Source organism: Pongo pygmaeus, chromosome 1 (genome assembly GCF_028885625.2).
Source record: "Pongo pygmaeus isolate AG05252 chromosome 1, NHGRI_mPonPyg2-v2.0_pri, whole genome shotgun sequence".
In the NCBI taxonomy this organism is placed as follows: Eukaryota; Metazoa; Chordata; class Mammalia; order Primates; family Hominidae; genus Pongo; species Pongo pygmaeus.
In genome coordinates this window covers 202,290,192-202,574,076 of record NC_072373.2, presented here as the reverse complement: position 1 = coordinate 202,574,076, position 283,885 = coordinate 202,290,192, and the positions used below count along the sequence as shown (strand labels likewise).

General features: G+C 45.0%; 3 protein-coding genes, 3 non-coding genes and 2 pseudogenes across 18 annotated transcripts; all 8 read left to right on the top strand.

The window, feature by feature from the left end:
- The first annotated feature begins 41,200 nt into the window (after positions 1–41,200).
- MED18 (mediator complex subunit 18) lies at positions 41,201–48,178 on the top strand. Of its 2 annotated transcripts, none has more exons than XM_054498178.2 (3): positions 41,201–41,327; positions 42,792–42,930; positions 46,627–48,178. In XM_054498178.2, the coding sequence occupies exons 2-3, from the start codon at positions 42,858–42,860 to the stop codon at positions 47,178–47,180; spliced, it is 627 nt and encodes a 208-aa protein (XP_054354153.1). In that variant the 5' UTR covers positions 41,201–41,327; positions 42,792–42,857; the 3' UTR covers positions 47,181–48,178. The 2 variants fall into 2 exon arrangements, with proteins under 2 accessions (XP_054354153.1, XP_054354163.1); XM_054498188.2 differs by having other exon boundaries at positions 41,201–41,383.
- Positions 48,179–86,760: 38,582 nt separating this feature from the next.
- On the top strand, positions 86,761–230,991 carry PHACTR4 (phosphatase and actin regulator 4). Of its 10 annotated transcripts, none has more exons than XM_063667112.1 (15): positions 86,849–86,968; positions 129,333–129,386; positions 184,999–185,022; positions 186,208–186,381; positions 187,325–187,405; positions 192,826–192,990; positions 193,523–193,909; positions 200,666–201,263; positions 203,239–203,423; positions 207,547–207,700; positions 219,228–219,283; positions 221,007–221,068; positions 221,712–221,849; positions 223,074–223,150; positions 227,155–230,991. In XM_063667112.1, exons 2-15 carry the CDS (start codon positions 129,371–129,373, stop codon positions 227,168–227,170), a joined length of 2,133 nt encoding a protein of 710 aa, XP_063523182.1. In that variant the 5' UTR covers positions 86,849–86,968; positions 129,333–129,370; the 3' UTR covers positions 227,171–230,991. The 10 variants fall into 10 exon arrangements, with proteins under 10 accessions (XP_063523186.1, XP_063523182.1, XP_063523192.1 ...); XM_054498110.2 differs by having other exon boundaries at positions 86,870–87,025; positions 184,999–185,026; XM_054498083.2 differs by having other exon boundaries at positions 86,935–87,025.
- LOC129042318 (dnaJ homolog subfamily C member 8-like) lies at positions 176,820–178,061 on the top strand (annotated as a pseudogene).
- LOC129023996 (U6atac minor spliceosomal RNA) lies at positions 208,457–208,575 on the top strand (annotated as a pseudogene).
- An 8,031-nt stretch (positions 230,992–239,022) lies between the features above and the next one.
- RCC1 (regulator of chromosome condensation 1) lies at positions 239,023–273,882 on the top strand. Of its 3 annotated transcripts, none has more exons than XM_063667123.1 (15): positions 239,023–239,142; positions 241,111–241,143; positions 241,815–243,145; positions 251,708–251,852; positions 252,963–253,276; positions 264,573–264,654; positions 265,237–265,329; positions 266,481–266,668; positions 266,849–267,028; positions 269,944–270,040; positions 270,152–270,274; positions 270,764–270,919; positions 271,156–271,275; positions 271,641–271,793; positions 272,728–273,882. In XM_063667123.1, exons 5-15 carry the CDS (start codon positions 253,124–253,126, stop codon positions 272,901–272,903), a joined length of 1,521 nt encoding a protein of 506 aa, XP_063523193.1. In that variant the 5' UTR covers positions 239,023–239,142; positions 241,111–241,143; positions 241,815–243,145; positions 251,708–251,852; positions 252,963–253,123; the 3' UTR covers positions 272,904–273,882. The 3 variants fall into 3 exon arrangements, with proteins under 3 accessions (XP_063523193.1, XP_063523194.1, XP_063523195.1); XM_063667124.1 differs by having other exon boundaries at positions 239,024–239,142; positions 265,237–265,287; XM_063667125.1 differs by lacking the exon at positions 265,237–265,329 and having other exon boundaries at positions 239,026–239,142.
- Positions 240,387–240,591, top strand: LOC129023478 (small nucleolar RNA SNORA73 family). The gene has a single exon (XR_008496812.1). It is a non-coding gene; the product is annotated as a small nucleolar RNA SNORA73 family (small nucleolar RNA).
- LOC129023476 (small nucleolar RNA SNORA73 family) lies at positions 241,544–241,747 on the top strand. Its single transcript, XR_008496811.1, has one exon. It is a non-coding gene; the product is annotated as a small nucleolar RNA SNORA73 family (small nucleolar RNA).
- Positions 252,464–252,564, top strand: LOC129024158 (small nucleolar RNA U13). The gene has a single exon (XR_008497035.1). It is a non-coding gene; the product is annotated as a small nucleolar RNA U13 (small nucleolar RNA).
- Positions 273,883–283,885: the final 10,003 nt, after the last annotated feature.

Below are 283,885 nucleotides of genomic sequence, written 5' to 3'. Positions count from 1 at the left end.
TGCCAGAATGAAACTCTGTCTAATAAATAAATAAATATTTTAAAAATCATGTTAAATTTGCACATGGAATTGAAAACTCAGCTTCAGACTGGATCTAATGAATCTATTTTAGACTTCTGCAGCCTGCAACTCAAGACCTGTGCACATCTACCCAGGCTGGAATTTGCAGAAGGTTGTTGGTAGCTCAATTCTTTTTGGTTTTTTTTGTTTGCTTGTTTGTTTTTGTTTTTGTTTTGAGACAGAGTCACGCTCTGTCGCGCAAGCTAGAGTGCAATGGCGCGATCTTGGCTCACTGCAACCTCCGCCTCTCAGGTTCAAGTGATTCTCCTGCCTCGGCCTCCTGAGTAGCTGGGATTACAGGCGCCCAACACTGCGCCCAGCTAATTCTTTTGTCTTTTGGAACCATGCTTGGTTTGAGAACCGGTGAGAGTGAGTAGAAAAAGGAGCCGGGGCCAGGCGTGGTGGCTCACACCTGTAATCCCAACACTTTGGGAAGCCAAGGCAGGCGGATCACCTGAGGTCAGGAATTTGAGACCAGCCTGACCAACATGGTGAAACCCTGTCTCTACCAAAAATACAAAAATTAGCCAGATGTGGTGGTGCATGCCTGTAATCCCAGCTACTCAGGAGGCTGAGAGGGGAGAATCGCTTGAACCTGCGAGGCAGAGGTTGCAGTGAGCCAAGATCGCGCCGTTACACTCCAGCCTGGGCAACAAGAGTGAAACTCCTTCCCTCCCCTACCAAAAAAAAAAATAAAAAGCCAAGTGAGTCTACTCCAGCAGGTTGCAAACATTCACCAGAGCCCTAGAACAGGTGGATTAGAGAAGTAGTTCACAGACTGTTTTGTGCCTTAGAATCTCCTTAGAGAACCAGTGGTTGGAGGCAGAGCTCAGCAATCTGCATCTTTAACAGCTTCCTTGGTATGAGTTCTTTGAATAGATGTTGTGGTTCTGATGTGTCACATGTCCTGGAGACTTAGCAGTGAAGGAGATAGACATGGTTCCTGCTTTCTTGGGATTTACTGTCAAGTGGAAGAGACAGACCTTAGACCGTTACGCAACTAATTATTTTTTATTTTATTTTTTTAATTTTTTTGAGATGGAGTCTCAGTCTGTCACCCAGGCTGGAGTGCAGTGGTGTGATCTTGGCTCACTGCAGCCTCTGCCTCCCGGGTTCAAGTGATTCTCTTGCTTCAGCCTCCTGAGTAGCTGGGATTACAGACATGCGCTACCATGCCTGGCTAATTTTTGTATTTTTAGTAGAGACGGGGTTTTACTATGTTGGCCAGGCTAGTCTCGAACTCCCGACCTCAGGTGTCCACCTGCTTCAGCCTCCCAAAGTGCTGGGATTACAGGCGTGAACCACCATACCTGGACAAATTATTTAAATTACAATTTCGATTGGCACCTCAAAGGGAAAATATGAGGTGCTGTGAGGGCTTCTCATCACCTAGCAGGAGAGCCTTTTCTTCCAAGGAAATATGTTGGACTTTTGCAGAAGCTCCAACACATCCAAGAAGAGCAATTTCCCATGCACTGAAGCACCTTTTTGAAACCTCAGGGCTCCACGGAACAGAGTTCGAAAACTGCTCATTCATATTCCTCTGTAGTGGATCCTGTCATGTGCTACCCAGACTACGGCACTCATTTTCCCACATCTCCCACTCCATCAAGTTGCTGAAGAATTTCAGCTGAGTCTCTCTCTGGGAACTATCCTGAGTTGAAGGGAGCCACTTAGCTCATGGTTACACCTCCTTCCAGCAGTCTGCCTCCAATGACTGGTTGATGGGAGAGAAGAGTACAGAGGCCCGGCCCCTCAGCCTCCATTTGAAACAACTCTGAAGGATTATCCCAGCTTTATTGTCCCCCTTAGGATCAGATGAGTCCTCCGTTGCAGCGGCATTGCAGCCCAACTTCTGCCCAGTTATGCTTCTCACTGTCCTGTAATATGATTCCCCAGTAAACCCTCTGTAGGCAAATCTCCATCTCAGTCTCCTTAAAAGAGTACTTAAAACACTCTCTTATTACAGATGGTTAAAATAAGGACCAGAGTGGGGAAATGACCTACCTGAGGTCTCACAAGCCTGAACCTTCAGATCCTCTTCATAGTCTGTCACCACCCTGTGCCACAGTCCTACAACTTCCTGCCTTGACTTTCCCTGCCTGAGGCTAGAAGCAACAGTTGTAATGGCCAGAATAGGTTCTCACTCCAATGGCTGGAGACCTTGGACAAGTCAATTCCCCTCTCTGGGGAGGTTAAGTATTGCCCAAGTGCAACATCTTCTCTCAAGTCTACCTCTGTGCAATGCGCCTGGTCCTGAGAAAAACCATGTCTCAGCTGGTGATGGCAGCAGAAATTCCTTCCTCCCATGTCTGAATCACCTCTGACCTCACAGTTGGATTATATCTGAAGAGGTGGTGGGGAGCCTTGAGCTCTGTCCCATTTCTGAGTTTCCAAACTCACATTTCAAGAAGGAACCTCTTTTCTTTTTCTTTCTTTCTTTTTTTTTTTTTTGTGAGACAGACTCTTGCTCTGTCACCCAGACTGGAGTGCAGTGGTGTGATCTCGGCTCACTGCAACCTCCGCCTCCCAGGTTCAAGCGATTCTCCTGCCTCAGCCTCCCGAGTAGCTAGGATTACAGGCGTGTGCCACCACGCCCGGCTAATTTTTGTATTTTTAGTAGAGACAGGGTTTCACCATGTTGGCCAGGCTGGTCTCGAACGCCTGACCTCGTGGTCCACCCATCTCGGCCTCCCAAAGTGCTGGAATTATAGGCATGAGCCACTGCTCCCAGCAGGAAGCTCTTTTCTTTGTTCATGCCAACATTATCAAGTGCTTTATTGTTTCCCAGCCCCTGCTCATGCTGGCAGTACAGCAGTGAATAAGACACACAGTTGTGGTCCTCATGGGCCTTTAAACCCCAGTGGGAAAAATGAACATCACACAAATTCTTTTTTTTCTTTTTTTGAGATGAAGTCTCACTCTGTCGCCTAGGCTTGAGGGCAGTGGCACAATCTCTTCTCACTGCAACCTCTGCCTCCTGGGTTCAAGCGATCCTCCCACCTCAGCCTCCTGAATACCTGGGATTACAGGCGTGTGCCACCACGCCCGGCTCTTTTTGTACTTTTAGTAGAGGCAGGGTTTCACCATATTAGCCAGGTTGATCCTGACCTCAAGCGATCTGCCTGCCTTGGCCTCCCAGAGTGCTGGGATTACAGGCATGAGCCACCATGTCCAGCTCATCACACAAATTCTTGTGATAAGCCCTGGGGAAAGAAAGAGCACAGGGAGCTATGAGAAAGTACAGCCTACCCTGGACTTGAAAGATAAGAAAGGATCAGCCAAGGATGGGAGGGGAGAAAAGAGCATGGAGCAAAGATGACTTCTGGCAGAGCAAACAGCATGGGGAAAGGATTTGAAGCAGGAAAGAGAAGGCAGCCTTGTAGGGACAGAAGGAGCTGGGAGAACATAAGAAAGGCTGAGGCTGGAGAAGAAAGCCCCAGGGCAGATCTAGCAGGACCTCACAGGGCACGGCAAGAATTTTGGACTTTATCCTATGGGCAATGGGAAGTCTTCAAAGGAAATTTTGCTGTTTATTACAAAATAGATTATATTTATTAGAAGAAGGAGTGGAGAAAATAGTAAGATTTATTTAGGAACTTCTTTGTGCCAAGTATCCCATGAAGTACATCACAGGCATGTTTTTCGTTTTTGTTTTAGTGTTTTTTTGAGACAGAGTCTCTCTCAGTGGCACCATCACAGCTCACTGTAGCCTCAACCTCCTGAGCTCAAGCCATCCTCCTGCCTTAGCCTCCGAGTAGCTGGGATTACAGGTGCAAATCACCATGCCTGGCTAATTTTTTATTTTATTTTTTGCAGAGACGTCGGTCTTGCTATGTTGCCCAGGCTGATCTTGAACTCCTGTGTTCAAGCGATCCTCCTGCTTTCTCCTCCCAAAGTGCTGGATTATAGGCGTGAGGCACCACACCCAGCCTGGCAGGATCTTATTTAATTTTCACAGCAGCACTAGATAGTAGAGCCCACTATTAGCTCCTTTTTTTTTTTTTTTTTTTTCCAGATAGAGTCTTGCTTTGTTGCCCAGGCTGGAGTGCAGTGGAGCAATCTCGGCAACCTCCACCTCCCAGGTTCAAGCAATTCTCCTGCCTCAGCTTCCCGGGTAACCAGGATTACAGACGCCCACCAACATGCCCGGCTATTTTTTGTATCTCAGTAGAGATGGGGCTTCACCATGTTGGCCAGGCAGGTCTTGAAACTTCTGACCTCAGGTGATCTGCCCAACTCGGCCTCCCAAAGTGCTGGGATTACAGGCATGAGCCATGACACCCAGCCTTTTTTTTTTTTTTTTTTTTTTGAGACGGAGTTTCGCTCTTGTTGCCCACACTGGAGTGTAATGGCACAATCTCGGCTCACCACCACCTCTGCCTCCTGGGTTCAAGCGATTCTTCTGCCTCATCCTCACAAGTAGCTGGGATTACAGGCATGCGCCACCACACCTAGCTAATTTTGTATTTTTAGTAGAGATGGGTTTCTCCATGTTGGTCAGGCTAGTCTTGAACTCCCGACCTCAGGTAATCCGCCTGCCTCAGCCTCCCAAACTGCTGGGATTACAGGCCTGGCCTTTTTTTTTTTTTTTTTTTTTTTTTTTTTGAGATGGAGTTTCGCTCGCTCTGTGGAGTGCAGTGGTGCAATCTCGGCTCACTGCAACCTCTGCCTCCTGCGTTCAAGTGATTCTCCTGTCTCAGCCTCTCGAGTAGCTGGGGCTACAGGCGCCTGCCACCAGGCCCGGCTAATTTTTGTATTTTTGGTAGAGATGGAATTTCACTATGTTGGCCAGGCTGGTCTTGAACTCCTGACCTTGTGAGATCTACCCACCCCGGCCTCCCAAAGTGCTGGGATTACAGGCATGAGCCATCGCACTTGGCCTTTTTTTTTTTTGAGATGGAGTCTTGCCCTTTCACCCAGGCTGGAGTGCAGTGGTGCAATCTTGGCTCACTGCAACCTCTGCCTTCCAGGCTCAAGCCATTCTCCTTCCTCAGCCTCCCGAGTAGCTGGGATTACAGGCACGCGCCACCACCCCCGGCTAATTTTTGTATTTTTAGTGGAAACCAGGTTTCACCATGTTGCCCAGGCTGGTCTCGAACTCCTGAGCTCAAGCGATCCACCCACCTCAGCCTCCCAAAGTGCTGGGATTACAGGTGTGAGCCACCGTGCTCAGCCTATTATTTCCATTTTAAAGCGGATCCCAAACACCACCCAGAGGATCCATCTTCCTTCTTTAACCCTTACAAAGTGCTTCTGTTTTCTGAGGCTTTTTTTTTTTCTAAAATTATAATCATTTGTGTGGCTTCGTCATCTCCCCATTCAATTGGGGGTCCCACGAAGGCAGGGATTTTTGTCTGGTATGTTCTCTACTGCATTTATCTCCAGAGCCTAGCACAGGGCCCGACATGTAGCAGGGGTTGAAGAAATAGGTGTGGAATACATGCTTGTATTCACCAGGATACCTGGGCTAGTTCTGGGCCCGGGTGGCAGTGCTTAAGAAATAATAGCCTCCTGACACTGTGGACCTGGCCTCTGCTCTGGCTGTGTCTCCCTGCCTGGTTGTCTGTTAAATGGCCAGCTCTCAGATACTCAGCACCAGTCTAGTGTTGGGGAAAGAGCTTGGACTTTGGAACCAGACAAACGAGGCTCAAATCTGAGTGCAAATCCATCTGGAATGAGGCAGAATTTAAATAAACAAAACCAAGTACCCGTATGGCTCTTGGTAACTTCCTTTAATTTCTTCATCTATAAAATGGGAACATTACCATCTACATAAAAAAAATTATTGCTGGGCGCGGTGGCTCATGCCTATAATCCCAGCACTTTGGCAGGCTAAGGCAGGTGGATCACTTGAGGTCAGGAGTTTGAGATCAGCCTGACTGGCCAACATGGTGAAACCCCGTCTCTATTAAAAATACAAAAATTAGCTGGACTTGGTGGCAGGTGCCTGTAGTCCCAGCTACTTGGGAGTCTGAGGTGGGAGAATAGCTTGAACTTGGGAGGTGGAGGTTGCAGTGAGCTGAGATGGCACCATTGCACTCTGCCCTGAGAAACAGAGTGAGACTCTGCCTTAAAAAAAAAAAAAATTGTCAGGATCAAATGAGAAAATGTTGGATTCCATAGGCCGGGCTTTAAAAAGAGAAAGAAAAAATGATTATAAAGTGCCTGTTTAGTTAAGTTCTTCTTTTCAGCAGAAGACAGAGTCAGTGCCATTTTCTTAGATTCAAAGCCACAGTTTCCTCATCTATGAAATGGGAGTTGTGAGATAAAAGGTAATATAGAATTCCCACAACCTGGAATGCTCTTCTCCAGACAAGCTCTTTCTAAACCTGCAGTTTTCACCTTTAACATCGTCTCATCAGAGAGTTCGGACGTGACCCCTGTTTCTCAACCTCACCCTGCCCCTTCCCATTTCTTCTCTCTTCAACATGTTTCATAATCTTTATTGTTTCCTGCGTGTCTCCATGTTCACCGTTGTATCCCAATGTCTACCATATGCTAGCATAAGTGCTCAATAAATGTTTGTTGTTTTCATTACATTTTTTTTCTTTCCAACTTTTATTCTAGGTTCAAGGAGTCATTAAATATTTTGGCGGCAGAGTGGAGTGGCTCACACTCGCAATCCCAGCACTTTGGTAGGCTGAGGTGGGAGGATCGCTTGAGCCCAGGGGTTCAAGACCAGCCCCTGGTCTCGAATGAGACCCAGACTCTACAAAAAATAGAAAAATTAGCTGGAGGTGGAGGCACGCACCTGTAGTCCCAGCTACTTGGGGGGTTGAGGTGGGAGGATCGCTTGAGCCTGGGAGGTCGAGGCTGCAGTGAGCTGTGATTGTACCACTGCACTCCAGCCTGAGTGATGGAGTGAGACCATGTCTCAATATCTAAATATACACATACATATATAAATATATATATATATATATTTTTTTTTTTTTTTTGAGATGGAGTCTTGCTCTGTCGCCCAGGCTGGAGTACAGTAGCACTATCTCGGCTCTGCCTCCCGGGTTCATGCCATTCTTCTGCCTCAGCCTCCGTAGTAGCTGGGACTACAGGCGCCCGCCACCACGCCTGGCTAATTTTTTGTATTTTTAGTAGAGACGGGGTTTTACCTTGTTAGCCAGGATGGTCTCGATCTCCTGACCTCGTGATCCACCTGTCTCGGCCTCCCAAAGTGCTGGGATTACAGGCGTGAGCCACTGCGCCCGGCCTATATATATATATTTTTTAATCACTTATTTATGAGCCAAGACTGTTCTAGGCAATCCTAACCACAATCCTGAGACATAGGCAAAGTGAGGATTTTACCAATTTTTAGCTGTGAAAGCTGAGGTCTAGCAATATTAACATTGCCCAGACATGTCCCAGGCAAATTACCAGGAGTTCTAGACTCTCCAAAAAGTGCTCTTTCCACCCAACCTTCCACTGCCTTCTAAGGGAAGGAGCACTGCAGGCCCAGGTACTAGTCCAGGCACTGTCTTAATTTGTGGCTTTAAGATGTAAGCAAGTCACTTCTTTCCCTAAGGAAATGTTAGTTTCCCCATCTCTAAAATGGGGAGAATCTTTGACCTGATCAGTAGTTAAGAATCAGCTGAGTTGACTGACATGTTGTTGTGGTAAATTAAAAAATAAATAAATAAATTTTTTTTTAAAGAATCAGCTGAAATAATAGGCTGAAAGCTTTAATAAACTGAAAAGCACTCACTTATGGAGGAGGTTTGTTTTTGAGACAGGGTCTCATTCTGTCCCTAAGGCTGGAGTACAGTGGCATGATCTCCTCTCACTGCAGCCTCTGCCTCCTGGGTTCAAGCAATTCTCGAGCTTCAGCTTCCCAAGTAGCTGGGATTACAGGTGCGCACGACTATACTCCGCTAATTTTATATTTTTAGTAGAGATGGGGTTTCACCGTGTTGGCCAGACTGGTCTTGAACTCCTGATCTCAAGTGATCCACCCGCCTTGGCCTCCCAAAGTGCTGGGATTATAGGCGTGAGCCACTGCACCCTGCCTATGAAGGAATTTTTAAATAATAATATGCAGAGTGAACATTCTTCCCAGAAGACACTGTGGGCTGAGGAAGCCAGGGAAGTTTCCTAGAAGTGGTGGCATTTCAGCTGGGCCTCCAGTGCTCCTGGGTAAGAATTTTGGGAAACAAAGCTCAGAGCCAAAGTCACTGACCAACCAAAGAAGAACCCTCTAAGCCTCTTTTCCTGTTTCACATTGATATCTTCCTCCAATCTGCATTTCCCTGCTACAATACAATTTATTTTTTCCTTTCAAACCAAATTTATAGAGTAGAATCTGCATATAATAAAATGCATACTTTTTTTTTTTTTTTTTGAGACAGTCTCACTCTGTCACCCAGGCTGGAGGGCAGTGGCATGATCTTGGCTCACTGCAACCTCTGCCTCCCAAGTTCAAGCGATTTTCCTGTCTCAGCCTCCGGAGTAGCTGGGATTACAGGCGACCGCGACCACGTCCGGCTAATTTTTTGTATTGTTAGTAGAGACGGGGTTATACCATGTTGCCCAGGCTGGTTTCAAACTCCTGAGCTCAGGCAATCCACCCATCTCAGCTTCCCGAAGTGCTGGAATAAAAGGCGTGAGCCACCGCCAAAACGCGCTCATTTTAAATGCAGACATTTCCATGAGTTTTGACAAAAACACATGCCTATGCAACTACCATCCAAATCTAATTTCCTTGTGCTCCTTTGCAATGAATATCCCATCCTGCTTTCTGGCCCCAGGCACCCACTATCAGCTTTCTGTTATTACAAATTAGTTTTTTTTTCTGTTGTTGTTATTCTTAATGCATTTAATTCTTTAGCAGATGACAAAGTTTTGCATTCAAAAATTAGCTTTTAAGTTTAGAACACAAACATAATGCAACAAAATGTATTAATTCACTAGTCTTAAGACAATATTGTCATTCTAGAGTGTTTGCTAATGAATGCAGAAGTCATTAGATAAATTGACAATAACCTATTGAAGAAAAGAAGTATAATAATCATAATTTACACATTTACTGAAGAGAGTTTGACCATTAATAAAAATTATACCTACACATCGGGTGTGGTGGTTTACATCTGCAATCCCAACTACTCAGGAAGCTGAGGTGGGAAAACTGAAGCTGAGCCCAGGAGTTCCAGAAAAGCCTGGGCAATGTTGCAGGATTCCATTTCAAAAAAATTATACCACACTTTGGGAGGCCGAAGTGGGTGGATCACAGTCAGAGTTTGAGACTAGCCTGACCAACATGGAGAAACCCTGTCTCTACTAAAAATATAAAATTAGCCGCGTGTGGTGGCACATGCCTGTGATCCCAGCTACTCGGGAGGCTGAGCCAGGAGAAATCGCTTGAACCCAGGAGGCAGAGGTTGTGGTGAGCCGAGATCGTGTCATTGTACTCCAGCCTGGGCAACAACAGCAAAACTCCATCTCAAAAGAAAAAAAAAAAATCATACCACACTTTGGGAGGCCAAGGTGGGTGGATCACCTGAGGTCGGGAGTTGGAGACCACCCTGACCAACATGGAGAAACCACATCACTACTAAAAATACAAAATTAGCTGGGCATGGTGGCACATGCCTGTAATCCCAGCTACTCAGGAGGCTGAGGCAGGAGAATCACTTAAACCCAGGAGGCAGAGGCTGCGGTGAGCTGAGATCATGCCATTGCACTACAGCTTGGGCAACAAGAGCAAAATTCTGTCTCAAAAAAAAAAAAATTATACCTACAAAACTTACAATAAGTACACAGATAACCGGATCACTTCTTGAGAAATGATGACATATAAATGGCAATATTTTCTATTAACAAATATTTGTTATTATTCTTATTTTTGAGACAGGGTCTCACTCCACCACCCAAGTTGGAGTGCAGTGGCACGATCATGACTCACTGCGGTCTCAACCTCCCAAGCTCAAGTGATCCGCCCACCTTGGCCTCCCAAAATGCTGGGATTACAGGCCTGAGCCACCGCACCTGGCCTCATTGTGCAATCTTTTGTGTTTGTCTTCTTCGTTACCATAAAGCTTTTGAAGCTAATTCATGTTGTTGTGTGTATCCATAGTTCATTCCTTTTTGTTGCTGAGCACAATACTATTGTATGGATATATTACAATTCATTTATTCATTCTTGAGTTGACAGACATTTGAGTTGTTTCCAATTTTGGCTATTATGAGTAAACCTGCTATTTATGTGGACATACCCAGCTATTTTTATTTTTTATTTTTTGTAGAGATGAGGGTCTCCCTATGTTGCCCAGACTGGTCTAGAACTCTTGGGCTCCAGTGATCCTCCTGCCTTGGCCTCCCAAAATGCTGGGGCTACAGAGATGAGCCGCTGCACCCAGGTCCAGTTCCAGTTGCTCTGCATCTTTGCCAACACTTGGTGTTGTCAGTCTTTTGACAGTCTTGCTGACATTGGTCTAGTGATTAAAACCCTATGCACTGGAGCCAGAGTTCAAATTCCAGCTCTACCATTTGTTGTATGACTTTAGGTGAGTCACTTCACCTCTGTTAGTCTCAGTTTACTCTTCTGGGAAAAGGGATAATAGTTCATAAGATCCTTATGTCTATTCAGTTAAATCAGTGGTTCCTACTTAGGGATGATTTTGTCCTCACAGGATATTTGGCAAAGGTTGGAGACATTTTTGGCTGTTACAGGATGCCTCTGGCATCTCAGTGGCTAGAGGCCAGGGATGCTGCTAAACATCCTCCAATGCATAGGGCGGTCCCTTTGAACACAGAGTTATCCAGTCCAAAAAGTCAGTGGCCCTGAGCTTGAGGAATTCTGAATTATATAATGCATGTAATGTGTTCAATACAACACCTGGCACATATCAACTGCTTAGTAAATGGAAAACAAACAGACTTTGGGGAAAAAAAATGTTTTCAGGAGGAGCAATCTGAGTTTGATGGATCCAAATCATCATGGTCCTTTTCCCAAATATCTACCACAAGGCTGTTATGACGTGAGGAGGCTCACAACAAAGAAAAACTGGTTTTATCACATAAATACCTCGGAAACCAAAAAGTGAGCAATATGTTCAAGACAGCAGACCTGTAGCCTTGGACCTTGGACTCCTCTGTGTGGGGGAGGATGGGAAGGCTCGCACGTTCCATGCCTCCTCCCCCGCCAGGCAGCATCTCCCCTGGCTGGAGTTCCAGCTGTTGTCTGGGTCAGCGCAAACAGAGACCTTTGGGCTGCCCAAGATCCAGGATTTACAGCCCACAGACTCCTCCCAGTTTACCGGAGTGTTTGGAAGACATTCCAGGTCAGCAGGAATTAAGTAGGGCCCCCGAGGGGAGTGTGTGTCACGTGGTCTGACGACACAGCCAGGATGAACTGGAGAAGGGCAAAGCATAGTCCAGAGGAAAGTGCAGTCAAAGCAGAATTGATTCAACATAGTCAAGCATTTAGCAACATTCGTTCTGCGCCTACCGTGCCAGCCTCTTCCTCTCCTACGTGGGAGGCCCTTTGGAATAGAGGTTAGGAGGACAGTCTCTATGTAGAGAAGGACATTTGAATCCCAGCCCTGCCAGCACTAGGTGTCCTTTGCAAGAAACATTATCTCTCTGAAACACATGGTATACATGCAATAAATTATGTGTGTATGTATGTCTCAGTCCTCACAAAAAGATATTTATGGTAAGAGCTATTACCATTCCTATTTTACAAAAGAATAAACCAAGGCTCAAAGAGGTGAAGGACTTTGTCCAATGTCATAGGACTAATTAAGTAGCAGAGGATCACTGTGACAGGCTTTTAGGGAGATGGAAAGATGAGTAAGATGGAGTCCCTGACTTCAACAAGCTTGGGGTCTCATAGAGGAGATAAAGGCAGGTAAAAGTCTAATTTCCAGCAAAGAGACAATGAGAGGTGCTAATAAAGAGCATTCAGCGGCCAGGCGCAGTGGCTCACGCCTGTAATCCCAGCACTTTGGGAGGCCGCGGTGGGCAGATCACAAAGTCACAAGTTCAAGACCAGTCTGGCCAACATAGTGAAACCCTGTCACTACTAAAAATACAAAAAATTAGCCGGGTGTGGTGGTGGGCGCCTTTAATCCCAGCTACTCGGGAGGCTGAGGCAGGAGAATCCCGTGAACCTGGGAGGTGGAGTTTGCAATGAGCCGAGATTGCGCCATTGCTCTTCAGCCAGGGTGACAGTGTGAGACTCTGTCTCAAAAAAAACAACAACAAAGAGAGGCGGGGCACGGTGGCTCACGCCTGTAATCCCAGCACTCTGGGAGGCGGAGGCAGGCAGATCATCTGAGGTTGGGAGCTCCAGACCAGCCTGGCCAACATGGTGAAACCTCTTCTCTACTAAAAATTAGCCGGGCGGTGGCGCATGCTTGTAGTCCCAGCTACTCGGGAGGCTGAGGAGGGAGGATCGTTTGAACCCGGGAAGTTGAATTGCAGAGGTTGCAGTAGCCAAGATCCCAACACTGCACTCCAGCCTAGTTAGCAAAGTGAAACTCTGTATCAAAAACAAAACAAAACAAAACAAAACAAAAATGCTGGGCCTATAGTCCCAGCACTTTGGGAGGCCGAGGCGGGTGGATCACCTGAGGTCAGGAGTTTGAGACCAGCCTGGCCAACGTGGTGAAACCCTGTCTCTACTAAAAATACAAAAAATTAGTCGGCCATGGTGGCAGGCGCCTGCAATCCCAGCTACTTGGGAGGCTGAGGCAGGAGAATCACTTGAACCCAGGAGAAGGAGGTTGCGGTGAGCCGAGACTGTGTCATTGCACTCCAGTCAGGGCAACAGAGCGAGACTCCGTCTCCAAAAAAAAAAAGGCCAAAAGTGGAAACAACCCAAATATCCATCAACCATGAATGGGTAAAAAATATATAGTATGTCTATATAATGGAAGATTATTCAGTAATATAAAGAAATGAGCTACTGATACATTTTGCAACATGAATGAACCTTGAAAACATTACGCTAAGTAAAAAGAAGTCAGCACAAAATACCACATACTTTATGATTCCATTTTTATGAAATGACCAGAATAAGCAAATTTATAGGGACAGAAAATAGGAGGGATTTTTGTTTTGCTTTGTTTTTTAGAGAGATTCTCATTCTGTCACCCAGCTGAAGTGTGCTCATCATAGCATAACACTGCAGCCTCAAACTCCCAGGCTCAAGTGATCCTCCTGCCTCAGCCTCCTGGGTACCTGGGGTACCTGGGACACCATGCCTGGCTGATTTTTTTTTTTTTTTTTTTTTTTTTTTAGTATGTTTTGTAGAGACAGGGTTTTGCTGTGTTTCCCAGGCTGGGCTCGAACTCCTGGGCTCAAGCCTCCCAAAGCAAGCCAAAAGGCTCAAGCCTCTTGACTCAGCCTCCCAAAGTGCTGGGATTATAGGCATAAACCACCAAAAAGTAGATTAGCTGTTGCCTGGGGTGGAGGGGAGGAGAGTTGCGGAAAACTAGAGAATGACAGATAATAGGTGCTAAATTTCTGTGGGGGATGATAAAAATGTTCTAAAACTAAGTGTGGTGATTGTTGCGCAATTCTGTGAGCATACTACAAACCATTAATTTGGTTTTTTTTTTCGTTTTTTTCTAACCCTCTTCATTAAGGTATGATTGACACATAAAAAGCTGCACTTTTTTAACATATACAACTAGATGAGTTTGGGATGTATATTTGATGGGTGAATTATATGATATGTAAATTATATCTCAATAAAGATATTATTTTAAAAAGAGAGGAAGGTATTTCCAGGAATCGGTAGCCCTTCTTTGTTCCATTACAATCTAGTGGAGCTGGATGTCATGTCCTCAGGCAGTTCTTCGAACTATGAATACAATCTTTTAACCACAGAAGAGCGAAAAATGGCAATGTGACAAGAATGGAAAAACAAACAGAGAATTCAGGTCCTTGATAAAATCTTTGAGCTACTGAAAGAACCAATTCTAGAGCTTCTCTGTTTTGGGGCTTCTCAATATAAGACATAATACATTTTTCTTAAATAATTCTGACATTTTATTTCTAGTAATTTATTGAGGTAAAATCCACATAACCATAAAGTTAACTTTTGGGGGAGGGGTATGATAGGGTCTCACTCCGTTGCTCAGGCTGGAGTGCCATGGCACAATCATAGCTCATTGCAGCCTCAAACTCCTGGGCTTAAGCAGTCCTTCAATCCCAGCCTCCTTAGTAGTTAGAAATACAGGCACACATCACCAAGCCCAACTAATTAAAATTAACCATTTTGGCCAAGTGCAGTGGCTCATGCCTGTCATCCCAACACTTTAGAAGGTCGAGGAGGGAGGATCACTTGAAGCCAGGAGTTTGAGACCAACCTGAACAGCAAAACAAGACCCGTTGCAAAAAAAAAAAAAAGCCAGGCATGGTGTCATGCACCTGTAGTTCCAGCTACTTGGGAGGCTGAGGCAGGAGGATCCCTTAAACCCAGGAGTTCGAAGCTGCAGTGAACGAAGATCTCACCACTGCACTCCAGCCTGGGCAGCAGAGCGAGATTCTGTCTTAAAAAATAAATTAACCATTTTAAAGTAAACAATTCAGGGGTCTTTAGTACAGTCACAATGCTGTGCAACCAACACCTCTATCTAGTTCCAAAACATTTTCATTATTCCACCAATTTGCATTTTGTCCCTGTAGATTTATCTTTTTTTTTTTTTTTTCAAGACAGAGTCTCACTCTGTTGCCCAGGCTGGAGTGCAGTGGCATGATCTTAGCTCACTGCAACCTCAGCCTCCCAGGTTCACAGGATTCTCGTGCCTGAGCCTTCAGAGTAGCTGGGATTACAGGCATGTGCCACCACGCCCAGCTAATTTGTGTATTTTTAGTAAAGACGGGGCTTCACCATGTTGGCCAAGCTGGTCTTGAACTCCTGGCCTCAAGTGATTTGCCTGCCTTGGCCTCCCAAAGTGCTGAGATTACAGGCGTAAGCCACCACGCCGGCCTGATTTATCTATTCTGAATGCCTCATATAAATAGAATTATGCGGTGTATGATCTCTTGTGCCTGTCTTCCTTCATTTAGCATAAAATTTTCTGAGGCTCATTTAGATCATAGCAGGTATCAGCACTTCATTCTTTTTTATGTCTAAACAATATTCTTTTGTATGTATTTGCTACAATTTGTGTATGAGCCATCCATTGATGGACACTTTGGCTATTTTGACTAATGCTGCTATGAAAAAGTGTGTACAAATAATTTTTGGAGTACATTCTTCCAATTATTTCAGGTGTACGCCTAGGAATGGAATTGCAGGGTTATATGGTAATTCTGTGTTTAACTTTTTTTTTTTTTTTTGAGACGGAGTCTCTCTCTGTCGCCCAGGCTGGAGTACAGTGGGGCCATCTTGGCTCACTGAAACTTCCGCCTCCCAAGTTCAAGCAATTGTCGTGCCTCAGCGTCCCGAGTAGCTGGGACTATAGGCACACACCACCACACCCAGCTAATTTTTGGTATTTTTTTTAGTAGAGCCCAGGTTCCATAAGGTCAAACTCCTGACCTCAAGTGATCTGCCCGCCTCAGCCTCCTAAAGTGCTGGGATTACAGGTGTGAGCCACTGTGTCTGGCCGTCTATGTTTAACTTCTTGAGGAACTGCTCAAATGTTTTCCACAGAGGCTGGGCCATTTGGCCTTCCCACCAGCAATGTATAAGGTTTGTATTATTCCATATTCTCACCAGCAGTTATTATTATGATTTTTTTAATTGTTAAAGCCATCCTAATGCATTTGAAGTGGTGCTTCATTGTTGATTTTGGTTTTATTTGCCGCTAAAAACATATAAATTGATACAGGTGTTAAAAGTGGTAGAATTTTGGTTGTTTAAAATATTTTCTTCATTTTGATTATCTATATTTTGTAATTCTTCTGTAATCATACTAATATTTATTAGGTCCTTACAATGTATCAGTACTAATGCTAATATACAATGTACTAAGCATTTTATATACATAATATCACTTATTTCTTATTTCTCACAACAAATCTATAAGACAAGTAAAAACTAAGGGACAGGGAGGAAAAGCAACTTACTCCAGGACGCATAGCATGTTTTAAGCATAGGGCCTAGGATTTTTTCTAATTAAACTTTTAATTTTGAGATAATTATAGCTTCACATGCAGCTATAAGAAATAATATAGGCCAGGCAAGGTGGCTCACGCCTGTAATCCCAGCACTTTGGGAGGCTGAGGTGGGCAGATCATTTGAGCCCAGGAGTTACAGACCAGCCTGGGCAGCATAGGGAGACTCCATCTCTACAAAAAATGTTTTAAAATGAGCCAGGAGTGGTGGCACGCACCTGTGGTCTTAGCTACTTGGGAGGGTGAGGTGGGAGGATAGCTTGAGCCCAGGAGGCCGGGGCTACAGTGAGCCATGATTGTGCCACTGCACTCCAGCTTGGGTGACAGAATAAGATCCTGTTTCAAAAAAGGAAGGAAGGAAGGAAGGGAGGGAGGAAGGCAGGAAGGGAGGGAGGGAACAAAGAGATCCTATGTACTCTTTACCTAGTTTCCCCCGATGGTAACATCTTGAAAAAATACAACACAGTATCACAACCAAGATACTCACATTGATACAGTCAAGACACAGAATATTTCCGACACTACCAGGATTCCTCATATTGACCTTCCAGTAGCCACCCCCACTTCCTCCTGCCTCTACCTCCTCCTTTACACTGGTAATTCTGTCTCCATTTTTATAATTTGGTCATTTCAAGAATTTTATATAAATAAATCATACAGTGTTTAATCTTTTGAGACTGGCTTTTTTTCACTCATCATGATTCTCTGGAAATTCATCCAGGTTGTTCCAAGTATTCATATTTGTTCTTTTTTTTTTTGAAACAGGGTCTGGCTTTGTCACCCAGGCTGGAGTACAGTAGCGCAATCAGAGCTCACTGGCATCATCGACCTCTCTGCCTCAAGTGATCCTGCCACTTCAGCCTCCCGAGTAGCTGGGACTACAGGTGTGCGCCACCATGCCCAGCTAATTTTTGTATTTTTTTGTAGAAGTGGAGTCTCCCTGTGTTGCTCAGGCTGGCCTTGAGCTCCTGGGCTCAAGTGACCCTCCCACCTCAGCCTCCCAAAGTGTTGAGATTACAGGCATGAGCCACAATGCCTAGCCTCGTTTCTTTTTATTTCTGGGTAATACTCCATGCTGAGTGGTATTCTGCAGATGTACCATGGTTTGTTTAACAATTCACCTATTGAAGAACATCTGGATTGTTTCCAGTTTGGGGATACTACCAATAAAACTGCTTTAAACATTCAACTACAGGTTTTTGTCTTAATGTAAGTCTTCATTTCTCTGGGATAAATGCTCAGGATTGCAATTGCGGGGTTGTACGGTAGCTGTGTGATTCTTTTTTTTTTTTTTTTTTTTTGAGATGGAGTTTTACTTTTGTCACCCAGGCTGGAGTGCAATGGGAGGATCTTGGGTCACTGCAACCTCCTTCTCCCAGGTTCAAGCGATTCTCCTGCCTCAGCCTCCTGAGTAGCTGGGATTACAGGCTCCCACCACCACTCCCAGCTAATTTTTGTATTTTTACTAGAGATGGGGTTTCACCATGTTGGCCAGGCTGGTCTCAAACTCGTGACCTCAGGTGATCCACCTGCCTCGGCCTCCCAAAGTGCTGGGATTACAGGCAGGAGCCACTGTACCCGCCTATGTGGTTCATTTTTTAAGAAACTGACAGGCCAGCCACGGTGGCTCACACCTGTAATCCCAGCACTTTGGGAGGCCGAGGCAGGTGGATCACCTGAGGTCAGGAGTTCAAGACCAGCCTGGCCAATATGGTGAAACTGTCTCTACTAAAAATACAAACGTTAGCCGGGCATGGTGGTGCACGCCTGTAATCCCAGCTACTCAGGAGGCTGAGGCAGGAGAATCACTTGAACCTGGGAAGCAGAGGTTGCAGTGAGCCAAGATTCCACCACTGCACTCCAGTCTGGGCGATAGAGCGAGACTCTGTCTTAAAAAAGAAAAGGAAAAAGAAACTGACAAAATGTTTTCCAAAGTGCAGGGCCCAGGATTTTAATCATACTATTCTACTGCTTATAAATTAACCTATAAAATTTTTTATTTTTAAAAGAATAAAAAGAAATTTCTTCCTGTTATGGCTGTGATGAACTTTAGTAAACATATAGTAAAAAAAAAAAAAACAAAAAAAAAAAACAAAAAAAAACCCCAGCAATATAAGTTATTTTTTATTTTAAAAACTCTTCACAGGACACTTACACATTGAAATACATACAGCCAAGGGCTGCTGAGCTGTCGGCCTTCGGGGAAGCTTAAGCACTTCGTCTTTTCTCTGGCATGTGGTCTTTGTGGGTCCCCAGATGCCAGGATCACATGTTCGCTGCTCACTGAGCTCTTAGGAAGACCCTGTGCTACCCTGTAGGCAGAAATTACCCTTTTTGAATCAGGTAAGCAACAGAAACCTCCTCAGCTTTAAGCTAGAAAGGGAACTCTCTTTCTGAAGATACAGGAAGTGCAGCTGAGCCATGCAAAGGACTGGAGTTAAGAAATGGAGAGTTCTGCAGATCCAATCAGCCAACCCAGGGGGCCAGTCCCATGGTGCAAGTGTAGTTGCAGGCAAACAAAATAATTAAGATCTTGGGCTCAGGAGTCCAACAACTCGAGTTGAAATCCTGGTTCTACCACTTACAAGCCATGTGACCCTAGGCAAGTTACTTAACCTCCCAGACCCCGGTTTCCTTAACTTAAAATGGGGTAATAAGCCTGGGCAACATAGTGAGACTTTGTCTCTAAGAAAAAAAAAATTTAACCAGGCGTGATGGCACCCACCTATGGTCCCAGCTACTTGGGAGGCTGAGGTGAGAAGAACACTTGAGCCAGGGAGCTTGAGGCTGCAGTGAGCCATGATTGCACCACTGTGCCCCACCAGGGTGACAGAGCAAGACCCTGTCTAAAATAAAATAAAATAAAATAGAATGGGGTAATAATTGCATCTACATTATTAGGTTCATATGGAGATTAATGAGTTGATGCATATAAAAAATGCCTTAAAGGAGTCAGGCAGGCCGGGCGCAGAGGCTCATGCCTGTAATTCCAGCACTTTGGGAGGCCGAGGCGGGCGGATCATCTGAGGTCGGAAGTTCGAGACCAGCCTGACCAACATGGAGAAACCCCGTCTCTACTAAAAATATAAAATTAGCTGGGCGTGGTGGCGCATGCCTGTAATCCAAGCTACTCAAGAGGCTGAGACAGGAGAATCGCTTGAACCCGGGAGGCAGACGTGGCGGTGAGCCAAAATCGCGCCATTGTACTCCACCCTGGGCAACAAGAGGGAAACTACATCTCAAAAAAAAAAAAAAAAAGGAAAAAAGGCCGGGCGCGGTGGCTCACGCCTGTAATCCCAGCACTTTGGGAGCCTGAGGCGGGCGAATCACAAGGTCAGGAGATCGAGACCATCCTGGCTAACATGGTGAAACCCCGTCTTTACTAAAAAAAAAATACACAAAAATTAGCCGGGCGTGGTGGCGGGCGCCTGTAGTCTCAGCTACTCCGGAGGCTGAGGCAGGAGAACGGCGTGAACCCGGGAGGCGGGGCTTGCAGTGAGCCGAGATCTTGCCACTGCACTCCAGCCTGGGCGACAGAGCGAGACTCCATCTCAAAAAAAAAAAAAAAAAGTAGGCAGAGTGGCTCATGCCTGTAATTCCGGGTACTTGGGAGGTTGAGGCAGGAGGATCCCTTGAGCCCAGGATCAAATATGAAGTGAGCTATGATTGTGCCACTGCATTCCAGCCTGGGTGACAGAGCAAGATCGTTTCTCTTATTTTAGTTTATTTATTTATTTACTTTTTCTTTGAGACAGAGTCTCTCTGTCGCCCAGGCTGGAGTGCAGTGGCGCAATCTCGGCTCACTGCAAGCTCCGCCTCCCGGGTTCACATCATTCTCCTGCCTCAGCCTCCCGAGTAGCTGGGATTACAGGCGTGTAATCCCACCACCACCACGCCCAGCTAATTTTTTGCATTTTTTTAGTAGAGACGGGGTTTCACCATGTTAGGCAGAATGGTCTGGATCTCCTGACCTTGTGATCCGCCCACCTCAGCCTCCCAAAGTGCTGGGATTACAGGCGTGAGCCACCGCGCCCAGCCGACCCTTTATCTAAAAAAAAAAAAAAAAAAAACAAGTTCCTGCCTGGGCGCAGTGGCTCAAGCCTTTAATCCCAGCATTTTGGGAAGCCAAGGCAGGTGGCGGATCACCTGAGGTCGGAAGTTCAAGACCAGCCTGACCAACATGAAGAAACTCCGTCTCTACTACAAAAATAGAAAATTTTCCAGGCGTGGTGGTGCATGCCTGTAATCCCAGCTACTCAGGAGGCTGAGGCAGGAGAATCACTTGAACCCAGGAGGCGGAGGTTGTGGCAAGCTGAGATTGTGCCACTGCACTGCAGCCTAGGCAACAAGAGTGAAACTCCGTCTCAAAAAAAAAAAAGTTCCTGTAATGTAGCAAGTGCTAATGCTAGGTATATAGTATTATTATTCCAGGATTAAATGAGAAGGCACATAAATTGCAGCACAGTAATGGCAAGTGTTCACTATACATTAGCTAAATGTTAGCTTTCAGTATTTTTTAACAGCTTTATTGAGATATAGTTCATATACTATACAAATGCACATTTCATTGCTTCTTAGAATGTTGAGTTGTGCAACTGTCACCACAATCAGTTTTAGAACATTTTGATTACCCTCAAAATAACCCCCATGCCACTTAGCCATCACTCTCCCACCCCTTACATCCCTCCAGCCCTAGGCAACCACTGATATACTTTCTGTTCCTATAGATCTGCCTATTCTGGACATTTCATATGCCTCATTCCTTTTTATTGTTGAATAATATTCCATATGTGGATATACCACGAGTATTAATTTTTATAATCAATAATCCACGCAGTGGCCGGGCATGGTGGCTCACGCCTGTAATCCCAGCACTCTGGGAGGCTGAGGCCAGTGGATCACAAGGTCAGGAGTTGGAGACCAGCCTGGCCAATATGGTGAAACCCCGTCTCTACTGAAAAATACAAAAAATTAACCAGGTGTGGTGGCACATGCCTGTAGTCCCAGCTACTCGGGAGGCTGAGGCAGGAGAATGGCGTGAACCCGGGAGGCAGAGCTTGCAGTGAGCCGAGATCGCGCCACTGCACTGCAGTCTGCGTGACAGAGCGAGACTCTGTCTCAAAAAATAAATAAATAAATAAATAAATAAATAAATAAATAAATAAATCACGCAGTGATCGCGCCACTGCACACCAGCCTGGGCAACAAACTGAGACTCTATCTCTAAAAGGATAATAATACTCTGAGTGCAGTGGCTTATGCCTGTAATCCCAGCACTTTGGGAGGCTGAGGCAGGCAGATCAAGTGAGGCCAGGAATTCAAGACCAGCCTGCGCAACATGGCGAAACCCCATCTCTACTACAAATACAAAAATTAGCTGGGCATGGTGGTGCATGCCTGTAATTCCAGCTACTCCAGAGACTAAGGCACGAGAATCGCTTGAACCCAGGAGATGGAGGTTGCAGTGAGCTGTGATTGCACCAGTGCACGGCACTTCAGCCTGGGCAACAAAAGCGACACTCTGTCTCAAAAAAAAAAAAAAAAAGTAATAATAATAATAATGATTCAACCACATCCCTTGAATTAGTTTCTTATAGCTGTTGCAATAAATTACCACAAAGTTAGCGACTTAAAACAACAGAAATATACTCCCTTGCTGTTCTGGAGGCCAGAAGTGTGTAATGAGTCTTAAGGGGCTGAAATCAAGGCACTGACAGGGCTGGTTGCTTCTAAAGGCTCCAGGGAAGAATTTATGCCTTGCCTCTTCCAGCGACTGGTGGCTGTTGGATTCCTCAACTTGAGTTTGCATCACTCCAGTCTCTGCTTTCATCATCTCATTGCCTTCTCTTCTTTAGTCAAATCCTTCTCTACTTCCCTCTTATAAGGATATGTATGATTACATTTAGGGCCCACTTGCATAATCCAGGATAATCTCCCTATCTCAAGATTCTTAACTGAATCCCTTCTGCAAAGCAATTATGTTATATATAAGGTAACACTGACAGGTTCCAGAGATTAGGGCTTGAGCATTGTTGAGAGAGATTATTCAGGCTACCACTCTTCTTGATTTAAAATGTCTTTTGGCTGGGCACAGTGGCTCACGCCTGTAATCCCAGCACTTTGGGAGGCCAAGGTGGGCGGATCATGAGGTCAAGAGATTGAGACCATCCTGGCCAACATGGTGAAACCCCATCTCTACTAAAAATACAAAAATTAGCCGGGCATGGTAGTGGGCACCTATAGTCCCAGCTACTCAGGAGGCTGAGGCAGGAGAATCACTTGAACCTGGGAGGTGGAGGTTGCAGTGAGCTAAGATCGTGCCACTACACTCCAGCCTGGTGACAGAGTGAGACTCCATCTCAATAAATGAATAAATAGATAAATAAATAAACAAAATGTCTTTTCTCTTCTAACACCAGGAAATGAATCAAGTGATCAATAGGATAACACTGATACAACCAGCCTGGCGCTTCTGTCTATGATAATTGTGCTTTGCTTTTTTTGTTTTTTTAAGTCAGTACATTTTTATTCAAGGAATTTCATGTTGTGATTTTTTCCCACTGTCCATCAAGGTCACTATAGATCCTCTAAAGAGCTGGAGTCAAAATTTATCTTCAAGTTAGCCCTTTTTAATGGAACTAAGGCTTATTTTAATCCAGTTGTCCTGTCAGCCCATAATTCTTTTATTTTGGCTTCTGTCATCTCCTTTTAATGCGGATATAGTAGCTGGGCGCAGTGGCTCCCGCCTGTAATCCCAGCACTTTGGAGGCTGAGGTGGGTGGATTATCTGGGGTCAGGAGTTCGAGACCAGCCTGGCTAACATGGTGAAACCCCATCTCTACTAAAAATACAAAATTAGGCTGGGCGCAGTGGCTCACGCCTGTAATCCCAGCACTTTGGGAGGCCAAGGCAGGCGGATCACCTGAGGTCAGGAGTCCAAGACCAGTTTAGCCAACATAGTGAAACCCCGTCTCTACTAAAAATACAAAAATTATCTGGGTGTGGTGTTGAGAGTCTGTAGTCCCAGCTACAGGAGGCTAAGGCAGGAGAATCACTTGAACCTGGGAAGTGGAGGTTGCAGTTAGACGAGACTGCGCCACTGCGCTCCAGTCTGGGCGACAGAGCGAGACTCCGTCTCAAAAAAAAAAAAAAATTAGCTGGGCGTGGTGGCACATGCCTATAATCCCAGCTACTCAGCAGGCAAGGCTGAAGAATCGCCTAAACCTGGGAGGCGGAGGTTGCAGTGAGCTGAGATTGCACCACTGTGCTCCAGCCTGGGTGACAAGAGTAAAACTCCGTCTCAAAAAAATAAAAAAATAAAAAAATAATAATAATAATATGGGTACACTGAAGAAGACTTCAAAATTCACCAAGACTGTCTGGAATCTAATTTTTTAACCAACTTACTTTAGGGTCATTTTTAGCGTACGTGGATCTTCCTGGTTCTCAATTTGACACCCTCTCTAAACATGAATGAGTTTAAATCATATTCATTCCTAAGCAATCACACTCAAGAATAAGTACAGATGTGTGGAATATGCCAATACCTTTAACTCCAGATATCATGTTCTCAAGGTAAAAGCCTTTAAAACAAAAAGCCATCTTATGTATCAAGTCAACATGAAATTGGAATACAAAATTAATATACCTGAGGTTTTCCCTCATATCCCATGCTTTTAAATGATCTATTCTACAATCCTAGAATCAACTTTTTTTTATTAAGAGACAGGGTCGGCCAGGCATGGTGACTCACGCCTGTAATCCCAGCACTTTGGGAGGCCGAGGCGGGCGGATCACCTGAGGTCGGGAGTTTGAGACCAGCCTGACCAACATAGAGAAATCCCATCTCTACTAAAAATACAAAATTAGCTGGGCGTGGTGGCACATGCCTGTAATCCCAGCTACTTGGAAGGATGAGGCGGGAGAATCGCTTGAACCTGGGAGGCAGAGGTTGCGGTGAGCCGAGATCCCGCCATTGCACTCCAGCCTGGGCAACAAGAGCCTGAAACTCCATCCCCTCAAAAAAAAAAACAAACGAAAAAAAGAGACAGGGTCTGTCTTTGTTGCCCAGGCTGGAGTACAGTGGTGCCATCAAAGCTCAGCACAGCCTCCAACTCCAGGGCTCAATCCTCCTGCCTCTGCCTTCCCTTCCTGAGCAGCTGCAACTACAGGCACACGCTTCGATATCCAGCCAATTAAAAAAAAAAAAAAAAAAAAAACTCATACTGAACAATGAGTTCTGGGTTGCAAAAGAGGATTTATTTTTTGTACTTATCATAAATATATATATATAAGTGCGTGCTGGTTGCTTTTTGTTGTTGTTGTTATTAGACCTCAAGACCATTGGGAATGGTTTTTTGTTTGTTTGTTTGTTTGTTTTTTGAGACGGAGTCTCACTCTGTCCCCCAGGCTGGAGTGCAGTGGCACGATCTCGGCTCACTGCAAGCTCCACCTCCCAGGTTCACGCTATTCTCCTGCCTTAGCCTCCCGAGTAGCTGGGACTACAGGCACCTGCCACCATGCCCGGCTAATTTTTTTTTGTTTTGTTTTGTTTTTTTTGAGACGGAGTCTTGCTCTGTCGCCCAGGCTGGAGTGCAGTGGCAGGATCTCTGCTCACTGCAAGCTCCGCCTCCCGGGTTCACACCATTCTCCTGCCTCAGCCCCCCAAGTAGCTGGGACTACAGGCGCCCGCCACCACGCCCCGCTAATTTTTTGTATTTTTAGTAGAGATGGGGTTTCACTGTGTTAGCCAGGATGGTCCCGATCTCCTGACCTCGTGATCCACCCTCCTCAGCCTCCCAAAGTGCTGGGATTACAGGCGTGAGCCACTGCGCCCGGCTTTTTTTTTTTTTTTTTTGTATTTTTAGTAGAGACCGGGTTTCACCATGTTAGCCAGGATGGTCTTGATCTCCTGACCTCGTGATCCACCCGCCTCGGCCTCCCAAAGTGCTGGGATTACAGGCGTAAGCCACCGTGCCTGGCCTGGAATGGTTGGTTTTTTTACTACCTCTGGGTGAATGAGAAAGTACACTACAATAGCAAGAGAGCAGGAGGGGCAATTTCTTTTCTTTTCTTTTCTTTTTTTTTTTTTTTGAGACGGAGTTTCACTCTTGTTGCCTAGGCTGGAGTGCGGTGGTGCAATCTCGGCTTACTGCAACCTCCGCCTCCCGGGTTCAAGCGATTCTCCTGTCAGCCTCCCGAGTAGCTGGGATTACAGGCGCTCGCCACTACGCCTGGCTAATTTTTGGTATTTTTTTAGTAGAGATGGGGTTTCACTATGTTGACCAGGCTGGTCTTGAACTCTTGACGTCAGGTGATCCGCCTGCCTCATACTCCCAAAATGCTGGGATTACAGGCGTGAGCCACTGCACCCAGCCAGGAGGGGCAATTTCCATTTGGAGTGAAGGAAGGGGCAGATTTGGGCTCATGATTCTAATGATAGTTTATGAAGAGTTTCTATGTTTCACGAATTTTACATCTTTTATCTCTAAAAGACAATTTTGGCTGGATACAGTGGCTCTCACCTGTAATCCCAGCACTTTAGAAGGCTGAGGTGGGAGGACCACTTGAGTCCAAAAGTTTGAGACCAGCTTGGGCAACATAGAGAGATCCCATCTCAATTAAAAAGTTAGCCAGGCTTGGTGGCACACGCCTGTGGTCCCAGCTACTCAGGGGGTGGGCTGAGGTAGGATGATCGCTTGTACCTGGGAGGTTGAGGCTGTAGTGAGCCAAGATAGCGCCACTGCACTCCAACCTGAGCAACAGAGCAAGAGACTGTCTCAAAAAAATAAATAAAATAAAAATAAAAAGTTGGGCATTTTATAGAATAAGGAAGTTCAAATCTGAAAGGGTTAAGCCACTTGCCCAAAGTCTACAGCCAGTGAGAAGCCAGAGCCAGGATGTGAACTCAGGTCTGCATGATATGGATGCCAAAAGCCCAGGTCCTGGCCACCGTACCAAGCTGCCTCTTGAGAAATAGGAGCTCCCCAGCCTCTAAAACATTACCCTCTTCCTGACATTGGCCCTGGAAGGTTGTTAGACCAGAACAACAACCAGGAGATGTTGTATGCAACTTAGGCACCCCAGTTCAGTCATCTGTGACGCCTCAAGGACCAGAGTTCACAGTCTGTGCTTGGCACCCCCGTAAGAGCTTTGACAAGCAATGTGTTTGTTAGACATGATGTCCTTTCCAGGCTCAACCAAACAGCTCCAGCCTGCCCGCGCTGACCAGCAGAGCAGGCCTCCAGGCTGAGTCTCCGCCCAGGGGTGTTTCACAACCAACCTGTTTGTGCATTGAGGCAGCAGAGGCAGGAAAGGTCACTGGGTGGCCCATGTCATCTTGAGCTCCTGGACAGAAAGGTGGTTCCCAGTGATAGGTGCAAGGAGAGCCTGGCTCACCTGTACCCATCCAGTTCTCACCCAAGTTTTCTTTCTCTTCTTGTAGGCTCTCTCTTTAACCTCATGCATTATCCTGAGCCAAGGGAAGTTTCAACAAGCTCCAGTTCCTCATCTGTAAAATGGGAACTACATACATATTTAAATTATTGTGCACCCTACATGCCCTGTATAATTTAATCTTTATAGCAAACCAGTGAGGTAGATGCTATTATTTCATTTTACAACTGCAGGTACTGAAGATCAGAGATGTTACATCACTCACTAAAGTCACACAGCTGGTTAGCGCAGGGTCAGGAATCAGCCCTAAGTCTGTATGACTAAAGAATGTGGGTTCAGAAGGAAATGTTCAGGAGAAAAGTCTGGCTATGGCTCAGGGCTTGTAATTCCCTGCTGAGTCATTTGGGCAAGTCTCTTCCACTCTATGGGTCTTGGTTTCCCCATCCGTTCTGTGGGGTAGGAGATAGGAAGCTGGACTAATGAAGCTGGAGGCCTCTTTCACCTTAAAGTCTATGGTCTTATGATTTTATGCAGAAGGCCTTTCCCTCAGTCACACCTAGAGCGTGGTCTTTGTTTCCTGTACAGCCCACTCTTGAACTTCCTCTGGGGGAAGAGCAGACAGCAGTGATAAGAAGTTCTACCTTGGAGATTTCCTAGCAAGCTGCAGCTTTTTTTTTTTTTGAGATGGAGTCTGGCTCTGTCGCCCAGGCTGGAGTGCAGTAGCGCGATCTCGGCTTACTGCGAGCTCCACCTCCCGGGTTGACGCCATTCTCCTGCCTCAGCCTCCCGAGCAGCTGGGACTACAGGCACCCGCCACCGCTCCCGGCTAATTTTTTTGTATTTTTAGTAGAGAGGGGGTTTCACTGTGGTCTCGATCTCCTGACCTCGTGATCAGCCCGCCTCGGCCTCTCAAAATGCTGGGATTAGCAAGCTGCAGCTCTTGCACATGACAACTTTGTTGTGACTTCCATTGAGCCATGTCCACATCTGTGAAATTGGGATGACCATAGTACCAGCAACCCAGTCACAGTACACACCATTGTGCTAGGTGCGTCATCTACATTTCCTCTTTATCTTATAATGACCTAGAAGAGGATGTCACTGCTTGATGCCACCCGGTTTATAGGAAGTGGAGCTGCCGTCTCAGCCTAGGCATGTCTGCCTCTTTGCCCTTCCGCCGTACTGCTTCTCCTCTCCTAGCCCTGATGGAGGGAGAATGCACTGAAATGATGAATGAAAAGCACCTGGTGACCCAATGTTACTGGCTCGCTTTTTCCCATCACAATGGGAGCTGGGACTTGAGTCTTCAACTGTTTTTGCATCCACAAATAATGCCAATGTGGGCCTTTCTATGGGTTCTTGGTACATAATTGCTGACTGATATAATTCTATTCGCTAAGGACAAGCAGGTGGAATTAGTCAATAATACTCCGGCCAAGCAGGAAGGACAACAATGTTGAGAATTAGCTCTGTGGTTGGCTTGGTCATTGCCAAGCAGCTATGCCCACTTCCCCCAACCTTTTTTTTTTTTTTTTTAACAGAGTCTCCTTCTGTTGCCCAGGCTAGAGTGCAATGGCGCAATCTTGACTCACTGCAACCTCTGCCTCCTGGGTTCAAGCAATTCTCCTGCCTCAGCCTCCCGAGTAGCTGGGATTACAGGTGTCCACCACAATGCCTGCAAATTTTTTGTATTTTTAGTAGAGATGGAGTTTCGCCATGTTTGCCAGGCTAGACTTGAATGCCTGACCTCAAGTGATCCACCCGCCTCCGCCTCCCAAAGTGGTGGGATTACAGGCGTGAGCCACTGCGCCTGGCCTTCCCCCTTTATTTATTCTTAGATTTTGTCTTTTTATTATTTTATTTTATTTATTTTATTTTTTTTTTTTGAGACGGAGTCTTGCTGTTGTCGCCTGGGCTGGAGTGCAGTGGCACAATCTCGGCTCACTGCAAGCTCTGCCTCCTGGGTTCCAGCAATTCTCCTGCCTCAGCCTCCTGAGTAGCTGAGATTACAGGCGCCTGCCACCACACCCGGCTAATTTTTTTTGTTTCGTTTTGTTTTGTTTTTTGAGATGGAGTTTCATTCTTGTTGCTCAGGCTGGAGTGCAATGGCACGATCTTGACTCACTGCAATCTCTGCCTCCCGGGTTCGAGCAACTCTTTTGCCTCAGCCTCCCGAGTAGCTGAGATTACAGGCACCCACCACCACACTCGGCTATTTTTTTGTATTTTTAGTAGTGACAGGGTTTCACCATGTTGGCCAGGCTGGTCGCGAACTACTGACCTCAGGTGATCCACCCACCTGGGCCTCCCAAAGTGCTGGGATTACAGGCATGAGCCACCGCCCCTGGCCATCTGGCTAATTTTTGTATTTTTAGTAGACACGGGGTTTCACCATGTTGGCCAGGCTGGTCTCGAACTCCTGACTTCAGGTGATCCACCCACCTTGGCCTCCCAAAGTGCTACGATTACAGGCGTGAGCCACCGCGCCTGGCCTATTTTATTTTTTGAGACAGGGTCTCGCTCTGTTGCTCAGGATGAAATGCAGTGGCACCATCACAGCTCACTGCAGCCTTGACCTCTCGGGTTCAAGCAATCCTCCTGTCTCAGCTGGGAAGCTGAGTAGCTGAGACCACAGGTATACACCACCATGTCCGGCTAATTTTTGTATTTTTTGTAGAGACGAGGGCTTGGCATGTTGCCCAGGCTGGTCTTGAACTCCTGGGCTCAAACAATCCACCTGTCTCGTCTTTCCAAAGTACTGGGATTATAGGGACGAGTCACCATGCCCATTCATATTCTTAGCTTTCCTTTGCCGTTATGATTTTTGTCATTTTTGTCCTGACACATTCTCACTCTCTTTTGTTTGTTTGTTTTGAGACAGAGTCTTGCTCTGTTGCCCAGGCTGGAGTACAGTGGCGTGATCGAGCTCACTGCAGCCTCTTTCTCTCGGGCTCAAGTGATCCTCCTGCCTCAGCCTCCTAAGTAGCTAGGGCTACAGGCATGTGCCATCACACCTGGCTAGTTTTTATTAATTTTTAGTAGAAATGAGTTATTGTTATGTTGCCCAGGCTGGTCTCAAACTCCTGAGCTCGGCCAGGCATGGTGGCTCATGCCTGTAATCCCAGCATTTTGGGAGATCGAGGCAGGTGGATCACCTGAGGTCAGGAGTTCAAGACTAGCCTGGCCAACATGGCAATACCCCCATCTCTACTAAAAATACAAAAATTAGCCGGGCATGGTGGCGTGTGCCTGTAGTCCCAGCTACTGGGGAGGCTGAGGGAGGAGAATCACTTGAACCCAGGAGGCGGAGGTTGCATTGAGCTGGGATCGCACCACTGCATTCTAGCCTGGATGACAGACTCAAAAAAAAAAAAACGCCTCCTGAGCTCAAGCAATCCTTCCTACTCGGTGTCCCAAAGTGCATGAGCCGCCACGCTGGCCTCACATTCTCACTCTTTTCCCCTAGGAAATGAGAGAAGAGAATCCTAAGAGTTTGTAGAAAAGCCATTCAAACACTGATTCCTTATGAGCTCACCTGTCTAACCTCCATTCTCACTTCTTTCCCACCTGTCAAAGTCACACACCTGCCTGCCACAACTGACAATCTTATCCTCTAGCAGGACTTCTAGATTTCTGCAGAAACCTGGGATTTCTGGGCACTCCAGTCTATTCATTCTTCTCTGCTTCCTGATTGGATTAATTATCTCTCTTACTCTTACTCTGTTATTTTATTTACTAATATTTACTGTGTACCAAACCCTGTGCTTAGAATTGTAGTGACTTTCTAATTTCTCAAAATGGAAAAAGTATTTTTTTTGTACATTTTAGAGTTTTCTTCTAAAATATTAGAATTTCTAGGCCTGTCACAGTGGCTTATGCCTGTAATCCTAACACTTTGGGAGGACAAGGCGCGAGGATCGCTTGAGCTTGTGAGTTCGAGACCAGCCTGGGCAACATGGTGAAACCCCATCTCTACCAAAAATACAAAAAATTAGTCAGGCATGGTGGTGGGTGCCTGTGTCCCCAGCTATTTGGTGTTCTGTTTTGTTTTTGTTTTTTGTTTTTTTGGGGTTTTTTTTAGATGGATTCTCACTCTGTTACCCAGGCTGGAGTACAGTGGCGTGATCTCAGCTCACTGCAACCTCTGCCTCCCAGGTTTGAACGATTCTCCTGCCTCAACCTCCCGAGTAGCTGGGATTACAAGCACGCACCACCATGCCCAGCTAATTTTTGTACTTTTACTAGAAACAGGGTTTCACCGTGTTGGCCAGGCTGATCTCGAACACCTGACCTCAGGTGATCTACCCACCTCGGCCTCCCAATGTGCTGGGATTACAGGCATGTGAGCCACCTCGCCCAGCCATTCACAGCTACTTGGGAGTCTCCAGTGGCAGGATCACTTGAGCCCGGAAGGTGGAGGTTGAAGTGCCCAGTGCACTCCAGCCTGGGTGACAGAGTGAGATCCCATTTCAAAATAAATAATTAATAAAATAAAATATATTAGAATTTCTTACAATGAGCACATAATGCTCTTGTAACCAGAAAAAAAACTATAAATGTTTTTCATTATTTTAATCAATTTTATTGAGATACATTTACATATAATTAAAATGCATCTGGGTGGGCCAGGCGCAGTGGCTCACACCTGTAATTCCAGCACTTTGGGAGGCCGAAGCAGGCAGACCACCTGAGGTCAGGAGTTCAAGACAAGCCTAGGCAAAATGGCAAAACCCTGTCTCTACTAAAAATACAAAAATTAGCTGTGCGTGGTGGTGGGTACCTGTAATCCCAGCTACTTGGGAGGCTGAGGCAGGAGAATTGCTTGAACCCCGGAAGCGGAGGTTGCAGTGAGCCGAGATCATGCCATTGCACTCCAGCCTGGGTGACAAGAGCAAAACTCCATCTCAAAACAAATAAATAAAATAAAATGTATCCATTTAAATGTACATCTTGATGAGTGTTGACAAATATACACACTTGAGCACCTGACATCACAATCAAAATATAAACATTTCCATTTTTCCAGAAAGTTCCCTTATGTCTCCTTGCAACGAGTCCTCCCTACTTCCCACCCTAGACAAGCACGATTTTATTTCTCTCACTGTAGACTAGTTTTGTCTCTTCTAGAATATCACATAGATGGAATCATAAATTACATATTCTTTTGTGTCTGACTTCTTTCACTTAGAATATTATTATTATTATTTTAGAGGAAGGTTCTTGCTCCATCACCCAGGCTGGAGTGCAGTGGCACAATCATAGCGCACTGCAGCCTCAAACTCCTGGGCTCAAGGGATCTTCCTGCTTCAGCCTCCAGAATATCTGGGACTATGGTTGCATGCCACCATGCTCAGTTTAGATTAATCTATCTTCTTATGTACATCAGTAGTTTTTTTTCTATTGCTGAGTAGTATTCCATTGTAGAAATAAATCACAATTTGTTTATCCACTTGTGTGTGGACATTTTGTTTGTTTCAAGTTGTTTTTTTTTTCTTTTTTTCTTTTTTTTTTTTTTGAGATGGAGTCTCTCTCTGTCACCCAGGCTGGAGTGCAGTGGCACCATCTCGGCTCACTGCAACCTCCGCCTCCTGGGTTCAGCAATTCTCCTGCCTCAGCCTCCCGAGCAGCTGGGACTACAGGCACGTGCCATCACACCCAGCTAATTTTTGTATTTTTAGTAGAGACAGGGTTTCACCATATTGGTCAGGCTGGTCTTGAACTCCTGACCTTGTGATCCACCCGCCTTGGCCTCCCAGAGTGCTGGGATTACAGCCATAAGCCACTGTGCAGGCCTTTTTTTTTGAGAGAGTTTCTCTCTTATTGCCCAGGCAGGAGTGCAATGGCGCGATTTCAGCTCACCGCAACCTCCACCTCCTGGGTTCAAGCGATTCTCCTGCCTCAGCCTCCTGAGTATCCGGAATTACAGGCATGCACCACCACGCCCTGCTAATTTTGTATTTTTAGTAGAGACGGGGTTTCTCCATGTTGGTCAGGCTGGTCTTAAACTCCTGACCTGTGGTGATCTGCCCGCCTCAGCCTCCCAAAGTGCTGGGATTACAGACATGAGCCACTGCGCCTGGCCATTTTTTTTTCCATTTAAAAGGAAAAAAAGGTTATTTTCTTTTACTCTTTTTAAGTAACCCACACTCATCAAAAATTTGGAAAATAGGCTGGATGTGGTGGCTCACTCCCAGTTACTTGGGAGGTTGAGGCAGGAGGATTGCTCGAGCCTGGGAGGTTGATGCTGCAGTGAACTATGATCTTGCCACTGCACTCCAGCCTGGGTGACAGAGTGAGACCTTGTCTCGAAAAAAAAAAAAAAAAAAAAGGCAGGGGAATCGCTTGAACCCAGGAGGTGGAGGTTACAGTGAGCTGAGATTGCGCCACTGCACTCCATCCTGGGTGACAGAGTGAGACTCCGTCTCAAAAAAAAAAAAAGGAAAACAGAGACAAATGGAGATAAAATAATCTCTGGTCCCATTAAACAAAGTTAAACAAAGGCAGTTATTGTTAGTATTAGAGTGCTATGTTTTCTTCTCCTGTGTAAAGATGTTTTAAGGACTCTGTATAATTAAAATCACACTGTACATTTGTAACTGGCTTGATTAGTTAATACTATATCATAAATATTTTCCACCTTCTTTCTTTTGTAACCATTTTTAATATTATTTAATATTTTATCACTAGAATGTGGACTCTCTCAGGGGAGGGGTTTAGGTTGTCCCACTTATTCTTTATATTCCCAAAGTCCAGCATGGTGCCTCGCCTACCACAGGCACATAGTAAGTGCTGACTGTATTGTGTGCCACAATGTGCTTGCTACGCCCATACGGAGAATATGCCAACTCTCCTTACAATGTTCTTTTCACTAATTCTTTTTTTTTTTTTTTTTTTTTTTGAGACAGTCTGGCTCTGTCACCCAGGCTGGAGTGCACTGGCAACATCTCAGCTCACTATAGCCTTGACCTCCTGGGCTCAAATGACACTCCCACCTCAGCCTCCCAAGTAGCTGGAATTACAGGCATGGGCTACCATGTCTGGCTAATTTTTAATTTTTTGTAGAGATGGGGTCTCCCTACGTTGCCTAGGCTGGTCTTGAACTACTGGGCTCAAGTGATCCACCTGCCTCGGTCTCCCAAAGTGCTGGAATTACAGGTATGATCCACCATGTTCAGGACCCATCTTAAGTCCTAAGCACTAGTGTGTTAACCTCTGCCCCTCTGCTTCTCCATGAAGTCTTTTTGGGCTTCCTCATCTCCTCTGGGTTGTACAAAGAGTCTCCTCCAGAAAACATTTGAGTTGATGGCATAAATAATGGCATAAAACCATTTGACCCAAGGAAGGGGGTAATTGTGATGAGGGGACCAGAAACAAACCCTTTTACTTCCAAATAGATTATATAGCAGACTTGCAATTCTGGCAGCTATGAGATGGAGAGAATACCACCTGCTTCTGAGAGCTAGTATGAGGAGGAAATGAATTATACAGATTCAGCTGAGCACGGTGGCTCACACCTGTAATCCCAGCACTTTGGGAGGCTGAGGCAGGTGGATCACCTGAGGTCTGGAGTTCGAGACCAGCCTGGCCAATGTGGTGAAACCCCGCCTCTACTACAAATATAAAAATTAACTGAGTGTGGTGGTGCACGCTCGTAATCCCAGCTATTTGGGAGGCTGAGGCAGGAGAATCACTTGAACCTGGGAGGTGGAGGGTGCAGTGAGCCGAGATCACGCCACTGCACTTCCACCTGGGTGACAGAGTGAGACTCCATCTCAAAAAAGAAAAAAAAAATACAGATTCACAGAAAGTGCTTACCACAGAGCCTGGCACCCAGTAATCACTCACTCAAGGGGAGCTGTCCAGGAAATTTGAGACCCAGTGGGTTAATTATCTTCAGACTAAAACCAACACTGATTTCCCCAGACAGCCTGGAAGGGGAGAAACCCAAACAGACAGTTACAGTTCAGCTAAAACAGAGCTAATCTTTAATCTTTTATGGATACATGTAATACATTAACTATTATAGCTTATCCCCTCAAGGCACCTCAACACCTGGTCAACCAGAAGATAGAGTTGGGTTGGTTGGGCTAAGAGGAAGGGAGCAAGTAAACAGGCCAATTATCCTTCTGCAACAGACTTTCTTAGGGCCCCGCCTTGAGATTAAGAGAATTAAATGGCTAATGCTGCCTGTCATTCAGCCAGTGGGGTGGGGAGGTGAATTTCTTGAGTCAGCACCCAATGAAGAACACTAGGCACAAAATTATATGAAGTGTTTTACCTGTCTCTCAGCAAACTAAACTCCTTAAGAACAAGAATGGTGTCATTTCTTATTTGTCATTGGGTGTTTGCTGATGGTCATTACTATTAACAATGATGCTGTAGTTGTCATAATAGGAAAAAAAATCCAAAGGAATAGAATTACTAAAGCTAAGTATCTATGAAATCATAAAGTTCGACTACTGCATTTTCTCAACTCTAAGATGCATTTTGTGTCTGGGTTTATCGGGCTTCAATTTATAACAGATATATATATATACACATATAGAGAGAATGTTTATCAATTGACTGAAACTCTGTTATTAAATCAACACTATGACTTAGAGTGGACAGTGTCTAGGAATCAAGGAAATATGATAATTCAATCTCTCCCACTTAGAACAAAAATTCTTTCTTTTTTTTTTTGAGATAGAGTCTTGCTCTATTGCCCAGGCTGGAGTGCAGTGGCACCACCTTGGCTCACTGCAACCTCCGCCTCCCAGGTTCAAGCGATTCTCCTCCCTCAGCATCCCGAGTAGCTGGCATTACAGGTGTGTGCCACCATGCCCAGCTAATTTTTGTGTTTTTAGTAGAGATGGGGTTTTGCCATGTTGGCCAGGCTGGTCTTGAACTCCTGACCTCAGGTGACCTGCCCACCTAGGCCTCCCAAAGTGCTGGGATTACAGGTGTGAGCTACCACGCCCGGCCAATAATTCTTTCTACCACAGTCTCTCCTTCAATATTTCCACTGGAAGGGAGTCTACTTCGTATCCGGGCCCCCCTTCCATTACTGGACACCACCATTGTGACAAATTGTTCCTTATATTAAGCTGAAATCTATATCCCTATAATTTTCACCCAACAATTCTAGTCCTGTCCTCTGGAACTATACAAAAGCAGTCAGTTTTTCTCAGGAGGCTATTATAGATTGAAGTTTGTGTCTCCCCAAAATTCATATGCTAAATCCTGGGAGAAGTAGAAATTTGCCCAGCACTACGTAGGCACTGTGAACACCTGGAGGGCCTTTAAAAAAAAGAATCCTAACCTCCAATGTGATGGTGAGCCTTTGGGAGATAATTAGGTCGTGAGGGTGAAGTCTTCATGAATGAGATTAGTACCCTTGTAGGAAAAAACAAGAGATGATTTTTCTCTCAGCCATGTGATGGTATGAGAACGCAGCCATCTGCAATTCATGAAGCCGACCCTCACCAGACACTGTATCTATCAGCACCTCAATCTTGGACTTCCCAGCCTCCGGGAAATATGTGAAATCATTCGTTGTTTTAGCCACCCAGTCTTTGGTAATTTGTTATAGCAATCCAAACTAACACAGAGCAAAGTCTTAGTACAATAAATCTCTGGAGGCAGACAGATTTGGCTTTTAATCCTGACTCTGACACTTATCAGCAATGTACTTAACTTCCCAGAGCCTATTTCCTCATTTGCTAAGTGGGCTGAAGTCCCCATGGTTGTGAGAGTTAAATGAGTTAAATATACTCTAACCCTAACCCTAGCCCTTTCCTCTTCATCTCTCCTCAATCCCCACTGCCTTTGTCATATATTCATATACTGGAAGACAGATGGCATGTCCACCCTTCGTAAGTCTTTTCTAATTAAACATTCCCCAATTCCTAAACCATTCTCCTAACAGTAAATCTGATTCATCGCATACCTACAATATACAGTATATACCAGGCACTGACAAAGGCCTAAGTAGTTAAATAAACTGCCTAAACCCACACAAGCAGTGGCCAGAATTATCGATCTGTCTGACTGTAAAGCCACACCTTCAAATCTAGATCCTACAGCAGTACTGTCCAACAGAAATATGTGAGTCACATATATACTTTTAAATATTCTAGGCCAGATATGGGGGCTTACACCAGCAATCTGGGAGGCCCAGGTAGGGGGATCACTTGAGGACAGGAGTTTGAGACCACCCTGGCCAACATGGTGAAACCTGGTTTACTTAAAGAAAAAAAAAAATTAGGTGGGCGTGGTGGCACGCATCTTAGTCCCAGCTACTCAGGAGGCTGAGACATGAGAATTGCTTGAGTCTGGGAGACAGAGGTTGCAGTGAGCCAAGATTGTGCCACTGCACTCCAGTCTGGGAGACAGAGCAAGACTCCTGTCTCCAAATAAATAAACAAAAATATAAATAAATAAATATTCTAGTAGCACCCTGTAAAAATAAGCTGGGCTCAGTGGCTCACACCTGTAATCCCAGCACTTTGGGAGGCTGAGGCAGGTGGATCACCTGAGGTCAGGAGTTCAAGACCAGCCTGGCCAACAGGGTAAAACCCTGTCTCTACTAAAAAATACGAAAATTAGCCAGGTGTGGTGGCGGGCACCTGTAGTCCTAGCTACTGGGGAGGCTGAGGAAGGAGAATTGCTTAAAACTGGGAGGCGGAAGTTGCAGTGAGCCAAGATCATGCCACTGCACTCCAGCCTGGATGACAGAGCAAGACTCCGTCTCAAAACGAAACAAAACAAATAAATAAAAATAAATAAACAAGTTGAATTAAATGTAATAAAATATTTTTATTCAACCCCAGTATCCAAAATATTATCATTTCAGCAAGTACTCTATATAAAAAATTATTGGCTTGGTGTTGTGGCTCACACCTATGATCCCAGCACTTTGGGAGGCCTAGGCAGCAGAATTTCTTGAGCCCAGGAGTTGGAGACCAGCCTGGTCAATATAGTGAGACCCTGTCTCTACAAAAAAAGGAAAAAAAAAAAAAAGGCTAGGGCTGGGTGCGGTGGCTCACACCTGTCATCTCAGGACTTTGGGAGGCCGAGGCAGGCAGATCCCCTGAAGTCAGGGGTTCAAGACCACCTTGGCCAACATGGCGAACCCTGTCTCTACTAAAACTACAAAAATTAGCCGGGCGTGGTGGCTCACACCTGTAATCCCAGCTACTCAGGAGGCTAAGGCACAAGAATCACTTGAACCTAGGAGGCGAAGGTTGCAGTGAGCCAAGATGGCGCCACTGCACTCCAGCCTGGGTGACAGAGTGAGACTCTGTTTAAAAAAAATATATATATATAATATGTGTGTGTGTGTATATATACATTTTTATATATGTATATATGTGTATATATGTGTGTATATATGTGTGTGTGTGTGTATATGTGTATATATATATATGATTCCTCACTTCAAGATGTTTACAATCTATCCAGGGAGATAAGCCATGCACAAAATACATTCACAGATCCAGTGAGTCTCCTGAAAAATGAAAAAAATAATTTTGAAAAAGTGAATTTAAAAAAGAGTGAAAACAATAAAATAGAATGCACCTGTAATCCCAGCTACTTGGGAGGCTGAGGCAGGAGAATAGCTTGAACCCAGGAGGTGGAGGTTGCAGTTAGCCAAGATCGCGCCACTGTACTCCAGCCTGGGCAACAGAGCGAGACTCCGTCTCAAAAAAAAAAAAAAAGGCCGGGCACGGTGGCTCACGCCTGTAATCCCAGCACTTTGGAAGGCCGAGGCGGGTGGACCACGAGGTCAGGAGATCGAGACCATCCTGGCTGACACGGTGACACCCCGTCTCTACTTAAAATACAAAATATTAGCCGGGCGTAGTGGCGGGCGCCTGTAGTCCCAGCTACTCAGGAGGCTGAGGTAGGAGAATGGCGTGAACCCGGAAAGTGGAGTGAGCTAAGATTGCGCCACTGCACTCTAGCCCGGGCGACACAGCAAGACTCCGTCTCAAAAAAAAAAAAAAAAGCTAATAACTACTGCTTATTAAATGCCTACACGCCAGGCATGATGGCTCATGCCTGTAATCCTGGCACTTTACGAGGTCAAGATGGGAGGATGGCTTGAGGCCAGGAGTTTGAGACCAGCCTGGGTCTCACATAGTGAGACCCCGTCTCTAAAAAAATTAATAAAATTAAAAATAAAATAAAAATATTAAGTGCTTACAATAAGCCAAGCACTATGTTAAATGCTTTATAACCATCTCATTTGATTTTGGCAAACTCCTTTGAAAGTACTATTATTATCTCTATTTTACAAAAAAAGGAAGCTGAGGCTCAGGGAGGGGAAGTGAATTGCCCAAGGTTGCACAGCTGGGTAGTGGCAAAGTACAGGGGTGAGCCCCATCCTAAGCTCTAGGCATCACATCCTTATCAGAGAAACCTATCCCTATAATCTCCAGGCCTCCTTCAGGTATTATCATATTCTTTACCCATTTTCTGTCTATCTCCCCTACCTTTTTAAAAAAATTTACCCTTCTTTAAAATACCAGCTAAAATCTGGGTAAACCCTATGGTGCCTCAAATGACCTGTAATTCACTGGACTTTCTATGCTGCAATTAGTGTCTGTATAGGAAAAGAGAGGCCAAAGAAGTTCACAGCCTCCTCTAATCATCACAGCACTTGAGAGCTGGTCACTCTGCCCAATCTTGTGAATCACCAGGTTGATCAGGAGGCACATCCTAAACCCTAGGGCATACACAACTCTAATAACTGCCAGAGTGCTATGCAAGACCCAGTCCTTGTCAATCTTCTTTTCCTATTTAGTACACTCTTGCAGGATGATCTCATTCAATGTCATGGCTTTTAGCTACCATCTATGAGGCTATGGTTTTGAAATCTCTATCTGTAGCCCATTTCTCTCCCCTGAACTTTGCCATTTGGGTGTCCCACAGACACCTGATGCTCAGTGTGTCTACATATGAACTCATCTTTCCTGTCTCACCCACACTGCTCTGTGTTTCCTAGCTTAGAGAAAAAAAGTGCTACAATAGCCACCCAAGGTAGAAATCTGGGCATTTGTGACTCCTTCATCTCTCTGTCTTTACCTCTGATTGGTCATTAAAGAATTATTTTACATATATCTATATAGAGGACAGAGTCTTGCTCTGTAGCCCAGGCTGGAGTGCAGTGGCATGATTTCAGCTCACTACAACCTCTGCCTCCTGGGTTCAAGTGATTTTGGTGCCTCAGCCATCTGAGTAGCTGGGACTACAGGCGTGTGCCACCACGCCCGGCTAATTTCCTCTTTTTACATTTTTTTTTTTTTTTTTTTTTTTGAGACGGAGTCTTGCTCTGTCACCCAGGCTAAAGTGCAGTGGTGCGATCTCGGCTCACTGCCAGCTCCGTCTCCCAGGTTCACACCATTCTCCTGCCTCAGCCTCCCGAGTAGCTGGGACTACAGGCGCCCACCACCACGCCCAGCTAATTTTTTGTATTTTTAGTAGAGACAGGTTTCACCATTAGCCAGGACGGTCTCGATCTCCTGACCTCGTGATTCACCCGCCTCGGCCTCCCAAAGTGCTGGGATTACAGGCGTGAGCCACCATGCCCCGCCTCTTTTTACATTTTTAAAATCTTTTTCTGACAGTTGTTTCTCAACTGGAGTTGTACCAAACCACCTAACTGGTCTTTTTTCTTTAATTTTTTTCCAGACAGGATCTCCCTTTGTTGCACAGGCTGGAGTGCAGTGGCGCTATCTCAGCTCACTGCAACCTCTGCCTCCTGGGCTCAAGCAATCCTCCCACCTCAGCCTCCCAAGTAGCTGGGACTGCAGGTGCAAGCCACTACGTTCAGCTAATTTTTGTATTTTTTGTAGAGACAGGGTTTCACCATGTTGTTCAGGCTGGTCTTGAATTCCCGAACTCAAGCCATCTGCCCGCCTTGGCCTCCCAAAGTGCTGGGATTACAGGCCTGAGCCACCGTGTCCGGCCTGGTCTTTTTTCTCTAGGCGCTCTCCTTTCCCAAACTTTTCTCCATGTTGTAGCCAGGGTTCTTTTAAAGCTCACATGTATTCTTTAGTACGGCATTGCAGAGTACTCCTGGATCTGGATCTACTTCTTTTCCAGACTCTTTTTTTTTTTTTGAGACAGAGTCTCTCTCTGTAGCCCAGGCTACAATGCAGTGGCGCGATCTCGGTTCGCTGCAACTTCCGCCTCCCGCGTTCAAGCGATTCTCCCACCTCAGCCTCCCTAGTAGCTGGGATTACAGGCGCGCGCCACCATGCCCGGCTAATTTTTGTATTTTTAATAGAGACGGGGTTTTACCATCTTGGCCAGGCTGGTCTCGAACTCCTGACCTCAAGTGATCTGCCTGCCTCGGCCTTCCAAAGTGCTGGGGTTACAGGCGTGAGCCACCGCGCCCAACCCCTCAGTTCTTTTTTCTTTTGAAACCCATTATAATCTCTGTAAGTCCTATCAATTCCAAGAGACTTTCTACACAAATACATCTCCAGGTTGTCAAACCTATAAAGATTTTCCTAGAGGATGGCTTATGACGTCAAGGATCCAGGTAGCGCCCGGAGGAAAGCTCCAAATGAGGCCGCCACCTTTCATACAGCAGCCCAGCATTTTGCGCATGCGCTTCTGATTGTCTGTCCGCAATGAAGCTCTTCGGCCTTCTCGGCACCCATACGTTTGGGAACGGCAGTTTCGAGGTTTGTGAGACGTCGGCTTCCGACCGGAAGTGAGAAGAGGAGGAAGTTGGTTGGTTGCACCGGTCTGGGGGCTTCCCGGGCTCGGGTAACCGGAGTGCTGGGATCTAATCGTCGCTCAAAGGCTCCTAGGTGCGCGGGTGGATATAATTCCCGGCTTCTCGAGAAGACACTAGAGCCTCAAGGAGGTGTGCTTCTAGTGTTTAATTGGACACGTGTTCTGGATGCCGGCTTAGAAGGACCTATATACCATCATCTTAAAATAACTTTCTCTTGGCTCTCTCTTTTTTTTTTTTTTTGAGACGGAGTTTCGCTGTTCTTGCCCAGGCTGGAGTGCAATGGCGCGATCTCGGCTCACCGCAACCTGGCCTTCCGGGTTTAAGCGATTCTCCTGCCTCAGCCTCCTGAGGAGCTGGGATTACAGGCGCTCGCCACCAGGCCTGGCTGCTTTTTTGTATTTTTAGTAGAGACGGGGGTTTCTTCATGTTGGTCAGGCTGGTCTCGAACTCCCAACCTCCAGTTGATCCGCCGGCCTCGGCCTCCCAAAGTACTGGAATTACAGGCGTGAGCCACCGCGCCCGGCCTTGACTCTCTTTAAAAGGCATTTTTAGGCTAGCCGCAGTGGCTCTCCCGCCTGTAGTCCCAGCTACTCGGGAGGCTGAGGCGGGAGGATCGCTTGAGCCTAGGAGTTCGAGGTTATAGTGAGCTAGGAACTCCCCACTGCACTCCAGCCTGGGCTACAGAGCGAGATCCTGTCACCAAAAAAGAAAAGGGTACGGGGGAAGGTACTTTCAGAGAGATTTTAGTTTGGTCCAAACTCTGCTACCAACTTGCTGTGTGTATCCTTCTGTCCCTCTCCAAGTCTCAATATCCTCATTTATAAAATGAAGGTCCGTTAAGTCACTTTTTCAGTTCTTCTGAATTTTGTTGCCTCTTTATTATCTCGTTTGAGCCACATAGCCTTGGGAGTTAAAAATCACTGGCCTTTGACCGGGCACGGTGGCTCACACCTGTAATGCCAGCACTTTGGGAGTGCCGGATCACCTGAGGATCACCTGAGGCCAGGAGTTCAAGGCCAACCTGGCCAATATGACAAAACCCTGTCTCTACTAAAAATACAAAAAAAATTAGCTGGGCGTGGTTGCGGGTGACTGTAATCCCAGCTACTCGGGAGGCTGAGACAGGAGAATCGCTTGAACCTGGGAGGCGGAGGCTGCAGTGAACAGAGATTGTGCCATTGCACTCCAGCCTGGGCGACAAGAGTGAAACTCCGTCTCAAAAAAAAAAAAAAAAAAAATCACTGGCCTCATTTTATAAGGAAGACATTGAGTCCCAGAGTGAGGGGTTATAGATAGGACTTTCTCAAGATTGCACAGGTAACTTGGGGGTTTCAGAACTTGAGACCAGAAGGTAATGCTGTACTCTATGACCAGATCTCCTTTTTATATTTCTGTGTCATCAGTTCCTGGAACTGGCCATATAAGGAGATACTCAAACGTTTTTGAATGAATGAATCTTTGATTTGAAGGCCAGTGCCACAACACATCTGGTCTCTCTCCACCACTCTGATGTATAAACAAGTGAACTCTTTTCCAGGTATATCTCGTGCCTTACCTGACTGGGGGCTCTGAGTCCAGTTGTGTTGTCTTCAACTTAGACACCATGGAGGCACCTCCAGTCACCATGATGCCTGTCACTGGGGGCACCATTAACATGATGGAGTACCTGTTGCAGGGTAAGTGAACCAGGGAACTTGGATTACCTATTTTCCTCTTCTCTGTTCAGCTTCCCTTAAGATGAGAGACTTAACACAAAAGCAGCCTGCACAGTTTCTGGCACCCAGCTATGTTTTTAACTGTTATTTTAAATTATAGTTTTATATGCACTAAACATACTAAATTTGCCATCTTGGCTGGGCACGGTGGCTCACGCGTGTAATCCCAGCACTTTGGGAGGCCAAGATGGGCGGATCACGAGGTCAGGAGATGGAGACCATCCTGGCTAACACAGTGAAACCCTGTCTCTACTAAAAATACAAAAGAAATTAGCCTGGCGTGGTGGCGGGCACCTGTAGTCCCAGCTACTCAGGAGGCTGAGGCAGGAGAATGGTGTGAACCTGGGAGGCAGAGGTTGCAGTGAGCCGAGATCGCGCTGCTGCACTCCAGCCTGGGCGGCAGAGCGAGACTCTGTCTCAAAAAAAAAAAAAAAAAATTGCCATCTTAACATATTTAAGTGTACAGTTCAGTGTTGTTAAGTATATTAACATTGTTGAACAACAGATCTTTAGAACTTTGGTTTATTGTGAGTAACTTGAAAAAATACTTAGTACAACTTTTTTTTTCTTTGAGACAGAGTCTCAATCTGTCACCCAGGCTGGAACGCAGTGGCATGATAACAGCTCACTGCAACCTCTATTTACTTCCCGGATTCAAGGGATTCTTGTGTCTCAGCCCTCCTAAATAGCTGGGATTGCAGGCGTGCATCACCATGCCCAGCTAATTTTTGTATTTTTAGTAGAGAGTTGTGGTTTCATCTTGTTGGCCAAACTGATCTTGAACTCTTGCCCTCAAGTGATATACTTGCCTTGGCCTCCCAAAGTGCTAGGATTACAGGGACGAGCCGCCGCGCCTGGCCTAAAATACTTAAGTTTTTCATCCTGTAAAACTGCAACTCTATACCCATTAAACACTAATTCCCACTCCCCTCTACGCCAAACCCTCAGCAACTATCTTTCTAGGTCCTGTTTCTCTGATTTTCTTTTTTTTTTAAGACGGATTCTCACTCCGTTGCCCAGGCTGGAGCACAGTGGTGCAATCTCGGCTTACTGCAGCCTCTGCCTCCCAGATTCAAGCGATTCTCCTGCCTCAGCCTCCTGAGTAGGGGAATTACAGGTGTGCACCACCATGGCCAGCTAATTTTTGTATTTTTAGTAGAGACAGGGTTTTTCCATGTTGGCCAGGCTGGTCTCGAACTCCTGACCTCAGGTGATCCACCTGCCTCGGCCTCCCAAAGTGCTGGGATTACAGGCGTGAGCCACCGCGCCCAGCCAGATTTTGTAAACAAGTATCTGAATATGTTCCTAACATTTGAGCCATAGCCATGGAGGCAGAAAGATGACTAAAAAAAATGTATGTCAAGCCAGCTATTACAGGCTTATGCCTGTAATTCCAGTTGTTTTGGAGGCTAAGGCTGCAGTACTGCTTGAGTTTGGGAATTCAGGATTAGTCTGGACAACATAGCAAGAACTCATCTCTACTAAAAAAAAAAAATTAGCTGGGCATGGTGGTGCGCATCTGTAGTCTGAACCACTTGGGAGGCTGAGGTGGGAGGATCACTTGAGCCCAGGAGATGGAGGCTGCAAAGAGTTATAATCACGCCACTACTCTATAGCCTGGAGACAGAGCGAGACCCTATCTAAAAAAAAAAAAAACAAAAAAAAACCGGTGCCATAAAAATAAAGCAGGAAAGTGGCTAGAGATTGGTAGGACACATACTATTTTATTAGGGTGATCAGAAAAGGCCTTGATGATAAAGTCACTTGAGCAGAGACCTGACAAAAGTGATAGAGTAGACATGCAGATGGGAAGAACATCCTAAGCATAGAGAATAGGAGAAGGGGTCTGGCAGGAAGGTCACTCCTGGAGAGAATGATCAAGGGGAAGAATAGAAGGAGATGATGTTTGGCAGGTAGCAGAGACAGTAATATGTAGGGCCTTGTCGACAACGGTAAAGATGTTGGCTTTTATTCTGAATGACACAGTAATCCACTGGAGTGTTCTGAGTAGAGGAGTGTTATTATCTGCCCAGTAATTTAATAGACCATTTGGCTTTCATATGGAGAAGAGAGGAAGAAGGCAAAGGTAGAAACAGGCTATTGCAAAGACCAGGCAAGAAATGAGGGTGACTTCATTTGAAGGGACTAGGTTGAAGTGACCAGAGGAGTGAGAAGTGATTGCATTCTGCATTTATTTCAAAAATATGGATTCAGTGGAGGGTGTGAAAGAAAGAAAGAGGGTGTGAGTCAAAGATGATTTTCTGGTTTTTGGCTTGGGTAACCAACTAAAAACAGAGTTGCCGTTTACTGTGATGTTGAAGACCGCAGGGTGAATAAGATTTTGGAGGAAAAAACCAACAGTTTGATATTGAACATGTTAAGATAAAGATGTCTGTAATAGGCATCCAAGTGAGGAAATTGAGTAGTAAGTTGAATGTTTTCATCTGTAGTTCAGAGATAAAAACGTGGGAGTCCTCAGGGCCTAAATGATATTTAAAGCCATGGGGCCAAATAAAGTCACCTAGGCAGGAAAAGAGTATTGATACAGAAGAGGACCAGGATTGAGTCCTAGTCCTCCAGTGTTTAGGGAAGATGAGAGGGACCAAGCAAAGAAGAGTTAAACGGAACGGTCAGCAAGTTAAGTGAAGACAAGAAAGTTGTGTCTCAGAGGCCAAGGGAAGAATAGATTTCATAGTGGGTATAATCTACTGTAAGAATTGTGTCAGATGTTGCCAAGAGGATGAAGATTCTATGAAGCAATTCACTCTCTTCTACTTACATACAGAAGAGGAAAACTTTTCCTGATAAAAAGGAAACTTTAGCCAGGTGCAGTGGCTCCATGCCTGTAATCTCAGCACCTTGGGAGGCTGAGGCAGGCGGATCATGAGGTCAAGAGATCGAGACCATCCAGGCCAACATGGTGAAACCCTGTCTCTACTAAAAATACAACAATTAGCTGGGTGTGGTGGCACACGCTTGTAGTCCCAGTTACTCAGGAGGCTGAGGCAGGAGAATCGCTTGAACCCAGAAGGTGGAGGTTGCAGTGAGCCGAGATCGCACCACTGCACTCCAGCCTGAAGACAGAGCTAGACTCCGTCTCAAAAAAAGCGGGGGAGACTTTATATTTCTTCTATAAATGGAAGACTTTGATTTGTTGGAAATAGAAGGCAATTGTTAAAATATATAACAACAAAATAGTGTTATTGGCTGGGCATGGTGGCTTGTGCCTGTAATCCCAACACTTTGGGAGACCAAGGCCAGGAGTTTAAGACCACCCTGGGAAACATAGTAAGACCCCAACTCTACAAAAATAAATAAATACATAACTAAAACAGTATTATTACATTCTAGATAGACACTGTCACTGATTAAAGGCTCTAAGCCCTAGGCCTACTGGAGATGAGCATTAGAGGAAGCCTAAAGACTTTGTAGTGCTAAATAAGAAAATTCCAAAAAATTGAAAAGGAAAATAACTTTCTCACAACGTTATACAATACCTTGGTAGTGTAATTTCTGTAAAATCTCATGTTTGGCCCTGTGTTTTATGAAATGCTTCACTAAACTGTTTTGGTTTTTCATTTAAGTTTTTTCAATTGTATACTAACTCCATGACCTAAAATGAAAGATAGGACTCAGTGGTGCTTTTTCCGTTTTCAGGAAGTGTTTTAGATCACAGTTTGGAAAGCCTCATCCACCGCCTTCGTGGTTTGTGTGACAACATGGAACCTGAGACTTTCCTTGACCATGAGATGGTATTCCTCCTTAAGGGCCAGCAAGCCAGCCCATTTGTTCTCAGGGCCCGACGCTCTATGGACAGGGCAGGGGCACCCTGGCATCTGCGCTACCTGGGACAGCCAGAAATGGGAGACAAGAACCGCCACGCCCTGGTGCGAAACTGCGTGGACATTGCCACATCTGAGAACCTCACCGACTTCTTGATGGAAATGGGCTTCCGCATGGACCATGAGTTTGTTGCTAAGGGACATTTGTTCCGTAAGGGCATCATGAAGATTATGGTGTACAAGATTTTCCGCATCCTGGTGCCAGGGAACACAGACAGCACTGAGGCCTTGTCACTCTCCTATCTCGTGGAATTAAGTGTGGTAGCACCCGCTGGGCAGGACATGGTCTCTGATGACATGAAGAACTTTGCAGAACAGCTAAAACCTCTGGTTCACCTAGAGAAAATAGACCCCAAGAGGCTCATGTGACTAAGAGAATCTGTCCACATTTGGGGCCTATCCTTACTTGTTTGAAAAAATATGTTTGCTTTTTTTGGTTTTTGTTTTGTTTTGTTTTTGAGACAGAGTCTCGCTCTGTTTCCCAGGCTGGAGTGCAGTGGCACGATTTCGGCTCACTGCAACCTCTGCCTCCCGGGTTCAAGCAATTCTCCTGCCTCAGCCTCCTGAGTAGCTGGGATTACAGGTGCGTGCCACCATGCTCAGCTAATTTTTGTATTTTTGGTAGAGATGGGGATTCATCATGTTGGTCAGGCTATTCTCGAACTCCTGACCTCGTGATCCACCCACCTTGGCCTCCCAAAGTGTTGGGATTACAGGCATGAGCCACCACGCCTGGCCAAAAAAATATGTTTTAAATGTCCCATTTCACCATTGCCAGGGAGGCATTCTTCCTTCAGGGAGAGGATGGTGAGAATTAATTGGTTCTTTGCACTGTTCTCCTCATGTGGTGATTTCACTTTCATGACAGCCTTTCTACATTAAAGGCTCAGGATGTCACGGAGAATCTATCTAATCCCACTGTATTAAGAGGGGAAACCGGGCCAAGCGCAGTGGCTCACACCTCTAATCCCAGCACTTTGGGAGGCCGAGGTAGGTGGATCACCCGAGGTCAGGAGTTTGAGACCAGCCTGGCCAAATGGTGAAACCCCATCTGTACGAAAAATACAAAATTTAGCCGGGCGTGGTGGCAGGCTCTTGTAATCCCAGCTACTTGGGAGGCTGAGGCTGGAGAATCACTTGAACCCAGGAGGTGAAGGTTGCAGTGACCAGAGATGACGCCATTGCACTCCAGCCTGGGTGAGAAGAGTGAAACTCCATCTCAAAAAAAAAATAAAAATGAAGAGGGGAAACCAGAATAAATTATCTTTTGGAAAGGAAAATTTCTTGTTTGGCCATTTGTGTGTAAGGTTTGTAACATTAGAGGCTGTGAGCTTGTGTTACATGGTAATAAAGCCAATGAAGAGAAATGTCTGTGTAATTCTGATTCTTTATTCCCTTACCCTGTAAATTTGGGGTAGATTCATTACCAGTTGGAGCAAAAAAAAATGACAGTTCCTAGTTTTAATTATGGTAGAGATGAGGATGAGAGTTTTCACCTTTTATAAAAGTAGCATATTTATTGTTGAAAACTTTTAAAATATAGTACAGATAAAAAATAACACCTATTAGCCAAAGAGAAGTTCTATTTTGGTATATATCCTTCTAGTCTTTATTTTTTATAAATTTATAAATTTTTATAAATTTATGAATATGAAATGTGTTTATTTTATAAAAAGATTCCATATATATTGGTTTATAACCCTTTTTTCCCATTCATCTATCATTAACATCTTTCCAGGACATTTGTCTACACTCTCCTTTTTTAAAATTTTTTTTTTTTTTGAGACAGAGTTTTGCTCTTGTTGCCCAGGCTGGAGTGCAGTACTGCGATGATCTCAGCTCACTGCAACCTCTACCTCCCAGGTTCAAGTGATTCTCCTGCCTCAGCTTCCCAAGTAGCTGGGATTACAGGCATGTGCCACCATGTCCGGCTAATTTTTTTTTTTTTTTTTTTGAGATGGAGTACAGTGGCCCAGTCTCGGCTCACTGCAAGCTCCGCCTCCCGGGTTCACGCCATTCTTCTGCCTCAGCCTCCCGAGTAGCTAGGACCACAGGTTGCCCGCCACCACGCCTGGCTAATTTTTTATATTTTTAGTAGAGACGGGGTTTCACCATGTTAGCCAGGACAGTCTCAGTCTCCTGACCTCGTGATCCGCCCCCCTCGGCCTCCCAAAGTGCTGGGATTACAGGCGTCAGCCACCGCGCCCTGCCTTAATTTTTTGTATTATATTTTTTATTTTCGAGACAGGGTCTCACTGTTGTCCAGGATGGAGTGCAATGGCATTATATTTTTAAGAAACGGTGTTTCAGGCCGGGCGCGGTGGCTCACGCCTGTAATCCCAGCACTTTGGGAGGCCAAGGTGGGCAGATCATGAGGTCAGGAGATCGAGACCATCCTGGCTAAGACGGTGAAACCCCGTCTCCACTAAAAATACAAAAATTAGCCGGGCACGGTGGCAGGCGCTTGTAGTCCCAGCTACTCGGGAGGCTGAGGCAGGAGAATCGCTTGAACCTGGGAGGCGGAGCTTGCAGTGAGCTGAGATTGCATCACTGCAGTCCAGCCTGGGCGACAGAGCGAGACTCCGTCTCAAAAAAAAAAAAAAAAAGAAACGGTGTTTCACCATGTTGGTCAGGCTGGTCTCGAACTCCCTGCCTCGGCCTCCCAAAGTACTGGGATTACAGGCATGAGCCGCCGCACCTGGCCAAAATTTTTTCTTTTTAAAGCTAGTTTATTGAGTTCATGTTATGTGTCAGTGCTATCCTAAGTGCTTCAGGTATGTTAAACCCGTTTTGTAAACAGGGAACTGGTACATATAGATTAATTAACTTTCCCTGAGCTATACAGCTACTGATTGGCAGAGCTGGTATTTAAATATTGACAATTATAATTGCTATTTCTATTTCATCATATGGATTTGCTATAAGTTATCTAATTGAATCCTCTATGATTTTCAGTTTGATCCCATTTTTTTTGCTTTTATAAGCTGTGTAACAATAGAGCTTTTATTTATTTATTTTTTTGAGACAGAGTCTTGCTCTGTTGCCCAGGCTGGAGTGCAATGGCATGATCTCGACTCACTGCAACCTCCGCCTCCTGGGTTCAGGTGATTTCCAGCTAATTTTTCTATTTTTAGTAGAGAGGGGGTTTCACCATGTTGGCCAGGCTGGTCTCGAACTCCTGAACTCAAGTGATCTGCCTGCCTCAGCCTCCTAAAATGCTGGGATTACAGACATGAGCCACTGTGCCTGGCCCGATATGTACTTGTTACTCTATGTAAATCTAACTCATAACTTCCAACTTGCATATGCTTTCATACTAATACAAGTATTAGTGTTTAAATAGTGTTTGCTCCATGACAGGTACTTTATTTTTATTATTTATTAATTCATTTATTTTTTGAGACAGAGTCTTGCTCTGTCACCCAGGCTGGAGTGCAGTGGTGCCATCTCGGCTCACTGCAACCTCCTTCTCCCGGGTTCAAGCGATGCCCCTACCTCAGCCTCCTGGATAGCTGGGATTACAGGCGTGTGCCACCACGCCCAGCTAATTTTGATTTTTTTTTTTTTTTTTTGAGAGGGAGTTTTGCTCTTGTTGCCAGGCTGGAGTGCAATGGTGCAATCGCAGCTCACTGCAACCTCTGCCTCCCAGGTTCAAGCGATTCTCCTGCCTCAGCCTCCTGAGTAGCTGGGATTACAGGCGCCCACCACCACACCTGACTAATTTTTGTATTTTTAGTAGAGATGGGGTTTTACCATGTTGGTCAGGCTGGTCTTGAACCCCTGATCTCAGGCGATCCACCTGCCTTGGCCTCCCAAAGTGCTGGAATTACAGACTTGAGCTATCGCACCCAGCCATGACAGGTACTTTAAATATTTCAACTCATGTACTTCTCATAACAACTGTATGAGGGTTGTGAGTTGTTATTACTTCCATTTTATAGATGAGGTTACACAGAGAGGTTTCTCAATTTTTTTTTTTTTTCCAGATAGTCTTCTCACTCTGTTGCCTAGGCTGGAGCGCGGTGGCACAATCACAGCTCACTGCAGCCTCGACATCCCAGGCTCAGGTGGTCTTCCAACCTCAGCTTCCCGGGTAGCTGGGACTACAGGCATGCACCACCACACCTGGCTAATTATTGTATTTTTTTTTGTAGAGATAGGGTTTCACCATGTTGCCCAGGCTGGTCTAAAATTTCTGGGCTCAAACAGTCTGCCTGCCTTGGCCTCCCAAAATGGTGGGATTGCAGGCATGAGCCACTGCAACCAACCTCAAATTTCTTTTTTCTGTTGTCCAAAGTCAGAACAAGTAAATGGTGGAGCCTGAATTTCAAATCAGGCAGATCATCTCCACAATCTAGGCACGTAATCACTGTGTATCCACCATGTTTTACTCATTTAGTCCGTTTATATCATAGAAACCTAGACTGCTGCTGGGTGGGTAGTTCATGCCTATAATCCCAGAACTTTGGGAAGCTGAGGTGAAAGGATTGCCTGAGGCCAGGAATTAGAGACCAGCCTGGACAACATAGTGAGACCCCATCTCTAAAAAAAAATTTTTTTAAGCTTGGCATGGTGGCACAGGCCTGTAGTCCTAGCCACTTGGGAGGCTGAGGCAGGAAGATCATTTGAGCCCAGGAGGTTGAAGCTGCAGAGCTATTATGGTATCACTGCACTCCAGCCTCAGGGACAGTGAGACCCTGTATCTATTAAAAACAACAACAACAATAGAAAACAAACCTGTCTGAGCACAGTGGCTCATGTCTGTAATCCCAGCACTTTGGGAGGCCGAGGCAGGCGGATTACCTGTTAGGAGTTTGAGACCAGCCTGGCCAACATGGTGAAACCCCATCTCTACTAAAAATATAAAAATTAGCCGGGCATGGTGCCACACGCCTGTAATCCCAACTCCTTGGGAGACTGAGGCAGGAGAATTGCTTGAGCCCAGGAGACAGAGGTTGCAGTGAGCTGAGACTGTGCCACTGCAATCCAGCCTGGCTGATAGAGCGAGACTCTGTCTCAAAAAAACAAAAACAAAAACAAAAACACCCGAGATTGCCTGCAACTCTTCACTACCATAAAAAATGCGAAAATAAGCAAATTCATAGATTGTTATAAAAATTCCCCTGGGTGACTGGGCGCAGTGGCTCACGCCTGTAATCCCAGCACTTTGGGCAGCCAAGGTGGGTGGATCAACTGAGGTCAGAAGTTCGAGGCCAGCCTGGCCACCATGGTGAAACCGTGTATCTACTAAAAATGCAAAAAATTGCCGAGCATGTGGCATGCCTCTGTAATCCAAGCTACTCGAGAGGCTGAGGTGGGAGAATTGCTTGAATCTGGGAGGTGGAGGCGGAGGCTGCAGTGAGCCAAGATTGTGCCACTGCACTCCAACCTGGGTGACAGAAAGAGACCTCATCTCAAAAAAAAAAAAAAAAAAAAGGCCGGGCTCAGTGGCTCACGTCTGTAATCCCAGCACTTTGGAAGGCCGAGGTGGGCAGATTACCTGAGGTTGGGAGTTCGAGACCAGCCTGACCAACATGGAGAAACCCTGTTTCTACTAAAAATACAAAGTTAGCCAGGTGTGGTGGCGCATGCCTGTAATCCCAGCTACTCAGGAGGCTGAGGCAGGAGAATCACTTGAACCCTGGAGGCAGAGGCTGCGGTGAGCCAAGATCGTGCCATTGCACGCCAGCCTGGGCAACAAGAGCGAAACTCTGTCTCAAAAAAAAAAAAAAAAAGAAAAAAAATCCCCTGGGCTGTATAGCTATGCACATGCTCACATTTGCCAACTATTGCAGGTTACTTTTCAGAATGTCTGTAACATTTACTTTCCTATTGCTGGTGAACAAGAACTCATAGCCACATCCTCACCAGTTGGTGTGATGTGGCATGACCCATCTTTCTAATTTTTTCCAGTTTGATGGATGTAAAATGGCAGGTCTTGGTTGTTTTGATTTGCTTGTCTCTGGTTATAATTACATTTGAATCTTTTCATTTCTTTCTTTGTATGTAACAGTATATAGACTTTTTTAGTATGTGAAATTAAGGTATCTATATTCTTTGCCCATTTTTTATATTTTATTTTCAATGGTATTGATCTGCAGAAACTTTGTATATTCTAGATATTAATCCTTTACTTAAAACATTGCAAATATCTTCTCTCAGTCTGTCACCTTTCTGTTAACTTTATCTGTGATGTCATTAATTAAGCAGAGCTCCTAAATTTTGACTGTATTACGGTTTGGAATCTTGTTTCTTTGTTTTTCCTTTTGAGACAGAGTCTTACTCTTTCGCCCAGGCTGGAGTGAAGTGGTAGGATCTCAGCTCACTGCAACCTCTGCCTCCTGGGTTCAAGCGATTCTCATGCTTCAGCCTCCTGAGTAGCTGGGACCATACGTGTGTGCCACCACGCCTGGCTAAATTTTTTTACTTTTAGTAGAGACAGGGTTTTACTATGTTGATCAAGCTGGTCTCGAACTTCTGAGCTCAGGCAATCCTCCCGCCTCAGTCTCCCAAAGTGCTAGGATTACAGGCATGAGCCACAGCTCCCGGCCTAGCATTTTGTTTAGGAAGTCTTTATTTACCCCTAGGGAACAGATTTTCCTTCTTAGCTTTATAGTTTTAACTTTCACATTTAGGTCTTTAATCCATCTGGAGTCTATCTTCTAGGTGGTTTCAAGTAAAAATCCAGCTTTCTTCTCCCTGCAGTGAATTAGTTTTTCCACCACAGTCTGAAAAACAATTTTCAGTGCTTTCTGATGCTACCATTGTTACATATTAGGTTTCCTCGTATATACTTTATTTTTAAGCTCTCCATTCTATTTCATTTTTTATTTCTTTGTTCCAGTGCCAGCAACACACTGTTTTTATTGTTATGGCTTTATAGTAGAGCCATTTCTACCAATAGGGCAGGTACCCTTACCTTTTTGTCCTCTAAAATAGACTTAGAGTGTAGTAATATTTCAAAAAATAATAATAAAGAAAAGAAAATAGATTTAGCATCCAGGCATGATGGCTCATGCTTATAATCCTAGTACTTTGGGAGGCCGGGGCAAGAGGATCACTTGAGGCCAGGAATTCAAGACCAGCCTGGGCAACATAGCGAGAACTTATCTCTCCAAAAATTTTTTTTTTTAATTAGCCAGGTGTGATGGCATGCACCTGTGGTTCCAGCTATGTGGGAGGCTGAGGTAGGAGGATCTCTTGAGCTTGGGCGGTTGAGGTTGCAGTGAGCTGTGATGACATCACTACATTCCAGCCTGGGTGACACATTGAGACCCTGTCTCAACAACAACACAAATATAGACTGGGTTTTCATAGGCCTTTATTCTTTCATGTTCATTTTAGAATAAGTTGTAGATTCTCAACATTACTACCAGAATTCTTATTGGAATTTCATTGAATATGTATTGATTAATTTGGAAGAGAACCAACATATTTTCATGGAACACTCCCTGCCCAGAATTCAGTGTGGCTGGCTTTCTTCACCTTTTAGGTCTCTGCTAAAATGTCAGAGAAGCTTCCCTGACCATCCAGAATTAAGTAGCAAACTCATTCTCTGTCATTCTCTACTCTCTATCCCTTTATCTTTTTTTTTTCTTTTTTATTGAGACAGAGTCTCACTCTGTTGCCCAGGCTGGAGTGCAGTGGCACCATCTGGACTCTACAACCTCTGCCTCCCGGGTTCAAGCGATTCTCCTGCCTCAGCCCCCCAAGTAGCTGGGATTACAGGCGTGTACTATCATGCCCAGCTAATTTTTATATCTTTAGTAGAGTTGGGGTTTCACTGTGTTGGCCAGGCTGGTCTCGAACTCCTGACCTCAAGCAATCCACCTGTCCCAGCCTCCCAAAGTGCTGGGATTACAGGCATGAACCACCGCACCCAGCTTCTTTATTTTTTTTCTTTTCTTTTTTTTTTTTCGAGACGGAGTCTCGCTCTGTCACCCAGGCTGGAGTGCAGTGGCGTGATCTCCGCTCACTGCAACCTCTGCCTACCGGGTTCACGCCATTCTCCTGCCTCAGCCTCCCGAGTAGCTGGGACTACAGGTGCCTGCCACCACGCCCGGCTAATTTTTTGTGTTTTTAGTAGAGATAGGGTTTCACCGTGTTAGCCAGGGTGGTCTCGATTTCCTGACCTTGAGATCCACCCGCCTTGGCCTCCCAAAGTGCTGGGATTACAGGCATGAGCCACTGCGCCCGACCTTTTTTTTCATATTACTATCTGACTTTATTATTATTTTTTTTTATTTTTATTTTTTGTCTTTTGAGACGGAATTTCGCTCTTGTTGCCCAGGTTGGAGTGCAATGGCATTATCTTGGCTCACTGCAACCTTCACCTCCCAGATTCAAGGGATTCTCCTTCCTCAGCCTCCTGAGTAGCTGGGATTACAGGCATGCACCACCATGCCTGGCTAATTTTGTATTTTTAGTAGAGGCAGGCTTTCTCCATGTTGGTCAAGCTGGTCTCGAACTCCCAACCTCAAGTGATCTGCCCACCTCGGCCTCCCAAAGTGCTGGGATTACAGGCATGAGCCACCACGCCTGGCCCAATTTTAGTATTATTAACAAGACTGTATGCTTCCTAAGGAGAGGAGCTGTGTTTTGTAGTATAGCATAATGATTAAGAGCACAAACTTTGGAATCTTAGGTTTAAATCTAAACTCCACTGCATGTATGTTGTTCAAGCTGGGTAAACCTCCGTAAGCCTTAGTTTTCTTGTCTGCAAAATGCATATGATCATAGACTGTTCCTAGAGATTGTTGTAGAGATTAAATGAGATAATCTACTCATTTAGCACAGTGCCTGGCACATAATAATTGATCAATAAATAAATATTTATGCCAGGCACTGTGTTAAATGTTTTATTTAGCAGTGTTCTAAATACTTTTTATTTCTATGAACCCCATAACCCCTACCTAGCTTAGTACTACTCATATAATGACCTTTCAAATATTTGTTGAGTGAATGAGTGAGTGAACTTGTGAATGCTGACTTGGAGACCAAAAGAATCTTGCCTATGTAAGCTGGTTTGTCCCAGGTTAACATTCCTCTTCAATGAGGTGGTATGTACGCCATGAGGCTCAGCATCTGTAGTAAGCAGGAGGAAATTGTGGAAAGGGTAGCTTTTTGACCATGGCTTTCTCCTTTTTTTTTTTTTTTTTTTTTTGAGACAGAGTCTCTCTCTGTTGCCCAGGCTGGAGTGCAGTGGCACAATCTCAGCTGACTGCAACCTCCACCTCCCAGATTCAAGCGATTCTCCTGCCTCAGCCTCCCAAGTAGCTGGGATTACAGGCATGCGCCACCACACCCAGCTAATTTTTTTTTTTTTTTTTTGAGACGGAGTCTCGCACTCTCACCCAGGCTGGAGTGCAGTGGTGCAATCTCGGCTCACCGCAAGCTCCGCTTCCCGGGTTCACGCCATTCTCCTGCCTCAGCCTCCCAAGCAGCTGGGACTACAGGCACCCACCACCATGCCCAGCTAATTTTTTGTATTTTTAGTAGAGACGGGGTTTCACTGTGTTAGCCAGGATGGTCTTGATCTCCTGACCTTGTGATCTACCCGCCTCGGCCTCCCAAAGTGCTGGGATTACAGGTGTGAGCCACCACACCTGGCCCACCCAGCTAATTTTTTTGTATTTTTAGTAGAAACAGGGTTTCACCATGTTGGCCAGGCTGGTCTCAAACCACTGATCTCAGGTGATCCACCCCCCTCAGCCTCCCAAAGTGCGGGGATTACAGGCGTGAGCCACCATGCCTGGCTTTTTTTTTTTTTTTTTTTTTTGAGACAGAGTCTCACTCTGTCACCCAGGCTGGAGAGTAGTGGCACAATCTCGGCTCACTGCAACCTCTGCCTCCCAAGCAATTCTCGTGCCTCAAGCGATTCTCATACCTCAGCTTCCCAAGTAGCTGGGATTATAGGAATGTACCACCATGCTCAGCTAAATATTTTGTATTTTTAGATAAAATTTTTAGACAGGGTTTTGCCTCGTTGGCCAGGCTGGTCTTGAACTCCTGGGCTCAAGTGATCTGCCTGCTTCGGCCTCCCAAAATGCTAGGATTACAGGCATGAGCCACCGTGCCTGGCCAACTGTGGCTTTTTCACTCTGAAGAAGCCATTCACCCTTTAGTACTCTAATTTATTTCTCAGAACTGAAAAAATGAATTTTAAAAAGTTGCTCTAGGTAGCCGGGTGTGGTGGCTCACACCTGTAATCCCAGCACTTTGGGAGGCTGAGGCAGGTGGATCACAAGTTCAGGAGATCGAGACCGTCCTGGCTAACATGGTGAAACCCTGTCTCTAATAAAAATACAAAAAATTAGCCGGGCGTGGTTGCAGGCGCCTGTAGTCCCAGCTACTTGGGAAACTGAGGCAGGAGAATGGCGTGAACCCGGGAGGCAGAGTTTGCAGTGAGCCGAGATGGCGCCACTGCACTCCAGCCTGGGCGCCAGAGCGAGACTCTGTCCCAGAAAAAAAAAAAAAAAAAAGGTTGCTCTAGGCAAAAATGTTAAAATTTACAACATTTAAGGTCACGGAGAACATGGAGAAAGGAGTACATTTTTGGAGGAAATAAAAATCAATGCCAACTCTTCTTAAGCTCATTTAGCCTAAGAAAATAATTAAGAATTTTCACAAAGATTTAATATAAGGTTGCTTATCTTAGTGATGTGTGTGATTTAGCAAAAAATGGAAATAATTTTCCATTTTTTATTTATTTATTTTTTTGAGACAGGGTCTCGCTCTGTTGCCCAGGCTAGAATACAGTGGTACCAACACGGCTCACTGCAGCCTTGACCTCCAGGGCTCAAACAATCCTCCCTCCTGAGACTCCCAAAGTGCTGGGGTTATAGGCGTGCACCACCATGCTTAGCGGAAATAATCTTGATGTGTAATACAAGGGAATGGAATAATTAAATGAAACTGTACATCCATACAATAAGATAGAGCCATACAAAAAGAATTTGTAGAAATGAATTTAATGGAAAAATATTCCAGATAGTTAACTTATTAACTGTGTGGCCTAAGGCAAATTACTTAACTCCTCTGCCTTAGTGTCCTTATCATTAAATGGGATACTAATATTGCCTTCTTTATAGTGTTATCATGGGGTTTAAATGAGTTATTATATGTAATAACATTTGGGATAGTACCTGGCCTAGAGTAAACATTATAAACATATAAGTTGTAATTATTAGAAGAAAAGCTTTAAAATAATATGTGAATATGCTACTTTTTTATAGTACATGTACGTAGATATAATGGTATGAAAGTAAATATTTCAAAATGTTAATAAGTGGCTCACACCTGTAATCCCAGCACTTTGGAAGGCCAAGGCAGACAGATCATTTGAGGTCAGGAGTTTGAGACCAGCCTGAGCAATGTAGCAAGACCCTGTCTCTACAAAAAAATACAAAAATTAGCTGGGCATGGTGGTACATACCTGTAATCCCAGCTACTTGGGAGGCTGAGGTGGGAGAATCGCCTGGGCCCAGTAGGTTGAGGTTACAGTGAGCCAAGATGTCGCCACTGCACTCTAGCATGGGTAACAGAGTGAGACTGCATTTCAAACAATAACAACAACAACACACACACAAAAAAAACCATAAAACAGAGAAAGAGTGTTGCTTTAGTAGGGGAGTAAGGATGTCTAGGATTTTCTACCTTGCCTGTGCCATGCTTGTTAGTCCCTGTGGCCAGTATATGAGTGTGTAGGAGGAGTCAGCCTTCTCCATCTCCTTTGAAAACTGATCTCCTCTTTTTTCAAATGAGAAAGGATCCCCAGGATGCTTTTAGGCAATGACAGTTTCTTTTTTTTTTTTTTTTGAGACGGAGTCTTGCACTGTCTCCCAGGGCGGAGTGCAGTGGTGCGATCTCGGCTCACTGCAACCTCCACCTCCCGGGTTCAAGCGATTCTCCTGCCTCAGCCTCCCAAGTAGCTGGGATTACATGCGCCGGCCACCATGCCCAGCTAATTTTTTGTATTTTTAGTAGAGATGGAGTTTCCCTATGTTGGCCAGGCTGGTCTCGAACTCCTGACCTCAGGAGTTCCCAGCCAACAGTTTCTTGACAGATCAGATATGGGGCCCAACGATAAAGAACCAACATTTAACTCTAGAGGCAGACAGGATGTGAGTCATCACACTGGCCTTTCGTCAAGTTGACTATAATTGTTTCTGTGTTTGTCCTCGGTGGTATGAATGTGAACTGACAAGACTAATTTAGAAAAACAAACAAATATATCAGAAGATAAACATTTAAATAAGTAGTTTCCTTCAAAGTATTTATTTTGATAAATGAACACTTTAGCATTGTTCAAGTAATCGTTGGATTTTTGGGGTGGGTTGGGGAGATGTCAAACAAATTGATTTCAAAATAGGTTTACATGTAGTACTATTTTAGGTATGGTATTTCTTGAAGAAAAAAAGTATACCCATTACTCTTGCTACATTGGCCAGGCTGATCTTGAACCCTGGCCTCAAGTGATCCTCCCACCTCAGCCTTCCAAAATGCTAGGATTATAGGCATGAGCCACCATGCCTGGCCCTAAAATGGGGTTTTTTTTGTTTTTGTTTTTGTTTTTTGACGCAGTTTCGCTCTTGTTGCCCAGGCTGAAGTGCAGTGGTGCGATCTCGGCTCCCTGCAATCTCCACCTCCTGGGTTCAAGTGATTCTCTTGCCTCGGCCTCCTGAGTAGCTTGGATTACAGGTGCCTGCCACCATGCCCAGCTAATTTTTCTGTATTTTTAGTAGAGACTGGGTTTCACCACATTGGCCAGGCTGGTCTTCAACTCCTGACCTCAGGTGATCCGCCCGCCTTGGCCTCCCAAAAAGTGCTGGGATTACAGGCCTGAGCCACCATGCCCGGCCACTTATATTTCTTAGTAATAAAAATCTTGAAACAGAGAAACATTTGGCCGGGCACGGTGGCACGCACCTGTAATCCCAGCACTTTGGGAGGCCAAGGTGGGTGGATCACGAGGTCAGGAGTTCAAGACAAGCCTGGCCAAGATGGTGAAACCCGTCTCTACTAAAAATACAAAAAATTAGCCGGATGTGGTGGCATGTGCCTGTAATCCCAGCTACTCAGGAGGCTAAGGCAGAGACTTGCTTAAACCTGGGGAGCAGAAGTTGCAGTGAGCCAAGATCACGCCACTGCACTCCAGCCTGGGCGACACAGTGAGACTCCATCTCAAAAAAAAAAAAAAAAAGAGAAGCAGTTACATAAATTTTGGCAAACCCATTTGATGGAATATTATGCTGCTATTAAAATTATTATTATTTTAACTGAGTATCTCAGCCTTAAAATGTATTTTGTTTTTTTTTCCCCTCCTTTCCTTCTTAATCTTTTTTTTTTTTTTTGACTGCATTTCAATCTTGTTGCCCAGGCTAGAGTGTGATAGCGTGATCTCTGCTCACTGCAACCTCTGCCTCATGGGTTCAAGCGATTCTCCTGCCTTAGCCTCCCGAGTAACTGGGATTAAAGGCACCCACTACCATGCCCGGTTAATCTTTGTATTTTTAGTAGAGACGGGGTTTCACCATGTTGGCCATGCTGGTTTCAAACTCCTGACCTCAGGTGATCCACCCGCCTCGGCCTCCCAAAGTGCTGGGATTACAGGTATGAGCCACTGCACCTGGCCTTCCTTCTTAATTTTAAGAGGTAGCCTTGAAACTATTTTAGAATTCTCTTTCCTCCCTTTCCCACCTGACACTTTGTTGTACCATACACACCTATCTGTGTATATGTTCATTTAGAAATTCCAGGGGCTGACCGGGCGCAGTGGCTCATGCCTGTAATCCCAGCATTTGGGAGGCCAAGGTGGGTGGATCATAAGGTCAGGAGTTCAAGACCAGCCTGACCAACATGGTGAAACCCCGTCTCTACTAAAAATACAAAAATTAGCCAGGCGTGGTGGTGGCAGGCACCTGTAATCCCAGCTACTCATGAGGTTGAGGCAGGAGAATCACTTGAACCCAGGAGGCGGAGGTTACAGTGAGCTGAGATCATGCCACTGCACTCCAGCCTGGGCAACAGAGCGAGACTCCATCTCAAAAAAAAAAAAAAAAGAAAAGAAAAAATTTCATTCCAGGGGCTGATCTTGAAACTAACCAGGCATGGAGACCCAGTGCAGAATTCTTCCCCATGAGATTACCTCAGTGTGGTTAATCAACAGTCCCGCTGCAGCTGAAATGGGGCCAGCCAGCCAGCACTCCAGGTGGACAATAACTCAACACAGTCATTGGAAAGAGACATACAGGCCTGTACCCTGCATCACTCCTGCATGCTTCCCATACTAGTTTCCATTTTTGAACAACTCCACTTAGCCCCAAAATTGGAGATGCTTTCTTTGTGACTTGAGCCCAGCCATCTCCTCAACTTCTAGAATTTAAATTAAAGCTGCACGGCAGGTGCCTTGGCTCACACCTGTAATCTTAGCACTTTGGGAGGCCGAGGAGGGCAGATCACTTCAGGTCAGGAGTTTGAGACCAGCCTGGCCAGCACAGTGAAACCCAGTCTCTACTAAAAATACAAAAATTAGCCAGAAATCGCTTGAACCCAGGAGGTGGAGGTTGCAGTGAGCCAAGATGGTGCCACTGCACTCCAGCCTGGGCAACAGAGTGAGACTTTGTCTCACTCTTAAATAAATAAGTAAATTAATTAATTAAAGCTGCAGACCAGGCACGGTAGTTCACACCCGTGAGCCCAGCACTTTGGAGGCTAAGTCAGGAGGATAGCTTCAGCCCAGAAATTCAAGGCCAGCAACACAGCAAGGCCCCATCTGTACCAAAAAAAAAAAAAAAAAAAAAGGCCAGATGCGGTGGCTCATGTCTGTAATCCCAGCGTTTTCAAAGGCTGAGGTGAGTGGATTGCTTGAGCCCAGGAGTTTGAGACCAGCCTAGGCAACATAGCAAAACCCTGTCTCTACCCAAAAATTACAAAAATTAGCCAGACATGGTGATATGTGCCTGTAGTCCCAGCTACTTGGGAGACTGAGGTAGGAGGATCGCTTGAGCCTAGGAAGAGGTTGCAGTGAGCCGAGATCATGCCACTGCACTCCAGCCTGGACAACAGTGAGACCCTGTCTCAAAAATAAAACAATAATAAAAAAATTTAGAAGGAATCAATATATCCTACAGTAATGATAGGAAACAATTTACATAGTGAAAACCATGCAACTATTTAAAGTGTTATTGTAGAAGAACTTAATGTATCATGCATATAATCCCAGCTACTTGGGAGGCTGAGGCAAGAGGATCACTTGAGCCCATGGAGTTCAAAACCAGCCTGGGCAACATAGTGACACATGTGTCTACTAGAAAGAGATACAAAATGGTTAATAGGTAGTGGGATTATGCATAATTTAATTTTTGTCCATATTGCTTTTTTATAAATTTTCTTCCTTTTTTTTTTTTTTGAGACAGAGTTTCGCTCTTGTTGCCCAGGCTGGAGTGCAATGGCACGATATCAGCTCACCACAACCTCCGCCTCCCAGGTTTAAGCAATTGTCCTGCCTCAGCCTCCCGAGTAGCTGGGATTACAGGCATGTACCACCACGCCCAGCTAATTTTTTGTATTTTTAGTAGAGATGGGGTTTCTCCATGTTGAGGCTGGTCTTGAACTCCTGATCTCAGGTGATCCGCCCACCTCGGCCTCCCAAAGTGCTGGGATTACAGGTGTGAGCCACCGCGCCCGGCTATGAGTTTTGTTTCTTTGTTTGTTTTTGCGGAAGAGAGTTGAGACAGGGTCCTACACTCTGGCCCAGGCTGGAGTGCAGTGGTGTGATCATGGCTTACTGTAGCCTCTACCTCCTGGGCCCAAGCAATCCTTCCACTTCAGCCTCTCGAGTAGTTGGAACTACAGGTGCATGCCGCCATGCCAACTAGTATTTAAACTTTTCTGTAGAGACAGGGTCTGGCTTTGTTGACCAAGCTGGTTTTGAACTCCTGGGCTCCGGCGATCCTCCCTCCTCAGCCTCCCAAAATTCTGGGATTACAAGCATGAGCCACCTCATCTGGCCAACAGTTTCCTAATATCACAGGATACCCAATTATTATTCACAGTTCCATAATTGCCTCAAAAATGTATTTTTTTTTTTTTTTGAGACAGAGTTTAGCTCTTATTGCCCAGGCTGGAGTACAATGGGAAGATCTCGGCTCGCCGCAACCTCTGCCTCCCGGGTTCAAGCGATTCTCCTACCTCAGCCTCCCAAGTAGTTGGGATTACAGGCATGTGCCACCATCCCCAGCTAATTTTTTGTATCTTTAGTAGAGATAGGGTTTCTCCATGTTGGTCAGGCTGGTCTCAAACTCCCAACCTCAGGTTATCTGCCTGCCTCAGCCTCCCACAGTGCTGGGATTACAGGCGTGAGCCACCACTCTTGGCCTAAAAATGCCTTTTTATGTTTTGTTTGAGTCAGGATCCAAACAAGGTCAACATGTTACTTGTGATGTCTTTGCTTCCTTTTTAAAGTATAACATTTTCCTCCTCTCAATACCAGGAAGCCCATCTTCTTTTGGAGACCCTAGATTACCCTAGTGGCCTCCTGGAGGGAGGATATTGGTGTGGCAAGCAGATGGCAACGGTTGCGCTAGCCCAGAAGCTGTAGTATTACTACCTTTTTTTTTTTTTTTGAGATGGAAGTCTTGCTCTGTCGCCCACGCTAGAGTGCAGTGGCGCGCTCTTGGCTCACGGCAACCTCCACCTCCTGGGTTCAAGCAATTCTCCTGCCCGAGTAGCTGAGATTACAGGCGGCCACCACAGCACCCAGCTAATTTTTGTATTTTTAGTAGAGACGGGGTTTCATCATCCTGGCCAGGCTGGTCTCGAACTCCTGACCTCATGATCCACCCACCTCAGCCTCCTAAAGTGCTGGGATTACAGGCGTGAGCCACCGCGCCCGGCCTTTTTAGTTTGTTTGTTTGAGACAGAGTCTCGCTCTGTCACCCAGGTTGGAGTGCAGTGGCATGATCTCAGCTCACTGCAACATCCATCTCCCGGGTTCAAGCGATTCTCCTGCCTCAGCCTCCCAAGTAGGTAGGACTACAGGCGCATGCCACCATGCCCAGCTAATTTTTTGTATTTTTAGTAGAGATGGGATTACACCGTGTTAGCTAGGATGGTCTTGAGCTCCTGACCTCGTGATCCACCCACCTCGGCCTCCCAAAGTGCTGGGATTACAAGCATGAGCCACTACACCCAGCCCCTCCCTCCTCTTGAGGATTCCTTTTGCTTTTCTCCTGTATTGACTTTCCTATTTCCTGTTTCCAGAATTTTATCTAAAGTTACCTGAACTGTGTCTTTGTTTGCCCTCCGGTTTTGGTAGACCATATCTGCCAGTAGTTTCTTGTGAAATGATGCATCAGAGGTAAAAATGTTTAGATCTTGTATATCTGATTATGTCTTTACCCACATGTTTGAATGATGGTGTTTTTTTGTTTTTTTGGTTTTTTTTGAGAGAGTCTCGCACTCTCGCCCAGGCTGGAGTGCAGTGGCGCCATCTCGGCTCACTGCAAGCTCCATCTCCCAGGTTCACGCCATTCTCCTGCCTCAGCCTCCTGAGTAGCTGGGACTACAGGCGCCCTCCACCACGCCCGGCTAATTTTTTGTATTTTTAGTAGAGACGGGGTTTCACCGTGTTAGCCAGGATGGTCTCAATCTCCTGACCTTGTGATCAGCCCACCTTGGCCTCCCAAAGTGCTGGGATTACAGGCGTGAGCCGTGCCCGGCTGATGTTAATGTTTTAACAAGGTACAGAATCCTAGGTTGGAAATCATCACCTTTCAGAATTTTGAAGGCATTCCTCCCTTCTTTTACTTCAAGTGCTGCCACTGAGAGGTCTAAAGCCATTCTGATCTCTGATCTGCTATGTGGGACTTATGTCTTTTCTGTTTGGAAACTGATAGAATCTTGTCTTTGTCTGCAGGTCCTGACATGTCACAGTGGTGTGTCATGATATAGGTTTATCTCATTCATTGTGCTAGGCACACAGTGGGCCCTTTCAATCTGGAAATTTATGGAAAATATTTTAAATTATTTTATGATATTTCCTTAACTTTTTTTTTAGATGGAGTGTCTGTCGCCAGGCTGGAGTGCAGTGGTGCAATCTCGGCTCACTGAAACCTCTGCCTCCTGGGTTCAAGCGATTGTCCTGCCTCAGCCTCCTGAGTAGCTGGGATTACAGGTGACCACCACCACCATGCCCAGCTAATTTTTGTATTTTTTAGTGGAGATGGGGTTTCACCATGTTGACAAGGCTGGTCTTGAACTCCTGACCTCAAATGATTAGCCTCCCTCAGCCTCCCAAAGTGCTGGGATTACAGGCATGAGCCACTGCGCCCAGCCATAAATAAATATTTAATTAAAATAAATGAAGAAAAAGTTTTCTCTCTGCATTGTCTCAATTTCCTATAAGTTTCTTTCTTCCTTTTTTAAATTTTGCTGTGTTTTATAACCACAACAAACTAGTACAGAGAATGCCCTGTACAAAACACTATAAAGGTTCAAAGACTGATGTGTTCCCTTAGCAAGGCTGAAAATTTCAGTCTCTGGTATTTGGAATTTAGGGTGCAGTCCTTGTTTTTGGATGGATACTGGGTGTGTGGCACAGTCCATGCTTTTAAACAGATTTGAACAGAAGAATGGCCATTTGGCCCAGGTAAAAGCAGATGAAGTGGCCGGGCGTGGTGGCTCACGCCTGTCATCCCAGCACTTTGGGAGGCCGAGGCGGGCGGATCACCAGAGGTCAGGAGTTCAAGACCAGCCTGGCCAACAGGTGAAACTCTGTCTCTACTAAAAATACAAAATCAGCCGGGCATGGTGGCGCATGCCTGTAATCCCAGCTACTCGGGAGGCTGAGGCAGGAGAATTGCTTGAACTCGGGAGGTGGAGGTTGCAGTGAGCCAAGATTGCACCATTGCACTCCAGCTCTGGGCGACAGAGCAAGACTCCGTCTCAGAAAAAAAAAGAAAAAAGTAGATGAAGTATTTGGTTTTGAGAGGTGACAGCATGCTGGCAGCCCTCCCAGCCCTCACTCGCTCTCGGTGCCTCCTCTGCCTGGGCTCCCACTTTGGCGGCACTTGAGGAGCCCTTCAGCCCGCCGCTGCACTGTAGGAGCCCCTTTCTGGGCTGGCCAAGGCCAGAGCCGGCTCCCTCAGCTTGCGGGGAGGTGTGGAGGGAGAGGCGCGGGCGGGAACCGGGGCTGTGCTTGGTGCTTGCGGGCCAGCACGAGTTCCGGGTGGGCGTGGGCTCGGCAGACCCCGCAGTCAGACCGGCTGGCCAGCCCCTCGCCGGGCCTTAGCTGCCTTCCCGCGGAGCAGGGCTCGGGACCCGCAGCCCGCCATGCCTGAGCCTCCCCCTACCTCCATGGGCTCCTGTGCCGCCCGAGCCTCCCCGACAAGTGCTGCCTCCTGCTCCATGGCACCCAGTCCCATCAACCACCCAAGGGCTGAGGAGTGCGGGCGCACGGCGTGGGACTGGCAGGCAGCTCCACCTGCAGCCCCAGTGCGGGATCCGCTGGGTGAAGCCTGCTGGGCTCCTGAGTCTGGTGGGGACGTGGAGAACCTTTGTGTCTAGCTCAGGGATTGTAAATACACCAATCGACACTCTGTATCTAGCTACTCTGGTGGGGACTTGGAGAACCTTTGTGTCCACACTCTGTATCTAGCTACTCTGGTGGGGATGTGGAGAACCTTTGTGTCTAGCTCAGGGATTGTAAATGCACCAATCAGCGCCCTGTCAAAACAGACTACTCGGCTCTACCAATCAGCAGGATGTGGGTGGGGCCAGATAAGAGAATAAAAGCAGGGTGCCCGCGCCAGCAGTGCCAACCCGCTCGGCTTCCTTTTCACGTTGTGGAATCTTTGATCTTTCGCTCTTTGCAGTAAATCTTGCTGCTGCTCACTCTTTGGGTCCACACTGCCTTTATGAGCTGTAACATTCACCGCGAAGGTCCGCAGCTTCACTCCTGAGCCAGCGAGACCACGAACCCCACCAGAAGGAAGAAACTCCGAACACATCCGAACATCAGAAGGAACAAACTCCGGACACGCCGCTTTTAAGAACTGTAACACTCACCGCGAGGGTCCGCGGCTTCATTCTCCAAGTCAGTGAGACCAAGAACTCACCAATTCCGGACCCAGTTTCCTGTGTCATGTAACTAGCGAAATTCCTCCCCATGATGCAATGCCAGATGGGATTTTACTTCTTGTCAAATTCCTTCTTGATATGAGCCGCAATGTCCTTCTCTGTTGTATTTCTCCAGCGCCTGAGTAACACATTTCGCCAAGTCCTGTTGTCTCTTCCGACATGTCTGCATTTTTTATCACAGCCTTTCGGTCACACATGATTACCGTGGGGAAGGGGCCTGGCTGACTGCAACGGTCTCCTGAGGGAGGTGCTAGCATCTCTGAGGCCCGGCTGGAGCTGCCGTCGCTACCGACGCCTTGGCGCATCTCACAAGTTTCTTTCGTTTGTTTTGGTCTCTATCTTTTCTCTTAGAGGAAAGCCTTGTGTTTGGTAACCCTTGGCATCCTGCCCATGAATAAAAGTTGGGGACTAAAAGCTGATTGGAAGTTCTGTGCATGAAGATGGGAGACACCAGCCATGAGGTCATTTGTCTATGAGCCAATGTCCCTTAGGTCATTGATCATGAAGAGCTGTTTTGGGGGAGATCCCAGTGCCATTGTCTTTAGATCTTTCATGTTTGGCTTCATTTTCCCCAAAGAAGAAGACTCATTTCCCCAGCATTCTGGGAGCAGAGTGTGGGAAAAGCCAACCAAATCCTAACTCCCCTTTTTGAAATAGGGCCATTAACTGTGCCTGCTGACCCTTATTCCAGAGATTGTCTGTTTTACTCTCTCAAGAGAATAAACCTCTGTACTTTTGCAGAGAGGCTGCAGTGGGGGAAGTGAAATAGGTCTTCCACCAGTCCTTGTGGTTTCAGCTGCACTTCACCCCTGCTTCCAGGATTGCCAAATGTATGTTAATTCCTGAGTATATCTGACTACTTCACTTTCTCATTTCTGGCCCAGATGCAGTATTCTTGGGCCTGCCAGGCTTATTCCTACTTATCTTTTTTTCTACCTGGAACATTCTTTTTTTTTTTTTTTTTTTTTTTGAGACAGAGTCTCACTCTGTCCCCCAGGCTGGAGTGCAGTGGCGCAATCTCGGCTCACTGCAAGCTCCGCCTCCCGGGTTCACGCCATTCTCCTGCCTCAGCCTCCCAAGTAGCTGTGACTACAGGTGCCCGCCACCGCGCCCGGCTAATTTTTTGTATTTTTAGTAGAGACGGGGTTTCACTGTGTTAGCCAGGATGGTCTCAATCTCCTGACCTCATGATCCGCCAGCCTCGGCCTCCCAAAGTGCTGGGATTACAGGCGTGAGCCACCACGCCTGGGCCTACCTGGAACATTCTATTGCATTTACTGCCCCATCATTACAAATACCCCCCACTGCAGCCTCGACCTCCTGGGCTCAAGTGATCCTCCCGCCTCAGCTTCCCATGTAGCTGGGACCACAGGCACTAGCCACCAAACCCGGGTAATTTAAAAAAATTTTTGTAGAGATGGGGTCTCTCACTTTGTTACCTAGGCTGGTCTTAAACTCTTGGGCTCAAGCAGTTCTCCCACCTCATCCTCCCAAAGTGTTGGGATTATAGGCATGAGTCACTGTGCTGGGCCAATATACTGTTATTAACTATAGTTACCATGTTGTTCAATAAATCTCTTAAACTTATTCCTCATGTCTAACTGAAATTTTGTATCCTTTGAGTGACATCTTCCCAATTTCCCCATCCACAAAATGCAATTTTTGATTTTAAGAGACGTATTTTTCCCCTTTTGTCTATGAAGTCAAAATGCTTAGCAGAGGTCCAAGTATATTGTGAGCATTCAATAAACACTATTTTAGGGCTGGGCACGGTGGCTTACACTTGTAATCCCAGCACTTTGGGAGGCCAAGGCAGGCGGATCACCTGAGGTCAGGAGTTCAAGACCAGCCTGACCAACATGGTGAAACTCTGTCTCTACTAAAACTACAAAAATTAGCCAGGCATGGTGGCGCACACCTGTAATCCCAGCTACTCAGGAGGCTGAGGCAGGAGAATCGCTTGAACCTAGGAGATGGAGGTTGCAGTGAGCCGAGATCGCACCACTGTACTCCAGCCTGGGCGACAGAGTGAGACTCCATCTCAACAACAACAACAAAAACGTTGAAGACGTGATTACTATTACGCACCCTAAACCATAGTTAACATTCTGAAACCTGTTTATTCCACATAATGCAATCTTCTAGCCATTCTTCTACATCAGTATAAGTAGAGCTACCTTACTCTCTTTAAAGTTATATGATATATATATTTTTTACTTCAAGTTATGTTTTGCTTTTTTTAAATTTTATTATTATTATACTTTAAGTTTTAGGGTACATGTGCACAACGTGCAGGTTTGTTACATATGTATACATGTGCCATGTTGGTGTGCTGTACCCATATATGATATTTTATAGAATCGATGTACTGTTAATCATTCCTCCATTAATGGATATCTTTCATAGTTTTTCTTTTTCTTTTCTTTTTAATTTTTTTTTAACAAATAGAGATGGGGGGGGTCTCACTTGTTGCCCAGTCTAGTCTCAAACTTCAGGGCTCAAGCAATCCTCTGGCCTCGGCCTCCCAAAGTGCTGGGATTACAGGTGTGAGCCACTGCGCCTGGCCTTTTTTTTTAATTAAAAAAAAAAAAAAGAACTTTTTTCTGAAATATCAATAGTAGACACCCTGGTAAAACATCTTTATATATTATGCTAGTATTTCTGCAACATAAAGACCTGGAGGTAGAATCACTCCATTCTACTTGTATGGAAAATGTCTAATAGAAATTTCCCTTGTGAAACAGGCATGTGAGTCATTAATTAGGACCCTGATTTGGGCAGGCAATATGTAAATATGGGATCGCTTGACCCCAGGAGTTTGAGACCAATCTAGGAAACATGGCAAAACCCTGTCTCTACTAAAAATACAAATGTAGCCAGGCATGGTGGCACACGCCTGTAATCCCAGCTACTCAGGTGGCTGAGGCACGAGAATTGCTTGAACCCAGGAGGCAGAGGTTACAGTGAGCCGAGATCACGCCACTACACTTCAGTCTAGGCAACAGAGTGAGAATGTGTTTCAAAAAATAAAAAGAAGAAGAAGAAAAAAGAACACCTAAATCCCAATTATGGCTCTGCCCCTTATCTTAGGAGTTATTGTTTGTTTTTCACTAGTTTATTCAAAAATATTTATAGAATTATCTCTACTCTGTGCCAAGCAGTGTTAGGGCCTAGAAATACAGAATTGAAAAATACATAGTCCTTGGCTGGGCATGGTGGCTCATGCCTGTAATCCCAACACTTTGGGAAGTTGAGGCGGGTGGATCACCTGAGGTCAGGAGTTCGAGACCAGCCTGGCCAACATAGTGAAACCCCATCTCTACTAAAAATACAAAAAATTAGCTGGGCGTGGTGGTGGGTGCCTGTAATCCCAGCTACTTGGGAGGCTGAGGCTGGAGAATCGCTTGAACCTGGGAGGTGGAGGTTGCAGTGAGCCAAGATTGTGCCATTGCACTCCAGCCTGGGCTACAAGAGCGAAACTCTGTCTCAAAAAAAAAAAAAAAGAAAAATACACAGTCTTTGCCCTTAAGAAATTTACACGAATTGTTGGGGGGACAGACACAAACAGATGCTACTTGCTAACCATGTGACCTTGGAAAATTGCTTAACATCATATGTGTCTGTTTCTTTTTCTGTAAAATGGGTAATTGTCCTCATATCACAGGGTTGTCATGAAGAGTAAGTGAAATAATGGGGAATGCCCTGCACAGTGCCTGGCACATAATATGCACTCAATTAATGGATGCTATCATTGTTGTTTTAGTAATAATATATAATAAGTAATTTGTTATGGTTGCTGTGATAGAAGTTCTACCTGTCTGAACTCCAGTTTCTACAATATTAAATGAATTGTTGAGATAATAATATAACATACTAAGTGGTACTCAATAAGTATTAGTTTATTTTCCTGCATTTTTATGTTGAGACAAAGGACCAGTATGCAGATGGAAACACAAACATCTATATGTCTGGACACAACATTGATCTTCCTGGTTCATGTGTCACAGAGCCAATTCTGTGCACTTCCTTAGCCACACAGATTTCACCTGTGGCCATATCTGAACATATGGAACAAGACTGCATACCTCCCTGCTGATAGCCACAAGTAATCATGGAGACAGGATGTTCATACCGCCCAGGGCTGATGGTTGCCTCCTGTGGAATTATTTTTTCCCTCCTAGTTTACAAAGCACAGCAGTGTGGTACAGCTTGTACCACATTCTTAATGGGGTCACTTTTTTGTCTGACACTGATTTTTGCAAAACAGTTTATTTTCTTTCCTGCATGTGTATAAAACAAGAATTAAAGGAAGTATATCTTGATACCAAGGATTCTAAACTTCAGTTATTAATTAAATTTAAGGATAATTCTAGAGGCAAATTTTGGCAGAATTAAATGATAGAATGAAGTTCTTTACTTTCTCGGACAGTTTTAAAAGCACCAATATTTATTTTCCTTTCCGGATGTGTGCTTAGCTACACAGAATTCCACATTCCCCTGATTTTTGACTAGCTGACCCTCCTTACAGAGGTAGTGTGGTGTAATTGTCTAGAGCTCACATCTGGAGTCAGGAATATCTGGGTTTGATCTCTAGTTCTTCTATTTTATTGTCTCTGGGATCTCAGGCAAAAATCTCCAAAGCTCATTTCCTTACCTGTAAAATGAGAAATAATAATATCATTAAACTATGATATCAGCCTTTTGGAATGAACATGAGAGTTAAAGAAGATAATAATGTAAACTGCTTAACACAGAGCTCACAGTAAGCACTTTTAATTTTTAGCTATGATCATGATCTTTTTTTTTTTTTTAGATGGAGTCTCTCTCTGTTGCCCAGGCTGGGATATAGTGGTGCAATCTCAGCTCACTGCAACCTCCGCCTCCTAGGCTCAAGCAATTCTCCTGCCTCAGCCTCCTAAGTAGCTGGGACTACAAGCACGTGCCACCACGCCCGGCTATTTTTTTTTTTTTTTTTTTTGTATTTTTAGTGGAGACAGGGTTTCACCATGTTGGCCAGGCTGGTCTCAAACTCCTGACCCCAGGTGATCTGCCTGCCTCAGCCTCCCAAAGTGCTGGAATTACAGGCTTGAGCCATCACGCCTGGCCGATCATGACCATTTAAATTTTCATTAAAGTACTTCATGCAGTGCTTGACACATGGTTGATGCTCAAACCTGTAGCTATTGCAATAAGTTACCTACAGTTTCTAACTGCTAGGGTTATGACTTTGTTATTTATTTTTTAAAAATTGTTAGTGATTAACACGATCTTTAGCCTAGTACCTAGGAACTTGTCTCATCATCTTGGTAACTGACAAGGCCTGGCACCATGCCTGGCATCATGCCTGGCACGTAGTAGGCACTCAGTACATAGCTGTTGAATCATATTAAATTGAAATGAATATCCATTCAGACATTAGCACAAGAGCTGTGTCACTAAATAGCTGTCATTGCAAAATTTACAGACAACAATGACACAGACATGCTTGCATAGTTTGTAAGCCATGATTTCAACTTCCTGCATTACAGACATCTCAATTAATAATCCCATTCCACTCACATGATCCTTAGAAAGAAAGGGCAAACTAATAGAAATATCTGGTTTAGCAACTAAAAGAATGAGCTCTAGTTGAGGTAAATAGAGGCTTACATCCTGGCTTCAACACCACCTAGTGGGTCAGTTACTTAATCTCTGAGTTTCAGTTTTCTTATCTGTGAGAAGGGAATAATAATAGAATCTATTTAATGAAGTTATTGTGAGAATAGTGCCTTCCATCTGCTGTTCTCTTTGCCTGAAACACTCTTGTTTCATGAAGGGTGAAACCCCATGTTTGGATTTTGCGTGTGTGTGTGTGTGTGTGAGAGAGAGAGAGAGAGAGACAGAGAGACAGGGTCTCGCTCTGTCGCCCAGGCTGGAGTGAAGTGACTTGATCTTGGCTCAATACAACCACCGCCTCCCAGGCTCAAGCTATTCTCCTGCCTCAGCCTCCCAAGTAGCTAGGATTATAGGCATGTGCCACCATGCCCAGCTAATTTTTGTATTTTTATTTATTTTTTGAAATTATCTTTTTTCTTTTTTTTTGAGACAGGGTTTCACTCTGTCACCCAGACTGGAGTGCAGTGGTGTGATCTCGGCTCATGGCAACCTCCGCCTCCCAGGCTCAAGGGGATTTTCCTGCCTCAGCCTCCTAAGTAGCTGGGATTACAGTCGCATGCCACTACTGCCCAGCTAATTTTTGTATTTTTAGTAGAGTCAGGGTTTCACCATGTTGGCCAGTCTGGTCTCGAACTCCTGACCTCAAGTGATCCACCAGCCTTGGCCTCCCAAAGTACTGGGATTATAGGCTTGAGCTACCCTGCCTGGCCTCCATGTTTCACCTTGTTAATTCCCCCTGATTTTTCAGCTTGTCTGTCACTTCTTCCAGAATGCCTTCCCTGCCGCCCATGGTAGGTTGGTTCACTGTTATACTCTCCCTGTAGCACCTGTCAATTACTCTTCATAATTACTTCCTTTTTTTTTTTTCTTTTTTTTTTTTTTGTGGAAACAGTCTCGCTCTGTTGCTCAGGCTGGAGTGCAATGGCGAGATCCCGGCTCACTGCAACCTCTGCCTCCTGGGTTCAAGCAATTCTCCTGCCTCAGCCTCCCAAGTAGCTGGTATTACAGGCACCCGCCACCACACCCGGCTAAGTTTTTTTGTATTTTTAATGGAAACGGGTTTTCACCATGTTGGCCAGGCTGGTCTCGATCTCCTGACCTCAGATGATCCACCTGCCTCTGCCTCCCAAAGTGCTGGGATTACAGACATGAGCCATTGTGCCCGGCCTATAATTACTTCTTAAACTATTCACTTCCTTTCTGAACTGTGAATTCCCAAAGGAGAGGGATAGTGTCTGTTTCATTTATTCCTGTCTCCAATGTCTAATAGTCTCTTGGTTCATAATATTTTGGGTGGACTGTTCTCATTAACTCAGTGAAAAAGACAAGATAATAATGCACATAAATACAGAGCCCAACATTTAGCAAACTCTTAATAAATGAGATTTGTTAGTAGTATTAACAACAGAGTATTGTACTGAGTTTACTTGCCTTGAGAAAACTAATGGGAGGAGCAACAAATTAAGATAGGTATTGTGAATCTAGCTCCGTATCTCACTTGTGATATGCCCTTGACGAAATGTCTGTTCTTCTCATTTTTCCACTATTTAAATGAACATAAGATATTCATCCTGGTGTCCCACTTAACTTGGTTCCCATAAAGTCTGCCTTTTGCCAGACCACACCTGAAAGGCTGTCCTGCGTGCCCCCAGTTTCTAGATTCCATACTATCCTTGTGCTTCTCTGCCTTCTCAGCTGTTAATTATTGACCCCTGACCTTTCTCCCTTCTATTTCTGTCTAGCTCCTCAGTTTGTTACACCAATTGGCTACCTCCCAGCTTTTAGCTTTGAAATACATTTGTCCTCATGATAAAGACCAAAATCCTTAAGATGCTAATGGAAGCCTCATCTTCTTCCTGTTGTCTTGCTCACTGTGCTCTGGCCACCTGGCTACCATGAGGTTTCCCAGAGGCACGAATCTCCCTGACCAAGGCCTTTGGACCCAACAGTCCTTACGCTTGGAGCAGCATCCCCACCTCTTTATCGGATTCACCCCCAGTCAACTCCTGTTTCAGCTTTAGCAGCACTTCTTCAGGGAGCATTACTTAGCTTCCTTGGAAGAAATTAGGTTTCTCTGTTATATGCCACCTTCCGTATAGATCAGTGTAATACACGTCAGGACTTCACATTTTATTGTATTTTATTTAATTCTTGTCTTGTCTTTTCTCTTGAGACAGAGTCTTGCTCTGTCGCCCAGGCTGGAATGCAGTGGTGCAATCTCGGCTCACTGTAACCTCCGCCTCCCGGGTTCAAGCGATTCTCCTGCCTCAACCTCCTGAGTAGCTGGGATTACAGGCACGCGCTACCGCATCCGGCTAATTTTTGTATTTTTAATAGAGACAGGGTTTCACCATGTAGGCCAGGCTGGTCTCGAACTCCTGACTTCAGGTGATCCACCTGCCTCGGCCTCCCAAAGTGCTGGGATTACAGGCATGAGCCACCACGCCTGGCCTTATTTATTTCTTAATTTACAAAAATTGTTTCCAGGCTGGGCATAGTGGCTCACACCTTTAATCCCAGCACTTTGGGAGGCCTAGGCAGGCGGATCACCTGAGGCCAGGAGTTCGAGACCAGCCTGCCGGACATGGTAAAACCCTGTCTCTACAAAAAAAAAAAAAAATAGCCAGGTGTGGTGGGGTGTGCCTGTAGTCCCGGCTGCTCAGGAGGCTGAGACAGGAGAATTGCTTGAACCTGGGAGGCGGAGGTTGCAGTGAGCCGAGATCCACCACTGCATTCCAACCTGAGCAACAGGGCCAGACTCCGTCTCAAAAATAAATAAACAAATAAATAATTTGGCCGGGCACAGTGGCTCACGCCTGTAATCCCAACACTTTGGGAGGCCGAGGCGGGCGAATCATGAGGTCAGGAGATCAAGACCATGCTGGCTAACCCGGTGAAACCCCGTCTCTACTAAAAATACAAAAAAAAATTAGCTGGGCGTGGTGGCGGGCGCCTGTAGTCCCAGCTACTCGGGAAGCTGAGGCAGGAGAATAGCGTGAACCTGGGAGGTGGAGCTTGCAGTGAGCCGAGATCTTGCCACTGCACTCCAGCCGGGGCCACAGAGTGAGACTCCGTCTCCAAAAAAAATAAGAAATAGAAATAAATAAAAATAAAAATACAAAAAATTAGCCGGGCATGGTGGCGGGCGCCTGTAGTCCCAGCTACTCGGGAGGCTGAGGCAGGATAATGGCGTGAACCTGGGAGGCGGAGCTTGCAGTGAGCAGAGATCGTGCCACTGCATTCCAGCCTGGGCGACAGAGCGAGACTCCCTCTCACAGATTAAAATAAATAAAATAAAATAAAATAAAATAAAATAAAAATCTTTTTTGAGACAGGGTCTCACTCTGGTTGCCCAGGCTGGAATGCAGTGGTGCGATCTCGGCTCACTGCAGCTTCGACCTCTCAGGCTTCAGATGATTCTCCCACCTCAGCCTACCAAGTAGCTGGTACTGCAGATGCGTGCCACCACATCCGGCTAATTTTTTGTATTTTTAGTAGAGACCGAGGTTTCGCTATGTTGACCCAGGCTGGTCTCAAACTCCTGGACTCAAGCAATCTCCCGTCTCAGCCTCCCAAAGTGCTGAGATTATAGGCGTGAGCCACTGCGCCCGGCCCAGAGACGGAGTTTAGCTCTTTTTGCCCAGGCTGAAGTGCAGTGGCGCGATCTCAGGTCACCGCAATCTCCGCCTCCCAGGTTCAAACGATTCTCCTGCCTCAGCCTCCCGAGTAGCTGGGATTACAGGCATGCTCCACCACGCCCAGCTAATTTCGTATTTTTAGTAGAGATGGGATTTCTGCATGTTGGTCAGGCTGGTCTCGAACGCCTGACCTCAGGTGATCCGCCTGCCTCGGCCTCCCAAAGTGCTGGGATTACAGGTGTGAACCAACGCACCTGGCAGATCTTCACATTTTAAAAGAGAAATTAAGAACTCAGGCTTGAATGTAAAATTCCTGGGGTTAAAATGTAAATCACTGTGGGCCAAAACAAAATATCTGTAGGTTAGTGACTGCCTATGGCCTGCCTATTTGCAACCTGTGCTGCTCAACCTTTAGCTATACTTGGTAACTATTTCTGTGTTAATCATCACTCCATCATCATTCCACCTATTAACTGTCCACTCCATGCCAGGCACTGTCTTGGTGCTTTATGCAGATGATTTCATGTAATCTCCAAAACCATCTGTGAGGTCAAGTAAGGTTGAGAGAGGTTAGGACGCTTGCCCACGGTCAGTAAGTGGTGGAACCAGATGCTATAGGTCTTTCCAATAGACTTTTGTGTTTCCAGGTACAATTTGTCAGTTTAGAATGGGAGGGCCTTGAATCTTAAATTCAGCTGGAAAAAAAAAAAAAAAAAAAAAAGGATGAGAGAGGCTCTGAAGCTCTGCCTGACAATGACAACTTGACAATCATTAATATTTGTTGCATGCTCACTAGGTGCCAAGCATTGTGCTAAGTACTTTATGTGATCTAATTTAATCCTCACAACACCTATGTAAAGGAGCTACTGTTATCATCTCCATTTTATAGATGAGGAATCTGAGGTGTAGAATAGGTATCTGATTGCTGTGCACGGTGGCTCACGCCTGTAATCCCAGCACTTTGGAAGGCCGAGGTAGGCAGATCACCTGAGACCAGGAGTTCGAGACCAGCCTGGCCAACAGGGCGAAACCCTGTCTCTACTAAAAATACAAAAAATTAGCCAGGCACAGTGGCAGGTGCCTGTGAGGCAGGAGAATTGCTTGAACCCAGGAGGCGGAGGCTTCAGTGAGCCGAGATCACACCATTGCACCCCAGCCTGGGCAACAAGAGTGAAACTCCATCTCAAAAAAAAAAAAAAAAGAATGGGTATTTGATTTACCCAAGGTATAGAACAGGTATCTGATTTACCCAAGGTAAAGACAGAATTCAAATGCAGACAATTGAATGCCACAGCTCCCTGCTTTTAGCAATTTGGTTTTGTGGCAGAGTATGGAATGATGACAGCAAAAAGGGAGAAATCTGGAAATCAGTCTTTCTCCAATCCAGAGCCTAACAGAGGACTCAATTGAAAGAAGAATCCCACCAGGTACTTCCAGGAACCTGATATTGAGAGATGTGGCCTGCAGGTGGCAGCAACATTCACAGTTTCTTCTCTAAATTCAGCAATGTTCAAAGCTATAGGGAGGAAACTGTAAATTCACACTCATCATTTGCATATTATCTTCTGATTGGCCCAATCCATTCTTTGCCAATAAATTTGACTTTTAGTTTCTTAGCTCAGTGAGAACTGCCAGGCTTGAGAGAACCCTCAGGATTTGAAGCTGCAGTGAAATCATCCAATCCAACAAGCATCATGGTGATTTTATTTATTTATGTATTTATTTATTTATTTATTTTATTATTATTATTTATTTCTTTTAGATGCAGGTTCGCACTTTGTCGCCCAGGCTGAAGTGCAGTGCTGCGATCATAGCTCACTGTAACCTCAAACTCCTGGGCTCAAGCGATTTTCCTGCCTCAGCCTCCTGAATAGCTGAGACTGTAGGCATCCACCACGGCTGGCTCATTTTTATTATTTTAATTTTTATAGAGATGGGAGTCTTGCTGTGTTGCCCAGGCCAGTCTTGAACTCCTGTGCTCAAGAGTGAGCCTTCTGGCCAGGTGCAGTGGCTCACTCCTGTAATCCCAGCACTTTGGGAGGCCGAGGCGGGAGGATCACAAGGTCGGATCACGAGGTCAGGAGATCGAGACCATCCTGGCTAACACGGTGAAACGAAGTGTCCACTAAAAATACAAAAAATTAGCCAGGCACGGTGGCAGACACCTGTAGTCCCAGCTACTTGGGAAGCTGAAGCAGGAGAATTGCTTGAAGCGGGAGGCAGAGGTTGCAGTGAGTCAAGATCACGCCACTGCACACCAGCCTGGGTGACAGAGCGAGCTCCGTCTCAAACAAAAAAAAAGAGTGAGCCTTCTGCCTTAGCCTCCCAAAGTGCTGAGCCAGACCCATCATGGTGATTTTAAACTGTTCAGTGGAACTGTGTTTTAGTGATCTCCAAACCTTTTGGAGTTTGCGTTTTAAAAAATTATTTGGCTGGGTGTAGTGGTTCACATCTGTAATCCCAGCACTTTGGGAGGCCGAGGCAGGTGGATCACCTGAGGTCAGGAGTTTGAGACCAGCCGGGCCAACATGGTGAAACCTCGTCTTCACTAAAAATACAAAAAATTAGCTGGGCATGGTGGCATGTGCCTGTAATCCCAGCTACTTGGGAGGCTGAGGCAGGAGAATCGTTTGAACCCAGGACGCAGAAGTTGCAGTGAGCCAAGGTAGTGCCATTGCACTCCAGCCTGGGAGGATAAGAGTGAAACTCCATCTCAAAAAAAAAAAAAAATTCAATAGCACTAAAGGGTATACAGTGAAAAGTCAATCTTTCTAGCATACTTACCCCAAATCCCATTATCTTCCTACCCCAGAGGAAAGCTGTGTATTCTTCCAGGTTTAGACTGAATAGAAAAGTATATGCATGGGCAGGTGTGGTGGATCACACCTGTAATCCCAGCACTTTGGGAGGATGAGGTGGGAGAATCACTTGAGCTCAGAAGTTCAAGACCTGCCTGGGCAACATGGCAAAACTCTGTCTCTACAAAAAACACAAAAAAATTAGCTGTGCATGGTGGTGTGCGCCTGTAGTCCCAGCTAGTTGGGAGGCTGAGGTGAGAGGATCACCTGAGCCTGGGAGGTCAAGGCTGCAGTGAGCCATGATCAGCCGCTGCACTCCAGCCCTGGTGACAGAGTGAGACTCTATCCCAAATAATCCTTTTAAAAAAATGGCGATCTAAAAATGTACACAGCCAGGTACGGTGGCTCATGCCTGTAATCCCAGTACTTTGGGAGGCCAAGGTGGGTGGATCACCTGAGGTCAGGAGTTCGAGACCAGCCAGACCAACATGGTGAAACCTCATCTCTACTAAACATACAAAAAATTAGCCGGGCATGGTGGTGGCGCATACCTGTAATCCCAGCTACTTGGGAGGCTGAGGCAGGAGAATCACTTGAACCCAGGAGAATCACTTGAACCCAGGAGTGAGCCGAACTCATGCCATTGCACTCCACCCGGGCAACAACAGCGAAACTCCATCTCAAAAAAATTAAAATAAAAATAAACTATACACTTCTAGAAGAAAATTTAGGGGGACATTTTTGTGATCTTGGATTAGGCAAAGATTTCTTAGATATGACACCATCCATAAGATTAAAAAATGGAAATATTGGACTTTCTCAAATATTTTATTTATTTGTATTTTATTTATTATTTTTTTGAGATGGAGTTTTGCTCTTGTTGTCCAAGCTGGGGTGCAATGGCTCGATCTCGGCTCACTGCAACCTCCTCCTCCTGGGTTCAAGCAATTCTCCTGCCTTAGCCTCCTGAGTAGCTGGGATTATAGGCTTGTGCCACAGCACCCAGCTAATTTTTTTGTATTTTTTAGTAGAAATGGGGTTTCACCATGTTATCCAGGCTGCTCTTGAACTCCTGACCTCAGGTGATCTGCCCGCCTCAGCCTCCCAGTTGGGATTAGAGGCGTGCACCACCGCGCCGCGCTAATTTTTTTGTATTTTTAGTAGAAACGGGGTTTCACTATGTTAGCAAGGCTGGTCTTGAACCCCTGACCTCAGGTGATCTGCCCGCCTGAGCCTCCCAAAGTGTTGGGATTACAGGTGTAAGCCACCATGCCCGGTCTTCAAAAATTTTAAATTCTGCTGTGTGAAAGATTCTGTAAAGAGAATGAAAAGACAAGCCACAGGCCAGGCGCGGTGGCTCATGCCTGTAATTCCAGCACTTTGGGAGTTGTGTGGATCACGAGGTCAAGAGATTGAGACCATCTTGGCCAACATGGTGAAACCCGTCTCTACTAAAAATACAAAAATTAGCTGGGTGTGGTGGCATGCACCTATAATCCCAGCTTCTCGGGAGGCTGAAGGGCTGAGGCAGGAGAATCGCTTGAACCTGGGAGGCATAGGTTGCAGTGAGCTAAGATCACACCATTGCCCTCCAGCGTGGCGATAGAGCAAGACTCTGTCTCAAAAAAAAAAAAAAAAATAAATAAATAAAATAAAGAAGAAAGAAAGACAAGCCACAGATTGGGAGAACATATTTGTAAATCACATATCTGATAAGTATCACCCACAAAATCTCCTCTCATCCCCCTTCTAGACACTGCTCTCTCACCCCAAAGGGTAGCTGCTATCCTGGCCTTGAACAGAATATTTTTGCCTGTCTTGTATTTTATCCACATGAAATCAAACGTAGTACTCTGGTCTGGCTTCTTTCACTTAACATTATTTGTGAGAATCATCTATATGGTTGAGTATGGTATGTTATAGGGCACAAAAGGCATACGGGACAACAAACATTTTGCAAAGAATTTTTAGCACCACTGAGTTTTCTGTCAAGATGATAGCTAGCCATTACCTTGAAAACTAGGTGATGGACTGGATCTAATGGAGCACATGGATGAATCTGAGCACTGCAAGGGATGGTCTGGGACGTCTTGTACCTTTCCTTCCGTCCTCTCAGCCTTCCCAATGGGCAAAACTTTTGAAAACAATTCAGTGAGGGCTTCAATTCTCCTTGTATCTTTCTCTCTGTTCTGGAGCTTTTCCTAAACCATAATGTAGGATACTGGTGAGTGCCTACCCAGAAGTGCAAGGGAAGTTGATGCCTCCTGGGGAAATCCAAACCAATGGAGGATATAAACCAAGGGTTAAATGCTTCTCTGGCAGTCTTTCGGAAGACCATAATGAGAGGCATTACAGAACTCAGATGGGGAGTTTCTGAGCCCACTTTGATTCAGGAGGCTGCCCAATTAAAAAAAAAAGAAAAAAGGAAGAAAGAAAGAAAATTATCAGATGGGCTTGGTAGGATCCAGCCCCAGGTGCCCACAGCAGTGAACACCTTGTTAATACATCCTTGTGTTGGCTTTTTTCCTCTTCCTATTTTATTCTGGACTTTTACTTTAAATCCCTGGGATCACCTTCTAAGTAAATTACCTGTAACTAACACCTGTCTTAGGTTCTATTTTCTGGATGGAATCTTTTTTTTTTTTTTTTTTTGAGATGGAGTTTTGCTCTTGTTGCCCAGGCTGGAATGCAATGGCGCGATCTTGGCTCACTGCAATCTCCGCCTTCCAGGTTCAAACGATTCTCCTGCCTCAGCCTCCCAAGTAGCTGGGATTACTGGCACCCACCACCACGCCCAGCTATTTTTTTTGTATTTTTTTAGTAGAGATGGGGTTTCACCATGTTGGCCAGGCTGGTCTCGAACTCCTGACCTCAGGTGATCCACTCGCCTTGGCCTCCCAAAGTGGTGGGATTACAGGTGTGAGCCACTGCGCCCAGCCTCTGGACAGAATCTTAAGATGTATGCAAAATATCTGGTACATGGTAGGTATTCAAGAAGAAATAGCAGTTTTATTATTACTACTATTACTGCTACTACTGTTCCCATTGTTATTATTACCTAGGATTTCAAGTTGCCATCCATTAGTCCTCTTCCCTGAAACCATGGATGATATTGAAGCTCTACAATAGAGTTTCATTTGTTTTGTTTTTTGTTTTTTGTTTTTTGAGATAGAGTCTCACTCTGTCACCCAAGCTGGAGTGCAGTGGCATGATCTTGGCTCACTGCAACCTCTGCCTTCCAGGTTCAAGCAATTCTCCTGCCTCAATCTCTATTCTTTTCGGGTTTTTTTTTTTTTTTTTGAGATGGCATCTCACCCTTGTTGCCCAGGCTGGAGTGCAGTGGCGCAATCTCCGCTTACTGCAACCTCCACCTCCCGGGTTCAAGTGATTCTCCTGCCTCAGCCTCCTGAGTAGCTGTAATTACAGGTGGCTGCCACCACACCCAGCTAATTTTTTTGTAGTTTTAGTAGAGACGGGGTTTCACCATGTTGGCCAGGCTGGCCTCAAACTTCTGACCTCAGGTGATCCACCTGCCTCGGCCTCCCAAAGTGCTGGGATTACAGGCATGAGCCACTGTGCCCAGCCTACAATAGAGTTTCTGTGGCAAAATAATTTTGTTTGTCTTTTTCCTGAGGGTACTGGGAAGCCATTGACGAATTTTCTTTCTTTTAAACATTTTTTCTACTGTACTATTTTTCAGATTTAGTGAAGTATAATTGATGAGCAATAAAATGAATTTTTTTTTTTAGACAGGCTCTTGCTCTGTCGCACAAGCTGGAGTGTAGTGGCATGATTTTGACTCATTTTGTGATACGCTACCTTGTTTTAACCTGAGTGACTCTCTCCTAGCAGAAAGAGAGTCGGACAGACTCCATTTTAGTTTTTTCACCTGTAACCCCTTTCACCTCCCTCCAGGCACAGCTAGTGTAAATCTGACTCAAGGTATGTCCAGGAATGCACCTGCTGAAAAGATGTTGAGGCGAGCTGCACCAGCAGTTCCTGGGGGCGTGTGCGGTGGATGGCACCCAAAACCCCTGCATTTATCTCTTTGTGATAGCTTAAGCCCCTGCACCTGGAACTGTTTATTTTTTGTAACTGCATTTGTAACCAATTAATTTTCTAACCTTTTGCCAGTTCTGCTTCTGTAAAAATTGTTTCAGTTAAAAGCTCCCCTCCCCTATTTAGACCATGGTATAATAAGTAACCTAGCCCCTTCCTCAGGGCCGAGAGAATTTTGGGCATTAGCTGCCTCTCGGTCGCCAGCTAATAAAGGACTCTTTAATTTGTCTCAAAGTGTGGCATTTCTCTATAACTCGCTTGGTTACAACAATTTCAACCTCCACCTCCCAGGCTCAAGCTATCCTCACAACTAAGTCTCCCAAGTAGCTGGGACTACAGGTGCCCATCACCATATCTGACTAATTTTTTTTTTTTTTTGAGACGGAGTCTCGCTCTGTTGCCCAGGCTCTGGAGTGCAGTGGCGCAAACTTGGCTCACTGCAAGCTCCGCCTCCTGGGTTCATGCCATTCTCCTGCCTCAGCCTCCCGAATAGCTGGGACTACAGGCGCCCGCCACCACACCTGGCTAATTTTTTTGTATTTTTAGTAGAGATGGAGTTTCACTGTGTTAGCCAGGATAGTCTCGATCTCCTGACCTTGTGATCCACCTGCCTCAGCCTCCCAAAGTGCTGGGATTACAGGCATGAGCCACCACGCCCGGCCTAATTTTTGTATTTTTTTTGTAGAGACAGGGTTTCACCATGTCGTCCAGGTTGGTCTCAAACTAGTGAGCTCAAGCGATCTGCCTGCCTTAACCTCCCAAAGTGCTGGGATTACAGGCATGAGCCACTGCACCCAGCCTTGATGAGTTTTGATATATTTATACACCCTTGAAACCATAACCACAATCAGGATATTAAAAAAAAACCTGCCAAACCAGTTTCCAAAGCGGTTTTATCACCTTAAAATTGTACCATCAGTGTATGAGAATTTTTGTTGCTCTACATTCATGCTAATACTTGGTATTGCCAGTCCTTTTAGCCATTCTGGTGGGTGTATAGTGTAATCTCATTGTGTTTCCTTTTTTCCCCCTAACGTCTTTCATGTTATTTGCCATCCATTTAGTTTCTCTTCTTTGGTAAATTGTCTGTGCTAATCGTTTTTTAAATTGGGTTGTTGGTCTTCTTGTTGAGTTGAAATAACTCTGTATATTTCCAGGTAATGGTTATATGTTTTGCAGCAATTTTACTCTGATCTGTGGCTTGTCTTCATTTTCTCTTTCTTTCTTTCTTTCTTTCTTTTTCTTTCTTTCTTTCTTTTCTTCATTTTTTTTCCGCCCCGACGGAGTTTGGCTCATTGCCCAGGCTGGAGTGCAATGGCACAATCTCTGCTCACTGCAACCTCCGCCTCCTGGGTTCAAACAATTCTCCTGCCTCAGCCCCCCAAGTAGCTGGGATTACAGGCATGCACCACCACACCCGGCTAATTTTTTTGTATTTTTAGTAGAGACGGGGTTTCACCATGTTGGCCAGGCTGGTCTTGAACTCTTGACCTCAGGTGATCCACTTGCCTCGGCCTCTGAAAGTGTGGGGATTACATGGGTGAGTCACTGTGCCTGGCCAGCTTATCTTTATTTTCTTTTTTCTTTTTTTTTTTGAGACGGAGTCTCGCTTTGTTGCCCAGGCTGGAGTGCAGTGGCATGGTCTCGGCTCACTGCAAGTTCCGCCTCCCAGGTTCACACCATCCTCCTGCCTCAGCCTCCCGAGTAGCTGGGACCACAGGCGCCCACCACCACGCCTGGCTAATTTTTTGTATTTTTAGTAGAGATGGGGTTTCACTGTGTTAGCCAGAATGGTCTCTATCTCCTGACTTCGTGATCTGCCCACCTCGGACTCCCAAAGTGCTGGATTACAGGCATGAGCCACCGCGCCCAGCTTTATCTTTATTTTCATAACAGTCTTGAGTAAAGTTTGAAATTTTGATGACATACAATTTATTCAATTTTTTTGTTGTCTTTTCTTTCTTTCTTTCTTTTTCTTTTTCTTTTTTTCTTTTTTTTTTTTTTGCGATGGAGTCTCACTCTGTCGCCCAGGCTGGAATGCAGTGGCGCGATCTTGGCTCACTGCAACCTCCGCCTCCCGGGTTCACGCCATTCTCCTGCCTCAGCCTCCCAAGTAGCTGGGACTACAGGCGCATGCCCCCTTGCCCGGCTAATTTTTTGTGGTTTTAGTAGAGATGGGGTTTCACCGTGTTAGCCAGGATGGTCTCGATCTCCTGACCTCGTGATCCACCTGCCTCAGCCTCCCAAAGTGCTGGGATTACAGGCGTGAGCCACCGCGCCCGGCCAATTTTTGTATTTTTAGTAGAGATGTGGTTTCACCATGTTGGAGAGGCTGGTCTCGAACTCCTGACCTCAGGTGATCTACTAGCTTCAACCTCCCAAAGTGCTGGGATTACAGGCGTGAGCCACCGCGCCAGGCCAATAAATATATTAAAAAAATTTTTTTGAGACAAGGTCTCCCTCTGTCGTCCAGGCTGGAGTGTAGCGGCACCATCACAGCTCATTGCAGTCTGGACCTCCCCAGCTCAAACAATCCTCCTATTTCAGCCTCCTGAGTACCTGGGACTACAGGCACGTTCCATCATGCCCAGCTAATTTTTAAAATCATTTTTGTAGAGATGGGGTCTCACTCTGTTGCCCAGGCTGGCAGGCTGGTCTCAAACTCCAGGGCTCAAGGGATCCTCCCGCCTTGGCCTCCCAAAGTGCTGGGATGAGAGGTGTGAGCCACTGCACTCGGCCAACTTTTTTTTCTTCTTTTTTCTTTTTCTATTGAGACAGGGTCTTGCTCTGTTGCACAGGATGGAGTGCACTGGTGCGATCTCGACCTCCCAGGCTCAAGTGATCATCTCACCTCAGCCTCCCACGTAGCTGGGACTACAGGAGCTTGCCACTAGGCCCCGGATAATTTGTTTGTTTGTTTGTTTTGCGACAGAATCTTGCTCTGTCGCCCAGGCTGGACTGCAATGGCAAGATCTCGGCTCACTGCAACCTCCGGCTCCTGGGTTCAAGCGATTCTCCTGGCTCAGCCTCCTGAGTAGCTGGGATTACAGGCATGCGCCACCACGCCTGGCCAATTTTTTTAATTTTATGGATTGTGTATTTGAAAAGTCACATCGATTTTTCTCCTGGAATGTGCCGTAGCTTCAAGTTTTACATGTAGGTCTAATTTAGGTTGTGTGATACAATGGGTTTGCATTTAGAAGGGTCCTCTGGCAGCAGCAAGGAAGGTTTTCGGAGGGTGATAGCCTAGCGGCCTGAAACTACTGAGACTTGGAGAGAAGTGATGGTGGCTTTCACTAGGTGATGGTAGTGAGGGATATCGAAATGAATCAAAATACTGGGGATGTAGAATGACTGGACTTAATGGCTTGAGGGACAACACTGAGGGTAGATAACATGCTTGTACGTTTGTTGCACTTCAAATTGGTCCTCTAAATAGTTTTTCCTTTGGGGAGGTTATGATTGAAATTTGGCCAGTCGGGGATACAGTTTTCTCAAACAACACTCTTGTATCAGTTCCCTTTTTGGGTACTGCCTGGAGCCCAGTATTGAACTCTGTCCTCCCAAGCCCAAAGACCTTTGCCTCCCATAGTACCAGGAAAGGTGCCCAAGTTCTTTTACACACAAGGTGCGCGCGGCGGCTAGCGCATGCCCAGAGAGGCCGTAAGGAGGACGACCGCCCGGAGAGAAAGACGCACGCTTCCCGCCATTTTGTTGAGCTCGCCGCGCAACCGGCCCCTGCTGGGGACTACAAGTCCCGTGAGCCTCCGCGGCAGCACGTCCTACCCAACACTGTCCAGCCCGCTCCCTTTTTCCCCCTCCCCGGGGGCCGAGGGCTCCGGCTGCTGCCTGGCGGCCAACGGACCAGGTAGGATTTCCGGGAGAGGCTGCTGTGGAGGCTGAGGAGGCGGCGGCGGAGACCTGGGTGAGTTCAGCGAGCAAGGGAAAGTGAGCAGGACGCGCTCAGGATCAGGCTGCGGGCTCCTCTCAGGCTGCGGCCCCGTTCTTGGCTCTGCGAGAGGGTCCCGGTCCGGGCAGAAGGTAACGGCCCGGGTCGCCGTCGCTTCGGGCCAGGGCGGGGCGGGGCCGCCGCCTCCCTCCTCGGCCCTCCCACAACGGTCCAACCCGGGCTTCTCCGCCTGAGGCAGGGCCCGCGTAGGCTCGCGCTCTCCGCCCCCCGAGACTTGGCTGGGCCCTTTTGTCTGGGCTGCGTTGCTCCCCCTTTGTGTCCGTGCATGGAGTCTCCGCCACGGGGGAGCCTGTTCCGCCGGTCCCCAACGGGGGCTGCTCCCTGGGGATCCGGTTACAGTAACCGGATCCGGTCAAAGTACATTTTTCAAAACCGTCCTGCCTCAGACCTCTGCACCCCGGCTGGGCAGAACGGGGGCTTCGGAGCCAGGCGGAGTTTCTGTAAAAACCTGGAGGTTATTATTTAACTTTTAAACATCAGCCTGGGCGGCTTCAGGGCACGAAACTCCAGACGTTTTTCTTGGAGAGATGAGTTTAAGGAAAAGAAGCGACCCCCTCTCTCCCACCCTCTACACCCCGGCTCCGGGAAACCGGGAAGGCATCGAATTTGCTCCGATGTCTGTGCAGCTCACATCTGTGATCGGTGGACCAAAGAACCAGTGGTGAATGGTAGAACGGCAGTTCACGCACCTCCCAAATCTCGGAGGAGAGTGACTTACAGGGCATCACTGATTGCTTGCAAAAAAAAAAAAAAGAAAAAACCTCCAATACTTCATGCGGACATTCAGCTCCTCGCTCCCTCCAACCTCTTCCTTTTCTTTTTCTTTTTAAAACAAACAGTGGAAGGAAAAAGTCCTTCAGCGGAAGAATTTGCTTTATAGAGGAACCAGAAACCCAGTGGCTTCTAGAAGTCACTTTTCGCTAAATTAAAGAAATGAATTTCGAGCTGGTGGCGCGCGCCTGTAATGCCAGCTATTCTGGAGGCTGAGGCAGGAGAACCGCTTGAGGCCAGAAGTTCGCGACCAGCCTGGGCAACACAGCAAGACCCCATCTAAAAAAAAAAAAAACAAAAAAGGAATGAAGCCAGTTTAGAAATGAAGCCAGTTTAGGGGATGAGGTGTGGTAGATTCTTAGCGGAAACCGCAGAATTGGCGTGGATTGTGGATTTGATCAAATTTGGCTAGATAATGGTAACTGTGTATGTCCTGTTGGAAGACTGCATTGCTAGAATCAGCTTAAGGTAAAATTTGTTTGTTTCATTTAAGAGACAAGAGTCTTGCTTGGTTGCTGAAGCTTGAGTACAGTGGAGAGCTCCTAGTTCACTGCAGCGTCGAACTTCTTGGCTTAAGCCATCCTCCCACTGGAGGCTCCCAGATGCCTGGGACTAGAGGCATGAGCCACTGTGCCTGACTATTTAATTTAATTAATTTATATTTATTTATTTATTTTGAGACAGAGTCTCACTCTGTTACCCAGGCTGGAATGCAATGGCACGATCTTGGCTCACTGCAACCTCCACTTCCCAGGTTGAAGCGATTCTCCTGCCTCAGCCTCCTGAGTAGCTGGGATTACAGGTGTGTGCCACCATGCCCAGCTAGTTTTTGTATTTTTGGTAGAGACAAGGTTTCACCATGTTGGCCAGGCTGGCCTTGAACTCCTAACCTCAGATGATCCACCCGCCTCAGTCTCCCAAAGTGCTGGGATTACAAGCGTGAGCCACCGTGCCTGGCCAATTTTTATGTATTTATTTTTTGAAATAGGGTCTCTGGACTCTGGAGTGCAGTGAGTTGAGCACTGCTCACTGCAGCCTGGACCTCCTCCTGGGCTCAAGCCTCAGCCTCCAGAGTAGCTGGGACAACAGACACAGGCCACCAGCCCAGCTAATTAAAAAAATTTAAAAAAAAATTTTGTAGTGATTGGGGTCCCACTCTGTTGCCCAGGCTGGTCTTGGACTCCTGGGTTCAAGTGATCCTCCCTCCCAAAGTGCTGGTATTAAACCTTAAGATAAAGAATTCTATTTTTGTTTTTTGAGATGGGGTCTTGCTCTGTTGCTCAGGCTGTGCAGTGATGTGATCTTGGCTCACTGCAACCTCTTCCTCCTGGTTTCAAGTGATTCTCTTGCCTCAGCCTCCCAAGTAGCTGGGATTACAGGCATGTGCCACCACGTCTGGCTAATTTTTTTTTTTTTTTTTTTTTTAGTAGAGATGGTGTTTCACCGTGTTGGCCAGGCTGGTCTGGAACTCCTGACCTCAAGTGATTTACCTGCCTCCGCCTCCCAAAGTGCTGGGATTACAGGTGTGAGCCACCGTGCCCAGCCAATAAAAAATTCTAAAGAAGGTCATTGCAAATAATCCTTTTGAAAAATAGATTAATTCGTGTTTCAAGTCTCTGGGATGAGGATAGCCAGGAGGATCCCTTTACATGAATCAGGGAAGGTTATTGAAGTTAGATAAGTTAATTCCTGCCCTAGCCGAGTAGGCAAAATAAAGCCCTTCATGCTGTATTACTTTGTTTGATATCTCATAATGGAAATGACTTACTCTTGAGAATTCTAGATTGTATTAGTAATACTGTATAGGGATGGTAGATGCTTAATGCAGTTCTTCAATTTTTAATCCGGCAGTGAGTGAGGGTCTTTTGTGTTTTCCTGGCTATGGTTTGAAGAAGCAACCACAGAATTGCTCTAGTTTTAATAATAAACTGGCTGGGCGCGGTGGCTCACACCTGTAAACCCAGCACTTTGGGAAACTGAGGTGGGCGGATCACGTGAGGTCAGGAGTTCGAGATCAGCCTGGCCAACATGGTAAAACCCCGTCTCTACTAAAAATATAAAAATTAGCCAGATGTGGTGGTGGGCATCTGTAATCCCAGCTACTTGGGAGGCTGAGACAGGAGAATCACTTGAACCTGGGAGGCGGAGGTTGCAGTGAGCTGAGATCGTGCCACTGCATTCCAGCCTGGGCGACAGAGTGAGACTCAGTCTCAAAAAAAAAAAAAAAAAGAAATAATAAACTAAGAAACAGCAGTTGTTATTGACTGTTGCTTAATTGTACAAACATGACAATTTTCTCAATATTAATTTATTTTTATGATTATGATTATGATTTTTTTTTTGAGGCAAGGTCTTGTTCTGTCCCCCAGGCTGGAGTACAATGCTGTGATCATGGCCCACTGTAGCCTCAACCTCCCGGGCTCAAGTGATCCTCCCACTTCAGCCTTCTGAGTAGCTGGGACTACAGGTGCACACTACCACACTTGGCTAATTTTTTAATTTTTTTGTGGACACGAGGTCTCCCTGTGTTGCCCAGGATGCTCTTGAACTCCTGGACTCAAGCAGTCCTCCTACCTTAGCCTCCGAGAGTGCTGGGATTATAGGCGTGAGCCACTGTGTCTGGCTCTATATTTATTCATTTATTTTGTTTGTTTTAAACATAATTTTTTTCTTTTTTTGAGACGGAGTTTCACTCTTTTTGCCCAGACTGAAGTGCAATGGCACGGTCTTGGCTCACTGCAACCTCCGCCTCCTGGGTTTAAGTGATTCTTCTGCCTCAGCCTCCTGAGTAGCTGGGATTACAGGCACGTGCCAACACGCCTGGCTAATTTTGTATTTTTAGTAGAGACAGAGATTCACCATGTTGGCCAAGCTGGTCTTGAACTCCTGACCTCAGATGATCCGCCCACCTCAGCCTCCCAAAGTTCTGGGATTACAGGCGTCAGCCATCGCGCCTGGCCCATAATTTTATTTTGTAATTTTTATAGAGACAGGTCTCGCCATGTTGCCCAGCCTGGTCTCAAATTCCTTGGCTCAGGCGATCCTCTCACCTCAGCCTCCCAAAGTACTGGGATTACAGGCATGAGTCACCATGCCCGGCCTCCCAGTACCATTTTTTAAACAAATTAATACACATTGTGTCATTTAATCATCACTACAGTTCTGTGAGATGGTTGTTACTCTCATTTTACAGCTGTTAAAGCCTAGCCTCTAAAATGTTGAAGTGACTTGCCCAAGGTTATAGTTAACCCAGGTAGGAAATATCAGAGTAAACCATACTTCAAGTCTAGTCCTCTTTCAGTTACCTCACACTTATTACAGCTACTAATCTTACCAGCACCAACAGCTTTAATTTGCTAAAATCTAAATATTGGAGAAAATGGAAAATATTTTCCAATTAAGGCAAATTGATTTACAAGGAACTGGAATTTCTGGAACCATAAACAATGAGTCTTTTTCTTAAATTATATTGAACATTGGTCCCATTACTTTGTCTTCTGATAAGCTGTGATTACCTTGTGCCTAGGCAGAATGGCAGTTTTATGCAACGCTCAAAAAGTGGTGAGTTACTCAGTTTTGGTTTCCCCTAATCTTTGCTATAAGGTTTATTAAATATGTTGGAGAACATAAATACAATAGCTTTGGCTGCTGAAACGAACATTGAAGACAGAACTGAAATTAAGATACTGTATTTTTTTAGTCAGACCATCGGGACTCAAGAGAATGCTTTCTCTAGTTTCTGGTTTTAGTAAAAACTTTTAATCAGTTTCAAACCTGCAGTTAAGTCTTGGATTTATGTTAGTACATGCCATGAATGTGACATCAGAAACAGAAACCTATTTCACCTCCCTTACTTATTAGGTAAAATGCATAACATGCCAATGGAATTGAGTCAATACAATTATGTAGTCTAGCCTTTCTAACTGGTAGTAGCCTGTTTGAAATCTTTTATTATTGCATTATAATGGGAAAGAACATTTTTCCTTGTGCTCTTGCTGTTGGTTTACTTCATTTCCAAAACCATCTGTTCATTCAGTCAACAAATACGGAAAGTCTGTTATATTCTAAGCACTGTTGTAGACATTGAGGACAAAACAGTGAAAACAAGTATTTTCCCTCTTGGGGTTTACCTACTGATTAGGGTTGGCTGGGAAGAGGAAGGAGTCTGACAGTAAATAAGCACTAAATAAATAAAATTCCCTCATATAACTGCAACCTTGAGCAACTCAACCTCTTTGAGTTTTAGTTTTCTCGTCTTTAACATGGATGTAATTGATTCCTGCTCTTCCTATCCTGTGGATTATGTCTAAGAGGGAGTGGAATAAGTATTTGGATACATTATTTGCTTCAAATTCCTGTAGCAAGTTATTTTTACTACTATTAGAAGAAGAGGCCCAGCACGGTGGCTCACGTCTGTAATCCCAGCACTCTGGGAGGCCAAGGCAAGCAGATCACTTGAGGCCAGGAGTTCGAGACGAGCCTGGCCAACATGGCGAAACCCCATCTCTACTAAAAATAAAACAATTAGCTGGGGGTGGTGGCCCATGCCTGTAGTCTCAGTTACTTGGGAGGCTGAGGCATGAGACTTGCTTGATCCCAGGAGGCAGAGGTTGCAGTGACCAGAGATTGTGCCATTGCACTTCAGCCTGAGTGACAGAGCAAGGTTCCATCCTCCCACCACCCCTGCCTGCCCCCACCCCCCCAAAAAAAAAACAAAAGAAAACAAGGAGCATTGGAAGAAGATTATTTATAAAGAAAGAGAGAGGCTGGGCCCGGTGGCTCATGCCTGTAATCCCAGTGCTTCGGGAGGCTAAGGCAGGAGGATCGTTTTATGTTTATCCCAGGAGTTTGAGACCAGCCTGGCAACATAGCAAGACTTTGTCTCTACAAAAAAAAAACTAAAAATCAGCTAGGCTTGGTAGTGGACATCTGTAGTCCCAGTTACTCAGGAGGCTGAGATAGGAGGATCACTTGAGCCCCACGGTTTGAGGCGCAGTGAGCTATGATTGTGCCACCACACTACAGCCTGGGTGACAGAGCTGGAGACCCTGTTTCAAAAAATAAGTAAATAAAGTAAAATAGGAAAGAGAGAAGGGAATGGATGGATTCTTTATTCTGAGGGAGCTCTAAAGTCCTATTGTAAAACTTTCACAGTCGGCCGGGCGCGGTGGCTCACACCTCTAATCCCAGGACTGTGGGAGGCCGAGGCAGGTGGATCACCTGAGGTCCGGAGTTGGAGACCAGCCTGACCAACATGGAGAAACCCCATCTCTACTAAAAATACAAAATTAGCCAGGCATGGTGGTACACGCCTGTAATCCCAGCTACTTGGGAGGCTGAGGCAGGAGAATGGCTTAAACTCGGGAGGCGGAGGTTGCTGTGAGCTGAGATCACGCCATTGCACTCCAGCCTGGGCAACAAGAGCGAAACTCCGTCTCAAAAAAACAAACAAACAAACAAAAAAACTTTCACAGTCATGTCTTCACAGGGGCTACCATAACCAAATTATGTAGACCTTTTTCTTTTCTCTTCTTTCTTTTTCTTTTTTTTCCACCACTGTGGTCCCAGCTACTCGGGAGGCTGAGGCACAAGAATCACTTGAACCTAGGAGGTGGAGGTTGCAATGAGCCAAGATTGTGCCACTGGACTCCAGCCTGGGTGACAGAGTGAGACCTTGTCTCAAAAAAAAAAAAAAAATGGAGACAGAGTCTCACTCTGTCACCCAGGCTGGAGTCCAGTGGCATGATCAGCCTTGACCTCTTCCAGGCTTAAGCACTCCTCCCACCTCAGCCCCCTGAGTAGCTGGGACTACAGGCGTGCACCACCATGCCTGGCTAATTTTTTCTTTTTTCTTTTTTCTTTTAGTAGAGACAAGGTCTCATTATGTTGCCCAGACCAGTCTTGAACTCCTGAGCTGAAGCGATCCACCCACCTTGGCCTCCCAAGTGCTGGGATTACAGGCGTGAGCCACTGTGCTGGGCCTATGTAGACCTTTTAATTTTTTTTTGAGACGGAGTCTCGCTCTGTCGCCCAGGCTGGAGTGCAGTGGCCCAATCTTGGCTCATTGCAAGCTCCACCTCCCGGATTCACGCCATTCTCCTGCCTCAGCCTCCTGAGTAGCTGGGACTACAGGCGCCCACCACCACACCCGGATAATTTTTTTGTATTTTTAGTAGAGACGGGGTTTCACCGTGTTAGCCAGGATGGTCTCGATCTCCTGACCTCGTGATCCGCCCGCCTCGGCCTCCCAAAGTGCTGGGATTACAGGCATGAGCCACCGCGCCCAGCCTTAATTTTTTTTTGAAATGGAGTTTCGCTCTTGTCACTTAGGCTGGAGTGACAGTCTGATCTCAGCTTACTGCAACCTCCGCCTCCCGGGTTCAAGCGATTCTCCAGCCTCAGCCTCCCAAGTAGCTGGGATTACAGGCGCTCACCACCACGCCCAGCTAAATTTTGTATTTTTAGTAGAGACAGGGTTTTGCCATGTTGGCCAGGCTGGTCCTGAGGTCCCGAACTCCTGACCTCAGGTGATCCACCCACCTTGGCCTCCCAAAGTGGTAGGATTACAGGCGTGAGCCTCCGCACCCAGCCTTTTTTTTTTTTTTGTAGACGGGAGTCCTGCTCTGTCGCCCAGGCTAGAGTGCAGTGGTGTGATCTCAGCACACTGCAACCTCCACCTCCTGGGTTCAAGTGATTCTCGTGCCTCAGCCTCCTGAGTAGTTGGGGTTACAGGCGTGCACCACTATGCCCTGCTAATTTTTTGTATTTTTAGTAGAGATGGGGTTTCACCATGTTGGCCAGGCTGGTTTTGAACTCCTGACCTCAAGTGATCCGCCCGCCTCAGCCTCCCAAAGTGCGAGGATCACAGGCATGAGCCACCACACCCAGCCAATCAAAGCTTTTTAAAATGATCTGTAGGCCAGGCGTGGTGGCTGCGGCCTGTAATCCTAGGATCATGAGGCCACAAGGTGGAGTTCAAGACTAGCCTGGCCAACATGGCAGAACCCTGTCTCTACAAAACATACAAAAAAGTTAGCTCAGCATGTGGCACACTTCTATAGTCCCAGCTACTCTGGAGGCTGAGGTGGGAGGATTGCCTGAGCCTGGAAGGTTGAGGCTGCAGTGAGCCATAATTGCGCCACTGCACTCCAGCCCAGGTAGACAGGGTGAAAGACCATCTCAAAAAAAAAAAAAAAAAATTGCTTACTATCTTGATGGTAGCTGAGAGGGTTTAGAGAAGGTATTTATGTACTTGTTAAAAAATTTTGGCCAGACGCGGTGGCTCACGCCTGTAATCCCAGCACTTTGGGAGGCCAAGGCGGGCGGATCACGAGGTCAGGAGATCGAGACCATCCTGGCTAACACAGTGAAACCCCGTCTCTACTAAAAGTACAAAAAATTATCCGGGTGTGGTGGTGGGCCCCTGTAGTCCCAGCTACTCGGGAGGCTGAGGCAGGAGAATGGCGTGAACCTGGGAGGCGCAGCTTGCAGTGAGCCGAGATTGTGTCACTGCCCTCCAGCCTGGGTGACAGAGCAAGACTCCGTCTCAAAAAAAAAAAAAAAAAAAGAAAATATATATATATATAAAATTAGCTGGGCGTGGTGGTGGGTGCCTGTAGTCCCAGCTAGTCGGGAAGCTGAGGCAGGAGAATAGCATGAACCCGGGAGGCGGAGCTTGCAGTAAGCTGAGATCGCACCACTGCACTCCAGCCTGGGCAACAGAGCAAAGACTCCATCCCAAAAAAAAAAAAAAAAAAAAAAAAAATTCGCCAGGCGGAGTGGCTCACACCTGTATTCCCAGCACTTTGGGATGCTGAGGCAGGTGGATCACCTGAGGTCAGGAGTTTGAGACCAGCCTGGCTAATATGGTGAAACCCCGTCTCTACTAAAAAAAAAAAAAAATTAGCTGCGTGTGGTGGCAAGTGCCTGTAATCCCAGCTACTCAGGAGGCTGAGGCAGGAGAATCCCTGAACCAGGGAGGTGGAGGTTGCAGTGAGCCAAGATCACGCAATTGCACTCCAGCCTGGGTGACAGAGTGAGACTTCATCTCAAAAAAAAAAAAAAAAAAATTTTTTTTTTTTTTTTACTTTTTTTTGTTTTTCTTTCTTTCTTTCTCCCCCCAGCCCCCCTTTTACCATTTTTTTGTTTTTCTTTCTTTCTTTCTCCCCCCAGCCCCCCCCTTTTTTTTAAAAAACCCAAGGGTACAAGGGGAAAAAATAGAGGAAGTATTTAGAATGTTTTGTTTTGTTTTGATTTTAAGGATGGGAGAGGTTTGACATGTTTGAAGGGAAAGGGAAAGCAGCCAGCAGAGAGGCAGATATTGGAGATCTGCACAGAGAAAATGTAGATAATGAAGAAGCCTTAGGAGGAAATAGAATGAAAAGCTCATGAAACAGTAAACTTTGAAGAGGAACATGAAGAAATGAAGGGTGAGAGAAGATATATTTGGAAGTGGTGGACATGGAAGGTGAAATAAGAGTAGTTGTTACCAGTTGATTACTGTATTACCCAGGCACTGATGTAGGTTTATTTATTTTTATTTTTATTTATGTATGTATTTATTTTTTTAAGACAGAGTCTTGCTCTGGTGCCCAAGCTGGAGTACAGTGGCACAGTCATGGCTCACTGCAGCCTCAACCCCCCCCGGGTTCAAGCAATCTTCCCTTCTGAGCCTGCTGAGTAGCTGGGACTACAGGCATACCACCACGCCTGGCTAATTTTTGTGTTTTTTGTAGAGACGGGATTTCACCACATTGCCTAGGCTGGTCTTGAACTCCTAGGCTTAAGCGATCTTCCTGCCTGGGCCTCCCAAAGTGCTTGAATTCCACGAATGAGCCACCATGGCCAGCCTATAATTTCTTTCTTTCTTTTTTTTTTTTTTTTTTTTGAAACGGAGTCTCAGTCTGTCACCCAGGCTGGAGTGCAGTGGTGCGACCACAGCTCACTGCAGCCTCTACCTCCCCAGGCTCAGGTAGGTGATCCTTCCACCTCAGCCTCCCGGGTAGCTGGGACTATAGGTGCGGGCCACCACACCAGGCTAATTTTTAAAAATTTTTGTAGAGATGGGATTTCGCCATGTTGCCTAGGCTGGTCTTGAACTCCTGGTCTCAAGTGATCCATCCACCTTGGCCTGCCAGAGTGCTAGGATTACAGGTGTGAGCCCCTGTGGCTGGCCCTGGCCTATAATTTCTTTCTTTTTTTTTTTTTTTTCCTGAGACGGGGTCTCGCTCTGTCGCCCAGGCTGGAGTGCAGTGGCGCAATCTCGGCTCAGTGCCAGCTCTGCCTCCCGGGTTCACGCCATTCTCCTGCCTCAGCCTCCCAAGTAGCTGGGACTACAGGTGCCCGCCACCACGCCTGACTAATTTTTGTATTTTTAGTAGAGACGGGGTTTCACCGTGTTAGCCAGGATGATCTCAATCTCCTGACCTCGTGATCCGCCCGCCTCGGCCTCCCAAAGTGCTGGGATTACAGGCGTGAGCCATCGCGCCTAGCCTGTAATTTTTTATATTCCGTAATTGTAAAATTATTTGTCCATAAGTGGAGTAAATATTATATTCTCAACTTGTGTTTCTATTATCAACTTTTTTTTTAACTTTTGGACAAACTAATTTAGATGTGTGGGATAAAAATGTTATTCTGTGTTTTTTTAAATTTAACTTTTATGTTCAGAGATATATGTGCAAGGTTTGGTATATAGGTAAACTTGTATCATGGAGGTTTGTTGTGCAGATTATTTTGTCACCCAGGTATTAAGCCTAGTGCCCATTAGTTATTTTTCCAGATCATTTCCCTGCTCCCATCCTCCACTCTCTAATAGGCACCAGTGAGTGTTGTTCCCCTCTGTGTCCATGTGTTCTCATCATGTGATATTTGGAACATGTGATATTTGTTTTTCTCTTTCTGCATTAGTTTGCTAAAGATAATGGCCTCCAGCTCCACCCATGTTCCTGCAAAGGACATGATCTTGTTTTTTATGGTGGCATAGTATTGCATGGTGTATATGTACCACCTTTTCTTTATCTAGTCTACTTTTGACGGACATTTAGGTTGATTCTGTGTCTTTGCTGTTGTGAATAGTGCTGCAGTGAACATATGTGTGCATATGTCTTTATAATAGAATGATTTATATTCCTTTGGGTCTATAACCAGTAATGGGATTTCTGGATTGAATGGTATTTCTAAGTCTTTGAGGAATTGCCACACTGTCTTCCACAATAGTCAAACTAATTTATACTCCCACTGACAATGTATAAGCATTTCTTTTTCTCCACAACCTCACCAGCAGCTATTATTTTTTGACTTTTTTTTTTTTTCCGAGACAGAGTCTTGCTCTGTCACCCAGGCTGGAGTGCAGTGGAGTGATCTCGGCTCACTGCAGCCTCCGCCTCCCAGGGTCAAGCAGTTCTCCTCTCAGCCTTTCCAGTATCTGGGATTACAGGCCCACACCACCACACCTGGCTAATTTTTGTGTTTTTGTAGAGACAGGGTTTCACCATGTTGGCAGTCTGGTCTTGAAATCCTGACCTCGTGATCTGCCCGCCTCGGCCTCCCAAAGTGCTGAGATTACAGCCGTGAGCCACTGTGCCTGGCTTTTTTTTTTTTGAGACGGAGTCTGGCTCTGTCGCCCAGGCTGGAGTGCAGTGGCGCGATCTCAGCTCACTGCAACCTCCGCCTCCCGGGTTCAGGTGATTCTCCTGCCTCAGCCTCCCGAGTAGCTGGGACTACAGGCGCATGCCCCCACGCCCAGCTAATTTTTTGTGGTTTTAGTAGAGACGCAGTTAAACCGTTTTAGCCAGTATGGTCTCGATCTCCTGACCTCGTGATCCACCCGCCTCAGCCTCCCAAAGTGCTGGGATTACAGGCATTAGCCACCGCGCCTGGCCTGGCCTATTTTTTTACTTTTTAGTACTGGTCATCCTGACTGGTATAAGATGGTATCTCATTATCGTTTTAATTTGCATTTCTCTAATAGTCAGTGATGTTGAGCTTTTTTCATATGATTGTTGGCTATATGTATGTCTTCTTTTGAAAAATGTCAGTTCATGTCCTTTGCCCACTTTTTTCTTTTTGAGACAGAGTCTTGCTCTGTTGTCTAGGTTGGAGTGCAGTGGCACAATCTTGGCTCGCTGAAACCTCTGCTTCCCAGCTTCAAATGATTCTTGTGCTTCAGCCTCCCAAGTAGCTAGGACAACTGCACCACCACGCCTGGCTAATTTTTGTATTTTTAGTAGAGATGAGTTTTCACCATGTTAGCCAGGCTGGTCTCGAACTCCTGGCCTCAAGTGATCCACCTGCCTTGGCCTCCCAAAGTGTTGGGATTACAGGCGTGAGCCACTGCGCCCGGCCCTTTGCCTACTCTTTAATGGGGTTGTTTAGTTTTCTTCTTACAAATTTGTTTAAGTTCCTTATAGATGCTGGATATTAGACCTTTGTCAGATGCATAGTTTGCAAAAATTTTCTCCCATTCTGTAGGTGGTCCGTTCACCCTGTTGATAGTTTCCTTTTCTGTGCAGGAGCTCTTTAATTAGGTCCCATTTATCAATTTTTGCTTTTGTAGTAATTGCTTTTGGTGTCTCTGTCATGAAATTTTTTTGTTTTGTTTTGAGAGAGTCTCGCTCTGTTGCACAGGCTGGAGTGCAGTGGCATGATCTTGGCTCACTGCAAGCTCCGCCTCCTGAGTTCACGCCATTCTCCTGCCTCAGCCTCCCGAGTAGCTGGGACTACAGGCGCATGCCACCACGCCCGGCTAATTTTTTGTATTTTTAGTAGAGACGAGGTTTCACCGTGCTAGCCGAGATGGTCTCAATCTCCTGACTTCGTGATCCGCCCGCCTCGGCCTCCCAAAGTGCTGGGACTACAGGCGTGAGCCACCGCGCCCGGCCTGTCATGAAATTTTTGCCCATTTTTATGTCCAGAATGGTATTGCCTAGGTTATCTTCCAGGGTTTTTGTAGTTTCGGGTTTTACATTTAAGTCTTTAATCTGTCTTAGGTTAATTTTTGTATATAGAGTAAGGAAGGGATCCATTTTCAATCTTCTGCATATGGCTAGCCAGTTATCCCAGCACTGTTTATTTATTTATTTATTATTATTAATTTATTTATTTATTTTTAGACAGAGTCTCATTCTGTCGCCCAGGCTGGAGTACAGTGGCACGATCTTGGCTCACTGCAACCTCTGCCTCCTGGGTTCAAGTGATTCTCCTGACTCAGCCTACCGAGTAGCTGGGACTACAGGCCCCGCCACCATGTCTGGCTAATTTTTGTATTTTTAGTAGACACAGGGTTTCACCATGTTGGTCAGGCTGGTCTTGAATTCCTGACCTCAAGCGATCCACCCATGTTGGCTTCCCAAAGTGTTGGGATTACAGGCATGAGCCACCGCGCCTGGCCTCCTGCACCATTTATTGAATGGGGAATTCCTCATTGCCTATTTTTGTCTGGTTTATCAAAGATCAGATACTTGTAGGTGTGTGGCCTTTATTTCTGAGTTCTCTTTTCTGTTCCATTGGTCTATGTGTCTTTTTTTGTACCAGTACCATGCTGTATTGGTTACTGTAGCCCTGTGGTATAGTTTGATGTTGGATAGCATGATGCCTCCAGCTTTGTTCTTTTTGCTTAGGATTTCCTTGGCTCTTTTGGTTCCATATGAATTTTAAAATAATTTTTTCTAGTTTTATGAAGAATGTCAATAGTACTTTAATAGGAATAGCATGGAATCTGTACATTTCTTTGAGCAGTATGGCCATTTTAACAATATTGATTCTTCCTATCCATAGGCATGGGACGTTTTCCCATTTGTTTGTGTCATCTCTGATTTCTTTGAGCAGTGTTTTGTAGTTCTCTTTGTAGAGATCTTTCACCTCCCTGGTTAGCTATATTCCTGGGTATTTGTGTGTGTGTGTGTAGCAGTCGTGAATGAGATTGTGTTCCTGATTTGGCACTCAGCTTGACTGTTGTTGACGTATAGGAATGTTAGTGATTTTTCACATTGATTTTGTATCCTGAGATTTTGCTGAAGTTGTTTATCAGCTTAAGGAGCTTTTGTGCTGAGACCATGAGGTTTTCTGGATATAGGATCATGTTGTCTATAGACAAAGATGGTTTGACTTCCTCTCTTCCTATTTAGATGCCCTTAAATACCTACTTCATTGAATTTTTAACATGCAGTGGTATTGAATTTTATCGAAAGCCTTTTCTCCATCTGTTGAGATAACCATGTGGTTTTTGTCTTTAGTTCTGTTTATGTGATGAATCATATTTACGAATTTGCGTATGTTGAACCAACCTTTCATCCCAGGGCTAAAGCCCACTTGATTGTGGTAGGTAAGCTTTTTGTTGTGCTGCTGGATTTGATTTGCCAGTATTTTGTTGAGGATTTTTGCATCGATATTCATCAAGAATATTGACCTGAAGTTTTCTTTTTTTGTTGTGTCTCTGCCAAGTTTTGGTATCAGGATGATGCTGGCCTCATAGAATGAGTTAGGAAGGAGTCCCTCCTCTTCATTCTTTTGGAATAGTTTCAGCAGGAATGGTACCAGCTCTTCTTGGTACATCTGGTAGAATTCAGCTGTGAATCCATCCGGTCCTGGGCTCTTTTTGGCTGATAGGCTATTTATTACCGACTCAGTTTCAGAGCTCGTTATTGGTCTGTTCAGGGATTCAATTTCTTCCTGGTTCAGTCTTGGGAGGGTGTATGTGTCTAGGAATTATCCATTTTTTCTAGATTTTCTAGTTTATGTACATAGAGGTGTTCATAATATTATCGGATGGTTATTTGTATTTCTGCGGGGTCAGTGGTAATAGCCCCTTGTCATTTCTGATTGTGATTATTTGAATCTTCTCTCTTTTCGTCTTTATTAGTCTAGTAGCAGTCTGTTGTATTACTTTTTTCAAAGACCCAACTCCACCAGGCGCAAGGGCTCATGCCTGTAATCCCAGCACTTTGGGAGGCCAAGGTGGGTGGATCACTTGAGGCAAGGAGTTTCAGACCAGCCTGGCCAACATGGCGAAACCCCATCTCTACTAAGAATATAATTAGCCACACATGGTGGTGCACACCTGTAATCCCAGCTACTTGGGAGCCTAAGGCATGAGAATCGCTTCAACTTGGGAGGTGGAGGTTGCAGTGAGCCAAGACTGCACCACTGTGCTCCAGCCTGGACAACAGAGTGAGACTCTATCTCAAAAAATAATAATAAATAAATAAAACACAAAAAACCCAAATCCCTCCTGGATTTGTTGATCTTCTGAATGAGTTTTCAGTGTCTCAATCTCCTTCAGTTCAGCTCTGATACTGATTATTTCTTCTCTTTTTCTAGCTTTGGGATTGATTTGCTCTTGGTTATCTATATCTAGTTCTTTTAGTTGTGATGTTAGGTTGTTAAATTGAGATCTTTGTAACTTTTTGATATGGGTATTTAGTGCTCTAAATATCCCTCTTAACACTGTCTTAGCTGTGTCCCAGAGATTCTGGTATGATATATCTTTGTTTTCATTAGTTTCAAAGAACTTCTTGATTTCTGCCTTAATTTCATTATTTACTCAAAAGTCATTCAGGGCCAGAAACAGTGGCTTATGCCTGTAATCTCAGCACTTTGGTAGGCCGAGGCAGGCGGATCACCAGAGGTCAGGAGTTTGAGACCAGCCTGGCCATCATGGTGAAACCCCATCTCTACTAAAAATTCAAAAATTAGCCGGACATGGTGGTGCATGCCTGTAGTCCTGGCTTCTTGAAAGGCTGAGACAGGAGAATTGCTTGAACCTGGAGGCAGAGGTTGCAGTGGGCTGAGATTGTGCCACTGCACTCCAGCCTGGGCGACAGAGCAAGACTCTGTCTCAAAAAAAAAAAAAAAAAAAAAAAAAGTCATTCAGAAGCAGGTCATTCAATTTCCATGTAATTGTATGGTTTTAAGTGAATTTTTTTTTTTTTTTTGGAGACAGAGCCTCATTCTGTCGCCCAGGCTGGAGTGCAGTGGTGCGATTCCAACTCACTGCAACCTCCGCTCCTGGGTTCAAGCGATTCTCATGCCTTAGCCTCCCGAGTAGCTGGGATTACAGGTGTGTGCCACCACACCCAGCTAATTTTGTATTTTTAGTAGAGATGGGGTTTCACCATGTTAGCCAGGCCGATCTCGAGCTCCTGACCTCAGGTGATCTGCCCGCCTTGGCCTCCCAAAGTGCTGGGATTACAGACGTAAGCCACCACGCCCGGCTGCTTTTAAGTGAATTTCTTAGTCTTAATTTCTAGTTTGATTCTGCTGTGGTCCGAGAGATTGTTTACTATGATTTCAGTTCTTTTGCATTTGCTGAGAAGTGTTTTACTTCCGATTATGCAATCAGTTTTAGAGTATATGCCATGTGGCAATGAGAAGAATGTGCATTCTGTTTTTTGTTTGTTTGTTTGTTTGTTTGTTTGAGACAGAGTCTTGGTGTGTCACCCAGGCTGGAGTGCAGTGGTGTGATCTCCGCTCACTGCAACCTCCACCTCCCAGATTCAAACGATTCTTCTGCCTCAGCCTCCCGAGTAGCTGGGACTACAGGCATGTGCCACCAATCTTAGCAAATTTTTGGACTTTTAGTAGAGACAGGGTTTCACCATGTTGGCCAGGCTGGTCTTGAACTCCTGACCTCAGGTGATCTGCCTGCCTCGGCCTCCCAGAGTGCTAGGATTACAGGCATGAGCCACCACGCCTGACCAATTCTGTTGTTTTTGGGTGGAGGGTTCTGTAGGTGTCTTATCAGGTCCCTTTCACCCAGTGCTAAGTTTGAATCCTGAATATCTTTGTTAATTTTCTGTCTCGATGATCTAATAATGTCAGTGGGGTGTTAAAGACTCTCACTATTATTTTGTAGGAATCTAAGTCTCTTTGAAGGTCTCTAAGAACTTGCTTTACGAATCTGGGTGCTCCTGTGTTGGGTATATATATGTGGCGGTATGAGCTACCATGCCCAGCCTTGTGTTTTTTTAAATAATGGTATCCAATCATTTTCAGTAGCAATTGTTTTGTGAGGGCATTTTGAACCTTGTAAGACACCAAATAATGAAGTGCTTTTATTAGTCTTGTGATACTAGTATCCACCTAGGTCATTCGATATTTAAAATCTGCACTTTGTATAGGACCAACGATATTTTAAAAAATAGTGAAGTATCTTCCTTACACTAGTGTTGATGATGTGTATATTTCTTGTTTACCTGAGTATAGGGCTCTTAGAGAAATGGTTGTTCTTTGGGAAAGCTTAGGTGAGTTGATTGTTTATTAAGCAAGTTTAAAAATTAGAGCCCTCAGGCCAGGCACGATGGCTCACGCCTGTAATCCCAGCACTTTGGGAGGCTGAGGCAGGTGGATTACAAGGTCAAGAGATCGAGACAATCCTGGTCAACATGGTGAAACCCCGTCTCTACTAAAAATACAAAAATTAGCTGGGCGTGGTGGCATGCGCCTGTAGTCCCAGCTACTCGGGAGGCTGAGGTAGGAGAATCACTTGAACCCAGGAGGCAGAGGTTGCAGTAAGCCGAGATCGCGCCACTGCACTCCAGCCTGGCAACAGAGCGAGACCCCGTCTCAAAAAAAAAAAAAAAAAAATTAGAGCCCTCAGTTTTCCCCCTCCTCCAGTGAGTGACAAGTAGAAAGAGGGAGGATTCCAAGAGATAATATTTAAAAATAGCCTTACATCTTCTTCCCTTCATTCATGGATTAATCTCTGTTAAAAATGCTGCCAGTAGATAGCAAAGAATAACTGTATAGAACCAATCATAGGATATAAAAGGACTTTCTTCTTCCTTTTACTTGCACATACCCAACTTTTCCTCCTGTCCCTTCCTCTAAATTTGAATTTATTTGAGGGTGAGCATTATGATTCAGGATATCAGTGCACCTTTGCTGTATGTATTAAAGGGTGAAAGGCTGGGAATGGTGGCTTATACCTGTAATCCCAGCACTTTGCGGGGGCCGAGGCTGGAGGATTGCTTGAGGCTAGGAGTTCGAGACCAGCCTGGGCAACATAGCAAGGCACTGTCTCTACAAAAAACAATTTTTTTTTTCTTTTTTTTGAGATAGAGTCTTGTTCTGTCGCCCAGGCTGGAGTGCAATGGCGTGATCTTGGCCCACTGCAGCCTCTGCCTCCCAGGTTCCAGCGATTCTCCTGCCTCAGCCTCCTGGGTAACTGGGATTACAGGTGCACGCCACCACGCCTGGCTAATTTTTGTATCTTTAGTAGAGACAGGGTTTCTCCATGTTGGCCAGGCTGGTCTCGAGCTCCTGACCTCAGGTGATCCACCCGCCTCGGCCTCCCAAAGTGCTGGGATTACAGGTGTACGCCACCATGCCCGGCCTTTGTTTTTTTTAATTATCGAAGTATGGCAACATGGGCCTGTGGTCTCAGCTATTTGGGAGCCTAAGGCAGGAAGATCACTTGAGCCAGGAGACTGAAGATGCAGTAAGCTGTGATGGTGCCGTTGTACTGCAGCCTGGGTAATAGAGTGAGACTCTGTCTCAAAAAAAACACCAAAAAAAGATGTCACATAATCCTAAAATTCATATGGAACACACAAAGGCTCTGAATAGTTAAAGCAATTTTGAGCTAAAAGAATAAAGCCAGAGGCATCATACTGTCTTATTTCAAAATATACTACAAAACTAAAGTAAAACAGCTTGGATCTGCCATAAAAAGAGAGACATAGACCAATTGAATAGACTATAGGGAATCCAGAAGTAAGTCCACATAGGTATGGTCAATTGATTTTCAACAAAGATGCCAAGAACACACAATGGGGAAAAGACAATCAGTGTCTTCAGTAAATGATGTTGGGAAAAGTGGATATCCACATGCAGAAGAATGAAATTAGATCCATGTCTCTCACCATCTTAAAAAATTGACTCTTACTGGGCACGGTGGCTCACGCCTGTAATCCCAGCACTTTGGGAGACCGAGGCGGGCAGATCACGAGGTCAAGAGATCAAAACCATCCTGGCCAACATGGCGAAACCCCGTCTCTACTAAAAATACAAAAATTAGCTGGGCGTGGTGGTGTGCACCTGTAGTCCCAGCTACTTGGGAGGCTGAGATAGGAGAATCGCTTGAACCCAGGAGGCGGAGGTTGCAGTGAGCTGAGATTGCGCCATTGTGCTCCAGCCTGGGTGACAGAGCCAGACTCCATCTCAAAAAAAAAAATCAATTCAAAATGGATTTAAAGACTTAAAAGTGAGACCTGAAACTGTAAAACTACTAGAAGCAAACACAAGAGAAAGCTTCATGACATTGGTCTGGGCAATGATTTTTTGGTTATGACCCCAAAAGCACAAGCAACAAAAGCAAAAATAGTCAAAGGGGATTACATCAAACTAAAAAGCTTCCGCACAGCAAGGGAAACACCAGAATGAAGAGACAACGTATAGAATGGGAGAAAATATTTGTAAACTATACATATGATTAGAGGTTAATAGGAAAAGTTATAAGGAACTCAAACAACAGCAAGGAAACAGTCCCATTTTAAAATGAGCAAAAGATCTGAATAGACATTTCTCAAAAGAAGACCTATAAATGGCCAACAAGAATATGAAAAAATGTTCAATATCACTAATCCTCTGGAAAATGCAAATGAAAACCACAATGAGATTACCTCACACCGTGTTAGAATGGTTTTTATCAGAAAAATGAAAGATTTGTGGGATACCATATTGGTGAAGCAAAAAATGTAAAATTAAAAGAAAAAAACAAAATAACAAGTGTTGGCAAGGATGTGGAGAAAAGGGAACCCTCATGCACTGTTGGTGGAAATGTAAATTTGTATACTACTTTTTTTTTTTTTTTTTTTTTGAGACACAGTCTCGCTCTGTCGCCAGGCTGGAGTGCAGTGGCGCAATTTCGGATCACTGCAACCTCCGCCTCCTGGGTTCAAGCTATTCTCCTGCCTCAGCTTCCCGAGTAGCTGGGACGACAGGCGCATGTCACCACGCCCAGCTAATTTTTGTATTTTTGGTAGAGATGAGGTTTCACCGTGTTGGCCAAGATGGTCTTGATCTCTTGACCTCATGATCGCCTGCCTCGGCCCCCCCTCAGGTTTTGGGATTACAGGCGTGAGCCACCGCGCCTGGCCTGTACACTGCTGTTCTATGGAAAACAGTATGGAGATTCCTCAAAAAATTGAAAATAGGATTATCATACGATTCAGCAATTCCACTACTGGGTATATATCCAAAGGAAATGAGACCAGTGTATTGAAGAGGTATCTGTATGCTCATGTTCATTGCAGCATTATTCACAAGAGCCAAGATACAGAATCAGTGTAAGTGTCCATCAGTAGATGAATGGATAAAGAAAATGTGGTATATATACACAACGAAATACTATTCAGACTTGAAAAAGAAGGGAATCTTGTCATTTGGGACAACATGGATGAACTTAGAGGATATTATGTTAAGTGAAGTCAGCCAGGCACAGAAAGACAAATACTGCATGCTCTTATTTTGTTGTTACAGGCAGGGTTTTTCGCTGCTGTGTTGCCCAGGCTGGAGTACAGTGGCTATTCCCAGGTGCAATCATAGCACACTATAGCCTTGAAGTCCCTCCTGGTATCAAGCGATCCTCCTGCCTCAGCCTTCTGAGTTGGTGGGACTACAGGCAGGTGCCACCATGGCTGGCCGCATGCTTTTACTTATATGTGGAATCTAAAATGTCAAACTCAGTCTTAAAATTCTCATATACCTATGTTAACACCACCAAGGCTGTGGCTACCATTAGCAACAGGAGCATTAAATATCTGTTGGGTAAACTGTAGACCAAGGCTTTTAGTATTAAAGAATATAATTCTAATAAAAATTCCAGGCTGGGGCAGGGCATGGTAGTTCATGCCTGTAATCCCAGCACTTTGGGAGGTCGAGGCGGGTGGATCACCTGAGGTCAGGAGTTTGAGACCAGCCTGGCCAACATGGTGAAACCCTATCTCTACTAAAAGTACAAAAAAATTAGCCGGGTGTGGTGGCCCATGCCTGTAATCCCGGATACTCAGGAGGCTGAGGCAGGACACTCACTTGAACCCCAGAGGTGGAGGTTGCAGTGAGCTGAGATCGTGCCACTGCACTCCAGCCTGGGTGACAGAAAGAGACTCCATCTCAAAAAAAAGAAAAAAAATTCCAGGCTGGGCGCAGGTGGTTCAAGCCTGTAACACAGCATTTTGCTAGGTGGAGGCAGGCGGATTGCTTGAGCCTAGGAGTTTGAGACCAGCCTGGGTAACGTGGTGAAATCCCGTCTCTACAAAAAATACGAAAACTAGCTGGGTGTGGTGGTGTGCACCTGTAGTCCCAGCTACTTGGGAAGCTGAGGTGGGAAGATCTCACCTGAGCCCGGGGAGGTTGAGGCTGTAGTGAGCCATGATTGTGCCACTGCATTCCAGCCTGGGCGACAGAGTGAGACCCTGTCTAAAAACAGTAAATAAATAAAATAGGACAGGCGCGGTGGTTCACGCCTGTAATCCCAGCACTTTGGGAGGCCGAGGCGGGTGGATCACGAGGTCAGGAGTTCCAGACCAGCCTGGTCAACATGGTGAAACCCCATCTCTACTAAAAATACAAAAATTAGCCAGGCGTGGTGGCAGGCACCTGTAATCCCAGCTACTCGGGAGGCTGAGGCAGGAGAATTGCTTGAACCTGGGAGGCGGAGGTTGCAGTGAGCCGAGATCATGCCATTGCACTCCAGCCTGGGCGACAAGAGTGAAACTTCGTCTCGAAAAAAAAAAAAATTATCCGGGCGTGGTGGTACATGCCTATAGTCCAGCTACTTGGGAGGCTGAGGTGAGAGAATCTTTTGAACCCAGGAGGTGGAGGTTGCAGTGAGCTGAGATTGTGCCACTGTACTCCAGCCTGGGTGACAAAGCAAGACTCCATCTCAATAAGAAAAAAAATAAATGAATAAATAAAAATAATAAAATAGGCCGGGCTCAGTGGCTCATACCTGTAATGCCAGCACTTTCGAAGGCCGAGGTGGGCCGATCATGAAGTCAGGAGTTCAAGGCCAGCCTGACCAACATGGTGAAACCCTGTCTCTACTAAAAATACAAAAATTAGCCATGTGTGGAGGCATGCGCCTGTCATCCCAGCTGTTCAGGAGGCTGAGACAAGAGAATTTGCTTGAACCCAGGAGGCAGAGGTTGCGAGCCGAGATGGAGCCACTGCACTCCAGCCTGGGCAACAGAGCGAGACTCTGTCTCAAAAAATAATAATAAAAATAATAATAATAGACTGGGCGCAGTGGCTTATGCCTGTAATCCCAGCACTTTGGGAGGTCGAGGCAGGCAGATCACGAGGTCGGGAGATGGAGACCATCCCGGCTAACACAGTGAAACCCCGTCTCTACTAAAAATACAAAAAATTAGTCGGGCGTGGTGGTGGGCGCCTGTAGTCCCAGCTACTCGGGAGGCTGAGGCAGGAGAATGGCGTGAACCCGGGAGGCAGAGGTTGCAGTGAGCCAAGATCAAGCCACTGCACTCCAGCCTGGGCTACAGATGGAGACTCTGTCTCAAAAAATAATAATAATAATAATAATAAAGTAAAACTCATAGAAGCAGAGAATAAGATGGTGTTACCAGGAGCTGGGTGGGAGTGGAGACTGGGGAGATGTTGGTCAAAGGATATAAAATTTCTGTTAGAAGGAATAAGCACAAGAAATCTGTTGTACAACATAGTGACCTTAGTAAAAATACATTCTTTTTTTTGTTGTTTTTGAGACAGAGTTTCACTCTTCTTGGCCAGGCTGGAGTGCAATGGCACAATCTCAGCTCACTGCAACCTCCACCTCCCAGGTTCAAGCGATTCTCCTGCCTCAGCCTCCCAAGTAGCTGGAATTACAGGCATGCACCACCACGCCCAGCTAATTTTTTGTGTTTTTAGTAGAGACGGAGTTTCTCCATGTCAGTCAGGCTGATCTCGAACTCCCAACCTCAGGTGATCTGCCTGCCTTGGCCTCCCAAAGTGCTGGGATTACAGGCATGAGCCACCGTGCCCGGCCAGTAAAAATATATTCTGTACCTGAAAATTGCTGAGAGTAGATTTTAAGTGTTCTCACCACAAAGAAACGTAATTATTTTAGGTAATGGATATGTTAATTAGTTTGATTTAGCCATTCCACAGTCTTCACATACAGTAGCGCTCCCCCTTATCCACAGTTTTGCTTTCTGTGGTTTTAGTTACCCAAGATCAGCCATGGTCTGAAGATATGAAAAAGAAATTCCAGCAACAAACAATTAGTTTTAAACAGCATGCCATTCTGAGTAGTGTGATGAAATCTCTCTTGCCGTCCTGCATATGTTGTGAATTATCTCTTTGCTCGGTGTCTCCACACTGAGTCTGCTACATGCCCTTTAGTAGCAGACTTGGTTATCAAATTGACTCAGGCTATTGCAGTGCTCGTGTTCAAGTAACCCTTATTTTACTTAATAATGGCCCCAAAGTGTAAGAGTAGTGACGCTGGCAATTTGGATATAGCAAGGATAAATTCTTTTTTTTTTTTTTTTTGAGATAGACTCTTGCTCTGTTGCCCAGACTGGAGTTCAGTGGCCCCATCATTGCTCACTGCAACCTCCACCTCCTGAGCTCAAACAATCCTCGCACCTCAGTCTCCAGAGTAGCTGGGATTACAGATGTGCATCACCATGCCTTGCTAATTTTTGTATTTTTTGTAGAGATGAGGTTTTGCCATGTTACCCAGGCTGGTCTTGAACTCCGCTCAAGTGATCCGCCCACCTCAGCCTCCCCAAGTGCTGGGATTACAGGTGTGAGCCACCACTCCCAGCCAAGAAACTATTAAGTGCATCCTTTAAGCAAAAAGATGAAAGTTCTAGACTTACTAAGGAAAAAAAAATCTTATTCCAAGATTGCTAAAATCTATAGTAAAAATGAATTTTTTGTGTGTTTTATGAACCCTGCATGTTGTATTTGAAAGAATGAATTTTCTATCTGTGAAATTGTGAAGACGAAAAAAGGAAATTGTGCTAGTTTTGCTGTTGTACTCCACATCGCAGAAGTTAAAATCACAATGCACGATGAGTTCCTAGTGAAGATGGAAAAGACACTAAATTTGTAGGTGGGAGATGTGAACAAAAACGTGCTTTGATTGAGTGCAATTGGATTCAGTACTGTCCATTGTTTCAGTTATCCACTGGGGGCCTTGGAATGTATCCCCCAAGGATAAGAGAGGACTGCTGTATTTCAGAATGTCATTTTATACACCATAACTATATACAGTTTTTGTCAGTTAAAAAACAAAATATGGCGCAATCTCTTTTAAGCTATTGGTGATACCAATAAGATTGGGAATTTTACTAACAATCTTTTACATACTTTACCTTCTTAAATAAAATTACATAAGAGATAAGACTTCTGGGACAACATCTTTATATACGTGGGAGAAGGGTTCATCCTTCCACTATGGCAACACTAATTTCTTGGTAAGTGCAAACCAATAGTAGGCTCATTCCATTAAATGAATGCACTGCATAATAACACTTCTGTCAATGCTGGACTGCACAAATGATGGTGGTCTTGTAAGATTAAAATGGAGCTGAAAAATTCCTATTGCCTGGTGATGTAGCCATCATGATGTCATAGCACAATGCATTACTCACGTTTGTGGTAATGCTGGTAGTAAACAATGCTGTGCTGGCAGTCATATAAAACTATAGCACATACAGTTATGTATAATATATAATACTTGATAATAAATGACTATATTACTGGTTTATGTATTTACTATACTTTTTAATTGTTAGTGTGTATTCCTTCTACACACACACACACACACACACACACACACATATTTTTATTTTATTTTTATTTTTGAGATGGGGTCTCACTCTGTTGCCCAGGCTGGAGTGCAATGGCACAATCAGGGCTCACTACAGCCTTGACCTCTCAGGCTCAGGTGATCTTCCCACCTCAGCCTCCCAAGTAGCTGGGACTACAGGCACATGCCACCATACTGGCTAACTTTTTTTTTTTTTCTTCTTCCCTGTAGAGACAAGGTTTTGCCATGTTGCCCAGACTGGTCTTGAACTCCTGGGCTCAAGCAGTTTGCTCACCTTGGACTCCCAAAGTGCTGTGATTACAGGTGTGAGCCACCTCACCCAGCCTTATTTTTTTAAAAAGTTAACTGTAAAACAGCCTCTGGCAGGTCCTTCAGGAGGTATTCTAGAAGAAGGCACTGTTATCATAGGAGATGACAGCTCCATGCCTGTTAGTACCCCTGAAGACCTTTCAAGAAGTCAAGATGTAGAAGTGGAAGACAGTGATATTCTTGATCCTGTCCCTGTGGAGGCCTAGGCTAATGTGTTGTTAGTGTCTTAGTTTTTAACAAAAAGGTTTAAAAAGTAAAAAAAAAAAAAAAAGAGGAAGGGAGGGACGGAGAGACGGAGGGAAGGAAGGAAAGGAGGGACGGAGGGAGGAAGGAAGAGAGAGGGAGGAGAGAGACAGAGGAGAGAGAGAAAGGAAGGAAGGAAAGGAAAGGAAGAAAGAAAGGAAAAGAAAAAAAAGAAAAGAAATCCTCCTGCCTTATCATCCTGAGTAGCTCGGACAACAGATGTGTCCTACCACACCAAGCTAATTTTTAAAAATTGTTTTTATGGAGATGGGATCTTGCTATGTTGCCTGAGCTGGTCTCCAGCTCCTGGCCTCAAGTGATCTTGCTTTGACCTACAGAAGCACTAGGATTACAGGTGTGAGCCACCTCTCCTGGCCATCTTTTTTTTTTTTTTTTTTTGGAGACAGAGTTTTGCTCTTGTTGCCCAGGCTGGAGTGCAGTAGCACGATCTCAGCTTACCACAACCTCTGGTTCAAGTGGTTCTCCTGGCTCAGCCTCCTGAGTAGCTGGGATTACAGGCACGTGCCACCACGCCTGGCTAATTTTGTATTTTTAGTGGAGATGGAGTTTCTCCATGTTGGTCAGGCTGGTTTTGAACTGCCGACCTCAGGTGTTCCACCTGCCTCAGCCTCCCAAAGTGCTGGGATTACTGGCGTGAGCCACCATGCCTGGACCTGGCCATCTTTTATTCTTTTTTTTTTTTTTTTTTTTTTCCGAGATGAAGTCTTGTTCTTGTTGACCAGGCTGGAGTACAGTGGCATGATCTCAGCTCACTGCAATCTCTGCCTTCTGGGTTCAAGCAATTCTCCTGCCTCAGTCTCCTGAGTAGCTGGGATTACAGGTGCCCACCACCACCCCGGCTAATTTTTGTACTTTTAGTAGAGATGGGGTTTCGCCATGTTGGCCAGGCTGGTCTCGAACTCCTAACCTCAGGTGATCTGCCCACCTTGGCCTCCTAAAGTGCTGCGATACAGCCATGAGCCACCGGGCCCGGCCGGCCATCTTTTAAAAGTATGTTTTGTCTTTGAGGTTTCCTCAAAATGTGATACATATGATGCCAGAAATATATACGGCTTCATTTTTGTGGGTGTTGATTTTGTCATGATCAGTGATGATGATGAATTGCCCTTCCTGTGCTCTGTAAGCATGTTTTCTGAAATTAATGTCCTTTATAACTCACTAGTGTTATTTTCTGGGATAATTTGGATTAGCATGCAATGCTTTTGCTTATCAATAAGCCACACCTCTGTTTTAAAGAGCTGATTCATGCTTCTTAGTGGTAACAGAAGTACTATGTTTAACAAAGAGGAGGAGGTCAGTTTTTCTTCAAAGGAGAAAGTTTCATTTTTATGTCTTTACCCCTCAGTAATATGTTACATATTGAATATTTGTGCTTAAAAACAAACTTTTCTTAAGCATAACTTTTTTTTTTTTTTTTTTTTGAGTCAGAGTCTCACTCTGTCACCCAGGCTGGAGTGCAGTGGCGCCATCTTGGCTCACTGCAAGCTCCACCTTCTAGCTTCATGCTATTCTCCTGCCTCAACCTCCCCAGTAGCTGGGACTACAGGTGCCTGCCACCATGCCCGGCTAATTTTTTTTTTTTAATATTTTTAGTAGAGGCGGGGTTTCACCATGTTAGCCAGGGTGATCTCGATCTCCTGACCTCGTGATCCACCCACCTCGGCCTCCCAAAGTGCTGGGATTACAGGTGTGAGCCACTGTGCCCAGCCAACTTTTTTTTTTTGAACAGGCTTTTCCATTTGTAAAACTCAATCCTTACTAAGAACATGATTGTAAGTCTCCATATAATGTTTCATTTTCTTTGTGATAGGCAAAAACAAATTAAGTTCTGTATTAACTGCTTTTATTTGTAGCTACTAAATTTCTCTGCTAAGTAGTAACAAAAATAGTTTAGAAATAGCAAAGAAAGTTATTTTAGGGAAATTTAGAGGTTTTCTACGCTTCCAGATTTCCAGGGAAAAGGGTAAATTGGTGACAGATAATAAAGATGCATGTAGCCAGGCACCGTGGCTCATGCCTGTAATCCGAGCACTTTGGGAGGTTGAGGCAGGCGGATCACTTGAGGTCAGGAGTTCAAGACCAGCCTGGCCAACATGGTGAAACCCCGTCTCTACAAAAATACAAAAATTAGCTGGGCATAGTGGTGTGCACCTTTAAATCCCAGCTACTGGGGAGGCTGAGGCAGGAGAATTGCTTGAACCTGGGAGGCGGAGGTGCAGTGAGCTGAGATCGCACCGTTGCACTCCAGCCTGAGTGACAGAGCAAAACTCTGTCTCAAAAAAAAAAAAAAGATAATAAAGATGTGTGTAGATTAGAGTATTTACTCCTTATATTAATGTGGTAGCATTTGAAGGTCACTCTACAAGAACAGACACTTTATTACTTTCTTAATTTTCTCTAGTGATGTGTTTTTTTGGTTGTTGTTTTTTTTTTTTGAGACGGTGTTTTGTTCTTGTCTCCCAGGCTGGAGTGCAATGGCGCAATCTCGGCTCACTGCAACCTCTGCCTCCTGGGTTCAAGCAATTCTCCTGCCTCAGCATCCCGAGTAGCTGAGATTACAGGCTTACACCACCATGCCCGGCTAATTTCTTTCTTTTTTTTTTTGGTTGAGACGGGGTTTCACCATGTTGGCCAGGCTGGTCTCAAATTCCTGACCTCAGGTGATCCACCCGCCTCGGCCTCCTAAAGTGCTGGGATTGCAGGTGTGAGCCACCGTGCCTGGCCATGATATGCTTTTAAATCAAGTGCAAGAAAATGTGGAAATAACACTTTAGTTGTTCAGTCTGCCAATGTAAATTTAGGTTTCATTATCTTGATGGTGTTTTTAGACATTGTGTATTTTGATCAGGCTTCGAATCATGATAGAATCAAAATCTGCTTTTTTTGTTTTAGAACTGAAATGGAGGAGTGGGGTGAGCTTTAAGACTGCCAACTATATTCCAGGCACAGCCCATTTCTTACTGTTTTATTTTATAATAAATGCTATTTCATGAGATTCTCATTAAAGATGAGTAATATTAATCCCACTTGAATTTCCAAAGACAAGACGGTTAAATTATTCTGCAATATTATCTTTCGTAACCAAAATCACTAACCAGTTTGTATATGATTGATATTTGAAACTAGCTTGTGCTAATTTGTCCAATGAAAGATAATGCAAGTTCTCTTAACCAGTAAACTTTTGTTCTTTTGATTTTTGCCTGACTTGTTAAGCTTTCTCAGGAGGGAGAAGGTTATTTTGAAGAACACGGGTCTAGCGTTACAGCAATTGCCCAGAAGGGAATAGAAAAGGCAGAAAATAATTTCATACTTGATGGTTTCTGTCTGAGTAGATTAATTTATATCTGTATGTACAACCTGAGACTATCCTGGACATTCACAATGAAGCAAGGAATGAAGCTATTATTAGGATAATTGAGAAAAAAAATAATTTTTGCTTGGGTTTTTTTTTTTTTTTTTTGAGTCTTGCTCTGTCACCAGGCTGGCGTGCAGTGGCGCAATCTTGGCTCACTGCAACCTCCACCTCCCGGGTTCAAGTGATTCCTCTGCCTCAGCCTTCCAAGTAGCTGGGACTACAGGCAGGTGCCACCATGCCCTGCTAATTTTTTGCTGTTGTTGTTGTTGTTTTTGTATTTTTGGTAGAAACGAGTTTTCACCATTTTGGCCAGGATGGTCTTGATCTCCTGACCTCATGATCTACCCGCCTCTGCCTCCCAAAGTGCTGGGATTACAGGCATGAGCCACTTCCGCTGGCCTAATTTTTGCTTTTAATGTCAAGTTTCTAGCCTGTAGTACATGCTTCTGTGTTGCTTTCACTGAACTGACCTAGCCACAGTTACCAAGTTGAGGAATTGATACATTTGAAGAGTTCTGTTAAAGCTGGGAAGAGGATAATATATTTTAGAATTCTCATATACCTATGTTAACACCACCAAGGCTGTGGCTGCCATTAGCAACAGCAGCATTAAATATCTGTTGGGTGGCCGGCTGGGGTGGCTCACGCCTGTAATCCTGGAACTTTGGGAGGCCAAGGTGGGCAGATCATCAGGTCAAGAGTTCGAGACCAGCCTGGTGAACATGGTGAAACCCTGTCTCTACCAAAAACACAAAAATTAGCCGGGCGTGGGGGCACATGCCTGTAATCCCAGCTACTTGGGAGGCATAGGCAGGAGAATTGCTTGAACCTGGGAGCCGGAAGTTGCAGTGAGCCAAGATCGCGCTACTGCACTCCAGCCTGGGTGACAGAGCAAGACTCTGTCTCAAAAAAGAAAAAAAATTAAATTAAATTAAATACTGATATTCAAAAAGAAGCACTTTTGAGGCAATAGTTTTATGAGATCTCAAATATGTATGTTTTGTATCCATCCTACTGGTTCTGTTTCTGAGAAGAACCCTAATACAGAAGGTATTCTGGAAGACACGTTAGCCAAGCTTGAGATTTAAAGGAATTATCTGTGTAAAGAGGTAGGAAAGGCCGGGTGCGGTGGCTCACATCTGTAATCCCAGCATTTTGGGAGGCCGAGGCGGGTGGATCACATGAGGTCGGGAGTTCGAGACCAGCCTGACCAACGTGGACAAACCCCATCTCTACTAAAAATACAAAATTAGCTGGGTGTTGTGGCGCATGCCTGTAATCCCAGCTACTCGGGAAGCTGAGGCAGGAGAATCGCTTGAACCTGGGAGGTGGAGTTTGCGGTGAGCCGAGATCGTGCCGTTGCACTTCGGCCTGGGCAACAGGAGCAAAACTCTGTCTCAAAAAATGAAAAAAGAGGTAGGAAAAAGAGTTTTTAAAGGTAGAGGGAACAGCATGTGTAAAGGCTTAGGTGAGAAGGAATATGATTCATTCAGGAAATGGGACATCATTTGGTTTAGGCAACGTAAAAGACTGGCAGGGGATGAGGTCAGGAAGGCAAACAGACTGGATCACACAGGATTATGTAAATCAAGTTAGGACTTTGAACTTTATCTTGGGCAACTTTGTCTTGGGCAATGAAAGGTTATATATAGAGCAGGGGGATGTTGTGATAAGCTTTTTGTTCTAGAACAGGGTTTCTTAACCCAAGTAATGCTTTTTAAAGGAAAATTTTTATTGTTAATCCTTAATATTGGCTTAAAATATTTTTATTATACTGGTAAGTCAATATTACAAACCTAAAAGTAGTATAAACTGGCCGAGTGTGGTGACTCATGCCTATAATCCCAGAACTTTGGGAGGCCAAGGTAGGTGGATAGCTTGAGCCTAGGAGTTTGAGACCAGCCTGGGCAACATGGTGAAACTCTATCTCTACAAAAAAATAGAAAAATTAGCCGGGTGTGGTGGCACGCACCTATAGTCCTAGCTACTTGGGAGGCTGAGTGGTGTGAGGATCATTTGAACCCAGGAAGTGGAGGTTGCAATGAGCCATGATCATGCCACTGGCACTCTAGCCTGGGTGACAGAGCCAGACCCTGTCTCAAAAAAAAAAAAAAAAAAGGTAGGTGTAAACTTACAGCTCTTGAGTATAAAACTAACAAGGTTTCAAATTTTAATATAACAATTATAAAGTGTTAAAATTACTATTAATGTGATGAATAGGCCATGCACAGTGGCTCACGCCTATATTCCCCGCACTTTGGGAGGCCGAGGCGGGTGGATCACTAGAGGTCAGGAGTTCGAGACCAGCCTGGCCAACATGGTGAAACCCCATCTCTACTAAAAATACAAAAATTAGCTGGGCGTGGTGGCACATGCCCGTAATTGCAGCTACTGGGGAGGCTGAGGCAGGAGAATTGCTTGAATCCAGGAGGCGGAGGTTATAGTGAGCCAAGGTCATGCCACTGCACTCCAGCCTGAGCGACAGAGTGAGACTCTGTCTCAAAAAATATATATATGATGAATAATTTTGTGTTGATGAAATTTCTGCTGTGTATAATTATTTTTTTGAGTTTAGTATGTCTCTACTATTAAGCGATATGGCATGATTTATTTCTTTTACCACTTTTCAGTATTCACATTGCCAGGAAACTTGTTCCTTTGAAGTTATTTGGTTTTCTCATGGCTCACATACATCATGCATGCTTACCTAATTCCATTTCTATTAATTTCTTGTTGGTCTCGGACTATGTAGTACTGTTTGGTGCTAGTCTTCATTTATTTATTCAGTAAGTATTTTCTTAGTACCTAGTGTATGCACATTCTAAATGCAGGGATATAGTAGTGAACAGAACAGATAAAGTATCTAATAGTACTTTCTAGATTGGAAGAGACACAATAAGAACTTAGGTAAGCATGTCTATAGATAAATTACAGATAGTATAACGTCAGATAGTGATACATTAAAATAAAAATAAAACAGGGTAAATGGATAGAATGTGATGAAAAGGGGGTGCCAAGGAAAGGCCTCTCTGAGGGAGTCACATTTGAGTGACCTGAAATAATGGAGCAAATCACGCAGTTTCTGGGAAAAGAGCATTCCAGGCTGACTGAACAACTGCAAACCCTAGGGTGAGGATGTGCTTGTTATGTTACAGAAACAATAGTAAGCTCAGTATGGGTGAAACAGAGTGAGCAAGAGAAGTAGGAAATGTGGTCAGTACAGCAGACAGGGACCAGGACATGTAGGATCTTATAGGCCGTGGTAAGAAATGTGTAGTTGTCAAGCACGATGGCTCACACCTGTAATCCCAGCACTTTGGGAGGCCGAGGTGGGCAGATCACTTGAGGTCAGGAGTTCAAGAGCAACCTGGCCAACATGGTGAAACCCCATCTCTTCTAAAAATAGAAAAATTAGCCAGGTATCTTGGTGCATGCCTGTAATCCCAGCTACTTGGGAGGTTGAGGCAGGAGAATCTCTTGAACCTGGGAGTCGGAGGTTGCGGTGAGCCAAGATGGTGCCACCGCACTCCAGCCTGGGTGACAGAGCAAGACTCCATCTCAATTAAAAAAAAAAAAAAAGAAAGAGAAATCTGGAGTTAATTTCAGATGTAATAGTGTAGCCGGCTTAAGTCTGGCTGCTTGCCACTCAGAGGCCGAAAAAAAGAGAAGCCAGGTGTGGTTTAAGGAAAGCAGTTTTATTAATCAAATGCTAGGAGCTAGGGAATGGCCAGGCTCATGCCTTCAAAAGACCATTCCAGTTTTTTGGGCTGAGTGAAGGGTTTTTTTTTGAGATGGAGTCTCACTTTGTCACCCAGGCTGGAGTGTAGTGGCGCGATCTCAGCTTACTGCAACCTCTGCCTCCCGGATTCAAGCGATTCTCCTGCCTCAACCTCCAGAGTAGCCAGGACTACAGGTGCACGCCACCACGCCCTGCTAAGTTTTGTAGTTTTAGTAGAGATGGGGTGTCCCTATGTTGGCCAGGCTGGTCTCGAACTCCTGACCTCAGGTGATCTGCCCGCCTCGGCCTCCCACAGTGCTAGGATTACAGGCATGAGCCACCACACCCGGCCTGAGTGAAGGGTTTTAAGAAGGCAAAGATATGGGAAATATGTGATAGTGGTGCAGGAGGGGGTAGGCCTTGAAATCTTGTTCCCACGGCTGTCTTGAGTAATCACCTGTCTGGAGTTCTGGTTTTTGTCCTCCTGACTTCTGCCCAGTAGTGGTGAGCCAACTGTTCAGAACTCCCCTTATGTGGGAGGATTCTGCAACTGGCTCTCTCTGCCTAATTTGTTTCAAAATTGGCCCCTGGAATTTGTAAGCAAGCACATAATTAGATATGTGAGCATTGTTCATGGAAGTACCTGGTAGGAAAGGGAAACAAAGAGTTTCAAAGTATGTTTTAAGGCTGAAAGCAAGAAAGGAAAAAAGTTAAAAGCATTTTGAGGTTGAGATACTTGGCTACAACAGGGATATATGACCTGCTTTACTTTTTTTTTTTTGAGATGGAGTCTCGCTCTGTCACCCAGGCTGGAGTGCAGTGGCACGATCTTGGCTCACTGCAACCTCCACCTCCCGAGTTCAAGCCGTTCTCCTGCCTCAGCATCCCAAGTAGCTGGGATTACAGGCGCCCGCCACCACGCCCGGCTAATTTTTGTATTTTTAGTAGAGCTAGGCTAGGGTTTCACCATGTTGGCCAGGCTGGTTTTGAACCCCTGACCTCAGGCAATCTGCCCGCCTTGGCCTCCCAAAATGCTAGGAGTACAGGCATGAGCCACCACGACCTTCTTTTTGTTGTTGTTAATAGAGGCAGGGTCTGGCTGTGTTGCCCATGCTGGAGTGCCGTGGTGCAGTCATAGCTCACTGTAACCTCAAACTTCTGGGCTCAAGCTGTCTTCCCGCCTCAGAGTAGCTAGGACTACAGGCACGCACCACCACGCTCATCTAATTTTTAAATTTTTTTTAGAGACAGGGATTTTACTTTGTTGCCCAAGCTGGCGTCGAACTCTTGGCCTCAAGTGATCCTACCACTTCAGTATCCCAAAGTACTGCGATTATAGCCATCAGCCACTGCATCCAGCTCTGCTTTACTTTTTGAAAGGATCACCCAGGCCAGTCTGAGGATAACAGAATATAAGAGTCTGAGAAGAAGGGAGGTTAATTAGGGGTTGATTGTACTAGTCTAGCAAGAGATGGTGACAGCTTATACTAGGGTGAGAAGTGGTTAAGTTATGGATATCTTTTGGAGGTGGAGGCAATAAGACTTGGTAATGATTTAATTGTAGCTGTGAGAGAAAGAGGAGAGTCAAAGATGACACCTTGTTGAACAACTAGAAAACTTAAGCTGCCATTTTACTGAAATGATACAAAATAGCAGCTAACACAGATGCCAGCTCTTTTTCTAAGTGCTTTACATCTGTTGCCCTACTTATGAATAGGGAATAGTGGGGGAGGAAAAAATTGGGAGTGGGAAATCAAGAGTTTGTTCTTTAAAACATAGTATGTATGAAACTTGCTGGATTTCCAAATACAGTATTGAGTATGCTGTAGATATATCAGTCTGATGAAGTTCAGGGGAGAAGTTCAGCCTGGAAATAAGAATTTGTTTATATCATCAGTGTATATAGGGGGTATTAAAAATGGTAGAACTAGGCTAGGCATGTTGGCCTATGTCTGCAATCCCATTTTGGGAGGCGAAGATGGGAAGATCGCTTGAGGTCAGGAGTTTGAGACCAGCCTAGACAACATAGTGAGACCCCGTCTCTACAAAAATTTTTAAAAATTTAGGCCGGGCACCTAATTTGGTGCTCACCAGGTGCTGTGGCTCACCATATAGGTTTGAGCATCATCTGTTTATGGGTGGTTACAGAGGCCGTAGGAATATTTCTGTCTTGCACAGGCATAATCCCAGCACTTTGGGAGGCTGAGGCGGGTGGATCACCTGAGGTCAGGAGTTTGAGACCAGCTGGCTGACATGGTGAAATCCCGTCTCTACTAAAAATACAAAAATTAGCTGGGTGTGGTGGCGGGTACCTGTAATCCCAGCTACTAGGGAGGCTGAGGCAGGAGATTCGCTTGAATCCGGGAGGTGGAGGTTGCAGTGAGCCGAGATCACGTCATTGCACTCCAGCCTGGGCGACAAGAGCGAAACTCCATCTCAAAAAACAGCAACAACAACAAAATAAAAATAAAAAATTTAAAAATTAGCTGGGTGGGTGGTATGTGCTTGTAGTCCTAGCTACTCAGGAGGCTGAGGTGGGAGGATCAGTTGAGCTCAGTAGTTTACAGCTTCAGTGAGCTATGATTGTGCTGCTGCATTCCAGCCTGGGTGACAGAGACCCTGTCTCAAAAAAAAAAAAAAAAAAAAAATTGTAGGACTTGATGATATGACTAGTCAGGGTTCATTTTGCAGGGGAGGGGTTGATTACTGCTTCTCTAGGAGGGATTTAGAAATTTAGTGGGCTGGGCCAGGTGCGGTGGCTCACACCTGTAATCCCAGCACTTTGGGAGGCTGAGGCGGGCGGATCACGAGGTCAGGAGTTCGAGACCAGCCTGGCCAAGATGGTGAAACCCTGTCTCTACTACAAATACAAAAATTAGCGGTGCAGTGGCAGGTGCCTATAATTCCAGTTACTCGGGAGGCTGAGGCAGGAGAATCGCTTGGACCCGGGCAGCAGAAGTTGCAGTGAACTGAGATCGCGCCACTGCACTTCAGCCTGGGCGACAGAGTGAGACTCCATCTCAAAAATAAATAAATAAATAAATAAATAAATAAATAAATTTAGCGGGCTGATTTTGGACATCCTAGTCACTGGGGAGGCTGTGGACATTTAATGGGCTGCAGTGAGGGATACTAAGTGAGGGTTGCTAAATGTCCTGCAGTGTATGGGATAATTCACAATAAAGAACTATTTCTGCCACATGCCAATTATATTCTAGGGAGTGGGGGAGTAAAGATAGCAAGGAGATGAGATTTAAGGACCAAATCCTGGGATTCTGCAACATGTAGAGGTCAGGAAGAGGAGGAGGTTTCTGCCAAAGAGACTACCTCAGTTGAAGTAGGAAAACAAAGACCAGGAGGTCCATAGATCCCAGTTTAGTGAACGCTTAACAGTTACTGGGCCCGTGAAACATAGATTGGAGGGGAACAGTCCAGAGGAAGTGAGAATATTTTGGATTCTATTGTGTCTTTAGGCAATGAAGATGAAGACAAAGATCTAAGATATGTTTTGGAAATCACTCATGAAGTAGAGGATGAGACTTCTCATTTGGTCAGTTAGGTGGATGGTAAAAGCTGCAGGAAGAGGAAGGAGTAAGTAGGAGGTAGATAATGAGTTATGCATGTTGAACAGAGGTTTGTAGATATCTAAGTGGAGATGTTGAGTGAGTTGGACATGTGAATTTGGATCTCATTCATTGAAAAAATAGTTATTGAGCACTTGCTGTTTTTCAGGAACTATTTTAGGTGTTGGAGATATAGCAATGGACAAAAACAGGCAAAATATCTGTCCTGAAAGAGCTTATATTTTAGTGAGAGGAGATTATAAAATTAAAAAGTAAATATGTAGTATATTAGAATAAGCACTTTGAGAAATAGAAAGCTGGAAAAGAGATAAAGCTGAGGTAAAGTGGTCTTGGTGATTGCAATTTAAAGTAGGGTGATGAGGAAGACTTAACTTAGAAGGTAGCATTTGAGCAAAGTCCTAAAGGAATTGAGAAATGAATATGTCGGGGGAAAATATTCCAGTGCGAGGGCCTCAGCATGCCTGGCACATTGAAGGAACAGCAAGAAGGTTCATCTGCCTGGAGCTTAGTGAGGGAAGAGGAGAGTACTTGAACATGATAGGAGTATGTGACATTTGTCTTAGGGCACTATAAGCTGTTGAAAGGGCTTTGGCTTTTACCTTGAGCTTCTGAGAAAGATCTGGACTGAAAATATGTATAGGTTTGAGCATCATCTGTTTATGGGTGGTTACAGAGGCCATAGGAATATTTCTGTCTTGCATAGGCATCCAGTTAGTGGAAACACAAAGTAGGCTTCTCCTCTGCAAAAACTACACAGAATTTTTCTAGCAAGACATCCTTCTGTTTGTGATTCTGTAAGAACAGGGGTATTTTGTTAATGGAAACTTTCCATCACAAACCAGGATCATCCCCTAGGATTGATATTATAACAACATCAATCAAAAGAAGTAAATGATTTATGTGGCTTTGGAAGAGTTCAGTATAATCTAATAGAGAAATTAGAGGTCTATAAGAGTCCCTTGGAACATGTGAAAGGACCATGTGGTATTGGAAAATTGCGATCTGTGATTTCAATAGCTTAATATTAGAATTGGAAAGTTTCAGATGGCTGGCAAACTGTCAGTAAAGTCCTATTCTTAAAGGAGTACTGTCCTAGGTTGGGTTATCTTTGAGGCAGACTCTGATAGTATAGCCTGAAGAATGCTTATTAGGAAGTGCCCTTGGGATCAACACCCGTGGAAGGGAGGGGACAGGAGCAGCAGTATTTGGCCATAGGGAGAAGTCAAGCGGCAATAGAGATCCAACAGGAGACTTAGTGGACCCCACGGGGGCTCTGGAGCTAAAATGACCTGTTAGAGTTGTCTTATGTGTGCTGTAACGGCTGGGCTTACACCCTGGTCTTGACTGGATGTGGACTCCTGAGAAGGATGTGACCTTCCTTGAGTCAACTCTTCATGTCTGAGGCACTCCCTGAAAGGATTGACAGTTGTAGGCTGTCTCCCAACAGCAGTCCTGTCATTCCTTAATGGGGGATCCAGCCAGTGCAACAGCATGCTACCACAGTATACCCTTGTGTTGCTCAGATCTACTACTTAAAAAAACAAAAAAACAGTATTTTTGAGATATAATTCATATATTGTAAAATTTACAATTACTTTACAGTTTATAGTATACAACTCAATGGCTTTTAATATATTTGCAAGTTGTGTAACCATCACTCTAACCAATTTTAGAACATTTTAATTACCCCCAAAAAAACTCTGTTCCCCTTAGCTGTCACTCTGTAATCTCCTCCCCACCTACCCCCAACATAGGCCACCGCAAACTTTCTGTCTCTATAGACTTACCTATTATGGACATTTCATGTAAGTGGAATAATATGCTGCATGGTCCTTTGTGATTAGCCTTTCATTTAGTATGTTTTAAACATTTATCCATGTTACAACATGTATCAATACTTAATTTCTTTTTATGCTGAATGTCCCATTGTATTCATTTTGTTTATCCAGTGATCAGTGGAAAGACATTGGGTGGTTTTCACTTTTTAGCTATTATGAATAAAGCTGCTATGAACATTTGTATACAAGTTTTTCATTTGTTTGTTTTAGGGACGTTTGTTTGTTTTTGTAGTTAGCTGGGACTATAGGCACATGCCACCATGCCCGAGTAATTTTTGTATTTTTTGTAGAGATGGGGTTTCACCATGTTGGCTAGGCTTGTCTCGAACTTCTGACCTCAAGTGATCTGCCCGCCTTGTCCTCCCGAAGTGCTGGGATTACAGGCATGAGCCACCGCATCTGGCCTGTGTACAAGGTTTTGTATGAACATCCTTTTTTTTTTTTTGAGATGGAGTTTTGCTCTGTAACCCAGACTGGAGTGCAGTGGCACGACCTCAGCTCACTGCAACCTCCGCCTCGTGGGTTCAAGAGATTCTCCTGCCTCAGCCTCCCAAGTAGCTGGGACTACAGGCACCCGCCACCATGCCCAGCTAATTTTTGTATTTTTAGTAGAGACAGGGTTTCACCATATTGACCAGGCTGGTCTCAAACTCCTGACCTCAGGTGATCTGCCTGCCTCGGCCTCCCAAAGTGCTGGGATTACAGGCGTGAGCCACTGCACCTGGCCTTGACATATGTTTTTATTTCTCTTGGATATATACCTAGGAGTGGGTCATATGACAAACTCTATGTTTAACTGTTTGGGGAACTGTTACTCTTCCAAATCGGCTACATCATTTTACATTCTCACCAGCAGTGTATTGAGGCCCCAGTTTCTCTACATCTTTCCTAATACTTGTTTTGTATTTATTTATTTATTTATTTAACTTTTATTTTACATTCGGGGTACACGTACACGTGTAGGTTTGTTATATAGGTAAACTGTGTGTTACGGGGGTTTGGTGTACAGATAATTTAGTCACCCCGGTAATAACCATAGTACCTGATAGGTATTTTTTCTGATCCTCTCATCCTTCACCCTCAAGCAGGCCCCAGTGTCTGTTGTTCCCCTCCTAGTATCCATGTGTTCTTGTTTCAGCTCCCAACACTTGTTATTACCTCTTTTATTTATTATAGCCATCATAATGGGTGTGAAGTGTTATCTCATTGTGACATTGATTTGCATTTCCTGTAGGGCTAAAGATGAGATGTTGAAGATCTTTTCGTGTGCCTATTGACTGTTCGTATATCTTTTCTTATGAAATGTTTATATACATCCTTTGCCTGTTTTTAAATTGGGTTGTCTTTTTGTTATTGAGTTATTGTTCTTTATATATTCTAGATATAGGTTCCTTATCAGATAGATGATTTGCAAAAATCTTCTCCCATTCTGTGGGTTGCCTTATCACTTTTTTGATGGTGTCCTTTGAAGCACAAAACTTTAAATTTTTTTCTTTTTCTTTTTCTTTTTTGAGACCGAATCTTACTCTATTGCCCAGGCTGGAGTTCAGTGGCATGTTCTCAGCTCACTGCAACCTCCGACTCCCAGGTTCAAGCAATTCTCATGCCTCAGCCCCCTGAGTAGCTGGGACTACAGGTACAGGCCACCATGCCCAGCTAATTTTGGTATTTTTAGTAGAGACACGGTTTCACCATGTTGGCCAGGCCGGTCTCAAACTCCTGACCTCAGGTGATCCACCCATCTCGGCCTCCCAAAGTGCTGGGATTACAGGCATGAACCACCACGCCTGGCTCCAAGTATGTATATTTCAATTTCACATTCAGTGACCAGGGAGTGACCACCAGTTAGGAGTTTGAGACCAGCCTGGCCAACATGTTGAAACCCCGTCTCTACTAAAAATACAAACATTAGCTGGGCATGGTGGCAGATGCCTGTAATCCCAGCTACTCAGGAGGCTGAGGCAGGAGAATCACTTGAACCCGGGAGGCGGAGGTTGCAGTGAGCTGAGATTGCACCATTGCACTCCAGCCTGGACAACAAGAGCGAAACTCCGTCTTAAAAAAAAGAAAGAAAAAGAAAAAAATAATCTCACTAGCACAGAACCCAAATTTCTACCTATCTTAGTAAACAATCAAAAGCACATTTCACTTTATGCCTCAATTGACTGCTGGCCAACCATAACTTCTATAGCAGCTCTCACTTTGATACTCTCTAGTAAATTTAAGTTATATTTAAGGTTAATTTCAGTTGAATTTAATTGTTTAATAATAAATTTGACTGATAAGATTATATTAAAATTTAGGTTATGTTTACTTAAGTGAAGTAAGGAGGTCAGTCAGAATGAAAACTTAAGTTTCCAGTACAAACCTATGGAGTTGTCATGTATTATTCTAGTTTATCATATGGCCATGTTCTTTAGAATTTGTCACCAGACTACTATAATAAAACTCAATTTACCAAATTCTTCAAGATTTAACTTGGTAATGAAGCTACAAAATTTATGAATAAGTACAGACTGCCCTCTTTGAACAGACTGTTCAAACTAAGAGTGGATCTAATTGATGAACTAGGTAAAAACTACTCTTGAGGGGGAAAAAAAAAAGCCAAGGTCCTAAAGAAATCATCTAAGGTCATTAAAAGCAGAAAAATTCTGATCTTACAAGGTAATAAAGAGCAGTCTTCTCAAAGCAAGACAAAAGCTCTTAATCTGAGCCAGATGATTGCTAGTACCAGTAGCCCGTGAGCCACTGCGCCTGGCCCTACAACTGCATCTTATTCCCAAGTTTCTCCAGTCATTCCTGTCAGTAGGTTGTGACTTATAAAAAGCAGGCTCTGAATTGGAGTTTAGTATTTAGACTGCTTATGAGTGGTGTGCCTTGTATGGGACTCAGATGAGATCGTGGCTTTGCTTATTCAGTTTAAACTAAGGCAGGCAACCTGCCATTTTTATTACTCTTGGCTCCTTCCAAAATGGTTTTGTCCTTTCCACCGGCCTCCTCCCCAGGACAGCGCCCTTCCCAGCTAGGGAAACGGGGCTTCCTAAATGGATGTTGGCCACTTTCTACACCTGGGCTATGCCATGTGGGGAATGAGGAGCAGTATCCCTTCCCTCTCTCTATATGGGCAGCTTCTTCTTCCACTGATGGGTCCTGAGGCTTTCCTTGGGGTTACAGGGAAAGGGGGCTGATTCATTTGGTAGCAGGTGTGGGGTGAAGGCAGCAGGCCATACCTGCTGTGCTGCCCCAACTCGCCGAGGGTCTGTCCTCCCTCAGCTGGAGTTGGCTGCAGAGGATGCACACGGTGGAAATCTTTGCAAAAGACACAGACTGCACAGAGCTACTGTCCAGTCACCGTCATCCCATAGTGATTGTTTTACAGAAGATGTGGCTGAAGATGTGTCTCTGCAGCCAGACAGCCCCTAGCTGACTGTGGTCTCCCCCAGGCCTGTGTGTGCGTTCAGCCAGGCCCACGGAGGAAACACGAGGCAGCCAGGAGGATGCGAAGGCTGGGAGAGGAGATGAGGACGCGCAGCCCGGCCTCTTGCTCTGCTCCTGGATGAGCTGTTCTTAACCATGGACAAATTCAAGGGTCCTTGTGCCTGGACGGGAACAAACTGCATCTTCCTTTTCACTGACCTCTAATGCGTAACAGAATTTAGCATCTCCTTCCACTGTGGGGCGAGCATCAGACAGCAGTGGCAGCAGCTCCTGCCACGTGGTCACGACAGAAACCCCAGATACCTGCACACAGAGTTACAGCTATCCAGAGATACTGCTATGCTCATTGCTGCTTCCAAGTGCCCAGTTCACTAGACTTGCTGCTAGCTCTTGCTATTTAGTATGTGAAAGTAGCCCATCTATTCTTATAATAGAAGCATAAGCACTGTTTGATAAAAAAAAAAAAAAAAAAGGAATGACCTTAGGATAAAAGCCACAGGAGGAGTAGGAAGCTGGGTAGGGCAGATTTGACACTTGCCTTGATTGGGGGTGCAAGAGGCTGTATATTATACTTAGTCAACTTTCTTTTGAAACGTTTTTTGTTTTATTTTTATACTTGAGTGGATAAACTTACAGCTTACTGAACCATCCTCCTGTGTCTAAAATAACTTCCATTTTCCTTAGGCAAAACCAATTCCCTTCTTCAAAGATGTTCCTCATGCCCTTTCTCAGGTGTTGTATTTTTCTTACAAAAAATCTTGCCTTTTTCCTTATACTCTAGTAAATTCAAAATGAGGATTGGAAAGGGAGCTTATGTGAGGAAACTAAGAATAATATATTTTAAGACAAAAATTAGCCTTAAATGTTTTATGATAATCTAGTATTGTACATCTGTATCTCAATTCCCCTAAAATAACTCCCAGCCTGGCACAGTCTCAGGCTGTTGTAATCCTCAAGAGGCCGACGTGGGAGGATCACTTGAGCCCAAGAGTTAAAATCTAGTCTGGGCAACATAGGGAGATCCTGTCTCAAAAAAAAAAACAACTATCATTTAATAAGTTGTACATTTCTATAATGTTCCACTTTTAAACTATAGTCAATGTTACTGAATTAGGATTTTTTTTTAAAAGCATAAAAGGTGATGGACTATATGTATTAAGTGTATCATTTACCTTTTTCTCTTTTTAGAAACAATATCTCACCTCCCTAAACTGGTTAATAGTGGCATGGAAGATCCATTTGGTGAGTATCACCTACATTTTTCTTAGTAAATGACATTTCTGTTTTATCCTCACCTCCATTAAAGCTTTGAGAGTAAATCGGTTTTTTTCATATTCAGTATGCTACTCTCTAGAATAATGGGTCTCAAACTTTTTGCTTCTATAAGAATCCAGTTATATACTTAATGATAGAGTGCCAATGACCTTTTGTTTATGTGACATATCTATTGATATTCGCTGTATTACAAATTAAACCTGAGAAACTTTAAAAATATTAATTTGTTTAAAAACGACATTGATAAACCCATTATATATTACACAAATAACATTTTTAATGAAAAAAATCAAGAACCATTTGACAAGATAAAATGAGAAATTTAAATTTCTCTATCTTAGCCGGGCGTGGTGGCTCATGCCTATAATCCTAGCACTTTGGGAAGCTAAGGCAGGCAGATCACTTGAGGCTAGGAGTTCGAGACCAGCCTGGCCAACATGACAAAACCCAGTCTCTACTAAAAATACAAAAATTTAGCTGGGCCTGGTGGCACACACCTGTAATCCCAGCTACTGTGGAGGCTGAGACATGAGAAATGCTTGAACCCAGGAAGCAGAGGTTGCAGTGAGCTGAGATCATGCCACTGCGCTCCATCCTGGGCAACAGAGCAAGACTCTGTCTCAAAAAAAGAAAAATAAGTAAATAAATTTCTCTATCTTAATCACTCAGTAACTTATGTATACTTCTCTTTGGTTGGAAATATAGTTCTGCTTATATTTCAGAAACAAGTGTGCTTTGTAGTGCTTCATTAGTACTTGGCCAATGGAAGATAACATAAAAGTGACTGGGCACAGTCGCTCATGCCTGTAATCCCAGCACTTTGGGAGGCCGAGATGGGCAGATCACTTGAGGTCAGAAGTTCGAGACCAGCCTGGCTGACATGGTGAAACCCCGTCTACTAAAAATACAAAAATTAGCTGGGTGTGGTAGCGAGTGCCTGTAATCTCAGCTACTCGGAGGTTGAGGCAGGAGAAACACTTGAGGCCCGGAAGGCGGAGGTTGCAGTGAGCCAGGATCATGCTACTGCACTCCAGCCTCGGCAACACAGGGAGACTCTGTCTTAAAAGAAAAGAAAAGAAAAAGATAACATGGAAGTAATCATAATAGCAGGCATGTGTAATATATATGTACGTGTGTGGGTGTCTATATATATATATATATATATATATATATATATATATTTTTTTTTTTTTTTGAGATAGTGTCTCACTCTGTGAGACTCACTCCAGGCTGGAGTGCAGTGGCACCATCACAGCTCACTGCAGCCGTGACTTCCCGGGCACAGGCAATCCTTTCAACTCAGCCTCCTGAGTAGCTGGGACTACAGGTGTGCACTCCTATGCCCGACTGATTTTTTTTTTTTTTTGGTAGAGATAGGGCTTTGCCTTGTTGAGCAGGCGGCTCTGGAATTCCTAGGCTCAAGGGATCCACCTGCCTTGGCCTCCCAAAGTGTTGGAATTACAGGTGTGAGCCACTGCACCCAGCCTAATATTTCTAATTAAGTTTAGCCTGCATATATTTCATCTAGCAACATGAGTAAAGGAATGTAAGTCTAGATGTACAGAGGTTTAATGTCTGCCTTTTTGGCGATAAAGTCATTTACTGTGTGTGGAACCCCTTTTCTTTTCTTTCTTGTTTTTTTTTTTTTTTAAGACTGGATATCACTGTGTTGCCCAGGCTGGAGTTCAGTGGCTGTTCACAGACGCAATCATAGCATGCTACATCCTTGAACTCCTGGGCTCAAGCAGTCTTCCTGCTTTAGCCTCCCACTGTGTTTGGATGGTAAGGGGTGAAGAAGACTGAGTAAAGAGGCTGTTGCATTCAGCATTAATCATGCATATTTCCCACGTAGCTAGGACTACAGGCATACTCCACCACTCCTGGCCCTATTTTTAACTGATGCTCATTTCAAAGTGAAAGATATGTCTTAGGATATCAGACTTTTTGAAACCATAACATTGACTAGGAAGACTAGTTAGGAAGTACTTTTCATTTTAAAATACACATTAGCAAAAAAGGAAAAAAAGAAATGAGAGGCAGTTTTACTTGTTTAATTTCAGCATACTGGAGGAAGCATCCGATTCAAGCGTTTTCTGATCTTTCATCACACGGAAAGAAGTCTGAATCCCTTTTTATGCCAGTGCAGCTTGAGGAAGTATAGTAAAAATACTACTATATAATACTAACTGAGGTTAGGCTTTTTGGGCTACTGGTACTAGCAATCATCTGGCTCAGATTAAGAGCTTTTGTCTTGCTTTGAGAAGACTGCTCTTTATTACCTTGTGAGATCAGAATTTTTCTGCTTTTAACGACCTTAGATAATTTCTTTAGGACCTTGGCTTTTTTTCCCCCCTGAAGAGTAGTTTTTAGGATTATACCTAGTTCATCAATTAGATCCATCCTTAGTTTGAACACAAGAGGGCAGTCTGTACTTCTTCATAAATTTTTTTTTTTTTTTTTTTTTTTTTTTGAGACGGAGTCTCGCTGTGTCCCCAGGCTGGAGTGCAGTGGCGCGATCTGGGCTCACTGCAATCTCCGCCTCCCGGGTTCAAGCGATTCTCCTGCCTCAGCCTCCCGAGTAGCTGGGACAGGCATGTGCCACCACACTCAGCTCATTTTTTGTATTTTTAGTAGAGATGGGGTTTCACCATGTTGGCCAGGATGATCTCGAGCTCCTGACCTCGTGATCTGCCCGCCTCGGCCTCCCAAAGTTCTGGGATTACAGGCATGAGCCACCATGCCCAGCCACTTATTCATAAAGTTTGTAGCTTCATTACCAAGTTAAATCTTGAAGAACTTGGTAAATTGAGTTTTATTATAGTAGTCTGGTGACAAATTCTAAAGAACATGACCATATGATAAACTAGAATAATACATGACAACTCCATAGGTTTGTACTGGAAACTTAAGTTTTCATTCTGACTGACCTCCTTGCTTCACTTAAGTAAACATAACCTAAATTTTAATATAATCTTATCAATCAAATTTATTATTAAACAATTAAATTCAACTGAAATTAACCTTAAATATAACTTAAATTGTCTAGGGAGTATCAACGTGAGAGTTGCTATAGAAGTTATAGTTGACCAGTAGTCAATTGAGGCATAAAGTGAAATGTGCTTTTGATTGTTTACTAAGATAGGTAGAAATTTGGGTTCTGTGCTAGTGAGATTATTTTTTTCTTTTTCTTTTCTTTTTTTTATTTGAGACGGAGTTTCACTCTTGTTGCCCAGGCTGGAGTACAATGGCATAATCTCACTTCACTGCAAACTCCACCTCCCGGGTTCAAGCAATTCTCCTGTCTCAGCCTCCTGAGTAGCTGGGATTACCAGCACCTGCCACCACGCCCAGCTAATTTTTGTATTTTTAGTAGAGATGAGGTTTCACCATGTTGGCAAGGCTGGTCTTGAACTCCTGACCTCAGGTGGTCCATCTGCCGCGGCCTCCCAAAGTGCTGGGATTGCAGGCGTGAGCCACCATGGCCGGCTGAGATTATTTTTTATTTTTATTTTTATTTTTTTGGTTTGTTTTTGGTTTTTTGGGTTTTTTTGAGATGGAGTCTTGCTCTGTCACCCAGGCTGGAGTACAATGATGTGATCTCGGCTCACTGCAACCTCCGCCTCCCGGGTTCAAGCAGTTCTCCTGCCTCAGCCTCCCAAGTAGCCGGGACTACAGGCACCTGCCACCACGCCCAACTAATTTTTGTATTTTTAATAGAGATGGGATTTCGCCATATTGGCCAGGCTGGTCTTGAACTCCTGACCTCAGATGATCCACCTGCCTTGGCCTCCCAAAGTGTTCGGATTACAGGTGTGAGCCCGGCCTGAGATTACTTTTTTCTAAACACTTATTTAAATCTTAGAATTTGTAAATTAACATTCATTCAATCATAATATGGATTTTAGAGGAAAATAGAAATGATTCATAGTTATATTTAACAACCAGTCTCCTCTGTCTCCATTTTTCCTTCTAAATGTTATACTGATTTTTTTTCTTAGTTGTTTACTATACATATACACATATATACATATGATAAGAATTTGGTGTACTCAGTGCCATTTGACAAAGAAAAGAATTGAGGATGTAAAATGAGTTTGTTTCTTTTGGTGGAGTGAGAATTTTGTTATAATCAAGTTAGCTAATAATTAAGTAGAAATGTTGAAAAAGAGATAAAAGACTACACATTGGGTACAGTGTACACGGCTTAGATGATGGTTGCACCAGAATCTCAGAAATCACCACTAAAGAATGTATTCATGTAACCAAATACTACCTGTTCCCCAAAAACCTATTGAAGTAAAAAATGACATAAAAAAGAAAAAAAAAAAAAAAAAAACAGAAACTGCCCGAAAGAAAGAACGAAAAGAAAGAAAGAATTATGTGTGGTATTCCAAAAATAAAAGTAGTGAGGGATTTTTACGAATAAAGTACCAGAAGGATAGACCTAAGGTCTCTAGCACCTTTTCTACCTGGACAGATGCTTACACATTTCATTATGTAATATTTAAATATCATGTTCGTTAATATCACTATTGGTCTCATTGAAAAAAATGTTAAATGTTGGGAAGCTGTCAAGCTCACTCTGGATGTAAATTTTCCAAATATAGGAAAAAGCTTGAATTCTATCACTAGCAACAAATACTGTTAATTTTCTTTATTAGTGACAGTCTTACTTTTGAGAAAATGCCTGTCAGCTATCTAAGCTTGAATAACATAGCTTCTTGTTCAGTCTTTCAAGTAAAAATAGTATTCCGTGAAGAAAACTGTCTAGTTCAGTTTGCAACTCAATCATACAAATGCCTTTCCTGGAGATAACCATCATACTTAGTATACAAATGTGCTTTATACATATTTCTGTTTCATCATATACAGTAATAAAAATATATGTACTAAAGGGTTGATATTTATTAAAACTAATATTTTTTATTGCTTTATCAAGGACATTCTTAAAGTTGAATTTATGTTTCACTGTAACTGTGTAGTTGTAAAGAATACAATGATTTCTGCTATAGTTTGGTGCTGTTGCCTTGATTTGTGTTAAGGTGCTAACAGTTTTGCTCACCATTGCTTTTGTACCATCAGTGCAAGTGTCAACACGGTGGAAAAGGCAAATAATTTTTTTGTATTCTTATGTATTTAGTTTTACCTCTTGGACTTCTGAAAGGATCTCAGGGATCCCCAGAGATCAGCAGATTATACTTGCTTCATTTTCCTGAGGTTCTTAGAGGCCCTTCTATGGAAGTCATGAGTAAAGACTTAATCCTGGAGATTGTATTGGGCAGGGTTTCAGTGTGGACTAGGTCTTGGACATTTGACAAAAATATGGTCAGAGGGAGTGATTAGCTCTGTGGTTTCTCCTAAGCAGGAGTACCCTGCACCACTACCCCTGGGCCGCAGGAGGTGAGCAGTGGGCCAGTGAGCATTACAGTCTGAGCTTCACCTCCTGTCAGATCAGTGATTAGGTGGAACAGTTTCATCCCAAACCACCCCAACACCCCCGTCTGTAGAAAAATTGTCTTCCATGAACCCAGTCCCTGGTGCCAAAAAGGTTGGGGACTGCTGGGTTAAAGAAACTTCTGTGGAGTGAAATGAGTGTCTGGAACTCATTAGGCAACCAAGTATGTTCAAAGGAGAAATCCATAAGCATTTAGTCAAGACAGGCTGAGGGCCAGGCTTACCTGGGTACTGTGTTCTTAGCTTTAAAAAGGATAAATGGCAGCAGAGATATTGGTGATGACAGCCTTCAATATGTCTCTTGAGTCACATTGCTCCAGTCTGTACAGGTGGCCTTGCAGTCTGTAGAGGTGGTACGCAACTGTCATCCTGGGTTATCCAGTCTCCATTTTCCTGGCAGCTTTGCTTCTTTCCTGTGTTAGCTCCTTTGTTTCCTAAACCCTCATGTCTTCCTCTGTCTTGGTTGCCAGTAGCTTCTTAATGTTGAACCTCCTGGAATAATTATCTAATTCATTTGTTTTTCCTTTAGATATGTTTCCTGCAAGAGTTATTCAACTTTATCTTCTACTTTTATTAAATTTTTCTTTTCTACTGTTAGGTTTTAATCTCCAGGAGGTCTTTTTTAAGTCTCTGAATGTTTCTTTTTATACTATCCTTTCATTCTTTGAACAGATTTTCCTTGCCCTGCTTAGTCTTTTTTCTAACATTGTTTTTAAATATTGATTTGGTTTCTTTTATGTTAGAGTTTTTCTCTGATGTCTAGTAATAATTAACTGTCTGCTGATGGTTAAAAGTGAGGGACTAAATAGCCAGTTAGAAGCTTTAAATGCATAGGCAGGTTGCCTTTGGGTGAGCTTCTTGGCCTTATTGTTGATGAACATTCTCATATCAGTATGAGGGTCTAAGGGGCACAGTCTTCCCACTGTGTTTGGATGGTAAGGGGTGAAGAAGACTGAGTAAAGAGACTACTGCATTCAGCATTAATTATGCATATTTCCACTTAATTCTCTTCCATTTTTAATTTTACTTGTATTTGTATTTTATTTTACTTTATCTTTTGAGATGGAGTCTTGCTCTTTCACCCAGGCTAGAATGCAGTGGCGCCATCTCAGCTTACTGCAACCTCTGCCTCCCGGGTTCAAATGATTCTCCTGGCCTCAGCCTCCCGAGTAACTGGGATTACAAGCACCCATCACCGCCTGGCTAATTTTTGTAGTTTTAGGGTTTCACCATGTTGGCTAGGCTGGTCTCGAACTCCTGACCTAGGTGATCTGCCTGCCTCAGCCTACCAAAGTGCTGAGATTACAGGCATGAGCCTCTGCAGCTGGCCTTATTTTCTTTTTCATTTTATTTTTTGGGGTCAGTCTTCCTCTGTCTCAAAAAAAAAAAAAAAAAAAAGCACCGCAGCCTCAACTTCCTGAGCTCAAACAATCCTCCCACCTCAGCCTTCCAAGTAGCTGGGACTATAGGCACATACCACCATGCCTGACTAATTTTTTTACTTTTTGTAAAGATGCAGTCTCCCTATGTTGCCCAAGCTGGTCTTGAACTCCTCGGCTCAAGTGATTCTCCCACCTCGGCCTCCTCAAAAGTTGAGATTACAGGCATGAGCCATCGCACCCAACCCCTTCCATTTTTTGTACCATATCCTTACCATCACTTGCCTTTTGCGACCCCTTTCCAGAGACCATTTGCTTTACACTTTCTTGGAAAACAGATTCCAAAATTCCGCCAGAGTTAATGTAGGACAGACATTGAAGATCATGGAATAGGGAAAGTGATAGAGGAATCAAACAGCTTTTACCTTGCTTCTCCTGATTTTAGGTCACCTCCCTTTCATCTCATTTCAGAGACCTGGATAAAATACAATGAATGTACTACTTGTTAACCTATATTGGTGTATACTACCAGTTAAAAGAAAAAATTAGGCTGGGCGTGGTGGCTCACCCCGGTAATCCTAGCACTTTGGGAGGCCGAGGTGGGCGGATCGCCTGAGCTCAGGAATTCAAGACCAGCCTGGGCAACACGGTGAAACCTCGCCTCTACTAAAATACAAAAAATTACCCAGGCGTGATGGCATGCAACTGTAGTCCCAGCTACTCGGGAGGCTGAGGCAGGAGAATTGCTTGAACCCGGGAGGCGGAGGTTGCAGTGAGCCAAGATCACGCCACTCCACTCCAGCCTGGGCGACAGAGCGAGACTCTGTCTCAAAAAAAAAAAAAAAAAGAAGAAGAAGAAGAAAAGAGAAAGAAAAGAAAGAAAAAAATTAATGGCTACACTGTATGTAAGTGCTGAGTGAAAGAAGGATCCAGAGAGGATGTGCATAGAATTTGTGCTACTATGATGCTCCACACCCCACTACTTTCAAAAATAGCTAATTTTTGCTTCTGCTTTCTTCCTCCCTTTTCAACTGCTTATGGAGTTAACAGTCTCTCTCCCAAGAGCATGCCAGAACAAAAGGGACTGAAACCCTGGCATATCACTTATTTAAAAGTACTGAGTTGTGACTTCCTTCTAAAGATTTTTGAGGTGGAGGAGGATCTACATACTAATTGCCTTCCCAAAATGTTTTAAATCATCTGAATACTTCATTAAGTTTCTATATACCCTCTCTTGTATAAATATGAACATGACTTGTTGAAAATACTTTTTTGGGTGTGTGTTTGGTGATTGTTTAATGAGATATATATTATCAGTTTGCATTCTGAACTTAAAGCTAGTTGCAAAGGCTTTATTCATATGCATGGCATTCTGGAAACAAATTTATAAGATAATACCTCCTTTTGATTAGAATTTGTATCATATAGGAAATAGGAGAAGCAGTTTGTTAAGGTAGCAAATAGAATTTATTATTTCCTAAACAAAGTCAATTTTTTTTTCTTATTCTGTATCTGAATTTATGAATTATTATGATGATGCTATAAAGGAGTTTTTTTCTAGCTGTTTAAGAACATTTGCCAAGGAGCCAAACTCAAGACATAATGCACTTCAAAGTTCATGGGAAAACATTTTTGATGTTATGTTGTTATCACTTGAAGCTCAAAATATGCCAGTAACATAGTCCTTACCTCCCTCCTCTTTAAGAATGAAAGACAAAATACAAGCTTAATTAGTTTTGAGGTCCTCGGGGTGTAGGAGTTAAATTCCTCCAGTATTACATGATGCCAAAAATGATGCTAGTTCCATTTTTTTTTCCTAGTGGTCTTGATGAGAAATTTAATATAGCATTATTATAAATATATATTAAATATCCTCTGTCATCTTATTTCCTGAAGGAGTATAAAGGTCAACGTCTTTTTACTGTTACATCCTACCCACTGCCCAGTAGTAAACACACAATACATATCTGTATGTGTTTCTTCCGGTGGTTTTAATTTTTCTGCATAAGATAGAATTACCAATCTTAAGGAAAATAGAGTACACAGACACCAAATTCTGCGAACCTGAATAACAGATATTATGTAATTATTTTTTCTGTCAGTAGAAAAAGATGAGCTGTAGTAGTAGTAGTAGAAGCCTGGAAAGGCAGTAATGCTGACATTCTGGACTATTGCCTGTGTCCTCTCACCACTTTTTATCACTTCTGACTACGCCTTACTCCTAGAAAATCATAGCAAGTAGGATAGATTGACTAAAAAAAATACATGGACTGATTTCCATCTGAATTTATTTTTGCAAATTGAGCCCTTATCAATGTGTCATGCACCCTGCACAGACGATGATATATGTCATACAAATGTTTTCTTCCAGCCTGTGGCTTTTCTATTTGCTTTCAGAGGCTTTTAAAGTAATGCAATCCAATTTAATCCATTTTCTCTTTTATGGTTCATAATTTTTGTGTTTTCTTGAAGAAATCTTTGCTTAACCAAAGATCACAAAGGTTTTCCTCTATTTTTTTTCTTTATGATGTTTATAGTTTTGGGTTTTATTTTAAGTTGTTGATTCTTTTTGAGTTAATTTTTAGATATGGTACAAACTTGGAAATATTCTCCTTTGTCCACTGAATTACCTTGACACCCTGTTGAATTCCTGATGAAATTGGTAATTTCTTTCTTGCTTTTTTTTTTTTTTTTTTGCTGGTTCCCCCTTCTTTCCCCCCGAAATGGGTAATTTTCTAGGAAAATATAATTTGCCAAAGTGACTCAAGAAATAAAAATCCTATCTAGACTAGTGTTAAAATGTGATTAGGCCAGGGGTTTTGTGGACAATTTAATTCATATTGATGAAGCAGATGATTGCAGTAGTCTGTCCTTATTTACAGGGGATATACCAAGACCAAGAATGCCAGTGGATCCCTGAAATCATGGATAATACTGAATCCCAATATGTACTGTTTTTTCCTGAATATAGATACGTACATATGTACCTGTGATAAAGTTTGGATTATAAATTAGGCACAGTAAGAATTTAATAACAATAACTAATAATAAAATAGAACAAATAAGTAAAACAAGGATTACTTGAACACAAGCACTGCAATACCGCCACAGTTGATATGGCAACTGAGATGGCTGCTAAGTGATTAACAGGCAGTGAACACATATGGTGTGGATATGCTGGACAAGGAGATGGATGATTCACACCTGGGCAGGACAGAGCAGGATGGCATGAGATTTCATCATGATACTCAGAGTGGCACATGATTTAAAACTTACAAGTTATTTATTTCTAGAAATTTTCCATATTATATCTTTGGACTGCAGTCAACCACAAGTAACTGAAACGGCAGAAAGTGAAACCACAGATAAGAGGGGACAGCTCTATAATGCTATATCAATCAGTATAGCAGAGAAAAAGAAAGTACACCTGTTTATTTTATAAAGTTGGCAAAATCTTGATAACTAAAAGCTGATAGACTGGACATGGTGGCTCATGCCTCTAATCTCAGTCCTTTGGGAGGCCCATACGGGAGGACTGCTTGAGCCCAGGAGTTCAAGAACAGCCTAGGCAACATTGGGAGACGCTACAAAAAAAAAAAAAAGACACAAGAATCTTTTAAAAAGTTAGATAGGTATGGTGGCACACATCTATAGTCCCAGCTATTTGGGAGGCTCAGGTGGGAGGATTGCTTGAGCCCAAGAGGTCAAGGCTGCAGTGAAATGAGATTGTGCCACTGCACTCCAGCCTGGATGACAGAGCAAGGCCCTGTCTCTAAATAAATAAATGCTGACAAAGATAGTAGAAAAATACATTTGTCCGGCTGGATGTGGTGGCTCATGCCTATCCCAAGCACACTGGGAAGCCAAGGCAGGCAGATCACCTGAGGTCAGGAGTTTGAGACCACCCTGCCCAACATGGCGAAAGCCTGACTCTACTAAAAATACAAAAAATAATAATAATAATAATAGGTGGGCGTGGTGGCAGGCACCTGTAACCCCAGCTACTTGGGAGGCTGAGGCAGGAGAATCATCTGAATCTGGGAGGCAGATGTTGCAGTGACCCAAGATTGTGCCACTGCACTCTGGCCTGGGTGACAGAGCAAGACTCCATCTCAAAAACAAAACAAAACAAAACAAACAAACAAATACATTTGTTCTATTCCACTTAATACAGCTGTAGAAAGTCTATATAAATTACATGTAGATTAAATCCAACAAATCATTATTTTTTTCTTATTACAAAAACAATGTATATTTCTTTGAGAAAAATGAGAAAATACGGCATAAAGGAGAAAATTTTAAGGCCAGGTGCAGTGGCTCACACCTGTAATCTCAGGACTTTGGGAGGCTGAGGCAGTGGATCACCTGAGGTCAGGAGTTCGAGACCAGCCTGGCTAATATGGTGAAACCCTGTCTCTACTAAAAATACAATATTTAGCCGGGCATGGTGGTGTGCGCCTGTAGTCCCAGCTACTTGGGAGGCTGAGACAGGAGAATTGCTTGAACCCTGGGGGCAGAGGTTGCAGTGAGCTGAGATTGTGCCACTACACACCAACCTGGGTGACAGAGTGAGACTGCATCTCAAAAAATAAAAAAAGGAGAAAAATTTAAATCATTTGACCTTTCTATCCATTGGTAATTACTAATAACATTTTGATATATCTACTTTTATGATTTTTTTCTAGGGAAGTTATCTATATACAGTAGTTACATTTTTTAACATGCCGATTTATAGCTAGCTGTTTTTTGCTTGTTTGGTGCCCGCCCCCATGCCCAGCTAATTTTTTTGTATTTTTAGTAGAGACAGGGTTTCACCATGTTGGCCAGGCTGGTCTCAAACTCCTGAAATTAAGTAATCCACCCACCTCGGCCTCCCAAAATGCTAGGATTACAGGCGTGAGCCACCGTGGCTAGCCTGTTTTTTTCCCCATTTGATATGTCAAATCTATAAATATATTGAAAGAATATGACCCAAGAGGATTTATTGCAATATCTAAGGATTATATAGATATATTATCACTTTACACATATATATAACACATATATAAAGTGTAAATATATATGTGTATATATAAAGTGTAAAAAACATATATAAAGTGATACATGTATGTGTGTGTGTATATATACACACACACACTTTCTTTGAGATGAAGTCTCACTCTGTCGCCCAGACTGCCGAGTAGCTGGGACTATAGGTGAGCGGCCACCATGCCTGGCTAATCTATAAATAGTTACAAATTATTACCTTGATAGGTCAAAAACTAGAACGAAAATGATATGTTTGCTTATCTTTGTAGATGAGAAAATTCAACTCTTCTAGTTAAAAGCTTTAGTTACCCTAGGAATAGGATAATTTATTTTTATTCTTAAATATTTAAATAATATCGACATCTGCATTTCTACCAAATTGATTTTAAAATTGATAACATTAAGACACATTTTATAAAGTAAAACTTGTTAGGTAAAGTCTCCTTTGACCACCTTTGTCTAGTGACAACCCATACATACCATGAATGTTGTGTATATCCTTCTAGTTCATTTTTTTCTGTTACAACATTGCTTACATACTTTGATAGGATCAAGACCAGTTCTCTAGGCCAGGTGCAGTGGCTCACACCTGTAATCCCAGTGCTTTGGGAGGCTGAGGCAGGCAAATCGTCTGAGCGCAGCCTGAGCAACATTGTGAGACCCCATCTCTACAAAAAATACAAAAATGAACTGTGAGTAGTCTCGCAGTACTGTGGTCCCAGCCACTCAGAAGGCTGGGAGAATCACTTGTGCCTGGGAGATTGAGGCTGCAGTGAACCATTGATATGGTTAGCCTTTGTCTTCCCACCCAAATCTCATCATGAATTGTAAACCCCATAATGCCTATAATCCCCACGTGTCAAGGTAGAGACCAGGCGGAGGTAATTGAATTACGGGGGCAGTTTACCCCATGCTGTTCTCATGATATTGAGTTCTCACGAGATCTGATGGTTTTATAAGGAGCTCTTCCCCCCTCACTCGGCTCTTCTCCTTCCTGCCACCTCGTGAAGAAGACACCTTGCTTCTCCTTCACCTTCCACCATTATGGTAAGTTTCCTGATGCCTCCCCAGCCATGCTGAACTGTGAGTCAATTAAACCCCTTGCCTTTATAAATTACCCAGTCTTGAGCACTTCTTTATAGCAGCATGAGAACAAACTAATACAAGCCATGATTGTGCCACTGCACTCCAGCCTGGGTGACAGGATGAGACCCTGTCTCAAAAAAAAAGAGGATTGTTATTATAGAAAATCTAAAGGAGTTATTTACAATAACAACCCAAATTATAAAATACCTAGGAGTGATCTCAGCAACATAGCCCATATGATAAAACTAGAAGTGTGCTGTAGATAAATAAATAGATCCATTATGTCAAGTAATGGGAAAAACTGGAAAAATTATTGGTGTCATTTTTTCCTAAACTTATTATATAGGTTTAATACAACATTAATAGTTGAAGAGAACTTACATTAGCTTTTGATATTTGACAAAGTGATTATCAAATATAACTTAGAAAAAAATTAAAGCTAAGAAGTTAACAAACTCCCCTTTTTAATGGGTTTATGATGCCAGTTTGGTCACACTAAGTTTTATAAGTTCTTGGGTGCATTTTTGGACTTTATGTTATTTTCTGTTGAACAATTTGTCAGTTTTTGTACCAGTTCTACAATGTGTTTATTACTACAGTCAAAACAACGTCACTGGCTGGCTTCTGAATGTCCTATCATGTTCAAAATGACCTTTCATGATCAGAGCTTTGAGTTGACCCAAAGGCAGGGTAATTTTTACAAGATTACTTTTGAAACATCAATGAAACCAGAACACATGGGCATGTGCACATGTATACACACACATACACACTCACATGTTATAATTGAGGCTTCCATTGAATGAAAGTAATGGTAGTATAATAATGGACCATCTTGTAGATGGCGCTGATGGCCTCTAATTCTCGTTGAAGATTCTTGGTTTTTTTTTTTTTTTTTTTTTTTTTTGATTCCTCATCAAACCAGTGTTTTATCTTGCAGTAGCCAGAGTAACATCGTATCAGATTGTAATCTATAGCTATAGCTTTCCTTTTTACTATTGCATAAAAAGATTAATATTATATTTGACCGCTTTAAGAATTTTTAGATTTCTTATTTAGGTTTTCTTTAATGCTGCTATATTCTGTTTCTTTTCACTGATTTCTTAAAATAATTTAGATGCTCTAAAAGGTAGGCCTGGCTGCTTTATTTTGTCCATTTCCCTGCACAGGGTGAGTCAGTATTTTCCTCACTTCAGTTTAGAGCTCAGTAATCAAAGGGCACAAATAGCAAGAAGGCTTAAGAATTATGTCTTAAATAGTACAAGACAAAAGTGGCATCAAAGAAAGGACATTCCTGCTAGGATGGGGAGCTTGGCTTAATACTAAAGGTGTGTATTTGTTTAGTTCTGGTTATAATCTCATAATACATCCAGGATACATGGCTTAATGTTGGTTTCAATGAAGGCCAGTTACTATCCTAACCCCACCCCAAAGGTGAATGATGGATGGATGTATGATTGGCTGACTGAATGACTTATTAATTCATTCAATAAATTTTTGTTGGCTCACTGCCCTAACTGCCATGCAGGAAAAAAATGAGTCAGTTACATTTTCAGCTCTCAAAGAGGAGATTGAGAACTTTTAATGTGAGACAGAGTGAAGTGATTTTATACAAATAAAAATACTTGTGTTATTGGAATTTCCTGCCATGTTATTCAGCATGATTTGTATTTGTGGAAATTATTAAAACTTAATTGTATAGCATGTATAGTCAGCCCTCTGTTTCTGAGGGTTTCACATCCATGGATTTAACCAACCACAGATTGAAAATACTTGGGGAAAAAATAATAATTATACAACAATAAATGATAATGCAATTTTTAAAAAAATACAGTATAAAAACTTTACATCACATTTACACTGTTAGGTATTATAAATAATCTAGAGAAGACTAAGTATTATGGAGGATGTGTATAGGTTATATGTAAACACTTTGCCACTTTATATAAGGGACTTAAGCATCCATGGATTTTGGTGTCCAAGGAGAGCCCTGGAACCAATCCCCCTTGGATACTGAAGGATGACTATATTTCCCTTCTTTTCCTTTACTTTTTATTTTTAAAGCTAGTCAAATGAAGCAGTGGGAGGGGAGAAGGAACAAAGAAATCTGTAAGTGGTTGTGATCAATTAGTTGTAAACCCCACTGCATTCTGACCAGCCTGTATTTCTTTTCCTATATCTGTGTTCTTTGAACAGTTTAGTGGCGATTTCTTTAGGGCAAGTTTTTTGTTTTACTGTTTGTTTTGTATCTAAAAAGAGAATTTGGTGACCCTGGGGAAATAGGTAAAAACTAGAGACTTCTTTTTTTGAGACAGAGTCTCACTCTGTCGCCAGGCTGGAGTGCAGTGTTGCCATCTCACCTCACTGCAACCTTCACCTCCCGGGTTTGAGCAGTTCTCCTGCCTCAGCCTCCCAAGTAGCTGGGACTACCGGCGCATGCCACTGCGCCCAGCTAATGTTTTTGTAGTTTTAGTAGAGATGGGGTTTCCCCATGTTGACCAGGCTGGTCTCAAACTCCTGCCCTCAGGTAATCCGCCTGCTTCCGTCTCCCAAATTGCTGGGATTACAGGCATGAGCCACCACACCCGGCCTAAAACTAGAGACTTCTTAACTACCTTAGAGAGTATAGATAGGGGGCATGGCGGCTCATGCGTGTAATCCCAGCACTCTGGGAGACGGGAGGATCCCTTGAGCCCAGGAGTTCAAGACCATTCTGGGGCAACATAGCAAGACCTTGTCTTGACAAAAAATAAACAAAATTAGCCAGGTGTGGTGGTGCATGCCTATAGTCCCAGCTATTTAAGAGGCTGAGAGGGGAGGGTTGTTTAAGCCAGGGAGGTCGAGGCCGCAGTGAAGCATGATCATACCACTACACTCCAGGCTGGGCAACAGAGCAAGATCCTGCCTCAAATAAATAAATAAATGAGTAAATAAATATCTTGCGCTCTCATAAAACATACTTGTACATTGCTAATAATAATGCTCCAAGTAGCATAAGTATGGTTAAAAGGTTATACAAACCTGTGCTTCAGTAATTTTGGGTTTCTCATGAAAGACTAGGGCTAGAGAGTTTTTGTTGTATATCTAGGTTTATGGTGTAGCAAAGAATGGAGACTCAGATCCAGATTACTTAGGTATGAATCCTAACTTTGCCAGTTTTTAACTTAGACCAGTTTACTCCTATGTGACTCAGTTTCCTCATATATAAAATGGGGATAATAAATGCTGTCTTGCTCATAGACTTGTAAGAATTAGACAAGTTAGTATATGTAAAATATTTAGAATAATCGTTGGGATTATAACACATGTTCGATTCATGTTAGCTATTATTATTCATAGAGAATTGGGAGAAGGAATACTTGGGAAGTTGAATTTAGTTTATTTTCTAAGTTTTAGCTTCCTTCAAATCTTTTCACACAGATAGATAAATTTGAACTTTATTTTATTTATGTTCTAATTTTTCAGATACCAGTTTTTACCATTTAGGGAAATGATCAGAAACCAGGAAACATAAATCAAGGAGAGAAGAAATAGAGACCAGAAATTAGCTTTGAGTGATTAAAAACTGGTAGTGCTGCAGTTTTATCCTTCTAAGTGTTTCTTACAGGAACTAGAAAAGCAGAGCTATTTTTAAAAATTATTAACTAATTTATTAATTAATTTATTTTTATTTTTGAGGCAGGGTCTCACTCTGTTGCCCAGACTGGAGTACAATGGTGTGAACACGGCTCACTGCAGCCTTTACCTCCTGGGTTCAAGTGACCCTCCTGCCTCAGCCTCCTGTGTAGCTGGAACCACAGGCATATGCCACCACTCCCGACCTTGTTGCTTAGGCTGGTTTCCACCTCCGGAGCTCAAGCAATCTTCCCACCTCAGCCTTCCAAAGTGTTAAGATTACAGGTGTGAGCCACCATATCCAGCTGAAGAGCTATTTTCATTTATTTTTATTTTTAAATTTTATTTATTATTTTTTTTTAGTCAGGGTCTCTCTGCCACCCAGGCTGGAGTGCAGTGGCACCATCTGGGCTCACTGCAACCTCCGCCTCCTGGGTTCAAGTGATTCTCCTGCCTCAGCTTCCCAAGTAGCTGGGACTACAGGCACTTGCCACCACACTTGGCTAATTTTTTCTATTTTTAGTAGAGATGGGGTTTCACTGTGTTAGCCAGGATGGTCTCGATCTCCTGACCTTGTGATCTGCCCGCCTCAGCCTCCCAAAGTGCTGGGATTACAGGTGTGAGCCACCGCGGATGGCCTATTTTTTTGTTTTGTTTTTTTTGAGATGGAGTCTTGTTCTGTCGCCCAGCTTGGAATGCAGTGGCGCAATCTAGGCTCACTGTAAGCTCTGCCTCCCAGGTTCAAACAATTCTCCCTGCCTCAGCCTCCTGAGAAGCTGGGGTTACAGGCATGCACCACCACCCCGGCTAATTTTTGTATTTTTAGTAGAGATGGCATTTTCACTGTTGGTCAGGCCGTTCTCGAACTCCTGACCTTAGGTGATCCATCTGCCTTGGCCTCCCAAAGTGCTGGGATTATAGGCATGAGCTACCACGCCCAGCCTTATTTTTTAAATTTTATTTATTTATTTATGTATTTCTTTATTTTGGGACAGAGTCTCACTGTCATCCAGTCTGGAGTGCATTGGCACGATCTTCAGCTAACTGCAGCCTCCACCTCCCAGGGTCAAGCAGTTCTCCTGCCTTAGCCTCCCCAGTAGCTGGGACTACAGGCATCCACCACCACACCCAGCTAAGTTTTGTATTTTTAGTAGAGACAGGGTTTCGCCATGTTGGCCAGGCTGGTCTCAAACTCCTGACCTCGTGATCCACCTGCCTTGGCCTCCCAAAGTGCTGGGATTACAGGAGTGAGCCACCAAGCCTGACAACAACAAAGTGCTTTTGAATTACTGGCTTGAACAGGTTTGATATAAACACTATTTATATAGTCATCCTAGTTCTTCTACAGGGATTTTTATTGAGTCGTAGTGTAACTAGGTGTTCACTACTGAGAATTTTTATTTAGTAGAGAATGAAGGCTATATTCTCCTATACATGTACTGGAAAACGATATTGTTTAAGGAGATTTCTTGTTAGGAATTTCTGCATAACTTTTACAAATGTTATAGCTAGCTGTCATCAGACACATACTGTGTTCCCACTGGATATCTAGTGTTGGTAATATTCAGGTTTCTTTCTCACTCACTTAAAGTGAATATTGAGGGCCAGCCGAATTAGGAAGAGTTGTGAAAGAGAGAGAAGGAAGAATAATTGGCAGTGGCTAATAGTCATCTCTTTGAGTCACTAGTCATAGTCACATGTTTCAAACCTCTGTGATGTGGGCTCCTTGATTTCTGACTAGTTTCTACACGTCATTGATACCTCTTGGTTCCTTAATAGATGTCAACTGGGCCGGGCGCGGTGGCTCACGCCTGTAATCCCAGCACTTTGGGAGGCAGAGGTGGGTGGATCACCTGAGGTCAGGAGTTCGAGACCAGCCTGACCAACATGGTGAAACCCTGTCTCTACTAAAATACAAAAATTAGCCAGGTGTAGTGGCGGGCACCTGTAATCTCAGCTACTTGGGAGGCTGAGGCAGGAGAATCGCTTAAACCCGGGAGGCGGAGGTTGCGGTGAGCCGAGATCACACCACTGCATTCCAGTCTGGGCAACAGAGCGAGAAACCTTCTCAAAAAAAAAAAAAAAAAAAAAAAAAATTGTGAATATAAATAGTCCAATAGTTTGAAACTAAATAGAATGAAACTTTTATTTAGCTGTGAAGATTTCTTCAGCGCATACTACCAATGGTAGTTGGTACTATGAAAAACAGATAACACATGCTGATGAAACATGGAATTGGGAGGCCGGGAATGGTGGCTCACGCCTGTAATCCCAGTACTTTGGGAGGCTGAGGAGGGTGGATCACGAGGTCAGGAGATTGAGACCATCTGGCTAACACAGTAAAACCCCATTTCTACTAAAAATACAAAAAAAAACAATTAGCCAGGCGTGGTGGTGGGCGCCTGTAGTCCCAGCTACTCGGGAGGCTATGGCAGGAGAATGGCGTGAACCCAGGAGGTGGAGCTTGCAGTGAGCCAAGATTGCACCACTGCACTCCAGCCTGGGCAGCAGAGCGAGACTTCGTCTCAAAAAAAAAAAAAAAAAAAAAACAAAAAAAAAACGTGGAATTGGTTCTTTGAGATACTCTGTTATTACTGGAAGACTTTTTTTTTTTTCTTAATAGAGACAAGATCTGCCCCCGCTGGTGTCAAACTCCTGGGCTCAAGCAATCCTCCCACCTTGGCCTCCCAAAGTGCTGGGATTACAGTAATGAACCTGGACTGCACCTGGCCTTGGAAGAATTCTGAGTGGGCTTTAAAAATCCTTTTAAGTTCAGCATGTCCAGTAGAACTTTCTGCAAAGATGGAAATGTTCTGTATCTGCCACTCTCCCATGTGTAGTCATATGTAGCTAGCTACTGAGCACCTAAAATGTTGCTAGTAAAAGTGAGAGACTGAATTGTAAATTGTATCTCATTTTAATAATATAAATGTAAATAATCATGTGTGGCTAGTGGCCACAGTATTGGACAGTGCACATAGATATTTGAGAACTGAGCAGCATATTTGATAACCAATACTTCTCTACCAATGATTAAAATAATGTAATTCTTATTTACTTTTAGTATGCTTGGAAATGTTGCTTTTTGTTTTGCTGCCATTAGAACCAATAACGGTATAGTATTTGGCTGGACGCAGTGGCTCACACCTGTAATCCCAGCACTTTGGGAGGCAGCAGGATGTGGATCACTTGAGGTCAGGAGTTCGAGATCAGCCTGGCCAACATGGTGAAACCCCGTCTCTACTAAAAATACAAAAATTAGCCAGGCATGGTGGTGCGCACCTGCAATCCCAGCTACATGGGGGCCTGAGGCAGGAGAATCACTTGAACCCGGGAGGCGGACATTGCAGTGAGCTGAAATTGCGCCACTGCATTCCAGCCTGGGCAACAGAGTGAGACCCTGTCTCAAAAAAAAATAAATAAATAAAAAGGCTATAGTATTAGGAAGAAGACAGAGGAAGTTAATTTAGGAATGTGTTGTTTACTGTGGGTCTTCACTTATACATCATCTTCCCACTGAGGCCCTTCTGCTCACCCAGTTTATAATTTAGCACCCTCCCTTTCAGCCCACCTTATTTTCCTTTCCTCCCTTTTTTACTCTGTGGTACTTGTCACCATCTAATGTAATGGGAAGAGGGCAGGGATTACTTTCCCCTGTTGTATTCACTGCTGTGTCCCAACACCTAGAATAATACCTGACACATTAGAGGTACTCAGCAAATATTTGTGGAGTGAATAAGTGAGAGTTGTGGTTTCTCAATAATTATAATCTAATTCATTTAACACTTATTTTGCATATAGCAAGCATTGAGTTAGATTAGTTATATAGAGTACACTATGGTCACTACCCTTTCCATAGTAAAACATTTATTTCTTTGTGAGCTTCAAATCACTGACAAGAAAAAAATTTAGAAAACTAAAAACTAAAAACATTTCTTTGAACCATTATTTAAAACAGAATATTGAATCGGTTAAATCATTGGTTGGAAGGGACTTGGCAATGATTTGAATCAGTTGTCTGATGTCACATGGTGTTTTACAGTTCCATCGGTGTCATTTACATCCTCTTCTCATTTCCCCTTTTCCTTCATCCCACAACATATGAATCTTTTTGCTCACTTACTTTTTCTACATCTTCTCATCTCCATTCAGCTAGTTCTCACTTTCTTCTAGGCCTGCCTTTCCCACTGACTTTACTGGACCTTAAGGAACTCCTCAAATCCCTGTCCAAACCTTTCACCTGTATTAACTGAAACTTTCCTGTTGATTATGATTTCTTATAACTCCTTCCTCAGTTCCAGAATCTTCTCCCTATCCCCTGGGATATCCTCAAGAGCTTATTGGCCTGAAAACCAAAACTTGAAGAGAAAGCACCAAGGCAGAATCCCTATATCTCCAGTTTCTTAGAGTGTGATCTTTCATTTTGTGGAGCTGAAAGCCATCCTGCTGATAATTTCAGTTTCTCTCGCTAATAAAAGTCCAATATATTATAGGTTTTAAACATGTACATTACTTCATGCCTACCATTATTGAGAGAAGAAGAGATTATGTAGCTTCTGTGACATAAAAGCATGACAGAACCTCTCCAATTTTTCCTAAAGAACTGTGGTGGTTTAATTTAAACTATTGGGGAGGTGGGGTTCATTTATATAGAGAATTTAAATGGAAGGAGAGGAGCCAAAATATATTAAGCACCTCTAATCATTAGGTAGTCTTTGGAAATTTTTCTTATTTAATCCTCATAACTCTATGAGCAGTTTTCTTCATTTTACAGATGTGTAAACTGAAGTGCATGTAAGTAAAGTAACTTTCCAGAGTAACCTAATCAGTAAATGGGAAAGCTGAGATTTTACATAGTTATATGACTGTAAACCCTGTGCTTTTTTCCATTGGTAAGCCATGCTGCCTTCTAGAAGTAGAGGCAAAGGAGGGAACAAGAGTTACAGCGTTTGATGTAGAATAGGAGGCAGTTTGTTTGTTTTTCGCATCCAGTGAGCTAGCCACAGAAATAAACCAGTATTATTTGTGGTAAGTGGCATGAGTATCTGGTGATTCCAGTGGCCCTGCCTTAACTTTAACCTTCTGTCGCTTTCAGCCTGTTCTTCAGGCTAGTTCACATGAAGTACAAACACTTCCTACTAAGGATCTTGAGCCTCACAGTTGTGATTAAATGAGGGAGTATGTGAAGGTTCATATGACAAATCTATCTCCTTTCTTACTACTTGCAAAGCAGTAGGTTCTCAAAAACCACATGAACATACCATTTTTTTCCCCACAAAGGAAGAGTTTCACAGCAGCTCCCAGGATTGTGTGGAATGATAAGAGTAGTCTATGGTCTCGACGTTTTTTCTGGCCTCCGTGAGAAAAGTTCCACTGTTGGAGGTCAGAAGAAATGTAGAGATGATGGGCTATTCTATCCATGGTAGAATAGTGGATGAATTGTCTACCTTGGATGAATATAGTGGACGAATATTCTACCAGGGTAAAATAGTCTATGGTAGAATAGAATCTCTGAGAAAATCTTAAAATTAAAGAATGCTGTTTCTTTCCTTATACTCAAGATTAATAATACTCGGTGCATGTATACTGTACATCAAGTGTGACAAGCATTGAGAGTTTAAGGATAAATACATCATGGGCCCTGCCCACAAGGTGTTTCTAGCTCAATTGAGAAGTCTGAAGATTACTGCAGTTCAGGCTGGTGTACTTAATAACAGAGTATGATAACTTAGGCACTATGCCAACATATACTGGTAGGTGTAAGTGTGTCTAGCTTTGTCCTGAGGTCAGAGAAAAAAACTTTTTTTTGGTGGTGTGTCCAGAAAAACCATAGTTATGATTAGCTCTTTACCTCTCCTGTATTATCCCTTGATGCTTGTACCTTTTTCTCACTTCTGTCATCCCTCCTATGGCTGACTCTTTCACATTCTTTTGTTTGTTTGTTTGTTTGTTTTTGAGATGGAGTCCTGCACTGTCACCCAGGCTGGAGTGAGTGCAGTGGCGTGATCTCGGCTCACTGCAAGCTCCGCCTCCCGGGTTCACGCCATTCTCCTGCCTCAGCCTCCCGAGTAGCTGGGATTACAGGCACCTGCCACCACACCAGGCTAATTTTTTTTGTATTTTTAGTAGAGACAGGGTTTCACCATGTTAGCCAGGATGGTCTCGATCTGCTGACCTTGTGATCTGCCCGCCTCAGCCTCCCAAAGTGCTGGAATTTACAGGCATGAGCCACTGTGCCCAGCCGACTCTTTCAGATTCTAGATGTCACTTCATTTGAGATATTTTCTGTTCCCAGGCACGGTGGTTCACACACTTTGGGAGGCTGAAGCAGCAGGATTGCTTGAAGCCAGGAGTTATAGACCAGCCTGGGCAACATAGGGAGACTCTGGCTCTACAAAAAAAAAAATTGTTTTAAAGCCATGAGTGGTGGCATGCACCTGTAGTCCTACCTACTTGGGAGGCTGAGGCAGGAGGATCGCTTAGACCCAGGAGTTTGAAGCTGCAGTGAGTCATGATCACACCACTGTACTCTAGCCCAGGTAACAGAGCAAAACCCTGCCTAAAAATAAAAACAAAAATAAAATTTCTCTGACCTCAGGACAAAGCTAGACACACTTACACACACCAATGTGTGTTTGCATAGTGCCTAAGTACTTATGTACTTATACTGTTATAAATCCTGTTTTCTTTTCTTTTCTTTTCTTTTTTTTTTTTTTTTTGAAACAGAATTTCACTCTGTCCTGCCCAGGCTGGAGTGCAGTGGCTACATCTTGGCTCATTGCAACCTCTGCCTCCCGGGTTCAAGCGATTCTCCTGCCTCAGCCTCCCGAGTAGCTGGGATTATAGGCATGCACTGCCATGCCTGGCTAATATTTGTATTTTTAGCAGAGATGGGGTTTTGCCATGTTGACCAGGCTGATCTCAAATTCCTGATCTCAAGTGATCCGCCCACCTTGGCTTCCCATAGTGCTGGGATTACAGGTGTGAGCCACTGCACCTGGCCTAAATCCTGTTTTCTTGAGCTATAAGCAAATTATGGGCAAAAGCTGTTGTTTTTAGCACCAGCATAGTGCTGGGCACACAATTAGGGTTCAGTAAATTTTTATGAGAATTCTGCTTGAGTGATTAAGGAAAGTCCCACACGGAGGTAGCAACATTTGAGCCAGTTCTTTTTTTTTTTTTTTTTTTTTGGTAAATTTTTTTTCTTTTTTGAGGCTGGGTCTCACTCTGTCTCCCAGGCTGGAGTGCAGTGGCACAGTCACAGCTGACTGCAGCCTTGACTTCAGACAGTTCTTTTTTTTTTGAGACGGAGCCTCGCTCTGTCTCCCAGGCTAGAGTGCAGTGGCGTGATCTCGGCTCACTGCAAGCTCCGCTTGCCAGGTTCACGCCATTCTCCTGCCATAGCCTCCCTAGTAGCTGGGACTACAGGCGCCTGCCACCATGCCCGGCTAATTTTTTTGTATTTTTAGTAGAGACGGGGTTTCACCGTGTTCACCAGGATGGTCTCGATCTCCTGACCTCGTGATCCGCCCGCCTCGGCCTCCCAAAGTGCTGGGATTACAGGCATGAGCCACCACGCCCGCCCTTCCAGACAGTTCTTAATGGATGGGTAGGAATTTGCCAAATGTATCTAGGAGAGAAATTTCTGGCGAAGGGAGCAATTTGTACAAATAGATGAGAAGATGAAGAGTTTGCAGATTACTAGTAAGGCTTTCTAATTTCCACATGTAGCTTAAGGCACATGTTATCAATTGTAGGATGTTACCTCCCTTAACTATCCAGTGCCAGCCAGCCTAGAGTAGATCATGGGGTAAAGAAAAGAAAGCTGCTCTTTTCCCTAATTATATATTCAGAGGCTGAAAATTAGTCTTTGATGGGAATATGTATTTGTGTGATTTGCTAGTAATTTCTGTTGGTCATCACGTCCTAGAGGAAAATGATTTCTTCCTAACCCCTCACTGGAGTTTACCTCCCTCAGACATCTCAGGCCATAAGAAAGAAGTATGCTGAATTAAGCTGAGGGAGCTATAATTAAAATAGTCAAGAGCTGATTTTCCTAGGTAATCCAATTTGTATTCATACTTCAGCATAAAAATACATTTAATTTAAAGCATTCTACTCTTGTGATTGATCTTGTAAACTGTTTATTAAAAATATAGGCTGGGCACGGTGGCTCACTCCTGTAACCCCAGCACTTTCGGAGGCCGAGGCGGGCGGATCACGAGGTTGGGAGGTGGAGACCATCCTGGCTAACACGGTGAAACCCTGTTCCTACTAAAAAATACAAAAAATTAGCCAGGCGTAGTGGCAGGCGCCTGTAGTCCCAGCTACTTGGGATGCTGAGGCAGGAGAATGGAGTGTATCCAGGAGGCGGAGCTTGCAGTGAGCCAAGATCGCACCACTGCACTCCAGCCTGGGCCACAGAGCGAGACTCCGTCTCAAAAAAAACAAAACAAAAAATATATATATATAAACATGGGGCTGGGCGCAGTGGCTTATGCCTGTAATTCCAGCACTTTGGGAGGCCGAGGCGGGTGGATCACGAGGTCAGGAGATCTAGACCATCCTGGCCTCCCAAGTAGCTGGGACTACAGGCGCGTGCCACCATGCCCAGCTAATTTTTGTATTTTTAGTAAAGACAGGGTTTCACCATGTTAGCCAGGATGGTCTTGATCTCCTGACCTCGTGATTCACCTGCCTCGGCCTCCCAAAGTGCTGGGATTACAGGCGTGAGCCACCGCACCAGCCACTACAACACAATTTTTATGGTGAATTTAAAACACCAAACACCACATTCCAAAAAGAACTCTGAGTCAGACACCAACAGTAAAGCCTACTGTGATCTCAGTCTGTCTTTAGTAATGAAGCCCAATGACTAACATATAAGAAGACAATTCAAACTATACTTTGTTCAGGAAAAGGAAGATAAAGTCTTCCACATCTTCTGGATGGAACCTGGGAAAGATATTCCACAGTGTCTTACTGCTTATAAACAATTTTAACAAATCAGCATTAGCTTAATGGAGGGAAGGAACAATTCATGGCTTCCTGATGAGAAATTCAGTTCACATTTATGTGGCCTGCTTTGGAGCAGCTTGTGCTGTTAGCTGATGATCTTAAGTTTCTCTGTTGAGCATTACCTGTGGAACTGTCCAAATCTAGGCTTTTAGGAAAATAATATCTTGGCCAGGCGCAGTGGCTCACGCCTGTAATCCCAGCACTTTGGGAGGCCGAAGTGGGCAGATCACAAGGTTAGGAGTTCGAGACGAGCCTGACCAACATGGTGAAACCCCGTCTCTACTAAAAATACAAAAATTAGCTGGGCGTGGTGGCGCATGCCTGTAATCCCAGCTACTCAAGAGGGTGAGGCAGGAGAATCACTTGAACCCAGGAGATGGAGGTTGCAGTGAGCCGAGATTGCGCCACTGCACTCCAGCCTAGGTGACAGAGCGAGACTCTGTATCAAAAAAAAAAAAAAAGAATATCTTTGGTATGCCCAGCAATTTATAGGTTGTATGTGGTAATTAGAAACAGTTCTTTAATAAAACAAGGAAGGCTTAGGTCGGGTGCAGTGGCTCATGCCTATAATCCCAGCACTTTGGGAAGCTGAGGCTAGAGGATCTCTCTCTCTCTTTTTTTTTTTTAAGTAAAACTTTAAATTTTTCTCCCACTAGGATCTCTTGAGTCCAGAAGTTTGAGACTGCCTGGACAACATAGTGTGACCCTGTCTCTATAAAAAAAAAAATTAAAAAATTAGCTGGGTGGGTGGCACATGCCTGAAGTTCTAGCTACTCAGGAGGCTGAGGTGGGAGGATTACTTGTGGCCAGGAGTTCCAGTGAGCTATGATTGCACCTCTGCACTCCAGCCTAAGTGACAGAGCAAGACTCTGTAAAAAAAAAAAAAAAATGAAAAAAGGCTCTCATTAGAGGGTTTTAAGTGCTGTCTAAATCTCAATGGTAGCTTCAATTCCTTTGCCTATTAAATCTTATTTTTCTAAGGTGTTTTATTTTTTTTTGAGACAGGGTCTCACTGTGTCATCCAGGCTGGAGTTCAATGGCACGATCTCAGCTCACTGCAACTTCGCATCCTGGGCTCAAACAATCCTTCTGCCTCAGCTTCCCAAGTAGCTGGGATCACTGGCATGTGCTACCATGCCTGACTAATTTTTGTGTTTTTTTTTTTTTTGTAGAGATGGGGTTTTACCATGTTACCCAGGCTGGTCTTGAACTCCTGGACTCAAGCGACCCCCGCTTGGCCTCCCAAAGTGCTGGGATTAGAGGCGTGAGCCACTGCACCCGACCTAAGTTTTCTTGTTCTTTCCCTAAGTAAAATAGGAAGAGAATCACAAATTTTAATTGTGCTACTGCCCCTTGAGGGACTAAGCTGGGAAGAATAAGTACTCTAAAAAGGGAGTATCTTATTAGCTAACAAATAACAAGAGATAGCTGTCTACTTCTTACAAAGTTAAAGTGATTCTTCCTTTTACATTTCTAAAACATAATGCATGGAAGACTAAAATGAACTCAAGGCTCTATTGTTAATTTTAACGTCATTAGTGTGCCAGTATCGTCCTACCTTTTTGCTTGTCTGCTTACAAATTAGCACAAAGTAAATACTGATTGTTAGAAGAAAAATGAAACATGATGGTCAGGGAACGTGTAGTGTCTTGGCACATAGGCAACAGACTTAGCATTTCTTTCTTTCTTTCCTTTTTTTTTTTTTTTTTTTTTTATTTGAGACAGAGTCTCGCCTTGTCACCCAGGCTGGAGTGCATTGGCACAATCTCGGCTCACTGCAACCTCTGCCTCCCAGGTTCAAGCAATTCTCCTGCCTCAGCCTCCTGTGTAGCTGGTACTACAGGTGCCAGCCACCACACCTGGCTAATTTTTGTATTTTTAGTAGAGACGGGGTTTTACCATGTTGGCCAGGCTGGTCTCAAACTCCTGACCCCAGGTGATCCGCCCGCCTCAGTCTCTGAAAGTGCTGGGATTACAGGAGTGAGCCACTGCCCCGGGCCTAGACTTAGCATTTCTTTTTATTTTGTTTTTTATTTTATTTTTTGAGACAGTCTCTCTGTCACCCAGGCTAGAGTGAAATGGTGCAATCTTGGCTCACTGCAACCTCTGCTTCCTGGATTCAAGCCATTCTCCTGCCTCAGCCTCCTGAGTAGCTGGGATTACAGGCGCCCGCCACTACGCCCAGCTAATATTTGTATTTTTAGTAGAGACGGGGTTTCTCCATGTTGGTCAGGCTCGTCTCGGACTCCTAATGTCGTGATCCGCCCACCTCAGCCTCCCAAAGTGCTGGGATTACAGGCGTGAGCCACTGCACCTATCTAAATTTAGCATTTCTAAGAGATTAGTTGTAGAGCATGGACTTTCTTGGAAAATAAATATTTCTTTTGGAGCTTAAAAATTCTTGGCCATTTATACAAGAGCTTCAGTAAGTCCGGGAGTCAGAATAAGGATACCTGGATTTTAGTCCTGGCTCTGAGCAGGCATTTAACCTCTTTGAACCTCGGTTTCCTCCTTCTGCAAAAAGTAGGAGATTGAAATTGAGCCAAAAGATTCCTAAGAATCCTTTCTTTCTTTCTTTCTTTTTTTTTTTTTTGAGATGGAGTTTCACTCTTGTCGCCCCGGCTGGAATGCAGTAGCACTATCTTGGCTCACTGCAACCTCTGCCTCCCAGGTTCAAGTGGTTCTCCTGCTACAGCCTCCTGAGTAGCTGGGACTACAGGTACGCACCACCAAGCCCAGCTAATTTTTGTATTTTTTTTTTTTTACAGAGATGGGGTTTCACCATGTTGGCCAAGATGTTCTCAATCTCCTGACCTTGTGATCTGCCTACCCTGGCCTCCCAAAGTGCTGAGATTACAGGCATGAGCCACTGTGCCCAGCCCCTTTCATTCTTTAAGTTTTATTGCTACTCTCACAATATCGTAGAATCAGCAGTGAGCCATGCCAAGATTTGGCTTTTATTTTATTTTATTTATTAGAGACAGGGCCTTACTATATTCCCCAGGCTGGTCTCAAACTCCTAGGCTCGAGGGATCCTCCTACCTTCGCCTCTCCAAATGCTGGGATTACAGGAATGAGCCACTGTGCCTGGCCTTTTACATTTGGCGGGTCGTTTTTATTTTGCCATTTAAATTTGGCAGATGGTTTTAGCAGCTATACCTGGATCCATAAATCTATCTTGTTATACTCTTGTATGGTCATGTCTACATAAATTAGATTAGAAGGTACTGTTTCTGGGCTGTGTGTGTGTGTGTATTTTCAATGTGCCCGGTTTGAACTTACCAAATATTCAAGGTAATGCTTTTATCTGGGTCCTTCCATTTGCTTAATATTTCTATACACCAACTGGTTGTGTTCAGACTTTCTCTCTGGCCTGCTTTTTCCAACTTGCTCCCTGGAGTCATACTCTTGACCTGGCCTGTCCTTTCTTGATTTACATTTATTGAGAGGTTTTCAGGTACCAGGAACATTACAAAGCACTTTATTTCTGTTCATGTCATTTAATCCTTACAAATTCCCTGTACTAATAATTTTTTTTTTCTTCGAGACAGAGTCTCGCTCTGTCGCCCGGGCTGGAATGCAGTGGCATGATCGTGGCTCACTGCAACCTCTGCTTCCTGAGTTCAAGCGATTCTCATGCCTCAGCCTCCTGAGTATCTGGGATTACAGGCATGTGCCACCACTCCCAGCTAATTTGTGTATTTTTAGTAGAGCCAGGGTTTCACCATGTTGGCCAGGCTGGTCTCAAACTCCTGACCTCAGGTGATCTGCCTGCCTTGGCCTCCTAAAGTGCTGGGATTATACGCGTGAGCCACCACGTCCAGCCTTGTACTAGTAATTGTTGTTTACTTTTATAATACTAGAAAACTGAGACTTAGAGAGGTGAAGTAACTTGTCTAGTGTTAACACTTAATAAGTGGTAGAGCTGGAATTAAAATTTCAATCTGACTCCAAAGCTCATGCTCTTAAGCAATATACTGTGATATTTCCATGATGATGATGATGGTGATAACGATGTTGTTCATTACAATATGTTGAGCACCTCCTGAGTGCGAAGCAGTGCATTGCCACCTTTTGCATTCCCATTTTACAACAGTGGAAACTGCTTTTGCTCATGGTCTGCTTTTAGGCTAATAAATATAAGTACCTAGGTTCCAAAGTATTGGGCATTATTAAATTGAATTGTGCTTTCAGTGCATTTTTCCTTTTACTTTCTTTCCTGTTTTAATGGTCAACATCATAATGTTTTTCTAATTACTACCAATATTAACAATTTAATGTTGTCTGAATGTTTCTGTACTTTTTTCCCTTACTGATGCCTTAGCATTGAGGTTTTCTTATTTGTTACCTTTGCTGTTTTTTCTCTATCAAAAGCAGATAATGGGGCTAAGATAATAGAGAAGAGAATATACCAAGGACAAGCTAAGTACGGGAAAGTTCAGATGCTAGAAATCTTTCTGGGATCTCAGTTTGGAGAATAAAGATTTAAATGAAAAACTCCCATTTGGTAGCTGTCTTTTTAAAAAAATTATTTTAATTTTTTTTTTTAGAGACAGGGCTCATTGTGTTGCCAAGGCTGGACTCAAACTCTTGGGGTCAAGTGATCCTCCCACCTCAGCCTCCTGAGTAGCTGAGACTACAGGTGCACGCCACTCCACCCAGTGGTAGCTGTCTTTTATTGAAGGAATAGTAGGGCTTTGGTACTTACTAGCTTGGTGATATAAGACACAGGATTTGACCTTACTAGCCCTAGTTTTCTTATCTGAAAATAGGGTAAATAAATATACCTCACAATGCATGGTTAGTTGTGGTGATGATTAAATGCAGTAACAAGTGTAAAACTCCTTAATATATTACTCAAAATTGTTAGCTTCCTCTTTTACCTTCAGATGTTAGTGGAATAATCCAGGTTATGTGGAGGTTATTTAAGGTTGTGTTATGTGTGTCTTTTTTACATTTAGAAAATTTAGTGTTAGTATACTAAATAAAAATTTATCAAGCTGTATCCTTAATATTTATGTACTTGGCTGTATGTAAGTTAGTTATGGATAAAAAAGGAAAAATCAGTGTGCAAATTGGATGTTCATTTGCTGCATGTGATTAGCTGATATTTCCATGTATTATGCCCAGCATGTAGGGCTACTCTTTGTAATTTTTTATTCCCCAAGATCATATGGAAATTATTGAGTTTTAGCAGGAAGAGACTATTATATAATACCTTCCAAATATTTATTTCAAGTTTATTGTTTTAGTAAGCAGATTTTCAGAAATATTTGTTTGTATTCTCAGAAAAGGTATATTCAATCCTAAAATATTGTTTCTAATGTTATTAATTCCCAGTACATAGATCTCACCTTGCTTTAGGCATGCCCACCTACAGGTAGGAAATAAAATTTTAGAATAAGCAGCGTGTCTTAGTCTGTTCAGGCTATTATAACAGAATACTATAGACTGGGGGGCTTAAACAACAAACATTTCTTTCTTTTATTTTTATTTATTTATTTTTGAGACAGGGTCTTGCATTGTTGCCTAGGCTGGAGTGCAGTGGTGTAATCACAGCTCACAACTCACCTCCTGGGCTCAGGCAATCCTCCCACCTCACCTCCCCTCCCTCCAGTAGCTGGGACTACTGGCACATGCCACCATGCCTGGCTAATTTTTAAATTTTTTATAGAGACAGAGTCTCATTGTGTTACCCACGCTGATCTCGAGCTCTTCTTGGACTTAAGTAATCCTTCAGCCTTGGCCTCCCAAAGTGCTAGGATTACAGGCATGAGTCACCAGGCCCAGCCACAGACATTTATTTCTAACAGTTCTGGACACTGGGAAGTCCAAGGTCAAGGTGCCAGGAGATTGGGTATCTGTGAGGGCCTTCTTCCTGGTTTCCAGACAGTTGTCTTCTTGCCTAGCCTCACATGATGGAAAGAGAGAACTCCCTGGATCCTTTTTGATAAAGTACTAATCCTATTAGTGAGGGCTTTAAAACCCTCAATGACCTAATTATCTCCCAAAGAACAACCCATTTCCTATCACCATCACATTGGTCGTTAGAATTTCCATATATAAATTGTAAGGGGACACAAACATTCAGTCCATAACACAGTGAAATCTGATACTTTTGAGGTAAGCCTGTGTCTAAAACACACCTTTGAATGGACTACTGCTCCTATTAGCCTTTTACTCAAAACCATCCTGGTGTTTTTGTGTGATTAAATTTGTAAATTCTTTGGTGTACTCTTGAGTAGGCTCCCTTTCTTCTGTGACTCAGAGCCTGGAGCATTGCAGCCAAGCTCAAAAGTCAGGAACAGGGGGTGTGGACTTCTGGGCTATGCCAGTCAGCAGCTAGAATGTGGTTGGCAGTCTCCTCCCCTTCCTGCACTTCAGCTCTACACAGTGTGCATTCTGGAATGACAGGCATTCCTGTGTGAAGAGTGCCAGTGTGAAGACAGTTTTGTAAGAACTGCAAGTGCGCAGGCTGTATGGGAAACAGAAACTTCAGCAGATGAACTGACCTTATGCCATTTCCTGATGTTTGGCAGTGACACTGAAAGAGGATCGCATGTCCCCTCTTTATGTGGATTTATCTTTTATGAAAAGTTTGCTTTTGTCCGGGACAGTTTGTTGTCGTGAGATACATCAGACAATATAATCATGGGGCAAGCTGATGTCTCCAGACCGGTAAATCCAGATGCAGTTGGTGAGTAATAGAAGGCAGAGACACAGAAAATCTTGACAGAAGCAAGGCAGATTTACAGGTGAACTTGAGTATTTATGTGAAGTTAAACACGAGAATGTTGATGATCCCAACTTTGAAATGTTTATGTTTGTGAAGAATGAATGAAGTCATGCGGAACATGGCGAGAAACTTTAAAAAATTAAGTTTTTTAAAACTTAAAAACTTAAATTCAGTTTATTAATTTATCACTCACAGTTTTGTTTTACTTGATCTCTTTGAAGTTTTTTATATTACATTGCTAAGGAATTACCTGTTAATTTCTTGCCATTACTAAAGATAAATGCTACAGAAACTTATTTAGAATTCAGAGATATTTTGTTAGTACTTTACAAAACTTGGAAAATAGAACCGTTGACTTCTATAGACAGAACCACTTTTAAGAATTAAGTTTTTAGACTTGGTTATACATTTTCCTAATAAGTCTCAGGCATTTTCCATTGCACTAGTGTTTCCGTTTCTCTTAAGTCAACACTTTGATATAAACTTTTCTGAAGTTGGTACTTTACATTTGAAATGTTACTGTCTAAGGGATAGCTAGAGAGCAAGCTGATTGTGAGTATAGCTCAGAGTTTCAAATCTTCTACGTGAAATGGTAGTCACTTGTCACTGCAAGCTCATTTTCCTAATCTTGTAGGGTTTTATATAAGATGACAATCATAAATTGGGAAAAACAGTTTTAAGCAGATGTTCATTAAAGGGTTGCTTAAATATAAGCAAAACTGGGGAAAGCCTGTGAATCATTTCTGGACATTATAATATTTAAGAAAGATTTATACCTTCACTTTGATTTATGGAGCAGCAGAAAACATGTTCAGTCCTAGGCTGCGTTTTTTGTTTTTCAGAAACAAAAAAATGTTGGTGACTTTAAAAAAAAGCATAAAGTGTGGAAACACAGGTAACACTCCCAAATGTTTCATAATGTAATGAGATTTTGTTTCTAAAGGTAGTATTTTCACCTGAGAGCTTCCTAGATGAAATATCTTCAGCAGTATTTTTCATGTATTACTGAAACTGAGGCACATGGATCACAAAGTGAGTCATTCAGCGACAGATTTTCAGAACTGAAGTCAGGACTTGACTCACTTTACCTTGATCACTAGGGCTGTGTCTTTATCAATTCATTAACTCACTTAAAAAAATGAAATGTTTCATAAATAGAAAAAGGTATAAAGAAAAATATAAAGAATCATCTGGGGCTACTACCCAGCCTAACAGATGAAATTTAGAACATAAAGATAAACCTCACCATATCCTTCTCTTCTGCATTCCCTTTTGATGACATTTTGCTTGTTTCCAGAATTAAACACTCTCCTATATTTGATAAATAACTCACTTTTGGGCCGTAAATTCTCCTGTGGTTTCTACGCCAAACATTAGTTGTTTGTTAGCAAGTATAGTAAGGACTCAATGCTAGGCATTTATCTATGAGATGGAAATGAAAGGGCTTTGACAAACAATAAATTGTAAAGCAAGTAAAATTTAGTGGTGAGTGGTGGTATTTAAGAAGAATGTCCATCTAACATCTATATACTGTATTAAAAAGTTCATCTGAGGCCAGGCGCGGTGGCTCACGCCTGTAATCCCAGCACTTTGGGAGGCCGAGGCAGGCGGATCATGAGGTCAGGCGATCGAGACCATTCTGGCTAACACGGTGAAACCCCGTCTCTACTAAAAATACAAAAAAATTAGCTGGGCGTGGTGGCGGGCGCCTGTAGTCCCAGCTACTTGGGAGGCTGAGGCAGGAGAATGGCGTGAACCCGGGAGGCGGAGCTTGCAGTGAGCCGAGATCGCGCCACTGCACTCCAGCCTGGGCGACAGAGCGAGACTCTATCTCAAAAAGAAAAAAAGAAAAAAAAAGTTCATCTGAGTAACGTTTGGTATTTGTATGTATGCTTCTGAAAAAAAGTAAGAATCAAATTCATCAATTCTTTTTTTTTTTTTTTTGAGACGGAGCCTCACTCCGTAGCCCAGGCTGGAGTGCAGTGGCTTGATCTCGGCTCACTGAAAGCTCCGCCTCCCGGGTTCACGCCATTCTCCTGCCTCAGCCTCCCGAGTAGCTGAAATTAATCAATTCTGTTCCTACCAGTAGCCCTAATAAAAGACGTTTGAGGAAGAAATAGAAATCAGGAGCCTAACTAAGGTTTTTATGTTTCCTCTGTATTTAATTTTGGGGTTTTATTTCCTATTACCTAGATAATAAGTAGTTGACTATCAGCAGTTTTCATGGACTGACTCCATTATTATGCTATTTATAATTCAGGATGTATTCTATTTGAGCAGATCAGGACCAGGTTATGAAGGCTTAACTGAAAACCTTGAGGACTATACCAATTCCAATAAAGGTTTTCACCAAACAACAGTTTATTAATTTAATTTTAAAAGCCTTTATGTGGGTAGCTGTTTGGAAAATCTTACTGTATTATTTGGAATGATAAATATACAAAGTAAATTAAAACCTAAATTATTTGTTTACTATTCTAGGCCTATAATACATACAGCACTTAGTTTTGAGCTTTGAAATTAATAGTACTAGGTTTGGCAAGTCAACTGATGCAAAACACATGAATGAATATATTGAATTGATTTATTATTACTTTCAGGCACTGTGAATAACGTAGAGGCCTCTATGTAGATGTTATTCATGTCTATGCCCTCAAGAAGTTTGTCTTCTAGTTGAGAATTAAAAATATGAAAAAAGGTATCCAAAATATTTGTAAAATTTTTTTAAAGATTAAGGCATACTTCTTTTTTTTAATTTAATTTATTTTTTTTTTTACTTAAAAAATTTTTTTGTGTGTGAAAACAGGGTCTCACTGTGGTGACCAGGCTGGTCTCGAACTCTAGCCTCAATTGATCCTCCCACCTCGGGCTCCCAAAGTGCTAGGATTACAGGTTGAGCCACCAGTCCTGCAGTTAAAAAAAGGACCCACTCCTTTTTTTAAGTTAATTGATTCCCTTGACTTGTAATGGAAGGCCAGAGCTATTAACCAAAGAATCTGCTTTCAAATAAATAACCTTTGCATGAGGACTCATATGCAAATTTATGAGATGTTATAACCATATCCAACCACAGTTTCTACGGTAGGATCTTTCTAACTGGTGAACTAAGTATTTGAATGTACCTTAGGAATCTATGCTGTGGTATCCATTCAAGGAAATAAGTTCTCATCAGTTCTTTGAAAAAAATTAAATAAAATGCATTCATAGGAGAAGCATTTAGATTTTTCTAGATAAAACATTGCAATCAGGGCAGAATGCATTGATTCATGCCTATAATCCCAGCACTTTGGGTGGCTGACGCAGGAGGATCACTTGAGTCCAGGAGTTTGGGACCAGCCTGGGCAACATAGGGCAACACCGTTTCTACAAAAATAAAAATTTAGCCACTGTGGTGGTACTCATCTGTAGTCCCAGCTACTTGGGAAGCTTAGGTGGGAGGATCGCTTGAGCCTGGTAGGTTGCGGCTGCAGTGACTCATGATTGTATCTCTGCACTCCAGCCTGGGTGTCAGAGGGAGACACTGTCTCAAGAAAAAGAAACACAAACTTTCAAATCCTACTTTGTAGTTCTTAATGAACATAAAAACTGTTTTTTTGCTCACCAAAATTCTTTACTATGTGTCATATTAAAACAACTAGCTAATTATCACATATCCTTAAATTAGGCACAAGACCAAAGAATTTTTTCAATTTATTTTTTATTTTTAAAACGTATTTTTTTGGCTGGGCGCGGTATCTCATGCCTGTAATCCCAGCACTTTGGGAGGCCAAGGCGGGTGAATCATGAGGTCAGGAGATTGAGACCACCCTGGCCAACATGGTGAAACCATGTCTGTACTAAAAATACAAAAATTAGCTGAGCATGGTGGCACGTGCCTGTAGTCCCAGCTACTCAGGAGGCTGAGACAGAAGAATCGCTTGAAACAGGGAGGCGGAGGATGCAGTGAGCCGAGATCGCGCCGCTGCACTCCAGCCTGGTGACAGAGAGAGACTCTGTCTCAAAAAAAAAAAAAGTTTTTATTTGTTTGTTTGTGTATTTATTTATTTACTTATTTTTGAGATGAAGTCTCACTCTGTCACCCAGGTTGGAGTGCAGTGATGTGATCTCGACTCACTGCAACTTCTGCTTTCCAGGTTCAAGTGATTCTCCTGTCTCATCCTCCCGAGTAGCTGGGACTACAGGTGCCCACCACTAAGCCTGGCTAATTTTTGTATTTTTGTAGAGATGGGGTTTCGCCATGTTGGCCAGGTTGCTTTCAAACTCCTGACCTCAAGTGATCTGCCTGCCTTGGCTTCCCAAAGTGCTGGGATTACAAGTGTGAGCCACTGCGCCTGGCAAATTTTTTTTTTAATTGAAAATAATTGTACCTGTTCGTGGGCTACATAGTGGATATTTCCATATGTATGATGTGATTAGATTAGGGTAATTAGCATATTCATCATCTCCAACATGTATTTATTTATATTGGGAAGGTTGAAATCCTCCTCAGCTATTTGAAACTACATATTATTGTTAACTATAGTCATTCTGCAGTGGCATAGAACACTAGAACTTTTTCCTCTTATCTAGCTGTAATTTTGTATTCTTTAACAAGTCTTTCCCTACCCGTCCCTTCCCATTATCTCTCCCAGCCTCTAGTAGCCTCTGTTGTACTTTTTACTCCTTTGAGATCAACTTTTTTTTTGCTTCTATGTATGAGTGAGAACATGTGGTGTTAAACTTCCTGTTCCTAGCTTATTTAACTTAAAATAATGTCCTTAGTTCCATCCATGTTGCTGAGAATGACAGGATTTCATTGTCTTTCTTTCTTTCTTCTCTCTCTCTCTCTCCTTTCTTTCTTTCTTTCATTCGTCTCAACTCTGTCACCCAGGCTGGAGTGCAGTGGCGCGATCTCGGCTCACTGCAACCTCCACCTCCCAGGTTCCAGCAATTCTCCTGCCTCAGCCTCCCGAGTAGCTGGGACTACGGGTGCACGCCGTCACACCCAGCTAATTCTTTTTTTTTTTTCTTGAGACAGAATCCCACTCTGTCACCCAGGCTGGAGTACAGTGACACAATCACAGCTCACTGCAGCTTCAGCCTCCTAGATTCAAGCGATCCTCCCCACTCAGCCTCCTAAGTAGCTGGGACTACAGGCACATGCCACCACACCTGGCTAGTTTTTTTTATTTTTTGAAGAAACCAGGTCTCACTCTGTTTCCCTGGCTGGTCTCAAACTCCTGGACCTGGACTCAAGTGATCCTCCTGCCTCAGCCTCCCAAAGTGCTGGGATTACAGTTGTGAGCTAGTACACCTGGCTCATTCTTTTTTATGACTAAATAGTATTCCATTTTGTGTATATACCATATTTTCTTTATCCATTCATCTGTTGTTGAACACCTAGGTTGATTCCATATCTTGGCTGTTGTTGAGTAGTACTACAGTAAACATGGAAGTGCAGCTATCTCTTCAGAATAATGATTTCCTTTCCTTTGGATATATTCCCAGTAATGGTATTGCTGGATCATATGGTAGTTCTATTTGTAGTTTTTTTTTTGAAGACCCTCCATACTGTTCCCCATAGTGGCTATACTAGTTTACATTCCCACCGACAGTGTATAGTGTTCCCTTTACTCTGTACCCTCACTAGCACTGGCTACTTTTTGTCTTTTTGATAATAGCCTCCTAACTGGGGTGAGATGATACCTCATTGTGGTTTTGATTTGCATTCACCTGATGATTTGTTATGTTGAGCATTTAAAAAAATATATTTGGCTTTCTTTTTTTCTTTTTTTTTTTTTTGAGACAGAGTCTTGCTCTGTCACCAGGCTGGAATGCAGTGGCGTGAGCAGTCTTGGCTCACTGCAACCTCCGACTCCCTGGTTCAGGCTATTCTCCTGCCCCAGCCTCCCGAGTAGCTGGGATTACAGGCACGTGCCACCATGCCCAGCTAATTTTTGTGTTTTTAATAGAGACGGGGTTTCACCATGTTGGCCAGGATGGTCTCGATCTCCTGACCTTGTGATCCGCCCACTTCAGCCTCCCAAAGTACTGGGACTACAGGCATAAGCCATAGCCCTTGGCCTATTTGGGCATTTTTATGTCTTCTTTTGAGAAATGTCTCTTCAGATCATTTGATATTTCCCATTTTTATATTATTTATTTATTTATTTTTATTATTATTATTTTTTGAGACGGAGTCTCGCTGTGTTGGCCAGGCTGGAGTGCAGTGGCGCGATCTCGGCTCACTGCAAGCTCCACCTCCCGGGTTCATGCCATTCTCCTGCCTCAGCCTCCCAAGTAGCTGGAACTACAGGCGCCTGCCACCATGCCCTGCTAATTTTTTTTTTTTTTTGTATTTTTAGTAGAGACGGGGTTTCACCGTGTTAGCCAGGATAGTCTTGATCTCCTGACCTCGTGATCCACTTGCCTCGGCATCCCAAAGTGCTGGGATTATAGGTGTGAGCCACTGCGCCCAGCCTCCCATTTTTATATTATTTAATTATTTATTTATTTATTTTATTTTTTTGAGGCAGAGTCTTTCTCTGTTGCCCAGGCGGAGTGCAGTGGCATGATTTCAGCTCACTGCAACCTCCACCTCCCGGGTTCAAGCAATTCTCTGCCTCAGCCTCCTGAGTAGCTGGGATTACAGGCGCCTGCCAGCACGCCCGGCTAATTTTTGTATTTTAGGTAGAGACGGGGTTTCACCATCTTGGCCAGGCTGGTCCTGAACTCCTGACCTCATGATCCACCTGCCTCGGCCCCTCAAAGTGCTGGGATTACAGGCATGAGCCACCTCACCTGGCCATATTTAATTATTCTTTTTTAAGACAGAGTCTCTCTATGTTGCCCAGGCTGGTCTTGAACTCCTGGGCTCACGCGATCCTCCCACTTTGGCCTCCCAAAGTACTAGGATTACAAGCATGAGTCACTGCACCCAGCCCTTCCTAATTCTAATTAGAAGGACCAAAGATTTTTAATAAATTCTTTCCAACCATTTGGCTTGGAACTTTCCTTCTCTGTCTTTCCATTTTACCTCTCTTTTTTTTTCCCTTTTTTGCCCCTTCATTTACCCTAATTCACTAATTAACTTTTTCCCCCACTTTTCTTTTGCATAATAATATATTGCTATAAAAGATACTGTATGTTCTCTTTCCTACATTCCTTTTCCATAACCATTTGATTTTTTTTCTCTGAAACTTGGAGTTACGGGGTTCTCACCCTTATGATACTGGAAGCAGTTTTGGGGAACGTGATTTGGAAATATATCATACCCCATCTCTACAAAAAAAATGTAAAAATTAGTCAGGCGTGGTGGTGCACACCTGCAGTCCCAGCTATTCAGGAGGCTGAGATGGGAGGATCACTTGAGCCCAGGAGGTTGAGGCCGCAGTGAGCCATGATCATGTCACTGCACTGCAGTCTGGCCAACAGAGTGAGACTGTGTTTGAAAAACAAAAAAGAAAGGAAAAGAAATATATTATCACTTAGAGGCAAAATCCTAAGGAGATTGCAGGATGAATAAAATTTAACATAGCTATATAACAATAATAAAACAGGAGTAAATAATAGATAGGTTAATTTAAGATAAAGTACTTCATGAGATTTTGGAGAAAAAGGCTTAGTAGTATTTGGTTATCAGAATTATAAAGACATTTCTCATACCTGTCTGCTGTTTATCTAACAGTAAATGCTTTCTTTTAAGAAAGAAGAAACAGGCATACTTTTCTCATGTAATCCAGTGTTCAGGAGGAGGTGGCAATATAGGGGTCTGTCATAAACTCCTTTAAAATATTCTCTGTTATTATCAAATTTGGACTACCAACCAAAACTTATTGATCCCTCTCTCTGCTCCAGTGGATTTTCTAAATAGGCTATTGATAAGGTTTGGATCTAGGTCCCCAACCAGATCTCATGTTAAATTGTAATCCCTAATGTTGGAAGTGGGACCTGGTGGGAGGTGGTTGGGGTGGATTTCTCACGAATGGTTTAACACCATCCACTTAGTACTGTCCTCAAGATAGTAAGTTCTCATGAGATCTGGTCATTTAAACGTGTGTGGAGGCTGGGCGCAGTGGCTCATGCCTGTAATCCCAGCACTTTGGGAGGCCAAGGCAGGTGGATCATGAGGTCGGGAGTTCGAGACCAGCCTGGCCAACATGGTGAAACCCTGTCTGTACTAAAAATACAAAAATTAGCCGGGCATGGTGGCGTGTGCCTGTAGTCCCAGCTACTCGAGAGGCTGAGGCAGGAGAATCCCTCAAACCCTGGAGGCGGAGGTTGTTGTAAGCCAAGATTGCACCACTGTACTCCAGCCTGGGCAACAGAGTGAGGCTCCATCTCAAAAAAAAAAAAAAAAAGTGTGTGGCACCTGCCCCCTTGCTCTCTTGCTCCTGTTCTGGGCCATGTGACATGTCTACTCCCCCTTCATCTTCCACCATGATTGTAAGTTCCTGCAGCTTCCCCTGAAGCCAGACAGATACTAGCATCATTCTTCCTATACAGACTGCAGAAACATGAGCCAATTAAGCCTCTTTTCTTTATAAATTACCCAGTCTCAGGTATTTCTTTTTATTTATTTATTTATTTATTTATTTAGATAGAGTCTCACTTTGTTGCCCAGGCTGGAGTCCAGTGGTGCGATCTCAGCTCACTGCAACCTCTGCCTCCTGGGTTCAAAGTAATTCTCCTGCCTCAGCCTCCTGAGTAGCTGGGACTACAGGTGCCCGCCACCAAGCCTGGCTACTTTTTGTATTTTAGTAGAGATGGGGTTTCGCCATATTGGCCAGGCTGGTCTCGAACTCCTGACCTCAGATGATCCTCCTGCCTTGGCCTCCCAAAGTGCTGGGATTACAGGTGTGAGCCACTGTACCTGGCCTCAGGTAATTCTTTATAGCAATGCAAGAATGGACTAATAGACCTATTATCACAACCTACATATGGATTTCCTCTTTCTTTTTTCTTTTTTTTTTTTTTGAGACAGTCTCACTCTGTCACCCAAGCTGGAGTGCAGTGGCACGATCTCGGCTTACTACAACCTCTGCCTCCTGGATTCAGGTGATTCTCCTGCCTCAGCCTCCCAAGTAGCTGGCATTACAGGTGCCCGCCACCGTGCCCGGCTATGTATTTCGTCTTTCTACTTGCAAGTAAACTTTGGAAAGTTTGAAGTTTTTTTTCCATGAGTGAATAGCTTATATTCTGGCACTTCACTATAAAAACATACCCTTAACCTGGAATTTTTTATCAGAACAGTTGTGCACATTAAGTTGCCAGTGGTAAAGCAACTTCACTTCTTGATACAATCATGGGCAGAAAACTTATTTTTCCAGAGGTAGAATCTCAGACATAACTGTACCTGCAAGTTCAGAGAGAGACCTTCCACCTGACTATCTTCTCCTGACTGCTTTACTGAGTTCTTTCTAATTCCCAAGGGTCAAATCTATGCAATATTTCCACAGGAAGTTGTGGGCCTTCTCTATACAAAGCCTGCTTTGTTCATTAGTGGCAGGTTTACTTTCTGTAATTTTGCCGAAGTTTTCTGAAACAGTTGTTTAAAGCCAACAATAATCCTCTTTTAGAAGGCAAAAATGAATAAGTACAGTAGTGTAAATACCATAAATGAATGTTCTACATTTACAATGTTCTGATACTGTGAAAAGTTTGTTTATAGCAAATCTGTTTCCAGCTAGGTGGGCTTAAAAACAGACTAAACCATTATATTATGAAGATATTTGGTACTTCTTCACAGTGAAGTATGTATACCTTGTTGAATAAAATCTTACATTAAAATTTTGGACAAATAGGCTGGGCACGGTGGCTCATGCCTGTAATCCTAGCACTTTGGGAGGTCGAAGCGGACGGATCACCGTTGGCCAGGCTGGCTGGAACTCCTGACCTCAGGTGATCACACCATTGCACTCCAGCCTGGGTGACAGAGCAAGACTTTGTTTCAAAAAAAAAGAAAAAAGAAAGGAAAGGAAAAGGGAAAGGAAAGAGGAAAGGAAAAAGGAAAGGAAAGGAAACCTGATAAGGTGGCTGGGCGCCGTGGCTTACACCTGTAACCCCAGCATTTTGGGAGGCCGAGGCGGGCGTATCATGAGGTCAGGAGATCAAGACCATCCTGGCTAACACAGTGAAACCCCATCTCTACTTACAACAACAACAACAAAAAAAAATTAGCTGGGCGTGGTGGTGGGCGCCTGTAGTCCCAGCTACTTGGGAGGCTGAGGCAGGAGAATGGCGTGAACCCGGGAGGCGGAGCTTGCAGTGAGCCGAGATCTGGCCTGGGCGACAGAGTGAGACTCCGTCTCAAAAAAAAAAAAAAAAAAAAAAAAAAAAACCTGATAAAGTGTAAAACATACAGAGAGTTCATACAGATCCAATAACTTTGTTACTTATTACCAAGTCAAGTAAAGCGGGGGGCGGGGGGACAAGGCATGGTAGCTCACACATTTTGAGAGGCTGAGGCAGGAGGATTGCTTGAGGCCAGGAGTTCGAGACCAGCCTGGGCAACATAGCAACACCTGATCTCTACTCAAAAAATTAGCCAGATAAGGTGGTCTGCACCTGTAGTTCTAGCTTCTCAGAGGCTGAGGCAGGAAGATTGCTTGAGCCCAGGAGTCCAAGGTTGCAGTAAGTTATGATCATGCCATTGTATTCCAAGCTGGGTGAAAGAGTGAGACACTGTCTCAAAACAAAACAACAACAACAACAACAAAAACTGGCTGTGCCGGGTGCAGTGGTGCACCCCTAGAGTCCCAGTGACTTGAGAGGCTGAAGCAGCAGGATTGCTTGAGACCAGGAGTTTGAGGCTGCAGTGTGCCATGATCGCGCCCTTTAATAGCCACTGTACTCTAGCCTGGGTAACATACCCCATATCCAAAAAATAAAAATATATATGTATAATAGAATAAATAATTGGTTGTAAATCTAATTCTAAAATTAACATTATCTTTGACCTAGGGCATATTGTTTAATCCTGTTTTATCTCATATCTCCATCAAGTTATGCAGGTATAATATGTATGTATAGCAAATAGTTAATGAATACTTTATCCGAAGATGAAAGGTGCTAAGTGGTTTTTATAAATGTCATACATTTATTTAAAAATCACAGCCAGTGGCTGGGTGCTGTGGCTCACACCTGTAATCCCAGCACTTTGGGAGGCCGAGGTGGGTGGATCACCTGAGGTCAGGAGTTTGAGACCAGCCTGGCCAACATGGTGAAACCCCATCTCTACTAAAAATACAAAAGTTAGCCAGTCGTGGTGGTGGGCACCTGTAATCCCAGCTACTTGGGAGGCAGAAACAGGAGAATCCCTTGAACCCGGGAGGCAGGGGTTGCAGTGAGCTGAGATTGCGCCATTGCCCTCCAGCCAGGGCGACAGAGTGACACTCTGTCTCAAAAAAAAAAAAAAAAAAAAAAAATCACCCCTGAAATTCATATGGAACAACTACACTTGCATTTAAAAACTTCAGTTAAATATTTACTAGGAAAAATATGGTGGTTGAAGAAACTACTAAAACTCTGCATAATTCATGATGTAAGAAACAAGCCTATGATATGTGAGGTGCTACAACTTGAATGAGGGAGTAAGTAGTTTAAATACCAGGCCTGGTTTCAGGGTACTACTCAAGCAGGAAACTCCAAACTGTAATTTGGTTAGTTATCTTCCACTCCCAGCCTCCGCCCCCTCCAAAAAACACCAAGACTGTCAACTCTGTGACATGCTTTCCTAATGGCCTGTAGCTACATGACTCAAAGAAAAAGGTGTTTTCTTTGGAACACACAATTATAAAACTATACCCAGCATCCTACACCCTGATTTCTGGCAAACAAAGGAAAATTACCTTTTTTTTTTTTTTTTTTGCACTCATAGAAAACAGAATGGGGCCATAGGCCATTTAAAATGCCATAACTAGTTTAAACAGAAACAATGGTATATCCAAATGTGACTGCATGCCTATATATTCTCTGTCAAATTGGAAATTAGAGGGAGCATTTTATAAAATCAGAGATGCTGAGAACAAAGATTTATGTGCAGAATTGGCATATGAACAGTTTCAGGCTCATCTTTCTTAGTCCTTTATTAGTATAAAACAAATTTGGGTGTACTTATATAATTTTTTAAAAAACAGTGATGATTTCTGGATACCTGAGTATACTTTTTGTTTTTGTTTGTTTGTTTGTTTGTTTGTTTGTTTTGAGGCAGGGTCTCCCTCTGTCACCCAGGTTGTAGTACAGTGGTATGATCACAGCTCACTGTAGCCTCAACCACCTGAGCTTAAGCAGTTCCCTCACCTTAGCCTACCGAGTAGCTGGGACTGCAGGTGCATGCCACCACGCCCAGCCAATTGTTGTGTGTGTGTGGTTTTTGTTTTGTTTTGTTTTGCTTTGCTTTTGAGAGGGAGTCTTGCTCTGTGGCCCATGCTGGAGTGCAGTGGAGCGGTCTCAGCTCACTGCAGCCTCTGCCTCCCGGGTTCAAGAGATTCTCATGCCTCAGCCTCCCCTGTAGCTGGAACTACAGGCATGTACCACCACGCCCAGCTAATTTTTTTTTTTTTTTTTTAGTAGAAACAGGGTTTATATTGGCCATTCTGGTCTCTAACTCCTGACCTCAAATGACCCGCCCACCTCGGCCTCCCAAAGTGCTGAGATTATAGGCATGAGCCACCGCACCCAGCCTAATTTTTGTATTTTTGTAGAGATGATGTCTCAGTATGTTGCCCAGGCTGGTCTTGAACTCCTGGGTTTAAGCAGTCCACCCACCTGGCCTTCCAATGTGCTGGGATTACAGGCGTGAGCCACTGCATCCAGCCTACTCTTTGTTCTGTAATGTATTCATCTGTCAGTTTCTCTTTGTTTCTATTACAGTTTCTAAGCATTGCAGTTGAATCCTCCTGTCAAACAGAAATTCATACCAAGAAGCTTGAAGCTTGAACTATTGTCGCAGGATTTTTTTTTGTTTTTTATTTTTTTATTTTATTTATTTATTTTAGATACAGGGTATTGCTGTGTTGCCCAGGCTGGAGTGCGGTGGCTATTCACAGGTGCAATGATACATATCACAATACAGCCTCAACTCCTAGACTCAAGCAATCCTTCTGCCTCAGCCTCCTGAGTAACTGGGACAACAGGTGCACATCACTGTGCCCTGCCCAGTGTTATTGTAGCAGTTTTAAAGATAAATGGCTTAATTAGATCTAATCAGCCACTGCTATGAAGCACTTATGCATTAATTTTTTTTTTTGAGACAGGGTCTCACTTGTTGCCCAGGCTGGAGTGCAGTGGCACGATCACAGCTCACTACAGCCTCAACCTCTTCAGATCAAAGGATCCTCATGCCCCAGCCTCCCAAGTAGCTAAGACTATAGGCAAGCACCACACCTGGCTAATTTTTTTTTTTTTTGTAGAGACAGGGTCTCCCTATGTTGCTCAGGCTGATCTCAAACTCCTGGGCTCAAGTGATCCCCACCACCTCGACCTCCCAGAGTGCTAGGATTAAAAGCATGAGCCACCATGCCTGGCAAATTTAGGCATTCTTCAAAACTCTTTATTATACAGCTAAAATACTTTTACTTGGCATATTTAGATCTTCATTAAATTTGGCTTCTAGCTCCTTTAACACAATATTTTACTTGTGGCAAACTAGGAGAATATACTTAAAAGAACTCTTAGAATCCAGATTGCAGTTGACCTTTAAACAACACAGGTTTCAACTGTGGGGTTCTTATGTGTGGATGTTTTTCAATAAATGTATTGACAAATTGTTTGGAGATTTACAACAATTTGAAAAAAAAACTCACAGGCAGGCCAGATGTGGTGGCTTTTGCCTGTAATCCCAGCACTTTGGGAATCTGAGGCAAGAGGATTACTTGAGGCCAGGAGTTCAAGGTCGACCTGGGCAACATAGTGAGACCCCATCTCTACAAAAAATTAAAAAATTAGCCAGGTGTGGTGGCGCATGCCTGTTGTCCCAGCTACTCAGACAGCTGAGGCGGGAGGATCGCTTGATCCCCCCAGGAGGTGGAGGCTGCAGTGAGCTCTCATCTTGCCACTGCACTTTAGCCTGGGCAAGAGTGAGATGCTGTCTCAAAAATTTTAAAAAGAGGCTGGGCACAATGGCTCATGCCTGTAATCCCGGCACTCTGGGAGGCCAAGGTGGGTGGATCACTTTAGATCAGGAGTTCAAGACCAGCCTGGCAAACATGTTGAAACCTCATCTCTACTAAAATTAGCTGGGCATGGTGGTACACGCCTATAGTCCCAGCTACTCAGGAGGCTGAGGCAGAAGAATCACTTGAACCTGGGAGGCAGAGGTTGCAGTGAGCCAAGATCACACCACTGCACTCCAGCCTGGGAGACAGAGTGAGACTCCATCTCAAAAAATAAAAAATACAAACAAATAATAAAAATAAAAATAAGTCCGGGCACAGTGGCTCACGCCTGTAATCCCAGTACTTTGGGAGGCCAAGGTGGGTGGATCACTTGAGGTCAGGAGCTCGAGACCAGCCTAGCCAACATGGCTAAACCCTGTCTCTACTAAAAATAAAGTTAGCCGGGTGTGGTTGTGCATACCTGTAATCCCGGCTACTTGGGAGGCTGAGGCAGGAGAATCGCTTGAACCCAGGAGGCGGAGGTTGCGGTGAGCCGAGATCATGCCATTGCACTCCAGCCTGGGCAACAAGAATGAAACTTTGTCTCAAAAAAATAAATAAATAAAAATAAAAATGAATTAAATTAACTGTAGCATATACTGTACTGCTGTAATTTCATAGCACCTCCTATTACTATTGAAGTGAGCTCAAGTATTGCCAGTATCCACTTAAAATGCTGTATGATGCTAATTATCTAGTGAGCAGTTCTTCATAGCTTAGTGCAATATCATAAATCTTGAATAACACCATGGGACCTACAGCACATGCCACTAATGATACTGGAATTGCTCTTAAGAAGCAGAGAAGAGTCATGACATTATAAGAAAAAGTTGAAAAAGAAAAAAAGAAAAAAAACACAAAGAAAACTTGAATTGCTTGATGTGATGCTTGAGGTCTGTAGCTGTAGTTGCCTGCCATTTTTATAAGTATATAGTACATAGGTGGTGGCTGGGCCGGGGAAATGGCGGCTTCAGGAGAGAGTGGGACTTGGGCAGCAGAGGCAGCACAGTGGACGCATTTCTGACCTTCTACAGTGAGGTGAAACAAATAGAGAAGAGAGACTCGGTTCTAACATCCAAAAATCAGATTGAAAGACGGACCCGTCCTGGTTCCTCTTACTTCAATTTGAACCCATTTGAGGTTCTTCAGTTAGATCCTGAAGTTACAGATGAAGAAATTAAAAAAAGAGGTTTCGGCAGTTATCCACATTGGTGCGTCCTGACAAAAATCATGATGCTGACAGAGCACAAAAGGCTTTTGAAGCTGTGGACAAAGCATAAAAGTTGCTACTGGATCAGGACCAAAAGAAGAGGGCCCTGGATGTAATTCAGGCAGGAAAAGAATACATGGAACACGGCCAGGCACGGTGGCACACCCCTGTAATCCCAGCACTTTGGGAGGCCGAGGCGGGCAGATCACCTGAGGTCAGGAGTTCGAGACCAGCATGGCCAACATGGTGAAACCCTGTCTCTACTAAAAATACAAAAAAATTAGCTGGGTGTGGTGTCGGGCACCTGTAATCCCAGCTACTTGGGAGACTGAGGCAGGAGAATCACTTGAACTCGGGAGGCAGAGGTTTCAGTGAGCCGAGATCACGCCATTGCACTCCAGCCTGGGCAACAAGAGCAAAACTCTGTCTCAAAAAGAAATAAAAATAAAAAAGAATACACGGAACACACTGTGAAAGAGTGAAAAAAACAAAGAAGGAAGGAAAACCTACATTTGTAGAGGAGGATGATCCTGAGTGGTTCAAACAAGCTGTGTATAAACAGACAATGAAACTCTCTGCTGAGCTAGAAATTAAAAGGAAAGAGAGAGAAGCCAAAGAGATGCATGAAAGGAAACGACAAAAGGAAGAAAAGATTGAAGCTCAAGAAAAAGCCAAACGAGAAAGAGAGTGGCAGAAAAACTTTGAGGAAAGTCGAGATGGTCGTGTGGACAGCCGGCAAAACTTCCAAGCCAATAAATACAAAGAGGAAGAAAGAGAAGAAAAATCAGACCTTCCTGAGGCCACCGAAAGTAAAAATTAAGCAGCCTGAGTGAGCCCCTGGGGTCACAGGCACAGAACCTTCCCCCTGCTATCTCCCTTCCTGCTTCAAAGGACTCATTCTTTCCTCTCACTTCCGCCCCAACATAGAGTAGTATTTGCTTTTTAGTCCATTTTGTATTTTGTGTGTGTGTGTGTGTGTGTGTGTGTGGTTTTTTTTTTTTGAGATGGAGTCTTGCTCTGTCGCCCAGGCTGGAGTGCAGTGGCACAATCTCTGCTCACTGCAAGCTCCACCTCCCGGGTTCACGCCATTCTCCTGCCTCAGCCTCCCACGTAGCTGGAATTACAGGCGCCCGCCACCATGCCCAGCTAATTTTTTGTATTTTTAGTAGAGGCGGGGTTTCACTATGTTAGCCAGGATGGTTTCGATCTCCAGACCTTGTGATCTGCCCACCTTGGCCTCCCAACATGCTGGGATTACAGGCGTGAGCCACCGTGTCCAGCCCCATTTTGTTTTCCATACAATTTAATATCGATCAGAGTAATTCTTTTGTACACTGAAATGAGGGACTTGGTTTGAAAAAAGACCTTCCCCTCTCCCTGCCCCTAGAACAACCAGGATTGGAAGGTGCCACCATTGGTGCTGCCTTCTCTTCCCACAGCCTGTAACTCAATATTTTGTACTTCACTGAATTGTGATGGTTAGAAACTTCGTCGATAGTTTGTGGAAATCACCTGATTAAACATATTGCTTAAAATGGTGTTGCTGTGACTTCAGAGACCAGCCTGGGGCACCTTAGGAAACCCTTGTCTTCAGTTGCTTGCTTCTGGATGTGCTCCCTTTGAAGGCCCAGATGAGACAGGGTACACTTGTGGGCACACAGAGCAGGCATCTGATGCCCTGATGCCCTGTGGTGTTTGGCATGTGTTTGGCATGGGGGCGTCTACAGACCAATCGGCATGGCATGAGGCCCACGCCACCCAAACCTTTCATTTTCCAAAGAACTAACTGTCCTCCACCCAGTACCATGGTGTCCTAGCCTGTCTGCATTTGTTAGTGGTAATATTCTTTATAATAAATTTTTATAACCACCCAAAAAAAATAGTATATTATACCTATAACATACAAAATATGTGTTAAACGACCATTTATGTTATCCATAAGGCTTCTAGTCTAAAGTAGGTTATTAGTGGTTAAGTTCTGGGGCAGTAAAAGTTATATGTGGGTTTTCAGCTCCAAAGAGATTGGTGCCCCTAACCCCCATGTTGTTCAAGGGTTAATTTTATTTTAAATGTAAAATCAGAAAATGTTTGGGGCCAGGCATGGTGGCTCACGCCTGTAATTCCAGTACTTTGGGCAGAAGGATCACATGAGTCCAGGAGTTTGACACCAGTCTGGGCAACAAAGTGAGACTCCATCTCTGCAAAAAATAAAAATTAGCCACACGTTGTGGTGCATGGCATTAGTCCCAGCTACTTGGGAAGCTGAGGCAGGAGAATGGCTTGAGCCTAGGACGTCAAGGCAACAGTGAGCAGTGATTGTGCCACTGCCCTTTAGGCTGGATGGCCAAGCGAGCCTGTCTGGGAAAAAAAAAAAAAAAAAAGAGGTCAGGCGCAGTGGCTCACGCCTGTAATTCCAGCACTTTGGGAGGCTGAGGCAGGAGGATCACTTGAGCCTAGGAGTTCGAGAGACCATCATGGGCAAAATACTGATAACCCATCTCCACAAAAAATTTAAAAATTAGCTGCATGTGGTATCATGCACCTGTGGTCCCAGCTACTCAGGAGGATGAGGTGGGGGAATGTCTTGAGCCCAGGAGGTCGAAGCTATAGTAAGCCATGATCGCGCCACTGCACTCCAGCCTGGGTGACAGAGCCAGACCCTGTCTCGAAAAAAATTTAAAAAGAAACCTAATTTTAGAATTTCTACCATTTTAACATTGAACAATGTTTGAGATGAATATTAAATTGTTAAAATAAACTATATAGAGATGAATACCAACCATCTAGATGGTGAGAATTAAATCAGATCATGCCAGCTTTGTAAATTATATTCTGAAAACCCTTGTGAGTGAAGGAAACCAAATGTTGGAAAGACTTGTAAAATTTCAACTGAACCTTTATTCTGAAGGCATTATGGTAGAAAGGATCACAGACTTTGAAGTCAGAGATGTAGATTTAAATCCCAGCCTGGCCAGGCACAGTGCTCACACCTGTAATTCCAACACTTTGAGAGGCTGAGGTGGGCAGGAGTTCGAGACCAGCCTGGCCAACATGGTGAAACCCTGTCTCCACTAAAACTAAAAAATTAGCCAGGCATGGTGTTGCGTGCCTGTAATCCCAGCTACTCAGGAGGCTGAGGCAGGAGAATCACTTGAACCCAGGAGGCGGAGGTTGCAGTGAGCTGAGATCACGCCACTGCACTTCAGCCTGGATGACAGAGTGAGACTTTGTCTCAATAAATAAATAAATAAATAAATACAGAGCGAGTCTCTATCTCAATAAATAAATAAATAGGTCGGGGACGGTGGCTCACGCTTGTAATCCCAGCACTTTGGGAAGCCGAAGCAGGTGGGCCACTTGAGGGCAGGAGTTCAAGACCAGCGTGGCCAACATAATGAAACCCCATCTCTACTGAAAATACAAAAATTTGCTAGGCATGGTGGCCCACGCCTGTAATCCCAGCTACTCGAGAGGCTGAGGCAGGAGAATCACTTGAACCTGGGAGGCAGAGGTTACAGTAAGCCAAGATCATGCCACTGAGAGCAAGACTCCATCTCAAAAAAAAAAAAGATTCTTGCATTGTTGAAGAAGCATTAAAAGTACTAAATTAACAAGTTTGTAATAACTCAAGGATGCACCGAATAAGTGAATAAATGATGGCTCATATAGAAAATGAATAGTAAAATAGTAGACTTAAATTCAACTATGCCAGTAAAAGCATTAAATATAAATGGCCTAAACACTCCAATTATCCTACCATGTTGGGAGACTGACGTGGAAGGACCACTTGAATGAACCCAGCAGTTTGAGACCAGCCTGGGCAACATAGTGAGACCCCGTCTCTACAAAAAGTTAAAAATCAGCAGGGCATGGTGATGCATGCCTGTAGTCCTAGCTACTGAATAGGCTGAGGTGAGACGATTGCTTGAACCTGGGAAGTTGAGGCTGCAGGAGCTGAGATCACACGACTGCATTCCAGCCTTGGTGACACAGCAAGATCTTGTTTCAAAAAAAAAGCAACTCCAATTAGATAATTGTCAAGCTGGGTGCAGCGGCTCACATCTATAATCCCAGCACTTTGGAAGGCCAAGGTGCGAGGATCCCTTGAGCTCAGGGGTTTGAGACCAGCCTGGGCAAGATAGCAAGACCTTGTCTCTACTAAAAAAAATTTTTTTTTAATTAGCCAGGTGTAATGGCACACACTTTTAATCCTAGCTGCTCTGGAGACTGAGGCCAGAGGATTGATTGAACCCACAAAGATAAGAGTCCATTCAAAAGGAAGATATAATAACTCTAAATTTGTATATACCTCATAACAGCTTCAAAGTATATAAAGCAAAAATTAATAGAACTAAGAGAGCAATCACTTTGTCTTTTTTTTTTTTTTTTTTTTTGAGACGGAGTCTCTCTCTGTCGCCCAGGCTAGAGTACAGTGGCGTGATCTCGGCTCACTGCAAGCTCCGCCTCCCGGGTTCACGCCATTCTCCTGCCTCAGCCTCCCGAGTAGCTGGGACTACAGGTGCCTGCCACTGCACCCGGCTAATTTTTTGTATTTTTAGTAGAGATGGGGTTTCACCATGGTCTCGATCTCCTGACCTCGTGACCTGCCCACCTCGGCCTCCCAAAGTGCTGGGATTACAGGTGTGAGCCGCCGCGCCCGGCCATCACTTTCGTAATTAGAGATGTTAACATACTTCTCTCAGTTACTGATAGAGCAAGCAGACAACAAATCAGAAGGGATCTTAATGATTTGTATGTGATTAACCACCTTGACCTAATTGGCATATTTAGAACACCATACCCAATAATTGCACAATACACTTTCCAATTACACATAATTGGAGATAATGTATTATAAATTTGGAAAGAAATAACTGTAAGCTTCTGTTGTTTATTTGTAACTTGGACCATATTTGAGATATATAGGAAAAGTATTAAATATAAATGGCCTAAACACTCCAATTATCCTACCACGTTGGGAGAATGAGGCGGAAGGACCACTTGAACCCAGCAGTTTGAGACCAGCTCAGCTCACTGTAACCTCCGCCTCCCGGGTTCAAGCAATTCTCCTGCGTCAGCCTCCCAAGTAGCTGGGATTATAGGTGCCTTACACCATACTCAGCTAATTTTTTTTTTTTTTTGTATTTTTAATAGAGACAGAGTTTCCTCATGTTGGCCAGGCTGGTCTCAACCTCCTGCCCTCAAGTGATACACCTGTCTTGGCCTCCCAAAGTGTTGGGATTACAGGCATGAGCCACCGCATCTGGCCTCATTTTTCTTTTTCTTTTTCTTTTCCTTTTTTTTTTTTTTGAGACGGAGTTTTGCTTTCACCCAGGCTGGAGTGCAGTGGTGTGATCTTGGCTCACTGCAACCTCCGCCTCCCAGGTTCAAGATTCTCCTGCCTCAGCCTCCCGAGTAGCTGGGGTTATAGGCGTGTACCACCACAGCCAGCTAATTTTTGTATTTTTAGTAGAGACGAAGTTTCACCATGTTGGCTAGGCTGGTCTCAAATTCCTGATCTGAGGTGGTCTGCCTGCCTCAGCCTCCCAAAGTGCTGAGATTACAGGCATGAGTCACCATGCCTGGCCGCTAGTTCATTTTTCTTCAACAAAGAAGCAGCCTATAGCCAGAGAATGTCTGCCTCTGTCTTTTTTATTAACCTCCATGAGGTTTCCAGATAATAATCTGGTATTGGGTTTAACACACCTAACTGACCTTAGGACCCTAGGCTGACCTGGAGAGATTTTTTAAAACAGATTCTGAAAGTCCTACCTCCTGGAAATTCTGTATTTTGAAAAGGCAATTGGGCTGATTCCAAGTATTTGGACAGATTTCAGAGTCTTGGAAATAATGTACTGTTTGTCCTGGAGAGTAGGAAAAAGAGGGGAAGGAAGGAGGGAGAATATGAGGATATGAATATGTATGTGTGAATTTGAGATAACTGAGTCAGGGCCAGGTGTGGCTGTACCCTAACACAGGAGGTAAGAGGAAAGAAGGACATCTGCCTCTAAAAGTTTTGTAAAAATGAAAATCAGGCACATTTGCATGAGAAGCAAAGAAAATGTTGCTTTGTTTTTTGTATTCAGTGGCTTTATTTTTTTTATATACATATTTTGCTTATGTATCAACTATTTTTTTTTTTGAGACAAGGTCCCTGTATTAAGCCATTCTTGCATTGCTATAAAGAGATCCCTGAGACTGGATAATTTATAAAGAAAAGAGCTTTATTTGGCTCGTGGTTCTGTAGGCTTTACAGGAAACGTAATGCTTGCAACTGCCTTGCTTCTGGGGAGGTCTCAGGAAACTTACAATCATGAATCATGACAGAAGACCAACCAGGAATAAGCATGTCACATGACCAGAGCAGGAACAAGAGAGCAAAGAGGGAGATGCCACATACTTTTAAACGACCAGATCTCACGAGAACTCACTCACTATTGCTAAGGCAGCACCATATGGATGGTGCTAAACTATTCATGAGAAATCCACCCCCATGATCCAGTCACCTCCAACCAGGCCCCACTTCCAGTACTGAAGATTACAATTCTACCTGAGATTTGAGCGGGACACATATCTAAACTATATCAGTATGGCTCTGTCTCCCAGGCTGGAGTGCAGTGGCACGATCACAGCTCATTGCAGCCTGGACCTGCTGAGCTCAAGCGATCTTCCCACCTCAGCCTCACAAGTAACTGGGACTAGGCACATGGCACCATGCCCAACTAATTTTTTTTCTTTTTTTTTTAAGAGACAGGGTTTCTTCATGTTCCCCAGGCTGGTCTTTCTTTACCTAAAAAAGAAGAGAAGCCAGATGTCATAGCCAGTGTCTGTAATCTGAGACATTCTCATAATTTCAACTATTTGCCTGTAATCTCAGCTACTCAGGAGGCTGAGGCAGAGGATTGCTTGAGTCCTGGAGTTGAAGGCTCAGTGAGCTGTGATTGTGCCACTGCACTCCATGCTGGGCAACAGAATGAAACCCTGTCTCTAAAATAACTAGATAAATAGATAGAGAGATAGATAGATTAGATAGATAGATAGATAATCAGATTCTAGTGTATTTCATGTAAAGTGTTAAAGTAATTGAGACCCAGAATGTCCTTGTATAAGTCATGCAACTAGGAAAAGTCACTGTCCTCTTGTCATTTCCATCTTTTGCACTTTAGTAATAAGGACACTATTTTGCCTAAGTCTTCTGGGCATAGCAAACTAATGCATCAGTAGTCATCACTGCATTTACTGTGACAATTACGATTGTATAAATCTAACCTTTATTGAAAAACTTCCCTAAACCTCCATCAATCAAATGAAAAAAAGATTGAATTTGGCAGTTGTTTCTTTTAAAAATTTAATGCTGTTGGTTGTATATTTTCTCTTTTGAAAATACCTAGTTTTAAAAGACAGAGAGGCCAGGTGTGGTGGTACACACCTTTAATCCCAGTGCTTTTGGGAGGCCAAGCAGGGAGGATCTCTTGAGACCAGGAATTTGAGACCACCCTGAGCAATTTGGTGAGACCCTATCTTTACAAAAAAAAATTTTTTTGTAATTAGCCAGGTGTGATGGTACATGCTTATAGTCCTGGCTACTCAGGAGGCTGAGGCAGGAGGATCATTTGAGATCGGGAATTTGAGGCTGCAGTGAGCTATGATTACATTACTGCACTTCATCCTGGGCAACAGAGTGAGACCCTGTTTCTAAAATAATAATAATAAATTTTTTTTAAAAAAAGATTTTTTAGTGACTATTATGACCTTTTTACCCTCCTCCAAAAGTGTTACTTGCTTCAGATGTGAAATTGTTTACAGTCAACATGTTAGCTTATCATATGCTGTTGCTTGATGTATTTCTACAAAGTAGAGGTTCCACTTTAATTTCAGGATGGTTTTTCCACATGACTCTTTTTTTCTTCCTCTCTAGACTTCTCCAGAGAACCTTGGAACAGTAGGTGGAGTGCAAAGCTGCATTGTGTACCTTCCTGCTTTTTTTTGTTGCCTTCCTGCTGGTTTTTGTTTGTTTTTTTTTTTTCCTTTCTTTAAATTCTTGGCCCCGCCTTGGCTCTCCTTTCTCTGCCATTAAAACTAACTAAACCCTGCATGCATGGTCATTATGAGGGGTTCATGGCCTTTTATTTCAATTCTGCACATGTATCATGTCAGTTATGTTTTGTGTCAAATCCTTAATATTATGATTTTGTGTGTGTGTGTGTGTGTTTGAGACAGGCTCTCACTCTGTTGCCCAGGCTGGAGTGCAGTGTCTTAATCAGAGCCCACTGCAGCATTGACCTCCCGGGCTCAAGCCATCTTCCCAACTCAGCCTCCTGAGTAGTTGGGACTATGGTACACACCACCATGCCCAGCTAATTTTTGTTTTTGTATTCTTTGTAGAGGTACGGTTTCACCTTACTGCCCTGGTTGATCTCAAGCTCCTGAGCTTAAGCGATCTGCCTGCCTCAGCCTCCCACAGTGCTGGGATTACAGAAATGAGCCACTGTGCCCAGCCTATGATTGTCTCTAAAGCACTACTATGGTAGACAAATTGGAATCTCACCTCTACTTTCTGAAAACATTTCCCTCCAATTTAATGTACCCGCTTTCTAATGCTTCTGCCCCCCAACCCTGAGCACTTTCCAATACCTAGGGTCCTTTTTGTGAAGGGAGGAAATAATTTGATGAGCAGATATAAGTAAGGTATTAACAATGTGTTACCTCTCCCTGAACTATTTATATCCCGAAAAGGGCAATGTCTAATAGAGAAAGTGATTCACTCACTAATGAGGCAGGAATTCCCTGCCTCAGTAAGGCAAGATCTCATGCATTTGGTAAGACATCTACATTTTATATACATGCACCTTTAAAAGATTTTGAGCCGGCTCCGATCATTTCACCAGATTTTGTCCTAAAATGATGTCAGCTTGGTTTGGTTACTTTTTCTCCTTAGTAATTTATCTGTTAATGGATTTTGATGTTTGGTGTCCATGTGATGTCCAGGAGTCTCCCTGTCTGCATGATTGTTTATCGTTGTTCCGATCCTTTCCAACTACCACAGGAAGAGAGGGGAAGGGACATTTTAGAGATTATGCTGAAATAATACATTTGCTTCCTTCCCTCTCTTCTTTCCATATAACAGAGGAAGCAGACCAGCCCGCTACAGAGCCAGGCATGGTCATGGACAGTGTGGAAGCAGGAGACACAACACCTCCTACCAAAAGGAAGAGCAAGTTCTCAGGCTTTGGCAAGATCTTCAAGCCATGGAAATGGAGGAAAAAAAAGAGTAGTGATAAATTTAAAGAGACTTCAGAAGGTGAGATATTAAGGGTTAAATGTGTGTTCTGAGTTAGAATTCTCTATGTTAGACGTATTTAATTTTTCCTTATCTTCCCAAGTTTCTGTAGTCCTCTATTTGAAGAGGGTGTTTAATCTTTTATTCTTTCCTTTTTCTTTTTTTTTTTTTGGTGAGACAGGATCTCCTTCTGTTGCCCAGGCTAGAGTACAGTGGTGCAATCACAGCTCACTGCAGATTCAACCTCCTGGGCTCATGCAATCCTCCTGCCTCAGCCTCCCAAGTAGCTGGAAGTACAAGCATGAGCTACTGTGCCGTTAATTTTTAAATTTTTTGTAGAGACGGGGTCTCCTTATGTTTCCCAGGCTGGTCTTGAACTCCTGGGCTCAAGCGATCCTCCCACCTCAGCCTCCCAAAGTGCTGGGATTACAAGCATGAGCCACTGTGGCTGGCCAGAGTTTAATCTTTTAGAATTAAACATCAAAATGGTCATTTACTAAACCTAATATTGTATACCCTCATTCCCAGGTTTGTGTCTTGATGGGATATAAGTATCTATTGAGTGGTGAATGGAGTTCCTGAACTGTAGCAAATCTAAGATGCTTCTTTCCATCAGAACTTGGTGAAGAAAATGACTGAATGAATTAATACATACATAAATAAAATGCTTATTTTCTACTCTGCCCATCCACACAAAGTTCATCCATAAATAACTTACTAATGAAATTTTCTCTTAAGTTACAACTATGTAAGGCTAGTTTTTTGGAAGTGATGCTTTCCTGACAGCACAGGTTATAAAAGAAATTTAAGAGTTTTAATTTGAAGTTAGTCTGCTAGTTATTTTCTTTCCTGAGAATATAAACTTAAACTACTTTATTCTTTTACCTGTAGAATTAGAATGCTAAGTGTAAGGTTGACTTTCAACTGTCCCATTTCTGAGTGTCATTTTCCAACTTAATGTTAGTTTTAGAACGGAAAATATCTATGCGAAAGCCAAGAGAAGAGCTGGTTAAAAGAGGGGTTCTGTTGGAAGACCCTGAGCAAGGTGAGTTACAAATGAATAGCATATGCCTGTCTCTGTGCACTTGGTCTTTGATTGGGTCTGACTAGATATTTGAATTTTCTTTCTTTCTTTTGTATTGCTATTTTTGGGTTGGAGGGTGGCCTTTAAAAAAAAAAAAGTTCACCCTTCCTTCCTTGGGGCAAACATTCCTTTCCTCTGTGTACATCCTCAACTTTGTGCCAGCTACAATATTGCGTGTCTTTTTTGTTCCCCCCTTGAGACAGAGTCTTGCTCTGTTGCCTAGGCTGGAGTGCAATGGTGCAATCTCGGCTCACTGCAACATCTGCCTCCTGGGTTCAAGCAATTCTTGTGCCTCAGCCTCCCAAGTAGCTGGGATTACAGGCACCTGTCACCACCCCCAGCTAACTTTTGACTTTTTAGTAGAGATGGGGTTTCACCATGTTGGTCAGGCTGGTCTTGAACTTCTAACCTCAGGTGATTTGCCCACCTTGGCCTCCCAAAGTTCTGGGATTACAGGTGTGAGCCACTGTGCCTGGCTAATTTTTGCATTTTTAGTAGAGATGAGGTTTCACCAAGTTGGCCAGGCTGGTCTCGAACTCCTGACCTCAGGTGTTCTGCCCACCTCGGCCTCCCAAAGTGCTGGGATTACAGGCTTGAGCCACCGTGCCCAGCTCATTTTCTTTTTTGAACACATTTGTCCCCATGCCCATATCACTGCACCAGTCCACCAGTCATTGTTTGTTTAATAATGTCAAGACTTTCTTCAATGTGTGACTCTATGAAGCAAGTTATTGTAAATGTGAAAGTATAGTACATTGGTTGCATCTCATTTCTCTTCATCTGAGTTATGTTGCATGAGGCAAAATCTGAAAGCCATATTGTATACTGGCCAGGCATGGTGGCTCACGCCTGTAATCCCAGCACTTTAGGAGGCCGAGGCGGGCAGAACACTTAAGGTCAGGAGTTTGAGACCAGCCTGGCCAAAATGGTGAAACCCCGTCTCTACTAAAAATACAAAAAATTAGGAGGGCGTAGTAGCAGGCACCTGTAGTACCAGCTACTTGGGAGGCTGAGGCAGGAGAATCACTTGAACTCAGGAGGCAGAGGTTGCAGTGAGCTGAGATGGCGCCACTGCACTCCAGCCTGGGCAACAGAGCGAGATTCCTTCTCAAAAGAATTAAAAAAAATCGTATCCTTTGAAGAATAGGGGAAAGGAACCAAATAGATGGAGTATTACTGTATACTTTTTGGGCTTTAAAACCATGTGAATATATTGCCTATTCAAAAAATTAAATTGTATGTATTGAAGATTTATTATCTCAACTGTATAAAAACTAACCAGAGAAAACAAGCTTGAGGGAACAATTTGAAATATTATTACAATTGGTTACCTCTGAAGTTGAGGTGGGAACATGGGTGGGCTTTTTTTTTTGTTTTTTAATTGAGACAGGGTCTCCCTATGTTGCCCAGGCTAGTCTCAAATTCGGGCAGCACAAGCAGTCTTCCTGCCTCAGCCTCCCAAAGTGCTGGGATTACAGGCGTGAGTTGCTGTGCCCAGGCGCTATGCGATGTTTTCTTTCTTTTCTTTCTTTTTTTTTTTTTTTTTTTTTTTTTTGTATGTGACTAGTTATGAGCATGTATAACTTTTGTTTTACATAATTCTATTTGTGTTTTACATTAGGACACAAAATCTTCTCAGTATTTTGGTAGTTACGTACTATCATAATGATTCCATTGTAGCACCTCTGTGGCCCTTGCTTTGCTTTCTTTTTTGAGAGTCTCGCTCTGTCGCCCAGGCTGGAGTGCAGTGGCGTGATCTCAGCTCACTGCAACTCCATCTCCTGGATTCAAGCAGTTTTCCAGCCTCAGCCTCCCGAGGAGGTGGGATTACAAGCATCTGCCACCACACCTGGCTAATTTTTGTATTTTTAGTAGAGATGGGGTTTCACCATGTTGGCCAGGCTGGTCTCGAACTCCTGACCTCAAGTGATCCACCCACCTCCGCCTCCCAAAGTGCTGGGATTATAGGCGTGAGCCACCATGCCTGGCCTGGCCCTTGCTTTTTTGATAACAGCTGTTCCACTTTCCATGGCCTTTCTTTTCACCTTTCTTGCTCACTCATCATAAACCACATACATTACTCATTTCTTGTTTTTCACCTTCAGTCTCTTTTGCCCTACACTCATGGCAACCTCTGCCTCCTGGGTTCAAGCAATTCTCCTTCCTCAGCCTCCCGAGTAGCTGGAATTGTAGGCATGCATCACCACACCCAGCTAATTTTTGTATTTTTAATAGAGACAGGGTTTCACCATGTTGGCCAGGCTGGTCTCAAACTCCTGAGCCCAAGTGATCCACCTGCCTTGGCCTTCCAAAGTTCTGGGATTACAGGCATGAGCCACCACGCCCGATGATCTTTTGCCCTATACTTTCTATTAGCTCCTAATCCAAGTTGTTTTTAGCCTACAAGTTCACAGGCCCAATTAATAAACGAGTTGCAGCCATTGGACAAGATGCCATTCTGCCAACCAGATAAATGACCTAAGCTTTATTCTGTATCTAAAAACAGGCATGGGCCTCATGCTGGCTTATAGATCTGCATTTTAGGCCAGAAGTAGTGTTTGAACCTTGAAGTCCTCTTCATACTTAAAGGGGACTTTTTGCTGGCCTGGCGCGGTGGCTCACGCTGTAATCCCAACACTTTGGGAGGCCAGTGTGGGAGGATCCCTTGAACTCAGTAGTTCCAGACCAGCCTGAGCAACATAGTGAGACCTCACCTCTATAAAAAATTTTTTAAATTAGCCAGGTATGATAGTGCAGGCCTGTAGTCCTAGCTACTTGAGCCCAAAAGATGGAGGATGGCTTGAGCCCAGAAGATTGAAGGCTGCAGTAAGTATTGATTGCACCGCTGCACTCCAGCCTGGGTGACAGAGTGAGACCCTGTTTTTAAAAAAAAAAAAAAAAAAAAAAAAAAAAAAGGTGGCTTTTGGCTTGATTATAGTGCTAACTTGACTGTACTGTAAAATATTTAATTGACTTTAATTGATTTTCTGGGTTTAGGGAGAACATTCAATAATGTTAAAGCCCCATAGTACTACTCCAATTCATTAACATTGCAGAACACTCTATATTTAATATAAGAAATGATACTGCAAAGTAGACATCCCTGATTAAGTAACTTGAGATAACTGATCACTTTTGCATGTATTTCACTAGTGTGTGCTGAGTAGAAACTAATTAACACTGTCCTAAACTTTTATTATGTTGTTTTCACAAAGAGCAGCCTTTGTTGACTTTGAAATCATTGCTTCAGTATTCTAGAAAATCTTGTTTTTGTTAAACATGGGCAGTAACTTACTATTTTTGTATAGTTGTTGCCATCTTACCCCCACCCTGTTTTAAAAATAAAAAGTAGTTGTCAGATTACTTTGGCTTTAGAAGTACCTTTTCACTTGCCTTAGAATCTTCATTACTTTGAGCCCACACTCCGCCTCTTATTGGAACTTCATGAAGAATGATGTTGGATTTCACTCTGTCACACAGGCTAGAGCACAGTGGTCTGATCATGGCTTACTGTCCCCTTGACCTCCTGGGTTCAAACAGTCCTCCCACCTCAGCCTCCCAGGTAGCTGGGACTAGGCATGTGCCTCCACACCCAGCTAGTTTTTTTACTTTTTTGTAGAGACAGGGTCTTACTATGTTTCACAGGCTGATCTCAAACTCTTGGGCTCAATGATCCTCCCGCCTCAGCCTCCCAAATTGTTGGGATTACAGGCATGAGCACCACGGTGCCCAGCCCATAACCATTTCTTTTTTTTTTTTTGAGATGGAGTCTGTTGCCTCAGCCTCCCGAGTAGCTGGGATTACAGGCACCTGCCACCACGCCCGAATAATTTTTGTATTTTTAGTAGAGACGGGGTTTCACCATGTTGGCCAGGCTGGTCTCAAACTCCTGACCTCAGATGATCCACCCGCCTCGGCCTCCCAGGGTGTTGGGATTACAGGCGTGAGCCACTACACCTGGCCCCCCATAACCATTTCTTATGTGAATCTGTTCTCCCGCCAGACCAAACTAGTTGCCAGTGCCCCAAACATGTTGAATAACTTCACACCTTTATACATGCTATCCTTCTTCCAAACACTGTCTTTATTCAGTGTGGTAGGCTCCTACTCCTTCAAGATCCAGTTCAAAGCAAGGCATGGTGGTGTGTGCCATAGTCCCATCTACTGGGGAGTCTGAGAGAGGAGGACTGCTTGAGCCCAGGAGTTCAAGGCCCATTCTGATAACATAGCAAGACCATCTCAACTCCAGCTCAGATACTTTCTGTGATGCCTTCCTAACTCTGTTCTTACTCCAGGAAAATGATTTCTTCTTCATTCCTACAAAGTACTTCACTAAGTAGAGCTCTTGACATTTAACATTGTAGTTACTTATATGTAATAAGTTTGCCCTATTCATTTGTCTTTTTTTTTCTTTCTTTGAGATGGAAGTTTTGCTTTGCTGCCCAGGCTGGAGTGCAATGACACAATCTTGGCTTACTGCCTCTGCCTCCTGGGTGTAGTTGATTCTCCTGCCTCAGCCTCCCGAATAGCTGGGATTACAGGAGCCTGCCACCATGCCTGGCTAATTTTTGTATTTTTAGTAGAGACAAGGTTTTACCATATTAGCCAGGCTGGTCTCGAACTCTTGACCTCAGGTGATCCACCTGCCTCAGCCTCCCAAAGTGCTGAGATTACAGGTGTGAGACACTGCGCCCGGCTTTTATTTGTCTTATTCATATAACAATGTACTTGGCACATAATAGGCTATCAAACATGTATTGGAAAAAGAAATTACTTATTTCTGTTTAAGCATCCAGATAATCTAGATCTCAATAATAAACTAAAACAGGAAGACGGGGGAAAGAAGACAAGAAAGGTTAGAAATCACCAACCCTGGGCTGGGCACGGTGGCTCACGCCTGTAATCCTAGCACTTTGGGAGGCCGAGGCAGGTGGATCACGAGGTTAGGAGACCGAGATCATCCTGGCTAACACGGTGAAACCCCGTCTCCACTAAAAAATACAAAAAAATTAGCCGGGCGTGGTGGCAGGCGTCTAGTCCCAGATACTCGGGAGGCTGAGGTAGGAGAATGGCGTGAACCCGGGAGGCAGAGGCTGCAGTGAGCCAAGATCATGCCACTGCACTCCAGCCTGGTCTGTGAGACCCTGTCTCAAATCACCAACTCTGGCCAGGCGCAGTGGTTCATGCCATTCATCCTAGCACTTTGGGAGACCAAGGCGGGCTGATTGCTTGAGCCCAGGAGTTCAAGACCAGCCTGGGCAACATGGTGAGACCCTGTCTCAATTTAAAAAAGAGAGAGAAAGAAAAAAAGAAATTACTAACTCTTCTTTCTATCTGTTCATGCCAACTTCATCACTTTGTACTCTTCTTTCACCTTGCAGGTGGTGAGGATCCAGGAAAGCCAAGCCATGCCATGTTAAAGAATGGCCATACCACCCCCATAGGGAATGCCAGATCATCTAGTCCAGTCCAAGTAGAGGAAGAGCCAGTAAGATTAGCAAGTCTTAGGAAAGCTATTCCAGAAGAGGACCTAAAGAAACGACTAGGTAAGAAACTCTGGATTTTTGAGTTTAAGAGCCAAGGGCCAGTTATTTTCCTTACATAAGGGGTTTGCAAGAGAATGGGGAAAAGTGAAATCTAGAGAGAATTACATTCTCCTTTAGCAATACCTTAACTAGCAACTTCAAGGGGAATTTCCTCCCCCACCCCGCTTTTATTCACAAAATACCTAAATTTGTGATCCTCAAGAAGGGAAGAGGATGTTAAGTATCAGATACCTACAGGATTTTTTCCAGCTACACATTCCACTTCTTTCACCCAAGGAATTTTGTTGCGGCTCTCCTCCAGTAGCCTGGCCCTTGTATGAAGAATCACTACCACAATGAGCATCTCTTAGTGAGCCTTTCTTACTGACATTTCTTAAGTATGGGGAGGTTGGGAGGCATTGAGAACGGTAACCTATAAGCTAATCTATAAATTAATTGGTGAAATTGGCCATAGATTCATAGATGTGTTAGCTTTTTCAGTCTCTCTTGTTACTCTCTCTTCCCTTTTTATATCATACATGTTATTACACAGGCTCAACTGGAAGCCAGCCTAATTCTGAAGCAGAGTCTGTTCCTGAGAATGTACCCAAACCACCTTTACTTCCTCCCAAAAGACCCTTGTCTTCTTCTCATGAAGCAAGTGAAGGGCAAGCAAAGGATGCCACTTCTTCTGGCGGCACAGCAAGGTTCATCATCTCCACCTCCATCACCACAGCACCCGCTGCCACCACTGCTGCCACAAGCCTTGCAAAGACTGTTAATCTCTCTGTCACCCCTTCCCCAGCACCCAGGACTCTGCCTGCTGCTCCTGCCAGCACTAACACTACTGCTACCCCAAGCCTCACTCATATGGTCCCTGCCAAGCAGCCCCCTATCCCTCCCCCTAAACCAGCTCACAGAAATAGCAACCCTGTCATTGGTAAGTAAGTCTTTAGGCTTCCAGTGTTTTGGGTTTGGTTTGATGTTGGATGGTTATTTTATTTGATAACTGGTACAACAGTGATTTGGTCTGTGAGAATTTTCCATATCTTGTCCCTTTGAATGACCTCAATATGGAGAAAAGTCTTAGGTTAAGAAAAAACAGGCCGGGTGCGGTGGCTCACACCTGTAATCCCAGCACTTTGGGAGGCCGAGGTGGGTGGATCACAAGGTCAGGAGATCGAGACCATCCTGGCAACATGGTGAAACCCTGTCTCTACTAAAAATTAAAAAAATTAGCCAGGTATGGTGGCACGTGCCTGTAGTCCCAGCTACTTGGGAGGCTGAGGCAAGAGAATTGCTTGAACCCAGGAGGCAGAGGTTGCAGTGAGCTGAGATTGTGCCACTGCACTCCAGCCTAGGTGACAGAAAGAGACTCTCAAAAAAACAAAAACAAACAAAAAAGGTCATGTAACTGAGGCAGATGGCCATAAATGTAAACATCACTAAGATTAGATTTAAGTTTGGGGGGTTTTAACCTATTTTTTAATCTAATATTTAATCTGTTTTTCTAAAACAATGATTCCAAAACACTATACATATTTTTGTGTGTGTGTGTGTGTATGTGTGTGTGTGTGATTGGACTGGATATGTGAAGACCATAACAGATTCCACCTGCATGGAATTATCTGTGGCACTTGCTGAAAAATTAGAATAATGCCTCAGCTCACGAGGGGCAAGGCAAACTTTTCAAATGAAAATTTTTTAATCTACTTAAAACTACCTATGCCTTCCATAAGCATAAATGAGTCTAGTAGATAAAAGGATGATTCGGTAGATGCCAGTGGAATTTGGGATTCAGTGCCTGGCATAGTTATCTTCATAGGGAACTGCAGAAGCTATTACTTAAATTGTTCTGATAAAATCATGTTTTATCTTGGGAGAATTAAGAATGCTATTCTTATGTTAAAATAAGTGATGGTAGAGAAAGCAGGGAACATAATCAGTAAAATTTGTATGGGTTTAGTAAATTTTTTGCATTTACCCAAAGTTCTATTTAAGTCTACTTTCTTTATATAAATGCACAATTTCTTAGAAGAATTTTCAAGAAAGGGAGAGGAAAGCTAATGAGTGCTTCAAAGCTAATAAAAATATAGTTTTTTCAGGAAAAATCATACTAGGCTTAGTATTACTTAAAGTTGTTGTTCACAATTGAATGAATGAATAAAAACTATACTCATTAAATATTTAATATCACCATGTTGGGTGGAGTGATTCAAACCTTGAAAAACAGGCTTAAAATATTTTATGAGTATTACAGTTTGGAGTAGCTTGATGAAAACAGGATGAAGTTGTTATTACCACCACTTTGGATGGATAGTGTCATGTTGACTTATCTGTGAGGAACTTGGGGAGCTTTCACATACTTATTTTCAAAACTACCTTGTGCTACAGGAAACCAATTTTATCTTTTCCATAGGTAGGGCAATTAGAACATGAAGACATTGTGACTCATTCAAGGTTGTAGGCTGGGCGCAGTGGCTCATGCCTGTAATCCCAGCACTTTGGGAGGCGGAGGCGGGTGGATCACCTGAGGTCAGGAGTTCAAGACCAGCCTGGCCAACATGGTGAAACGCCATCTCTACTAAAAATACAAAAAATTAGCCGTGCATGGTGGCAGGCACCTGTAATCCCAGCTACTCGGGAGGCTGAAGCAGGAGAATTGTTTGAACGCGGGAAGCAGACGTTGCAGTGAGCTGAGATTGTGCCACTGCACTCCAGCCTGGGCAACAAGAGCGAAACTCCATCTCAAAAAAAAAGAAAAAGGTTGTAGTTAGTGAAAGATAGAAACTGAACATAGGCTTTTCAACTCTCAGGTCCAGACATCTGTTCCTTACAGTAGTGTTTGCAAACTGGTGTTCTCCTCAGGATCACCTAGAAAGCTTATGATAACAGACTGCTGGACACTACCCATAGAGTTTCTGATTTTAGTAAGCCTGGGATGGGCTTGAGAATTTGCCTTTCTAACAGGTTCCCAGATGACACTGATGCTGCTCTCCAGGGAGCACACATTAAGAGCCTCTGCTCTAGACCAGTGGCATACCACCCTTTTCAAGTTAAGGCAACATATAAAATGATAATTTGTGTATGATACCCTGGACTAAACTGCAGAGCTCATTCTTAGCTTGAGGTAAATAGCCCAAAACAATAGACCTTGTAACTGAGGAATCAGTATTAGTCCATAAGGGGTCCTCAACAAAAGAAGAAAAATAGAACAGTTCACAGAGCATTTCTTAGAGCTAAATAGATTTAATTTAAAGGACTCTCTTTTATTCTAAAATTACAACCTTCCTAATCCTTTGGTGTTAAAATGCCATTTCTTTCACAAAAGGATTATGATCATAAATGGTTTACTTAATATCAAGCCTTATTTGGAAATCTTAGAAAATGACAACCTCAAAAAAAAACTAGAAAAAAAACCCAACAATCTGAGGTTGATCAAGATTTTTGTTATTGTTTTGGTCACTGAAATCCAAAAGTTTGGAAATCATTGCTTCAGAAGTACTACTGTCTTCTCATCGGTATAACATGGAGTATTAGGACTAAGGAAAAACCACCAGCAATAGCTGAACAGGTGAAAGGGAATTATTACCCATCCCAGAAACACTCTGGAATTTTTCTACAGAACTACAGCCAGATGCTGTTGTCAGGGTATATGTACCAGAATTTACTTCCTTAACATATATGCCTTCCTCAAATTACCAAATATAATTTATTTTATTAATTCAAAAGTAAAAATATTCATTTATGGTCTCATCAGGAATGACTTTTGTTGTAGATGGAATAGCTAACAGCTATTTTTAGAGAATCAGCAAAAATCCAATCTTGCCAAAAATATCTCTTTCACTGCTCCTAAAATTCACATTTTTAGAATCTTTTTGTGTATGTATGCAGTGTTTTTCTAGAAAGCCTTTTTTAAAATTTATTTATGGGGCCAGGCATGGTGGCTCACGCCTGTAATCCCAGCACTTTGGGAGGCCAAGGTGGGCAGATCGCTTGAAGCCCAGAGTTTGAGACCAGCCTGGGCAACATGGTGAAACCCCATCTCTACTAAAAATACAAAAAATGATCTGAGTATGGTGGTGCATGCCTATAATCCCAGCTACTCAGGAAGCTGAGGCAGGAGAATCACTTGAACCCGGGAAGTGGCGGTTGCAGTGAGCCAAAATTGCACAACTGTACTCCAACCTAGGCAACAGAGCGAGACTCTGTCCCAAAAAAAAAAAATATTATTTATGATGAGAGACATTAAAACATTACAAAATTAGGCCAGGCACAGTGGCTCATGCCTATAATCCCAGCATTTGGGGAGGCCAAGGTGGGAAGATCACTTGAGGCCAGGAGTTCAAGACCAGCCTGAGCAACGTAGCAAGACCCCATCTCTATAAAATATTTAAAAATTAGCTGGGCATGGTGACATGTGCCTGTAATTCTAGCTACTTGGGAGATTGAGGTAAGAGGATTGGGTAAGCACAGGAGTTCAAGGCTGCAGTGAGTTATGATTGCACCACTGCCCTCTAGCCTGGGTAACAGAGCAACATCCTGTCTCTAAAAAAAAAGAAAAGGCTAGGTACAGTGGCTGACACCTGTAGTACCAACACTTTGGGAGGCTGAGGCAGGTAGATTACCTGAGCCCAGGAGTTTGAGACCAGCCTAGGCAACATGGAGAAACCCATCTCTACAAAAAATACCCCCCAAAAAATTAGCCGGGCATGGTGGCACATGCCTATGGTCCCAGCTACTTGGGAGGCTGAGGTGGGAGGATCACCTGAGCTCAGGGAGGTCAAAACTGCAGTGAGCCGTGACTGCGCCACTGCACTCCAGCGACACAGTGTGAGACCCTGTCTAAAATAAATTAATTTAATTTAAAAATAAAAATAAATTTAAAAAGAAAAGAGGCTGGGTGTGGTGGCTCACATCCATAATCCCAGCACTTTGGGAGGCTGAGGTAGGTGTGTCACTGGAGCCCAGGAGCTCAAGACCAGCCTGGGCAGCATAGCGAGACCTTGTCTCTACTAAAAATTAAAAAAATTAGTCAGGCATAATGGCATGGGCCTGTAGTCCTAGCTACTTGGGAGGCTGTAGCAAGAGGATCACTTGAACCCAGGAGATTGAGGCTGCAGTGAGCTATTGTTCATGCCACTGCACTCCAGTCTGGGCAACAGAGGGAGAGCTTGTCTCAAAAGAAAAAAAAAAAAAGAATTATAAAATTAGCTAGCCTTGGCTGGGCACAGCGGCACATGCCTGTAATCCCAGCACTTTGGGAGGCTGAGGCGGGTGGATCACCTGGGGTCGGGAGTTCAAGACCAGCCTGACCAACATGGAGAAACCCCATCTCTACTAAAAATACAAAAAATTAGCCAGGCGTGGTGGCACATGCCTGTAATCCCAGCTACTTAGGAGGCTGAGGTAGGAGAATCACTTGAACCCGGGAGGTGGAGGTTGCGATTAGCCGAGATGGCACCCTTGCACTCCAGCCTGGGCAACAAGAGCAAAACTCCGTCTCAAAAAAAGAAAAAAATAATTAGCTAGCCTTTTACTTTGAACATCTCCAATTTTTGGGATTTAGGACAAATACAGTTTTATTTAAGGGAAGTTTTTGAGACTGTTTGAGAATACTGAGTGGGATGAAACTAAAGGGTTTGAGTAGAAAGTTAGAGGTTGGTGATCAAAAGAACTACTTTTTTTTTTTTTTTTCTGTCAGCAGGGAAAAAATAACTACTCTTTAATTACTTTACCAGTTTTGCTCCTGTGTGATCTGATGATCCACTTCTTACAGGTCATCTGGAGCCCTCCAAAGGGACTTTGCTGAAACAACACCAACACCTTTGCTGAGTCATTGTGGGCTTTGGTGAAACCATAGCAATATATACTGTCATGATACAGGGTGAAGGCTTCTCATCTAATAAACATACATTGAGGGTCCACTAGATGCCTGTGGATGATATGTTGATGGAGACAAGGTTGCCCTGCCATCAAGGAGCCCATCATGTAGTGGAGAGTGAACATGGGAAGCTGAGGTGCAAAGGGAACATAAGAGGTGTGCATACCAATAAAAATTAGAGACAGTAGGCCGGGCGCGGTGGCTCACGCCTGTAATCCCAGCACTTTGGGAGGCCGAGGCGGGCGGATCACGAGGTCAGGAGATCGAGACCATCCTGGCTAACATGATGAAACCCCGTCTCTACTAAAAATACACAAAAAATTAGCCGGGTGTGGTGGTGGGCGCCTGTAGTCCCAGCTACTTGGGAGGCTGAGGCAGGCAAATGGCGTGAACCCGGGAGGCAGAGCTAGCAGTGAGCCGAGATGGCACCACTGCACTCCAGCCTGGGCGACAAAAAGACTCCGTCTCAAAAAAAAAAAAAATTAGAGACAGTAGGATGCAGTCAAATAGTCAGAGACTTGGATACCAGCTGAGTCCATGCCAGTTTGTAGTATGATCTTGGGCAAAGTCACCTAGCTTCTGTGGCCTCGCTTTTTCCTTCTGAAAAATGGTAAAGATGCTATCTTGTTTCCCCTGTCACCTCAGGTGGTATAAGGAGAATATGACTTCAAGGACAAAAAACACTTTGATTTCTTCAAAGGACTTTGCAATTGCTATAAAAATTCAAGATGTCAGTAATGATAGTTTTATAACACAGAGCTAAGATATCTAGATATTATTATCAGGATATGGTAACAATACCCACTAATACTTATTGTATGGTATCTGAATGTTTAAATTTTTTAATGGAGTACTGTTATACAAAATAACTTTTTTTTTTTTTGAGTCAGAGTCTTGTACTGTCCAGCCTGGAGTGCAGTGGCGTGACCTTGGCTCACTGCAGCCTCCGCCTCCCAGGTTCAAGAGATTCTCGTGCCTCAGCCTCTCCCGAGTATCTGGGATTACAGGTGCCTGCCGCCACACCTAGCTAATTTTTGTATTTTTTTATTTTTTTTTTTTTAGTAGAGATGGAGTTTCACCATGTTGGCCAGGCTGGTCTCGAGCTCCTGACCTCAAGTAATCTGCCCACCTCGGCCTCCCAAAGTATTGGGATTACAGGTGTGAGCCACCCTGCCCAGCCACAAGATAACTTTTTATCAGATTTTTTTTTGTCTCTATTCATATTAACTACACCAAGATCAAGTTACAAAAAGTTGTCAGCCGGGTGCCATCACTCACGCCTGTAATCCCAACACTTTGAGAGGCCAAGGCAGGTGGATCATTTGAGGTCAGGAGTTCGAGACCATCCTGGCCAACATGGTGAAAGCCCACCTCTACTAAAAATACAAAAATTAGCCAGGCCGTAGTGGCATGCGCCTGTAATCTCAGCTACTTGGTAGACTGAGGCAGGAGTATCGCTTGAGCCTGGGAGGCAGAGGTTGCGGTAAGCCGAGATTGCGCCACTGCACTCCAGTCTGGGCGAGAGAGTGAGACCCTGTCTCAAAAAAAAAAAAAAATTGTCATATCTGTTGCCATAGCAATGGAGTAAGCTACTCATCAGTCTTCCTACACCTCTGTACATTTATTAGGCCTTCTATTTGAATAAATATAAACTTCATTTCAGGATAAAATATATAGGGAATGGCAAAACTATGAAATTATTTAACTTGCTTGAAAGATTAAAACTGAACTCAACTTTAATTCTAGGCCCTGGGCCGGCCATTCAAAGCATTGGAAAGTCGTGAAATTGATGTGTTGCTCTCTCTTTTCCAGCTGAACTGTCCCAAGCAATAAACAGTGGTACATTGTTATCAAAACCGTCCCCACCCTTACCACCTAAGAGAGGCATTCCATCGACCTCAGTACCCACCTTGGAGTCTGCTGCTGCCATCACCACAAAAACACCGAGTGATGAAAGAGAGAAGAGCACGTGTTCTATGGGCTCAGAACTTCTACCAATGATCTCACCTCGCTCTCCATCCCCCCCACTGCCTACTCATATACCTCCAGAGCCTCCACGCACCCCTCCATTCCCTGCTAAGACTTTTCAAGTTGTGCCAGAAATTCAGTTTCCACCATCCTTAGATCTACACCAGGAGATTCCCCAGCAGGAAGATCAGAAAAAGGAAGTCCCCAAGAGGATATTGGACCAGAACTTTGGGGAGCCCCATATACCCTCTAGGCTGCCTCCACTCCCACTGCATATTCGAATCCAGCAGGCCCTCACCAGCCCACTTCCCGTGACTCCTACTTTGGAGGGTTCTCACAGAGCTCATTCGTTGCTTTTTGAAAACAGTGACATCTTTTCTGAGGATAGCAGTACGCTGGGTCGGACCAGGTCTCTTCCCATCACTATTGAAATGCTGAAAGTGTAAGTGCCTTTAAAGCTTGCCTTTTATTTCTCCTTTACTCTAGATAGCCCTGCTTGGATAAAATTACTTATAAAAAGAAAATGTGGGCTACGCATGGTGGCCCACACCTGTAAGCCCAGCACTTTGGGAGGCTGAGGCGAATGGATCGATCACCTGAGGTCAGGAGTTCAAGACCAGCCTGGCCAATATAGTAAAACCCTGTCTCGATGAAAATAACAAAAATTGGCCAGGTGTGGTGGCACATACCTGCAATCCCAGCTATTCAGGAGGCTGAGGCAGAAGAATCGCTTTAACCGGGAGGTGGAGGTTGCAGTGAGCCAAGACTGCCACTGTACTCCAGCCTGGGCGACAGAGCGAGACTCTGTCTCACAGAAAAAAAGAAAATGTGAATAAATTTTTTTTTTTTCCGAGATGGAGTCCTGCTCTGTCGCCCAGGCTGGAGGGCAGTGGCATGATCTCCGCTCACTGTAACCTCTGCCGCCCAGGTTCAAGCGATTCTCCTGCCTCGGCCTCCCGAATAGCTGAGACTACAGGCATGTGCCACCACATCCGGCTGATTTTTGTATTTTTAGTGGAGATGGGGTTTCACCATGTTGGCCAGGCTGGTCTCAAACTCTTGATCTCAGGTGATCCACCTGCATCGGTCTCACAAAGTGCTGGGATTGCAAGTGTGAGCCACTGCGCCCAGCATTATGAATAAATTTAAAGTACAAAGAATACTCTGCCAAAAGGATAAGTTATAGAATTTGGACTCTTTCTTTTTTTAATCTTATCTTAAAACTTTATTTTTATTCATTTATTTATTTATGTCTGAGACAGGTTCTCACTCTCTCACCCAAGCTGGAGTCAGTGGTGCAGTCTTGGCTCACTGCAACCTCCATCTCCTGGGCTCAAGCAATTCTCCCTCCTCAGCCTCCCAAGTAACTGTGACTACAGGCGCATGCCATCACACCCAGCTAATTTTTATATTTTTTGTTAGAGATGGGGTTTTGCCATGTTGCCCAGGCTCGTCCTGAACTCCTGGGCTCAAGCAGTCTGCCTGCCTCAGCCTCCCAGAATGCTGGGATCATGGGTGTGAGCCACTGCCCCTGGCCAAATTTTGACTTTTTACTCTCGTGATTTTTTTTTTCATGGAGATTTTTGTGATGACACAAAATTTACAAAATTATGTACATGAAAAATTACAACCGCTAGTTTTATATACTACAGGGAAGGCATTGTATAATGTTGTGCTTAAGAGCATTCACCTTGGAGTGAGATAGCCCTGGGTTCAAATTGCAGCACTACTACTCTTAGCTTATAGTAGTGTTAAGTTACTTAAGCCTTCTGCTCTTTAGTTATATCATCTCTAAATGGGAATAATATTTACTCTGTAGGCTTGTGAGAATGACATTAGACAAATTCTGGAAAGCACCAGTGCCTAATAAGTGGTAAAGCTGGGATCTGAACCCTTAGATTAATACCTGCTAAAAAGTTTCTTAGCAAGATTGTTAAAGTTAAGGGAGAGAATTAATTATAAGTTTCTTCATTAATAGATTTTTTTGTATTTATGGTTATTTCAGTCCTTTGTCTTTTTTTTTTTTTTTGAGATGGAATCTCACTCTTGTCACCCAGGCTGGAGTGTAGTGGCACAATCTCGGTTCACTTCAACCTCTGCCTCCTGGGTTCAAGAGATTCTCCTGCCTCAGCCTCTCAAGTAGCTGGGATTACAGGCACTGCCACCATGCCCAGCTAATTTTTGTATTTTTAGTAGACACAGGGTTTCACCATGTTGGCCAGGCTGGTCTCAAACTCCTGACCTCAGGTGAATTTGCCCACCTCCATCTCCCAAAGTGCTGATTACAGGCATGAGATTACAGGCATGAGATTACAGGCATGAGCCACCACGCCCAGTCTTTATTTCAGTCCTTTGTCTTAAAAGTCAGTTATCCTCTTTGTTTCTAAAAAGAAAATATAATTATGTTAATTTGTTAGTCCAGACGATGAAGAAGAGGAGGAGCAAATCTGTCCATCCACATTCAGTGAAGAAACGACACCTACCTCAGTCATTCCTAAATTACCACAGTGTCTACGGGAGGAAGAAGAGAAGGAGAGCGACTCTGATTCAGAAGGTCCCATTCAGTACCGAGATGAAGAAGATGAAGATGAAAGCTATCAGAGTAAGAAAGGGAGGGAAAAGCAAAACAGAGAATTATTTTCCAGATAAAGCTATTTGCTGATCTTAGCAAGTGTCAAAAGAGATATGGGAACAGGTACCTTCTCCCATTAAGTCATCTGGCTAACTGATATTGGAAGCCACTGTAAAGGACTCCTTGTCCCTATTATCACCCCTCTGTTAAAACAAGCCAAGACAGGGATCCAAGTAGATTGAGTCACTCAGGTTTTAGGTTTTTCGTTTTAATTTTTTTTTTTTTGGACAAGGTTTTGCTCTGTCACCCAGCTGGAGTACAGTGGTGCAATCATAGCTCACTGTAGCCTTGAACTCCTGGGCTTAAGTGATCCTTACACCTCAACCTCCCAAATAGCTAGGACTACAGATGTGTGCCACAACTGGTTAGGTTTCTTTGATTTTTTGTTTTGTTTTTTTGTTTTTGTAGAGACAGGGTCTCCTTATGTTGCCTAGCCTGTTCTTTTTTTTTTTTTTTTTTTGAGACGGAGTTTTGCTCTTGTTGCCCAGGCTGGAGTGCAATGGCACGATCTCGGCTCACCTTAACCTCCACCTGCCAGGTTCAAGCAATTCTCCTGCCTCAGCCTCCCAAGTAGCTGGGATTACAGGCATGTGCCACCATACCTGGCTAATTTTGTATTTTTAGTAGAGATGGGGCTTCACCATGTTGGTCAGACTGGTCTCAAACTCCCGACCTCAGGTGATCTGCCTGCCTCGGCCTCCCAAAGTGCTGGGATTACAGGAGTCAGCCACCGCGCCTGGCCATAAAGGATTTTTTTTTTTTTTTTTTTAGACAGAGTCTTGCTCTGTCACCCAGACTGGAGTGCAGTGGCACGATCTCAGCTCACTGCAACCTCCGCCTCCCAGGTTCAAGCAATTCTCCTGCCTCAGCCTCCCAAGTAGCTGGGATTACAGGCGCCTGCCACCAGGCCCAGCTAATTTTTTTTTATTTTTAGTAGAGGCGGGGCTTCACCTTGTTGGCCAGGCTGGTCTCGAACTCGACCTCGTGATCCGCCCACCTCCCAGAGTGCTGAGATTACAGGTGTGAGCCACTGTGCCTGGCTGCCCATGCTGTTATTGAACTCCTGACCTCATGTGATCCCCCTGCCTTGACCTCCCAAAGCTCTAGGATTACAGGCATGAGCCACAGTGCCTAGCCTATTTTTAATTTTTATAGATATATAATAGTAGTACATATTTATGGGGTACATGAGATATTTTGATATAAGCATGTGTGTATGGGTAATTAGGCTATCCACCTCAAGCACTTATCATTTGTTTGTATTGGGAATATTCCAAATCTACCTTTCTGGTTATCTTGAAATATACAATAAATTATTGTTAACTATAGTCACCCTATTGTGCCACCGAACACTAGATCTTATTCCTTTTTTTTGAGACAGTGTCTCACTCTGCAGGCTAGAGTGCAGTGGCACAATCTCAGCTCACTGGAACCTCCACTTCCTGGCTCAAGCGATGCTCCAACCTCAGCCTCCCAAGTAGCTGAGAACACAGGTGTGAGCCACCACGCCGAGCTCATTTTTGTATTTTTTTGTAGAGACAGGGTTTCACCATGTTGCCCAGGCTGGTCTCAAACTTGTGAGCTCAAAGTGATCTGCCCACCTCAGCTCCCAAAGTGCTGCGATTACAGGCGTGAGCCACCAGGCACGGCCTAGATCTTATTCCTTCTATCTAATTCTGGTTTTATACCCATTAACCAGTCTCTCTCCCCCATCCCCTCTACCCTTCCCTGCCTCTGGTAACCACCATTTTATTTATTACCTCCATGAGATCAACTTTTTTAGCTCTCACGTAAGAGTGAGAACATACAACATTTATCTTTCTGTGCCTGGCTTATTTCACTTAACATAATGTCCTCCAGTTCCATCCATTTTGTTGCAAATGACAGGATTTCTTTCTTTTTCATGGCAGAATAATATTCAATTGTGTATATACACCACGTTTTCTTTATCCCTTCATTTATTGGTGGACATTTAGTCTGATTCCATATCTTGGGGTTTATAAATAGTACTGCAATAAGCATGACTGATTGATTTGCTGATTTCCTTTCTTTTGGATATGTACCCAACAGTGGGATTGCTGGATCATATGGTAGTTCTATTTTTTTTTTATAGATGGAGGCTCACTCTGTCACCAGGCAGGAGTGCAGTGGCACCATCTCAACTCACTGTAACCTCCGCCTCCCAGGTTCAAGTGATTCTCCTGCCTCAGCCTCCCAAGTAGCTGGGATTACAGGTGTGTACCACCATGCCCAGCTCATTTTAGTATTTTTTTTTTATTATTTTTTTTTTTTAGTGGAGACAGGGTTTCACCATATTGGCCAGGATGGTCTCGATCTCTTGACCTCATGATCCACCTGCCTTGGCCTCCCAAAGTGCTGGGATTACAGGCATGAGCCACCACGACTGGCCCGGTAGTTCTATTTTTAAGGGTGTTTTGTTTGTTTTGATTTGTTTTTTAAGTAGAGACGGAGTCTTGCTGTGTTGCTCAGACTGATCTGAAACTCCCAGCCTCAAGCAATCCTCCTGCCTTGGCCTCCCAATGTGCTGCATTACAAGCATGAGCCACCTCATTTGGCCTATTTTCAGTTTTTTGAGGAACCTCCATACTGTTTTCCACAATGGCTGTACTAATTTCAGGTTTTTGTTTGCTCCCAATTTTAAAACTATTCACCTAAGTGCCTCTAATCCCAGCACTTTGGGAGGCCAAGGCCGGTGAGGTCAGGAGCTTGAGACCAGCCTGGCCAACATGGTGAAACCCCATCTCTTCTAAAAATACAAAAAATTAGCCAGGCGTGGCTGGCCACGGTGGCTCACACCTATAATCCCAACACTTTGGGAGGCCGAGGCAGGTGGATCACCTGAGGTCAGGAGTTCGAGATCAGCCTGGCCAACGTGGTGAAACCCTGTCTCTACTAAAAATAAAAAATGGGCTGAGCATGGTAGCAGGCGCCTGTAATCCCAGCTACTCAGGAGGCTGAGGCAGGAGAATTGCTTGAACCCGGGAGACGGAGGTCACAGTGAGCCAAGACCACGCCACTACACTCCAGCCTGGGTCACAGAGCGAGACTGTCGCAAAAAAAAAAAAAAAAAAAAAAAAGCCAGGCATGATGACAGGCACCTATAACCCCAGCTACTCAGGAGGCCGAGGCAGGAGAATTGCTTGAGCCTGGGAGGCGGAGGTTGCAGTGAGCCAAGATCATGCCACTGCACTCCAGCCTGGGTGACAGAGCAAGACTCCGTCTCAGAAAAAAAAAAAAAAAAAGGCCAGGCGTGGTGGCTCACACCTATAATCCCTGCACTTTGGGAGGCTGCGGCAGGTGGATCACCTGAGGTCAGGAGTTCAAACCAGCCTGGCCAACATAACGAAACCCCGTGTCTACTAAAAATACAAAAAAGCTGGGCATGGTGACGCATGCCTATAATCCCAGCTACTCAGGAGGCTAAGGCAGGAGAATCACTTGAACCTGGGAGGCGGAGGTTGCAATGAGCCGAAATCGTGACACTGCACTCCAGCCTGGGCAACAAGAGCAAAAGCTCTGTCTCAAACAAACAAACAAACAAAAACCAACAACAATATGGAGTAGAGGAAAGGTGGCACATGGGCTAAGGTGAAGAGATAAAAGTGATGTTTTCCCTTTGGTCTAATGAACTTATTGCCACAGGGCAGAGAAAAATAAACATTTTCATACCCGCACATCTTTGCAAATAATTGAGTCCTGATTAATTAAAGTAGAAAGGCAGCTTTAAAAACAGACAGACTATGAGGTGTTAGTATGAAAGCCTTTATGTTTTAATTCAGAGGGCTGTCCCATGCTTAGATTCTCTCTCCTGTAGCAACTCTTACCAAGGAGGAAAAATGTAGAGGCCTGATAGAAAAGATACCTTTTAACCATCTCAGTCCATCTGGCTAAAAAGATTTTTAGGTGTCCTTAGCTTTACCCCCACCTCAGTGTTTGGCTGGATCATTTGAGGCCAGGTGGGAACTGGGAATTAAATACTGTATTTGTTCAGACTCTTGCCTAGCTCCAGGTAAGGTTGAACCTTTGGCTTTAAGCCTCAAGTTCTACATTTTTTTCTTCCCTGTGTGCAAAGGTGCTCTCGCCAACAAAGTGAAGAGGAAAGACACACTGGCAATGAAGTTGAACCACAGACCCAGTGAACCAGAGTTGAACCTGAATTCTTGGCCTTGTAAAAGCAAGGAGGAGTGGAATGAAATACGGCACCAGATTGGAAACACACTGATCCGGTAGGCCTTTGCTTAGATTCGCTTGATTGATTTGGTTATGCCAGTATTTGTGTTAGATGTTGTTAGATGTGTTTTTTTGTGTGTGTATTTTGTTTCGTTTTCTGAGACAGAGTCTTGCCCTGTCACGCAGGCTGGAGTAGTGGCACAATCTCAGCTCACTGTAACCTCCACCTCCCAGGTTCAAGCAATTCTCATGCCTCAGTCTCCTGAGTAGCTGGCGTTATAGGCACCTGCCACCACGCCAGGCTAATTTTTGTATTCTTAGCAAAGACAGGGTTTCGCCATGTTGGCCAGGCTGGTCTCGAACTGTTGGCCTCAAGTGATCACCCACCTTGGCCTCCACAAGTGCTGGGATTACAGGCGTGAGCCCCTATACCTAGTCTATATGTTTACTTTGTTGTGGAGTATTCATTTATCTTTTTTAGTGCGATTTTTTTTTCTTTTCAGACAGGGTCTTGATCTGTCACCCAGGCTGGAGTGTAGTGGTTCAATCATAGCTCACCGCCTCCAACTCTTGGGTTCAAGGCACCCTCCCACCTCAGCCTCTTGACTAGCTGGGTCCTCAGGCATGCGCCACCATGCACTGCTAATTTTTGTAATTTTTTGTAGAGACAGGGTCTCTCTGTGTTTCCCAGGCTGGTCTCGAACTCATGGCCTCAAACATTCCTCCCACGTTCCCCTCCAAAAGTCCTGGGATTATAGGTGTGAGCCACCACACCCATCACTTTGAGTATAATTTTTAAAAATACATATTGGGTTTTGCATGAAAGGAGAGAAGGTTAGCACTCCACTTGACAAGGATGGAAGGGGCCCTTTGGGCCTGACAACACACATACAAGGCATTGCCACCAACTACGTGGCATCTAACTATCTTTACAAAAAAAGAAAAAGAAAAGAAAAGAGGCTGGGTGTGGTGGCTCATGCCTGTAATCTTAGAACTTCGGGAGGCCGAGGTGGGCAGATGATCTAAGGTCAGGAGTTCAAGACCAGCCTGACCAATATGATGAAACCCCATCTCTACTAAAAATACAAAAATTAGCCAGGCATGGTGGCATGCGCCTATAGTCCCAGCTACTCGGGAGGCTGAGATAGGAGAATTGCTTGAACACAGGAAGCAGAGGCTGCAGTGAGCCGAGATCGCGCCACTGTACTGCAGCCTGGGCGACAGAGTGAGACTCCATCTGAAAAAAAAAAAAAGATAGAAAAGAAAAGAAACAAAAAAATATATATTGGACACAGTTGGGTATCCTCTAAGAATTTGGAAATTGAAGATGTAGCTGCCTATGAGAGCTTTATTTTATTTTATTTATTTTATTTTTGAGATGGAGCCTCGCTCTGTCACCCAGGCTGGAGTGCAATGGTGCAATCTCGGCTTACTGCAACCTCTGCCTCCCGGGTTCAAGTGCTTCGCCTCAGCCTCCCGAGTAGCTGGGACTACAAGCTCATACCACTACACCTGGCAAATTTTTGTATTTTTAGTGAAGATGGGGTTTCACCATGTTGGCCAGGCTGGTCTCGAACTCCTGACTCAGGTGATCTGCCCGCCTTGGCCTCAGAAAGTGCTGGGATTACAGGTGTGAGCCACCGCACCCGGCCAGCCTGTGAGAGCTTTAAACCATGAGACAGACATATGGTTTTGCAAAAGTTTCTACAGAAATCAGAATGGTTCCCAGAACAGAAAGGCTCCTCTGTCACTTTTTTTATCTGGTTGCTTAACCATAAGATGCCAACCCAATTAACAGTCACACCCATATTTGCATTATATCTGTTTCATATGTTCCATGTAACTGCCTCCTTTCAACGCGTTAGTATATTTTTCAAGTCAACTGGAACCAAAAGTATAGAGAAACTGAATGCAAGCCAGCTTTCTGCATATGTAACACCGTAAGAATCCAGGTTGTATAGACGGGTTTTTGTTTGACACAGATGTTTCTCCCAATAAAGAAAGGATAAGGAGCTGGAACTCGTGGCACAGTTCCCTACAAAATAATTAATTGATCATGTCTACTAATTAAAATTTCTTTTTCTGTACTATTGCAGATACCTGGTTTTGGCTGGGCAAGGTGGCTCACACCTATAATCCCAACATTTTGGGAGACTCACTTGAGGTGGGAGGATCACTTGAGCCCAGGAGTTTCAGACCAACCTGGGCAACATAGTGAGATCCCATCTGTACAAAAAATTTAAAAATTAGCTGGGCATGGTGGCACATACCTCTAGTCCAGCTATTCTGGAAGCTTAGGTAGAAGGATCACTTGAGCCCGAGAGATCAAGGCCGCAGTATGCTGTGATTGTACCACTGCACTCCACCCTGGGTGACAGAGCAAGACCCTGTCTCAAAAAAAAAAAAAGACACCTGGCTTTACTGTGTATGCTGTACCTCAGGGCAAGTTTTCCCTTTGTCTTCTAATAGACACTTTTTGGATCCAGAAATTGTTCTCTGCAATTTCTTTACTTAAACATAATTATCAGCCTGTATGACCTCTGTGGTCTGACTACTTTGAAATTAAGGGAGAAGTCTGGGCACGGTGGCTCACTCCTGTAATCCCAGCACTTTGGGAGGCTGAGGTGGGCGGATCACTTGAGCCCAGGAGTTCGAGGCAACATGACAAGACCCTGTCTCGACAAAAAAGCAAAAAACTTAGCCAGACATGGTGGCACACGTTTATGGTCCCAGCTACTCAGGAGGCTGAGGCAGGGGGATTGCTTGAGCCCAGGAGGGTCAAGACCCAGGCGATCAAGGGGAGGTCAAGACTGCAGTGAGCTGTGCTCATGCCCCACTGCACTCCAGCCTAGTCATCAGAGCAAAACCTTGTCTCAAAAAAAAGTAAAGAAAGACATGTTTATTATATGGTAGTTTGAAAAATTACAAAAAAAAAGAGATAAATCATGGCCAAACGCGGTGGCTCACGCCTATAATCCCAGCACTTTGGGAGGCCGAGGCGGGTGGATCATGAGGTCAGGAGATCGAGACCATCCTGGCTAACACGATGAAACCCCGTCTCTACTAAAAATATAAAAAATTAGCTGGGTGTGGTGCTGGGCCTGTAGCCCAGCTACTCGGGAGGCTGAGGCAGGAGAATGGCATGAACCTGGGAGGCGGAGCTTGCAGTGAGCTGAGATGGCGCCACTGCACTCCAGCCTGGGTGACAGAGAGAGACTCCGTCTCAAAAAAAAAAAAGAGAGAGAGAGAGAGATAAATCAGCCATAATCCTATACCCTGTAAGCCAGGATTTGGCAAACTTTTTCTGTAAAGAACCAAATAGTAAATATTTTAGGATAGGGTGCAGTGGCTCATGCCTATAATCCCGGTACTTTGGGAGGCCAATGTGGAAGAATTGCTTGAGGCCAGGAGTTTGAGACCAGCCTGAGTAACATAGTAAGACTCTATCACTACAAAAATAAAAATAGGTCAGGCACAGTGGCTCACACCTGTAATCCCAGCACGTTTGAAGGCCGAGGCAGGTGGATCACATGAGATCAGGAGTTCCAGACCAGCCTGGCCAACATGGTGAAACCCCATCTACTAAAAATACAAAAATTAGCCAGGCGTGGTGGCGCCCACCTGTAATCCCAGCTACTCAGGACACTGAGGCAAGAGAATCACTTGAACCCAGGAGGTAGAGGTTTCAGTGAGCTGAGATCACACCATGGCACTCCAGTCTGGACAACAGAGTGAGACTCCATCTCAAAAAATAAATAAATAAAATAGCCAGGCATGGTAGCATGCCCCTGTAGTCCTAGCTACGTGGGAGGCTGTGGCAGCAGAATTACTTAAGCCCAGTAGTCTATATACTAGACAGGGCATAAATATAGTTATATTTAATATATGTGTGTATGTGTGTGTATGTGTGTGTATGTGTGTATATATATATATATATATATATATATATATATATATATATGGATTTGATGGCCATATAAACTCTCTCTTTTTTTTTTTCCTACCTTTAAAAATATAAAAACATGGGTCGGGCGCAGTGGCTCATGCCTGTAATCCCAGCACTTTGGGAGGCCGAGGCGGGCGGATCACAAAGTCAGGAGATCGAGACTATCCTGGCTAACACAGTGAAACCCCATCTTTACTAAAATTACAAAAAATTTAGCCAGGTGGTGGCAGGCACCTGTAGTCCCAGCTACTCGGGAGGCTGGGGCAGGAGAATCGCTTGAACCCGGGGGACAGAGGTTGCAGTGAGCTGAGTTCACACCACTGTACTCCAGCCTGGGCAACAAGAGCAAAAGAAACTCCATTTCAAAAGAAAATATAGTTTATACATACAGTGGAATATTATTTAATCTTAAAAAAGAAAGAAATCCTACAATATGCTAACAACATAGTCAAACCTTGAGGACATTAATATGAGTAAGCCAGTCACAGAACAATAAATACTGCATGATTCCACTTCTGTGAGGTATCTGAAATAGTCACATTTATAGAAGCAGAGAGTAGAAGGGTAGTTGTCAGGGGCTCGGGGATTGAAGGCAGGGGTGATAGGGAGTTGCTAATAAATAAGTATAAAGTTTTAGTTATGCATGATGAGTAAGTTCTAGAGATCTGCTGTACAACATTGTGTTTATAGTTAATACTGTAGGCTGGGCGCGGTGGCTCACGCCTGTAATCCCAACACTTTGGGACACCGAGGCAGGCAGATCACGAGGTCAGGAGTTCAAGACCAGCCTGGCCAACGTGATAAAACCCCATCTCTACTAAAAATACAAAAATTAGCTGGGTGTTGTGGCAGGCACCTGTAATCCCAGCTAGTCAGGAGGCTGAGGCAGGAAAATTGCTTGAACCCGGGAGGCAGAGGTTTCAGTGAGCCGGGATCCCGTGCCACTGCACTCCAGCCTGGGCAACAGAGTGAGACTCTGTCTCAATCAATCAATCAATCAATCAATAGTTAATACTGTATTGGCCAGGTGTGGTGGCTCACGCCTATAATCCCAATACTTTGGGAGGCCGAGGCGGGCAGATCACGAGGTCAGGAGTTCCAGACCAGCCTGACCAACATGGTGAAACCCCATCTCTACTTAAAAATACAAAAATTAGCCGGGCGTGGTGGCGTGTGCCTGTAATCCCAGCTACTCAGGAGGCTGAGGCAGGAGAATCGCTTGAACCTGGGAGGCAGAGGTTGCAATGAGCCAAGATCACGCCACTGCACTCCAGCCTGGGCAACAGAGTGAGACTCCGTCTCAAAAAAAATAATAATAATACTGTATTGTACACTTAAAAATCTGTTCAAAAGGTAGATCTCATAGTAAGTGTTATCACTATAAAATAAGATTGAAATTTAAAAAAACACACACAATGAGAGACCACCACGAGTACACTAGGATGGCTAAAGTTATGCAATTTAAAAGACTGACAAGGCCGGGTGTGATGGCTTACGCCTGTAATCCCAGCACTTTGGGAGGCTGAGGCAGGCAGATCACCTGAGGTTGGGAGTTTGAGACCAGCCTGATCAACATGGAGAAATCTCATCTCTACTAAAAATACAAAATTAGCTGGGCGTGGTAGCACATGCCTGTAATCCCAGCTACTTGGGAGGCTGAGGCAGGAAAGTCGCTTGAACCTGGGGAGCAGAGGTTGCAGTGAGCTGAGATCGCGCCATTGGACTCCAGCCTGGGTAACAAGAGCGAAACTCCATCTCAAAAAAAGGCCAGGTGCGGTGGCCCACACTTGTCATCTCAGCACCTTGGGAGGCCAAGGTGGGCGGATCACCTGAGGTCAGGAGTTCAAGACCAGCGTGGCCAATATGGTGAAACCCCATCTCTATTTAAAATACAAAAAATTAGCTGGGCGTGGTGGCACGCACCTGTAATCCCAGCTACTCAGGAGGCCAAGGCAGAAGAATCAATTGAACTCAGGGGGCGGAGGTTGCAGTGAGCTGAGATCGCATCATTGCATTTCAGACTGGGGGACAAGAGCGAGAATTCGTCTCAAAAACAAAACAAAACAAAAAAGACTGACAATATAGGCCTGGTGCAGTGGCTCACACCTGTAATCCTAGCATTTTGGGAGGCCAAGGCAAGCAGATTATTTGAGGTCAGGATCTTGAGACCAGCCTGGACAACATCGCGAAACCCTGTCTCTACAAAAAATACAAAAGTTAGCTGGGTGTAGTGGCCTATGCCTGTATTACCAGCTACTCGGAGAGAGGATCCCTTGGGCCCTGGAGGTCAAGGCTGCAGTGAGCCATGATCGCACCACTGCATACCAGCCTGGGTGACAAAGTAAGACCGTCTCAAAAATAAAAATAATAAATAAAATAAAAGACAAGACCAGGCATAGTGGCTCACACCTGAAATCCCAGCACTTTGGGAGGCCGAGGCAGGCAAATCATGAGGTCATACGTTCAAGACCAGCCTGGCCAACATGTTGAAACTTCGTCTCTACTAAAAATACAAAAATTAGTTGAGTGTGGTGGTGCACACCTGTGATCCCAGCTACTCAGGAGGCTGAGACAGGATAATTGCTTGAACCCGGGAGGCGGAGGTTGCTGTGAGCCAAGATCAGGCCACTGCACTCCATCCTGGGGGACAGAACAAGATTCTGTCTCAAAAAAATAAATAAATAAATAAAAGACAATACCAGGAGTTGCTGAGGATGAGGAGCAACTGGATTCTCATACACTGGTAATAAGGATGTAAAATAATAGAAGTACTTAGGAAAACACTTTGGCAGTTTTTTAAAAAATTGAACATACTTCTACATATGTTCCAGCCATTCCATTGGCTGTTATTAGTAATGGCCAAAAGCTAGAAACAGCCCAAACATCCATCAATAAGTGAATAGATGTGAACAATCTGTGGTATATTCATATAATGAAATACTGCTCAGCAGGCAGGGCGCAGTGGCTCATGCCTGTAATCCCAGCACTTTGGGAGGCTGAGGAGGGTGGATCACCTGAAGTCAGGAGTTCAAGACCAGCCTAACCAATATGGTAAAACGCTGTCCCTACTAAAATTACAAAAATTAGCCAGGCGTGTTGGCTTGCAACTGTAATCCCAGCTACTGGGGAGGCTGAGACAGGAGAATTGCTCGAACCCAGGAGGTAGAGGTCGCAGTGAATTGAGATCACACCACTGCACTCCAGCCTGGACAACAGAGCGAGACTCCATTTCTGCAAAAACAAAGAAATACTACTCAGCAATAAAGAGGAAAAAATGATTGCCAATGTCACTAACTTAGGTAGATCTCAGTTATACTAAGTAAAAGAAGCTGGACAAAAAAGAACATATACTGTGAGTCCATTTTACATAAAATTTTAGAAAATCTATATGGAAAGCAGATCATTATTTGACTTGGGTTAGGGAGGATGAAATTATAAAAGAATGTGATGAAATGGAATGGGGTTTATAGGTGGTAAAATTGTGTCTCCCAAAAAGATATGTTCAAGTCCTAGCCCCCAGTACCTGTTAATGTGACTTTACTTGGAAGTGGAGTCTTTGCAGGTATAATCAAGTTATGATGAAATCATTCTGGATTATGGTGGGCTCTAATCCAATAACTAGTGTTATTTGAGAAGAAGGAAATGTGGACACAGACATACACGGGGAGACTGCCATGTGACAGAGCAGAGGTCGGGATGATACAGTTTTTTGTTTTTTGTTTTTTAATTTTGAGACAGAGTTTCACTCTTGTAGCCTAAGCTGGAGTGCAGTGGTGTGATCTCGGCTCACTGCAACCTCTGCCTCCCGGGTTCAAGCAGTTCTCCTGCTGAAGCCTCCCAAGTAGCTGGGATTACAGGTACCTGCCACCATGCCCAGCTAATTTTTGTACTTTTAGTAGAGATGGGGTTTCACTATGTTGGCCAGGCTGGTCTCGAACTCCTAACCTCAGGTGATCCACCCACCTCGGCCTCCCACAGTGCTGGGATTATAGGCATGAGCCACCACGCACGGCCATGGATGATATGTTTATAGACCAAGGAATATTAAGGATTGCTAGCAGCCACCAGAAGCATGGAGTGAGCCATGGAACAGGTTCTCCCTCAGAGCCTCCAGAAGAAACCAACATTACCAATACCTTGATTTTGGACTTCTAGCCTCCAGACCTATGATAGAATAAATTCCTGTTTTTTTAAGCCACCCAGTTGTGGTAATTTCTTAGAGCAGCCCTAGAAAACAAATACAGGCAGGACGTGGTAGCTCACACCTGTAATCCCAGCACTTTGGGAGGCCAAGGTGGGTAGATCACCTGAAGTCAGGAGTTCAAGACCAGCCTGGCCAACATGGCGAAACCCCGTCTCTACTTAAAATACAAAAATTAGCCAGGCATTGTGGCACGTGCCTATAGTCCCAGCTACTAAGGAGGCTGAGGCAGAAGAATTGCTTGAACCTAGGAGGCGGAGGTGGTTGTGAGTCGAGATTGCACCATTGCACTCCAGCCTGGGCAGCAGAGTGATTCTGTCTCAAAAAAAAAGAAAAGGGGGGCCAGGTGCATTGGCTCCCGCCTGTAATCCCAGCACTTTGGGAGGCCAAGGCAGGCAGATCACAAGGTCAGGAGTTCGAGACCCACCTGGCCAACATAATGAAACCCCGTCTCTACTAGAAATACAAAAAAAATTAGCCGGGCATGGTGGCAGGTGCCTGTACTCAGCAACTCGGGAGGCTGAGTCAGGAGAATCACTTGAACCGGGGAGGCAGAGGTTACAGTGAGCCAAGGTCGCGCCACTGCACTCCAGCTTGGGCAACAGTGCAAAACTCTGTCTCAAAAAGAAAGGAAAGGAAATAAATACAGGAGTGATATGTTCATTCTTGCAATTGTGATGATGATTTCACAGGTGATATATGGCAAAAGTGGCCAAATTGTACATGTTAAATATGTATACAGTTGTACATATTTACAGTATTATTGTATGTCAGTTATATCGTATTAAAGCTGGTTTGTTTTTTGTTGTTTTTTTTTCCAAAGAACATTTAAAAAGGAAGGCCCAGGCCAGGCATGGTGGCTCATGCCTGTAATCCCAACACTTTGGGAGGCTGAGATAGGAGGATCACTTAAGGTCTGGAGTCCAAGACCAGCCTGACCAACATGGTGAAACCCCGTCTCTATTAAAAGTTAGCTGGGCCTAGTGGCACACGCCTGTAATCTCAGCTACTCAGGAGGCTGAGGCAGGGCAATCACTTGAACCCAGGAGGCTGAGGTTGCAGTGAGCCGAGGTGGTGCCAGTGCACTCCAGCCTGGGCGACAGAGTGAGACTCTGTCTCAAAAAAAAAAAAAAACAGGAAGGTCCAGCTGGGTGTGGTGGCTCACATCTCTAATTCCAGCCCTTTGGGAGGCTGAGCTGGGTGAATCACTTGAGCCCAGGAATTTGAGACCAGCCTGGGCAATACGGCAAAACTCCATCGCTACCAAAAATAAAAAAATTAGCCAGCCCAGTCTCTAAATAAATAAATACATACGTACCTACATACATACATACATACATACATACATACATACATACATACTTTTTAAAAAATAAAATGGGGCGGGACACAGTGGCTCACGCCTGTAATCCTAGCACTTTGGGAGGCCAAGGCGGGTGGATCACAAGGTCAGGAGATTGAGACCATCCTGGCTAACACGGTGAAACACCATCTCTACTAAAACTACAAAAACTTAGCCGGGCATGGTGGCACGCACCTATAGTCCCAGCTACTCGGGAGGCTGAGGCAGGAGAATCGCTTGAACCTGGGAGGCAGAGGTTGCAGTGAGCCGAGATCAAGCCACTGTATTCCAGCCTGGGCGACAGAGCAAGATTCTGTCTAAAAAAAAATAAAAATAAAATAAAAATAAATAAATAAAATGGAAGGTCCTTGAGGGAGGATCATCTGAGCCTAGGAGGTGGAGCTGCAGTGAGCTGTGATCGCACCACTGCACTCTAGCCTGGGTACAGAGTGAGACCCTGACTCAAAAAAAAAAAAAAAAAAAGGAAGGTCTTGTTCAGAAAGAAAAGTTGTATATAGAATGGGACTGGAAGTTGCTTATTCAAGCAACAAAAGAGTTGAAAAATTTGCCAAGTACTAGCTAATTAGCCCAAATACTGTCTGAGAAGTATAAATTAAAAGTAAGAAATGAATAACTTTCTGATTCCAGAAATGACAAATTGTAGTTTTTTGTTGGTTTTTTTTTGAGATGGAATCTTACTCTGTCGCCCAAGCAGGAGTGCAGTAGCGTGAGCTTCAGCTCACTGCAACCTCCATCTCCCAGGTTCAAGCATTCTCCTGCCTCAGCCTCCCGAGTAGCTGGGACTACAGGAACATGCCACAACATCCGGCTAATTTTTGTATTTTTTAGTAGAGACGGGGTTTCACCATGTTGGCCAGGCTGGTTTTGAGTTCCTGACCTCAGGTGATCCACCCGCTTCAGCTTCCCAAAGTGCTGGGGATTACAGGCATGAGCCACCACACCTGGGCAACAAATTGTTATTGGTGAATAACATCTCAGAACTGTGATGAGGTGAGATAACTTTATCAAATGCTTCACAGAGAAGACTGAGATTTAAATCATAGAATTATAGAATATCACCCAGAAAGAGACAAACTTAAATTCCAGTGGTTCCTAAACCACTGATTTAAAAACCTAGTTGGGCACGGCCAGGCATGGTGGCTCACGCCTGTAATGCCAGCACTTTGGGAGGCTGAGGCAGGCGGATCAACAAGGTCAGGAGATTCAGACCATCCTGGCTAACACGGTGAAACCCCGTCTCTACTAAAAATACAAAAAATTAGCCAGGCGTGGTGGCAGGCGCCTGTAGTCCCAGCTACTTGGAAGGCTGAGGCAGGAGAATGTCATGAACCCAGGAGGCGGAGCTTGCAGTGAGCCGAGATTGCACCACTGCACTCCAGCCTAGGCGACAGAGTGAAACTCCATCTCAAAAAAAAACCTAGCTGGGCATAATGGCTTGCGCCTATAATCCCAGCAGTTTGGGAGGCCAAGGCGGGAAGATAGCTTGAGCCCAGGAGTTCAGGATATCCTGGGCAACAGAGTGAGACCCCCATCTCTATTTTTAAAAAATTTTAAACAAAATCTAAAGAGGGACATCTGAGTCATAGGAGAAGTTTTGTGAAAAAAAAAATTTATATATAGATACATGTAATTTCATTTTTCATCCTGATTTTCTGAATCAGAATTTCTGTTAACATTTCTTGGGAATCTGTGTTTTCTAAAAAGTCTCTAATGCTTCTGAAGGAGCAAATTTGTTTAGGAGCCACCAGTTCAGTCCAAACCTTTGCTTCACAGATGAGGACACTCAAGGTCTAACTGAACTTTTTTGTGCTAATAGCTCTTATCAAGGTCTAGAACTAGAATCCTGGCCACTTGTTTGCATATACAGTTCCTTTTTATAATGTGATATCTGTGTTAACACTTTTAATGTGAAATTGTTTTATAAACAATCATAAATAAATGAAATATATCAGTTTGAAAATTTGTTGATTTCTTACTTATATAGGGGCTAATATATACTGTGACCAAAAAAATCTTTATAAACAAGATTGGGAGGTTTAACATAAACATTACCTTTATTTATCTCATTTTTAGGCGACTGAGTCAAAGACCAACACCAGAAGAACTAGAACAACGCAATATATTGCAACGTGAGTCCAGTTATGGAAATAAAGTTGTATAGATTTTCTTTGTATGTTTCTGACTTTAATATACATAAAAGAAAAAGGAAGCATTTGCTACAAGGGCTAAGGGAGAGTGTTCCAGCCAGGCAAGGACTATTTATTTCCCCATGAAGGAACAGAGCTTACCAGGCTTCCTTTGGAAGATGCTATTATGGTATTGTTTAGTGTGCTGTGATACTCTAGAAAGCTTTGTTTCAGTGTTCTCACCGTATCCTGGAACTGCCTTGGGCATTTGGGAGGATTTGACAGTATATGGGAGATGTGCCCAATTTTTCTGTGTTCAGGGAGCTAAGGAGGTAGCTGTGCATATGGAGACCTTCCTATTCCTAGAATGTGAGGGCTGGGGCCCAAAGCAAGTCCCAAATGCAGCAGTTTTCTTCTTGGTTTAATCCCTTAAGACTTTCTTACCTCTGTAGTTACCAAATGGGACCATATATTTAATTTGCTGTCTGTGTACATAATTAACTTCCTGAAATAGCATTCTAATCTAGTACATATTTGATTTGTTTTTCCAGAATATAGAGTGAAATTTGGCCTTAAAAGTCTCCTCACTGAGAAGGTTTGGGCTTCCTTAGGGCTATTTTTGAGCATGTTCAGTCTGACCAATCTATCCCCTGTTCTCTCAGCACTACTTGGGTATACATAACTTAATCACTTAGTAAATTTTCTAGTGTGGGAGCCCTTATAGACATATCACACAAAACTCAGTGTGATCGCCATTGTCCATTCTTAGCAGTTACTCTTGAGCAAGAATCTTCAGGCTTTTCCTTAAAGCGTATATAGTAAACATTTTGGGTTTTGCAGGCCAAAAAGCAAATGAACAACTATACATAATAGGTACTTACAAAACCATTTTAAAATGTGAAGACTATTCTTAGCTCATGGGCAGGAAAAATACAGGCAACTGGCGAGATGTGGTACCATAGTTTGCTGACTCTTGCTCTTAAGTATTTGTATCGTTGACAAGAAAATTGTTTTGTTTAGCCATCCCCAAAGTTAGTATTTTATTCTGATTTGGGCCTATAAGAAATATCTGGGCCGAGGCGAGTGAATCACGAGGTCAGGAGATCGAGACCATCCTGGCTAACACAGTGAAACCCCGTCTCTACTAAAAATACAAAAAAATTAGCTGGCATGGTGGCGGGCTCCTGTAGTCCCAGCTACTCGGGAGGCTGAGGCAGGAGAATGGCGTGAACCCGGGAGGCAGAGCTTGCAGTAAGCCGAGATTGCGCCACTGCACTCCAGCATGGGTGACAAAGCGAGACTCCATCTCAAAAAAAAAAAAGAAAAAAAAAAGAAATATCTGGGCTGGGCACGGTGGCTCACGCCTGTAATCCCAGCACTTTGGAAGGCCGAGGCGGGCGGATCATCTGAGGTCAGGAGTTCGAGACCAGCCTGACCAATATGATGAAACCCTGTCTCCACTAAAAATACAAAAATCAGCTGGGCATGGCATGTGCCTGTAATCCCAGCTACTCAGGAGGCTCAGACAGGAGAATCGCTTGAACTCGGGAGGCTGAGGTTGCAATGAGCCAAGATTGCACCATTGCACTCCAGCCTGGGCAACAAGAGCAAAACTCCGTTTCAAAAAAAAAACAAAAAAGAAATATCTGTAATGTAATTACTAAAAGTTTGATATGCAAATTGTCATTTGTGAGTAATATTCTTTCCTTCTGATTGTCAACTGTAGCTAAAAATGAAGCTGATCGTCAGGCAGAAAAACGAGAAATTAAACGTCGGCTCACTAGAAAGGTACTACTGCCTGTGTGTTCAGTTAACTATATGTGTTATATTTGGATGGCCTATTTGATTGGAAATGAATTCGCAGCTAGGCACAGTGGCTTGTGCCTGTAATCCCAGCGCTTTGGGAGGCCATGGCAGGAGGATTGCTTGAGCCCAGGGGTTCAAGACCAGCCTGGGGAAAACGGTGAAACCTTGTGTGTACATTTAAAAAAAAAAAAAGAAGAAGAAAGAAAAGAAAAAGAAAAAGAAAAAAATGAATTTTCAGCCTGGGCAACATGGCAAGACCCCACCTCTACAAAAAAAAAAAAGATATATTAGCCAGGCATGGTGGTATGTGCCTGTAATATCAGCTACTTGGGAGGCTGAGGTAGGAGGATCATTTGAGCTTAGGAGGTTGAGGCTGCAGTGAGCTGTGATTGTGCCACTGCACTCCAGCCTGGGTGACAAGGCAAGACCCTGTCTCAAAAAAAACAAAACAAAAAACCACCTGATAACCATAATCACTGGGAGTGGGACCTCCAGGGATCAACAGTGTCTAAAGCTCCCCCAGGTGATTCCAATGAAGATTGAAGCACTGGGTTAGAGGCAATTTGAATGCATGATTGATGCCTAATTATTGGCTTGGTGAACTAAGAGGCTCCATTTCCTTCAGCTCAGTCAAAGGCCAACTGTGGCTGAACTCCTTGCCAGGAAGATTCTGAGGTTTAATGAATATGTAGAGGTAACAGATGCTCAAGATTATGACCGGCGAGCCGACAAACCTTGGACCAAACTGACCCCTGCTGACAAGGTACCTGGAAAGCACTCTCTTGCTTTTTTTCTCTTTCTCTTTTTCTCTTTATTTGGAGGATCCAAGATACTAACTAGAAGGGAGAACCATAAACAAAACTTCTAGTCTTAATATAATATTAAATTTCAAATCAAGATACAAAATGCCAAGTTGAACAAGTCAAAACGTTATACTAACTCAGTATGTTTTGGTTACTTCACTACCAATACTGAAAGAAAGAAAATCCCTGCTATATCACAGAGTAAAAATACTGGAAGGAATAAATACATTTCAAACAGTGGTTGTTTGGTTAGAGGGAGTTTGGGCTATATATTTTAGTAATTACCAATATTTCATTTTTATAATGCTGTGAAAAACTATAAAAGCTGGCCAGGCATGGTGGCTTATGTTTGTAATCCTAGCACTTTGGGAGGCCAAGGCAGAGGGATCACTCGAGGTAAGGAGTTCGAGACCAGCCTGGCCAACATGGTGAAACCCCATCTCTACTAAAAATACAAAAATTAGCCGGGTGTGATGGCATGCACCTGTAATCCCAGCTACTCGGGAGGCTGAAACAGGAGAATTGCTTGAACCTAGGAGGTGGAGGTTGCAGTGAGCCGAGATCATGCCATTGCACTCCAGCCTGGGCAGCAGAGTGAGACTCCACCTCAAAAATAAAAATTAAAAATTAAAATTAAAAAAAAAAAACTAGCCAGGTGCAGTGGCTGACACCTGTAATCCCAGCACTTTGGGAGGCCGAGGCAGGTAGATCTCTTGAGGTCAGGAGTTCAAGACCAGCCTGGCCAACATGGTGAAACCCTGTCTGTACTAAAAATACAAAATAGCCAGGCGTGGTAGTGCGCACCTGTAATCGCAGCTATTCGGGAGGCTGAGGCAGGAGAATCGCCTGAACCCAGGAGCTGAAGGTTGCAGTGAGCTGAGATTGCACCACTGCACTCCAGCCTCAGCAACAGAGCGAGATTCCATCTCAGGAAAAAACAAAAACAAAAACAAAACTATAAAAGCTACAATATATCTTTCAAGATTTTCAAGTATTTTGATTAAACTAGAAATTTTAGTTTTATTATGAGACAGATGGGTATCATTGTGTTGACCTCGTGTCTGGGTTGCCTGTGAGGGGTTGCAGTGACTTACAAAGTTAAACACAGTACAGAAAAATGACAAGTTACACTGCTGTGCAAAGCAGCCAGAAGAAGCTGAAACATTTTTGTTTCTACTCCACAGGCTGCCATAAGAAAAGAATTAAATGAATTTAAAAGCTCCGAGATGGAGGTTCATGAAGAGAGCAAACATTTTACACGGTAAGACCCAAAAGACCCAGTCATATATGTGCTAGGTAGAGTTTTCCAAAAAATTGTTAAGATATGAAGGGCTCTAATGACGTCAGTAAAAAGGAAAACACTCAGTGTTGATTGCAAGACTGCATTCAAAGGGATAAAAAGTAAGAAGCAATAGTGAATGCCTAGGCCAGGTGCAGTGGCTCACGCCTGTAATCCCAGCACTTTGGGAGGCTGAGGCAGGTGGATCACCTGAGGTCAGGAGTTTGAGACCAGCCGGACCAACATGGCAAAACCCCATCTCTACTAAAAATACAAAAATTAGCTGGGCCTGGTAGCAGGCGCCTGTAATCCCAACTATTAGGGAGGATGATGCAGGAGAATCACTTGAACCTGGGAGGTGGAGGTTGTAGTGAGCTGAGATCGTGCCATTGCACTCCAGCCTGGGTGACAAGAGCAAAACTCCATCTCAAAAAAAAAATAAATAAGTAAATGCCTATTCTGATTATGGCATTTCATGTATATTATTTAATCTTTGTAATAAACATGCAAGATGTGTTAACATCCCCATTTTATCACTGAGGAAACGGAGGCTCACAATGGTTAAGTAACTTGGTTGACTTGCTAGTAAATTGCAGAACCAAGATTCGGAGAAAAAAATCAATGACTTCAAGGATATGAGGTGCTCTCTTCCTTGTACCTTACTCTCTCAGGTTATAAATGAGGAGACTGTGCTAAGTTAGACAAGATCTTGCCCTCTCTGGTTTCGGTTCTGTCTAGCACAGTTGATCTTACCAACTTAATGTATAAACAACATTTTAATTAGCTGTCTTCATGAAACAAGCCAAGAAATCCAACAAAGCCAACAAGCCAACAAATCAAGTGTTTTGATTTGAAATTACAGTTGTGATTAAGGACCCACCCATATCCAAAGAATCAGCTAGCCACAAATGGAATCAGTGAAAGTATCTTTACATGATTCTTAGAACATTTACAAAAAGAGGCAAATGAGACTGAGTGCAGTGGTCCATGCCTGTAATCTCGACACTTTGAGTGGCTGAGGCGGGAGGATCGCTTGAGCACAGGAGTTTGACACCAGCCTGAGCAACATAGTAAGACTACATCCCTACAAAAAAAAAAAAAAATCTATTTTTTGATTTAGGCAGGGGCCTGGCGCAGTAGTACACACCTGTAATCCTAGCACTTTGGGAGGCCAAGGTGGGAGGATCACTTTGAGACCAGCCTGGGAAACATAGTGAGCCCCATCTCTACAAAAAATAAACTTAAAAAAAAAATTAGCGAGGTGCGGCCGGGCGCTGTGGCTCACACCTGTAATCCCAGCACTTTGGGAGGCCGAGGCAGGTGGATCACGAGGTCAGGAGATCGAGACCATCCTGGCTAACACGGTGAAACCCCCCTCTACTAAAAATACAAAAAATTAGCTGAGCATGGTGGTGGGCGCCTGTAGTCCCAGCTACTCAGGAGGCTGAGGCAGAAGAATTGCTTGAACCTGGGAAGCGGAGCTTGCAGTGAGCCGAGATCACACCACTGCACTCCAGCCTGGGTGACAGAGCAAGACTCCGTCTCAAAAAAAAAAAAAAATAGCCAAAAGGTGCAGTGGCACGCTCCTGTAGTCCAGTTACTCGGGAGGCTGAGGTAGGAAATTCACTTGAGCCTGGGAAATTGAGGTAGCAGTGATCCATGGTCACACCACTGCACTGAAGCCTGGACAACAAAGATGCCATTACTAAAAAGAACAGTTTTTGCTAAAGGAAAGAGTTATAGAGACTGTGACACTTACGCTAGATCTTAAGGTATATAAAAAAAATTAATCTGAACAAAAAGGAAGGAAAGAACCTTGTAAGCAGAAGGACCAGTATAGGCTGGGCGCAGTGGTTCACACCTGTAATCCCAGCACTTTGGGAGGCTGAGGCAGGTGGATCACTTGAGACCAGTTGGAGACCAGCCCGGCCAACACGGTGAAACCCTATCTCTACTAAAAATACAAAAATTAGCCGGGCATGGTGGCATGCCTGTAGTCCCATATACTTGGGAGGCTGAAGCAGGAGAATCGCTTGAACCCCAGAAGCAGAGGTTGCAGTGAGCCGAGATCGCGCAACTGTGCTCCAACCTGGGCAACAGAGCAAGACTGTCTCTCAAAAAAAGAAAAAGAAGGACCAGCTTAAGCAAGACGATGGGAGAGAGGAAAACACATGGTGTTTCTGGGTAACAGAAAATGTAGCTGGATCAGAGGATGTTTGGGGCAGTGTGGTGAAAATAAGCTAGAAAATGGGTTGCAGTCCCTCGCAATGCTTTGACTGTTGTGCTAGGATGTTGGAACCATTGGCAGTTCATAAGCAGGAAATTCTGTGTATTTCAGAACAAGCTCTGATGCAAACAAGGAAGATGATATGGAAGGATGAAGAGACTAGCAGCAAGGGAAACAGGAAGTGTCTGAAATAATCATAGTGAGCATAGTGGTAGCTCACACCAGAGATAGTGAGAATGCAAAGGTGATAGATTTGAAAGACATTTCAAGCGTAGAATCAACAAGATGTGGCAATCTGTTGGATTCCAGAGATGAAATAAAGGAGTAGTCAAAATGACTCTGATATTTTTAACTTGTATTTTTTGAGGTCTGTGAAGGTGATAAGGAGTTTAGCTGAACAGTTAAGTTTATTCAACAAATACTGAGCACCTACCACATGATAGGTATAGTGCTAGGTCCTTGGGATACAGCAGGAAATAAGATAAAGTCTCTGTCCTCAATGAGGCTTTATTCTTTTTTTTTCTTTTTTTAATAGAGATGTGGTCTCACTATGCTTCCCAGGCTGGTATTGAATTCCTGGCCTCAAGTGATCCTCCCATCTTGGCCTCCCAAAGTGTTGGGATTACAAGTGTGAGCCACTATGCCTGGCCAAGCTTTTATTCTAAAAGAAGAAGGCAGACAATAAACAAGCTAGAAAATAAATTGCATGTGTTTAGTTTGAGGAGGCTATGATACATGGAGATACCTAGAAGACCATTAGATATGCAGCCTAGAATCCAGAAAGAAAGCAAAGTCTCAAGATACAAATGAAAGAAGATAGTGGACCTTTAGGGGGGATTTTTTTTGTTTTTGTTTTTTTGAGACAAGGTCTCACTCTGTCACCCAGGCTGGAGTGCAGTGGCGTGATCGTGGCTCACTGCAGCCTCAACCTCTCAGGTTCAAGCCATCCTCCCACCTCAGCCTCCTCAGTAGCTGTGACTACAGGCACAGGCCATCACACCTGGCTAACTTTTTGATCATTTGTAGAGACAGGGTCTCCGTATGTTGCCCAGGCTGCTCTCAAACTCCTGGTCTCAAATGATCTTCTCACCTTGGCCTCCCAAAGTGTTGGGATTGATTACAGGCATGAGCCACTGTGACTGGCCGAGGAAAGTTGTTTTTTATTTAAAGGGTAGACAGAGGAAAATGAACCAGGACAGCATACTGAGAAAGATCAATTGAAGAAGAGAGAAAATTACGGAAAAGATAGTGTTACAGAAGCCAAGAAAAGAGTTCTTTGTTTTTTTTTTTTTTTTTGAGACGGAGTCTTGCTGTGTCACCCAGGCTGGAGTGCAGTGGCGCGATCTCGGCTCACTGCAAACTCCGCCTCCCGGGTTCACGCCATTCTCCTGCCTCAGCCTCGCGAGTAGCTGGGACTACAGGTGCACGCCACCATGCCCAGCTAATTTTTTGTATTTTTAGTAGAGACGGGGTTTCACCATGTTAGCCAGGATGGTCTCAATCTCCTGACTTCGTGATCCGCCCACCTCGGCCTCCCAAAGTGCTGGGATTACAGGCGTGAACCATCGCGCCCAGCCGAGAAGAGTTTTAAGAAAGAAGGAAGCAGATGAGGAGTATCAGATGTAACAGAAAAGTCAGGTAGAATTAGAGCAGAGGAAAGGCAGTGTTAATTAGGTATAACATTTCATTACTACTGATACATTAATAGCAAAGCAATGTACATCATGTGGTAACTTGTCTCTTTTTTAATCTCTTTTAGCTACCATCGTCCATGATGCCAAAGGTTGAGAGAGGAACTCAACATGGCTGCTTTGCTGCTTCCTTCTCCAAAGTGACATATGGAGGGAACTTTAGCACTTCCCAGCACAGCCAGAATTGCGTCCTCTGGGATCTTCTGAGGTGGACAGCACTTTTAATGTAGCATTTCACTGGAACAGAGTCTTATGTGCTGCAGCTGGAGCAAAACAACACTTTGTCAGTGCTTTTGAACCTTTCAATATTGTAGCATACTTGAGGAGTTTTTCCCTTACTGGCCACCAAAGTTCTGAACCACTTGCAGGTTCCAGGTTTTACTGGCTGCACCACACCCCTTCCCCTAGATGACTGCCTGTGCTGAGACACAGTTTGCACCATTAGCCTTACCTGCCCTGCCCTGATTGTGAGACCCAAATGTGTAGGCTCTAAATTCCAGCCATCAAATCCAATTCCTGGTGGGGAAAATCTTCTGGAGACCCCCAACCTTCTGATAAAAGAGTCTCTACCTCCAGGGAAAGCCTTCTTACCACACTGGCATATCAGATGAAAGCATTGCACTGTACCTCTCGTAACACAGCAATACAGTCCTCTTGAGGCACTCAAGCCTGAGAGGAAGCTCAGGATCTGACATGTTCTTCCTTTTCCTCACAAGTCATCATGATTTTTTATTTTAAAATAATCTGGAAGTAATGGGAACTTAGTTTTTCCTGAACTCCAACCAGAATCCAAATTGGTTAGATGAGGCCAGGCGTGGTGGCTCATGCCTGTAATCCCAGCACTTTGGGAGGCCGAGGTGGGTGGATCACCTGAGGTCAGGAGTTCAAGACCAGCCTGGCCAACATGGTGAAACCCCCATCTCTACTAAAAATACAAAAATTAGCCAGGTGTGGTGGCACCTGGTTGAGGCATGAGAATCGCTTGAACCCAGGAGGTGGAGGTTGCAGTGAGCCAAGATCATGCCCACTGCACTCCAGCCTGGGCAACAAAGTGAGACTCTGTCTTAAAAAAAAAAAAAAAAAAAAATCGATTAGATGAGAAAGCTTGTATATTTTCTATATACAAAAACAAGAAAGGCCTTTTGAGCCCCTGTGCTCAGGCCCACTCCCACACTGTGGAGTGTACTTTCATTTTCAATAAATCCCCTTATTCCTTCCTTGCAAAAAAAAAAAAAAAAAAAAAAAAAAGCCTTAGTCAGATTCAGTGGCTCACGCCTGTAATCCCAACAATTTGGGAGGCTGGGGCGGGTGGATCACCTGAGTTCAGGAGTTCAAGACCAGTCTGGCCAACATGGCAAAACCCTGTTTCTACTGAAAAATAAAAAAATTAGCCGGGCATGGTGGCTTGTGCCTTGTAGTCCCAGCCACTGGGGAGGCTGAGGCGGGAGAATTGCTTGAACCTGGGAGGTGGAGGTTGCAGTGAGCCGAGGTCGCGCCACTGCACTCCAGCCTGGGTGACAGAGCGAGACTCCATCTCAAAAAAAAAAAAAGCCTTAATATTAATGCTAACGTGGCAGAAAACTAGTGGGTTACATTTTATGGGCTATTGTAGTTTTATTTACCAAATGATATTCTCTAAATCACTTCGACCAATAAATGTATTCTCCTCCTTAAAGCAGAGTTGTATCAACTCTGTGGGAGCATTTATGAGCTGTCGGTCCCCACACTTCCAGCCAGAATCACAATAAGGTCTGGCTGGGTGTGGGGTGCTGCATAGGAAAGGGTCTCTGGAGAAGCAAGGAGGGCACAATCATGGCCCACTGCTCCCCTCTTCTTCTCAGTGCTCTTTGCCCTCTCCTGCTGCGTGCTTCCTCTTCACTCCAGTGCTGATCCTCCTGCTGACTCTCTCTGGCAGCTTCCACCTCACCCGCCCCTCTTCCACACTATAACCAGTATGGTTGGTGCTGGGGCATTGACTCAGCCCCCCTGCTTTCTGCATTTGTAATAGATACTAGTATGATTTCCTAAAACAGAAGATTTTGTTGCTTTCTTTGAACTTGTATTGAAAACCATACAGTCTCACTGTTTTGCTTTAATTCCTATCCACACTATAAATGGAAGAAAAAAAATTAATAGCTTCTGTTTAACCTGATGAATGTGGCTTTTTTCCCCTTCACTTTAATGTTCAAGAAGTTGTGGCTATTTCATAGATTTCTTCTGATTTATTCTGTGGGTCCCTGTTATTTGTTCTGTATGTAATCTTTCAGTAGATTTTCATCCTTTCATATCCACATTCTTATGTGGACTTGCTGAAGAAACAGAATATCAATTCAAAACAAAACCTAGGCCAGGCATGGTGGTTCACGCCTGTAATCTCAGCACTTTGGGAAGCCAAGGTGGGCAGATAACGAGGTCAGGAGTTTGAGACCAGCCTGACCAACATGGTGAAACCCTGTCTCTACTAAAAATACAAAAATTAGCCTGGCGTGGTGGCACGCATCTGTAATCCCAACTACTCAGGACGCTGAGGCAGGAGAGTCACTTGAACCCAGGAGGCGGAGGTTGCAGTAAGCCGAGATTGCACCATTGCACTCCAGCCTGGGCAATAGAGCGAGACTCCACCTCAAAAAAAAAAAAAAAGAAAAAAAGAAAGAAAGAATGCTGAATCTACATCTCCTTGAAGTTTTGTTTTGTTTTGTTTTGTTTTTGAGATGGAATTTTGCTCTTGTTGTCCAGGCTGGGGTGCAATGGCGCAATCTCAGCTCACTGCAACCTCTGCCTCCCGGGTTGAAGCAATTCTCCTACCTCAGCCTCCCAAGTAGCTGGGATTACAGGCATGAGCCACCACGCCTGGCTAATTTTATATTTTTAGTAGAGATGAGGTTTCTCCATGTTGGTCAGGCTGGTCTCAAACTCCCGACCTCGGGTGATCCACCCACCTCGGCCTCCCAAAGTGCTGAGGTTACAGGCATGAGCCACCGTGCCCAGCCTTCCTTGAAGTTTTTTGTTTGGTTTTGATTTGTTTTGTTTTTGGAGATAGGGTCTCACTCTGTTACCCATGCTGGAGTGCAGCGGCACAATCTTGACTCAGAGCAACCTCTGCCTCCCAGGCTCAAGTGATCCTCCCACTTCAGTCTAAGTAGCTGGGACTACAGACATGTGCCACCAGGCCCAGCTAATTTTTGTGTTTTTTTAGAGATGAGGTTTTGCCATATTGCCCAGGCTGGTCTCGAACACCGGGGCTCAAGGAATCTGCCCATCTTCGCCTCCCAAAGTTCTGAGATGGCAGGTGTGAGTCATCATGCCCAGCCTCCTTGAAGTTTACTAACACTTGGGATAACTGAGGGAAAATAAGTGACAATTGCACTCAGTCTATTAGAGGTCTGGATATAAGGTAGCCACACAATAACTCTAACTTGACTTCTAACCATTCTATCTTATTGGTTTGGAGACTGTCTTCTGCCAGCATTTTTTGTAGCTTGAGATGATATTTTCGAACCCTTCTTTCACTACCTTTCTTACCCTTAAGGTGCCAAGCTTGAAACAGGATTTGATTTCCTGAGCTACTTGTTCGCCTTCTGTGCATCACCAAGTAATCTGGTTCATCTTTCATCTCATTCATGTTATTTTCAAGTGAAACAAGACATTTTGGGGGTCAAGTCTCTTTGGGTGTTTGTTTTGTTTTTATGTATATAAAAATGGATTTTGTGTTCCCTTTCCATGTAAGTACCAACTTATATGGAAACTCACAATCATAATGTAAAGAAGAAATGAAATCCTGATGTATTGTACTTCAAGATGCCTCCCTGATGTATAGAATCTCCTTGTAAAATAAATAATTGCATTGTATATCAGTCTTCCCATCAATATTAATTATTAAATATTTTAGAATTTTTAAATACCAACTATACTATTCTGGTGTGAGGTATTTTCTTTTACATTACACTCTATCCCAAAAGATTAAATCCAGCTTAAAAATGATATGTAAGAGCACTTTGGGAGGCCGAGGTAGGCGGATCAGTTGAGTCCAGGAGTTTGAGACCAGCCTGGCCAACATGGTGAAACGCTGTCATTACTAAAAATACAAAAATTAGCTCTCCCCTTCTCCCCTCTCCCCCCCTCCCCCTCCCCCCTCCCCCCTCCCCCCTCCTCTCTCCCCTTTCTTTGGTCTCCCTCTCCTTCTTTTTTCGGTCTCCCTCTGTTGCCAAAGCTGGACTGTACTGCCGTGATCTCGGCTCGCTGCAACCTCCCTGCCTCAGGCTCCTGTGACTCTCCTGCCTCGGCCTGCCGGGTGCCTGGGATTGCAGGCGCGCGCTGCCACGCCTGAATGGTTTTTGTATTTTTGGTGGAGACGGGGTTTCGCCGTGTTGACTGGGCTGGTCTCCAGCTCCTAGCCTCGAGTGATCTGCCTGCCTTGGCCTCCCGAGGTGCTGGGATTGCAGACGGAGTCTCGCTCACTCAATGCTCAATGGTGCTCAGGCTGGAGTGCAGTGGCGTGATCTCGGCTCGCTACAACCTCCACCTAGCAGCCTCCTGCCTTGGCCTCTTAAAGTGCTAAGATTACAGCCTCTGCCCCGCCGCCACCCCGTCTAGGAAGTGAGGAGCGTCTCTGCCTGGCCGCCCCATCTGGGAAGTGAGGAGCGCCTCTGCCCGGCCGCCATCCCATATAGGAAGTGAGGAACGTCTCTGCCCGGCCGCCCATCGTCTGGGATGTGAGGAGCGCCTCTGCCCGGCTGCCCCGTCTGGGAGGTGAGGAACGCCTCTGCCCAGTCGCCCAACGTCTGGGAAGTGAGGAGTGCCTCTGCCCGGCCGCCACCCCGTCTGGGAGGAAGTGAGGAGCACCTCTGCCCGGCTGCCCCGTCTGGGAGATGAGGAGCACCTCTGCCCGGCTGCCCCATCTGGGAAGTGAGGAGCGCCTCTGCCCGGCCGCCACCCTGTATGGGAAGTGAGGAGCGCCTCTGCCTGGCCACCCCGTCTGGGAGGTGAGGAGTGCCTCTGCCCGGCCGCCACCCCCTCTGGGAGGAAGTGAGGAGCACCTCTGCCCAGCTGCCCCGTCTGGGAGATGAGGAGCACCTCTGCCCGGCCGCCCCGTCTGGGAGGTGAGGAGCGCCTCTGCCTGGCCGCCACCCCATCTGGGAGGAAGTGAGGAGCGCCTCTGCCCGGCTGTCCCATCTGGGAAGTGAGGAGGGCCTCTGCCCGGCCGCCACCCCGTATGGGAAGTGAGGAGCGCCTCTGCCCGGCCACCCCGTCTGGGAAGTGAGGAGTGCCTCTGCCTGGCCGCCACCCCGTCTGGGAAGTGAGGAGCGCCTCTGCCTGGCCACCCGGTCTGGGAGGTGAGGAGCGCCTCTGCCCGGCCACCCAGTCTGGGAAGTGAGGAGCGCCTCTGCCCGGCCGCCCTGTCTGGGAGGTGAGGAGCGCCTCTGCCCGGTCGCCCCCTCTGGGAATTGAGGAGCGCCTCTGCCCGGCCGCCCCGTCTGGGAGGTGAGGAGCGCCTCTGCCTGGCTGCCACCCCGTCTGGGAGTAAGTGAGGAGCGTCTCTGCCCGGCCGCCCCGTCTGGGAAGTGAGGAGCACCTCTGCCCGGTCGCCCCCTCTGGGAAGTAAGGAGCGCCTCTGCCCGGCCGCCCCATCTGGGAGGTGAGGAGCGCCTCTGCCTGGCTGCCACCCCGTCTGGGAGGAAGTGAGGAGCGTCTCTGCCCGGCCGCCCCATCTGGGAAGTGAGGAGTGCCTCTGCCTGGCCGACCCGTCTGGGAGGTGAGGAGCGCCTCTGCCCGGCGGCCCCGTCTGGGAAGTGAGGAGCGCCTCTGCCCCGCCACCCTGTCTGGGAGGTGTACCCAACAGCTCCGAAGAGACAGCGACCATGGGGAGCGGGCCATGAGGACGATGTCGGTTTTGTTGAAAAGAAGGGGGGAAGTGTGGGGAAAGGAAGGAGAGATCAGATTGTTGCTGTGTCTGTGTAGAAAGAGGTGGGCATAGGAGACTCCATTTTGTTCTGTACTAGGAGAAATTCTTCTGCCTTGGGATGCTGTTGATCTATGGCCTTTCCCCCAGCCCGGTGCTCTCTGAAACATGTGCTGTGTCAACTCAGGGTTAAATGGATTAAGGGCGGTGCAAGATGTGCTTTGTTAAACAGATGCTTGAAGGCAGCATGTTCTTTAAGAGTCATCACCACTCCCTAATCTCAAGTACCCAGGGGCACAAACACTGCAGAAGGCCGCAGGGACCTCTGCCTAGGAAAACCAGAGACCTTTGTTCATGTGTTTATCTCCTGACCTTCTCTCCACTATTATCCTATGACCCTCCCATATCCCCCTCTCCGAGAAACACCCAAGAATCATCAATAAATACTTCAGAAATAAAAAAAAAATAACAATAAAAAAATAAAAATAAAAATACAAAAATTAAAAAAAAAAAAAAAAGATATGTAAGCCAGGAGCGGTGGCTCACACCTGTAATCCCAGCACTTTGGGAGGACAAGGCAGGCAGATCACCTGAGGTCGGGACTTTGAGACCAGCCTGACCAACAGGTAGAAATTCCATCTCTACTAAAAATACAAAATTAGCTAGGCGTGGTGACACATGCCTGTAATCCCAGCTACTCGGGAGGCTGAGGCAGGAGAATCACTTGAACCCAAGAGGCAGAGGTTGCAGTGAGCTGAGATCGCGCCATTGCACTCCAGCCTGGGCAACAAGAGCAAAACTCCATCTCAGAAAAAAAAAAAGAATTTATATTAACCACATATAATTGGACCCCCAAGATGACATCACAAAAAGACACTTAGTACTTTTTCTTTTTTTTTCCCCAGGATGGAGTCTTGCTCTGTCACCCAGGCTGGAGTGCAGTGGCATGATCTCGGCTCACTGCAACTTCTGCCTCCCGGATTCAAGCAATTCTCCTGCCTCAGCCTCCTGAGTAGCTTGGAGTACAGGCGTCTGCCACCACCCCCGGCTAATTTTTTATATTTTTAGTAGAGACGGGGTTTCACCATGTTGGCCAGGCTGGTCTGGAACTCCTGACTTCAGGTGATCCGCCTGCCTCAGCCTCCCAAAGTGCTAGGACTACAGACGTGAGCCACTGCACCCGGCCCAGGACACTTAGTACTTCATGTTATCTTTTCCGGCAGGCAGCCCAGTTTCAGTCCAGGTGGCCTCAGCAATGACTCACTTCTATTTGTCACTTAAGAGACTGGCCTTGTTTAGTGCACCACCCTTTACCAAGAGTTAAAAGAAACCATGAGTCAGAACTGCTTGTGTTGACCTGCTCCCAGATTGTCCTTCTACTAGCCCTCCAAAGAAGCCTCAAATTGCTATTGCCCTTTTGAGGTTAAATTGTCTCCAGAAAGCTGTTTTGAAGATGAAGATTGCCCAGTGTTTGCCAAAACAATGAATGAATTTTGGGTCTCTGTGGATTTATATAACTGTACCCCAGGAAAAGGCAGGTCCAGCCCGGTGCAGTGGTGCACACCTGTAGTCCCAGCAGCTTGGGAAGCTGAGGTGGAAGGATCACTTGAGCCCAGGAGTTCAATACCAGCCTGGGCAACAAAGACTTTGTCTCTTGAAAAAAGAGGAGCAGGTCCAATGGACACCGAATAGGCAAAGGATGAAATAGTAAGCATAAAAAGATGACAATGTGCAACAAAGAAAATCCTATCCTTGAAGCCAAAACACAGCCAGCACCACTGTTTCAACGTTCTATTCCATTTCAGCCCTAGGAGGCATGAAGGGAAAACCAGGAATGACCAGCAACCCAGACCTCTTGCTCCATCTGTCGTTTTGTGTGGATATTATTAATTTCTTCCCCAAAGAATTTTGCCTCCTATGTAGAGCATAGAGGTCAACCGACAGGAACAAACAGCTTTAATGTTCCTTCATTTGGCACTGAGGACACACAGTCCTCAGTGAGGATTGTGGGAGGGGGAGCATTAAATAAATTATTTAATGCTTACCTCCTTCCTACCCTCACCCACAACAAAGACACAATCTTCCCGTGACCCCAATTTCTATTCAATCTATTACCCTCTCTCCTGCTTTTCCTATACTCCCTTCACAAAATCTATTCCAATGTTAAACAACCCAAGTTCCCAGGCCAGGCAGCTGGGCTAAATGATTGACAGAGGAAGAACTAGTGATGGAGATGTAAACTGAACAGGCTTCTTGGCCTTGCTTCATAACGTCTGGTCTGTGCACATTGTTTTCCCTATCTAAGGCCATATTCACTCAGCTCATTAAAATCTAAACGAAATCCAAACCAATATGGCTTTCCTGTGGTCACCAGGGATTTCTCAGCTAACTGCCACTTCCAAAGGCCTTCGGTTATTGCACTTGGCTGCTTTGCAACATTTGGTGCTTTGGACAATGTCCTAGTCCTCAAAACTCTTCTTCCTCGGCTTCTGAGGCACCACTGTCTTCTGGTTCTCCTTCCCTGGCTGACCTTTCTCTGTGCTGCTGGCTTCTTTCTTGAACATCATTTAAATGCTGGGTTTTCGGCCAGGTGCGATGGCTCACGCCTGTAAATCCCAGCACTTTGGGAGGCCGAGGCAGGTGGTTCACCTGAGGTCAGGAGTTCGAGACCAACCTGGCCAACATGGTGAAGCCCCATCTCTACTAAAACTACAAAAAAATTAGCTGGGCGTGGTGGCATGTGCCTGTAGTCCCAGCTACTTGGGAGGCTGAGGCACAAAAATTGCTTGAACCCGGGAGGCGGAGGTTGCAGTGAGCCAAGATCACAACACTGCACTCCAGCCTGGGTGACAGAGTGAGACTCCATCCAAAAGTAAATAAATAAAATCAAATAAATGAATGATGTGTTTTACCAGGTGTGGTGGCTCATGCCTGTGATCCCAGCACTTTCGGAGGCCAAGACTGGCAGATCGCTTCAGGCCAGGAGTTCAAGACCAGCCTGGGCAGTATAGTGAGACTCCATCTCTACCAAAAATTTAAACAATTAGCTGAGCATGGTGGTGCATGCCTCTAGTTCCAGTTACTCAGAAGAGGCTGAGGTTAGAGAATCATTTCAGCCCTGGTGGTCCAGGCTGCAGTAGTCTTGATCACACCACTGCATTCCAACCTCAACAACAGAGCGAGATCTTGTCTCAAAATAAAATAAATGCTGGGGTTTCATGTCTTCCCATCACTCTCCTCATTCTTCCAAGACGACTTTAGCCACCACGCTAATTCTTACAACTTCTAAATATTTTATCACCAACTCAGATTTCTTACAGGAACCCCAACCCCATATATCTAATTGCTCTTTGGACTTATATACAACCAGATGTTACTCAGGTAACTCATATATACTCCAATGTGGACGTTACTCCTCCCCCACTGCCTGCATTTCCACTTATCAAGGCTAGAGACCATAGTATGCTCAGCCTCCTAAGCCTGAAACTCTGGTATTCTCAAGTTCCTCTCTTACCTCGCAATTCCAGTGGGATGACAAACCCTACATCAGAAACGTCTTTTTGTGTGTGTGTGCGTGTGTGTGATAGGTTCTTGCTCTGTTGTCCAGGCTGGAGTGCAGTGGCATGATCACGACTCACTGCAGCCTCAATCTCCTGGGCTCAGGTGATCCTCACACCTCATAAGTAGCTAGGATTACAGGAATGCGCCACCACACTCAGCTAACTTTTTTTTTAAAATTTTGTAGGCCGGGGTTGGGCGCAGTGGCTCACGCCTGTAATCCCAGCACTTTGGGAGGCCGAGGCGGGTGGATCATGAGGTCAGGGGTTCAAGACCAGCCTGACCAACATGCTGAAACCCCGTCTCTACTAAAAACACAAAAACTAGCTGGGCATGGTGGCGGGCGCCTGTAATCCCAGCTACTCAGGAGGCTGAGGCAGGAGAATTGCTTGAACCTGAGAGGCAGAGGTTGCAGTGAGCCGAGATCGCGCCACTACACTCCAGCCTGGGCAACAGAGCGAGACTCCGTCTCAAAAAAAAAAAAAAAATTTGTAGGCCGGGCGCGGTGGCTCATGCCTGTAATCCCAGCACTTTGGGAGGTCAAGGCGGGCAGATCACATGGTCAGGAGTTCAAGACCACCCTGGCCAATATGGTGAAACCCCGTCTCTACTGAAAATACAAAAATTAGTGGGGCGTGGTGACACTTGCCTGCAGTCCCAGCTACTCGGGAGGCTGAGGCAGGAGAATTGCTTGAACCCAGGAGGCAGAGAATGCAGTGAGCCCAGATCGAGCCACTGCACTCCAGCCTGGAAAAAAAAAAAAAAAAGAATTGCTGCGATAGTAAATAATGTACGTAATAAAGCATTCAGAACAAAATCTAATATGTAGGAGGAACACCATAAACGTTACTACTCAAGATAGCCCAGCTGTGATAGCTGTGTCCCTCTAGCCAACGTTTTTCCACCTTACACCGTACTAAAAATTCCATCATATTTGCAACATTTCACATGTTTATATATCGTAAGCATTCTTTACTTGCCTACTTCATATTTGGAGGGTTTTGTTTGTGTGTGGTAAAATATACGTAAAACTTGCCATTTTTAACTAGTTTAAAATGTATAGGGGGCCGGGTGCGGTGGCTCACGCCTGTAATCCCACTACTTTGGGAGGCCAAGGCGGGCATCACTTGAGGTGAGGAGTTCGAGAGCAGCCTGGCCAACATGGTGAAACCCCCATCTCTACTAAAAATACAAAAATTAGCCGGGCATGGTGGCATGCCTATAGTCCCAGCTACTCGGGTGGCTGAGGCAGGAGAATTGCTTGAACCTGGGAGGTGGAGGTCGCAGTGAGCCCAGATCACGCCACTTCCTTCCTGCCTGGGCGACAGAGCGAGACTCCGTCTCAAAAAAAAAAAAAAAAAAAAAGGCCAGGTGCGCTGGCTCATGCCTGTAATCTCAGCACTTTGGAGGCCGAGGCGGGTGGATTGCTTGAGGTCAGGAGTTCGAGACCAGCCTGGCCAAGATGGTGAAACCCCGTCTTGCTAAAAATACAAAAATTAGCCAGGCACGGTGGCGGGCACCTGTAATCCCAGCTCCTCGGGAGGCTGAGGCAGGAGAATCGCTTCAACCCGGGAGGCGGGGGTTGCAGTGAGCCGAGACCGCGCCACTGCACTCTAGCCTGGGTGACAGAGCAAAACTCCATCTCGAAAAAAAAAAAGAAAGAGTATAGGGCAGTGCTTTTAATTACATTCATTCACACTGTTGTGCAAAGGAGTTTTTTATTTTTTATTTTTATTTATTTTTATCCGCGCCAGGCCTGGAGTTTTTAAACTTTTATCTGATTCGTCTAGGGGCACGTTCATCTTAATTACCTTCACATTTATCAAATTATTTCTTTCACAGGTGACAGGGCAGATTCAATTCCTTTTGATACTCCGTATTTCTCTATATGTATTTTTTTTCCATTCTGCATTCCTATTATTCCAACGTTTTACTTATTTATTTGGAGACAGAGTTTCGCTCTGTCGACCAGGATGGAATGCATTGGCGCGATCTCGGCTCACTGCAACCACCGCCTCCCAGGTTCAAACGATTCTCATGCTTCAGCCTCCCGAGTAGCTGGTACTGGAGGTGCGCGGCACCACGCCCGGCTTATGTTTTGTATTTTTTGTAGAGACAGGGTTTCGCCATGCTGCCCGGGCCGGTCTCGAACTCCTGGCTTCAAGCGATCCGCCCCTCGCGGCCTTCAGAGCTGCTGTAATCACAGGCGTGAGCCACCGCGTTCGACTCTTCCAAAAATTTTTTGGCCAGTTTATCTAAGGGCATATCGTACAGACTGAGTCCAGTGATTGCACAGAAGTAAACGTCCTCTGCAGCTACATACCTACAAACCTATTTCTGTAACGTACATTCCCCAGCAAGGTCCCGCGGGAAGGATCCACTACCGCGAGAGGCCTTCGAGCCAGGAAGGGGTGGGGCTCAATCTGCAGTAGATTCCCAGAAATCTCAGTGAGTTTCTGATTCTCTAACTGCGCATGCTTCTGCGCACGCGCAATAGACATTCCATGACTTCCGGGCACTTCGTAAGGTTTAAATAAGGATGCTTCGCGTTTGCTCCCTCTTTTGGAGACAGATTCGCATTCGTCGCTTCTTCGTCTTGGTAAGTGTGATCAGATGCTTGCCACCGGAGTTATGCGTCTAATGCCGAGCTTCACTAGGAGGATCATAAAGTATTTTATTTATTTATTTACTTTTGTTTTTGAGACGGAGTCGGTTTGTCACGCAGGCCGGACTGCAATGCTAGCTGCAACCTCTGCCTGCCGGGTTCAAGCGATTCTCGTGGCTCAGCCTCTCCAGCAGCTCGGATTACAGGCACGTGCCACCACGCCTGGCCAATTTTTGTATTCTTAGTGGAGACAGGGTTTCGCTCTGTTGGTCAGGCTGGTTTTGAACTCCTGACCTCCGGTGATCCACCGCCCTCGGCCTTCCAAAGTGCTGGGATTACAGGCGTGAGCCACAGCGCCTGGCCGGAAATTATATAATTTAAAACTATATACGGGTGTCTTAGGCGGCATCCGTCCCAACTAAAGTACGCGTTAGACGGGCCTGGGCCAGAAGTGGGCCATGGAGACCTCGGGACCCGCAGGGCTGCCGCCCGACCCGCCGAGTCTCTGAAGGTGCACCGCCACCCCCACTGTTTATCTTACTGCCTCATAGTAGGCACATTGTCATTCTCAATGGAATTGCACACAGTTTTATTCTGGATCCTAATTTGCCTTTAAGAATTTCCTCAATTTTTCTTTATTTGATCGCACCACTGCAACCTCCGCCTGCTGGGCTCAAGCAATTCTCCTGCCGCAGCCTCCCGAGTAGCTGGGACTACAGGCGTGTACCACCATGCCCGGCTTATTTTTGTATTTTTAGTAGAGACGGGATTTCACCATGTTGGCCAGGCTGGTCTCCAACTCCTGACCTTGTGGTCCGCCACGCCAGGCCGAAGATTTTCATAATTTGGAAGCATTACGTTTCGTAATTCTCCTTTCTCGTATTTTTGTGATTTGGATCATTTTTATTTTTATATTTTTAGGATTACAGGAGTGAGCCATCGTGCCTGGCCAATTTGGGGGTAATTAACAAGTCCACGTGTTTCATTTGAATTTAGGATAGCTGGGCCTAATTGTTGTCTTTACTTCTGCCGTACCTTCCGCATAGGACTAACCGCCTATTGTAAAGTAATTAGAATAGCTGAATATGCATGTTACCAGTCTAGAAACCGATTTTTTTAACACCCCGCTCTGGACAGGGTGGAAACTCGTTTGCTTTCTTGTTTAAGATCTGTAGTAACATGAATGGATGATATTGTTTCCTATTAGATTCTGTAAATTTATGCGTTATACTGATTGTCCAACGTGGATATACCCGGGAGGTCACTCTCCCCGGGCTCTGTCCAAGTGGCGTAGGGGAGCATAGGGGTCTGCCCCATGATGTACAGTCCCTTTCCACAACGTTGGAGATAAAGCTGGGCCTTGAGTCTGCGCCTGCATATTCCTACAGCTTCCCAGAGTCCTGTGGACAATTACTGGGGAGACAAACCATGCAGGAAACAGCCTTCTAGAGCACTGAATCTGGATTGAAGTCTGTCTTTTTTTTTTTTTGGAGATGGAGTCTCTCTGTTGCCCAGGCTGGAGTGCAGTGGCGCACTCCACTGCAGCCTCCGCCTCCCGGGTTCAAGTGATTCTGCTAAGTGATTCTCCTGCCTCAGCCTCCTGAGTAGCTGGGATTACAGGCCCCGGCCACCACACCCGGCTAATTTTTGTATTTTTAGTAGAGACAGGGTTTCACCATGTTGGTCCTCGTGATCCGCCAGCCTTTGGCCTCCCAAAGTGCTGGGATTACAGGCATGAGCCACTGCACCTGGCTGGATTGAAGTCTTAATACATGTTTAAGAAAAATTGGCTAAAAAGTAGCCAGGCATGATGATAGGTAGCTGGAGGAAGGAGAATCGCTGGAGCCCAGGAGTGACCTATGATTGTGCCACTGTACTCCAACCCCAGGTGATAGCATGAGGCCCCTCATTGAAAAAGTTCAGGGTTTTGCTGTACTAATAGATTAATATGTTGTTTTGCAGGATTTGTTAAGGATTCCAAGTAACTCTTATTTGGTAAGTAAATCTGCTAATTGTTTTTTGTTTATCAGCTCTTTGTCAATGATTTCTGTACTGGAAATAGGATTGAAGAGACTTTTATTCTAGTTGGTCAGGATTTACCTCTGAGGCATTTAATCATTATCAGAGCAATAGCCAAATACCAACTTTGCTGCATTTTTGTAGGCATGTTGACATAACTTCAACATACGCTCTGTTCTGTAAAAATTGCTTTTTTTAGTCGGCTCATTAAAAGTGTGCAATGTAGTAAAAGTTGGCCGAGTGAACTGTAGGAAGCCTAATTGGCTTTATCTACATGTGTAGCCTGAGCTGAGAAAGATACTAGCCCTTGAAAATACTGTGGGTGATTAGCAATATTGGATTTGTCAGTTACTCCAATTCCTCATTAATGAGCATTCCAACGTGGATACCCTGGGAGGTCACTCTCCCCAGGCTCTGTCCAAGTGGCATAGGGGAGCTTAGGGCTTTGCCCCATGATGTACAGTCCCTTTCCACAACGTTGAAGATGAAGCTGGGCCTTGTGTCTGCGCCTGCATATTCCTACAGCTTCCCAGAGTCCTGTGGACAATGACTGGGGAGACAAACCATGCAGGAAACATGTCTAGTGTACTAGATTTTACGTTGAAGTAGGATCTTCGGGGGTCTAATCATTTTTTCTTTTCTTTTAGGAAAGAAGACGATCTGCACTTCACATTTTGGCATTGACATTTAATTTTAGGGTCCTTTATATAGAAAGGAGAGTAGGTAAACTGATTTTTTTTAACAGGGAGGGTCTGACGATCTTTGGCAGACTTGGAGCAAAAGATTGAGGTGCATTGCATGCCTCCTTTTGAGAGTCTTGCTCTGTTGCTCAGGCTGTAGTGCAGTGGTGCGATCTTGGCTGCAACCTCAGCCTCCCAAGTAGCTGGGATTACAAATGTAAGCTACCACACCCAGCCCTCATACCTCTTTTAAAAGTCACCCCGTTTTGCAGAAAGTCTGCTGTTTTGTACTGAAGGCTTTGGAATTTGGCATTTAGCTAGGAATGCACGTTCTTTCACCTCATTCACACTTTAAGAACCACAGAAGTGACTCTGCTTGGCCAGAAGGCACACAGTGTTGGTGGTTATATTAAAAGTCCTTGAGTATTTTGCTTTTGTGTTTTTATTTTTTTTGAGACGGAGCCTCGTTTGTCTCCCAGGCTGGAGTGCAGTGGCATGATCTCGCTCACTGCAACCTCTGCCTCCCAGGTTCAGGAGATTCTCCTGCCTCAGCCTCCTAGTAGCTGGGACTTATAGGCGTGTAGCACCACACCTGGCTGATTTTTGTATTTTTAGTAGAGAGGTTTCACCGTATTGGTCAGGCTGGTCTCAACTCCTGACCTCGTGATCTGCCCGCTTCGGCCTCCTAAAGTGCTGGGATTACAGGCGTGAGCCACCCTTCCCGGCCACTTTTGAATGATCTCTAATGTATCTGTAATTTACCTAACATTGCTTAATCTGCTATGTTAATGTATTTATGAATTAAAATAAATGACTGTACATGTTTGTGGTTCATTTTTGTGGAGATGGCTGTGGTGACATCAGCCAAGAATCTATGAATGGTACTGCTGAAGGAAACTAGCATGATAGCTTCAGTTCTAAAGGCCCTGAAACCTAGTCTCAGGTGGGTCTGCCTTGGGTTCCCTTTATTGGCAGTTTATTGGGAAGATGGATATTAGGTCCTGACCAATAGGACCGTAAGTTTGGGTTGAGTGCAAGATGAGTTGTTAGACCGATTCTTTAGCTTCCTGCAATGTAGTGGAGGAAAAGTCGATGGTAGCATTGGGAGGTTGTGGTATCCCTAGCGGATGAGTTGTATGAGCCTTTACTACCTGGTGCACCTCAGCCTGAAGATTGCCAGAATTGCTTGCCTCATGACATGAGTCATAATGGAAACTTTGTCAAGCCCCCTGCACTGGCTGCCAACATAAATGTTCAGTGCCCTGAAGGATGGGGACTGAAGGGGGATCATCTGGAAGGTAAAGTTACCTACTGGCATAGGGGAGGTGGGGCAGCCATTAAGCCATTTGGAAGTTGATGGGGACAGGTTTGAGGGAGGTGGGTGAGATAGGAGTTTGGCGGACTATAGAGCTTGCTTGTCAGGGTGTTGAGGGCAGGGTTGGTTTGAGAATGGAAGCTAGTTACTAGGTATGATTGTGGGGGAACAGCTTGTTTTTCTTACAAGCTAAGAGGAGTGAAGCAGTGTTTAAGAGGGCATCTTAGATGCAGCCAGGCTTGGTGGCTCACACCTGTAATCCCAGCACTTAGGCTGAGGCAGGCGGATTGCAACATCTAGACATCCTGGCGAACATGGTGAAACCCTGTCTGTACTAAAAATACAAAACAACTGGGCATGGTGGTGTGCACCTGTAGGAGGCTGAGGCAGGAGAATTGCTGGAACCCGGGAGATGGAGGTTGTACTGAGCTGAGACCTTGCCACTGCACTCCATCCTGGTGACAGTTAAGTCTCAAAAGGCATCTTCCTAAACCAGTTGTATTTGTGCTTACCTGTGCCAGGCACTGTTCTAGGTAAGCACTTGGCATATTAATGCTGAGGTGGGCTTTAACACAGCATATTCCCATGGGGAAACCCAGGAACCAAAAGACTAATTGTCCAAGTCCACAACTAGAAGTGGCACCTCTGCAGAAATAGGCATGAAGTTCCCTGCTCAGGAAGAAGCCAGATGAGTCAGTCCCATTCTGTGTATGCCCAGTCCCATCCGTGTCCTGCTGTATCTACATAGATCTCACCTGAGTAAAGTGATTTTTTTCTGAACCAGTGGTTTTAGTATGTTTTCAGTTCATATTCTCAGGTAGGGTTGGGTAACTGCAGTGCTGGGCAGGAAATGAATGAATTTCTATTGACTTGCAAGGTACAGCTGAAGCAAAGCTGTCAGTAGGTGTTCAGGTCCCATTCTGCTAAACTTCAGCTTGCAATACCCCTTCCTTTAGACTTTCTGAACAGGCACTTCTGGCCTTGTTCTTCGTGTAGGCAGACAGTATTGGTTGCCTGTCTTAGGAGTACTAGACTGCCTGGGTTTGAATCCTGATCCCACCACTTGCTGTTCATGAGACTTTGAGTGAGTTACTTAGCCCCTCTGCCTCAATTTCATGTTCACAAGATAAGAATGATAAACTACCTCATGGAGTTGTAATAAGGACAAAGGAGTTGATATTTGTGAAAAGCTTCTTAGGGTCTCTAGATGGAGTGCAGCAGCATGATCACTTATTAACTAATGTTCTTTTGTGACTTCTCAGGAACCAAGGATCCAGTTTTTTTTTGTTGTTTTTTTTTTTTGAGACAGAGTCTCGCTCTGTTGCCCAGGCTGGAGTGCAGTGGCACAATCTCAGCTCACTGCAAGCTCCGCCTCCCAGATTCACGCCATTCTCCTGCCTCAGCCTCCCCAGCAGCTGGGACTACAGGTACACGCTGCCACACCCGGCTAATTTTTTTGTATTTTTAGTAGAGAAGGGGTTTCACCATGTTAGCCAGGATGGTCTCCATCTCCTGACCTCGTGATCCAGCTGCCTTGGCCTCCCAAAATGCTGGGTTTACAGGCGTCAACCACCACACCCAGCCCTTTTTATTTTATTTTATTTTTTTTTTTGAGATCGATTCTCACTCTGTCTCCAGGAGGGAGTGCAATGGAGCCATCTTGGCTTGCTGCAACCTCCGCCTCTCGGGTTCCAGCAATTCTCCCACCTCAGCCTCCCAAGTAGCTGAGATTACAGGCGCACGCCACCATGCCCGGCTAATTTTTTTTTGCATTTTTTAGTAGAGACAGGGGTTTCACCATGTTAGCCAGGCTGGTCTCAAACTCCTGACCTCAACTGATCCACCTGCCTCAGCATCCCAAAGTGTTGGGATTACAGGCGTGAGCCACTGCGCCTAGCCTCAAGCCTGATCTCTTTTTTTTTTTTTTTTTTTTTTTTTTTGAGATGGAGTCTTTGTCTCCCAGGCTGGAGTGCAATGGCGTGATCTCGGCTCACTGCTACCTCTGCTTCCCGGATTCAAGCGATTCTCCTGCCTCCACCTCCCAAGTAGCTGGGATTACAAGCGTCTGCACCGCACCCAGCTAATTTTCGTTTTTTTTTTTCAGTAGAGACAGGGTTTTGCCATGTTGGCCAGGCTGGTCCCAAACTCCTGACCTCAGGTGATCCACTCACCTTGGCCTCCCGAAGTGCTGGGATTACAGGCATGAGCCGCCATGCCTGGCAGAGCCTGATCTCTTAACCACTATCCTCACCTCCCCTTTCCCTAAGGATCCACAATGGCCTCACTGGCTCTTGAAGGCAGGCTGGCACCTTGATCATTTTTCATGGTCATTAGTATTCTGATCTGGTTATTTTCCATTTTATGTCCATCTAACCTACTCGGAGGATCCTCAAGAGACTGCATATGTAAACTCAGTACTTATTCCTGTACTGTGCCTGCCATATAGCAAGCACGGGTTGATTTGATTTTTCTGTGTTCTTTTTTATTGATTTCTGTTTTTATCTTTATTATTTTCTTTCCTCTGCTTATTTTGGGGTTAGTTTGCTCATCTATTCCTAGTTTCTTAAGCTAGTAGCTGAGCTCATTGATTGGAGACCTTTCTTTTTTTCTAATATAGGCATTTAGTGCTATAAATTTCCTCCAGATACTGTTAACAACACAAAAATTCTGGTGTGTTTTGTTTTCATTTTAATTCATTTCAAAATATTTTTGAGTTCCTTTTCTATTCCTTCTTTGATCTATGGGCTACTTGAAAGTGTATTATTGTTGTTGTATTAGTGTTGTTCAAATCTATCCTTGCTAGTTTCTTTTTTTGGAGATGCAGTCTCCAAAGGCTGGAGTGCAGTGGCACAATCCTGGCTCACTGCAACCTCTGCCTCCTGGGTTCAAGTGATTCTCCTGCCTAAGCCTCCAGAGTAGCTAGGACCACCATGCCCGGCTACTTTTTGTATTTTATTTTTATTATTTATTTATTTATTTATTTTGAGATGGAGTTTCACTCGTGTTGCCCAGGCTGGAGTGCAATGGCGTGATCTCGGCTCACTGCAACCTACATCTCCTGGGTCAAGCGATTCTCCTGCCTCAGCCGCCCGAGTAGCTGGGATTGCAGGTCTGCACCACCACGCCCAGCTAATTTTGTATTTTGGTAGAGACAGGGTTTCTCCGTGTTGGTCAGGCTGGTCTCAAACTCCTGACCTCAGGTGAACCACCTGCCTCAGCCTCCCAAAGTGCTGGGATTACAGGCGTGAGCCACCGCGCCTGGCCAGCTAATTTTTGTATTTTTAGTAGAGACAGGGTTTCACCAAGTTGGCCAGGCTGGTTTCAAACTCCTGACCTCAGGTGATCTGCCCGCCTCAGCCTCCCAAAGTGTTGGGATTACAGGCATGAGCCACAGCACCCGGCTGTTCTTGCTAGTTTCATACCTACTTTGCTCTATCATTTATTAAGAGAGGGATATTGAAATCTCCAACTATAATTGTGGATTTTTATATTTCTCCTAGCAGTTCTATCAGTTTTTGCTTCATGTATTTTGAAGTTCTGTTATTAGTTATATATATGTTTTAGATTTTGTCTCTTGATTAATTGGCTCCTTTAAATACTCTGCTGTAAGCCATAAAAAATGATGAGTTCATGTCCTTTGTAGGGACATGGATGAAATTGGAAATCATCATTCTCAGTAAACTATTGCAAGAACAAAAAACCAACACCGCATATTCTCACTCATAGGTGGGAATTGAACAATGAGAACACATGGACACAGGAAGGGGAACATCACACTCTGGGGACTGTTGTGGGGTGGGGGGAGGGGGGAGGGATAGCTATAGGAGATATACCCAATGCTAAATGACGAGTTAATGGGTGCAGCACACCAGCATGGCACATGTATACATATGTAACTAACCTGCACATTGTGCACATGTACCCTAAAACTTAAAGTATAATAATAAAATAAAAAAATAAATAATAAATTAAATAAATACTCTGCTGTAAAATCTGCTTTGTCTGCCACTCCAGCTTTTTTTTTAAATCTTCACAAAATGGTAAGATAGGCTTTGTTTCTATTTTTTAATAATAAACAAATTCAGAAAATAGCAATTTGCTCATAGCTGCATACCTCCGTCTTTCTTTTTTCTTTTGTTTTTTGTGAGATGGAGTTTCGCTCTGTCGCCCAGGCTGGAGTGCAGTGGCACAATCTTGGCTCACTGCAAGCTCCGCCTCCCGGGTTCACGCCATTCTCCTGCCTCAGCCTCCCCAGCAGCTGGGACTACAGGTGCCTGCCACCACGCCCTGCTAATTTTTTTGTAGAGATGGGGTTTCACCGTGGTCTGGATCTCCTGACCTTGTGATCCACCCGCCTCGGCCTCCCAAAGTGCTGGGATTACAGGTGTGAGCCACCACGCCCGGCCTCTTTTTTTTTAGACAAGAGTCTCACTCTGTCGCCAAAGCCGGAGTGCAGTGGCACAATTTCAGCTCACTGCAACTTCTGCCTCCGGATTAGCTGGAATTATAGTCACACACCACCATGCCCAGCTAATTTTTTTGTATTTTTAGTAGAGACGGGGTTTCACCATGTTGGCCAGGCTGGTCATCAACTCCAGACCTCAAGTGATCCACCTACCTCGGCCTCCCAAACTGCTGGGTTCATAGGTGTGAGCCACCACACCTGGCCACCAGCTTTCTTTTGACTAGTGTTACAACAATAGCCTAGGCAACATAGCAAAAACCTGTCTCTACAAAAAATACAAAAATTAGCCAGGAGTGGTGCTATATTCCTGTGGTCCCAGCAACTGGGGAGGCTGAGGTGGCTCACTTGAGCCCTAGAGGTGGAGGCTGCGGTGAGCTATGATTATACCACTGCACTCCAGCCTGGGTAACAGAGCAAACCCTGACTCAAAAACAAAACAACAGTATATCTTTTACTTTTTGTACAAATTTATTATTTGTGTATTTACTTTTATATTATTACTTTTTCTTTTTGCAGATCCAGTGTTGGCTGAGCATATTTATTTATGTATTCATCTATTTTTTGGAAACAGATTCTCAATCTTTTGCCCAGCTGAAGTGCAGTGGTGCGATCTCAGCTCACTGCAACCTCTACCTCCCAGGTTCAAGCAATTCTCATGCCTCAGCCTCTGGAGCAGCTGGTACTACAGCATGCACCACCATGCCTGGCTAATTTTTTTGTATTTTAGTAGAGATGGGGTTTCACCATCTTGCCCAGGCTGGTCTCAAACTCCTGAGCTCAGGCAGTCCGCCTGCCCTGACCTCCCAAAGTGCTAGAATTACAGGCATGAGCCACCATGCCTGGCCTTATTTTAAAATTTTATTTCTTGTAGGTAACATGTTGGGTTTTTCAATATGATAGTCTATGCCTTTTAATTGGAGTGTTTAGGCCATTTACTTTTTTTTTTTAGACAGGGTCTCACTCTGTCACCCAGGCCAGAGTGCAGTGGCAAGATCATGACTCACTGCAGCCTCAAACTGGAACTCCCGGGCTCAAGCGATCCTCCCAGCTCGGTCTCTTGAGTAGTGAAGACCACAGGCATGTGCCACTATGGCTGGCTAAATTTTGTATTTTTTGTAGAGACAAGGTCTCATGATGTTGTCCCGGCTGGTCTTGAACTCCAGGGCTCAAGCAATCCTCCCAGGTTGGCCTCCCAAAGTGCTGGGAATACAGGCATGAGTCACCGTGCCCAGCCATATTATACATTTTTAATTTACAATAGTCTACATTCAATTGATATTAAACCAGTTCACTTGTAGTATAAGAATCTTCCCCAGCCTGGCCAATATGGTGAAACCCTGCCTCTACTAAAAATACAAAAAAAAAAATTAGCCAGGTGTGGTGGCGCTCGCCTGTAGTCTCAGCTACTTGGGAGGCTGAGGCAGAAGAATCGCTTGAACCTGGAAGCAGAGGTTGCAGTGAGCTGAGATCGTGCCAGCCTAAGTGACAGAGCAAGACTCCATCTCAAAAAAAAAAAAGGCGGGGCCCGGTGGCTCACGCCTGTAATCCCAGCATTTTGGGAGGCCGAGGCGGCCAGATCACGAGGTCAGGAGATCAAGACAGTCTTGGCTAACACGGTGAAACCCCATCTCTACTAAAAATACAAAAAATTAGCCAGGCGTGGTGGCGGGTGCCTGTAGTCCCAGCTACTAGGGAGGCTGAGGCAGGAGAATGGCATGAACCCAGGAGGTGGAGCTTGCAGTGAGCCAAGATCGCGCCACTGCACTCCAGCCTGGGCGACAGAGCAAGACTCCGTTTCAAAAAAAAAAAAAACTCTTCTAGTGGCCAAGTGTGGTGGCTCACACTTGTAATCCCAGCACTTTGGGAGGCTGAGACTGACGGATCACCTGAGGTCGGGAGTACAAGACCAGCCTGACCAACATGGAGAAACCCCGTCTCTACTAAAAATACAAAATTAGCCGGGCGTGGTGGCACATGCCTATAATCCCAGCAACTTGGGAGGCTGAGGCAGGAGAATTGCTTGAACCTGGGAGGCAGAGGTTGCGGTGAGCTGAGATCATGCCATTGCACTCCAGCCTGGGCAACAAGAGCAAAACTCCATCTCAAAAAAAAATAAGAATCTTCCGGCTGGGCACAGTGGCTCACGCCTGTAATCCATCCCATCACTTTGGGAAGCCAAGGCAGGCAGATCACGAGGTCAGAGCGAGACTCCGTCTCAAAAAAATAACGAAAAAATAAATAAATAAATAAAAATAAAAATATTTCTTCCATTTCTCACTATATAGTCTTTGATATTGCCATGTATCTTACTTTTATATATGTTATAAAACCCACAGTACATTATTATAGCCAGAACCTCCATATCAGCCAGTTGCAGTGGCTCACTCCTGTAATTCCAACACTTTGGGATGCCAAGGCAGGCTGACTGCTGAGGCTCAGAAGTTCAAGACCAGCCTGGCCAACATAGTGAAACCCTGTCTCTACCAAAAATACAAAAATTAGATGGGCAATTAGCTGGGCGTGGTGGTGCACGCCTGTAATCCCAGCTACTCGGGAGGCTGAAACAGGAGAATTGCTTGAACCCAGGAGGCAGAGATTGCAGTGAGCTGAGATCACGCCATTACACTCCAGCCTAGGCAACAGAGTGAGACTCCGTCTCAAAAAAAAAATTAGCTGGGCATGGTGGTGCACATCTGTGGTCCCAGCTACTCGGGAGGCTAAGGCAGAGGTTGCAGTGAGCCGAGATCCTGCCACTGCACTCCAGCCTGGGTGACAGAGTGAGACTCTTGAGACAAACAACCAGTTCACACGTGTAATCCCAGCACTTTGGGAGGCCGAGGTGGGTGGATCACTTGAGGTCAAGAGCTCAAGACCAGCCTGGCCAACATGGTGAAACCCTGTCTCTATTAAAAATACAAAAATGAGCCGGGCATGGTGGTGCGTGTCTGTAATCCCAGCTACTCCAGGGACTGAGGCAGGAAAATTGCTTGAACCCAGGGGGCAGAGGTTGCAGTCAGCCAAGATTGCACCACTGCACTCCAGCCTGGGCAACAGAATGAGACTCCATCTCAAAATAAAATAAAAAATACAAATACAAAACTAAAAAAAAAAAAATAAAGGCCAGGTGCAGTCGCTCATGCCTGTAATCCCAGCACTTTGGGAGGCCAAGATGGGCAGGTCACCTGAGGTTGGGAGTTCCAGACCAGCCTGGCAAAAATGGTGAAACCTGGTCTCTACTAAAAATACACAAAGTGGCCAGGCGTGGTGGCTCACGCCTGTAATCCCAGCACTTTGGGAGGCTGAGGCGGGTGGATCACCTGACGTTTAGGAGTTCAAGTCCAGCCTGGCCAACATGGTAAAACCCCGTCTCTAAAATACAAAAATTAGCTGGGCATGGTGGCAGGCGCCTGTAATCCCAGCTACTCAGGAGGCTGAAGCAGGAGAATTGCTTGAACCCAGGAGGCAGAGAGGTTGCAGTGAGCTGAAATCGTGCCATTGCACTCTAGCCTGGGGGGTCAGGAGTTCGAGACCAGCCTGGCCAACATGGAGAAACCCCATCTCTACTAAAAGTACAAAAATTAAGGCTGGGCGCGGAGGCTCACGCCTGTAATCCCAGCACTTTGGGAGGGTGAGGTGGGTGGATCATGAGATCAGGAATTCAAGACCAGCCTGGCCAAGATGGTGAAACCCTGTCTCTACTAAAAATACAAAAATTAGCTGGGTATGGTGGCAGGCGCCTGTAATCCCAGCTGCCCGAGAGGCTGAGGCAGGAGAATTGCTTGAACCCGGCTGCAGTGAGCCAAGATCGCGCCACTGCACTCCAGCCTGGGCAACAGAGTGAGACCCCATCTCAAAAAAAAAAAAAAAAAAAGAGTTCAGGTCTCCTTCCACCACTTGTGTGAAGACCCCAGAAAACTTCCTTTACCTCTTTAAACCTTCAGTTTTCTTATCTTCCAACTGCCATGAGGTTTTTGTGAGGAACAAATGAGCTGACATGGATATGTTTCTGTAGTTAACAAAATAAAGGGTCTTACAAAATAGGCAATAATAATAATAATCACTTACTATTATTACATGAAGCTACACGAATGCATAAGATCTTGGAGGAAGACAGCAGAGAGAGAGAGAGAGAGATCAGAGATCCCATGGTTAAAAGTTGGAGAAATTTCACAGTACATCATCCAAAAGAGGAGTCCATGATGGAGACAGAGGTAAACTTGGAGAGGTAAGAAACCCTGAAGACGGGGGAGTGCTTTGTGGCAGGCTCTGCATATAAGAAATTCAGCCTGGCCAACATGGCGAAACCCAGTCTCTACTAAAAATACAAAAATTAGCCAGGCGTTGTGGCAGGCACCTCTAATCCCAGCTATTTGGGAGGCTGAGGAAGGAGAATCGCTTGAACCCAGGAGGCAGGGGTTGCAGTGAGCCGAGATCGCACCACTGCACTCCAGCCCGGGTGACAAGAGCGAGACTCGGTCTCAAAAAAAAAAAGTTCAGTTCAGTTGGTAAGAACTCATCAAAAGTGTCCATCTAGACTTTGAGTGTCGTAGAATGACTGAGTCTGAATCAACATGAAATCGAGAAAACATCCTTTGCAAGGGTTTCAGGGAACACCTGAAATCCTGAAGAACTGTTTGTATCCATCCTGAAGAATGGGTGTGTTAACAAGAGACAACTTTTCTTGGTATCTGTTCTCCATCTCTAACCCAACCCCAACTCACACCCTTATCTTCTGTTTTATCTGGTCTCTCTCATTCCTCTAGCTCCTCCCCACTTGGCTCCCGTTCTCCCCAAGTCCATTCTCTATTTTGTTCTATAAGATCTGATCATATCAGGATGCTCTTGTAGCTCATAAGAATGGTGACTGGGTGTTCACACGCATATGAGATGTGCCTCCCTCAAACCTTGTTAAGACATGGGCACATACCCATCTGATGTTAACTCACGGGGATAAAAATCTGATCATGCCATTCCCGTGCCCAAATTCCCATATATCCCTACTGCCTCAGGATAGAGGCTGGACCCCTTAGACACACAAGACCCTGTATCCATGATCTGTCACTCCCACAGGCACCCTCTGCTCCCATCTACTCGGCGGTTTCCCACAACCTCCCTGGGTTCTCATGGTTCCCTGTCATTGCAGACGTCGCTTCTCCTAGGATGTCCTGCCCCCCTAGACTTAACTTGGAAAGCTGTTCTTAAGCCCCGGGCTGAGTCAGATGCCCCTCTGGGTATCCCTGTCATAGCGTTGTGTGGTTGTTGATAGTCTGATTTTTCAACCTTCTCCATGCCCTCTTGAGGGTAGGAAAGATGAGTATCTTTTTTCTCCGTACAGACCCTACCGCACGAGATTTTCCTAAACAGCCCGAACTCAAGGAGTCTTTCTGGTTGTTAGTCCACGTGTTCCGATTTGGGATTTCAAAAATACACACCCACTGGAACCCGGCCAGGGGAGCCAGCCTGGCCAAGGGCTCCCCCAGCCCGGTAGCGCGCCACATGCAGATCCTGGGATGGCCGCCAGGGGCCGCCGGGCTCTTTGTTTTCCTTTCTCGCCCGGGTCGGGGCCAGAGGCCTGCAGAGCGCATGCTCTGGGGCAGTTCGCGGCCCGGCGGGGAGCGCTGGAGTTCCTTGTGGCCGACGAGCACCAAGGTAGGTCTCGCTCGGGACGCGCGGAGGGTCCGAGTAGAGGGCGGTGCGCAGGTGGAGCACGGGCCGGTCCACGCGGGCCTATGTCGCTGGCCGCTCTCGCCCGTGTCGCGCGGCGCCGGTCCCACGTGAAGCCCGGAGGCAGGAAGGCGCGGTGCGGGCTCGCGATTCCCCGGCCCCGCGGGGCGCTCCAGCGGCCGCTGGGCGCCGCCTCGCCGGAGCTAGGGCCGCGCGGCCCCTCCGCCGCCGCGCCTCTCACGCCCGCACCGCGGCGCCCGCGCAGGCGGGAGATTCAAACTGCGCGAGCGCGGCGGGCCGGGTGCGCGCGGCCGCCCGGGCGGGGGATGGGTCTGTGCCGCGAGGAGGATGGTTTTGTCCGGCATGCGGTTGGAGAAGCGGTTTGCAGATCGGGGAGGGAGCCCTGCCCGGGAGAGGGTGGGTCGTAGGAGCTCGAGGGTCTCCCGCTGTGGACCTTTGGGAGCCGTGTGTCTCGAACTCCGCAGCAGCTCAGTCTGTCAGCAGATTATTTGCTGGCCATTTATTCCGTGCCTCTTTTGCGGGGCTGGGGGACAATAGTGAGAAGAGCAGGCCCGTGTCATTAGCGAACTATGCCCTTGAACCCGGGCGACGGACGCTACTGGCAAGTCATTTATACATCACATATTGACCTGACTTCGACCACGTGTGACTTGTGTGCCCTAGCAGAAGTGGAGTGTGTGGGGTGTTACGGGGAGCCATCGGGGACCCCCCACCCTGCCCAGGAGGCTCAGGGCTGGCTTTCCAGGTGAAGTGACTCTTAAATGGGGTTTTGAAGGAACAGAGTTTTTCAGGCAGTCTGAGGGTAGTGGGATTAGGGTGATACAGGCAGAGGGATTGCACGTGCAACGGCATGAAGGTATAGATATTGTGGTCAGGGATACCACAGGTCTTGAGGTGACTGGAGGAGGAGAGTAACAAGATGATACAGCAGGGGCTGGGTCATGAAGGGTCTTGTGTGCAAGACTAAGGAACTCTGCGGGGTGGAGGAGGCAGGGAAGGTTTCCCCAAAAAGGGCATCAGAGTGAAACCTGGACAGATGAATTAGGAGTTCACGAGGCTCCTGTTTCAAAGACATCCCAAGAGCAGGAATCCTGTTCTGTTCATCTTTACAACTTTCTCATCAGATGCCCTTGGGCAACCCACCCAGTCTCCCAGAACATTGGTTTCCTTATCTGTAAAGCAATGGTAGGGGGCATGTGGTGAGTATATAATTTTTTTTTTTTTTGAGACGGAGTTTCCACTCTTATTACCCAGGCTGGAGTGCAGTGGTGCGATCTCAGCTCACTGCAACCTCCACCTCCTAGGTTCAAGCAATTCCGCCTCAGCCTGCCGAGCAGCTGAGACTACAGGAACGCGCCACCAGGCCCGGATAATTTTTGTTTTGTTTTGTTTTTTTTTTTTTAGTAGAGACGGAGTTTCACCATGTTGGCCAGGCTGGTCTTGAACTCCTGACCTCAGGTGATCCACCCGCCTCGGCCTCCCAAAGTGCTGGAATTACAGGTGTGAGCCACCGCACCCGGCCAATTTTTTTTTTTTCTGAAACAGAATCTTGCTGTATCGCCCAGGCTGGAGTATAGTGTCGTGCTCTCGGTCGCTGCAGCCTCCACCTCCTGGGTTCAAGCGATTCTCCTGTCTCAGCCTCCCGAATAGTAATATCCTATAATTTTCATAAAGCAGTGATCCCAACATCTAGTGGAAGTTGTGTGTCCCTTTCCCCAGGAAAAATGAACACATAGGCCCAGGCACAGGTTGTGTAGAACGGGGATCCCAGGTGAGAAACTCCTAGTGTGAAATATACCAGCTGTGTGCCTGGCATAACAGCAGCTACCAAATGTATATTGTTGACACATGAGCCCTCTCCTCCCTTCCCTCCTGGGGACCTTTCACACAAAGAGATTTTTGAGCCTCAGTCTGGCAGGCAAGTTCTTCCTCCTGGCGTGGGGGACAGAGGGCACAGCTGCAGTGGCCTGGGAGGGCTCTGTCTCCTTTTACAGAAATTGAGGCTGTGGTGAGGTCACTGGAGGTCAGGGCAGGAGCACCAGGCTCCGGGCAGACTGTCTAGACTGGCGTGCCTACCCGCTTTCTTCAATAAATAAGGAAGGTGAGGTGGGGATAGGGCAGCTCCAGCTCTGGTGGAGCATGGTCGTGAGACTGGGATTTCATTCCACCTCTGTGTGACCTGGGTCACCTTTCCCTGAGCCTCATCTTCCCCTTAGCTGTAAAACTGGGATGAGTCTGCTCACCTCAAAGGGCAACTGTGGGCATTCTGGAGTGCCTGATGGTGGAAGCTGACTCTGTAGCCAACTTATCTGTGACTGTCTCTGTCTTCTCCCAGAGACTGTATGCTCCTTGAAGATGGAAGCTGTGTTGGGTAGGGCGGGGTGGGGAAGCATGATGCCAAAAGCCAAGTCCTTATTCCCAGCCCAGACACTCACTGCCTGGTTAAGAAAACACAGCCAGAGAGGCCGGGCTCGGTGGCTCACGACTGTAACCCCAGCAATTTGGGAGGCCGAGGTGGGCAGATCACCTGAGGTCAGGAGTTCAAGACCACCCTGGCCGACATGGTGAAACCCCGTCTTTACTAAAAATACCAAACAATTAGCCAGGCGTGATGGCTTGCGTCTGTAGTCCCAGCACTAGGGAGGCTGAGGCGGGAGAATCGCTTGAACCTGGGAGGCGGAGGTTGCAGTGAGCTAAGATCATGCGTCTGAACCCCAGCTTGGGCAACAGAGTGAGGCTCCATCTCAAAAAAAGAAAAAAAGAAAAGCAAATAAAGGAAAACACACCCAGAGCAGTGAGAGAAGTCTGTACACAAGACCCATTTGTGCAGTAGAGGCTGTGCAGGCAGATACCGGGAACAGGGCTCCACCTTTTAGAAGGTGGCCTTCAGGCCGGGAACAGTGGCTCACACCTGTAATCCCAGCACTTTGGGAGGCCGAGGTGGGTGGATCACGAGGTCAGGAGATCAAGACCATCCTGGCTAACACAGTGAAACCCCGTCTCTACTAAAAATACAAAAAATTACCTGGGCGTGGTGGCGGGCGCCTGTAGTCCCAGCTACTGGGGAGGCTGAGGCAGGAGAATGGCGTGAACCTGGGAGGCAGAGCTTGCAGTGAGCCGAGGTCGCGCCACTGCCTCCAGACTGGGTGACAGAGTGAGACTCCGTCTCAAAAAAAAAAAAAAAAAAATAGAAGGTGGCCCTCCATCCCTTGCCCTTCCCTGGCGATTGCCAGCCCAGTGCAGGGCCTCAAGTCTTCCATTTTGGAGAGGAAGCCTCTGGGACTCAAAGAGCACTCAGGTGCCGTCTCCACCACAGCAGGCAGTTGTTGCCACTGTCCTTCCCCACGTCCGTCGGTGGATCTGTCACCACCCACCCCACCTTCCCTCAGGCTCTAGCTGCCTCGCTGTCTCCTCTCTGGTCTCACCGTCCTCTCCTTCTCAGCTGGCTTCTGCTCTCTGCTTCGTGGACTTGGCCAAGCGCATAGGGGATACTGGGGAGGCCTGCCCAGGTTGCCTTAGTCCCTGCCTGGACCAAGGTCTGCCTTCAGAATCAGTCACATAGGCCTGGGTTGTTTTTCTATGCTCCCCTTTACTTGCTGTGTGAACTTAGGCCAATAAAGTTACCTTTCTGAGCCTCAGTTCCTTAACTGAAATAGGAGTGACAGTGCTGCCTTCTTCAGCTTCCTGTGAGGAGTAAAAGGGTTTTGCATATGGAAGATACAGTGAGTTAGCCGGTGCTCCCAGGGGCTCATATTTTAGGAAGTTGATTGGTACGGTGGATAGGCATGTAAATTAAAGTGATTGTGATCCAAAAGTCTGTCCCAGTTTCTCAGAGAGAATGACTAGTTCAGGATGGAGGAGGGATCAGAGGAGGTGACTTTGAGACACCAGTAGATGTTCTTCCAGTGGGATAAGGGATGGGAAGGTGTTCCAGATAAAGAGATGCAAATGGTATGGAGAGGACAGTTAGCATTCTGGCCTAGTGGGTCTGGCAAGGAGATTGTGTGGGAAGAGAAGGGAGGATGTGATAGATAGGAGATGAAGCTAAAGGTTCTGTCAGTACCCGATGTTGGAGGCCTCTAATACCCAGCTAAGAAACGTGGGCTTTATCTTCCAGGAAAAGGGAACCACTAAAGAGTCCAAGCAGGCCAGCAGCTTGCTTCAGGTTTGAGGTTTGGAAAGATCATGAATGAGGCCGGGCACGGTACCTCGCGCCTATAATCCCAGCACTTTGGGAAGTCGAGGTGGGAGGATCACTTGAGCCCGGGAGTTTGAGACCAGCCTGGGCAACATAGTGAGACCTTGTCTCTACAAAAAAAAAAAAATTACAAATTAGCCAAGCGTGGTGGTACATGCCTGTAGTCCCAGCTACTCTGGAGGCTGAGGCAGGAGGGTCGCTTGAGTCTAGGAGGTGGAGGTTGCAGTGAGCCATGTAAGTGCTGCTGCACTGCAGCCTGGGCAACAGAGTGAGACCCTGTCAAAAAAAAAAAATATATATATATACACACACACACACACACACACACACACACACACACACGTTTATCATGAATGACTTGGAGAATGAGAGGGGGGAATGAGGGTGGGGACCCGAAGACTAGTGACAAGTTGCTGTCTTTCCTAGGGAAAGGAGGAGGAGAGACAGTTCCAGGCAACCTGAGAGACTACTAGGGAGCATAGGGAGGAAGGAGGCAGAAGAAATTTCTAATAACACTCAAGGGCACCAGCTCTGGAGTCTGACTAACTTGGTTCAGATCTTGGCCTCCTCTTCCAATCTTGAGTCCTTTCTGAGCCTCAGTTTTCTTCTCTGTAGAGTGGGATCATTGTGGCCAGCTTGTAGTGAAACGCTCCAGAATATTAGCCAAACACAGATAACTAAGGAGATGTTGACTTGGTCTGTTCCATCCACGATAACAGATTTTTTGGTTAATGCCCCATGACACCAACACTTCATATAGCCGTTATGTGTCTGACTCCATTCCAGGCTGTGCTCATGGCAGCCCAGCCATCAGCACCAACTGTGCTGACATAATTGTTTCCTGCTTTTTCTCCTGACTTCTTGTTGTGAGTACTTTTTCATGCTAATACAGTCTCCCTCCCAGGCACAGCAGACTGCTACAGATTATTCTGATGAACTGATGGGATGTTTGCCATGGCATACAACTGTCTATCTACAACAAGGGTGCCTCTTTTTTTGGTGGAGGGACAGAGTTTCACTCTTGTTGCCCAGGCTGGAGTGCAATGGCGTAAACTCGGCTCACCGCAACCTCCACCTCCTGGGTTCAAGCGATTCTCCTGCCTCAGCCTCCCGAGTAGCTGGGATTACAGCACGCGCCACCACGCCCGGCTAATTTTGTATTTTTAGTAGAGATGGGGTTTCTCCATGTTGGTCAGGCTGGTCTTGAACTCCTGACCTCAGGTGATCCACCCGCCTTGGCCTCCCAGTGTGCTGGGATTACAGGCGTGAGCCACCGTGCCCGGCCACAAAGGTGCCTCTTATATCCCACATCCCTACCCCATCTAACTTTGCCTGCCTGACATCTTTTCTGGGGATGGCTCCCAAGCACTTCAGATTGAATGAAAACACCTAGCAACATGGAGCTTCATGTCTCTTCTCTCCTGTTTGTTCAGCAGTGTTCTCTATCTCACTACATGGAAGTCTACCATCTACCTGGTCATTTAAGCCCAAGCCTGGGAGTCTTTGTGTTTGGCCAAGCTCATAGGGGGATCCTGGGCAGGCCTGCCAAGAATCCTCTGGACTTTCTTAGGATGAACAAATCAAGCCAAGTGCTGTGGCACGTGCCCGTGATCCCAGGCTCTTGGGAAGCTGAGGTGGGAAGATCGCTTGAGTCCATGAGTTCAAGGCTGCAGTGAGCTAATTGCACCACTGCACTCCAGCCTAGGTGACAGAGCGAGACCCCCTCTCTTAAAAGAATAAAATAAAAGGCCGGGCATGGTGGCTTACACCTATAATCCCAGCACTTTGGGAGTCCAAGGCTAGAGAATCACTTGAGCCCAGGAGTTCGGGACCAGCCTGGGCAACATGGCAAGACGTTGTTTCTACAAAATATACAAAAATTAGCTCAGCGTGGTGGTGCACACCTGTAGCTGTAAGCTATCCAGGATGGCTTAAGCTCAGGTGGTTGAGGCTGCAGTGAGCCATGACCATGCCACTGCACTCAAGTCTGGGCAGGACCCTGTCTCAAAAATGAATAAATACAAAGGATGAACAAATTATGAGAGTAAAACAGGGTTAGTCTCCTTTATCGTTGCTACACCTCCTCACCCAAAGCCAAGCAGTAGTGTAGCAGGATAAGCCGCAGACAAAACCCCTCAGACACCAAGTTAAAGAAGGAAGGGCTTTATTCAGCCGGGAGCTTTGGCAAGATTCATGTCTCCAAAAACCGAGCTCTCGGAGTGAGCAGTTCCTGTCCCTTTTAAGGGCTCACAACTCTAAGGGGGTTTGCGTGAAGGGGTCATGATTGATTGAGCAAGCAGGGGGTACGTGAGTGGGGGCTGTATGCACCGGTAGTCAGAACGGAACAGAACAGGACAGGGATTTTCACAATGCTTTTCCATACAATGTCTGGAATCTATAGATAACATAATCGGTTAGGTCAGGGGTCGATCTTTAACCAGACACAGGTCGCGGCGCCAGGCTGTCTGCCTGTGGATTTCATTTCTGCCTTTTAGTTTTTACTTCTTTCTTTGGAGGCAGAAATTGGGCATAAGACAATATGAGGGGTGGTCTCCTCCCTTAGTAGTAGTAAGCACTATAAATATTTGTGGATTTACAACCATTTCATTCAGTCTTGATGACAGCCCTGAGAAGTTGTCATTGCATCCCCTTTTATAGATGAGGATACAGTTCAGAGAGGTTAAGGTCACTGGCTAGCCACAAGCTCTGGAAGGTGAACCAAGTTCCCTCTAATCCCAAAGAATGTGTATTTTTTAGTGTGGGACAAGGGGTCTCAAAAGACAGGTGGGAGGATTCTCAGCCCTGGGAGAATAAAAGTTGGGTGAAGTTCAGAACTGCCACCTCATCAGTCAGAACTGGGCCAGTGACAGCCTGCAGAAGCTCAGCCTGCAAAGGCTTATCGGTATTCTAGGCCCTTGTTTACTTTCCCATCTTTAGTATTTTGTTCTCCTTCCCCAGGATAATCAGGAGAAAAGTGCCTGGACTTGTGTCCATATACCATGGAGGGGAGAGCTAGAGAGGCTGGGCTCTCGGGAACCACTAGAAGGAAGGAATGAGGGGGCTGCTGGTTAGGCCCACAGCTGAGACCGAGAAGGGCTCTTTGGAGTTCTCCTTCCCTTTGTAACATTAGGTAGAGGCTTAGACAACTTGATTGTTTTTCATGACCTTAAAGACAGTGGCTCCGGCCAGGCATGGTGGCTCACACCTGTTGTAATCCCAGCACTTTGGGAGGCTGAGGCGGGTAGATCGCTTGAGCCCAGGAGTTCTAGACCAGCCTGGGCAACTTAGCAAAGCCCTGTCTCTACAAAATATATAAAAATTAGCTGGGCATTGTGATGCGCACTTGTAGTCCCAGCTATCCTAGAGGCTGAGGTGGGAGGATCACCTGAGCTCAAGAGGTCAAACCTGCAATGAGCCGTGATTGTGCCACTGCACTTGAGCCAGGGCAACAGAGAGTGAGATGCTGTCTCAAACAAACAAACAAACAAACAAAAACAAGTGCTTGATGACTCCATTGGAGTCAATTATGAAGAGACCTCTTAGTGCAAGACCAGGACCTTCTAACAGCACACCTCTCGAGAAATTCGAGAAATTCCAGCACACACACAGTCTCGAGAAATTCGATTAGTTAAATCTGACAAGGGTGCGATGTTCATGTGGCCCAAACCGCCATTCTTTCTTGGTGTATTTATCCAGGCAAGATGGCTAAAGTGAGAATCCACTGAGACTGCAACAACTTCAAAGTTCACATTGTGAAATTCCTTAGCTTTGTCACTAGAAGCAACAATTTCTGTAGGACACACAAAGGTGAAATCCAAAGGATAGGGCCGGGCGCGGTGGCTCACACCTGTAATCCCACCACTTCGGGAGGCTGAGGCGGGTGGATCACCTGAGTTCAGGAGTTCAAGACCAGCCTCACCAACATGGTGAAATCCCATCTCTACTAAAAATACAAAAATTAGCCAGGCGTTGTGTCAGGCACCTCTAATTCCAGGTACTCAGGAGGCTGAGGCAGGAAAATTGGCTTGAACCCGGGAGGCGGAGGTTGCAGTGAGCCGAGATCGTGCCACTGCACTCCAGCCTGGGTGACACAGCAAGACTCTGTCTCGGGGAAAAAAAAAAAAAAAATCCGAAGGGTAAAAGAAAAGCACCAAATATTTCCCCTCAAAGTCATCAAGGCTTAGGTCTTTGAACTCTCCATTGACCATGGCTATACCCTTAAAATAGGGCTCATGCTGGGTGACATCAGGTGCACGGCATGAGGAACTGGTGCCAGAATTTTGCTTGACCGGAACCAGACCACAATATGTTTGTCAAGCTTGTTCTTCCAGAAGCAGCAGGCCTGAGGGCTGCAGTGGCAGAAATGCCCCAAGGAATGGCACTCACATGCCGGGCAGCTGATGCTCAGAGTAACCTTCCCACAGCAGCCACGATCTTCAGTGCATGTGTGTTTTTGTTTTTTTGAGACAGTGTCTGTCTCTGTCGCCCAGGCTGAAGTGCAGTGGCACAACCTCAGCTCAGTTTAGCCTCAGCCTCCCAGGCTCAAGCCATCCTCCCACCTCAGCCTCCTGAGTAGCTGGGACTACAGGCGTGTACCACCATGCCCAGCTAATTTTTGTAATTTTTTGGATAGAAATGGGGTTTCGCCATGTTGCCCAGGCTGGTCTTGAACTCCTGGGCTCAAGCGATCCTCCTGCCTCGACTTCCCAAAGTGCTAGGATTACAGGTGTGGTGGCACCTTGTCTCTAAAAAAAATCAATCATTAAATAAGAAAAGAAAATAGCTCTCCTCCCCCTCTGATTATAACAACACATTACCAAAGTTACTGGTGCTTACATGGGGTTGAATGGAGTTATGATGGATATTTCATTTAATGTTGTTCTTCAATGTTTTAATTTTTTACAACAGACTTAAAAATTTTTTAAATACATGTGGCCAGGCGTGGTGGCTCACACTTGTAATCCCAGCACTTTGGGAGGCCAAGGCGGGTGGATCATCTGAGGTCAGGAGTTCAAGACCAGCGTGACCAACCTGGAGAAACCCCATCTCTAGTAAAAATACAAAATTAGCCGGGCGTGGTGGCACATGCCTGTAATCCTAGCTACTCCAGAGGCTGAGGCAGGAGAATCACTTGAACCTGGGAGGTAGAGGTTGTGGTGAGCTGAGATCGCACCATGGCACTCCAGCCTAGGCAATAAGAACAAAACTCTGCTTCAAAAAAAAAAAAAAAAACATGTAATTGGCCGTACGCAGTGGCTCACGCCTGTAATCCCAGGACTTCGGGAGGCTGAGGCAAGTGGATTACTTGAGATTAGGAGTTTGAGACCAGCCTGGCCAACATGGTGAAACCCCGTCTCTACTAAAAATACAAAATTTGGGCTGGGCACAGTGGCTCACGCCTATAATCCCAGCACTTTGGGAGGCCAAGTGGGGGTGGATCACTGAGATCAGGAGTTCGAGACCAGCCTGGCCAAACTGGTGAAACCCTGTCTCTACTAAAAATACAAAAATTAGCTGGGTGTGGTGGTGGGTGCCTGTAATCCCAGCTACCTGAGAGGCTGAGGCAGGAGAATCACTTGAACCCAGGAGGCAGAGGTTGCAAGAACCAAGATCGCGCCATTGCAGCCTGGGCGACAGAACGAAACTCCGTCTCAAAAAAACAAAAACAAAAACAAAACAAAACTTAGCAGGGCATGGTGATGCACACCTGTAATCTCAGCTACTCGGAAGGCTGAGGCACAAGAATTGCTTCAACCTGGGAGGTGGAGGTTGCAGTGAGCTGAGATCATGCCTGTGCACTCCAGCCTGGCGGCAGAGTGAGACTCCGTCTCAAAAAACAGAAAAATACATGTAATGCTCCTTGTTAAACATCTTAGATAATATAGGAAGATACAACGAAACAAGTAATAATTATCTATAATACCATTTTCCGAGGTTACCATTGTTAATATGGGATATATTTTCTTCCCCACATTTTTCTCACATATTTTTTATGTGTATGCATTTTTTTTCCAAAAAAAAAAAAAAAAAAAATGGATGATAGGCTGTTTTTCTTTTTTTTTTTTTTTTTTTTTTTTTTTTGGTTGAGGGGTGGAGTTTTACTACTCTGTCGCCCGGGCTGGAGTGCTGAGTGCAATGGCATGATCTTGGCTCACCACAACCTCCACCTCCTAGGTTCAAGCAATTCTCCTGCCTCAGTCTCCCAAGTAGCTGGGATTACAGGTCGCACACCACCATGCCTGGCTAATTTTTGTGTTTTTTTTTTTTTTTTTTAGTGGCGACGGGGTTTCACCATGTTGGCCAGGCTGGTCTCAAACTCCTGACCTCAAGTGATCCTCACCTTGGCCTCCGAAAGTGCCAAAGTACTGGGATTACAGGCGTGAGCCACCGCGCCCAGGTTTTTTTTTTTTTGAGACAGTCTGGCTCTGTTGCCCAGGCTGGAGTGCAGTGGCTCGATCTTGGCTCACCACAGCCTTCACCTCGCGGGTTCAAGCGATTCTCCTGCCTCAGCCTCCTGAGTAGCTGGGATTACAGGTGCCTATCACTGTGCCTGGCTAATTTTTGTATTTTTAGTAGAGGCAGAGTTTTGCCATGTTGGCCAGGCTGGTTTAGAACTCCTGATGTCAGGTAATCCACCCGCCCCGGCCTCCCACAGTGTTGGGATTACAGATGTGAGCCACCACACCTGGCCGTCTGTTTTTCATTCTGCTTGTTTTACTTGGCAATGGGGAACATCTTTCTATTCAATAGATTGATTTCTGAAAACATCACTTTTGATGGCTTCATACTGTTCTATCATGAATATACCACATATTTAGTTCACTACTATTGAACACATGGGTTCTGTTTTTGTTGTTTTCAAAATGTTATGAAGGATACAGTAGAGAATATTTGTGTGATTAATCTTTGGGTGCATCCATTATTCTGTTCTTGGGATACATTTTGAGAAGTGGAATTGTTGGGCAATTCCTCTTAACGTATTTCTAGGGTGTTTGATAAATATTGTCTGGCCATATGAAAATGTTTGCCATTTCTCATATGTAGTATTTGACTGACTTTCAGGACAGGAAAATGTCACCCAAGCGCATAGCTAAAAGAAGGTCCCCCCCAGCAGATGCCGTCCCCAAAAGCAAGAAGGTGAAGGGTAAGTTGGCCTTGGCCTCTTTGTGGGTACAGGTGGCCCCTTGAAACCCTAAGAACCCGGGACTGGGCTCCTTTCTTCCTGACGCTTGAAGCTGAAGGGTGTGGATGTGCAGAGACCCCACCCAGCTGGAAGGTTTCCTGTAGCTCATCGAATCCTACCCTCTGGGAATCACAAAGTGGGCAGAAACTCCTCTCAAGGCACTCAGGCAGCACTGGCAAAAAAAAAAAAAAAAAAAACTAGACCCTAGGGCTTCACCCCAGGCAGTGATGCATTATGGTTAGGACCACTGACTTTCCAACACGGGTTCAAGTCCTTGCTCTGCCACTTTCTAGCTGCTGGGCAAGTCACTTAATCCCGCAGTTTGGATTATCAACTTCTTAAAATGGAGGCAGCCAGAGCAGCGCCACCCTCTCTGGGCTGTGTGAGGATGAGATGAGATAATGGCCTGGCAGCATTTGAGGGAGGTGGCTGTGGTTTCCTCTGTCCTGGGACCCCAGAGGGGGACAGGGAGGAGAGAAAAACCGGCACCAAACTGGGAGGGGAAGTGTGGACCCACGCTCAGACAGTGTCTGTCTTTTGCAGACGCGAGGGCCGCTGCCTCCCGCCGCGTTCCTGGCGCCCGCTCCTGTCAAGGTGCCTGCGGGCCGAGCCCTCCCGACCAGAAAACCCGACCAGGTGGCTCCGCGCCCGGGGCGCCCTCTGTGCTGCCAGCGCAGGCTCCTCAGCGGTGGCCGCATCCTCGGGGGAGGGGCTGGGCGCCATTGGCTGCCCGGGGCTGCGGGTTGGGGGGCCGCCTTTGGCCCACAGAGGACCCCGGGCCGCCCACCGGTTGGCGCGCCCCTCCTGCCTCTCCACTGGATGGCCGAGGGAAGAGTCCGTTTCTGCAGTGGATTTGCCCGGGAGCTGAACTTATTCACTGGCGGACGGCCTGGGCATGGAGGAGGGCTTGGATGGAGATTGGGGACTGTTCTCTGACCCACGTAGTCTCCCTTGCTTTCGGTGCAGATTCTGCTATTATAATTAGCTTTCTGCGGGGCAAGGTGGCTCACGCCTGTCAGAAGATCGAGACCATCCTGGCTAACATGGTGAAACCCCGTCTCTACTAAAATACAAAAAATTAGCCTTGCGCGGTGGTGCGTGCCTGTAGTCCCAGCTACTCAGGAGGCTGAGGCAGAGGAATCGCTTGAACCCGGGAGGCAGAGGTTGCAGTTAGCCAAGATCCACCACTGCACTCCAGACTGGTGACAGAGGGAGACTCCGTCTCAAAATAACAATAATAATAATTAGCTTTCTTTTCTTTCTTTCTTTTTTTTTTTGAGATCGAGTCCCCAGTCTGTCGCCCAGACTGGAGGGGACAGTGGCACGATCTCGGCTAACTGCCACCTCCGCCTCCCAGGTTCAAGTGATTCTCCTGCCTCAGCCTCCCGAGTAGCTGAGATTACAGGCTACTGTTGGCAAGGCTGGTCTCTAACTCCTGACCTCAATTGATCCACCCGCCTTGGCCTCCCAAAGTGCTAGGATTACAGGTGTGAGCCACCGCACCCAGCCCCTCTTGCCCGCTCCACCAAGATTCATTTCATGTCTCCTTGTTTCCCTTTCTCCCCTTTCACGTGAATAATGTGCTCAGTTCTTAATCTCCACAAAAATTCTGTGAGAGAGGTACTTTTGTTGTCCCCATTTCACAGATGACAAAACTTAGAAAGTTCATACTAACGGTCGGTGGCAGAGCAGGGATGTCCACACAGGTTTGTCTGATCCCAGAGCCTGTGACCTCTCCTCGCTGTCGTCATCCTCTACACTCAGGGTCTGTCTTCTTCACCCTTCAGTCTCGCACAGGTCCCACAGCACAGAACCCGGCTTGGTGCTGACACTAGGCCAGGGCGACGTGGGCCAGCTGGGGCTGGGTGAGAATGTGATGGAGAGGAAGAAGCCGGCCCTGGTATCCATTCCAGAGGATGTTGTGCAGGCTGAGGCTGGGGGCATGCACACCGTGTGTCTAAGCAAAAGTGGCCAGGTAGGTGTTGGGGACTGGCACAGGGTTGGACAAGGCCTGGGGTTGGGTGGCTTGTGGCAGGGCTTTTGAACCACACATGTTCACTGTGGAAATGGAGCTGGCTAGTCAAGTGGGGAGTGGCCTACATGAGAATGGACTGCGAGGCCAGACTTTGCATTAATCAGGGCATCTTGGGCACAGGTCTATTCCTTCGGCTGCAATGATGAGGGTGCCCTGGGAAGGGACACATCAGTGGAGGGTTCGGAGATGGTCCCTGGGAAAGTGGAGCTGCAAGAGAAGGTGGTACAGGTGTCAGCAGGAGACAGTCACACAGCAGCCCTCACTGAGGATGGCCGTGTCTTCCTCTGGGGCTCCTTCCGGGTAAGGCTGGGTCTGGAAGTCTGCATGGTCCCTGAAAGACAGAATTAACTGGCGGGGCCCCAAAGATAATCCACTTCAATGCCCCCGTGGTACTTACTGGTGGGGAGATGAAAGCCCACAGGTAGAGCTGAGGCCCAGACCCAGGACTCTAGCTTCCTCATGTGGGCCTGTCCACGCCACTGGCTGCTTCCTTGAATCCGATGTCATCAAGTGTCTGTCCTGGGAAGTGAGTGGGTCAAGGATGTCCCTGGGTTGAGGCTGATCCAGGAGGCCTGCTGTCTTCACCCATCTCCCTGACTTCTGTCTCCCCCTCACCTTGCCAGCACTGCCTCTTCCACACTTCCCAGAGGCTTGGATGGGGCAAGGAGGTGTGGAGGCAGGGATTGTCGCATCTCAGAGTTTCCAAGGTACAGAGGAGTGTAGTTTAAAAAACAGATTCTGTTTTTTTGTTGTTGTTGTTGTTGTTTTGTTTTGAGATGAAGTTTCACTCTTGTTGCCCAGGCTGGAGTGCAATAGCGCAATCTTGGCTCACCACAACCTCTGCCTCCCAGGTTTAAGTGATTCTCCTGCCTCAGCCTCCCAAGTAGCTGGGATTACAGGCATGCGCCACCACGCCTGGCTAATTTTGTATTTTTAGTAGAGACGGGGTTTCCCCTGTTGGTCAGGCTGGTCTCGAACTCCCAACCTCAGGTGATCCACCCGCCTCTGCCTTCCAAAGTGCTGGGATTACAGGCATGAGCCACCGTGCCCGGGGCCAAATTCTGTATTTAAATTGTTTTCTTTTTTTCTTTTTTTTTTTGAGATGGAGTCTCGCACCATTGCCCAGGCTGGAGTGCAGTGGCGAGACCTCACTGCAACCTCCACCTTCCGGGTTCAAGCGATTCTTCTGCTTCAGCCTCCCAAGTAGCTGGGACTACAGGCGCATGCCTGTTGGTCAGGCTAGTCTCAAATTCCTGACCTCAAGCCATCTACCCTCCTCAGCCTCCCAAAGTGCTGGGATTACAGGCGTGGGCCACCACACCCGGCCTGATGGGTGTTTCCTTATCACATCTATTTTGAATTTTTCATGGAGAATTTCCAACACATGAAAGTAATCAGAATTGGGCCAGGCTCGGTGGCTCATGCCTGTAATCCTAGCACTTTGGGAGGCCGAGACGGGCGGATCACGAGGTCAGGAGATCGAGACCATCCTGGCTAACATGGTGAAACCCCGTCTCTATTAAAAATACAAAAAATTATCCGAGCGTGGTGGCGGGTGCCTGTAGTCCCAGCTACTCAGGAGGCTGAGGCAGGAGAATGGCTTGAACCCGGGAGGCGGAGCTTGCAGTGAGCCAAGATCGCGCCACTGCACTCCAGCCTGGGGGACAGAGCGAGACTCTGTCTCAAAAAAAAAAAAAAAAAAAGCCAGGCGCGGTAGCTCACGCCTGTCATCCCAGCACTTTGGGAGGCCGAAGCAGGCGGATCACCTGAGGGGTCGGGAGTTTGAGACTGGCCTGACCAACATGGAGAAACCCTGTCTCTATTAAAATTACAAAATTAGCTGGACATGGTGGTGCATGCCTGTAATCCCAGCTACTCAGGAGGCTGAGGCAGGAGAATTGCTTGAACCTGGGAGACGGAGGTTGCAGTGAGCTGAGATCACGCCATTGCACTCCAGCCTGGGCAACAAGAGCGAAACTCCGTCTCAAAGAAAAAAAAAAAAGAAAGAAAGTAATCAGAATTATATTTTTTCTTTTCTTTTTCTTTTTTTTTTTTTTTTTTTGAGACAGAGTCTTGCTCTATCACCCAGGTTGAAGTGCAATGACACAATCTCGGCTCAGTGCAACCTCTGCCTCTTGGGCTCAAGTAATTCTCCTTCCTCAGCCTCCCGAGTAGCTGGGACTACAGGCATGCGCCACCACACCCAGCTAATTTTTGTATTTTTAGTAGAGACGGGGTTTCACCATGTTGGCCAGGCTGGTTGTGAATTTCTGATCTCAGGTGATCCGCCCATCTGGGCCTCCCAGAGTGCTGGATTGCAGGCCTCAGCCACCACGTCTGGCCTCTTTTCTTTTTTCTTTTTTTTGAGATGGAGTCTCGCTTTGTCGCCCAGGCTGGAGTGCAGTGGCGCGATCTCGGCTCACTGCAAGCTCTGCCTCCCGGGTTCACGCCATTCTCCTGCCTCTGCCTCCCGAGGAGCTGGGACTACAGGCGCCCATCACAACGCCCAGCTAATTTTTTGTAGTTTTTGGTAGAGACGGCGTTTCACCGTGTTAGCCAGGATGGTCTCGATCTCCTGACCTCGTGATCGCCCGCCTTGGCCTCCCAAAGTGCTGGGATTACAGGCGTGAGCCACCGCGCCCAGCCTCTTTTCTTTTTTAATTAGAGACAAGATCCTGCTCTGTCACCCAGGCCAGAGTGCAATGGCATCGTCTTAGCTCATTGCAACCTCAACTTCCTGGGCTCAGGTGATTTCTTCCACCTCAGCCTCGAAAGTAGCTGGTACTATAGGCTTGTGCCACCACTCCCAGCTAATTTTGTAGTTTTTGTAGGGACAGGGTTTCACCATGTTGCCCAAGCTGGTCCTGAGCTCAAGAGATCTGCCCGCTTGGGCCTACCAAAGTGCTAGGATTACTGGCATGAGTTACCATGCCTGGCCCAGAATAGTATATTGAATGCCTGTTTACTTGCCACACAGTTTCAATGATTATCAGCTTGTGGCCAGGCTTGTTTATCACTATTTGCATCCACTCTCTGACTCCTTGATTATTTTAATGCAAGTCGCAGACCATAAATGATTTCATTCATAAGTATTTGAGTATGTGGCCCAGCTCCTGCCCACTTCTCCATCCCCATCTGGTGCCACTGCTCTTCTGGATTTCACTGGCACGGGGCAGGCAGGACTGGCTGATAAGTGCCCTGTCCCTCCCTTCTAGGACAATAACGGTGTGATTGGGCTGTTGGAGCCCATGAAGAAGAGCATGGTGCCCGTGCAGGTGCAGCTGGATGTGCCTGTGGTAAAGGTGGCCTCAGGTGGGTCTGGGGGCACTTGCTTAGGGCAGGAGTTGGAGGACCTTGTTCTGGGGCTGGCCTAGCCTTGGGCCTTACAGTTGTGGCCTGCATCCCTTACCTTTTCATCCTTAGGAAACGACCACTTGGTGATGCTGACAGCTGATGGTAACCTCTACACCTTGGGCTGCGGGGAACAGGGCCAGCTAGGCCGTGTGCCTGAGTTATTTGCCAACCGTGGTGGCCGGCAAGGCCTTGGTAAGTGGCCTTGGTACCTCCAGCAGGGCAAATTGGCAGGCCACCCCCACAGTGAAGGCCAAAGGCAGGAAGGATTTGCTGTGGTCAGGCTTGCATCAGATGGACTTGTGGTGTCGGTTAGGACTTTGGAGACAGACAGCTCTGGTAGTTTTGCCACCTACTGTCTATGGGACTCTGAACATAGTTTCTTCATCACTAAATCTACCTACCTGTAAACCTACCTCATTAGGTTGCTGTGAAGTTAAATGAGTTAATGAGAAGAATATCAGGCAGATGGTAAGTTCCATGTAAATGATACCTGTAATGACTGTGAGAATCTGAGCAAGGCACTTGTATTCTCTTGATCTCAGTTTCCTTTTCTATAAAATAGGGATAAGAGTCCTACTTAACCTCTGAAGAGTTTTTATAATGGAGGAGAATTAAACTCGGGGCAGAGAGAAGCCATGTGTGTCTGTCTGTCACTGACCGTGGCTTTCCCTCTGCCTGCAGAACGGCTCCTGGTCCCCAAGTGTGTGATGCTGAAATCCAGGGGAAGCCGGGGCCACGTGAGATTCCAGGATGCCTTTTGTGGTGCCTATTTCACCTTTGCCATCTCCCATGAGGGCCACGTGTACGGCTTTGGCCTCTCCAACTACCATCAGCTTGGTGAGCCCCGAGCCCAGCTTCAGGCGTGGCCCAGTGGCCTGCGTTTCTGTCCTGGCTCTGCCACTGTTCATTGTGCATCCTTTGCGGGGTCGTCTAACCCCTCCAAGCCACAGTTTTGTCATCTGTAAAGTGAGAATGTCCATATCCTGATGGGAGGTGGCCTCACTGTGGGAGGGGATTGAGAAGGGCAGCTCTCAGAACACCTTCACCCCTGATGGCTCTGGCCTTTCCCCCAGGAACTCCGGGCACAGAATCTTGCTTCATACCCCAGAACCTAACATCCTTCAAGAATTCCACCAAGTCCTGGGTGGGCTTCTCTGGTGGCCAGCATCATACAGTCTGCATGGATTCGGAAGGTAGGGCCTTTATGTCCTTCTCTAGTTTGGGGGTGGAGTGTACCCTGGCCTAGGCCTAGCCAGATTCCTGATACCGTGGTCCTTGGATCCTGGGTCTGTTCCATGGGTTGTGCCACACATGGGTCCATGAGAGTCACCCTCATCCTCCTAGAGTCCTGGTGCTCTTCCAAGTGTGAGTTCAACGGGGGCCCATGTGGATTCTCCTAGGCCTCCTCCAAAACTGGGAGGAGACACTGCAGATCTCATTCTGATCACCCTGGGAGCAGGGACACACTTCCATGGACAGAGGGACTCACCTAGCCTGCCACCCATTTTGCCTGTAGCACGCCCTCTGCTATTGCTCATCTCTCTCCCTCCTCCCACAGGAAAAGCATACAGCCTGGGCCGGGCTGAGTATGGGCGGCTGGGCCTTGGAGAGGGTGCTGAGGAGAAGAGCATACCCACCCTCATCTCCAGGCTGCCTGCAGTCTCCTCAGTGGCTTGTGGGGCCTCTGTGGGGTATGCTGTGACCAAGGATGGTGAGTGGGGCTGCCTACACTCTTGTCTAGTTGGGACCTGGGGGTCATGGTTCTTACCCAGTTCTCCAATAGGCTGTGATGTCCACTCTCGGGGGAGCCGAGGTGCAGAGAGCAGTGTTTGTGATGGCACTTTGTTCCTGCTTCTCAGAAGTTCTGGCATTGATGAATATGAAATGAGTACACAAATTATTTTAGTAAAGGTGACTTATTATGCAGAGGAGAGAAATAGCAAAGAGTGAGATATCACTGAGGCCTAAGGAGGCAATGGGACTGGAACCCAAGTCTCCAGACTCCTAACCCAGGCTGCTGTCTCCCTCAGGGTGACCCCTTCATATATCACCTTGTATGTTCCCGCTTCCCAGGGACTTCTACTTAGAATCTAAATCAGGAAAAAAAAAAAGGCTTAATAGTTAGAGTTGTAGCAAGTATAGCAGAGGAGGGTGTGAACAAGTGACCACCAAAGCCTGAGTGGGTGAGGGGGACAGCCATGGAGGTCCTGTAGAAGCCTGGAGCTGGCAGAGATGCTCGACCTGAGATTATCTGGGAAGACTTCCTCAGGAAGTGGGGCTTGCACTGTACCTTGAAGGTTCCATTCTTTGTGAAAAGCAAAGAATGCCATTCCAGGCAGAGGAACATCAGGGCAGTCTCAAAGGTGGCTGGTCCTGGGAACAGAGGGTGGGGTAGGACCTTGAATGCCACGCCTAGGAGCAGCCTTTGGCAGTGTGTAGGGACTGTGGTCTCTGGTTTACAGAGTTCTTTTTTATCCATCATCTCCTTGGGTTCTCCCAACTTCCCTGAACTCCCAGAGTCTGGGACCTTGCCAAGCTGCTATTGGCCAAGGCCACAGTCCACGCCCATGTCCCAGGTTTCTCCTGCTACAGAAAGGTGGGCTGGGGATCCTGGAGACAGCTGTACCCATTTCTCTCTCTTGCAGGTCGTGTTTTTGCCTGGGGCATGGGCACCAACTACCAGCTGGGCACAGGGCAGGATGAGGACGCCTGGAGCCCTGTGGAGATGACGGGCAAACAGCTGGAGAACCGTGTGGTCTTATCTGTGTCCAGCGGGGGCCAGCATACAGTCTTATTAGTCAAGGACAAGGAACAGAGCTGATGAAGCCTCTGAGGGCCTGGCTTCTGTCCCGCACAACCTCCCTCACAGAACAGGGAAGCAGTGACAGCTGCAGATGGCAGTGGGCCTCTCCCCAGCCCTGAGCACTGTGTCAGTTCCTGCCTTTTCTCATCAACAGAACAGAATCCTTTTCCTCTTTTTCTTCCTCCTCTTTGGAATTTTCCTGGGACCTACAGAATAAAGGCGGGGGGATGGACAGGGGGTTTTCAGAAGGAACATGGCTCACTCAGAGCTATATGGTTAGATGTTTCTCCCCTTTTCCCTACCTTCCATGGTCCTGGTTGGCCCTGGCTTTGCCTACTAGAAAACCAAAACTGCCCTCCTGGGGTTTCGTGCCCACTCTCTGAGAAGTTGGGGCTCCATCAAGCCCCATTCTAGTCATGTGCCCCTTTCCTGTCCCTAACAGTCCACAGGCAAACAAATGGTACAGTCATAAGAGCCATCTGTCATGGACCCACGCCCAGAGGAACATGCAGAAAAAAGCAGAGCTGCGTGGCTGTGGGCAACTGTAAGCCAAATATTTGGCTCAGAACAGGTGTCCATGGGACAAAAAAGAACGATCCTCCACTTGACCAAGAAAAAAGTGATTCTCCCAGAAGCACAAAGCATACTCTTGCCTCTCAGGCATTGCTTGTGTACATCATACCCATCCATTAGGCTTCACGTGCAGCCAAGGGCCTGGAATCGCAAAGAGAAGCCACGCTGGGCAGAGCAGAGCAGGGTATGGGGTGGGGAGAGAGGGTGGAGGGTTTTGTAAACAAACTTAACAGCAATATTGAAAGGGGGGGATTGAGGGAGGGACAGAGTGTTAGAGGGCCAGAGACTAGTCCTGAGATGGAAACAGCAACTTGTACAGTGGCTGAGAAAATAGGATATAGTTTTGATTTTTTTTAATTGTAAAATATTTTGGAGGGAGAACAAAATCTTTTAACATTTTGAATAAATTTAGAGTTTTATAAAATAGGCCACTTGTTTTCTACACATTCCCTGCTTTTTAAGGGAGCACATATTATGTGCCAGGCACTGCTGGGAAAGACAGAATAAACTAAACCTGGTGTTGAGGCTACAACTTAAGTGATGTCAAGATGTCCTGAGGTGCCAGCCAGCTGTCAGTGTGACTGTAACAAAGGCTTCAAATCTGTCAAGAAGTAAGGAAAAGTTTTGTTTGAGTATTTCTGTTTTGGGAGTCACTGGATTATTTTAAAATGCTGCATAGTACAGTAGAGGCAGGGTGGATCTTTTAATGCCAAACCAAGATTTTTTTTTTTTTTTTGAGACAGAGTTTTTCTCGTCGCCCAGGCTAGAGTGCAATGGAGCGATCTTGGCTCATTGTATCCTCTGCCTCCCGGGTTGAAGCTATTCTTCTGCCTCAGCCTCCCAAGTAGCGGGATTACAGGCATGCGTCACCATGCCTGGCTAAATTTTTTTGTATTTTTAGTAGGGACGGGGTCTTGCCCCGTTGGTCAGGCTGGTCCCGAACACCTGACCTCAGGTGACTGCCCGCCTCAGCCTCCCAAAGTGCTGGGATTATAGGCATGAGCCACCGTGCCTGGCCGATTTTTTTTTTTGAGACAGTCGCTTTCTTTGCCCAGGCTGGAGTGCAATGCCACGATCTCGGCTCGCTGCAACCTCTGCCTCCCGGGTTCAAGCGATTCTTCTGCCTCAGCGTCTGAAGTAGCTGGAATTACAGGCACACACCACCGAGCCCAGCTAATTTCTAAAATTATTTATTTATTTATTTATTGAGGCGGAGCCTCGCTCTGTTGCCCAGGCTAGAGTGCAGTGGCATGATCTCAGCGCACTGCAACCTCCGCCTCCCAAGTTCAAGCAATTCTCCTGCCTCAGTCTCCCGAGTAGCTGGGACTACAGGCGCGTGCCACCATGCCTGGCTAATCTTTTTGTATTTTTAGTAGAGACGGGATTTCACTATGTTGGCCAGACTGGTGTCAAACTCCTGACCTGATCCGCCCACCTCAGCCTCCCAAAGTTCTGGGGTTACAGGCGTGAGCCACCGCGCCCAGTAATTTATTTATTTATTTAGAGACTGAGTTTCGCTCTTGTTACCCAGGCTGGAGTGCAGTGGTGTGATCTCAGCTCACTGCAACCTCCGCTTCCCGGGTTCAAGTGATTCTCCTGCCTCAGTAATCCCAAGTAGCTGGGATTACAGGCATGCACCACCATGCCCAACTAATTTTTGTATTTTTAGTAGAGACAGGGTTTCACCATGTTGGCCAGGATGGTCTCGATCTCTTAACCTCATGATCCACGTGCCTCGGCCTCCCAAAGTGCTGGGACAATAGGCATGAGCCACTGTGCCTGGCCAAACCAAGATTTTTAAATACAGTACTATCTCTAGAAATGCTTACTGAGGCCAAGCACGGTGGCTCACACCTGTAATTCCAGCACTTTGGGAGGTCGAGGTGGGTGGATCACTTGAGGTCAGGAGTTCGAGACCAGCCTGGCCAACATGGTGAAACCCCATCTCTACTAAAAATAAAAAAACTAGCCAGATGTGGTGGCACGTGCCTGTAATCCCAGCTACTGGGGAGGCTAAGGCAGGAGAATCGCTTGAACCCAGGAGGTGGAGGTTGCAGTGAACTGAAATCGTGCCATTGCACTCCAGCCTGGGTGAAGAAGCGAGACTCCGTCTCAAAAAAAAAGGCTTACTGAGCCGCTTGTGTATTGTTTTCAGCAACTGATGTACTTATTTAACCGTCATTAGTTGCACAATAATAAAAAGTAGGGCATGCCCCACCACACCCTGCACTTTTTTTTTTTTTTTTTTTTTGAGACAGTGTCTTGTTTTTTTGCCCAGGCTGGAGTGCAGTGGCGCCACCTTGGCTCACTGCAGCATCTGCCTCTCAGGTTCCAGTGATTCTCCCGCCTCAGCCTCCCGGGTAGTTGGGATTACGGTCATGCGCCACTATGCCCAGCTAATTTTTATACTTTTAGTAGAGACAAGGTTTCATGCCTTACACAGTAACTCTCAATGATGACATATTACTGTAGATTTTCACAAGCATTTGACCCACAAAAATCACACAGAGCTGACTTGTTCAATACAGTGGTCACTAGCCACATGTGGCTATTTACATTGAAATCAATTGGCTGGGTGTGGTGGCTCGCGCCTGTAATCTCAGCACTTTGGGAGGCCGAGGCGGGTGGATCACGAGGTCAGGAGATCGAGACCATCCTGGCTAACACAGTGAAACCCCCTCTCTACTAAAAATACAAAAAATTAGCCAGTCATGGTGGCGGGCACATGTAGTCCCAGCTACTCGGGAGGTTGAGGCAGGAGAATAGCATGAACCCGGGAGGCAGAGCTTGCCGTGAGTCGAGATTGCGCCACTGCACTCCAGCCTGGGCGATAAAGCGAGACTCCATCTCAAAAAAAAAAAAAAAAAAAAAAAAAAAAAGAAATCAATTAATATATATTTAAAATGAAATAAACTCAGTTTTGCCAGGCGTGGTGGCTCATACCTGTAATCCCAGCACTTTGGGAGGCCAAGGCAGACAGATCACTTGAGGTCAGGCGTTCGAGACCAGCCTGGCCAACATGGTGAAACCGTCTCTACTGAAAAAAAACAAAAAATCTATAAAAATTAGCTGGGCATGGTGGTACCTGCCTGTAATCCCAGCTACTCGGGAGTCTGAGGCAGGAAAATCACTTGAACCTGGGAGATGGAGGTTGCAGTGAGCTGATAACAGGCCACTGCACTCCAGCCTGGGTGACAGAGTGAGACTACATCTCAAAAACAAACAAAAAACTCAGTTTCAGTTGTACAAGCCACATTTCAAGTAGTCACGAGTGACAAGCTAGTACGTGGTGGTATGGGACTGTGCAAATACAGCACATTTTCCATTGCAGAAAGTTAAAATGGACAGTGCTGATACAAAGAATCGGTGTATGGTAACAGGAAAGTTTTATTAACACCAGGAGGATTATTGGATGTCAGAGACTTGGAAAAATGAATATGATGTTAAAAAAAATGTAGTATGTGGCTCATGCCTGTAATCCTAGCACTTTGGCAGGCCGAGGCGGGCGGATCACTTGAGGTCAGGAGTTCAAAACCAGCTTGGCCGTCATGGTGAAACCCCGTCTCTATGGAAAATACAAAAAATTAGCTGAGCATGGTGGTGTGCACCTGTAATCCCAGCTACTCTGGAGGCTGAGGCAGGAGAATTGCTTGAACCTGGGAGGCGGAGGTTGCAGTGAGCCGAGATTGTGCCACCACACTCCAGCCTGGGTGACAGAGCGAGACACCATCTCAAAATAAATTAGGCCTGGCGCAGTGGCTCATGCCTGTAATCCCAGCACTTTGGGAGGCCAAGGTGGGTGGATCACGAGGTCAGGAGTTCAAGACCAGCCAAGATGGTGAAACCCCGTCTCTACTAAAAAATACAAAAAAATTAGCCGGGTGTGGTGTTGAGCGCCTGTAATACCAGCTACTCGGGAGGCTGGGGCAGAGAATTGTTTGAACCTAGGAGGTGGAGGTTGCAGTGAGCCACAGTTGCACCACTGCACTCCAGCCTGGGCGACAGAGCGAGACCTCATCTCAAAAAAAATAAATAGGCCGGGCCCTGTGGCTCACGCCTGTAATCCCAGCACTATGGGAGGCCGAGGTGGGCGGATCACAAGGTCAGGAGATCGAGATCATCCTGGCTAACAGTGAAACCCCGTCTCTACTGAAAATACAAAAAAATTAGCCGGGCATGGTGGCGGGCGCCTGTAGTCCCAGCTACTTGGGAGGCTGAGGCAGGAGAATGGTGTGAACCTGGGAGGCGGAGCTTGCAGTGAGCCAAGATAGCGCCACTGCACTCCAGCCTGGGCAACAGAGCAAGACTCCGTCTCAAAAAAGTAAAAATAAATAAATAAATATAAATAAAAAATAAAAGTAAATTTAAGAAAAATTTAAGGCTGGGCGCGGTAGCTCACCCCTGTAATCCCAACATTTTGGGAGGCTGAGGTGGGCAGATCACAAGGTCAGGAGATCGAGACCATCTTGGCTAACACAGTGAAACCCCAGCTCTACTAAAAATACAAAAAATTAGCTGGGTGTGGTGATGGGTGTCCGTAGTCCCAGCTACTCGGGAGGCTGAGGCAGGAGAATGGCGTGAACCCAGGAGGTGGAGCTTGCAGTAATCTGAGATTGCACCGCTGCACTCCAGCCTGGGCGACAGCAAGACTCCGTCTCAAAAAAAGAAAAAAAAAATATATATATATACGTGTGTGTATATATATATATATATATATATACGTGTGTGTATATATATATATACGTGTGTGTATATATATACGTGTGTGTATATATATATAGACACGTGGGTATATATATATACGTGTGTGTATATATATATACGTGTGTGTATATATATACGTGTGTGTATATATATATATATATATATACGTGTGTGTATATATATATATATATATATATACGTGTGTGTGTATATATATATATATACGTGTGTGTGTATATATATATATATATACGTGTGTGTGTATATATATATATATACATATATATATATATATGTATATATATATACTCTTTTTTCTCGAACTAGTAGTTTTGATGCAGGCACTATATTTTAATATTTGCTTTGCGAAAAGTGCTTGTATGTCAGCTACTCCAGCCCCAAAAAAATCCTTTGGAATTATATTTATTGGAGTTTTCCCACTCAGCAATATAATATAGCAGGGTGAAAGTACCTCTTTTTTTTTGTTTTGTTTTGAGACAGTGTCTTACTCTGTTACCCAGGCTGGAGTGCAGTGGCATGATCACCACTCACTGCAGCCTTGACTTCCCCAGGTTCAGGTGATCCTCCCACCTCAGCCTCCCAAGTAGCTGGGACCATAGGCCTGTGTCACCACACTTGGCTAATTTTTGTATTTTTTTGTAGTTACAGGGTTTTGCCACGATGTAAAGGCTGGTGTCGAACTCCTGGACTCAAGTGATCTGCCTGCCTCGGCCTCCCAAAATGTTGGGATTACAGGCATGAGCCACAACGCCTACAAAAGTACCTCGTTATTGGTCAGATGTGGTGGTCACACCTGTGTAGGGACCAGCCCTACAGGGCCTGTGGGTTTTTCTCCACGTGTGTGGAGACCAGAGATTGTAGAAATAAAGACACAAGACAAAGAGAAGAAAAGATAGCTGGGCCGGGCGCTGTGGCTCACGCCTGTAATCCCAGCACTTTGGGAGGCCAAGGCAGGCGGATCACAAGGTCAGGAGATCATAGCCATCCTGGCTAACATGGTGAAATCCCGTCTCTACTAAAAATACAAAAAGAAATGAGTCCGGCGTGGTGGCAGGTGCCTGTAGTCCCAGCTACTTAGGAGGCTGAGGCAGGAGAATGGCATGAACCCGGGAGGCGGAGCTTGCAGTGAGCCAAGATCACACCACTGCACTCCAGTCTGGGCGACAGAGCGAGACTCTGTCTCAAAAAAAAAAAAAAAAAGGCAACTGGGCCCCAGGGACTACTACCACCAAGATGCGGAGACTGGTAGTGGCCCTGAATGCTGGGCTGTGCTGTTATTTATTGTATACAAGGCAAGGGGGCAGGGTAAGGATTGTCAGTCATCTCCAATGACAGGTAACAGTCACGCGAGTCACATGTCCACCAGATGGTGAGGGGGGCCCTTCCCTGTTTGGTAGCCAAGGTGGAGAGAGAGAGGGGACAGCTTAGGTCATTATTTCTTCTATGTATTTCTCTGAGAGAGCAAAGACTTTAATATTCTCACTAATTCTGCTACTGCTATCTAGAAGGCGGAGCCAGGTGTACAGGGCGGAACATGAAAGTGGATCAGGAGCATGACCGCTGAAGCACAGCTTCACAGGGAGACATTTAGGCCTCCGGATGGCTACAGGCAGACTTGACTGATGTCAGGCCTTCCACAAGAGGTGGTGGAGCAGAGTCTTTTCTAACTCCCCCGGGGAAAGGGAGACTCCTGTTCCCGGTCTGCTAAGTAATGGATAATGGGTGCCTTCCCAGGCACTGGCGCTACTGCTAGGCCAAGGTCTGCTAAGCAACGGGTGCCTTCCCGGGCACTGGCGTTACCGCCCTTTAGTGGCCCTGTCGGTGTGACAGAGGGCTCACACTCTTGTCTTCTGGTCACTTCTCACCGTGTCCCTTCAGCTCCTATCTCTGTATGGCCTGGTTTTTCCTAGGTTATAATTGTAGAACAGATATTATTATAATATTGGAATAAAGGGTAATGCTACAAAGTAATGATTGATAATATTCATATAAAATCATGTCTATATTCTATGTCTAATATAACTATTCTTATTTTAAGGATTTTCTTTATTATACTGGAACAGCTTGTGCCTTCAGTCTCTCGCCTCAGCAGCTGGGTGGCTTGCCGCCCACATACCTGTAATCCCAGCACTTAGGGAGGCTGAGGTGGGTAGCTCACCTGAGGTCAGGAGTTCAAGACCAGCCTGGCCAACATGGTGAAACCCTGTATCTACTAAAAATATAACAAATTAGCTGGGTATGGTGGCATGCAGCTGTAGTCTCAGCTACTCAGGAGGCTGAGGCTTGAGAATCGCTTGAACCCAGGAGGGGGAGGTTGCAGTGAGCCGAAATTGTGCCACTGCGCTCCAGCCTGCGTGACAGAGCGAGAGTCTCAAAAAAAAAAAAAACAAAAAAAACAGTACCTCCTTTTTTTTTTTTTTTTTTGGAGACAGAGTCTCGCTCTGTCGCCTGGGCTGGAGTGCAGTGGTGCGATCTCGGCTCACTGTAACCTTCACCTCCCGGGTTCAAGCGATTCTCCTGCCTCAGCCTCCTGAGTAGCTAGGAGTCCAGGCGTGCACCACCATGCCCGGCTAATTTTTTTGTATTTTTAGTAGAGACGGGGTTTCGCCATGTTGGCCAAGCTGGTCTCGAACTCCTGACCTCAAGTGATCCAACTGCCTCGGCTTCCCAAAGTGTTGGGATTACAGGCGTGAGCCACCATGCCCGGCCAGTATATCATTCTTAATAGCTTGTATGCATTGGGACTTCAAGTAGGGTAGGCATTGTATTGAGCACTTTACATGCAATAGCTTGTTTAATCCTCACATCAGCTCTACTATCCTTCAGGGAACAGTCCCTGCCAGTTGAAGTGACTTGCTTGAGGTCAGGAGGCTACCAAGTGCATAGTCTATTCAGCCTCCACCTGAGCCCAGAACCTCAGTATTTTTTCCTCATATTGTACCTAAGAGTTATAAAGTTTCCTAGATGTTTTATGTATATTAGAACAGTGCCAGCCACATAGTAAATGCTCTACAATTCTTTGCTATTATGATTATTTTACATTTTATATTCCCTGTAGTTAATAATTGCCTTGTTTTTAATGTACTTTGTTTTGTTTGTATAAGTATCATTAATTCAGTTCCAATATATCAGAAGTATAAATCTTTTGGGTGTTCAAACACATCACGTACTTTCAATTTTACCTTTTCCTCCATCCTCTCCCAACCTGGATTAGTTACCTCGAAATAAATGTAATGTAATACAACATATGGCTGTGCTATAAATAATACAGTCATAATAATGTGGATGTTCAACAGTGCTTTAACAAAATATCATCGGGAAGGCTGGGCACGGTGGCTCATGCCTGTAATCCCAGCATTTTGGGAAGCCGAGGTGGGAGGATTCCATGAAGGCAGGAGTTTGAGACCAGCCTGAGCAACATAGTGAGACATCCCCCTGCACCCAATCTCTACCAAAAAAAAAAAATTATGGGTGTGGTGGTGCAGACCTGTAGACCCAGCTATTGAGGGCAGGGAGGCTGAGGTGGGAGGACTGCTTGAGCCCAGGATATCCAAGCTGCAGGGGCCGTGATTATAACACTGTACTCCAGCCTGGGTGACAGAGCAAGAATCTTGTTTTTTAAAAAGTTGGGGTACGGTGGCTCACGCCAGTAATCCCAGCACTTTAGGAGACCGAGGCGGGTGGATCACCTAAGGTCAGGAGTTCAAGGCCAGCCTGACCAACATGGTGAAACCCCGTCTCTACTAAAAATACAAAAATTAGCTGGGTGTGGTGACGGGTGCCTGTAGTTCCAGCTACTCTGGAGGCTAAGACAGGAGAATCGTTTGAACCTGGGAGGCAGAGGTTGCAGTGAGCGGAGACCCTGCCATTGCACTCCAACCTGGGCGACACGGCGAGACTCCGTCTCAAAAACAAAAAAGAGGCCGAGCATGATGGCTCATGCCTGTAATTCCAGCACTTTGGGAGGCTGCAGTGGGCAGATCACCTGAGGTTGGGAGTTTCAGACCAGCCTGACCAACATGGAGAAACCCTGTCTCTACTAAAAATACAAAATTAGCTGGGCATGGTGGCACATGCCTGTAATCCTAGCTACTCAGGAGGCTGAGGCGGGAGAACTGCTTGAACCCTGGAGGAGGAGATTGCAGTGAGCCAAGATCACGCCATTGCACTCCAGCCTGGGCAACAAGAGCGAAACTCCATCTCAAAAAAAAAAAAAAAAAAAAGCCAGGTGCAGTGGCTCACGCCTGTAATCCCAGTACTTTGGGAGGCTGAGGTGGGCGGATCAATCAAGACCATCCTGGCTAACATGGTGAAACCCTGTCTCTACTAAAAAAATACAAAGAATTAGCTGGGCTTGGTGGCGGGTGCCTGTAGTCGCAGCTACTCGGGAGGCTGAGGCAGGAGAATGGCATGAACCTGGGAGGCAGAGCTTGCAGTAAGCCGAGATCACGCCACTGCACACTCCAGCCTGGGTGACAGAGCAAGACTCTGTCTCAAAAAAAAAAAAAGAAAGAAAGAAAACACAGGAGATGGAGAGATAAGTGTCTATGTATATGGGGAGGGGGCAGCCACTAAATACCTGAGACTGCAAGTAAAAAAGTAGTGTAGTAGAAAGTATATATTTTAAAATACACAGGTAGGTTCTAGGACAAAGACTTGGAAATAGTCGACTCAAGGGAGTGGGAATTGGGGGGCAGAGGGTAAGAGACCACTATCTCTTTCCATTTTTTTAAGACAGAGTGTCTCTCTGTCCCCCAGGCTGGAGTGCAGTGGCATGATCTTGGCTCACTGCGGCCTCCGCCTCCTGGGGTCAAGCAATTCTTATGCCTCAGCCTCCTGAGTAGCTGGGATTACAGGCACGTGCCACCATGCCCAGCTAATTTTTGTATTTTTAGTAGAGATGGGGCTTCACCATGTTGGCCAGGCTGGTCTCGAACTCCTGACCTCAGGTGATCTGCCTGCCTCGGCCTCCCAAAGTGCTGGGATTACAGGTGTGAGCCCCTGCACCCAGCCAAAAATAAATTTTTTTAATAAAGAGCACAGCACAGTGACTGGCAAATAATACTAAATTAATAGCTATTAGTTATAATTTTAAGGCTTCCAACTGCCATGTTGGAGGATTTACTGAATGCTAGGCATTGGGCCAAGTACTTTCCCAACTTATTTTTTTCCTCACAACCACCCTGTGGGGTAAGTAAGCACTACCCACATTAGGCCCAGAAGTTAAATAAATAATTAGCAAGAGGTGGGGCCGGGATTATGCTCCATTTGTTTGAATCTACAGCCAGAATGCCTAACCACTACACTACTTTTGCAGTGATGGTAGGATACGGCCAGAAATATGGCAATTCGTGGTTGAACCTCAGGTTTTCAGACTGATGAGTCTTTGGCTTGAGAGCACAACATCCTAAGTTGAGCATGTATAGGCTGGTAGGAAAGGACTTTGGGTGCCCATTAGTCCAGAGGGAGTCCTAGAAAGTGGCCTTAAAACACTTGGAGTGGGTTACACTGTCAGAGATGCCAATTACTGCATACAGAAGAAGCTTTCCATACTGACGACTGGGCACCAAAGTAAGTCAGAGGCCTGGGATATTCCCAGAGTAGGAGCATCTCAAAATTAAACTGTCTGGATTGTCTAGCCATCTAAATCGTGTTTAGTACGGCACACTGTGGGCAGGTCACTGTTCTGGGACTAGTCAGAA

Excerpts from the sequence above, each read along its gene's own strand:
- MED18 (XM_054498178.2), top strand. The coding sequence starts at position 42,858 with ATGGAGGCACCTCCAGTCACCATGATGCCTGTCACTGGGGGCACCATT. Across the intron at positions 42,931-46,626 it reads GATGGAGTACCTGTTGCAGG|GAAGTGTTTTAGATCACAGT; the intron begins GTAAGTGAACCA and ends TTCCGTTTTCAG.
- PHACTR4 (XM_063667104.1), top strand. The coding sequence starts at position 161,651 with ATGGGGCAAGCTGATGTCTCCAGACCGGTAAATCCAGATGCAGTTG. Across the intron at positions 193,910-200,665 it reads AAATAGCAACCCTGTCATTG|CTGAACTGTCCCAAGCAATA; the intron begins GTAAGTAAGTCT and ends TCTCTTTTCCAG. Across the intron at positions 201,264-203,238 it reads ACTATTGAAATGCTGAAAGT|TCCAGACGATGAAGAAGAGG; the intron begins GTAAGTGCCTTT and ends TTAATTTGTTAG.
- RCC1 (XM_063667123.1), top strand. The coding sequence starts at position 253,124 with ATGCAGATCCTGGGATGGCCGCCAGGGGCCGCCGGGCTCTTTGTTTTC. Across the intron at positions 266,669-266,848 it reads GTCTAAGCAAAAGTGGCCAG|GTCTATTCCTTCGGCTGCAA; the intron begins GTAGGTGTTGGG and ends TCTTGGGCACAG. Across the intron at positions 270,041-270,151 it reads TGTGGTAAAGGTGGCCTCAG|GAAACGACCACTTGGTGATG; the intron begins GTGGGTCTGGGG and ends TTTCATCCTTAG.